The 264,241-nt window shown below is 47.1% G+C and overlaps 2 protein-coding genes and 1 non-coding gene across 6 annotated transcripts; all 3 read left to right on the forward strand.

The window, feature by feature from the left end:
* The first annotated feature begins 361 nt into the window (after positions 1 to 361).
* NOS1 (nitric oxide synthase 1) lies at positions 362 to 186,316 on the forward strand. Of its 3 annotated transcripts, XM_041729393.1 has the most exons (30): positions 362 to 644; positions 91,423 to 92,552; positions 105,453 to 105,579; positions 121,826 to 121,954; positions 123,454 to 123,599; positions 130,852 to 131,014; positions 131,732 to 131,823; positions 134,484 to 134,625; positions 136,786 to 136,925; positions 138,637 to 138,811; positions 142,022 to 142,123; positions 143,576 to 143,770; positions 144,197 to 144,282; positions 146,846 to 146,990; positions 148,268 to 148,372; positions 148,926 to 148,984; positions 150,127 to 150,228; positions 152,339 to 152,455; positions 157,033 to 157,207; positions 161,003 to 161,141; positions 161,586 to 161,664; positions 168,370 to 168,563; positions 170,030 to 170,199; positions 173,277 to 173,487; positions 174,212 to 174,299; positions 175,849 to 175,970; positions 177,075 to 177,223; positions 178,514 to 178,708; positions 179,287 to 179,405; positions 180,796 to 186,316. In XM_041729393.1, exons 2-30 carry the CDS (start codon positions 91,837 to 91,839, stop codon positions 180,809 to 180,811), a joined length of 4,398 nt encoding a protein of 1,465 aa, XP_041585327.1. In that variant the 5' UTR covers positions 362 to 644; positions 91,423 to 91,836; the 3' UTR covers positions 180,812 to 186,316. The 3 variants fall into 3 exon arrangements, with proteins under 3 accessions (XP_041585327.1, XP_041585325.1, XP_041585326.1); XM_041729391.1 differs by lacking the exons at positions 362 to 644; positions 91,423 to 92,552; positions 105,453 to 105,579; positions 121,826 to 121,954; positions 123,454 to 123,599 and adding exons at positions 127,451 to 127,576; positions 129,076 to 129,221; XM_041729392.1 differs by lacking the exons at positions 362 to 644; positions 91,423 to 92,552; positions 105,453 to 105,579; ... (1 more) ...; positions 123,454 to 123,599; positions 150,127 to 150,228 and adding exons at positions 127,451 to 127,576; positions 129,076 to 129,221.
* A 13,197-nt stretch (positions 186,317 to 199,513) lies between these two features.
* On the forward strand, positions 199,514 to 245,809 carry FBXO21 (F-box protein 21). Of its 2 annotated transcripts, none has more exons than XM_041728699.1 (12): positions 199,514 to 199,791; positions 200,570 to 200,705; positions 203,054 to 203,148; positions 209,548 to 209,669; positions 212,358 to 212,504; positions 212,788 to 212,924; positions 213,853 to 213,989; positions 222,484 to 222,663; positions 224,002 to 224,134; positions 230,497 to 230,708; positions 232,209 to 232,366; positions 241,769 to 245,809. In XM_041728699.1, the coding sequence occupies exons 1-12, from the start codon at positions 199,553 to 199,555 to the stop codon at positions 241,954 to 241,956; spliced, it is 1,884 nt and encodes a 627-aa protein (XP_041584633.1). In that variant the 5' UTR covers positions 199,514 to 199,552; the 3' UTR covers positions 241,957 to 245,809. The 2 variants fall into 2 exon arrangements, with proteins under 2 accessions (XP_041584633.1, XP_041584634.1); XM_041728700.1 differs by having other exon boundaries at positions 230,518 to 230,708.
* Positions 230,098 to 230,204, forward strand: LOC121475872. Its single transcript, XR_005983823.1, has one exon. It is a non-coding gene; the product is annotated as a U6 spliceosomal RNA (small nuclear RNA).
* Positions 245,810 to 264,241: the final 18,432 nt, after the last annotated feature.

Consider the following 264,241-nt stretch of genomic DNA (forward strand, 5'->3'; position numbering starts at 1 on the left):
CTCTGAGTCTCGGTCTCTTCACCGACAAAGTGGCGTTCATAACCACCCACCTCTCCGAGCACCGCGCAGGCACCATGCGGGGCCCAGCATGTAGTAAGTGTTCAATAAAAGAGGGTTTGGGGAATCCTCTGTGGCCACAATGGGTGGCCCTCCTGAGCATCCCGCTGGCCAGGCCTGGCCACTGCAGACCTAGTGCACGCACTCCCCGCTGCCCCCGGCCAGCCAGGCAGAAACCTGAGCCACCCTCCTCCTGGGCAGACGCTGTCACTGTCCCTGCTGTCTCTGAAATGAAAGAAAGGTCAGAGCCTAGGGAAGCGGGGCTGGGGCGTGCTATGGAGGCAGCAGGCAGGAGAGGACGGGAGGAGTGGCCCGCAGCTGCCTGACCGCCCTCGTCTCCCCAGGGGAGGCCCGAACCGGCCGGGCCTGGGTGCAGCCCCCCTGCCCTGCCCGGGGCCTGGCCTCCCTGCTGGGCAGAGCCGCCTCCCAGCCTGCCCCTGGGGAGGGGCCACCTGGTGTCAATTAAACCCCAGCCACTCGGCCGCACCACGCCAGGCGGCTGATTAGTGCCGCTGGCCTCTCCAGATGGGGAGCACCGCATGACAGGGGGCGGCTGCCACCACCCGGGTGAGGCCTCTGCGGAGCCGGTGAGTACCGGGCGGGGGGCCCTGCTCCCCCAGGGGGCCAGTGGGCAGGCGGGGCCAACCCTGCTTGGGCATCTCGGGAAGGGCCCCCCGGGTGCTCCGTTCTCCTGGGGCCTTCTGGGGCCTCCCAGCATCCCCGACCTCCTTCTCCTCCACCCAACCCGAAGGGAACCCAAGGGGACCTGATGCCAGCCCAGCGTCCGCCCCAGGGCCATGCGGCTGCAGGGGCAACCCCAGACCATGGCTAGGGGGAACCTGATGGCTGAATGAAGGGCCTGAGTGTGCCCAGCTGCCTCCTCATCATTGCCGGAGGAGCTGGTTCTTTGTGCTGCTTGTCTGGGCATCGAAGGCCGTGTCCCTCCACCCCGCCTGCTCATGCCATGTAGTAGCCCCACTTGCTTGGCTGGCCGGAGACCCCTGCAGGAAGCAGGCATGGGGAGGCTGCTATACTGCAAGCCTGAGGTCCGGAGGAGGCCTCTGGCTTCACAGCACCACACGTCCTGGAGCCCGGCGGGGGGCCAAGTAGGGCCCTGGCCCAGGATCCACATAGTTCTGGGGACACCAGTCCAGCCCACAGGCCAGGCAATCCTATAGGGGCTGAGCCACCTCTTGATTCCCGGGGTGGCCGGGGAGAATCAACGCCAGTAGTGGCAAAGGAGGGAGCAACTGCCTGCCCGTGGCACAGACCAGAGGGTTAGAGAGGGACAGCTCTGGTACCTCCAGGAAATGAGGTGACACATGACTTGTCTCTGGTTCTGCACTGTGAACTCTGAGCCTCAGCTCCTGGCTGATAGGGGTTCTGTGATCCATGAAAGGGGTCCCTCGTGACAGGTGGTGTTATCTCCTGGTGGGACCACAGGGTGGTCCGTGGCCACCGTCTGCCTGGGGGCAGAGGCAAGGTGTGTTTGGATGGGATGACAGGCCAGGTGGGGAGGAGGTTGGAGGAGGGGTGGGTGCAGGGGCAATGATGGGTGCATATCCACATGCTTGTGCCACCTGGGGTGCATCTGGAAGATGAACAGGATCACTCGTGTGGATCTCTGGAGCCTTTCTGGACAGTGGCTCCGACATGTAGACTGGGGAGGAAGGATGGGTCACAGGAGAGCACTCTGTGCCCAGTGGGGCATGGCCACATGTCCCCATCTGTGTGTGCATGTGTGGTAATATCGATGCCAATGCCAAGCAAGCAAGGGCTCTTTGGAAGCATCCCCGGGTCACTGTGCTCTGCTCTTTCCAGCACAGTCCATGGTGGTGGTGGTGGGTGGTGGTGAGTGTTTCCCAAGGGAATAACCTACAAGCATACCGGCAAGACAGTGTCCCAGTTATGCGCCTTGGGGGGCTTCACTTGCTCTGTTTTCCAGATCCGGCTGGAAAACATTCTACCCGCCTGAGGCCAAGCTGGGCTGGTGGCTAGACTCAGGGGCTCAATTCCTAGAACCCACATCTGTGACGCTGGGGCAAGTGGGAAGATAGAATAACAGCTGAAGTCCAGTTATGATCCAGGGAAACACTGGATCTGGTTCATTTCCTCCATAAATATTCATCACCCGCCTGTGTGCTGGGATGTGGGCTCAGAACTGAGAACAGGGCAGCGAAACTAGAATTCATTCATTCACTCCAAAACATTTATTGAGAGACACCTATCCTCAGTGCTGAGCTCACATGGCAGAGCTCAAATTCGCTCCTTCCTTTGTGCCTGCATTCACCCCGCGATGCTCACTGAGCAAACACTGTGCACGAGCTCGGCAAGCTGCTGCAGATGCACCAGCGAATCTGGGAAATGAGAATCCACCTTCTCTTCCAACTTTTCCTTGTGTCTAAACACAACGAGCCTGGGTCTGGGAGAAAGCCAGATGCTTAAGAAGCAGAAGAACATTAGGGTTCCTTCTCTGGTCCCTTTGCAGCAAGGGATGAGGGCTCTATTTAGCCGTGCAGCTGCCACCGGAATGTCCCCAGTGTCCACCTGGGATGGGTGGCTTTTGCTAGAGCCCGGTGATCATGGCCGTGATACACCGTGTTGGGGCTCTGGAACAGGAAGAGATGAGCTTCACACACACCCATGGTTGAGCTCCCCTTGCCAAAGTAAAGTATGATACTTTGGACAGTTAATTTCTAAGCATGCCCAGAGCACTGCTTGGCTAATGAAAAAATACTAGAAGGTACCACTTATTATTTTTGAACAATGGCTCGTTCATTCAGTAATTGCTCATGTCCCCCAAATGCCAGGAGCCAGGCGCTGGCTTAGCACATCACGTGATCCATTTTGTTGAATTCTTGCCCAGGCTTCAGGTTGTAGCTCTGCTATTTTCCCATTTCATAGATATAGAAACCGAGGCTAGGAGGGAATAAATAATTGGCCCAGGGCCTTTCTGATTCCAAAACCTGTGCTTTCAACCTAGAGTCCTCGATTAGATGGGGACATAAGAGGACGTCAATACACAGCGTTTGGACAGGGCAGCATGAGGGAGGGTATGCCCCAGGTCAAGAGGCATGGGAGTTGGAAGCAGATAGAAAATGCAAGACAGGGATTCCTGGGTGGCGCAGCGGTTTGGCGCCTGCCTTTGGCCCAGGGCGCGATCCTGGAGACCCGGGATCGAATCCCACATCGGGCTCCCGGTGCATGGAGCCTGCTTCTCCCTCTGCCTGTGTCTCTGCCTCTCTCTCTCTCTCTCTCTCTGTGACTATCATAAATAAATAAAATTTAAAAAAAAATAAAAAAAAAAAAAAAGAAAATGCAAGACAGCAGAGGGGCTTCTTAGTCTGTGAAGCCACCGAGCACTTTCATCCAAACAAAACCTAATGGATATAGGCCAAACAGCTGTTCTGTGTGAGGACCCTAGGTGAACCTCTGAGGTATGCAGGCAGCTAGCAAAGTGCTTTGGTATGAAGTCAAAGCCAGCCAGGGTGAACATGGCAGGTGAGGATACCTGAAAGGTGATGGTAGAGGTGGCCTTGAAGGGCTGAAGAGAATATTAACAGGAATTCAGAAAAGCAGATGGTCATTCATGTCAATATTCATTCATTCAGCAAATGCTCACTAAGCTCCTACTCTGTGCCAGGCATTGGTCTAGGCCCCAGTGTTGCAGTGGGGACCACAGAAAACCAAGCTCCTCCCTTTGGCCAAGAGCTGATTCTCTGCATGGCCTGACCAAGGAGGCCCATGTGATTGGAGCAGAGACTTTGCACAGAAGGTAGGAGAAATGGCTTGTTCATTCAATAAATGCTTGTGACTCCCAAATGCCTTGACACTGGGGTCTCAATGATTATCAGGCTGTCCTGGCCTCTCCCGGCTCTGAAGCAGGGCCTGAAATGTGATATCCTGTGCACATATTTTCTGGAAGGAGAGCTTTCTAGAAAGAGTGAGTGAGGAAAGGAGGAGAGGGCAGAAGGGGCTGAGCAAGGCTGGGGTCTCAGCTAGAGATGCCGCAGCTGGATCCCGCGAGGAGCTCTGGAGCATGATCCCACCTTGAGACAAGGGGAGCAGGCCTTTGGTGTATATCCCCATGCCCTCCAGTCACTGGTTCAGGCTGTTGCCAGTTGGGGTGAGGGGTGTCATCATCTCCCCAGCAAGAGAGCTTTCCTATATAAGGCAATACTCCAGAATAAAAGTCAGCAGCTGGGGAATGGGTGCATTGGCCTGGTAAAGGGGACGGGGACAAGGCACCAGAGTCGTCCACCTCACTGCCCCCGGGTCGCTCCTGGCCCAGCGTGGGAGATGGGCAGTGAGCAGAGGAGGACGTGGAAGGTGCGTTGCCCCAGTGGAGAAGCGCAGAAGCTGAGGGAACCCAGGAGGGGGCGCAGACCCGGTGTGGGCACTCAGGGAGATGCAGCATTGAAGAATTTGAGGCCAGAGTTCAAATCCTAGGACTGCCACCTGCCAGCTCATGCCGTTGGGCCAATTGCTTCCGTGCTGGAGGCTGGGTTTGCTCAGTTCTGGGATGTAGAGACTACCTGGCAGGATTCGTGTGAGAATGGAGCAGCCCCGTTCTGGCAGTGGTAACCTACTGGGACCGTGCAGGTGGCAGTGCCGGTGAGCCTGTGAGCATGTGTACGGAAGTCAGGTGAGACAGCAGAGAACCTGTGTTCCCTCAGAGCCTGGGCCCTTCCTGCAAACTCCGGGGGCACCTGGGTGGCCCTGGGACATGAGCCAGGAATGGCTACCAGGGGCAGGTCCCAAATATTACTGGCACTTTGGGTCCCTCGGGGGGAGGAGGCAAAGGTGGGATGTGCACAGATGGAGCAGAGTTGGCTCAGAGCTTCACTGAGCGCCAGAGAGAGCAGAGCACTGGGACTGACCAAAGGGCAGGCCCCTGTCCCCTCCCCAGGCCTACTCCAAAGCCCAGAGCCCTGGTCTGAGAACACCACGTCCTTCCCTAGGTCTCTTTCATTCATTCAACCATACTTCTTACACCCACTATGTCCCTGGTTCTGAGGATGCACTCGTGTATGAGGCAGAAAAGATCCCTATACTATGAAGCTCAAAGTTCACAGTGGAACGAAGGGGGTGTCACCAAATGCCAAGGATAGAGGACAAAAGGAGGGATGTTGCCAAGGATATGAAAGCATTGAGCAGTTTCTGGGGATTGTGGGGCAGAACCTGGTGGCGAGACGGTGAGGACATGGGCTCAGCACAGGGGACAGGCTTTGCTTTCAACCCAAGTTCAGCTGGGAAGGGGCAGAGGAGACATGGAACTCTGGCAGGGACTGTCTAATTTGAAGAACACGTGTGTGTGTGTGTGTGTGTGTGTGTGTGTGTGTGTGTGTGTGTAGGACTGTGAATGGAGGATTCAGGTGGGGGTACAATGGATACGTGGGTGTGAGGGTGCACATAAGGCGGTATTGGGGAGACATGTGTGATGGTGTAGGGGTGTTATCTATGAGAGGGTCTGTATGTGAGGGATTGTGGGGAGCTATGCACAAAAATGTGTGTGTGCATGTAAGTGTGTAAGCATATAAGTGTGTGCGCAGGGAGTGGGGGTATATGTGTGAGGCGGTGTGTATTTAATGGTGTATATATGGGTGTGTGAGGGTATATATGAATTAGCTTGCATGTGTGTGAGAATGAGTGTGCGAGGGGGTGTGTGTATAAATCTATGTGTGAGTATGCATCTGTATCTGAACATGTGTGTGTACCTGTGTGTACCGTGTCAGTGCATTTTCATCAAAATCTGGATTCTTAGAGCTAGAAAGAGTCTTGAAGCTTGCTCAATACGACCTTCCCCTGGACCCCACTGCTCAAAGAACAACTCACCTCACATGTGCACTGCACCCTATAGCTTGCATGTTCCCATTCATTCTTCTTTGGGACCCTCACCACAGCCCTCTGAAGACAGCTTCATTCCATTCCACAGATAGGGAAACTGAGACCCGGGGACCCACAAGGGGATGGCAATACCTCTAAGTCATGGGAACTGGTCTTTGGCCAGATGTCAGCTCTGACTACTCATTTCCGTATCTCCTCTAACTCAAGTGCTTATGCACGTAACAAGATGCCTATGCAGAGCCCACATGCATTCATTATATTATTTCTTTTCTCCGTTGATTCTATTACCTTCTTTTTTTATCTGATTTCTCCCCTGGGTTCCACTTTGCTTCCACTCCACCAAGAATAAATGAGACTGTAACTTTAACGTCCCTCACCCCCCGCTCTGCCAAATGCATTTTAGAAATCACTTTTCAATTAAGAGGAAAATTCTGGTAAAAATGTTTAACCCAAAGTGGAGTTCATTATTCAAGAAAATACGGTTAGGGAAAAAAAATTGGTTTGCAATGCTCCCCATGATTCCCTGAGAACAATGCATTATAAAGGAGACATTTAATGCTTACGAAGAAAAACAAATGATCTCAAATGAAGACCAAATATTTTCACAGAGTCAAGCCCCAAAGCAGAGAAAACAAATTCAGTCTTAAGCAAGCTGGCAGTGCTGTTGGTCAGCGACTCCCACGGAGGAGGGGAATCTCTTTCTCTCTCTCCCTCTCTCTGTCTTCTCATTCCTCATTGGCTCCTGAGCATCTCTCCCACTCTGCCTTGCACTGCCCCTCTAATGGCAGCCCTTGGTCCTCCCACCAGCTCCTGGAAGTAGGCAAGGCTGGAATGGTTCCTTGTCCTCATTAACATATTGAGAGCCAGAGGCTCAGAGAGGTCATTTAACTTGTCCAAGGTCACACAGAGCTGGGCCTTACCCTCAAGACTGTGTGTTTTCCAGTCCAGAATGCTCCTTCTGATGACATCACAGAGTCCCCGGGTTTCCTTCCCAGGTGTTTCTCCACTCTGGCTGACACCTTTATCTCCATTTTCCTTCTACTTTCTTGACCAGGATGTAAGAGATGGACACAGGAACACCAAAAGAGGGTATTTTTATACTATTAGACATCTCTTCCCTAAGTCCCAGGAGATAGAGTAATACTTGAGTAGTCATCAGGCACTGATCAGAGTTTAGGTGCTCGCATGAGCCACTGGCACACCCCAGCCTTACCTACCATGGCTAGGAACTAGCACCAACTAGTTGAAGGATATTAAATTGACCTGTTGGCTGGTGTGGAGCCAACACCAACATTACACCCATGTTGACCAGCAGGATACAGGGACCGGGGCTAAGCATTTGGAATATTAATTCAAAATGGGCAACAATTTTTGAGCAAGGGGTATGGCCTGCAAAACAGCATGGTGGCTCAGTATCTTTCAAACACAGAATATTCTCTCAGATACTTCCCTCCCAACATTACCATGAAATATTTGTATTACGATGTGGCTTCAGTGCTTACGGCAAAGCCGCAGGTACGAGTTCATCACCCTAATATTGCAGTAAAACCAAAACGAATCCACAAATTAAATGCAATCACAATGCAAAACAAATCCAATTTGAATTCAAAGCCTGTGTGCCATGGGCAGAGTGATGTTTTGCTCAGCATGTGAGTGTAGGACATGCTGCCCAGAGGTCTGTTTAGATTTCTCGGGCCTGGAGGTGGGCCCCACGATGACTCAATCTCCTGCCATTTCTTTGCTCCGTGCATTGCTCTGGATCCTCTGTCCATACAATGTGGCGTTCTGGCCTCCGGCCTTCACCAGGCATAGAGAGAATCGTTCTTGTATCACATCTGCAGCCTTTTCTTATTATTGTGCTGTGATTAAAGCAGCAGTTACCGTCATAACAGAGCAGTCACTGGGCACGGAATTGCCCAGGTGGTAATTCTTAGTGATAAGATGGTTATCAGTGAGTCCAGGAAAGGCTGGTGGTAATGTCCTACGGACCACAGCACAGTTATAACTCTTCTAACACAATCACAGTGGTATACAACCCCCCAAGGGACCCCGATTTCAGGAACTCAAGTGCAGGTGCATGGAGCAGTCATGGGCAGTGTGCACCAAAGTTGGGGAACCTAATTAGGAGGCTATGGTGGCATGAAGATGTCATGCCGGGAGGGCTCCAAAGGCTAGAATGGGAAGGAAGATTTGAATCGTGTGCCAACAGAAGGTAGGCAGGATGTGAGTCTTCCTGGTCCAGATGCCCAGGGAACTGGCATGGGTCCCTAAGCTTCCCAGAGCCCTAGTGAACCATGAGGCATGAAGAAGGAATAAACAAGCAGCTGGGCAAGGAAAAAACAGCTGGGTTGTTCCCAAGAACACTAGGATCCTGGGCTTGCTGCACTTGACTTGTCTCATCTTCAATTTCTTTATCAGTTACACGAGAGCAAGACTTTCCTTTATACTGGAAAGTGTAGGTGACTACTTAAGGGCACAGGCTGGGGAGTCCAGCCAGCCAAAGTCTGAATTCTACTCTACGCCTTACCAGCTATGGGGCCTTAGGCTAGTCCTTAAACACGTCTGGGGATGTGTATCCTAGGCTGTAAAAGGGAAATTGCGTTTTTGTCTTCCTATAATTATTGTCACGGTTGAACCCAATATTGTTTGCAAAGGGCTTAGGGCAGTGTCCAGAACCTGTGAGTTCAGTAAATTAGAGTTATTGATGTCTTTACATGCTTGTACCGTTGTGCCATCAGCTGTAATCCTTCATGCACCTGCTATCTGCCTCTCCATCAGCCTGGATCCTAGCTTCCCTCAATATATGGGTCCTGCTCTCTGCTTCCAAGACTTTATTAAATGCCTTACCTGGCATTTCTCCTCTTGGGAAAAGAGGTTCTCAACCTATTTCATGCCATACACTCCTTGGCAGTTTGGTGAAGCCCATGGACTCCTTCTCTGAAGAATGTTTTTCAGTGCAAAAACAAAATAAAAACAAAAAATGCTCAGGATTGCGAAGAACAAATTATATTTAACTATAGTTATGAAAAATGTACTTTAAAGAAACAAATGTCATACGATGAAAGTGTGCTTCTCCATCGATGCATTAAAGGGAAGCTGTGAGTGCAACAAATACTCTCATTTTGAAGTAGTGATGAGCATAAATATCTCGAGATATCTGCAACAATTATAAGGCTATATGAAAATACCTATGATTTTCATTGGTGAGAGAGTCACAGGTTTGGTAGTACCACTGTGCCTTTTTGTCCGTGTTCGTAATGAAAGCAAGTATTGAGTTTCATTGAGGGGTTAGGAAAATAGAGATGTAATTATTTTTCCTATCCAAGTTCATGGCCTCTCTGAATTGTGCCCATAGACCCTTTGCTCCAAATCCAGTGGTGTTAACTGCCTGTGCCATGCATTTGGCTTTTGGCCACTGACTCTATTAAGCGACAATTTATGTCTCTTTGAATGTTCAAAATCTTTTCTCTAAGCACACACACACGGTTAAAAAAAATACTCAAGTAAAAGAGTAAGCCTTACCTTGGGGAGCAGTTGCCCACCCCACCTCTTTCCACTCTGCCTGCTTCCCAGGAGCTACTGTTCTTATGTTTCCTAGCTATCCCTTCTGTGCTTATCTGCAAATCTCTGATATTTATTGATTGACAGACCTTAGACCTTATCTATCAACATTTCCCACCCTGTCCTCTTAATAGAGGTCTATCACTATTTTTAGGTCCACACCGGTTACCTTGGCAACTTTCAGAAATGCCTTCACTCTATTCCTTCTTATTCCGTCAACTACAGGCGGTGGATTTTGACTCCACACTATTTCAGATGAGAGTTTGGTAGTCTACCTTCCTTTCCTCTCCCCCTTTTCCCAACATTGATAACCCACTCTTTTTAACATTAGGACCTGTCTACCTAATGTCATTTCAAGCTTCTGCAAAGCAAGGATCTGGCTTGCTTTCTCCTGTATCCCAGCACAGTGCTTGGGATGCATAAGTCTGTGCACTGCCCCTTGGCAGTTGTATGCACCCCAAAACCTGGCCACCTGTGTGGACGACGAGCCCCCAGCCACCACCATGACCAGGGGACAGAGCAGGACTGATGCAATGCAAGCTTCTCCCTCCCAACTGGCCAAAAAACATCATTGCCCATAATTATGCACTACAGGAATCCTCTCCTGGTCTTGGGTCTGAAGTTCCCACTAGAGCTTCAAGGAAGCTTCTTCAGGGAGACTATTAATGACTGTCTGAATCATTAGCTTCCCTCCTGCCAGTGTCACTAGATTTTTCAGCCAGGCATAAAATGGCTCTGGGAGAGGAGACAGCAAGACCAAATTTCAGAAGGAAGGAGTCTTTTCAGATCTTTTGTAAATTTGATGACTTGCCTCCCACGTAGTGTTCCTGTTCAAAAAGGGAATCTATTTCCTGTGATAGAGACCTTTCTTGACCCTGCTCTCTTCACTCAGGCTTCTCTAACATCCACCCAAAGGCTTCCCGGTGTCTCAGGACCAAGTCCAAACTCAAACTCAACCCGAGGGCCTGGACTCTAGACAACTCTCTCATTTCTTCCATGTTTACTTCCCATGATTTGACCCTACAGAGCACCTCACAGTTCCCCAACCTGGCACACTTTCTCTTGCTTCTGTCTGTGCACAAGCTTTTCCTTCTGCCTGGAAGGCCCTTCTCCCCATATAGTGTCCTCTCCTGGACCTCCCTGCCTCAGCTCAGACATTACCTCTGCCAGAAAGTCTTGCAGATTTGTGGAAGACACAGCCTCCATATGCATCCCTATCATAACCCATAGCCATCGAATCAAGATAACCTATTTGTGTCTCCTCCTCTAGAATGTCAATTCCTTGAAAGTGGAATCCGTATGTCATTTAGTGTTAGATCACAACAGTGCCTAGTATAGTGCCTGGAAGGTAGAAAGTGTTTGGTACATATGTTCACCATGGGCTATGGGTGGATAGATGATCTAATAGATAGATGGATAGATAGTTGGAGGAATGGAGGAATAGATGGACAAGGGGATGACTGGGTGGATATTCAGACAGATGGATGGATGGATGGATGGATGGAGGATGGATGGATATGCAGGTGAGTGAAAAGGTTAGGAGTTGGAAGGACAGATAGTAGATGACCTTTTGGTCCCTGCTAAGGATTCATATAATAAGAAATGCCACAGGGAACAAACTTCATATTTCTGTCATCCTAAAACTCTGTCATTGATGGAGACATCAAAACATATGCCCTATTGTGTGACCCTATTTCATGTAGCTCTGAGTTTAAGTTCATGTTTCAACTTCTCCCAGCCCTGCAGTAATGCATGAGGGATCTTTCATTCAAAAATGTCTCTCAACCTTCCTGGAACCTATATTTTTATGGGGTGCCTTTGGAGCTCTAAATTTTAGATGTCTATTATCAATGGTGTACACAGGACTTTCTTTGAATTTATTATTCAGCAACAAACATCTCCTAGGGATATATTATGCTCCAGCAACTATTGTAAGTGCCAGGATATGGAGGGGACCATCACTGCCTCCCTGGAGCTTCCAGTGTGGGAGACGTGGCAGACGTAAATACGCACTCAGCTAATGATGACACTGACATTGGCAGTCAATGTTCCTGCCACTGGCTGAGGTCTTACTAGAAGGAGAAGAGAACACAGATGGAGAAAGAAAGAAGTGAGAGTGTCCCTGGTGGGAGAAAGCACAAGAAAAATATAATATCCTCTCATGTGAGGGAGGTGCTATGAACTTCACTGTGTAAATGTAGAAAGTGAGGTGCAGAGGGGTTAGTGGAATAATTCAAGGGCAGGGAACTGCTAAGTGGCAGAGCCAGAACTCTCCCTGCTTCCAGGACCCAGGCTTCAAACAACTGCACAGCCCCTGCCACAGCATGCAGCAGAGCACGGGGGTGGGGGGGCAAGAGCGATCTAAGCCAGGTACTGAACTCCTCCTAGACGAGTGGCAGAGACTTCACTCAGGGTGGTGGGTTCTCTGTGGACTTGAGGGGCATCATTCACAGAGTTGAAGAGGGGTTGTCCCATGATCCCTGATACCCCAGTGCCTGGTGAGCTCCATGGTGTGAAGCTTGAGCTAAGCCTCTGACCAAGGGCAGGGCATGCACACCCAGGTTAGGATACCTCACTCCATTTCCCCAGACACAGCATGGTGTCAAGGATGTGGGGCCCAGCTTGGGGTCAGATTGGCCTGAGCTGGAATCCCCGGCCTGTGCCAGCCATGGGACAGGTGAGTGACTGAGCCCAGTGTCTGTCTTCCAGTCTGATCTCTCAGAGCCTCTGTTTCCTCATCTGGAAAATGGAAATGATGGTGTCTACTTTGCCCAACTGTCTGTATGGGGATGATGTATGTCAGCCTGGCACATAGTAGGGCTCAGTAAACGGTGGGTCCCTTCTCCTGACTCTTGGGCACAAGCAACCTCCTCAGATCATTCTCAGAGATGTTCCCTTTGTAGACATAGAACCCCTTTGAGTATCTGATAACAGCCAGAAATTTTTTCTAAAATAAAAAAAAATGTATATACACCTTGAATTGGGTAGGTATGCCATCTTAGGAGGTTGGCACACCACTGCGGGTGCAAAGTCAGACCTCCTGGTCTTAGCACTAAGGTGTAAGTCATATAGTTACTCACGTTAGCATTTTGGGGATTTTGGATTTTGGAAACCCAACGGACCACGGATGACCCAGTTTGAAAGTCTCCCTAGAGATAAGCAAGGAAATGCTCTGAAGCATCTGTGAATTGATAAAAATCACCACCACCACCATCAATGCTTGAACATTTTCCCACAGTCTAAGTGTGACACAAAGACTCTTAGACTCATTAGCATTTTCTGAACAGAGTCATCTCAGTTCATCCCCATTTTATGGATGAAGACATGGAAGCTCAGAGAGGTGAAGTTACTCGCCCAGGATCATTCAAGAAGTGGCAGAGCCAGGATTCGAACGTGGATGCCTTTAATTCTAATGGTCGTGTTTCTAGTGTAACGATTAGTGTGACTTAGGGCCAGTGGTTGCTCACACCCCAAAGATCAACATGGTAAGTCGGTGTCCCTGTTGGACCAGAGCTCACAGGGCGAGAGCAGAAGCAGAGGTGGATGCAGCGAGAACCCCCATCCCTCTGGTAAGACCTCAGAGGTGGCCATAGTGACCTTCACCCAAGTGTGCTCTACCCCCTGCCCTGGGACCCGCTGTGTGGGCTGCCCACTGACCCGAAGCTCCCTAAGCCCATTTCTTCCAAAGCCCTCCGAGGTTCCCAGGCTGGTGATACATGGGCTGCTCTTCTGACAGCGGCAGAGAACAGCGGAGGACAGTTTAATGACAGCACATGGGCATCCTTTCATCAAATGGCCAGTCTCATTCCTCGAATTCTGGAACTGTCTAATAATAGGAGAAAGCACTGGGCCGTGCAGTCATCGGAAATCAGTTGCCCAGTTGTCTCCTGGAAGGGATGCAGTAATGGGTTTTTCTCCACCATGACACTGAGAGGCAGAGAAGCACCAGGCTGACAGCCAGAGGGGGGTGTCCTCCCACACACAAGGCAGAGAGACCCAGTGAAGGGACGGCTTCAGTCCCTGGGTGGGCTTGGCCGCCGTCCACAGGGGGTGCGCCTGAACCACCAGCTTATGCCAATTAGAGCCCTTGCATGGGGGCTTTGTCTCCCTCTGTCACCTGCACCCCAGAAATGTGGGCGATGCATCACCACAGAAAAGAGGACAGAGGCAGCCCGGAAATAAACCAAGCCCATCCCTCGCTCAGGCCCGGAAGTGTTGGGGGAGGCCAAGCACATTATTGACATCTCTGGGTACCACAGCCCCACTTGCGAAATGTGAGGGGCAGTGCCTACTTTGCGGTTGGCCTGTGGGACATTAACCATCTTGAATAAGAGATGTGTAAGTTTGCTAGGGCTGCCATAACAAGCTCCTATGGATGGCTAGGCGTAAGTGATAGAAATTTCTGGAGGCTGGAAGTCCAAGGGAAAGATGCCAGCAGGAATGGGTCCTTCCAAGGGCTGTGGGAAAGAATCTGCTGCCTGCCTCCCTCCTGGCTCTGCTGGCCGCAGGTGTTCCTTGACTTAACAGTGGCGTCGTCCCTAACTTGACTGCATATCATCTTCCTCTCTGTGTGTCTGGCTCCTCATGTGTGCTCTCTCTGTAAGGACACCAGTCCTATCTAATTGTCCCCCCACACCTAGGGGTTAAGATAGGACCTCATCTTAACTAGTCACACCTGCAGTGATTTTTATTTCCAAATAAAGTCACCTTCTGAGTTACTAGAGTAAGGACTCTATGTGAATTCTATATGTGAATTAATTAGAAGTTGGGGGGGGGGGGTTGGTCACAATTCAGCCACAAGACAGGATGCCACGGCAACTTAGGAAGAACACTTGAGGACTGGTCATCCCTTCTGTAAGCAGTCAACCGACAGATAAATGGATGAGGAGAAAGAGGATGGTGGGGAGAGAGGGGAGAGAGGGGAGAGAGAATGTGGTCACGAATGAATGTGCAGAGCCTGAGTGTAAAGGACACAGGCTTGTCTCCAGAACTGGGTTATAGTTTTCTGCCTCCCTCCTTCCCCCCTCCTCCCTCGCCCCTCCCTCCTACTCTCATAAAGTGAGTGAGGTGCTTGTGCATTTTGAGGATGATTCCTTTATATGAAAGAAGACACCACTACAGACAAGGGAATTGAGTGGCCAAAGACGGTGGACAAAGGGAAGCTCTGGGGGTTTAAAAACAGAAATGGCATTCAATTCTTTTGCCTTTTTATTTTTTTAAAGATTTATTTATTTATTCATGAGAGACACAGACTGAGAGAGAGAGGCAGGGGGAGAAGCAGGCTCCGCAGGGAGCCCGATATGGGACTTGATCCTGGATCCGGGATCACGACCTGAGCCAAAGACAGGTGCCCAACCACTGAACCACCCAGGCATCTTGCTTTTGCCTTTTTAAACGAGAGGATTCTGAAACTGTCCCCCTACTTTCAGGTGTGTACGTGCATGCACACACACACACACAGACACACACACACACACACACACTTACTTCAGGACCCTAGAGCTACAGGTCTTAAACTTCAGCATAAATCTGATCCACCTGCAGACCTGGTAAAACAAGGAGAAGGAGACTTCCAGGCCCCATTTCTGGAGATTCTGACCAGGACAGACTATATGATTCGTGGGGCCCCTCGTTCAAAAGTTAATAGAATTTCAAGACAGCAACAGCAAAGCACAGCAGAAGCGCGGGGCCCTTCTAAGTGTGAAGCGCTATGTAGCTACACAGGTTACTTGCCCATGACTCTGACTCAGAAAGTCTGGGTGGGGCCCTGGAATCTGCCTTTTACTGAGTCCTTGTGATTATGGTGCAAGTAGCTACAGACCATCCTTGGAGACACCTGGCCCAGAGAGGGGCAGCTGCAGGAGCTTTCTGGACATGCAGGTTTGGGCTGCATGACCATCCTACTCCTCACCAATCTCTTTAAGATGGTTCTATACATGTTACCTGGCAGGAAAGGTGTAAGAGTAACCTTCAGAGTGTTGAAAGGCTGCCTTGTGGAAGATCCCTCCTTCCACGCTCCCTCGAGGCAGGTGGAGAAGGGGTAACCCCTGGGACTTGGCCCCTGTCTCTCCCACTGCTGGAGAGGACTTTGGTAGAGTCTAAAGGACAATCTTTGGGTCCTCGGCTCTCAGCTACTCACGACTCACAAGCCCCAACACAATCTGTGGGTGAATTTGACCAAGGCTCACCCCAAAGAGATGTCAGGAAGGTGGAACTTGACTGAACAATGTACCTTTCCGGTGCTAAAAAGAAGTCAACAGCCAGGATCCCCCGCAAAGTCAGGGCAAGCAGTGTTCCAGGCGGCATCCTCAGCACCATGTTCAAGGGACCCCACACCAGAGAGCTCCAAGGAGAGAACACCCTGAGATTTCAAGAGAAGCCATGCCCAAGAGAGGGTCTGACCTTTCCAGTCCTCTCGCTGAGCCTGTGATTGGGGTCAGATCTATCCCAATGCCTGGCGTGTTGAGGGGATGGATGATTAGTTAATATGGAACATAAAAGAATAAAGAAAAAGTAAAGACTGACAAGGAATGTTTACGTAGGATCTTCCAGGGCTAAAAGTAGCCAGCATGTCCCCACCCAGTGCCAAAAGATGAGGGGCTTTTCTTAAGTCTGTGAGGACCTTTGAGCAATGGTCAACCAGCTAATCTCTCCACATCCCAACTGCCAACCCTCCAGGTGGGCACACCTTTGACACTCCCCAAGTAGGAAGAGATGTTGGGCACCCCCTGCCCCAGCCCAAGCCCTGATCCCAGCACCACTGGGATGGGTTTCTCATCACATGACTAGACCCACAGGGATTGATTTGGCTCTGCCTGACCTGGTTATGGACCCAGAGAAGTTCTAGGTGAAAAATCACGTCATTCCAGAGGCCAAGGATCCACAACTTGGGAGCTGGGAGTCCAGTCAGCGATTTTAGATTCTGTAGAAAAAGATTATATTCTGTAGAATTAGACAATGTAATCAGTCCTGAGGGTTCAGGAGGAGAAAAGGAAGGTTGCTGTGACCTGGACCCATCCTGGGGAGCCTCCTGCAGAAGGCAGCGGTCGATTTAGGCACCTCCAGCCACAGCTCACTGCAGCGGCCCATCAATAGGATTAGTATCCAGTTGGATGCTTTTAATTCTCCTTCTTATCTTTATCTCTTGCTAAGGGTTGAACAGTGTCCTCACCCCCAAAAAAAAGATATATCCAAGTCCTAGCCCCCCATACCTGTGAAAGGGATCTTTTTTTTTAAGATTTTATTTATGAGAGAGACACAGACTCCATTCAGGGAGCCCTGACGTGGGACTCGATCCTGGGAATCCAGGATCAGGCCCTGGGCTGAAGGCGGCGCTAAACCACCGAGCCACCAGGCTGCCCTTGTGAAAGGGATCTTATTTGGAAATAGGACCTTTGCAGATGTGATTAAGTTAAGGGTTTCATGATGAGATCATCCTAGATTTAGGGTGGGCCCCAAATGTAATGACTGAGGTCCTTATAGAAGAAAGGAACGCAGGGAGCACCAAGGATAGCCAGCAAACACAGGAAGGGTGAGCATACCCAGGATCTCCCCTTCCCTGTACAATTGCCGCAACTTCCCATGAATTTGTAATTATTTCCAAATAAGAAGGTTTTTGTTTTTTTTTTTTAAGGAAAAGGAATGAATATATTTCTAAAGGAAGAAGAAGAAACTAAAAGACAGGGAATGAATTCTCCTCTAGAACCTTCAGAGGATATGTGGCCCTGCAGGCACCTCGATGGAGGACTCCCAGCCTCCAGAGCTGTGGGACAATAAGTGGCTGTCATCTTAAGCCTCCAAGTTTGTGGCTAATTGTTGTGGCAGCCTCAGGAAACCAGTACAGACATAATGGGCCCAAGCCTCGCCTGGCTGGATTTGGCACATAGTAAGTGCTCAATAAATAACAGGTTGATTTTAGGGAGTTGCTTTTTTACTTCGCAGACTTTTAAATAAGTTTAAACTTTTAAACTTTCTATACCAGGGATCTTAAGATTGACATAACAGGCATTCCTCAGGAACATAAGGGCACAAGCCCACATTTGGGAAAAGAAGTTTTGTTGTTACATTTAAAAAGTGCCTAGGGATCCCTGGGTGGCGCAGCGGTTTGGCGCCTGCCTTTGGCTCGGGTCGCGATCCTGGAGACACGGGATCGAATCCCACATCGGGCTCCTGGTGCATGGAGCCTGCTTCTCTCTCTGCTTATGTCTCTGCCTCTCTCTCTCTCTCTCTCTGTGACTATCATAAATAAATTTAAAAAATTTTTTTAAAAAGTGCCTTATCGAATACATCGTGTGGTCCACCTGAGAGCCGGTTAGATGTGCAGCACCTTGTGATGAGAGTCCACAGGACTGTATTATAACCTTCGAAGTTGCTAAAAGACAAGATCACGCTCGCTCCCACCACAAACAAGAAACGATAAGCATGCAATATGGTAGAGGTGTTACCTGATTGCACTGCAATATAGAAGCTATCCTCAAACTTACTGGCATGTCAGTCACAGCTGGAGAGTAATAAATAAATAAGAAAGAAATGCAGAATCTCAGGCCTTGTCTTGGGACTTGCCGAATCAGGATCGGCTCCAGGTGAACTTTGTGTACCTCAGAGTTCAAGAAGCCTCAAGCAAGGGCACCTTGGCCCCACTCCAGCTTTTTGGTTGTTGGTGTTTTGTTTTTATCAGAAGTTACTTTTTAATTTTCAAGAAGCAGGGCAGATTCATTAAAAATTTATTTAAAATTATTAAAAATTGGTGGAAGGGAAATCTCATGATGAAGCTGAAAGATGGAAAATATTTAAAACCCCCCAGTTTATAATGTTTTACCCTTTTGTTTAAAAAGTTAGATATAACTGAAACCATTTCCAGAAATAAGATTCTTCACCCTTAGAATCTAGAGTCCAGATAAAAAGACACAAACTTTACCTGAAGTGGGCCGGGTGCAGGGCCTGGAGGCTCTGAGAGGGGGAGCCTGTCTACAGGGGCAGTCCTGCTGTGGACTCCTCACCCGGGGCCCGTGGGCTCCCCGCGGCTGCTGGAGCCTGGAGCCGGAGTTCCAGACGGGCAGCTGTGCCAGGTGGCGGGGCAGCCGCTGGCCCCCACTGCCCCTGGACACCCACAGAGCGAGGCAAAGCGGTGGGGGAGTGGTTCGCCACCGGATTCCTCATGTCCCCTCTGTAGGCTGGAGGCCGAGCATGCGTCTGGGTGAGAGGCCCAGCCTGCGTGTTTGTGGGCTCGGGCAGGTCCCTGGGGTGGAGAGGCCCGAGGGCATCCGCTGAGGCTGCCCGCATGGGGCCAAGGGTGTGGTCGCTCTGCAAGCACCTGCAGCTGGAGCCCCGTCTCACCTTTGGTCCCTGCTGGTCGGTACCACTGCCATCACACGAGGCCACACGGCGTATCACCCACATGGAGGATTCACCACCTGTATGATCATCCTTCCATGGCAGGACCCGCCGCTCTGACACCTGCCTCTGCAGGTAGTGGGGTGGTCAGAGCTGGCCCAGGTGTGAGATGAGGCCCCACTTCCAGCTCCAGGCCCATATCAGGCAGAGTGGCTCCCAGGGTATCTAGAGTGACAATTTCCCACTGTCTGCGAAGAACAGACCCTTCTCCAGGGGGCCCGAGAAGCATGGCGTTGGGGGCCCCAGCAGCCACCTGTCCAGCCTCAGTCTCCTCACACAGTCACTGAATCCAGAACTGCCGATGGCCACTGGAAGCCTAGGGCTGACACCACTGGCAGGGAGGCCCCCCAGAGAGTCTGGGGCTGGGGGTCCTGCCTCCTGGAGCTGCTGGCCAGGCCCCTCCTTGCCCTGGCCCCAGACCCCATCTGTCACCAGCTGGATCTGAGTCTTTTCCCATCACACAGACACCGTGTGCCAGCAACAAGCCCATGAACACTGGCTGTCCTGGAGGCAGAGCTAGGCCCCAGGGCCTTCTGTCTGAGTGATGAGGTGTCCGTGGCTCAGGAGGAGAACCAAGGAGGGGCTGCTGGCCATGAGGGTGCACCAATCCCTTCTTTTTCTATTTCCTGAGTCTCTGATGCTTCATCTATAAAATGGGACCAGACTACTTATCTTATAGGCTGTTCTAAGGATCCAATGAGCAAGTACTAGACTGGACACTTTCCTGCCTGGTCCTCTCTCTGTCCCTCTGGTGGGTGTCTTCCTCCCAGCATCTGGCAAATAAAGCATTGATTTTTTTTTCTCCCTTGCAGAGCTCTTCCAGAGCAGCTCCTGGGGGATCCCCACACAGGCACAGAAGAAATCCGTGTCTGTGGGGTGGCATCCAGCCTCACAGCCAGGGCCACCTTGGCTTTTCTCTCCCTCCTGTGCCGCTGCTGCTATATGTCCCCCTGACTAAGACAAGCCCCTAGGGTGGAGAGTCAGTTGATACCAAACCCCAGATCAGGGCTGCAGCTTGATAACAGGGGCCAGACCTTCCTTCCAGTGAGAAACTCAGCAGCTTTCATGGGACAGATCTGAAAATTGAGTCAGCAGAGGAAGGGAGAGGGGGAATGTGCTCCAGGTGGATGGAGCAGCATGTGCAAAGTCCCTGGGGTGAGGAAGAGGGAGGTGCAACCAATCACAGAACTGAAGGCACCCAGGTGTGGCTGGTACATAGAGCCGGGGGTGGGGGTGGCAGGTGGTAAAGAGAGCGAGCCTGGGACAAAGGCAGGTCTGGGTCAAGGAGGCGCCATCAGACATCTTAGGGAGTCTGGTGTCAGTGGGGAGTCAAGGGGAGGATTAGAGCTACAGAAGGAGAGAGATAAAGTCAGATTGGCACTTTAGAACCACCTCCCTGGCTAAATGGGAGTGAAGAGTGGGCAAGACACCGGTTAGCAGGTGTTCACAGCAATCCTGGTGAGAGATGGTGGGAGCCTAAGGCTTTCTAATACGGCTAAGGAATTGAGGATAAAATGATGCCTGTCTTACCTCTGGGCTTCGAAACCTAACCTAGTCAGATGGCAGGGGGTAGAGAGTATCCCCAGTGGAGGTCAGGTACATCCCTGTTCAGATCCTGGTCACAGAGGAAGTTGCTATGTGGCCTTAGGCAGCCCACTTAAGCTCTCTGAGCCTTGGTTTTCTCAACCATAAAATAAGGATAATTACCCACCTCCCAGGAAACATAACAGCATCTATTCTTATGGCTGTGTGAGGATTAAATGAGAAAATATACATAAAGAATGATGCCCAATAGACCAAGGACCCCACACAGAGTCACTGTACTCATTTCACTCATCAATTGTTAATTCTCCAGTGATTCAGCACCTATTTTGTGCCGCATCTGGGGACCCAGTGAACAAGACACTGTCCCTACTCTCAAGGATGTCACAGGCTAGTGGGGGAGGGAGACATGTATATAAAGGGAAGAGAAGAGTGAATCACACCTAGTGTACCTCATAGGCATGGGCAATGGCCAGGGGAGTATTTGGGGGAAGAGAAAGAAGCTACGGGTGTAGACAAGCAATGAGAACAGCCCCTGGGATCCCCAGCACCAGCTGCCAGCCCAGGACGCAGACAGAGCAGAGTAACATGATCGGGCCTGGAAATCTCTCATTGGCACAGAGAGACCAACGGATGGTGTGTGTGTGTGTGTGTGTGTGTGTGTGTGCATGTGCGTCCGAGCATGCTGGGATAGATGAGGTTGCCTAAATAGCCCAGATCACGAGGCTCATGGTGCAGGGTTTGTGACAGCCACAGGATCACGGGATCTGAGCAGGAGGGACCATCTTAGATGAGAAAGGCATTCTGAGCCTTGCCTGGCCCTGGGCCGTCCGGAGAAAAGGGCAAGGGTGCAAATAGCCCTGGACCGTCAGAAGCCACAGGCTGGAACAGCCTCCAGGAAGGCACCTGATGGGACCTGTTAACCTGAGAACTCCTCCTGCCTCTGACCTTGCCAGGTCTAGAGCAGCAGCAGCCAAGGGGCATGTTGTTCATAATAGTAAAAAAAAGAAAGAACATCTAGAAACAGTCTAAATGTCCATCAGGAGAGAAGTGAATAAGTAAAATATGGTTTTTTTCCTGGATATAGCAATTTAAAAAGAAAGAAATCAATCTGTAAGCATTCACATGATGAGATCTCAGACACATCCTCTGCCTCTCATAAATAAATAAATAAATAATCTTTAAAAATATTTAGAAAATTCACAGCATAGAGAGATTCTGGGAAGTAGTTAATCTTAGAAGGTATCTGCTATACAGATCAATTTTTAACGCTCCTCTCCTCTCTATGACAAGATTATTTGCTGTAGTAATTCTATACTAATAATTATTCTTTCCATGGTTTGGTCTTTGATTTTAAACCAGTAATTTTAAAAGAATAAAAAATCTCAATGTCAAAAATATATTCAAATTCACTAAAATAGATCGTGAGTGAACTAAACATTTGTGCTTCACAAAAAACCAAAAAAAATATTACGCCTAGCGTTTTATACTCCACTTTACTCTTAAATTTTAAATACGTACATTTTAAATGCCACTCCAGGTAGTGACAAAGAATGACTGAAGTAACTCAAGTGCTATTTCTTTGTGTCTATACCACTGTTTATTTTGAATCTGCTGTTTAAATATAGGAATATATGTTATCCAAGAGGCAGGAGATACAAATCGAGCCCAAAGTGACTTTGAACAACTTCAAGCTGTTAGGAACTTCCTAAATGATCACGTGTAGCTGAGTTCGCCTATGTCAGAAGCCAGTGTATACCAGGGGGTTCTCTGAAATCGCTCTCAGATAGAATATCACATTCATTAAAGGATAAGTAATAAAATTGGGTTAATTTTAAGCCTATTCATAAAGCTTAACAGTAATGCAGCAGTGGCTAATAGCTTAGACAAACAAAATACTTTCTCAGGGGGGAGTATTCATTTGATCACTACCTTTGGTTAGAATAGATGATGCTCAGGGATAATAAAAAGCAGATCGACTTCAGTCTGTTTTATTATTACTGTAAACTTTTCTACAGGCAGCTCATTATTGCCTGCTTTCACAGTAAGCTACCCCCTCAGCCCTGCCCTTGGTACCCCATGGCTAGGAAGGCTGGGACGGACCAGGATTTAGGCTAGGGGTCAAAGGAGACTTTGGCTTTATCCATAATTTTCTAATTTTTCCCAGGACAGTGGCTAAGAGCATAGGCTCCAAAGTCAGACTTCTGAGGTTCTCATCTTGGGCCCATGGGTGTGTGACCCTGGGCTGGTAACTTAATTCCTTCTGGTCCTGCTTTCCTTTTCCTGTAACATGGAGCTAATAATGCCTATATCAAAGAGTGGCTGTGAGGATGACATGGGATAATGTGGGGTATTTTCTGTCTGTCTGTTTGTTTGTTTTAGATTTTATTTATCTATTCATGAGAGATACACTGAGGCAGAGACACAGGCAGAGGGAGAAGACCCTTCCTGTGGGGAGCCCGATGTGGGGCTCAATCCCAGGATTGAGGACCCCAGGATCATACCCTGAGCTGAAGGCAGACGCTCAACCACTGTGCCACCCAGGTGCCCTGAGATAATTTGTGTAAAATGCACCGAAACACCTCCTGGCAAACACTAGGCACTCAATGTTGTGAGGATAATGTGAGATAACTCGTATAAAATGCATAGAAACCCCTCCTGGTATACGCGAGGTGCTCAATAACATCAGCCACGTTTTTAGAAGGACAATGTATATACATATTAAGAATGTCATTTTTTTTTTAAATACACACCTAAGGCTACTCCTATCATGAGATCTAGCAATCACATTCTTTGGTATCTACTCAAAGGAGTCGAAAACTTTTGTCCCTACTAAAACCCCACAAAAGCAGTCAAATTTTTATAGCAGCCTTACTCATAATTACCAAGATTTGGAAACAACCGAAATACCCTTGGGTGGGTGCATGGATAAATAAACTGTGGTCTGTCCACAGGATGGAATAGTACTTTGCACTGAGGAAAAATGAGCCATGAAAGATATGGATATGCCATAAGTGAAAGAAGCCCATCTAAAAAGGCCACAGAACATGTGATTCCAACTATAGGACATTCTAGAAAAGACAAAACTAGAGGGAAGGTAAAAAGATCAGTGGTTGCCAGGGGTTAGTGGGGAGGGAGGGATGAATAGACAGGAGTTTTTTAGGGCAAGGAAAGTGTCCATTATGATACCCTGAGGGTGGATACATGTTATTATACATTTACCCAAACCCATGGAATGCACACCACCAAGAGTGAGCCTGAATGTAAACTATGAACTTGGTGATGAGGATGTGTCAGTGTTGGTTCATCAGTTATAACAAGTGTCCCACTCTGGTGTGGGATGTTGACTTGGGGGAAGGTCGGTGGGGGAGCAAGAGGTTGTAGGGACTCTGTACTTTCCATTCAACTTGGCTATGAACCTAAAACCACCCTAAAAAATAAAATTTATTTTTTAAAAGAGGATAGGTCTAGAAAAAAATGCTAGAATGCCTTTTTTCTGTTAATCAAGGTTCATGCAGCATAGCAGGAATATGTGGGGTGGATATTTTATTATCTGTGCTTTCTTAAATGTACCACACACACACACACCCATCTTGATGTTGGAAGGTAGTGAGGTAGTGTCCTGGGGGCCTTAGCTGCAGAATCAGACCCCTGCCCTCAGCACACCCTTCAGCTTTGGGTCTGATGCTTCGAGATCTGTTCAAGATAGCTATGGCCTGGCCTGTGGAACTCTCTGCCATGATTCAGGAGGCATCTTCTCTCTCTGAGTAGATATTCTTTGTCTGGAGTGGACACACGGAGAAGCTGAGCTGCCAAGGAAGTGGGAGGATCTTGGGCCAGGTTGATAAAGAAAGTGGGAGCTACCTCAAGGTTTGGGGGCCTTCTTACGATGGAGAGATAAGGCAGAGGCCTGGACAGGAGCCCACCTGGAGCACCAGTCCTGGTGCTTATCTGTCCACCTGTCCATTTACCTTTCCATCCCTCTGCCCATCTGCCCATCCATCCATCCATCCATCCATCCATCCATCCATCCATCTACCTGCCTTTCTGTCTGCCTATCAGTCCTTCTTCTCATGCATCCATTTCATTAATTCATTCATTTATTCCACAAATAGTAATTGAGCACATACTATGTGCCAGGAACTGGGATAGGCCTGGGACGTTGCTGTGAACAGGGTGGACACAGTTCCTGCCCTCCTAGGGCTAACATTCTAGTGCAAGACACAGCAATAATAAGTAAACAAACACACAATTATATAATCACAAGTTGGGCAAAGATTCAGGCTGCTGCCTATCTGTCCATCTAGCTGCATCCATCCATTAGTGCTCCTACCTCTCCTGAGATTTCTGTCTGTCCTGATAACAGCTGGGAGCAGCCCCCAGAAGCCTGCTCCCCCAGAGGCTCCTTCCCATAAGTTGTCTTCACTCTTGCCCCAACTCACCCAACTGTGAGATCTTCCGGTGCACCTGTTAAAAATACAGATTTCTAGAACCCTCCTGGAGATACCCATGAAGGTACCCTGAGTGTAACAAGTTTCCCATTCTGACCCCAGGGGTGTTTAGGTGTGTGCTGCCCAGGGGTGGGTGAGCCTCCAACTCCACCTTCTTCCTCTACCCTCAGCTGAAGCCCTGAATCCTCAGGTACAGCTCCAGGATCATGGGGACAGCTGGGCCCCGGGTGACAGGGCCCCAGGGGACACACCTGGGCTGGTTCTCACAGCCTGGAGCCCTGGGAGGGAGGGCTTACTGGGGTCAGGGTTCAGTCCTGTTCAGTGCCAGGCTTCCAGGAGGCAAGGAGAGAAGTGCCCACAGGATCCGCCCGCCCAGCTCCTAACCAGAAGGAGGAGGAAGAGGAGGAGCCTTGAAGGGTCTCAGCAGGTAGGAGGCCTGGGCAGGGAAGAGCACAGCCCTCCTGCCTGGTAGGGAGGGGACCTCTGCCAAGACTCCGTACCCACCACCCACCCAAGGGGCCTGGGTAGGGTCTGAATTTGGTTAAGGAAATTGCCCATCATGGGTATGGGAGGGGTCAGGGCAGGTTTGGTGGCAAAAGGGAATCAGTAAGGTGTTCCTAGAGGGAGCAACAGTGGGAGCCAAGAACAGGACAGCTCAGCACTCATTAGAGAGATCAGACTTCCTGAGACTTCCAGTAGACTGGAAAATGAGGAAATTTCTAAACAGGGTGTTGAAAACTTGCCATGGTACTTTAAACACTTGCAGGGAACTAATGGGAGGACATTTAACACCCACCCACAACAGGGCAATGCAAGTATGCTGGTCACAGGAAAACAGGAGGACTTGTTTTACATATCGGTTCATAGCCCAGAGCTGGGTAGAAGTTAAAAGCTAATGAATGTCTCTGCTTGGGACCCTATCACTGCATCTCGGTGACTATGAGTGACCACAGTCACTTCGGTTCAGAGATAAGGTCAGGTATGTGGGTTTGAGGTCACTGTCTTCCTGCAGAGCAAGGCCTCCAGGCAGGTGATTAGGGAGACGTGGAATTTCTGTGATTGGACGTAGGAGAGGTGGTTGTGTTGCGGGGCTGTGGAGCACGGGAAAGAATTCTCGAGACCTTGTATGGGGCAACTTAGTAAGTTTATTTGAGTAGCACGGGGACAGGACTTGTGGGCAGAAAGGGCTGCACTTTTGCTGTATGAAGCTGGTGGTTCTATGCTTAGAGCTCAAGGGGCAAGGGACATGCAGAAGGACATGTAGATCATAAATGTATTCTTCCAATATCTCCTTGTAAACTGCTTTTGCAAGATTGGTGCTTATCATTCAGTTGGACAAACTATCTGTGAGATGTACAGGCAGTCATGAGCCCCTTGAAGAATGTAGCAACCAACACGTATCTGATCTTTATCAGAACTCTGCAGGCTGTAGGCCAGCCTTCTGGTCTGAAGGTAAATTTTCTGTTTTGTATCCCTCATCCATGGAATGAGGCAGTGTACCATGGGAGCATGACGGAAACATCTCACCCAAGCTGGGAAAACCAGGGGGCCATGTGGTGGGTCTAATTTGGGACCTGGAAGATGAACAAGCATGAGCCGTGTAAAGAAGGGTACAAAGAGGACTCCCAGAGGAAGGAAGAGCAGGAACTGGCCAGAGAGGCCTGGAGCCCTTGGTAGTACTGCTGAGGATGGAGAGGTGCATCGGCAGACACAGAGAGGGAGTCCTCTTGGGTATATTCAGGAATTTGGTCTTTAATTCCCAAAGTCAATTCAGCCAGACTTGCTTTACTTACAGATATTGCCAATGTGGGGCTTTTTTTTTTTTTTGCATGTTTTTGTGTCCTTTGTTAGCAAAATGGAAAATACAGTAAAGCAAAATGATTGGGTTGCTTGTCATGAGAAGTGTGAAAGGACACAGGGGTCGAGCATTGCATGGGCAAGCCTGTGGCTTCTCTTTCCCGCCCAAAATAATAATGTGAAAAATAATGACTCCCCTTCCTGGGGAGCCCAGCAGGTGGGTACCAGGCATCAGAACTATATAAATAAGAGATAGATCAATAAATAATGTATATATTAACTATTAAAAACATTAGCAATTAACATACATAATTATCTGTGTGTGTGTGTGTGTATATATATATATATATATATATAGTTATCTCCTGCTGCATAAAAAAATCACCACAAACCTAATGGCTTAAAACAACAAACAACACACAGAAATGGTCTCAGTTTCCACAGATCAGGGACCTGAGTATGGCTCAGCTGGTTCCTCTGCTTCATGATCCCTTATAAGGGATCCCTTATGATCCCTTACGGCCAATCTGCTGCACTCAGAGTATCAGCCAGCAAACAGATCTCATCTGAAGGCTCGACTGAGGACAGCTCTGTTTCTAAGCTCCAGTGCCAACGGCTAAAGGATAACTCAAGGTTAGGAGGACCCACCACTAAAAAAAAAAAAAAAAAAAAAAAAAAAAAAAAAAAAAAAAAAAAAAAAAAAAAAAAAAGGAGGACCCACCACTGTCTTCTGAGCATCTCTGGGCTCTGGCACCTCTGACTGCTTCCTTATCCCAGCTCCTCCCTGTCTGATGCAGAACTTTTTGCTGAATGTTTGGGGGCTTTAGTACCCAAGGGAGAGATCTGGCTGCCTGACTAATTTTGAGTGCCAGTCTTCATCATAAGTCCAGGCTTTCCCAGGATTTTGGTTGTCCCCACATGGGTCCCTGACCACATAACATAGACATGAACCCTTACCTTGGCCCTTGTTAGCATGTGATTCGCCACTAGGCCAATCAGCTGGACCCAAGGGAGAATGTGTTCACTCATTCAGTCTTTCATTCATTCATTTACTCCACACATATTTGGTACATACCTACTGTACTTCTAGGCACTGTGTTACTCAAGAAATATTTCATTCCTATCTCCTAGAGTTAAACATGGGGAAAAGAGAAGGGTATAAAAGTCAAGTAAGTAGCAGATTACAATAATGGGAGTTATATTCTGTTTTAGAGGTGTTGGGAGCTTGCCTGACTCTGTCTTGTGTAGGTCTAGAGGAATTAGCAATGAGTTGCTTCTCTTGGAATGAGTAGAGGCTAAACCAGAGGGGAAAGGTGAGGGAGGGCACTCCACACACAGGGAACAACAAAGACACAGATTTGCAAAATGGCGATGATATATTTGATTTGAGGCAGGCTGGAAAGTTGGTCCTGTGTACAGTTTTGGTGGAAGAAGGTAATAGGAATGGAGAGTAGGGATGCCTGGGTGGCCCAGTGGTTTAGCGCCTGTCTTTGGCCCAGGGCCTGATCCTGGAGTCCCAGGATCAAGTCCCACATCGGGCTCCCTGCATGGAGCCTGCTTCTCCCTCTGCCTGTGTCTCTGCCTCTCTCTCTTTCTCTCTCTCTCTCTCTCTCTCTCTCTGTCTCTCATGAATAAACAAATAAAATATTTATTTAAAAAAAGGAATGGAGAGTAAATAGAAGAAAACTAGAAGAGGAAAAGACTTTTTAAAAAAAGGATAGGATACTGTAAAGGATAGCATTATAGTCTCACCATTTCCATGGCCCTTCTGTCCTCAATCAAATAGGCCAGTTGTCACACACGAACGGCTCTCAGGTGGGCACATTTTGTTTAGTCTGCAGTGTTATATCTTGTTAGATTTGCTTTTGGGATGAGTCACCAGATTTAAAATTCAGGAGATTTTATAATAAAAGTACAAAACTCAAGCCTTCTAGCTTCTTGTGAAAGATCAGATAATCTGGCCACTCTAAAGACCCCACATTCCTACCCCATATGATTGACCAGAGCTGAGGGGCAGCCATGGGTATGCTAGTAGACAGCAGAATAGGCTCTCCAGTTCAATCTGCCCCTCACTCTCAGCCCACTTCCTCATTTATATGTACACAGCCTGGACCCAGGAGGCCTTGAGGGCTGGAGTCCCTACCTTGGGACCCTCCATGTCAAGGTTCCAACATACCCCATAAGTCACCCTATTTTCTGCTACCACACATATTTGATCAGCACCCCTTTGGTGCAATGAGGTATCAATGGTGATTGTGTGGGGGATCCTAAGCTCTCAACCACCCCTTCTAGCCCCACCTGGAGGGGCTGTTCTCCAGAGGCCAGGTTGGCTGAGTCAGGTTCAAAGGACTGTAATCTGGCCAGACAAAGGGAAGCAAGGGAATGAGGGGAGGGACTGGAAAGAGAAGGCTGGAACTCCAACCCCAGCACTTCCTTCTGTCTCACCCAAAGCAATTCTCTCAGTTCCACTTATTCACCTCTGCCCCTACTTGCCTTTCCCATAATCACAGCTCAGAATTTGGTGCCAGGAAATGCTGAGTTCACTTCTTCCCCTTAAGCAGGAGCAATAATGATGCCACCTCATGGGGATGGGACAGGGCCGTATCATAAAGGAATGGGCACAGTACCTGGCACTTTATTCCAAAAAAGATAAATGCATCTGTGCATTATTATTTCTTCAGTCTAGTTCTTTCTCTAAGTGTCTATAGCAGATGCAATCCCACAAAGATTTCTTTACCATGTTTGTGCATGCTAGCTCTCCACGTGCATTTGCTCCCAACAGCCAGAACCTGCTATGCCTGGGAGAGAACCCAAGTGTCTGGGAATTTACATCCTCTGGGGGTGATCCCTACCGAGTGATTGAGGAGTGCTGTCCCCTCAAGCCCTAATGGGGACAACTCTGGGGTCTTGTCTACACTGTCTACAGCTCTTCCCTATGAGACCAGGCTCTGGGGACTTTACTGATACCACATCCTCTTGGTCACCTTCCCTCCCTGCTCCTACTTCCCTCTCTTCCCTACCATTTTTCATGGAGACATGTCCCAATCAATCACTGCCAGGCATATCTTCATCTCAGGGTCTGCTTCTGGGGAACACAACAAAGGCAGTATCTCTTTCCATCTCAGCCTTGCAAATGCCCCTCCCTCTCAACCTGGTTCCATTGCTTCCTTGCTCTCCCCACCTCCTCCCTGCTCTGCCTTCCCCTCCCGGCTGGCTCACTCAGGCACCTCCACCACCAACTTGGAAGCAGATGGCATCATCTGGGAGAGAGAGCTCCCTTTGCGGTGATTTATGATCCTTGATTGGGCAGCGCTATTTTTAGCTGCCTCTCTCCACCTTCTGCTGTCCTCCGCAATGGAGGAACTTCTGCCCTGGTTTGTGGGCATCAGACAGTGGCTATGTCTGTGGTTTTCAACTAGAGACAATTTTATCCCCCCTCTCTCCCACTGAAGATATTTGGCAATGCCTGGAGACATTTTTGGCAGTCACAGCTGAGGTAGAGGGTGCTACTTGCATCCAGTGGGTAGACTAGAGATGCTGGAAAACATCCTACAAGGCACAGGACAGCCCTCCCCCACTCACAAAGAATTATCTGGTCCCAAATGTCAACAGCTCTGAGGTTAAGAGCCCCTGGGCTATGTGTCTCACCACTTCTTTTATTTTGTCACCGTGTGAGGATGTCGCATTCTCTTCCTGGAAACATAGGAAAGAGAAGTCAAGATGCTGCTGTGGGCTGCTGTTGGGAGCCCACAATGAGAGAGAGGCCCAGAAGTGCTAACACCTAATGCATGTTGGCGTTTACTCTGTGCTAGGCCTGTAGTGAGCAGTTTATGTAATTAGGTTATTGCTTTCTCACAGATACCCTATAAGGTGGGGAATCTTAATACTCTCCATTTTGCAGGTAAAAAAAACTGAGGCTTGGAGAGGTAGTGTTACTGATCATCACATTTGAGACTGAACTGTCCACACTCTTGAACACTACACTAGAGACGCCTGGGTGGCTCAGTGGTTGAGCATCTGCCTTTGGCTCAGGTCATGATCCTGCGATCCTGGGATCAAGTCCCACATCAGGTTCCCCACGGGGAGCCTGCTTCTCCCTCTGCCTATGTCTCTGCCTCTCTCTATGTTTCTCATAAATAATAAATAAAATCATTTTTTAAAACCCCATACTATACTAGATTAGTCAACCAATGAACAGCTTTTAGAATGCTTACTCCAAACAAGATACAACTATACCTGTTCATTGCCTAAGAGGCATCTGTGGTCCCAACTTGAAATCAGGCTGGGTGGAGACCCAAGAGAACTGTCTATCAGACAGCAATTACCAAGGCCTTGGCCTCGGATGGGGTAAGGTCCTATTGCTATGGATGCTCCAAGTTCAGACAGATGTAGGGTCAGTGATGGCCCTTTGAAGTAGTCTCTCCTCAAGATGTATCCGTCCATTTTTGCCGTGTAACAATCCACCCCAAAATGTAAAGGCTTATTATTTTAAGTCGCTATTGAAGTTTGTAATTCTACAAATTGGCAGTGTAGGCTGGGTCAGGTGAGTGGTACTTCTGGTTTCAGGTGGGCTCATTGATGCCCTGTGGTCAGCTAACCATTGTAAGAGTGTTTAAGAATGTGGACAGTTCAGTCTCAAATGTGATGATCAAGGATGGCTTGTCTCTGCCCCACCTGCTCTCTCATCCTCCAGCAGGTGAGTCTGCACTTGTAAACATGCAGGGCAGGATGTGAAGAGCAGGTTAGCAGCTACAAAGGACTTGAGACCTACACTGGGCACTGAGAAATGTCACTTCTGCTGCCTTCTATTGGTCAAAGTGAGTTACATGACCAGCCCAGATTCAAGAGGTGGGGAAATAAATGCAACTTCTTAGCAGGAAGAGTCACACAATGTTGCCACCATTTTTGTGATCTGCCACAGTGACATTTTCCTTCCAGGCCCAGGTCAGGTATTTAGTTGGAATCTTCATGGTTGGTGGCACCAGCACTTAACCTGGCTCTAAGAAGTTGTCAATTACTTAGCTATGTAGCCTCAGGAAGTCCAGAGAAACTAAACCTCAGTGGTTGGGGGTTTTTTTCCCCCATTTATATTAAAGGTAAAATATACCCATCCTGCCAGTCTCATAGAGTGTCATAAAGCTCAAATAAGATAGTGGAGAACGAAAGGCCTATTATTTCATTATCTGTCCTTGAAACAGAAGGAGGGCCGGCTGTTCACGCTGGGCACGTGCATCTCTCCCCCTGAGCTGAGTCTCCTGTAATTCATCAGTAGCCAAAGCTTGACAAGCCTCCAGTGGTTCTCCATCAATCCTCCTGTCTGTTTTCCCAGGGAAAACCCAAGTGGTTTTGTCAGAAAAATCTCAAGACCTTTTTTCTCAAGTTTGAATGTTAAGCATTGGCCAAGAGCCCCTCTTATGGTTTTGTTATTTGGTCTGAAAACAAACTTTTAAGATTCCTTGGCCTGAACTTGTCTCAATGAACCCTTCTCACTGGCAAAGGCTCTCATTTAATAAACATAGCCTGGGTGCTCTGGGACATCGTGTAGGCTACAAGTCCTGAGAGGGTACGAAAGAGCTGGGTCCTCCTGGATGGGAGTATCAGGCTAGCTCAATGCATGGTGACCCTCATGCAAGGGACCCCAGGGATCATCCAGCAAGCTTCCCACAAGCCTGGGGACACTGAAGCCAGAGGTGCTAAAAGAAGAGCATGATTATCCCCGCCGGAGTAATGGGTCTTTGGATTATTTGGAGCAGAGGAGAGAGAATGAACACTGTCATGTAGTTATTAAATGCTCATTCTGTGACAGTGTTCCCTGGTCAAGGCTGGGGACTATTCCTGACCCATTTGCTGTTGTACCACTATGCTTGGCATGGGGTCTAGTCTAGGAGGCTCAGGGAGGTGTGGAATGGTCTCAGTTAATAGTGCAACAATCTATCCAAGTGAGTGTCATTATTACCATCCCATTTTGCAGATAACAAAGCTGAGGCCCAGGGCAGGGAGAGGATTTGTCTAAGTCACACAGCTGTCACACAGCTGGAGGTGACAGCATCAAGATTCAGACCAAGCATGTCTGGCTCTAAAGTTCATACTCTCCTGGCTACACCATGTCCCTTCAACTCTGCTGTTGATAGTCCAGGACATTGGACAGGGTGTGGGAGGGGTACAAACAAAAACATGCACACCAGATAGATGAGCCAGAGGGTTCTTCCTGGGGAGGGGGAGACAAAACCACTGTTCCCTCCGGCCTCCTCCTGATCAAATGCACCCTACCCGCTTTTCTGGTGTCAGCGTGGCATGTAGCAACAGGGACCAATCTGGACTTTTTGTACTGATTTCACACTTATTATATACTTCCTTGTACCAGGCACTGCTCAGAGCTTAGCAGAAACCAGAGCCACAGGAGCAAAGCACAACATGTCCATTGGGCCTTGCAAACAGTCACTGCATAGCTGGAGCCCTCTGGAAGAGGCATGATTAGAAAAACAAGGCACCAAATAGACATTTAAAGTGCCTCCTCTTTTCCCATTCCTTACTACAAAAAGAATCCTGCTTCCTCCTGTGTACAAGGGAAGTAAGGTTTAAAAAATTATTAAGTGTGCCTGTGTGTCATGTGTGTTCCCTATGACCCTGGTTGTCGATTATATTCTTATAGTGCCCCTACATTTATTCTCCCACGTAGAGGGATTCTATTAAAATAGGAGTCAAATGACATCACTGCTTGCTCAATGCCTTCCAGTGACGTCCAAGAAAACTCAGAGTGAGGTTCAAGGTCCTTGCCATGGTCCATTAGGTCCCCATTATCTCTAGGGTCTTTTCCTATCACACCTCCTTTCTCGTTGACTTGTCTCAAATCACACTGCTGTTTCTCCAGTTCGCTGAACATGCTTATGCCTCAGGGCCTTTGCACTGGTTCTTCCCTCTAGCTAGGACCCTATTCCCCCAAGTGTCCACTTGTCTCATTCCCTCACCTACATACATGATCATGAAGAAGTGATTCCTCATCAAGAGGCCTCTCCTAACCACCCAGCATCCCCTGTCCCTACCAGGTCCCTGCCCTGCCCTAGTTCTCTCCAGAGCACCATCACCTCCCGACACACTAAAGTGTCAGATGTCAGCTTCACAAGTGCAAGTACCTGGTGTGTCCACTTTGTGTCCCTGGGAACTAGCACAGTCCCTGGCACTTAGTAAATGCTCAAAAAATATTTGTTGAATGAATGAACAATTGATTGATGATGAATGACACTGTTAGATTGGAATGAATGATCGTATTGTACAGACAAGAAATCTAAGACTCAAAGGTAAAGGGACTCACATGAGGCTTCCCACCCTGTAAGAGGATAAGAGGACATAGTTTTATGAACATAATATTCCACCATCCAGTCCTCTATTGTCAAACACATTGTTTCCTCTCTCTGGTCAATAACTTGATCCTCCTTATACATTCACCCTTTGTCCTGTGTCTGTTTATTTTCTTGAGATTTTATTTCTTCCCTTGATTCCCCTGTTTCTAGGGAGCTTAGATTCAAATTATAATTAAATAGTTTCATAGACTGGATCTTGCTTCAGATAATTATTGTGTCTTTGCATTGTCAATAACCACTGACAAAAAAAATAGATTTATCTTTTCATTTTCCTGTTTATCACTCAGTATCAGTGCTTAAAACCACAGTCCCACCCATTCTTGGGTTATTTATTTTGATTCATTATTGGGTCAACTGGGGCTTATATTTGAGTACTTTTTTTTTTAAGGACACATAGATGGCAAACTTTTCAAATCTGTGCATGTGCGAGAATGTATTTCTGATGCCTTAACACATAAAGGCATTTTGAAGAGTTCAGAATTCTTGGACTAGAATTCATTGCCCAGAACTATGTGTGCATGTGTGCATGCACACATGCATGGATGTGTGTGAAAGTACTGTATTCAGTTATCATAAACACACAGTAAAACAGAAATATTTAGTGCACAATTCAATAAAATGTTGGCAAATATTTTAACCATGTAACCATCAACTAGATCAAATATAAAATATTTCCACCACCACTGCATAATGTTCCCCTTGTGGTCTTTGTATTTGTACTTCAACCCACCACATGATGTGGTCTGATAGTACCATAGTCTCATGTTGTCTGTTCTTGAACTTCATATAAATGAAATCATACAGTATGGTCCTGTTACGTCTGGCTTTGTTCACTCAACACAATGTCTCTGAGATTCATCCACATTGTTATGTGTATCACTGGTTTATTCCTTTTATTTTTTCCTTCTGAGTAGTGTTCCATTGAATTAATAGACCAGTTTGCTTTTCCATTCTCCTATAGATGGACACTTGAGTGGTTTCCAGTTTGGGACTACTATGCTCATGTAGGTCTTTTTGTGGACATGGAGTACGCATGTGGGAACAGGATTGCTGGATCATAGGCACACTAATGTTTATCTTTGTAAGAACCTGTCAAACACTTTTCCAATGTGGTTAGACCATTTTACATTTGTTCCATATCCTGAACAATTCTTATAATTGCTGGGGGGCAGGAGTTAAAAATTGCTGCTTTGTGGTTTTTGCTTTGTTCCAACCATTCTGCTGGGTGTGGTTTTAACCTGTATTTCTTTGCTGACCAGTATTGAACACCTTTTCATGTGCTTATGGCTTGTCCTTTATTCTCTGATTTAGTTCCTGGCAATACTTCATCTTCTGTTCCCTGTTTCCAGTGTAGCTTTTAATTTAGCAATCATGTTTGCCTCTCCCCAGTCTTCCTTAATCTCAGAAATGCCTCTTTCAAGAATGCTTCCTATGGGTTCTCAGACATAACATCCCTTAGAGTTGTCTCAAGAACACAAATTAGAAATTTGACAGTTTTCCCTGATTCCTTTTGATCCTTCCATTACATAAGAATATGCTGTCCCATTCTTTTGGGTCCACCATCTTTTCCTGCTTACTCATTCTTCCTACAGGAGCTTTCTGGGGATACAGTGTAGTAGGGAGTTGAATGTGGTTTTTCTAAGATTATGCAACCTGTTGATACTTTGGGGCCTAGCAGAAACGAGAAGGGGAAAATTGAAGTTGTTACAGTGGAACATTTCTGCTTTGGGATTCCAGCCACCTGGGAGCACAAGGTAGAGTTGTACCATGGGCAACCTCATTGGGAAGCTCAGCTTTGGGTTAAATAGTGTCTTTTCTCTAGTAATAGTGGAATCAAGGAAAGAGTTGAGGCAATGCCCTTAGTCTCTTGTCAAGCCTGGCTTTCCTCAGTGGCAGCCATGCAGTGCCCACTTGGGATTCTCCATAACATGGTGACCTATATTGTACCCTTCCCATAGGTACCAGCTGGACTTACTTGAGCTACTTGTTACTCCCCATTCCTGACAGTGGTATGCTCTGGGGTCTCTTTTGCTCACTCGACACTGACTTATTCTTTCACATATAACCTTCCATGGATGTTTAGACCTCCCTCCAATTTAATCCCATCTATACTCTATGTTGCATAATTTATCTGAAGTTTAAGTGATGTGGATGCCAAGCTTCCCTAGCTCACAACCTGATAAAGTCTTCCCCTTCATTTTTATATTTCATTACTAATTTCAACAGATAACCTGAAGAGGAACACAGACCCTGCTGCAAAAGCTATCATCCAGCCCAGAAGTCCTTTGCCGTCCCCCGAAGCCACAGGAAGCTGGCATCTAATTAAATAGAGATCAGACCTCACCTGATAACCCACTCATTGTATTTTATTAAACAATCCAGGAACCCTCTTATTAAATCTAAATTGCTCACATAACTAAGTGTACTGTAGATGTTTCATCATGGCCCACGGCCTGTTTTTCTGCTGGAATTGAGGTACTTTCCAGGTTTGGAGACAAGGGAAGAGGAGTTACACTAAAGCCTCTGAAGCTTTGGAAGGGCTTTCATTTTTAAATGAGGGGTAGGGGCACCCAGGGGGGCTCAGTCAGTTAAGCAGTTGACTCTTGGTTTCAGCTCAGGTCATGATCTCAGGGTCCTGGGATCGAGCTCTACATCAGGCTCTGTGTTCAATAGAGAATCTGCTTGAGATTCTCTCCCTCTCCTTCTGCCCCTCCCCCGAGTCGTGCACTCTCTCACTCTCTGTCAAATAAATAAATAAATAAATAAATAAAAAATAAACAAACAAACATACAAATAAATCTTTTTTTTTTTTAATGAGGGGCAGTCTGGGGCTGGCCCCTACCTTGTAAAATAGCTGCCTCCTTCCCTGAATACCTTGAAGTTAATGCCAAGTCTACCCCAACTAAGCCAACAGCCCCGGCTTCGGCAAAATCATAGATCACAAAGTCCAGCCAACACTTATCTCCCTCCAGGCACTAAGAAGTGCTCCCAACAGCTCCACTGAGTGCATGCATTTAATATGAAGAAACTCGGGCTCAGAATGGTCCAGCGGGGGGTCACACAGGCACTGTGCGGCACAATGAGGATTGGAATCCATATTTTAGCTCCATTACTTCTCAGAGCAGACTGATGAGGTAGGCATCACTATTTCTACTCTAAGGTGAAGCAATTGACACCCAGGGAATAAAATTAAGTGCCAGGCTCCCCTGGTTTGGGTGCAGTGAAGCTGAGGCTCAGCCCGGGCAGGGGTCTAGGGACATGTTGGTAGCTCAGGACAGAGGTGTGGCCCGATGGGACAGTCTGGGGACATGACAGTGGGTATATGATGGCTAAAGTTCGGGGGGGGGGAGCAGAAGGGAGAAAATCAGGGTGATGGAGAGGAAACCGTGAACAAAGAAACATGTATGGAATGACACAGGAAGAGGTGTCCACAGGACAAGGAGAGGCCAGGACAGGGCAGCTGTGAAAATCAGAGGAGAAAGGTCTCTCATGTGACTGGAGGTCATCAGAGCCTAAGCTTCCCCTGGGAGGGGCTTCTTGGTGTAAGGTGGGCTAATCTGAAATCAGATCCAGCAAGTTGGGCCAGCCCAGTAATGTGCATTTCTAACACGTTCCTACTTGACATTCATCCAATGCACCTGCTCCTGCTCCATAACCACCTTCAGAGCCTAGTTGTGTCATGGAGGGGTGGCTCTGGTAAGAGGAGGAAGCATCAGTATGGCTGGAGTCAAAGGTGCTCAGCCAGGTCCCTGAGCTTTTCCTCCTTTCTCCTCTACCCTGGCCCTATCTGCAGTCTCCTCCAGACTCTCTATTTATTTCCTGCTCTCTCTTTTGAATGGAGGTATAGCGCAGGCCCAGTAAGGCATACCAATCTTAGAGGCACAGGACTGGGGGGCTTTTACATGGATACACATCTGTTTTCCCACCACCTAGATCAGGATGCAGAACATTTCCAGCACTCTACAGTCTACCTCACGAGCCCCCATAATCAATAACCCATCCCTTGAGGTAACTACTATTCTGGAAGGAATGGGGTCCTTCCTCTTGAACTTGACAAGGCGGAAACACACAGGATGTTGTCTTTGTGCCATAGGTTCCTTCTTGATAGTTGGACTGTGTATTTTTTATTTCTCATTCATTCCAAAAAAACTCCCTCCAGAGAACACAGGTGACTATACCCATTGACAGCTCCCTGTGCCTCTTCCTCTCTATAAGATGCATAAGTAAGATCCTCTTACTGCTCTTTGTCCTGGGCCAGACACAGGTTTCTGTATCATCTATTTCAATTCTCAAAACAGCCCTGTAAGGAAGGTGCTTATATTTCTGCCATTTTACAGATGAGGCTCAGAGAGGTTAAGACATTGGCTCCAAAACATACAGCCTATAGGAAGCAGCCTCTGGCAGTTTGAATCCAAAGCCTGTCCTTAACCACTAGACTATCCTGCCTTCCCTCCCAATGGAGCCTTGCGACCCACTAAATGTGCCATCAATGTTTGCTAACTGGATAGGTGAAGTTAACCCCCTTAAAGTAGCTGTCTTCCTGGTCTTTGGAGTTGCCACAAGTGAAAGCACCTAGGATTACTTCCCAGGTGGTAGGTGACTCAAAGTCAGGCCAGCTTTGTTCCTGGGGTGAGCACTGGACTCATGTCCCAGAAATCCAGCCTCAGCTTGACTTGCTCCTCAGCTGGCCAGTTTGGGAAGCTGAATCCAGAGGCCTGGAGGTCAGGCTCACTGATAGATGCCCCCAAGAGCCATCAAAGGGCAGAGTCAAGTGCACTGCTTTCCCAGACATTCTGGAGGCTTCCTGGATCCCCAGATGTGATCTTATGTAGTATTTAAACCAGCCAACACACAAGGCTGCCTAGGTAGGCCACAGAAGGGACCAGTGAGACAACCGAACAGCCAACAGCATTTATGCTAGCAAAAGAGATGTTTTAAAAAAGGATGTCAAAAAGAATAATTTTTTTCTCCCCTGGTTTTTTGAAGCAGAAAAAAAAGAGAGAGAGATAGGAAGAGCGGGGAAATGGGCCTAATTATAAATGAAGAGTGGCGTGAAGTTCATGATGACTCATTTTTTAAATTGGTGTTTGACAAGAACAAGAAAGAACTGAAATCAGGACAATTAGGAAGTAATGAAGAGCTTAAAAAACAGAGAGAAAAGCAGGTAAGAGAATGAGTCTGGGAGGCCAGGCCTGGAAATGACTAAGTGTGTCTCGGGAGCAGACTAGGAATGGGTATCCCATAGGGGATCTGTCTAGAGACAGACTGACTGCTATTCCCTTGTTCCAGATCTTTCTGGAGCTTCTCAGTGCACACCAGAGAAAATCTCAATGCTTCACCTTGACCTCTAAGTTCTAGTCTAAGTGATGATCTAAGTGATGAGCTCGGTCTACCTGTCCAGCCTCATCCCGAGCCATGCAGGCCCTCACCCTCTGTCCACATCAGGATTTTGGCATCCTCAAACATACCAAGTTTGTCCCAACCTCAGGGCCTTTGCACATGCCCTGTCCTCTACCTGGAATATTCCATCCTCACTTGAGGGGCAGGGGAACTCATTCTTGTCCTTCAAGTTTACATTTCAAGTCGGAGTAAATGTTCCAGAATACCTGGCTGAAGTAAGTCTCCCTGGTCATCCTTGTTCACTGCACCCTGTGGTATTTCTTCATAGCCCTTATTGTGGCTTGTAATTATACCTTTTGTTCATTTGCTTGCATGTACGCTGTCTAGTTCCTACTCCGAACTATGGCAACAGGGACCATGGGTGTTTTATTTACCAACATGTTACCCAGCACAATGAATTATACACATAATAGAGTGAGAAAAACGGCCACCTATGCTGTAGTACCAAGCTGGGGCTTCAGGCACAGTTGGATCCAGGTGGTTTTGTCATCAGGGATCTTTCTCTGTTCACTTAGATCTGCTTTCCTCTGTGCCTTCTTCATTCCCATGGAGGCATTCTCTTCTGTTTCAAGGTAGGCTCTTGTGATACCAGTATAGCAACTCCAGTGGAAAAAAAAAGGCTCTCTTTCCTCATCACTTGAGCCACAGTTGAGTCACCATTTACTCCTGGACAAATCTTTATTGAGCACTTACTATGTTCTGGGCACTGTTCTAAGAATTGAGGAGCCATCAGTAAACAAAATGGACAGAGCTCTTGCCCTCTTGGAGCTTACATTCTAGTGGAAGAGACAGACAATAAATAACTTAGGATAATAAACTCTCTAAAATAATTGCAATGGGAGGGTGTTGGAGAGTCCTGAGCAGGAAGCAGTTGATGTGTGCTTGATCCTCTGACTGCCCTGGCTGGAGCTACTTGCTTCTCAACCAATCTCATGGCAATGAGAGGAAGGGGGGAATATTGTTCCCCAAAGGAAAGCGGGGTGCTATTCCCAGAAAAGGGCAGGATGGAGACAGTTGGGCAGATCCAGGAGATGCTCTCCTCCAGTGGTGCAGGAGAGAGGCTCAGGATTTGGGATTGCACTCCTCAGCAAGTACACATGGTGTATACTTGTCTGTACCAGCTACGGGGGAAGAAACTCAGGGCCCTGGATGAGAGAGGTCATTTCTGGCCTCATGGCTGAGGGTGATGGTTCTCCCCTCCAAGGTGGAGTGGTGGTGTGTCAGGACCCACCAAGAGACCCTAGAGCACCTGAGTGTATAAAGACCTGATTCAAGACAAGTCAGAGCAGATTCTAGGAGGTCCCCACAAAAATGTCCCTTTCAGTAACTGGGAAACTTTCATGAGCAGGCGAGAAGGACCTAGAGTCTCCATAGGTACATGAGGGTCTACACCCACCAATCTGCCCTCTTTCGGTCACACTGTGCCTGACACTGTGAAGGGACTGCTGGGAGGTGGCAGTCCTGGTGATCACCAGCTATCACACTGCTTTATTTCTCTGCAAAATATTTTCACAGCCTTAAAATCAGGCACGCCCATGAAGGTAGATTGCCTTATCTCTTTTGTACGTCTTAGAAGAGGGAGAGCCAAGAATTGCAATTTAGGGATATTAAGCAAATATTGCTCCAGAAAAGTCAATTCCCAGAAATAGTTGTGTTTGGGGAGGCAGCCAAGCTTTGGGTGGAGTTTGTTTTCAGCAGTTTTAGAAGGGTTTGGGGGTTCCCTCATGTCATTGGGAAATCATCTGAGGTCATGAAATTAGTGACCAAGGGCTTAGAAATGTCTTCTCCTCAAGATGGCCCTCGAGGGCAGGAATAACACCTGATTTTCATCTCAAATGTCATCCCACAGGGTTTGGAAAGGACTGCCTGGACCATCATGTTGAGCACAGATATAGGCTTAGTAAGAAAGTGTGCTGTGATCTACTAGTAATGTCTTCTGGGGACAAGGAAAGAGTGAGTTGTGTGCACATGCCAAATATTTACCAGATATTTACCTGGTCAAATGGATAACATCATGCATCCTGGTGAAAAATGCCTAGCTAGAAATAGATGCATGGCAATAACAGAGGGATGTCCCGAGGCCCCATGTCATAATGAAGAGCAGACTCAGATCAGACCACTCCTGGCCCCCTCCACCACTTGTGTCCTGGGTGACCTTAGGCAAGTCACCTACCTTCCATAGCTTTGGTTTCCCCATCTCATTAGTACAGCTATAACATCATTCCTATCAGGTAGGGTTTTCATAAAGATTAAATGAGATCATATATGCAAAATGATTCAATAACCCCTACTTCTCTTCTTCTTTCCACCCTCTCCCCTACCTATAGCCATCCACTCTGAGGAGGTGAGAAGTCAGGGAGAGGAGGGTGAAGAGCCTGGAATAACTGGATAAGGAATGTACAGAGCGGCTGATCTAGATAGGAACTGAAATAGCAACAGCTGGAAAAGAACAGGAAGTATAGAAAAACCAACCCCAGAGCTTCCATTAGCAATACGAGCTCATCCAGCTGGCACATCGCCTCCTGGAGAGCCCGTTGGGAGTCGTGGTTGACAGCCTGCATTCTGGAGCCAGACTGCGTAGGGTGGAAGCCCAGCTCCATCTCATACTGGCTGTGTGCCATACCTCTCCGGGTCTCAGTTTTCTCATCTGTAGAATGGGAGCTGTAAGGGTACCTTCCTCACGAGGGTGTTGGGATAATTAAATGAGACCTATGGAAAGCACCGGCACAGTCCTTGGCACATAGTAAATACTGTGATCATCGTGGTCATAATTATCATTCTCATCATGATCTAGCAAACATTCATTTGTCCATGGCCTAGACGTCCACCATCAAGCTCCTTTCTTTCTGCCACAACATCACCACATGAACATGGGGACGTAGAAAAAATGGCCATAGAGAAGAATTCCTCCCACAGCGTCCAGGAGATGTGCCGCTCCTGTGATCTGGGGCTGGAGGGTGTCCGAGGCCCCTGGGTGACCACACCACGCGGAGGCTTCTGAGTCCCATCCGGGCAGATGGCGTGCCCCGGGTTCTTCATTAATTATCACACAACAGAACCTTGCTGCTTCCAACTCTGATGCCCTGTAATCAGCCAAGAAACCTCACAATTTGATATTTGGAAACAATTAGCTCAGTTCACGGCCTCTGCAGCATCAATTAATGTGGACTCAAACACAAATTATGGGGAAGCGGGGACAGACACAGGGGGATGAGGTCACAGCAGCCATGAACCTCTGGCTCAGATGAGATTCCCCCAGAACAGGGCTGACAGTGAGGTTGTTCTCCCCTCAATCCCGTAGGCAGGGCCTCTCTCCAGCAGGGGCCTCCTCCAGGGGCCCAGAGCCAGAAGCCTGTGGCCAGGGCCTCAGAGCTCAGGTCCAGGAGGATGTGGGAGGGGCCCAGGTCGCCCTGTGCTCAGACAGGCCACCTCACCCATCTCCCTGCCTCCACACAGACTGCTCTTCCACGTAGAGAAAGATGCCACAAACCCACATATCCTTTGGATATCCCTCTGGGCAAGACAACACTGACGCCCTTCTCTTGCCCTGGCACAGGCTAAGGGTGCTTCCTGGAACAAGCTATGGGCTCCTCAGCACCCATTTCCCGGAAGGTCCAACCCAATCTGTTGGGAAGCAAAGGCTCCGAGGCCAGGCCTCTCTGGCTTGAGCTGTGTGACCATGCACAGGTGTCTTAACCTCCCCAAGCCTCAGTTTTCACATCTGGAAAATGGGGATTTCAAAAAGGGAGTAGACAGATGGGCTTCCCACGGTGCCTGGCATACAGAGAGTACTAGGTCAGTGGGGGCTGCTGTTGGCAGTTGCCAGAGTAACAGTTAACAGATAAATAGCAAATATCTTAGAAGGCTTCAGGGCTTACAGAACCCTTGACCACCACAGTCCCCCTGGATCCCCCTAAAGACCAGGAAAGGGAGGCAGACCGGAGGTGATCTAAAGGTGTGACTGGGGAGGGATCCACCTCCAGGCTCGTTCACATGGCTCTTGGCAGGTCTCAGGGCCTCACCAGCCATCCCACAGAGACCTCAGCTCCTCCCCACCTGGGCGTCTCCATGGGGCCACTCGCAAGTTCCCCCAGGGCAAGAGCTCCAGTGGACTGGCAGGGACTGGGCTGTCCACTTTGCAGCCATCGTCCTAGTTCACTAAGGCAAGGGCAGGAGAAGGCAAGTAGACAGAGCCTCCGTCTTTTTGGAAGCTAATCTCAGAAGCGACGTCCATCATTTTAGCTGTATTATTAGAAACAAGTCACACTCAAAGGGGGAGCCTTCACGGGGATGCGGATGTGACTACCAGGAGGCAGGGATCCCTGGGGGGCTCTGCAGGGGCCACCTGGCCCCAAGGGCCAGGTAGCCAGGCACCAGGCTGAATGCTTTGCTGGCATCATCCTATACAATCCCTATTTACGGGCAGGGGAAAAGTCTGCCAACTACTGTTACTATCCTTGTTTTATAGGTGAGAAAGCTGAAGCTCAGAGGAGTTAGGTAACTGACCCAGAAATCGGGAAGAGGTGTTGGAATTTGAACTGTGTTTTCATCGTTGGCATTTCGCTCCACAAAGGTCAGGCCACTGTCCTTTGGGACCCAGCCACAGACCGTCTGGACTGCCCTGAACTTAGGAAGTTGAATATCTGACTAATAGGGTCAGGAAGCCAGCTTCCCGGCTGATCAGGGGAACCTTGCAACAAACCATAATTTAGTAGTGCAATTTTTTTTTGGCCAGGGAAGACTGGGTACTGTGGGCCGGCAGGAGCAAATCTTGTGCCCTGTCTGGCTTGGTCTCATTGGAGACTTGAAAGTTCCTGAAGAATTGTAGGCAGCCAGCACTGTCTGCTCAGGTGAAAGTCACGAGACCAGAACTGGTCTCACTGGGAGGAAATTGCTTTGAACCCCCAAAGGTAGCAAAGCACAGTGGTATAGCCAAGAAGGGATGGGGACTCACACCCCAACCAGTCTGGTACACCATCCCATCTCTGCCACCATCTGATGGTAGACCTGTAAGCAATCCATGGGCTCCTTAGAGCCCCAGTTTCCAGACCTGCAAAATGGAGGAGATGGTCATCTAACCTCGCAGGATCACCATGAGGGCCTGCACAGCACCCCACAGATAGTGGGTGCCCAGCAAACAGTGGCTCTTCTCGGCATGGGGGACATGCCAGGCAGAGCTATGCCACCACTATGCTTGTCTCCCACGTGCCTGCTACAGACTTGGCGCTTAGTCACATCGGGTTAGTCGATTAGGGAATTAAGGAAAAATGTCATCTCTGGATGAAGGTCAGTAGATGCACATTCAGGAGTTGAGACCTTTCTCAGCTGCAGAGTTGACATGAAATGGGTCACAGCTCTATTGCATAGAGAGCTGTAGCCAAATGAGTCAGTGATGTCAACTCCCCCTGCTTGGCAATCAGGTGTCTTTCAACCACCTCAAAAGAGCAGATTTCCCACAACACCTGAGCAGTAACCAAGTGCAAGGCTGGTTAGGAACAGCTCTCATCCATTCTTGAGAGGGCTCCCTAAGACTCCAAGGGGACAGGGATTAATCTGGGGTGCCTGCCATATGTCCACTCTACCCTGGACCTTTCGGTATGATCTGTGGCAATTCTTAACTTGCTAGAAAACCCTGAAATAATGCACTTGCTCTGTGACCTTTGGAGGAAGATTTGACCTCTCTGAGCTTCAGAAAATGGGATTCATCTGGGCACCTCCAGAGCTGTAATAAGGACTTGAAGGTGACACATGAATCGCAGTGCCTGGTGCCTGATATAAATCCTCAATTACTGGTGGCTCCCCGTTGCTATGTGCTTCTTTAGAATGATTCTACAACCCTAAAGACCCCGTTGGGTCCCAAGGAATAAAGCTAGATGTATTTCCTTGGAAGTGGATCAAGGAGGAGCAGAGCACTGGCAGGCATGCTCGCATGAGGGAAAGGGGACCGGGGTCTTTCTGAAGGCTTACGGTGAGAGATCTGAAGGCCACCTTCCACCTCCAAATGTCTGCCCTGGATGCATCGTGCCTCTGCTCACAGAAATTTTGGTGTCAGCACAGGGGACAAAGGGACTGTCCATCATAGCTCAGTATCCTAAGGAGAAGCACTGACAGAGGAGCAAGCATATGGCAGAGAGATGGACACTTTCAATGTCCATCAGAGCTCTTGGCACCTGGGGGATGGAGGCCATGCGGGTGTGCATATGCGTGTGTGAGGGAGTGTCTATGGTGGTGGACACGCTTCAGCAGTCGGGTCTTCACCAGCAGTGAATTGAACGCACTGGGTTGCAGGGAGAGTCTTCTCATCTGCCAGGAGGGCTGCCTGCCGAGTTTGGGGGCTGCTGGCTGCAGATGGTCAGATATTAAATTCTACTCTGCCTCCCATCTGGTGGCTGCTCTGGCTGGCCGAGAGAATTCCCCACGGGCCAGCTCTGGGTTCTGGACAAGCCACTCTGCCCTGACCCGACCCTCGAGTGACCCTTCAGACAGGGCTGTGCTCAGCTAATCAGGAGGGTTCTCCCCTTCCTGCCAAGCACCCCCCTCTTCCCTTGCTAAGGCAGTCACCTCTGCTCTCCCCTCTGAATCTGCTCCCCCACAGCAGAGGCTAAAAGAGCACAGGTTTGGCCTCAGATCCACCAGGTTTTGATCATGTGCTGGCTCTATTGGGCATTCACCTGGACCTCTCTGGGCCTCTGCTTCCTCTTCCATGATCCCTACATCACAGGGCCATTGGAGAGACGAAATAGGGTCTCTCAACCTTGATGCTGCTGATCTATTGGTCTGGATGGTTCTTTGCGATGAGGGGCTACCCTGTGCTTTGTAGGGTGTCTACCACCATCCTTGGCCCATCCTTGACCTCAACCCACTAGATGCCTGTGGCACCCCACCCCCATTTGCAACAACCAAAAATGTCGCCAGACACTGTCAAATGTCCCCTGAGGGTCAATATTGTCCCCACCAAAAAAATCATAGCAGTGGAGTGTTTTGTACTCTGCCTGTTACCTGGTGAACACTCGCTACACAGAGGCTACACCAGCAGCCACGGCGCTCAGAACGTAGCAGGGCATGCGGTAAATGCTCGACAGATGTTCGCTGTGACTGTTGTCTTGCCAAAGGACCTTTTGAGCCCTTTGAAAGAGGTTTTAAAGTTTGGGGTTTGATGTTCATACATCAAACATGTATGGAGAGCTATAGGCCAGCCTGAGATGGATACACATGGGTGCTCCGATTCAGTATTTAAGAGAAAAGGGAACAGGGGATGGTGGGGCATGGGGCACACAGCAGAAACACAACCTGATTATCTCACCATCACTAAGTATTTTTCTGTCGCCTCTATTGTCCTTATTATGATCCCTAGCATTTGTTCGCCACTTACTCTGTTCCAGGCAGTGTTCTAAGAACTTGAAACGTTATCTCCTGTAATCACCCAGATGACTCTAGCAGGAGACACCTCCGATTATTTCTTGTACAGACAAAGAGATGAAGGGATTTCAGTAATCTGCCCAAGGGCCCTGGCTCTGATGGAGGCCTTTCCGCAGGGTTCCTGGGGTGCGGTGCCGAGAAGGGTCACCCAGCTGGAGGGTCAGGATAGCAGGCTGACACCTGAGCTGGGTCCTGAGTCCTTAGTAGGATTGCTTTTAAGAAAAGGCGAGGAGGGATCCCTGGGTGGCGCAGCGGTTTGGCGCCTGCCTTTGGCCCAGGGCGCGATCCTAGAGACCCGGGATCGAATCCCACATCAGGCTTCCGGTACATGGAGCCTGCTTCTCCCTCTGCCTGTGTCTCTGCCTCTCTCTCTCTCTCTGTGACTATCATAAATAAATAAATAAATAAAAAGAAAGAAAGAAAGAAAAGGCGAGGAGAGGGGTGGTCCAGGCAGCAGGGAGAGCCCGGATAAGGCTCTGAGGCCAGAAAAGTCAGCTTTATTTCACAGGGGGGCTAACTTTTAGGGAGAGGATTACAGAAAGAGAAATGGTGGTAGCCCCCCCTCTGCCTCTCCCTGGGTCTCTGCCCAACACCAGCGGTGCCAGGTGGGTGGGGCACCCCTCCTGGGCCTCCAGGATCCTAATATTTCCATGCATAAGGAGACTTATATGTTCCCTTCTCAGCCTCCTTATGCATGGAAATATTAGGATCCTGGTCAGGGGACCTCTCCTGTGCTAGGGTGCCTGATGGTCCTGGGTTGCCCAGTACTGAAGGATTCCCAGTATATGGAACTTTCTGTGCTAAACCCAGAACAATTCTGGGCAAACCAGCAAGATCTGACTGTGGGCCCTTTACACACACCACCCTGGGCTTTTATGGGCAAATCACCCCCATCTTCCTCCCAGCCAGCCTTCTAAAGCCCCCAAAAAAGGTAGGCATGGGCCAGGCGGTCCAACAGCTGTTTCCCAGCTGCTTGGCAAAATCCACCTTCCCCAGGGTGAGAGAATCTGAGACCCACCAAGGAGGGGGAGGCCCAGAGAAGGGAAAGGACTCACTCAGAGCCACCCAAGGGTCAGCAACAGAGCTGGGACCGGAGGCCAGGTCTTCTGGAGAAGCAGAATCGTTTCCATTTAAATTTAAAGGAGAATAAGGGTGAAAACTTGAGGTTTCTCAAGCTCATCCTACAGCCCGGCCCCACACTGAACACTGAATACCTGTCCTGACCCCAGAAGTAAGCACTTTTATCATCAAAATCATTTTACAAAAGGAGAAACTGAGGCACATATAAGATAAATGATTTGGGCAAGATTCCATCCCAGGAAGCCAGACAGTACAGCTGGGGAAGATAACCATTGTACCACCCAGCCTCGTAGAAACAGCATCTTACCTGGCCCCTGGTGGCTTTGCTGTGTGCAGGTCTGAGTCTGAGACCCTTGCAAAGTATAGCAGTGTGGAACACACACACACACACACACACACACACACACACACACACATATATGCCTCTGTCCCACGGGACACTTCCCTGACACCAGAACTATCACATACTTAATGTGGGGGCTCGACTTAAGGATCCCTTAGAAGGAAGTAACACTGACCTTCAATAAGGACTTGCTAATGGTGGTGTTGCCAGCACTGTGGTAGGTTAGAACAATGGTGGACAGGGACAGGGACATGGTTCTCTCAACCTAGTGGAGAACCAGTCACTCGCTTGATAATTACGGGGCCATGGCAAATCGTGGCAGGGCACAGGAGGTAGAGGTGAAAGGAGAGACGGTATTCATTCAAAACTCTTTATTGCAACTCCCTTAGGCATTGGAGAGCCAGCGAATCATAAACATGACACAAAGAGAGAGAAGCAGCCGGGAAGCCAAGGGGAGTGTGGTCTATGCCAGGTGGGAGGTGAGCCCAGAGGACTCAGGAAACACAGAGGAGGCACTTGCCCCAGTCTCTGGAGGTAGGAGAAGTCTTCTAAAGGAAGTGACATCTCAGCTGAGATCTGAAGGAGAAGTAAGGTTTAGCCAGATAAAGAAGGTCAGGCAGGTATTGCAAGCATTAAAGAAGAGCTTGTGCAAAGGCCCAGGAGTGGAAGACAATGGCCCATGCTAGCAGTTGTCAGGCACTTAATTCTCTATTTGGCCAGAGCCCGGGTCATGGAGTGGAGGAGGGGAGAGGAGAGGCTAGAGAAGTGGCCAGGGACCAGATCGGATAGGGATCTGTAGTTCATCCTATCTTGAGGACAATGGAAGACCATTGATGGGCTTGAAGTGAAGGAGTGACAGGTTTGATTGTATCTGTGCTTTAGAATGCCACTGTCATTGGGAGTGTGAATGAATGGAGAAAGAATTGGAGAGATGGGGTGAAGCTAGTATGAACGTGGGGCTACATCCTCTTGATTCTCTGATCACCTTCAATACTTATTAAGTGGATGGATGGAAGGGAGGGAGGCAGGGATGGAGGAAGGGAGAGAAGAAGGGAGAGAGGAATGGAACCCATAAAACAAATGAAGACAAATTCAAGAAAATTGAACTTGTATTCATTTCTACTTGAAATATTTCAACTTGGAATAGGAGAGAATTCTATAACAATCAGAAGGGCCCAAAGATGGAAAGACCTGCCTTGAGGGGCAGTAAGTTGTGGGATATTGCGTGGGGGGATATTGTAGCACAGACTGGGATAGGATTCAGTACCACAGGGTAAACAAGAGCCTTGGTAACTCACTTCTGTATAGGACTTCACTTCTCTAAAACAGTTGCATAAACTTTGTCCCTTTTAATTGTCATAATATCCATGCATCTTGACTATTATCCTAAGTATCATCTCCTTTTCACAGATGAGAAAATTCAAATTCACAGAAGTTACGTGCCTTTTCCAGCTAGTAAGAAACAGAACTTGCCCTGGAAGCCTTCTGACTCCAAGTCCCCTGCTCTTTCCAGAGAGCCCCAGTTGACTTCCAAAGTTGCTTCTAACCCTGAAATGATGGATTTCTTAGTAGAAGAGGTTTCTGCCCTGTAAGGGCTTATACTAACAATTAAACTGTGGAAGCTCCAACTCAGAGAGCTGTTTCCTCAGGATAGGCAGAGTAGCATGGTGGAAAGAGGGCAGGTTGGGAGTTATGCAAAACTGCCTGCTACTAGCTCTGTGGCTTTGGACAAGCCACCTTACTTCTCTGAGCCTCGGCTTCTTCATCTATAAAGTAAGGGTTATTAATACCATCTCACAGGGTTATTGAGAGAGACAAAGTATATGAGGGGCTGTATTGGTCAGGATTATTTTGGTTGTAAGTGATGGGAACCCAGCTCCAAACAGACAAAAAAGGAATGTATCACATCCCTAGTTCTCTCTGTTCTCTGCTTGTCTCTTCTTCTCTTGCAATGGAACCCTCCGTCTCTTCCCCTTACAGATGAGCCTCTTCCAAATGGCATGAACAGGACCACCCACAGCCTCAGTAGAGAGAGAGCTTCCTTCACCTATAACAGTATATCCATCCTAGGGAAGACCCTTGATTGGTCCTATTTGAGTCACATGCTCACTCCTCATACCAATTACTTTGGGAGAAGGGTAGGAGGTATTAGGGTTGGCCACACCTCAGTCTTGTACTCACTACCATGGCCAAGGGAGTAGGATACATTATGAAAGGAAAGATGATTTTAAAAGATTAACTAAAACCCATTACAAGCACCTAGGACAGCGTCTGGCATGTAGTAGCTGCTCATTAAATGGGAACATTGTTGGTGCCATTGTCTGGGGGAGTCAGTGACAGTTTTGTTTGCAGAGAAGTCTAGAGCTGTGTCTTCTCGGGAAAGTTCTAGAGGGGAGAGAAGGTGAGTGACATAGATCTTGTTAATACTAAGTTCATGTTCATCTCCATGGAGACCACCATATGTTGCACCTGCATCCTGTAGGTGTCCTCTATAGAGAATAACTTACATGTAGCAGAACTAAAATGGGGGGAGGGGTTTGGGGTATAGGTGAGCCACTCACTAAGGGTTCCCATGCTCTGAAATAGGCAAACTTGCTTCTGGGGTTGTTCCTCTTTTATTTGCCAATCCCTTTCATTCATTACTTTATTCAGCACTATTTCTGTGCACTTTTCTCAGGCCTGAGGATTCAGCAGTGAATAAGACACACAGCCTTCATGCTCAAGGTCTAGCTGGCTCCCAGTCATAGTTTATCTCTACTTCTTTCCCTCACGTGTTGATAAGCTTTAAATGTTTACCTCATCAAAGAGGGGAGAAAAAGAACCATGAATTATGGTTCACAATTTACGTGGCTGAGTCAAAGAACTCGTGTTGGTTCAGTAACAATTCCAAAATGATTCCATCTCTTCCCCCTCGGGCAATTTCCATAACTCCCTGAGGCTTCCAAGCTGGTTCCAAGCCAGGCATCATATGCACCATGCACATGTTCTTTGGCCCACAGAACACTTTAGGTGCAGTTTGTTGCCAGCATTTAAAACCCAGTACGTAAAAAAAACAAAAAAAAAACAAAAAAATAAAAATAAAAAAAATAAAAAAAATTAAAAAACCCAGTACGTTTCTAAAATCTGAACTGGAGGCTTCTCTTAGGAAGCCTATAAAGACCTAGTGAAAATGGACCAGTGTTCCACACTGGCAATGATCGGCTGGAGCCACATTGTGTCCACCCCTTTAGACAGGACCTGTGCTCCCTGATTCTTCAAGGTTCCCACATGATGTATTTTTCTAAGTCATTAACTGACTGGCCCATGCAGGCATTTACGTTTGCTACCCTGGAAGTAGAGGACATTTGGTGAAAATGTTATCTTTGCCAAGCGTCTCTGCCTAGTCAAACTGCCTCCAAGCCTGCCCAGAAGCCCTTTCCTCTGCAGCAGCTCCTCCAAAACCCCCATGGTGTAAAAAACGTGTAGCCCAGGGAGAAAAACAAGTGGCCTCATCCAGAGGCAGGTGAAGCCCAGACTTGCCTTTTTTTACACTCTGTTTTCAAAACCCAGCCTATTAGGTGAAGCCACTTGAGGGAATAAAAGGCAGAGATTCAAGTGGTTTTCATTGCATCAAAGATGAGTGAGTGTTTTACCCAACGTGTCAGGAAGGCAGTTTCAATCATCAGAATTACCTTCATTCAGCCTTTGAATGGCTGGATTCTCTGGCTTCTCTGAGCTCAGAGAGGCTCTTGTTCAATGGGCATATGAGAGCAGGGCAAGGAATGGATGGTTCTTTGGCTTGCTCTCAGGTTAGGGAAGGGAACTAATCACTTTTGGCTGATTTGTGCTCATGGACTGTCAAACACCGAGTAGAAATAAGAAGAAATGATTCACATTCTGATTCAGAGAGTGTTTATTAAGTACATACTATGCACTTCAAATGCTGTCGACAAGACAAATCCCTAAACTACGTCACCAGCTCAGACCTCTTTTGAATCCTTTTCTCTTTCTACTTGACACTGCCATTTGAATGTCTCCTAGATTGCAAACATCTATGTTCTAAATCCAACTCTTTACCGCAGCCCCCCCTCACAAAAGACTCTCTTACATCTTCCCCAGCTCAAGAAATATCAACTTTATCTCCACAGTTGCTTAAACTAAAACTTAGAAGTTCTTTTTTTTTTTAAGACAGAGAGAGTGCAGAGGGAGAGAAAGAATCTTAAGCAGGCTCCACTCCCAATGTGGAGCCCCATGTGGGGCTGGATCTCACAACCCTGAGATCATGACCTGAGCCAAAATCAAGAGTTGGATGCTCAACCACCTGATCCACCCAGGTATCCCTAGAAATTGTTCTTGATCCCCTTCTCACTTATCCACAATAGCTACTCATCACTAAGTCCTGCTGGTTCTTTCTCTTAACTCATTTGTTCAATGGTTAGTTAAGGTAGTAATAGCTGCTGTAACAGATAGACCCCCTCCGTGGTTCAATAAAATAGAAATGTATACTTAGGTCAAGTAAAGTCTAATTAAGGATCCCAATGATGATTTGGGGACCCAGGGATCTCCCACCTTGTGACTCTACCATTCCTTAAGGCCTGTGCTTCTAACCAATAGACTAGAAAAGAGAAGGCAGGGAAGACACACCTACTCTTAGCCACTTGAGCCCAGAAGTGACACCATCACTTCTCCTATTGCATTGGTAAGAACCAGCCACATGACCTCATCTAGATGCAAAGGGCACTGGGAAATGTAGTCTCTGGCTGGGCAGCTGCTTCCCAGCCACATCTATACACTATGGAAATGGTGCATATGATAGGTGACCATGTCTGCCTCAGTTCATTTCCTCCACCTTCACTGCCACTTGCCCAGTCTAAGCCACCATCCTGCATCACTTGGGTGACAGTCCTCTTCTGGTCTCCCTGACTCCATCCTGTCTCTTCTCTAGTCTGTTCTTCACACATCAGCCACAGGATTGCTTTAAACCATGTATCAGACCATATATGTCGCTCCTCACACTCAGAATAAAACAAGCACCCTCACTGAGGCACATGAAGCTTGATTAGCCTGGTCCCACTTCATCTTCTCCTTCCCCCATCACTCATGGTTCCTCCAGCAACCACCTTCATCATTGACCTGTTCTGTTATCTACACTTGGATCACCTTTCCAACCAGCTGATCTTCCTCATCCTCCAAGACTCAGCACAGACATTAGTCATTTTCTCAGAGAGGACTTTTTCATCCAAGTAGTACCCCTCATAGGGGAGCTCTTCACAGTGAGTAGTTGGGTATTTCTTTGTGTGGCTCCTTGTTTATGTCCTTTTCCCCACATAGGCTGTAAGTCCCCCGAGGATAACAGCAGTTATCTGTTCTCTTTACCACATCACCAGTTCTCTTTGTCCCCAGCACCAAGCACTTTACCAGGTACAGAGTATGAGTCCAGTCCATTTGTTGAATGAATGAATGAATGAATGAATAACATAATGTCACTGACTTCCTGGCACAACTTAATGTGGTGGGTTCTATTACCATTCCCATTTCACAGATGAGAAGATGAGGCTCAGAGACAGGAAGTGGTTTTTCCTAAGGGCGCACAGCAAGGAAGTGGTAAACCTATAGCTCAGAGCTCTTTCTAGCTAAGTCTCTTCTTAGCAATCCTATTTGGAAATACTTTGAGAAAATTCTATTTGCCTTCTCCCAGATTTCCCATCCTCTTCCCAGCTCCTAAGACCCTGAGAAACTCATCACTTCTTCCCACCTCCTCTGAAACCTAAGCAGGCACAGATCATGGCAGACACTACCCCTTATATCAAACAGGGCCCTGACAAGAAAGGGATGTACACTCAAACTGTGTAATCAAGGAGAGATTAATGAAGAGTGTGTTTGCAAAGATGTGGCCATGGTCAAGAGATACCAACAAGGGGTACAGGACCCAGGACCATCAGGATCCTCATAGAACAAGACGAGGGAGCAGCTAGCAGCACCTGGAGAGTGAGCTGTGTGGGAAGGACTGCCTTTAACAGAGGAACATAGCCACTGCTCCTTAGCCTACAGGGAGGGGGGCCCAGAAGGGAATAAACCCAACCTTGCTGTCTTCCCAATTCCCACTGTTCTGCCCAAGCTTTCCATTGGCTGAATCCAACCAGAAGCTAGAGGCAAGGGACTTTGCTAATTGGATCAGCCTCCACAGAACCAATAGAGGACAGAAGGGGGGTGAGTAGACCTGAAGAGGCAAACAGCTAGCCCATGGGACTTTCAGATTGAAAGATGAGAGGTGGCTCCCATCCATTAGGGTTTCTTCGGTTCCAAGCACCAAACTGATTCGGGCAAAACTCCAGCAAAACAAGGGATATATTGGAGGGATTCAGTTAACTCTAAGATTTCAAGGAAAAGCTGAACAACTCAGACTCAGGAGTAGAAAACAACACTCTAGGACTGCATGTGAAGGGAAAGGGGAGCTCCCCAAAGAAAATTAAGGTGCAATTGTCAAAAGAAAGGATGCAAATGCTGAGCCCACAGAAAATGAGAGATGTCCTCACAAGATTCACTGCTACAAAAAAGAAAATAAAATCAAGTCAGTTGAGAAGTTAATACCTTTTCAAACCTCAGAAGGATCACTCATTGGTGCTCAATCAGCGTTTGTAGGTTGGAAGAATAAATGGACCAAGGAATGCTAGAGAATTTGGGCTTTATTCAGAGGGCATTGGGGACTTTGTAGTGTTTCAAGCTCAGGAGGTGACATAGTCAGATTTGCATTTTGGAAAGGTGTCCCTGACTTGGGTAGGGAGACTGGACTGGAGCAGGGAAGCCTGTTGGGGCTGATGGGATGCTCTAGGTGAGGATTGTGGTGGCTCAGAGTGGTCATAGAGAAGGAAAGATAGAGTTACATCAAGCAGTTCAGTGCCTGGGGGGTACAGTCAGAGTCTTTGAGACTATATACATGAGATGTTGATCAAGCTGCTAAATGCAGCTCAGAGCTCCATTGGTGGGCCTGAATTTGGGCATCTGCAGCCTGGGTGAGGGAATGAGGTATTCTTGATGCCAATAGCTGCAGCAGTATGTGCCAGCAACTCGTCAGATGCTATGGTCACCCCTAACCCACCATAGCTGTTGACTCCCCAGGCCAATCCCATGAACCAATATGAATATCCCTCTATCTGCCAAGATGATGGAGACCCAGTCACTGGCCCTGAGTATCCTCCATTCTGTTGGCACAAAGAGATGGACACAAAGATAACATTTCCATCCAAAGACGAGGGGATCACCCAGAATCACTTGGCGGGTGCCCACACCCTGCTTACAGCATTTCCAGGGAGTATGGTGCAGCCAGAACTAAACTATGGCTCCAGGGTTTAGCTGGTTTACATCCAGCTAAACCCTGAGCCACACTAAATTAGGCAAGAGGTTAGCTCTGCCTTTGACACAATACAGCATCCCAGGGGTTCCTGAATATGCCATCACTTCCTGGTCTTCACGGGTCTTTGTGTATTTCGAGTTCCTCCCCCCTCCTCCCTTCCTCCCTCTCTTGGGCCAATCTTCACCAGACATCAGCTTAAAGTTTTATCCACTGGGTAGGAGTTTCTTTGCCCCAGGCTGGGTAGGCTTCCAGTGTGCTCCCATTATCTCCTCCCTCTATGGTCCTTGATACACTGCATTGTCATTGTATGTCTTTGAGCAATGACTTAGTCTTCTCTGAGACTCCCTTTCCTCCCCTAGGAAACAGGGTCATAATAGTAACTCCTAACTCGGTCGTTGTTAAATGGTATGGCCCTTAGAATGCACGCAGGATGGTGCCTAGAGCAGAGTAAGCAGACAGTGAGTATTAGCTGTTGCTTGCCTAGCCACTTGTTGGCCATGAGACTTACTGCAGAATCTGCTACAGACCTTGGTTTTCCAGAGCCATGCGATTTCCCAAGACCTCAAGCAGCCCCTCATTGATCCTCAATGATTCTGGCAACACTCCTACTAGTATTGATCAAATACCAAGACCAAGGCTGCCTTCCTCTCCAAGGTGTTAATTGGCCCAAGAACTGCGTGCATGGGGAACCTAGCAGATTTCTGAATGAAATCACTGATACCATTCCCATCACATCAACTCAGAGAAAGGGGGGTTAGTGATCTTTGGCGTGCTTGGAAAAGCCTTCTTTTGTGAGGTGCTCTCCTCATCTGTGTTATTATTCATTGGCTGGACAACTAAATATCTTACTCGCTGTATGCATCAACCCTTTATTAAACACCCACTATATACATATCCTCCAAGAGGTCTTCTCTGCCACAATACCTAAAATTACCCCCAGCCCAGTCCCCCTCTGCCCCCTTACCCTGCTGCTTTTGCCATAGTACATGTCATACTTTGACATTTATAGTACTTGTTTACTTGTGGGTGAGTATGCTATTTGTGTCTTTACTTGTTTTATGGTCAGTCTCCCTGACCAGAATGTCAGCTTCCTGAGGGCCAAGGCTGGGTCTGCTTTGCTCACTGCTGTGTCACCCCAGCCTAGGACATACAGTCAGAGCCCCTTGAATATTTATCAGATGAATGCATGCAAAGCACCAGACCAGGGACTTTGCCAGGGGAAAAAAATTGAAAATAAAATGTGGATTCTGGCTTCAAAATGTTTATTTGTTGGGTAGTCAAGCAAAAATAATTACAATTCTAGACAGAATTGGTAGGTTCTAAGAGAGGGACCTTACCATTCTCTAAGGGTAAGGGAAGAGAGAAGGGGAAGAAGTCTTGTATGCTGGCTGTAGTTCACTTTTTACTGTCTGTTTCCTCTCCTGGCCTGACCACAGATTATAGGCTGACAGCAGGGATCATGTCTATCCAGTTAATCATTAATCTAGGTGCAGGATGGAGTGTGGCAACTAGTAGTCCCATCAATGTCTTATTTTAGTTTTAGCTGGGAGATTGAGATGAGGGTTGGAATGCAAGGAATTTCTTTGGGAGGTGACCCCAGAAAGATACGTTTTATCATGCAAGTTACCATGGTGGGAAACCAGAGCTAAATCTTGCACAGGAGCCTTGGGAGCCAGTGTAGACCGCGTATCTCAGATTATCCCACTCCAAGGGAAGATAGACTAATCCCCCGATGTTTCTTCTGCAAAAGAGTGCAGTTGCTACCAGTTGGAAGTTGGATCAGCACGTATGAGAATTGTAGATGCCAAGGGGATACGGGTAGGGCACTCTCAGAAGGTGCTACAGCAAATATTTATTGAATGAATCAATAAGTGGAATGAATGGACATTGGTCAGATGCCTACTACATACCAGATGCCTTGTGGCTGTTTGTTAATGTGATTTTCAAAGCTTTTGAAAGACAGGTAGATACTGGGGCTCAAAGAGGTTTGGTAATTTACTCAAGGTCACACAACAAGCAAGAGACAGAGCTTAGATTCAGCCCAGGCCCAGTCTTTTATTTTTATTTTATTTTATTTTATTTTATTTTATTTTATTTTATTTGTATTGTATTGTATTGTATTTTTTGACAGATAGATAGAGCTAGAGAGCAGGGGACGTGGCAGGCAGAGGGAGAGGGAGAAGCAGGCTCCCCACTGAGCAGGGAGTCTGATGTGGGGCTCAATCCCAGGACTCTGGGACCATGATCTGAGCCCAAGGCAGACGCTTAACCAACTGAGCCACCCAGGTGCCCCCAGGCCCAGGCTTGTCTGGTTCCATGCCTCTCCTCTTTCATAATGTCAGTTGGTGGGATACAACTGCGATGTGGATACCCTGGACTGAAAATTTCAGGAAGGGTCCCCACTTGTCTCATTCATCTTGCCTATCTGTCTTCTATTTGGCTCCAGGTGTGAGTCAGCCCAGCCTTGTCCCAGAGTCCAGTCAATGGATCCCCTTGCCCTGAGGTCACTACAACCTTCTAGGACTTCACTTCAGCCAGAATTCCCCCTTAGGATTTGTGGGCTTTGGATTCCAATAGTTCAAGTTCCAGAGCTGCCACCACTTAGATGTGAGTTCTGGAGCAAATCATTCTACCTCTCTGTGCCTCTGTCTCCCCACAAAGAAGGCCAATAATACCTAACTTACAAGGTGAAAATTAAAAAGATTAGCACAGCCCATAGTGAGTGTGCAAGAAATGGTAACCATGGTGATCTCAAAGCAGTGATGCTTAGCTTATTTGTCACTTGTTACCCCATCTTTCTGTACCCCAAACCACTTCTTCTACTCACTTCCTCCTCAATATCAGCAATCGGTATGTAGTATTAAATTGCATAGACCCTGGAGCCAGTCATCTTGGGTTCAAATCCTGGTTCTGCCTCTTACCAAGTGAGTGAGAGCTAATGAATAGAAAGTGCCCGCCATGTTATGGGTGCTCACATGTTACCAAGTATTTCCTATCATCATATTTCTTGTTATTGTAATCATTAATATTACCTAAAAGTCCTCTTGTAAATCAGCAAAACTTTATTAAACACCTACTGTGTGCCTAACACTAGGTGGAGCACTGGGGCCGGTAAAGAAAACAGGGTCCCTGCCCCAAGGACCACTGGGTCAGATGGAGAAATAGAGCCAGAGGACAATGAATACAGAGTTCACTAGGTGACTAGTGAACTGATCACTAGTGATTAGTGATCACTGATCACAGTTCACTAGGTGACTAGTGAACTGATCACTGTCCTAGTGACTGATCATCACTAGGACAGTGGGAAGGCCAGAAGAGCATTGACATCACATCCAGTGAAGAAGCCAAAGCATCCAGACCCTTCCCTGTTAACCCCCATATATAGCTTTATCTGAACACCCTGCTATCCCCTCTGTCCATACTTCTCTTTCTGCCCCAAAGCTCCCACTTCCTGCCCTACGGCATAACTAGAGTGGTTGGTGGGTCTCTACGCTTCCCTTTGACAACCAACTGTAAACTCTTCGAGGCTGGGGCAGTATCTTAAGTTCTTTTCCATGCCACAGAGTAGCCAACACACAATGCTGCCACAGTTTTATGGATGCTGGCAGGAGACACAAGACTCCTGGGTCAGAGATGCAGGTTATTGCAGCAATAGTAGTAACCAGAATATCAATGTTTGTGCCGGTAGCCCAACACCCAATTTCCACAGAAACTTCCACAGAGCAACACAAATAGGACTGGGTGTTGTGGTTTGGATTACAAGAGAGGAATCCCAAATGTAGAGAAGCTGAATCTTTTATCATGGGAGTAAGCAAACCTGCCCTTTGCTCTGGAGAAAGTCAGTATCTTTATTATACAGGACAGTAGGCATGCCTTCCTTTTGCTCTTGAAGGGAGGTACTATTTCTATCTTCCAAAGCTGTTACACAAACATCTTGAAAAGATAGTCTGGAAAAAAGGCAATCAGTGCCTCTGCTGGCAAGACATGCAGAAACGAAAAAGATACGTGGTCTCCCAACAAATATAGATGGATGGATTGGTGGATGGATGGATGGATGGATGGATGGATGGATGGATGGGTGGATGTATGGGTGGGTGGGTAGGTGGTGGATAGATGGACAGGAGGACCAAGAATTGAAAGGCAATGATTTTTAACCTGTGTTTCTAGAAATCATAAGAACTTGAGGGGTTCCCTGGAGGAGGATAGGGCAGCCAGCAGTCTTGCCCCCTCCCCAATGATTTCTCATACCTCCTCCTTCACTTATTTTATATATTGGCTCATACATACAATTCCACTTGGAAATTTTAAAAAATATATACATTGCCACGGCTACAAGTTTGGAAATCATTGATGTAGGAACGTGATTCTCCAACTTAAAAAAGTGTCAGAATCACTGGAGGTTTGTTGAAACCCAGATTGCCAGTCTGAGGTGGGTTTTTAAAAATCTGCATTTCTAACGAATTCCCAGGTGGTGCTGCTGCTGCTGCTCTGGAGACCACATTTTGAGAACCACAGTTGTAGAGAAACTGTCCTGATTCTTCCATACAATAGAATTCAATTACTGAGTGCCTAGGATGTACTCGCAAACTGCTAGGCATATTGAAGTTCATAAAAATGGATTCAGGCGTGGCCCATACTTCTCAAAGGTCTTCTCATATCAAAACAGAGACAAGAGCCCTGGAGACCCGGGATCGAATCCCACGTCGGGCTCCCGGTGCATGGAGCCTGCTTCTCCCTCTGCCTGTGTCTCTGCCTCTCTCTCTCTCCGTGTGACTATCATAAATAAATAAAAATTAAAAAAAAATTAAAAAAAAAAAAAAACAGAGACAAGAGCCCCATGTACATTAATAAATAATAAAAGGAGGAGGAGCTATCGTTGACTGACCATGTACTATGTGCCAAAGACCATACTAAGGGCCTCATATGCATGATCTCTGTGAATCAGCATAATCCTGGGAGTTAGGGATGATCATCAACCCCATCTTGACAGATGAAAAAGGTGAAGTTCAGAATGGGTAATTAACTTGCCTAAGGTCACACAGCTAGGACGTGGCAAAATCCAAGACAGACTCCAAAGCTTTTGAATCACACCATATCCTTGCACACTCCTCTCTTCCACACAATTAGAGAAGAGTATAAGACTGTTTGCTTGAGTGTCAGATTAAATAAATCAAATGCCAAAATATATGAAGTTAATGGTGCTCTAGGCTGTCAGGCTGAGAAGAAGAAAGTGGGTTCTCTCGTTAAGGCTTTAAACATCAGGGTGCGGCCAGCTGAATCGTTTCTGGGGTCCAGGGAAGTGTAGATTGCAAAGTGTCGCATGCTAGCAGCCTGGGCTATGAGCTTGTCTGACTTGCTCTTTGCATTTAGTCCTTTAAGAGTGAGAAATCCTGCCTCGGGGTAGTTGCCCCAGTCGCTGGCACAGTGCCTGGTACATAGCCTATCAAAAAAGAGGGGATGGCCACGGATGGTTAAATGCACGGTACAAGATGCCATGGAGAGTGTCCAGACTAGTCGCACTCAAGTTTGTTTTTCAAATGAAAACTGAATGAGGAAGCCAGATACATAGACAAAGAAGAGATCAACCCAGAATGGAGGGGGAATTTAGGGGGCCCAGGGCACACTTCCCCAGCCTACTCCCTCTACCTGCAGCCCCCGAGACATTGCCGCAGGACCCAAGGGGGTCCTAGAACAGAGAAGGAAGCTAGGCTCCAGTCCAACCCCCTTAATTTTATAGATGGGAAAATAGAGACCCAGAGAGGGGAGGGGGGTGGCCCAGGTTGCACAGTGAGTGGAGGACTGAGTCAGATGAAAACCCAAACACTATGGCCTGGGGTTGGTAGCTTTCCAGAATACTGAGCTGGGATTTCATCTGCTCCTCTGTCTACTGCCTCCCCATGACCCTCTCCCAAGGATTGGTGTCAGAATCTTTTTCCTAACTCTTAGAAATAAGTTCTAGTGTGTCGTCTTTTCTGTGCATGTCTCTGGTATGGTGGGGCCTGGGGCAGTGCAGAATGACCAGAGATTGCTGCTTCAGTGAGGGGAGGGAGCTGCCATTGTTGCTGAGGAGTTGTGTCATTGAACTCCAAGTATCTGCAAGCTGAGAGTGAGGACCTGACCCAGCTCACCAGGGTGGTCTTACTGGCACTGAGTAGCCAACCTGAGACCTGCCTCAGTTTCCCCTGAGGAGCTTACCAAAAATATAGCCTCTTGGGTCCTCTCCCCCCACCAAGACCTACAGATTTAAATTCTATCTAGGCATAGTCCAGGCACTATATGGACAATTAAGGCAATTCTTAAGCACCTAGAATTTTAAGGACCACTACTTTATGTGCTGATTAAGACCTCCCTTGCACTCACAATCACTTCCACTCCCGGGTGCTGAAATCCATTTCCTTGGTCAGGGTTCTTACACTGGTGGCTGAAACCTGCTTCATTCTAAGTGAATGCGTTTAGGTGGACCATGCCCTCCAGTTAGCCACAAGCCCCTCTACTCCCTGATGTCTCAGAGCCAGCCCACTTCATCTGTCCCCTGGAAGCACTGGCTTCTCCCTGCCATTGCCTTCAGAATGAAATACTTTGATTCCCCTTCACAGCCCAGTGTGACAGGCCATCAAACACTCTAGGTTTAGAGAATTTTGAGATATAACACCTGGAGCTGAGATGGGGGAGTTGCGGAGCGGGGGGGGGGGGGGTCATCCTGTATTGGGGTTGCAGGAGAGAACGAAAGGACTGATTTGGGAGTATGAACAGAAAACTTGGGCCTCCTGCTGAGTTTTTGGTTGATTCTCTGGGGTGCTCAAGGCCCCACACCTTATTGCCCCCACCCTCATTTGATGCCTCCTCTATGGACGGACACTGCAAGACTGGGTGGCGACCGGAAGATACAGACAGTCCCCAGAGCAGCCCAACACTCTCATCCCGTTCAAGTCAGGTCAGCCTAGAGGGGACTCAGGCCCAGAGGTCCCCAAAGCTGAGTAAACAGGAGCAGGATATACCAGACAAGTGATAGGAAACAGGAAGGCTACAGTGAAGGTTTAGCGCGCCATCTGTCGGTCATTCGGGGAACTGTCTCTGCCAAACGGGCTGCGTAGCGCAGGGGGCACCAGCAAACTTGCCCTGTAACTCGGGGGGCGTCTTCGGGTTGGGATCACTCTCTGAGACCCTTGCCGAAGGGTTTGTCCAGGCTCACACAGCCCATTCGTGGCAGAACCAAGTCTAGAAGCCAGATGTTCCAGCTTCAAATCTAGTGCTTCCTGTACCCAGGCTGCCCCTTTAAGCCTTAAAGGGCTCCTCTCTCTTTCTTCCCTGCAGGAATCCTATGAATGTCTGCCAGGGGTGTTGGACAAGTCAGTAACCATCCCAGGGACTGTGGCTCCCCCACCCCTCCCAGGGGGTCTAGGCTCTCAGACAACACTTTTCCTTGCTTCTTGGCCCTGCTGGCCTATTCCCCAAGGTGCCCCCAAGGGCCACTATATAGACTCACACTCCTTAGGGTCCCCAGAACCAGCATCTTGAGCTTCTTACAAGCCAGGTGAGGGATCTGATAGGTCACTGGCAGGCTGTGAATCACCTTGGATCAACCACCAAACCTCCCTGGACCTTGGCCTCCCCATGTGTAAAAAGCCATAGTTGGGGACAGCCATCTCCAGGGCCCCTCCCATGGTGCTGCCCCTCTCACTCTGGGCAAGACTGACCCACAGGCATGATCCTTCATAAGCATAACTAAGTGACTTCCCCAACCACGTATCCAGGGACAGGGTTAAATTCTATTCTAGAATTAGAGGCGCTGAGTGGGTGGGGTGGGATGGAACACTACTTACGTGAGAGGGGATTTATGTGCAATGGGAGCAGGGAGGGGGGCAGCGGGACACAGAGGAGGGCGCCCCTGGGTCTTTCAATACATAGCATGGACCTTCCACTCAGGGCAGAGAGGCAGAGCAAGGGGCAGTGCTGGCTGACGGAGGAGAGAGGGGTATGACGAGTGGCTGGGAGAGGCACAGGGTTTGGTATACAGTCGATGGCTAATTAAGGAGCTATTGTCACTACACAGTGGGATCCCAGCAAGCTCTTCATTCATTTATTCAACAAGCATTAATTTGGTTTTTGATTGAAGCAGACGCTCTCCAACTTGAGTGTGGACCAGGATCTCCTGGAGAACTTGTATAAAACAGATTCCTGGGCCCCCATGGCAGCGTCTGGTTCAGCAAGTCTGGGGTAGCCCCAGAACTGATATTGCTAGTAAGACTGGAGGGGCTGCCGAAGCCTCTGGTCCAGGGAACATGCTTTGAGAAGCAGTGATTTTGAGTTGACAGATGAGACAGACCCCACCCCCCACCCCCCACTGCCTGGTGGTGCTCCTAAGGGTGCAGCATTAAACGATTAAATATCCTAAAGTGTGTTGCCTTAAGAAAGGGGAAGGGCAGGGCATTAGGGGAGCTCAGAGCAGGGCTCTCCCCAAAGAGGGGGTGTCTACACTGAGACCCGAAGGCTGAGTAGAAGTGGCCCAGCAAAGCCACAGAAGGGGGAAATTTTCCTGAGACACTTAGAATCCACCTGAACCCCTCTCACAGTCCTCATCTATTTTTCCTGGTCAATGGGAGGGAGGCAGCATTGATCCCATTTTACAGATGAGGAAGCTAAGGCTCAGAGAGGCAGAGGACTAGCTCAAGATCACGTATGGAGAAAGTAGCCCCAGTGTCTGGCATAGGACACTTCTCAGCTGCTGCCTCTGTGCCGCTTCTCCCCAGCACCCCCGTTCCCCTCCCTGGGGGAGCCACCACCTAGACACAGCTGCAGGGTGGCCAGCCACACTCTGCTGCCTTCCCCCGCTCCCCGCCCTAAGCCCTTCAAGTGTTTTCGCTGCCGGGTGAATTCAACAGATGCCTTTCGATCGCAGCCTATTAAATTAGCCCCTCTCTGCAGCCAAAAGAAGATAATTATGTTTTCATTAGCCCTGGATAATGTATTACCCCCCTCAGTGGCAGCCACATCGGCAAACCTCCTCCTTCTCCCTCCTCTGCTCGGTTCCACCGGAGCACTGTTGCTCCCCTCGGCCCACCTCTAAGCCACTGGGTGGGGACTGGTTAGGGTCCCCCCCCAGGGTGGTGGTGGCGGTGCAGGAGGCAGCCTCCCTTTGGCTGGGAGAGGGCTTTTACACAGCCGCCATCCACCCAGGAGTGGAGGGTGTGGGCCCAAAGAAGATTTAAGAATAATTGTTCTCATAGTGACCATTGCTGGGGAGCTGACTCCTGGATGTGTCTCAGCAGCCTGAATCCTAGAGCAGGTGGGGAGCAGGGTGGTTTTACAACATCCCCCGCCCCAGAACACCATGGGGGTCCTGCTGGGATCAGCTTAGAGCGAATGACTGTCCGACTGTCCCACTGTCCGAGCAGCCTCTGGAGAGAGGGCCCGACACCTGAGGAGCTTTGGGGGACCATCACTCTGCACCGGAAAGACAGCACTGACATAGTCCCTCTGTTTCTCCACAAAGGGGCAGGCAGGCAGGCAGGCAGGCAGGAAAGGCCTCACTTTGGGGTCGGTAGGACCTGAGTTCTAATAGATGCTTTTATCACCAATTCACTGGGTGACCTGGAGCAAGTCACTTTGCCCCTCAGAGCCTCTACGTTCCCCCCTGTACAATGGGAATAAGAAAAAGAATCATCTCTTATGATTTGAGGATTCAATGAGTTATCTATAAAACGCTCCTTTGGGACTGACAAAATAATTAAATGCCCAATACAACATAGCCATTATTCTTTCTACTGTGATTAGTACTGTCCTAGTCACCTAACCTGATGGAAACAAGCAGAGTTAGAGAAGGGAAGTCTCTGTCTCTATCTCTTTCTCCCTTTACTCTCTCTTTTGCTCTCGTACCCACACGCAGGACCCTTTATGGTGACAGGCTCCCTCCTTTAGGCTCAGAGGCCCCGTCTCCCCCAGATCTCTGTCTGGACAGCTACATTATCAAGCTTTGCCCTCAACTGCACCAGGACACGTGGTGAATGGGGTTTCTGTGTCCCTCTTCCCAAACCCAGGCCAACTCTGCCTTTTGCAGGCACAGTTCAGCCTTGGCCCTGACCCCACCATCTTGTGGCTGCCTCTTCCCTACCAACCACCCTTCTCCCAAGATCAGAACAGCAGGTGCTCCAGGAGAGGAGGGGCCCCGCCTTAGGCCTATTCTGGTCCCAGCACGCACACAGGCAGGCGAGGTAGCTGTTTTGAGCAGGTGAACGGCCAGCCCAGTAGAAAAGTGGCTTCCCTTCCCCGGGCTTCCAGCTTTTCCCCGGTTGCCATGGTAATTGAGGGGAGCAGCATTCTGAGTCTGACACCACTGAAACCCAGTGCTCAACTTTGAAATGGTTCAGACGAGGGAAGCTACAAGGACTCAGCCCCTGGATGCCCCATCCAACCTTTATGTCACTATTATTCTCCACATTGGTATTTTTTCTGGCTACTGTTTACTGAGCACTTACTATATGTTGGGCACTATGCCAAGAGCTTCACCAGCATCATCCCATCGTAGGCATCTTCCCAATGAACCCAGACCCATTTCACCACTGGAGAAACTGAGGCTCTGGAACTTGCCCCATGCAGCACAGTTAGAAAGTGGCAGAAGAGCCCTGGCGCCCAGAGGGAATTTCTGGTGTCTTCCCTCCAGTGTGCTGAAAAAAAAAAAAAAAAAAAACCACACACACAGAGCTCCATGCCCCTGCCAGCTTACTCTTTACTCCCTCCTCCCATCCTCATCCCCCCACACCTCTCTTCCTGCCCCCAAAGTCACACCCCCTTCTCCCATGCCTGATGTGCAAGATGATCTGAAAAGCATTTATTAGTGACAAAGGGGCTGTGGGGGGGCGGGGGGTTCCTCTTTGCCTCTTCTCTGTACAACTCAGAAGCTGAACGGGCTTGTTTCCCTCCGCAAGGCTGAGGTGGAAATCAGATCAAGCCAACCTGCAACCAGGTGCTCAGTGTGTGTGTGTGTGTGTGTGTGTGTGTGTGTATGAAGTCTCCTCTCTTTCCTTGATTTTCCCATTTGCCCAAGTGTGTGTGAGCAGCAGTAACAGTGAAATGCAAAATCCTTTGCAATCTGCCCAGGAAAAGACAGCTTTTGAGATGGGTTTATATGGTTACCCATATGTTAGAGCCCCTAAGAAAGGAAGGAAAGCTTGGATCTCTGTCTTCTCCTGCCACCCCCCCCCCCAGCCCAGCCCCAGGCCTCTCCCCACCTGCAGGACCGGGCCACAGGTGAGCCAGGCCCCTCAGCGGCTGCCAGGCCTAAGTGCTGCTCCAGGGAAGACCAGAATAAGGCAACATTTCCAGAACTGGCTGCCCGTCTCCCAGTCTGCCCACCCAAGAGCCAGGGCCAGCACACCTGGCTGCAACCTCCTGAGGGCCCCCCAGGGGGTTCTATCCCTGCCCAGCGTGGGGGGCTGTGGGGCCCACTGTCCCGTTAAGGAATCGCATCCCAACACCGATGTAGAGACAGAAAGAACCATCCCTGCCTCCCATGGGGCCTCGTCTGCCCAGAGAGCTGCCCTGTGGCCACTACAGTCAGCCCCCTCCAGGCTCCCAGAAATTGTCGTGGGGTGTGTGTCTGTGTGTGTATTTCCTGATAGGAAAAAAAAATGGAAATTAGGTTATATAAAAGATGTATGCTTCGGAGCCCGGAGTGGCTCTTTTAATGAGGGTTGCGACGTCTCCCTCCCCACACCCATACACCAGCCGGGTTGGACGTCACCGCTAATTCGTTTCAGCGACGATGGGATAAAGGAGGGACATTAAGAAATAAATTCCCCCTCGCGACCCTCGCGGAGCTCGCGGCTCGGTCCCCACGTGTCTCTGCCGCGTTTGCAGCCGCCGGGCGCTGGGCTGCAGCTCGGAGGGCGCCCAGGGCGAGGCGGCCGGCGCCGCGGTGAGCCGGGCGCGCGCGGGGAAGCCCCAGCCCCGGTCCCGAACTTGGGTTCTGCGGGGCGGAGGGAGGGGAGGGACTCGGGACTCGGAGGGGCGGGGGCGCGGCGAGAGGGGGCGGGGAGGGCTCCGGGAGGCACAAAGCGGCGCGGAAGGGGGAGGGACTCGCGCGGCTCCTCTCGGAGGTGAGCGGGCGCGACCGGCGCCCTGCAGCCGCGCGGGGCGGCGGGCCCGGGCCCTGGGAGCCCTGGGAGCCCTGGGAGCCCTGGGAGCCCTGGGAGCCCTGGGAGCCCTGGGAGCCGGAGCGCGGCGGCCGCGGGCACCCGGGAGGAGGCGGAGGCGAGGCGAGGCGAGGCGGAGGCGAGGCGAGGCGAGGCGAGGCGAGGCGGAGGCGCGCGGGCCAGCGGACCGGCGGGCGGGTGCGCAGCGCAGGCGGCAGGCTCGGCGCCGCGGGACTGGGCGGCAGGTGAGTTCTCGGCCCCGCCGTCCGCGCCCCCGCGCCCCGCGCCCCGGGCTCCCCGCGCCCCGCGCCCCGCGCCCCGGGCTCCCCGCGCCCCGGGCTCCCCGCGCCCCGCGCCCCGCTCCCGCGCCGGCTCCGGGTGCGCACTCGCCGCGCGCCCCAACTTGCTGCGAGCGACCCGGTTCTGCGCGCCGCGGGCGGCCCCGGGCTGGGGGCTCCGGGCCGGGGTCGCCGCGCCCGCCGCGCTCCAACTTTGCAGGGACCCGCGTCGCTGTCGGGCTGCGCGCTCGGCTCCGGCTGCGCGCGGTCATGGCGGGCCTCGGCCCCGCTGGCAGCCCGCGGCGGGGTCCGCCCGCCCCCGAGCGCAGCCGCACCTGCCCGGCCTCAACTCCAGGCTCTCCTGCGCGCCCGCGGCCACGGCGGGCCCTGGGCCTCGCGAGCCGCCCCCGCGGGCGCCCGAGGCCGGGGGGGGGGGGCTCTGCCCCGGGGAGCGCGGCTCCTCCTGGCTCCCAACTTCGCGAGCATCCTCGTGGCGCTCCCGCGGTCACGGCGCGGCCGCCCGCACCTCCCGCCCCGCAGGCCGGCGGCTGGGCCGTGAGAGCGCGGCTGCCAGCCCCGGGAAAGTTGTGCCTCCCGCCCCGAGAGGCTCCGGGGCTCCGGGCGCGTCCGCCCGACCCGAGCAGGGCGCGCTGCGCGGGGATTTGGCGGCAGGCGGTGCGCTGCGCGCCGGGGCTTTGCTGCCGGTGACCAGGGGGCAGGGCAGGGTCCCCGTGAGATCCAGCTCCCCGGGCCGCCCGAAGCACCCCGGGGCCCGAGGGCCCGGATAGGGCTGCCCGGACTGCGCCCCAGAAACCGGGAGCCCCTCGCCCCCACCCCAGGGGCACCGCGGCCCGAGTGCCTCCCGCTCCGGCTCCCCGCGGGCTGGACACCGGCTGCCTGGGGCGGGCGCCCGCAGACACGAGGCCCGCGCTGATGGCTGTAGAGCGAGGGCAGGGAGCCTCGAGTGACGCCCTTGGGTTCTGATCCTAGATTCGCGCTTAACGCGGTGTGTGGCCTCAGTTCTCTTGCCTGTAAAATGGGAAAAACGATTTCTTTCCCGTGGGACTGTTGTGAGCACATTAAAATCATCGAAGTGCAGGGCAGGTGCTCAGTGTACAGGGAGTGTGGCTGACATTTTATTATTATCACACCCCCCCCCCATGGGATCCGGGAGGCTCTAGGGTCAGATGTTTCCTGCCACTGGAACTGGGGAATCCCTCAAGGTCCCCAGGCTGTAGTCCGTTGCACTTCCTCTAGTGCAACCCAGTAGCCCAGGAAAAGATGCATAGGGTTCGTCCTGGCAGATGAGACCCTCTCTAATCCCATAGTTTAGTTCAAACCCTTTGTGGAGACCCCTGAAAAATGCACACGTGGCAGGAGAGGGAGCACCCCCAAGAGGGTCCCTTAGCAGAGATGTGGTGCTGGTGAGACAGCCCAGGGCACACAGTCTGGCCTCCAAGGGACTGGGATCTTGGCAGAGAGCAAGAAGGAAATAGCCCCTCAGTCCAGTCCCCCAGAGAAGTGAGGGGGATTTTCTCCTTCTACCCCTTTCTCTAATTGATGTTGGGGCAAATGTTGCCCATTCACAGACCCAAGGGAGCACTGATTTTCCCCATCGTTATTTTGAACTTAAAAGAGGGAAGGGGCCTTTTGTGCCCCCTAGCAGAGTGGTGTCCATTCTTCTCTGCTCCTGGGCATTTCAGCAGATGGACTGGAGAAGCCTTGGCAAGAATCCTAGGAGAGGCATTCTGCCCCCAACACTGCCACCACCCCAATCCTTACGACCAATCCAGGTTCCAGAAGCCCCTGTAAGAGTACACAGCTTTGTGCCATCTTCAAGGCCCGGTCACATACAAGATGCCCCTGGAATACGCCAAGAATACTCCCCAAAACTTCCCCCAGGTCACCAGTGCAGCGATCCAAATCCCATTTTGCAGATATGGAAACTGAGGCAGGTTAAGCCAAGAAACCTGCCCATAGTCACCTAGTCGGTAAGTGGGACAACTGGTGACCAAAGTCCCGGCTTTTGGATTTTTTAACTTGAAGGGGTTTTGCCCACATCTGGACACCAAAGCAGTCTAACAAGTACATGCTCCTGCCTTAGCACCCACAACCTCATTTCCTGATACATCTGCTCAGCCAGAGGCCACCCCAGCGGTCAGGGGCAGGACTGTGTCTCCAGAAATTGTCATTTTCCCAAAGTCTTTGACCACGTAGGGAAAGAGCAAGCAACACAGTAGAGAGATCTGGTAAGGATCTTTGCTTGAGGCCATGCCACTTAACCTCTCAGCTTTAGTTTCATTATCTGCAGAATGAGAACATAACTCCCCCAGGGTTGTTTTGAAGATTTTCTTCATAATGTATGTGAAAGATAGTCTGGAAACCATAGGTCTGTGCCAAGATTGGTGGCTGTAGAAGAAGGAAGGAACCCCAGAAGGAAGTCTCCTGTGCACCATTTGGGGCTAGTAGCGTCGATGTGGTTTCCAGACCGGTCTTCCCTGTGATTTTCCTGCCTCTTCTTTATTTTCCCCACATGGTCAAAGCAAGCTGTCTGGGAGGCTGTCATCCACAGAAAAGGAGCTTGCCGGAAAAGATGAGAGGCTTGGAATGGTGTGGTGGGAGAGTGTGCTCCCTGAGGGTCTCTGCTTTTGAGTCTCAAGACGCTGTCCAAGGTACCAACTGGACAGTTGTCCCAAAACTTTCCTACTGATGGGAATGCCAGTTTCCTGGGACATAGGGGACCTGGGGGTCAGTTCACCTGGGTATTGTGAGCACACACAGGTCTGGCTATGCTGCCTTCTCCGGTGTATGTTTTAGAGCGTCTTAGGACAAGACTCCGTATACTGCCCATCATTCAGCTTCTGTGCCTCTGAGCTTTGGAATGTGGTTGAGAACCACTGGCAACAATCTGTGCACATTACAACTGAGGGCCTTCTCCTATTAGAAACTGGAATGTGCAGAAGTTTAATTTGGCATTTTAGGACCAATTTTCACCTGGCCTGTTTGAACAAAGGGGCATGCTTCCCACCACAGGTCAGTGTGGGTTTGTGTGTTTAACCACACGGTGGCTGCAATGACTGGATACATGACCATTTTTCTCATTCTCATACATGATAGCATTTAGACATTATCTAATCCAGCAGATGCCAAACAGCCGCCCAGTGCCCTATCACCATCAGAATCTATCGAGATGCTGCTTAAAAGCAGAGATGCCAGATATCATCCCAGATCTAACAAGTCAGTGTTTTCAAGGGAGACCTGAAGTTTCTGTATTTTTAACAAGACTTCTCCAGCAGATTCTAACGCCCTCAGCTCTTGTCCACCACCCTCATTTGACAGATAGAGAAACCGAATTCAGAAAAGTTACGTGATTTGCTGAAAGTCACACAGCACTGCATTGACAAAGCTGGGATAGAACCTCAGTGTCTTGACTCTTTGTCCAGTGCTCCACTATGATAACATCATGTTTAGTCCAAGATAGAGAAGCCTCGTAGATTCCGAACTTAAAGGAATTTAATTACCTCTCTCTTTCTCTTCCTCTCTCTCTCTCTCTCTTTCTCTCTCTTTCTCTCCCTCCCTCCCCGCCCCTCCCAGTTGTTGTCAGATTGTTCAGGAGAGACTGAGCAGAATTTCTTCCACTTTGACCTTGCTAAGCATCAGCCCTGTGTCCCCATCTAATGTTGGGTGTTAGCCCCCTTGGCTGACCTATCTATCCTTTGAGAGAGAATTTCATTTAAAAGTGCTCTATTGGATGAAACTCTAGGAACCAAGTGATCACAGATGCTAATAAACCCTGTATAACTACCATTAACTTCACCAGAACCATTGATTTGAGCTCTTCGACAGCTGAGTCAGCCCTCCCAACCCAACCTTTGCAAGTCCGACATGTTTATGTCACTCACATGCTTGTACCTCTGAGCAGCACCAGTAATGCAGGAAAATTGAGTCTACTGGAATCTGTTAAATAAAAATGATCTATCAACAGAGAATGCCCCTAAGTCCCCAGTGCAGGGTGCAGCAGGCATGGATCACGGCAGAGGCATATTCAGTGACGATAAGCCGATGATGAGCAGCAGTTATGGGTGGCTCTGCGGCAGACGTCAGCACATTTGTCAAATGTGTGATGATGAGTGGCAAATGGCAGGCTCAGGGCCGGACCCCAAGGGCAGACACCCAGATTAGGGTGGTGTAAGACCTGCTCCGATGAAGCCTGCAGTCCGGCCAGGCAGTGGGTACCAAACAAACCGTGTACCAAGTGTGATGGTTGGGTGGGACAGGTAGCGGTAAAATGCGGCAGCAGTACCCAGGATGGATGATTGGGGGCATCAGTGCAGGGCTTCTCGGAGGAGGCGGCGTCGGTGCCGGGAGCCTGCTGATTTGTAGCACCTCCTCAGTGACGGGGTCTCCAGTGCCAAACTGGGTCAACTGCAGCCAGGTTGAAAGGCAGAACACCACACTGAGAAATCACAAGAGGATGTCATCTGGGGAAGCATCTGACACCAGGCCCTAGCACTTGTGGATTCCGTGACTCGGGGTGAGTGAGTTAACCTCTCCAAACCTCAGGTTTCATTATCCATAAAATGGGGATTACAGCTACTGCATGGGGCTGGTAGGAGGATGCAGCGTGAGATAGTATGTGTGGAACTCTGGAATGGGGAGAGCATCAGTCTCATGCTCAGGATCAGTACAAAGCAAAGAAATGCAAAAAAAAAAAAAAAAAAGACACCCCCCCTCCAGTTAGCCAGCTGATGTGGACCATGCCTGTTCCCATCCCCCGGCCCCAATTTTTTCATCTGTGAAATGATCGTTAGGATTCAAAGGCAGCTCCATTTGGAAACCTGCAGATATGTTCTGTCTGGCTGCGGCTGGTACAGGGTTTGCATCTTGGTCTGGTTTTCTTTTTTCTTTTTTATTCTTTTTTTTTTTTTTTTAACCGTTAAGTCCCAAACCCCACCATTAAATACTGTTTATGTCGCTTGCCTGGCCCTTGAATATATTTTCCATTTACAACCCCTGAAAGACCTTTTCTACTTTAACATTCTGTGGCTTGCCGGAGACAAGCATTTGCCCAATTCTTGTCCATCAGTGGCATTCGTGATTTCTGCTGACATTCCCCAGAGAAAGCCTGCTCTGTTAGCCCTGGAAACAGGGGCCATCTGCAGGGGTGAAGTTCTTGTTTCCAGCCGGGCTGATTTTCCATATTCTGTCCCCTACCCTCAAAAGATCACCTCTTCTCAGTTGGGGTTCCCAGGAAATACAGGTCTTCTTTTTGGCCATTTGAGATGCTTTAGGAGTCTTGCTCTACAGGCACCTTAAAAGAAATCCCACAGATTATCACAAGGGTGTCCTGAAAAGTGTCTTTGCTTCTGCTGGGAAACTTGGCTCACTGGCATTAAATAATACTCAGGAATCCCTTCCTTATTCAAACATGGCAGCTAAATTGGTTACTGTGGGGACCTGAATGGTGGGCCTATCTGGAACCTGTTTACAGGTTGAAATGAAGAAGGGAGCATGGCAACTTTCAGATGCTGCAGACGGGCAGCTAGTGCTTCTCAGCTAGAGGATTTCTTGTCACAGATGAGAGTCTGGGCAGCTGCTTCTTCATCTATCTAACGAGCCCCCAGCCCTGTTCCAGAACCCATGGGAGAAGCTGGGGCATAAAGAAACAGATGACACTATCCCTACCTTTGAGTAGCTTGGGTGTCCAAGAAAAAGACCAACTTGTCAACAACTAGAATGCAATGGGGTACATAATATGGGCAGTCCATCCTACTTGGTCATTAAAATAGGCATATGGATCTCACTGTGCTATATTTCATTACAAGAATTTTAGGCATAAAAAATGGAACCCAGAGGGATAAATCTAAATACTACTCAATAGCAAGTGACATATTTTGGGCATGTTTTTTTCCTTTGGATTTTAAGGCACTCTCGTGGCTCTGAATATTCAATATCCAATAAGGAAAATGAAAAATAATTATGTTCATGTAACCAGAATGCAGGTAATGAAAAGAGTCAATAACATCTATGTGCTAGTTTATTAAGATAAGTCTTAGCTGGAAAAAGCTTCATTTGTCATTTCTTTCCTGGTATCACCGTAGTCACTGAAATAAAATCCTTTTATTTCTCACCAGGCAGGGTATAAAATAATGAGACAGGATGGATGTTTGGGTTGATATGTTGTTTATTGGGTTTGATTATTTTTTAACAAGGATGCAAAACTCCTACGTGTAGTAAATGTTTCCTTAACTGCTGTCTTCAATGCAGGATTTCTTGGAGGGTACCTCCTTCAAGACTTGCCTTCCAAAATTATATATTTCTTTCTGACTTTCCTGAGTGATAGCTCATTGGGCTTTTAAGGGATCATTTGCATTTCAGAAATAACACAAAGTCACTGGAAGCCACATTTTGTGGTTAAAATGGGTGATTACATGGGTTGAACTCATGTGGAGATTTTGTTTTGAGGAGGGGCTCTTTTCCAAAACAATGTAGTATAAACAGACAAGCTTTTTTGTCTGGTTGCAAATTGATGTCTAAGGCAAGCATTGTGCCCTGCGCACTTCATCTTGAGACTCTGATGACGAGAACCAGCCCCATGAAGCCAAAAATCTTCCCGCTCAAGAACCTCTTGACAGCCTCTTTCCATGTGGCAGATTGGCTTCTCTCTCCTGAGCAGTAGGGATTAGATTTACTACCTCGTTTGCCATTGTTTAACACACAACCTTAACTGAATATTTTGGGACATTTTATAAAGATAGTTAATTTTCTTCAGTGTAATAATGATACTGTGGATTTTGTGGGAGACTGTCTTTTTTTTAAAGATTTTATTTATTTATTCATGAGAGACACACAGAGAGAGAGGCAGAGACACAGGCAGAGGGAGAAGCAGGCTCCATGCAGGGAGCCTGATGTGGGACTCGATCCTGGGACTCCAGGATCATGCCCTGGGCCGAAGGCAGATGCTTAACTGCTGAGCCACACAGGGATCCCTGGGAGACTGTCTTTATTCTAAGATACGCATGTTTAAGAATTTAGGGCTGGAGCATCATGACATTGGCAACTTATTTTCAAATGGTTCAGCAAAAGAGAGCTGCAGACAGATGATAGATAGTAGCATAGATAGATAGGTGAAGTCAGAGAGAGATGGATGGATAGATGGATATACAGACAGACAGGGCAAATAGGACCAATGGTAAGTTGGAAGTTTATAGTTGGTATTGTACTATTCTTTTCAATTCTCTGTGCTTAAATATCTCATAATAAGAAGTTGGGTGGCAAGAATAGCTTTAGGCTTTCCTCCGTGTTAAATTTTCCCAAGTTTCTTACGAGAATAACATTCAGCCTCCTCATCTCCGTCCCCCTCCCCACACACACAGAGAGACACACACTCATGAGCGCTGCTTTTCCTGGAAGAAATAATCCTGCAGTTTAGCAGAATGTCACTGTTTTCCATGGCAGCCTTTCTTTACATTTTTCTCTCAGCATTTTAATTAGGGCTGTGAGTCACTGTGCTTTATGAAGGCTGGTGACAATGTCATTTACGGCTGTTTAGCATCCCAATCGAGCTCTCTTCTGCGGCGCTCATTACATCAGGGGCATTGAGCAGTGAGCAGGCGACACTTCTCTCTGTCAGCAGCAGAACAGGCTCCGGGCCTCTTGAGGAATTCAGAAATGAGCTTGAGGTTTGTCCCTGGAATATCTTCCTGAGTCCCCTTTTCCTTTGCTGGGCTTTATAGTTCTGGTGTGGTTTTGAATGCATTTCAGCTCCAGAAGGTGATCCAAAACTGAGCACTTGACATCCTTCTTGGAGACAGCAGGCTTTTCTCCCAGGCACTGGGGTCTGACTTGCCCTGACATCAGCTCTTGGATGCACGAGACGCCTCTGGATATGAAGTGACAGCAGGAGGCAGGATTCTGGAGCCCTTCCAAGCCAGATTCGAATCCAGCCACTGCTACTTATTCATCCTGTGACCTGGGGCAGGCTATTTTATCTCTTTTTAAACCTCTGTTTCCTCTTCTGTAAACGTGAGGGTAACTCCACTTCATTGGGTTATCAGGACTATTAAATACCTGGTGCCTGTTGGGTGCTCCATATGTTTGTTCAGGACGATGAGGATCGCCTTAGGATCATCTGATGTAGACATGCTACTCCCTTGACCATTGGGGTCACTGCTGATAGTCCTTATCCCTAGATCCAAGATGCAGTGGAGGTGAAGGTTTGTCAGCCAGGGTCCAAGCAGAACACAGAAGACACCTGTAACTGTGCTACTTTGACTCCAAGATAATGTAATGAAAGTGTTATTTGTTATTTACGGATACAGTTTAAGATACTGACAAGGGAGAGTGAAGCATCCAGGAACCAGCAAGGAGGGGGAGGAGGTGATGGCCACCACAGGACTGATGGAGCAGGGGGAAGGAGCATGTTACTGAAGCCCTTTGGGCCATAGAATGAGGTGTGGGAAGCTCTCAGCAGAAGCTGTGCCCAGAGAGGAATGCAGACCTCTCCAGACCACAGCGCTGGGATGGCATAGATCCCCCTCTCTTTCCTCCTTTGCATCTCCTTTGTGCCAAACCTGATTCGAAGCCAGAGGACATGGAGCCTATTGATATCCATAGAGGTCAGCCCCCTCCTGGGACCCAGATAAGTTAGGAGAAGGGCAGAGGATGGATCAGGGGACAGAGGATGGAGAACAAGTATCCTCACACAGGGAAAAGAAGAAGGCCTCTCTGATAATCAGGAAGAAGAGCAAGCCCAACTTATCAGCTCTGAGCAGAAACATGCTTCCTTCATCTGGGATGTGCTAGAGTGTCTCCAGTTTTCAGTAGGATCCCCCATGAAATTCTCAAAACAAATCAGGTGTTTGCTTTCATTTCAAACACCAAAATGCATCCCAAGGTGCTTTGAAGAAATAGGAGTGAGCATTATAAAATCAAATAAACAATTTCAAGGCATTACAACCTAACCAGCAAATTTTAGGGTAGCATCTCAGGTAAATAAAGCCTCTGGTCTACTGAGGAGGTAAGGCTTATTGGAGAAGCTGCTGATATACGTTTGGTGTTCAGTCAACAAATAACCAGTGTGGTATCTGTTAAATGTCCACTCTGTGTGGCTCTGAGCACATAGCTGGAGATGATGGCCAGGTGTGACGTACCTGCCAGGTGTGCACCTTGTGAAGCAAGAGATCTTGGATGCCAAAGCAAGGCATTCTAGTGGTGGTATGACCCTAAAATTTCATAGTGACCCTGAAATTTCATTGCTGATCTTCAAAGAAAGTAGTAGATCAAACTTGAGGGAATTTTCTTGGTGAAAGCCACAGGATGGTGTAGAAAGAACCACAGAATGGTAGCCAAGAGGCTGGTAGGGGTCTAGCACCAATGATAGCACAGACCAGCATTCTTCATACACCTGCTGAGGGCTGGGTACTGTACTAAGTTCTGGGCTCACCAAAGCACAGCTTTTCCAAAATGGTAAATTATGGTAAAATTCACATAACATGAAATTTCTCATTTTAAAGTATACAATTTAGTGGCATTGAAGACATCCACCAGGTTTTACAGCCATCACTTCTATCCAGCTCCAAAGCATTACAAAGCTTCTCCAATAAGTAGCTCCAAAGCATTTCCACCCCAGTGGAAAGCGTTATCCCCACTAAAAATTGAAAACAAGTGTTCAGGCAAAAACTTGTACATGAATGTTCACAGCAGCATAACTCGTCATAGTCAACAGGTGGAAACAACCCAAATGTCCATCAACAGATAAACACAGTGTGGCCCAAATATCCATACAATGGAATGATAGTCAGCTATAAAAAGGAATGACTTACTGATGCGTACTACAATGTAGATGATCCTTGAACACAGTATGCTAAGTGAGAGAAACCAGGCACAATAGGCCACATATTCTAGGATTCCATTTATATGAAATGCTTGGAATAGGCAAATCCATAGAATCAAAAAGGGGTTGCCAGGCGCTGGAGGGAGATGGGGAGAGACTGCTTATCTTCTACTCGTGTTTTAAAATTTTTAATTTTGAAGTAATTTTAGACTTACAGAAATATTGCCAAATAGTGCAACAAGTCTCATTATACCCCTTTATCCAGCTCCCCCTAATGTTAACGTCATACATAGTTTTAGTACAATTATTAACTAAACTACAGACCTTATTTGAATTTCACTTTTCCCATGAATGGCCATTTTCTGTTCCCGAAGTTTATCCAGAATCCCATATACTTTTAGTGGTCATTTTCCTTTAGTTTCTTCTGACCTGTGACAGGTTATCACACAGGCTGTCTCTCCTGACTTTGACACTTGTGAAGATTACTGGTGGGTTTCTTTGGAGAATATCCCTCACTTTGAGTTTGTTCAATGCTTTTCTCATGTTTGGAACAAGATAGTATCCACTTTTTTTATTTGCATGTTAAATCTTTGTTTGGATCAATAATAGAAAAACGTAACTGCCCCTTTGTACAATTATTTCATGGATGTTGTTCCTTTGGATGAGGCTTTAGTAAGTATTTAAGGTAGAAAGTGAGTCCGCTCTAAGGAAAAATTGTAAGCAGATGATAGCATAGGATGAGATACAGGTAATGGCACAAAAATATGAAGGTGGCAAGACCAGCTGGGGAAACATGACGTCATTTTATGTAATCTTCATAAGAGCCTTCCAGAGTAACTACTATTATTTGCCATTTTACAGCTGAGGAACCAGAGACACAGAGTTGCTAAATGTCTTACCCAAGGCTAGCCAGGCAGTAAATGGCAGAGTCAGCATTTGAACCCAGGACCTACCATCTTAACCATGACAATCCCCCCATAAGCCTTCCTTCCCACCTCTGTGATGTCAGCTTAGATGCTACTCATGGTGGCATCATTCTCTTTTCTCTATGATTTTACTGCAGGGGGAAGTTTGCAGAGCTCTATTCAGTGAGGCCAAATCAGGTGAGAATGTATCACTCAGGGCTGAGGGAGGGGTGTCTTCTAGGGGCTTACCATACTGGCACAATAGGAGTTGAAGAGCCGGCAGGTTCATGTCACCCCAAAGTAGAGTCCCTAAGGAAAATGAATGGGGTCTTGGATGGCGTGTTCCCTGTAAATGAAGAAGGGAAGCTGGTTACCATTCAGCTCTTGTTGGAATAAGTAGGCAGACTGGCAGACTGGTTTGACATCCAAAGTAAAAGCTCCATTTACAGAGAAGGGCGTCACTCCGGGAAGGGGTTTTTATAAACCAAGTTGAGAGAAGAAGCAGCTATGGAATTAAGGATGACTATTATGTGAATTGCTCTACCACTCTCAGTAGCTTTAACCCAAGGAAAATGAGGCCAGAGTGAGCATCAGCCATAGGGCAAAGGCTGGAACAGATGCTCTCAGGAAGGTGGGCATCAGTTGAACACCCAGATCAGCCAAGGGCATCTATGGCAGGACCCAAGTCACTAAGCACATCTGTCCTTCCACTGAGCAGCTTCTTCTAAAGATGACCTTCCTTGTTTTCCTTTAAAATTCACTACATAACAAGGGTCCTCATAGTCAAATAAACACCTACGGGGTCCTGGCAAGAAACAAATGAGTGAAGGAAGCTACATGGGGGCCAAGGGGAACTGGAGAGCCCATTCCCTATCTAAAGGGGCCACACCATCTACTACTCCAGCTGTTTGCTGACTTTCTGGAATACAGAGCCAGTCTTAATGTGCCTTCCAGTGTTCCAAGAAAACCAAAATTTGCATTTCACATGAAATTTCCAGTTTTTACGTGGTGGTAAACAACATGAAAAAAAATTTTTTTAGCTGTATTAACCAAACAAAACTCATGTGTCGTGCCTACGGGCTGCTGTTCATAGCATCTGACTGGAGACTTTTTGAAACAGTGATATCCTGAATCTAAAGCACTTTTGTGCAGAACAGTTTATAGTTTAGGTGGAAATGAAATTTCATTTGCGACTGCCATTTTTGCAGGTCACAAAATCATTGGATATCTGCAATTTTACTTGGTTCAACCTAATATTATTGCTCCCTTGACTCAAGTGTTCTGCTTGAAGCTTCATGGGACTGCAAAAAAGTAACATAGGCATTCAGAGGCAAACTTGACCAATGTTTCTCAAGCCATAATGTGCACACTAATCCCCTGGGGTTTTTCTGAAAATGCAGAGTCAGATTCATAGGGCTGGGGCTCTGTATTCCTAATCAGCTCCCAGGTGATAACTGCTGGTCCATGGACCACACCTTGTATAACAGGCACTAGACCATGTCCGTCACGGGTGATTTTACAAACTACATCGAGACACGCCCCCCTCTTTTACCTCTCCTTTTTCTGAATCCAGGTGTTCTTACCTGAGTGTGTGAAGTTTCATTTATTTGTTCTTTAATTTGTAATGGGCCATGTTATCACAGCTGCTTGACAGGAAGTGAGCCAATACTCGCCTTGCCAATAGTGCTCTGGATGTGGCACGATGATCCAGTTCTCTACTGGTCCCCACTGCTCCCTCTCACCTCCCATCTGGGCTACTTCATTCAATAGCTGTGGACTCAAGAGATTGAGACTCTGATTTACTGAGCACCTATTATGTGCCAACCAACCTGCTGTGCACCAAGGGTGCAACAGTAAACCAGAAAACCATGATCCCTATCTTCAAAGAGCATACAATTTCATAGTTCATTTAGGATGATATGTTTTTGGAACAAAGTCGTTACTCGGTAAAAGCTGAGAAAATGAAGGAGTTGTGGCCAGGATCTGTTATACTATGATCCTTACTTTTATTTTATTTTTAAAAGTATGTTGTTTTTATAGCTCTGTTAATCAGTACTAAAAAACACATAATCAGGTTTGTATCCTAATTATAAATTTGATCTTTTAAACATTTACTTTGACAAGCAACTAATATGGGGTCTGTGGGCCCCTACAGGGCTCTAGGAAACCTGAAAATCTGGAATTGTATGCACAGCTTTTGTGATGATTTTCCCCCTCCCTTCACCTGTCGTGATATCTTCACACCCCATGTTATCAATCCTGGATAGGCAGATGATAATTGGTGGTAGTTCACCAGGAAGGGATGAATGAGGACATACTTGATGGCTTGGGCTTATTTTGAACAATCAAAAACAGTATAATAGACGTAAAGGGCATCTACAAAGAAGGCTGCATCTTACATCCTAAGATTAGCATTACTGTCAAATATAGGACCCTGAGTAAATTTCCTAAGTTCATGGAAGAAACAAAGAAAATGAGCCTGTAACTTGAATTTGAGAAGAAATCACGCAAGAGAACAGGATCCTGGCTCTGACTCAATCTGTAAGAACCTTTGGCAAACCCTTCCCTATCTGTAAGCCTTGAACTTCTCATCTGTAAAATGTAGAGTTAATCTAGTGACTTCTACTCTTACTGGTTACTGAGTCATGGAGTGCTTAGAAAATCATATTATGGGCTATCTCCTCATATAAAACATGCATATGCACAGACACAAAAGTTGTGCACACAATTCCAGAATTGTCAGGAATCCCCAATCCCTGCTGCAGGTCCATAGACACCGTATTATGAGCAATTGAAATAGAAAGCCCTACAGTCCATTTCAGCCACCAATTACTAACATTATAAGTGATGATTCCAGCCAAATGAAATAAAAATACATATTAGTATTTGGAAAATGGCAACAGCAAAGACTTTGAACTATCATTATTTATAGATGATATAATTATCTGCTTAGAAAAGATGAGGCTAAAATTTACTGGAGATAGTAAAATAGTTTAGTAAGTAAAAAATAAAAAGCGGAGACTTTGAGCTCAAACTTGGTTTGAATCCCTGTCACTGACACTAGCTGGATAAACTTCTATGATGTAATTAACCTCTTTGAGCCTCAATTTCAACATCAATAAAATGGGAATAGCAAAATCATGACCTTCATATAGATGTTGCAAGGATGAAATTAGATAATTCAATGAAGTGTTTACATATATAAATATTCAAAATATGGGGTTGAACTATAAGACAATGGTGAATTTGGTCATTTGCAAAACTGCTAGTTTAGTATAGTTCAACCTGATTAATAAAAATTAAATGAAAGAAATTGCTGTGGATAACTGATCATTTATTCAGTAAATATTTATTTTGTCCTGATCAGGTGCTAACATATTTTAAGAAGAGAGTGAATTATATCTTTCAAATCAAAGCAGACCTATGCTGCCTATGCAAATGTACATCAAACCCATACCTGCCTTTGCAAGCTGTTTTTCCTCCTGTCCTTCGCCCTTGTCCCCACATCCATGCTGATATAAAGCAACTGAAAATGCATTTAGTCAACCTGAGAGTCTCGATCTTTTATTCAAGTTTAACCCATTTACATTTATTGTTTTTGCTGATCCATCTTGTGGTGTTATTCTCAGCATTGTAGTTTGTGTTTTCTATTTAATGTATTTTCTCTTTGCTGAAATTCATCTGTAACTGATTGGGATCTACATGGATACTGTGATCTATCTGCAGGGAATTTCCAAGTTAAAGGAGCAGATATTATCACTCATCCCTTAAAAATAACCATTCTTACTTCTTTTTCCTTCTACGGGTACCTTTTGCCTAACCCAATTTCCCTGCACCAGGGACACCCAAGTATGCCAGGCATGAGAGGAGAAACTTGGTTGAGTCTCAAGTTAACACTGAGCAGCAATCTGAAGGTATCATTCTTGATGTCCCCCTTGAAATAAAGACTTATCATTGCTACAGCAGTTGACAGTCATGGTTTATAAAGTGCTCTTCACAGCACCTGTCTTATTGAATCTTCACAAAACCCTTATAAGTGGTTGTTATTACGTTTTCAATTTTGCAAAAGAAATTGACATTCAAAGTGCTTAATGACTTGCCCCAAATCAAATAGCTGGGGAATGAGCCAAATCAAGTGTATATTTTCTGTAACCCCTCCCTTCATTCTCAGAATTATGGAAATAATGCTATCAGGAAATGTTGACTCTTGCAGTATACTAGACCGCAGTTAAATTATTTATTATTACTCAGGAAGGACAGTTTTATCAAATTAGTCTCATTCATTCTTATCCTTTCTTTTGCCCTATTTTTACCCTGCCCTCCTGTGCTCTCTTAGCCAGGAAATGGCATCATGATCCATCTACTTGTGGAAGCCAGAAGCTGGGAAGTCACCATGGACACCTCTCTCTCCTTTGCCCACTCCATGCACTCAGTTACCACATCCTGTTGACCCAACCTCCTGAATATCTCTTAAACCTACCCACTTCCCCCCTTCCTCCCTTCACTATGCTAACCATGGTCATTTCTCATCTCTGGCCTGCAACAGCCTCCTAACTGGGCTCCCCATAGCCAGCCTTGCCTCCTCCCCTCCCATTCTCCATGCTGCAGCCGGAGTGATCTTTCTAAATCTAAATCTGACCACAGAACTTCTCTCCTCAAAACTCTCCAGTGCTTGTCATCACTGTAAGAATAAGGTCCAAAATCTTTAGCTTGGCTCTCAAAAGAGCTGCATGATCCAGCTTCTGAAGATCTCTCCAGCTTTATAAGACATTGGCTTGCTTCTCCTGCCACAGTGGAGAGGGCATAGGGGAGTCCCTCAGATGCCTGTTCTCTCCCTTCTGACTGCCTTCTCTCCTCCACTCCTCCCTTCAACCACTCTCCCCTTTAATCTGGCTAACTCTGCATGCTGACTCTTCCTCCAGGAAGCCTTCCCTGCCCACCTACCACTGAGACTGTTAGATGTCCTATCCATGCCCCTGTTAACACCCTATATTTCCACTTTGTTCTACTCACTGCATTTGTCACTAATATCTCTCTCCACCACCTTCTTTCTCCCTTCCCCCGGCAGTATGCTCTGAGGGCAGGAAAGCTGTCTGTCTTATCTATCCCTCCATTTCCAGTGTCCAGCTTCTTGTTTGCCCAGGTGGGAGCTGTATAAGCATTTATAAGGAGCAAATGGACAGTATGAATGGGGGGGGGGGGAGGAAGGAAGAGAGGAAGGGAAGGAGAGGAAGGGAGGGGAGAAAGAAAGAGGAAAAGAGGGGAAGGTTAATTGGCATATGAAATATGCACTGACTTTTTGCAATGATTCCTAATAAGTGTTTCAGAGACCAATGGCAGTGTTTCATTGTTACAGTAATGAGGCCATCCTCTTGGCTGTGATGATGTTCACATATCTGGCCCAGGATCATTCATTTTCCTTGATACAATCTAAAGAGACTCTAAAAAGAGAAGTTTAGCAGTGCCACACATTTTGCATAGATTAACCCATCAAATGTACTCCCATTGAATTATCCCATGTAATATATTGGTTTCTACCTTAAAGGTTGTTCCTGTTTTCCCATTGTTCCCATTTTATAGATGACTAATCTGAGGCTAAGAGGTGGTAGACGTGGGTTGCAAACCCTTGTCTTGTGGCTCTAATGTTCATGCCTTTGACCACTACGTGACACCTCCAGCAGTGGAGGATGTCTGGTGCACAGGGGAGGATGTCTGGTGCACAGGGGGAGAGGAGACGTACATCTCTGTGAATTTTTGTGCCACTGAGGGGTGATGGGAGGAATTTAATTACCTTAGCCCCAAACTCTGGAGTATTCTGTCTCAATGATGGATATAGTGCTCTACAGATGGCTGAACTCACTCATAAAAATGAAAAAAATGAAAAAAAATCACCTTGCAAAATGAAGATAAAATAAAAACTCTATAATACCCCAGACCTGTTCCAACATGGGGATAACAGCCCTGTGGCTCTCTACTGATGATGGACTGGACCCATGACATCCCTGTCCTGCCCCAGTGGTGTTGACTCACCACCGGGGTCCAGGGCCTGAGTTTCTGGCTGCTTCTCTTGAGTTCCATGCCCCAACATGCTGAATCCTGCTCCTTTGGTGTTCCAAGGACACGGTGACAGGCACCTACTCCGCTGAAAAAGTAAGACCAATCTATGTGTCTGCAGCTTTCTCTTGGTTCTTCAGCAGAGTGCTTTAAGCAACATATGTCCACTTGACAGCATAGAAGACCAATAGGATAATGGCTGCTTGTGTGAGAGTTATTCATAATTGTAGTGGGAAGAGGGTTCATCTGTTGGGCACTTACCATAGTGTATGGCATATTGTAAGAACTCAGTTAATATCAACTATTGTTCCATCTTCAAAGATACCCTGAAGAGATGCTATTATCATTCCCATTTTATAGATTCAGGAACTATGACTCAGAGCGGGTAAGCACCTTGCCCACTCACCACCACAAAGCCAAGTGGAGAAGCTAGAGTACACATTTAAGACAGTCTGACTTCAAAGACTGTGATCTTTTTTAATATATGATACATAAACATAGTAAAAGATGAATAAATAAGAAGTACAAAGGAACATACCAAAAAAAAAAAGAATATACAATAAAAAGTAAGCTTTCCTCCCATCCCACCCCGGGCCTTCAGGTCCCCTCTCCCAGAAGCAAGCACTGTTACCAGTATCTTGGATGTTTTTGCAGAGATTCTCAGTGCATCTCTGAACTTATATGGAAGTGGGAATGAACACGTAGGATGGATGTGTAAATATATTTATATGCCAATGCTCTCCACTTTGTAAGGTATAACAGTGTATCTTGAAGACCATTCCCCATTGGTCCTTTTAGATCTAATCCCCTCTTATGTCCTGCCTGCACAGGCTCCCATTGTAGATATGTGCCATTGTTTATTTACTCTGTTGATATTCTGAACAGCCCTGCAAGGAAGAGGCATGTGTATATCTGTGTGTGTGCAAGTAAGGATGTTCCTTCTAGTTTATCTGCAGGAGAAAGTCCTAAAAATTGAATTGCTGGGACAAGTATCTGTGTATTTTAAATATTAGGGTAGATACTGTCAAACTGTCGCTCAAAGAGGTAGTACAAAGCAGCAGTGTGAGAGAGGGAGGCTTTCCCAAAGCCTCACGACAAGGTATACTGTCAAACTGGAAATACCCATGAATACTCATTCTACTAACTCCGAATTATGCTCATGGGGTGTGGGCATTAGATCTGGAAAGATCAAGGTATCATCAGCAAACCATACCCATGAAAGTGGGGGAGTTACATGTCTGGGGTACCCGGTGGGGCCAGGGTGCCCCTGTATCTGGGATCCCCAAAACACAGAACACCAACTGACCCCCCTGATTTGCAGAGGTTGGCAAGTTTGTAGCTATGATTTGCCAGCGTGGGAGAAAGCTCGTCAGCTTGATTCCCGGGTGGTGTTCTCTCTGGGGAAAGACTGCAAATTAGCAGTTTGGGAGATGTAAGGAAGTTGGTTGCTTTGTCGTGTTTTGTTTTGTTTTTTTTTAAAGAACACAGTTGGGTTACGGTGTGGGTCTTTTGTTTGTGTTGAGGGTGGCGGTATTTTGTTTTGTTTTTGAGACACCAAGACTTGGAATTTGTTTCTAAATGAGATAGGAGGGAGATGGGAAATGGAGCTGTAACTCCATCAGAGATTTTGTGAGTGTGCAAACAGAAAACACCCAGGAGTTCACAGGCTGAGTGTTGTTTTCTTCAATATTATTCATTTAAAAGGTAATACACATGTAATTAAAAACATCATTTAAGTGATATTCAAATAGAAAAATAAGGTAGACAGTGCAAAGTATGTTTTTCTCCTACTTGTGATTTCTCATATTCCTTGTAAATTGCAACCAATGATACCCATTCCTTCCAGAGTATTCTCTGCATTTACATGTGCAGAATTTACATGTATTTTTGTATCTTGGAACTCATATCGTACCTATAAATAGAGATCTGCCTCATTCTTTTTAACTAAACATTCATTATATACATAGGTTAGACTTCAAATGACCTTCGGACAACAGGATATTGCACACTCTACTATTAGCCCAAGGGACATCCTATTACCTCTCCTTCACGTAGTTCTAGGTGGATTCTCTCCCTTACCCCATCCCCATCACACGTATTCTCAGAGGTCAACCTCAAAAAGTGGCAAGATCTTTGCTAACCCTGTGTCATTTTTCTGGTTTCTTTAGAAAGAGTATTATCTTCTCTGGTGAAGTTACCAGTATATTCTCAAGGGGGCCCAAGGGACAGTGGGAGACAGAGAGGCGGTCAGACTCCAGACCTGCACCGCCCAATGGCAATACAATGTGGTCCAGAAGCGTGACTTTTTTAACTGTACAGTAGTCACTTTTAAAAAGAGTTTAAAAAGCCACAGGTGACATTAATTTTCATAATAATTTTATTTAACCCAGTAGATCCCAACAACATGTAACCGATATTGAAAAATTATTGAGCTATTCTATGTTTTTTCAAACTAGCCTTTGAAACCCAATGTGTGTTTGCTCTTACAGCAGATCTTAATGGAACCAGACACAGTTAAGGAGTTCAGTGCCCACATGTAGCCACATGTAGCTAGTGGCTGCCCTACTAGAGAGCATAGCCCTAGATTCCCCGCCCCGCCCCGCCCCACCTATCGCTGATCATGTTGAATGAACCCCTTGGCTCTCCAGGCCTCTGCTTCCTCATTTTTTTAAAAGATTTTTTGTTTATTCATTTAAGAAAGAGAGAGCACAAGCCATGGGAGAGGCAGAGGGAGAGGGAGAAGCAGACTCCCCGCTGAGCAGGGAACCTGACGTGGGGTTCGATCCCAGGACCTGGAGATCATGAGCCAAAGGGCAGACACCCAACCATCTGAGCCACCCAGGCACCCCTGTTTCCTCATTTTTGAATGGAAGTTGAGTTGGATGATCTCAGCAGCTCCCCTCCCCTAATGTCCTCTGACTTTCAGTACTAAAAATGGATAGTCATGGACAAAAAAAGCAGCTTAATCTCACCATCTATACAATGGGGACCATCAAATGTGACCCTAATCAGAGTGAGGATGAAAAATATGGAGCCAATGAGGATGTGCTTTGGGGAGGAAAAGAAATGAGGCAGGATGTGGGTATTAGGATTGGAATCGACCCCGTTATGAGGACTCAGAATCCACTTGATAGACCCACCGGGTTCACTTCTCTGAACCCCACTCACCTCGCCCATGGGTAAGGTGGGGCTAGGAGTTTCTCCATACAGTCTTCTGCCACGATCAAATAAGACAGCCATGCAGAGGGCTTGGCGCCATGCTCGGCACACTGGAAACTCTCCATTACCAGAAACTGCTGCCATCCCCACCGCTCTGGTTGCACAAAGGCGGCCCAGAATAGGAAGTGGCTTGCCCAAGGTCGCACGGTGAGATGGTAGTAGCAGACGCTGGCCTATTTTGGCTCCCTCCTTGTCTCTGGCAATTGTCCCGAAAGTCAGCCACTAATTTCCTCGCAGCAAGGTAACTGAAATAAATACACCCGAAACCACTGAACTACTCGAATGAGGCCCAGGTCCAAGTATTGTTTCCATGGTATGTACGCCGGAGTGCATGCATGTGATTTGTTTAAAATCACAGCTCCACAGGGCGGGGGCTGGCTTGGCAGGACGCGCTGCCCTGCACCCGGCTCCCTGTGCTCAGAGCCCCATTCCACGACCCGTGCCAGACTCCACCAGATTTCCAGCAAAGGGCCCCCTCTAGATGGCACATGAACTACCTTTTGGTGAAACTGTGATGGTGTAGAAAATTAAAATTAAAAGCCAGGAAGCCTGAATTGTTATATATTATATAACAATAACAGGAAGCCATTTCTTCTGGGCATTTGCTGTGTGACATTGCTGGGTACCCTGCATTCACCATTGTAATTAATCCTTTTGGTTACCCAGGGTAGAGGTAACCACTTAACAACTCCATTTTACAGCTGAGGAGATAGAAATTCCAAGAAAATAAGGAACTCACCCAGAAACACACCGACAGAGCCAGAAGGGGCCTTAAAAATCTTCCCTGGGGCAGAGGCATTGCCAGCCACCCCACTGACCCAGGAGCCTACTGGACACTAGACATTCACCAGCTAGGACAAGTGGGTCTTCCTAGAGCACCTAAATTTATTTATCTGTAAAATGGGGATATTTGAACTTGACTTTGGTGAGAGTGAGGATAAAAACATGGCAGCAGATGAGGATGTGCTCTGGGAAGGAAAAGGAGGGAGATAAAGTGTTGTGAATGGTTATTAAGATTAAGGTAGAGCCTGGCAAGTGCTCAGAATCTGCTGGCTGAGACACAGGGCTTGTTGCACTCTTGCGCTCGCTCTCTCTCTCTCTCTCTCTCTCTGCTGGCAGACACTGAATATCCCTGTTTCCCCCAAGCCTAGCCTCTTTCCAGTTCCTTCCAAAGATCAAGTTCCTTTTCTAAGGCCAAAGTCTGAGAAACATCACCCCAATTTCCCAAGCACCAGCCAACAGCCCTCCTTGATTTGGAAACCAACTGAGAAAGAGAAAAAGCTGAGCAAGGCTGGGAAGGTTTATGGATCACTTCATTCTTTTTCTTTTTCCTTAAGCCAAGCCCAGGCTCTGTCCTCTTTAGGGTTTGGCCCAAGCCAGAAGTGTAAGAAAAGCACTTGGAAGCTTTGCCTTCCCAGAAGCTCACCTACAAGTCCCGTCCTTAATTAAAAAACAGAGTCCACTGCCAAACTTGGACACCTAAGAGCTCTGGAGGTCCCAGCTATCTCTGCCTCCAGCTCAACAATGAACATCGTGGATTCAGTACCCAGAAGAAATGAGGCTTGGGGAGAGTTAAGGAAGTAAGGGAGTGAGGGGAGGACCAATCTTGCCCCGTGAGGAAAGACACAGAGATTCTGGATGGTTTTCTCTGCAAATCAGGACCCCAGCAGCAAGATGCTGAAAGACATTCAGCCGGTCGACGCTCGAGAAACACACGCTCACACACACAGCAGAGAAATGACACAGCATGAGGGCAATGCATGAATACACAGAGAGAAACACACACATACAGCGACGCCAGATGGAGAACGCAGCCTGGGCTGGGCCTGGGTATTCATTATTCCCTCACCCACACAGGGGCTGGCAGAGTTACATAATACAAGCTGCAAAAGGGGAGGCTGACTTACTAACCGCCCCGCCTTGAGGGGATCCAGGAAGTGGCACCTCCTTCTTGGGGGGAGGGGATGTCTGTACCCATCTCCTGCTCACAGAGGCAGTGGGAGCTTGTCAGCTGCCTCAACCCCCCGGTGACCCCGAGAATTCACTAAAAGGGAAATGAGGGAGTGAGTGTCACTTTGTTAGTAGTGGCAGATGGGGGCTCCCTCCTTGCGCTAAGCATGGTGAGGATGCCAGCAGGGAAGGGAAGGGGTAGAGCTGGAACCAGGACTTGAACTGGGGGACAGAGAAAGATGGAAGGGTTCTTTGCTGCTCCCACCTGCCCCTGACTCCACCCATAATCCACGGATCACCTGCTCCAACCCAGACCTGTAGGACACACTTACATAGCTGCCTGCCGTGTGCTTGCTACAGATGCATGCACCTCCCCTGGGCTGCAGCATGCCCAGCGGGGCCTCCCTGTTGCCCTTTGGTACCCCAAGCATACCCTGTTTCTCCGAGCCTGGGGAAGCTGGTGGAAGTTGAGAAAATAACCAGAATATGAAGTTTCTTCAATTAGACTGTAAGTTTAAAAGCTCGGCTCAGGAGTGGGGCAGACCTGAGTTCAAAGCCTCTCTTTACCATCATTTCTGTGTTATTTTGGACAACTAACTAAGCCCCTTCCCAGGCTTCTCATCTATTGAAGGGTAACCATGAGGATCAAAGGAGGAAGAAAGATATATACGTTAGGAGCCTACATGTTCAATACGTGTCGGCTGTGTTTAATCATTTGGGATTTTTCTTCATTCAACAAATACTCATTGAGCACCTGCTGTACACTTGTGCTAATCCTAGGGGTACACAGTCTGCTCTCCTTAGTATTTCCCCGTTAGGGTTTCAGGTTGTAGAGTACAGATGTTCTCTAAAGTTTTGTGTGGAATCCATGTCTTTGGTGTTTATTACATCAGATTGGCTTTATGATGGTTTGTAATGTGGCCACATCTGTTCTCTTGAGCCTAGAACGGGTCGATATTTACAAAAATGGTCAGAAAGGCCAGTTGACCCCATTGTCAGGATTCCCCTTCCAGTGGGTTTGTTGTGAGGACTTTGGGAGTGGCCAGGACAGAGAGTTCAAAGATCTGTGCTGGCTGAGCTCCTGACCTGTTAGTGGAAAATGTTCGTAAAATGCCGAGAGCCAAAGGCCACATGACAAGCTGGAATGGTGGCCTCTCAGGACGGGAAAGAGATGAGATGAGATTGTGATTCTTGCCTTTTGATTTCTAGGCTGTCAGTGATTCCCTTGGTTTCAGAGGCCTTTGATCATGGGAGGTGAAACCAGGCAATTTGCAGCTAACAGGGAAGGTACCCCCTCCCCTCGAGGAGGAAGGATTTCATTTCGAGGTTGGCTTCCAAACTCCGGGGTCTCATGGCTAGACTTCTCAGTTGGCTGCATTTCCCATCTCGGTTTTGACGGTGGCGTTGGGCATCCACATCAATCTCTCTTTCTGTAACTTCACTCCCTCCCTTTTCCTTCTCTCCAGCACAGGTCTGACGAGCTGGTGATGCCCAGAGAATAGTGCATGGTAGCTTGCGTCACCTCGAGACACATCTAGACGCAGCCACCAGACGCTTCTCCTCTCCAGTCTGCCTGACCTGTTGCTTAGGGACACGTCCCACGGCTTCTCCTGACGCCTGCCTGATCAACCATCACTTCCTAGAGAACAAGGAGGAAGGCCAACACAGGAAATCATGCCACCGACGGCCGGACAGCAATGAGTGGGTGACGCCAAGTTGACGTCAAAGACAGAGAAGACAAAGCCCCAGAGCAGCTCAAAGTTGAGACTCCTTGTGGCACCAGCTCTTCCTCTCAGTGTGGCATTAAGCCTGGCTCCTCCTGGTGAAGTCATCTTGGCTTGATATAGTGTAAGTCTTCAGACCCTTGGACCCTAGACACCATGGAGAGTCAGGTGTTCAGTGTTCAGCAAATCCAACCCAACGTCATTTCTGTCCGCCTCTTCAAGCGCAAGGTAGGGGGTCTGGGCTTCCTGGTGAAGGAGCGAGTGAGCAAGCCGCCCGTGATCATCTCTGACCTGATTCGGGGGGGTGCTGCGGAGCAGAGCGGCCTCATCCAGGCCGGCGACATCATCCTCGCAGTCAACGGCCAGCCCTTGGTGGACCTGAACTATGACAGTGCCCTGGAGGTGCTCAGGGGCATTGCCTCTGAGACCCATGTAGTCCTCATTCTGAGGGGCCCTGAAGGCTTCACCACTCACCTGGAGACCACTTTCACCGGGGATGGGACCCCCAAGACCATCCGGGTAACACGGCCCTTGGGTCCCCCCACCACAGCTGTGGATCTGTCTCACCAGTCATTCGCCAGCAAAGAGCACACACCGGACGGGGCCACAGGTCCTGGCAATGGGCCACAGCATATCCAAGACAGTGGCCAACAAGCCAGCTCACTCTCGAATACCAACAGCCTGGCTCCCAGACCCCCGAGCCAGGACTCTACCAAGAAGAGTACCGGGGTTGCTCTCCAGGACAGCCAGAACAATGAATTGCTCAAAGAGATAGAGCCTGTGCTGAGTCTTCTCACCAGTGGAAACAAAGGGATCAATGGAGTGGGACCTTCCAAAGCAGAGACAAAAGATGCAGAAGTCCAGGTGGACAGGTAAGCTCTACAGGTGTGTGCGTGCATGTGTGCGGTTATGTGGTGTATGCAAGCATGTACTACAACTCAGATCAGAGCCCAGAAGCCAACCCGAGCTGTTCCAGACACCTGCACAGACATATCCACTCGGCCACTCTTGCCTCTTTCCCTTAAAACTGTAGTTTTAAGATTGGAATGGGCATGACTTCTAGCCTGTATCTTTTGCCGTGAGACCCAGTGCTGAGAGTCGTGGTAGCTGATGTCATGTCTTCCAGCAACCCCTCAAGGTGGGTATTTTTGCACTCTACAATTCATGGGACAGAAGACTGAGACTTAGAGGGAAGGGACTCTCCTAAGTCACCTAGTGAGCGAGAGGCATGTCCATGGCAGCCTCAGCATAGAGTGAATGCCAGGGTCCTGGGAAGAGAGAAAGGATGAGCAGAAGCCTGGGTAACCCTCAGCCTAAACCAGCTCTTGCCTTGTGACAGCCACTTGGGAGCAAGGGAGGTTCTAAAGGAACAGAATGGAATCAAAGTAGAGAACTGGCCCCAACTCCCCAAAACAGTGGTTGTGCTCATATTATGTAGGATCCAAGGCTAGAACATGAAGACCCGGGTCCCAGCCCCTCTGTATTTGCCAGATTGAAATTTTTTTTGCTTCTGGGGAGGAAAAAAACAGGTAACACAGTGGGTGATTCTAGCTCCTTCTTTGGAAGAAATTGGTAACTAAGCCCAGGTGTCAGAGAATAGCGGGTCCAGAGACATAAGAGAGACATTCCTTTCCACTCTCATCTTCGATTAGCACTAACCCTATAGCTGCTACTTCTTATCCATGCCCCACTACAGAGGAGGCACAGGTGTGGGGCCAGAAACCCAGGCCAACATTTCCCAACCCCCTCCCCAAGGACCCCTGAGGGTCCAGAGAGCATGTAGAGGTGCCCAGGATGCCCCTCAGGAGCCTGGATTGAAGCAACCCTCCAGGCCCCTGCACTGATTCATTTAACAGATGTTCATTGGAGACCTCCCGTGGCCAGACACTGCTCTGGGCGCCAGGGATGAAGCAATGAATGGAACAGACAAACCCTCTGACCTTGTGAATGAATGATATAGACAAGCCCCTTGACCTTGGGGAGCCAATTACAGTGTAGTGGGGACAATGAAGAATAAATTAGACAAAGATGTTAAAATACACCAGCCATCAGCGATATGTGCTAACGAGAGAGATGTTACAGGGAAGGAGTCAGGAAGTATTGCAGAGGGTGAATTTTAGAGGGAGAGGCTGGGTAGGCCTCAAGGAAGGTGATGTTGGAAGACCCAGAGGAAAGGGAAGAAGGGCACCTTGAAGCTTAATAGAGGAGAGACATTCTGGACAAAGGGAAAGGCAGGTGCCAAGGTCTGGAGGTAGGAGTGAGCCTGAAGTGCTGGAGGAACCACATGGGATCCAGTCTTCCTTCCTAATAGGTCAGCCCCCATTTTGTGGGGTCTGTGGCATCCCACCTCAGCCAAGTATTGCATCCTGAAGCTTTTCTAACTTCTCACACCTGGGCAAAAACCAAGCGAATTTCAGCAAGACCCCGAGAGAAAAGGTAGAGGCTCTGTCAGAAGCCCCCAAAGGGCCCCCCACTGCCCTTTTTTTTAAATATTTTATTTATTCATGAAAGAGAGAGGCAGAGACACAGGCAGAGGGAGAAGCTGGCTTCATGCAGGGAGCCCAATGTGGGTCTCAATCCCAGAACTCCGGGATCACACCCTGAGCCAAAGGCAGGTGCTCAACTGCTGAGCCACCCAGGCGTCCCCCCACCCCACTGCCCTTTGAGGGTGGGAACCCCTATTGTTTTGACGTTCCTTTCCAGAGCTGGGGGCCTGGATCAGTCCTCGAGTCTGTCCCAGCTTGCAGAGATCCGGGGTCTGGTTAGCCCATGACTAGCATGGAGACCCCCCACAGGCTCCAGCCCAGTCCTCAGGAGAGCTGCCACCTCCCGGGGGCCCTTACAGCGGCACACACATAGAGATGACATGGTCTTGACATAGCTTCCGGGAAGCCAGCAGCCCCCAAGTCCACTCAATGGACTTAAATCCTAAAGCAGCTGTAAAATCCAGAATCAATCATTGGCCTGGTTTTCTGGGAGACACCAGAAGTGCCTCCTCCTTTCCAAGGCTCAAGAGCAGCAGGACCGTGAATACGCGTGGCCTTCCCCCTTGGGGGCTATATTCCATACACTTGGTTCTGATTCTTAGCTGGGCACGGGACGGGCATGGAGTCATGAGCATCGGAATTCCCTGGGGCTATATTTCAGCCTGCCTCCCGGACCCAGGAGCCTGAATCTCCATGTGTGACATGGAGGCGTCCCCTGGAAGGTCCCTCCCCCCACTCTGAAAAGCCTGTATGACCCTCTCCCAGGACACGAAAGCCCGGTGCAGGACTCTAAGCTTGGGGGAGGTCATCAGATATGAAGGGCTTTAACAGGAGCCCTCTTACCAGCCAGCCCTGAAGGGCCTCTCCAAACACCAACACAGAAAAGCAGCCTTCATTTCCCCAAGGATGGGGGAAGGGCATACCTGTCTGGCACGGGGTTTCCTCCAGCAGATTTTTTTTTTCCCAAATTGGGAGGCTGCACCTGAGCTCTCAACCTGTCACCATCCATCACAGTCTTCCTTCTAGTGACCAAAAGGAGCAGAAAGCACTGCTTTGGAGAAGGTGCAATTTGGAAGACAGTGGCCCAGGGCAGGGACAGGCCTCCATGAACCCCATTAAGGTAAATGGTTCTATGGATGAGTATTAGCTAAATCTAGTGCATGTTCCCCTGACTCAGTGGCTTACACCTGTGCTGGACTCAGAAACCCACCCCTTCACCCCGCCACTTGAACACATATTTTTAAATGCCCCTTTTACTAACCAGGAGCTAGTTCATGTATCATATAACCTACTCACACTTTATATTTTTTTAATAAATATCATGCCCTAACTATAAAGTAAAGGAGACTATAAAAGTAATTCATAGTAGGGGCACCTGGGGAGCACAGTCGGTAGGGTGTCTGACTCTTGGTTTCAGCTCAGGGTCATGGGATCGAGCCCCACATCAAGCTCCATGGTTAGCAGAGAGTCTGCTTGAGTTTCTCTCTCCCTCTCCCTCTGCTGCAACCGCCTGTGCTCACTCTCTCTTTCTCTCTCAAATAAATAAGTCTTTAAAAGAAAAAAGTAATTTATAATAACAGGAGCTATAATTCAATATATGAGTGCTCAGATATTTGCCCCTAAACACAGAATTAGTCCACACACGACAGTGTCAAATGCAGATTGACACAAGTGTGTTATTTTGGCAACTCAGATGTCACCAGTGGTGTTGCCTTAGTGATGGGATGGTGTGATTGTCCAAAATGGTGACAGACTCCCAATAAAATGATGTCCTGTCTTCTTTTTGTTTTTGTTTTTGTTTTTTTGATGTCCTGTCTTTAATTTATAAGTGGCAGCATGCACAGAAAACTCAACATATTTTTTTCTTTTTTTTTTAACATATTTTAAAGCCATGTTTATGTGTAAGACCAAATTGGGATCTTGGCCCAGGAATTTCAGCTTGCTTTTTTATCTGTGTGGATGTCCAAAAGTTTTGTGGCAGCCAGGACCCTTCTTCCTGGTGTTGCTTTGTGCCTTGCACTGCAGGATATCTACCCTCCCTGATGCCACCTCCTTCCCGCTGTGATGCCAGGGACCCTCACCATTGTTGGAACAACCAAAACTTTGGTTATTGCAAAAGTGTCCTCAGAAATTACCAAACTGCCTCCTAGGGGCTGAGATAAGTGTTGTGCTAAGTGTCAGCATCCCAAGTCAGGAAATGGAAGCCCAGGAACAGAATGGCCTTCGGGGTCACTCTTGGGGCTGGCAGGCCAGGGAGTATTCAAGCTCCTTGGAGCATGTGGCTGCCTGGAAATTACTCGTTACTCATCCTTCCAGTGGCTTCCCCATCCAGGCTGGGGATCGGAACTGGCAACTTGGATTCTCTATGGCCAGGTGACAGTGAGGCCGGCTGCCCACCAGGCCTGGAGCCCCACATCCCAGTCAGTTCAGCAGTCTGTGGCTTCTGGGGGCCAAGCATAGGCTGAAGCTATTCCTGGTTCTAGCAGTGCCCTTGACTCTCCTGCTGTCTCAGCCTCCTTTCCTTTCTTCCCTGTTTCTTCTTGGATACAGGCCTATTCTCCTGCTTCATCTAGTTCTTCTCCCTCACGGGGCATCCCTGGTCCTGTAATTTGGGGATGCTGGCCCTTTGTTGGCGGGGAGAAGTGATGCTTTCTTAGTCTAGACGCAGTGTCACCCTTGATCCCAGGGGGAAGGTGGGCCTGGCAGGTGGTAGCTGCGTGTAGGGAGCGTAGGAAAGGGAAATCTGGGGGCTTCTGGGACCTTCTGCACTTGGGAGCTGTCACTTTAAAATGCTGCATATCGGAGGATATCCAGATTGTTCAGCTTGCTGCCCTGAAGGAGGGTTCTAAAGAGGCCAAGGTCCCTGGCCCAGCATCCATCTGGACCAGCCGGTCAGCCTCACCCTGCACTCTGATGACTTCCTCTCCACTTGCAGGGCAGCCGGTTACTGACAGAGTACCTTCCCAACAGCCATCTCTTCAGAGCTTGGGTGAATTCAGCTCCCTAAGTGGGTTGTGTGGTCTGGGCTCCCCATTGAGACCAGGAAACTGAAACTCCAAGAGGGGGAGCAGTTTGCCCAGGGTCACGTGGCACTGGCCACAGGGTGCTATCTTGGTTCTACCTAGAAATCTCACTATGGATGTCTACAGTTAAAGAGAAACTAGGCAAGACGATGTGGCTGGAGGCACAGAAGTCAATTTAGACCCCAGGGAATGAGCTTAATTAGGGAAAGGTGGTCTCCTATAGCAAGCCTGTGTTTTGTGACCATTATGCAGGTCAACATATACTGAGCACTCCAGGTGGGCCTGACTCCAAGCTAAGGTCTTTACATCAGTTAATTCATTTGTTCCTCATAGCACCTCATTTTCCTAATAAGAAAACCAAGGCTCAGAGATGTGCAGTCACTTGTGTCAGGTCACGTAGCTAGCAAGCAACAAAGCCAGGACTTAACCCGAAGCCCATGCTCTTGGCTTCTACTGGCATAGATGGCACTGTTGGCCACTAGCCACCAAGTGTACTCAACCACTAGCCATCAAGTTGCTGGGGACATTGGAGCATTTTCTCCATCTGGAAAGGAAACTGAGGCCCTAAGGTGCTATCTAAGAGAGATAGCACCCCTGGAGAACTGATCTCAGACCAACCAATGACAGCATTGACCTCAGGACCATCTGCATTAGAGGATTTCCTCCCTGGCTGGACTGGACATGCCTTGTGGCTTTGGATCACTCTGTTGGCATTGACTCCAATGACTGCCTTCACACTGAAAATCAGTGTAAATTTTCATTCTCACCGTGACTGTTTGAACACAAGGGGCTTCCCCAGTCCATCCTTTCCTGGGAAGGGAGAGAATCCTATTTATAGAGTTACTACTCTTGCTTTGCACTCTCTTCCATCTGTGTCCCCACCATCTTATTAGATAGGCACCTAGCCCCTCATTTTGGGGAAGAGCTATGGAATAAGCCCACCTAGCCACCACTCACCCCAGATTGCATGTAAGTAGGGGGTGTCTTACCATCTTTCATTCAACAGATATTTATTGAGCATCTGTTCTGCTCCAGATACTGTCCTTAGAACTGAGGATCCACTGATGAGCTTTGACCATTCATAGGCAAGAAATGAATAATAAACAGGTAGATCCAGGCAGTCGTTTTAGATAGTGACGCATGCATGAAAGAAATGAAATAGTGATTTGAAGAAACATGGCTTGGGGTTAGGTTAAAAAAAAAAAAAACTAGATCGTAGGGTAAGAGAAGGCCTCCCTATGGAGGCAAAATTTATACTGAGGCCAGAAGGTGTGAACCATGTGAAATCTAGGGAAGGGCATTCCTGGCAGAAGGTACAGCAGGAGAAAAGGCCCTGAGGCAGAAACAAGGTTGGGATGTTCAAGGAACATAAAGAAGGTCTGTGGGACGTGAGCATAATGAGTATAAAGAAAGAGTGAGGCAGTGACATTGCACACATGGGCAGGGCCACCAATCCCTCCCCTTCACCCCCCTCACACCCTCCCTTCCTCTGCCACCAAATATTCACTGTATCCATTTCCCCTGGCTCTTTGCTACAGTAATGAAGTCCACAAACTGGCCTAAAATCATTCACTCTCTTACAGCTCTGGAGGTCTTATGTCTGAAGGCTCTAAAGGTGAATCTGCTTCCTTACCTTCTGCAGCGTCCAGAGCTGCATTCCTTGCCTTTCGTGGCTGGTGGCCCCTTCCTGCCCCTTCAAAGCCAGCATGAGGCATCTTGTTTCCAGGGTCACATGGCCTTTTACTTTTATGGCCGATCTCGCTCTGCTTCCTTCTTATAAGGACATGTGTGATGGCATTTAGGGCACACCCAGTTAATCCAAGATAATCTCCCCATTTTCAAGATCCTCAACGTCATCACCCCTGCAAAGACCCTCTTTCCACATAAGGAACCATATATAGGCTCCAGGGGTGAGGACTTGATGTCTCTGGGGGCCATTTTCAGCCCACCACACCCATCCAACAAACTCCATTGAGCGATGCTGTGGCTAGGCCCTGGACGGGCCATTGCTATGAGGTCTCACTGGACTGGGATCAGGGACATTACTTCTAGTCCCCCTTTGCGGCTCACCAGCTCCATAGATGAGCCATAAGATTCTTCCCGGAACTACCATTCAGGTTCCTCCCGAGGTAGGAGGTCAGTGGTGGGCATACTCATCACAGGCCAAGCAACTGATCAGTCCACCTCCTTGTCAAGCCCACCTGGAAGGTTAACTGCTCCCTTCGACCTCTCTCCAGGGGGAGGAGCTCAAATATCCCTTTAGGTCAGAGGTCACACACTGGGAGTTAAGGCTCATACCCAAATCTCCCTCCAGTTTTATTGGGCCTACAGAATTTTCTGGCAAAGTGATTTTTGTTGCAAAATAGAGAAATCAAGAGGTTTCACACTAAAACTGATTTCCAGCCTCTCAAAACTAGAGAGACTAGCTGAAGAGCTATTAGCACCAAACCTGTATCTTAGGGAGACAGCCAGCCTCGGGGACTGGGTGGGGCTAGCGTGGGCCCTCCAGTTCCCCAGGATCTAAAATCAGCCAGTTGGCTCAGCCTGGACGCTATAAACACTGGAGTTTAAGGATCCTGCCCAGTTTTTGTAATGTTAACAATTATACTCATGATTACTGCTGAGCCCAGAGGCCACCTCTCCAGCTAGAGCATTGTGGGAAAATTCCAGCTTTCAAGAGCCTACTCTTCTCTTTTGCCATCTTCCCCTACCCCAGCATGATGAGATCTAGAACGAAACTTTGCAGAGACCCCAGACTCATTTCCCACAGCCCCCAAGTCTTCCTGCTTTAACTTACCTCCCAGCATCCACAACCAGGTGGATGGCGGACAGCAAGAAGGAGGAAGTGGTGAGGCATAGTGTGGTATCTGAGGAGAGACACAGCAGGCTTCTTGCCAGGACCAGCTGCTCCTCAGCGGCCTCCTCGCCTGGTTGGGGCGGAGCAGGTGGCTCCTATGTCCCAACCATGCCCAACACACAGGCCTGGCCCACCTGCTCCCCATCCTGGGTACTCTTGGTTGGTTTGTGGTCAGCACTGGGCTGACTAGCACTTGTGCAAACTTCCCGTGGAGTGGGCCCAGGACCCCCACACCCTCTGCCTTAGAGTCTAAGATCTGGCTCCCAGGAAGCTTAAGTTGGAAGGAGCTGGCAAAGGTCTTCAGAAGGTCTGAAGAATTCCAGACTGACTGTGAGCTTGGATATGATTGTCCAGTTGGCAAAATGGAAGCAAAGGAGCTTGGGTTTGGTCCTTGCCAGGAAGCTCAGAAAATGCTCGCCAAGTAGGAAGTAGAGCTCCAGGCCTGATCTTATTGTGGGGGAGGGGAAGCAGAAAGGGAGCTAGGGGGACATTGACGTTCCTAACCAGGAGGAAACCTTGCTGTTCATTGCTAGAGTCAGACCCGGAGGCCTCCCAGGAAGGGGGGGTCTGCAAGGATGTCCATGGACCATGCTTCTGACAATGCAGATTCCACTGTCCCCACTTAGACCCACTACTTCGGACTCTCCAGGGAGCAAGTTCAGGGGAATTTTAACAGGCCCCTCAGTTGATTCCAGTAGCCGCTGGAGCATGAGAACCGCCATCATGGGATCATGATACTGGGGATACTGGTCCACCTGGAATGCAAGCCCACTGGAGGGTGGCTTCCTAGGGGGCTGAAGACACCTGGGAGAAGGTGGAAGCCACATGGCAAGGGCAACTTTTTCAATCCTATCTGCGAACAAGGGTGAACTAGTAAATAAATCCTCGTGGACGTAGAGATGGGCATAGAGCAAGGATGGGAAGCATGAGATTGGGGTCCTTAGCCACACCTAAGCCAGTGCTTCTCAATAAGGAGGAGTACATTTTGTTTCCTCCCCAAAGGGACATGGGGTAATGTCTGGAGACACTTTGGATTGTCACAACTGGCAGAGACTGTGGAGGGGAGAGGAGTATTCCTGGCATCTGATGGGTAGAAACCAGGGAGACTGCGAAACACCCTGCAGTGTACAGGATACCCCCACAACAAAGAATTATCCAGCTCCCAAAATATCAGTCATTCCAGGTTCAGAAATTGTGATCTAAACTGAAACCACTCCAGGCAGCTGGGCAGGACCAACATTCATGAGGACTAGCAAAGGAGAGTCACCATCCAGGCTTCTAAGTAGTCAAGACAGGCCCCGTCCACCTCCATCTATGGGTTCCCAGTGTATTTATTTAAATGAAGAAATGATACATCAGAGCAACCAAAAACCTCATCCAATGGATAAATACATTCAACATCTCTACTGCATTTAGAGGGAAAGATCAATATCTAGATTTGAGGTTCTTCACCAGTGTGAGATTCAACTAGATAGATGACTCTCCCACCACCCCCTTAAGCCCTGTTCTCAGTGATTTGCAGCTAGAGGAACAGCAAAAAAGGGGACATCTGACTTTCAGGCTTTCTCCACTGCTCATTGGTGGTGTGACCTTTGACAAGTTACCTAATCTTTCTGAGCTTCAATGACCTTAGTTGTCAGTGAAGATACACATGTTCGATCAGTTCTATGTGTTAGGCATTCTACATGCATGGCTTCGTTTAACCCCCAGGAGTGGAGAGGTGTGAAGCGGGTGTTGAAGGTTGACTAGGAGTTGGTTCCCAGCAGAGGGAAGATGAAAGGGCATCTCAGGGAGGTCAAGTGTAAATGTAGGAGTGGACAACACTCCCTCGGGAGGAGGGGAGAGTGGAGATCAGGACTGAGAATGATGGAAAGTGGGAGTCTGGAAGGGGAACAGGGGATTCTTGAAGTCCTGTGCTCCGTAAATAAGACATGACAGTTTAGAAAGTGTTCTGAGTATCCCTGCCCGTGCCCTCAAACCCCCAGGAAACATGCTTTTTCTCAGCTTAGAGCTATATATGCCTTCATTTCCCAGTCTTCAGAGACATTAAGGCTTTGAGGGGCACTTGTCCAATGCTACAACCATCAGCCACATTTAGCTACTTAATTAAAATTAGATAAAATTTCAGATTCAGTTTCTCATTGCCCATAGGAACATTGCAAGTACTCAATTGCCACATGTAACCAGTGGCCATAAAACTGGACAACACAGATGTAGGATGTTCCCATCATCGCAGAAAGTTCTACTAGACCCTGCTGGCATAGAGGAAACTTGGCTGTTTTATACAGAACCAGCATTTTCCTTTTTCTGTTTCTGTCTAATCAGCCCATAACTACATTAGTAGGTGCTACACAGCTAATGGCTATAAGCTTTACCTCGTTTAACCACTGCTGCAATGCCACGAACTAGGTATTATTAACCCTGCTTTAGAGATGAATAAATGGAGGTTAAGAAAGCATAAGTATCCAAAATATCCAAAGTTGCACAGCTTATAACCAGCAGAGCCAAGAGCTGAACCCAGGGCCACCCAACCCATAGCCCATGCTCTTAACCAGCAAGCTACTCTGCCCGTACAAACCCATCAAGCAGCTAGATCCTGGGGGGGAACAGATTCGTGGCAATGAACCAGAGGTTTCCCTCAGACCTGGTAATCACTGTCAGGCTCGGAGCTGGGAATCTACTGAAATCTACTTCTGATTTTGCTCCTGGTTGAATGGAAGCAGAATAGCTCAACCCAGATGGTCCCTGGTTCCATATTAAAAATATTCTTGCCCTGCTCATCACACAGGACTCTTAAATAAGTTTGTGTTGACAAAATACTTCAAATGCATTATTTAAACAAAGGTGTTAAAGGCTTTTTTTAAAAAGGAGGGAGTGCAGGAGGGAATAAAAGCAGCTCTCCCTGAAGATTCACAACAGACAAGCCATGTGAGCCACTTCAGAGTTGCCTAGGTAATTGTCCCCTAGAATTTTTGCAGACTGGCCTCATTCAGCAAAGAAATGTTGGATTACTTACTCTTTAGCCTCTGGCTCAGAGTAACTACGTTTTCCTGTCTGCTTTAAAAAGGAAGGATCTGGGCCGAGCATCAATGAGACCTAGTTTCAAATCCCAGCCCTTCTGTGTGCTCACTGTGGGACCTTTGGAAACTTACATAACCTCTCCAGGCTCAGTTTTTGCATCTGTAAAATAGGGCTTTTAATGTGTGTTGCGAGTAAATGAAGTAACTTCCGTCCTAGCACCTGGCATGTTGCAGACACTCGAACACTATTAACCTCTTGTCTCTGCTGAATCCCCATTTATAGTCACGTGATATCATAGGATCAGGAGTTTCAGAGTTGAGAGGGAGCTGAGTGACATTGAGAGCTGCCATCTCAACAGACAATTCCTCTGTTTATCATCATGTAGGTAAACCATTGGCTTGTGAAATGTCTGTAATCAAGGACCACTCCCCGTGTGTTTTAGTGACATTTTAAAGAGGGTAAAACAGAATGTTCCCTCCAACGATTGCAGTCTTCTCTAAGCAGAAGAGGTGGCTCTGACGCAGGCCACCAGGACTTTGTAAAACATAGTGAGGAGGGAGGTCTGGCTGGCCCTGAGTGAGCAGCCAGAGGGACCACTCAGGGCCGTGCACTAGAGCTTGAGCCCTGACTTCCAATTGATCCCAAATGACTGTCAGTGCTAGACTAGGGGTTAAGGGAAACTATAAAACCAGGATTTTAAATCCCTAAAGCTGGAAATGTAGAACAGAGGACTAGGTAAGGGTTCTCCTTGACACCTGGGACCAAAACCAGGAGAGGCCCCAGCAAGCCACAGTGCCCAAAATTGGGGAACAGACAGATGCTATAGTCAAACTAAAAGTGGATGGGAGGGTTAAAAAGAGGCCAGTTGTCAGGAAGCAAGAGGGCAGAGCTGAGAGGGAGCAAGGACAGAAGGGAGATGGGGCTGGTCAGGAGGTCTGGATTTTGATGCAACATCAGTCCCATTGCAGCCATGATTTCTCTCCATGTTAGAGGATGACCAAGCTGTGGAACCTACCTGAGATTGTCTCCTCCTGAATCTGAGTTCAAGAGCAGAGAGCCAGGAAAGCTTTGCAGTTAAGAAGTCAGGATTTAGTCATAAACAAGTCTGGTTTTGAATCCCGACTCCACCATCTGTAGCTGTGTGACTTTGGCTAGTGATTTAACCTCTCTGAGCCTCATTCTTCTCATCTGATAAGGATTATGAGGATTATGATTATAGCAACGGAGATGCTAATGATGGTGATGATGAAGGAGGATGGTGATGCTGGTAGTGATGGTGATGACGATGAATAGTATGATGTAATGAAAGTGATGATGGTAATGATGAGAGTGATTATGGCAATGGTGATGGTGATAATGGTGGTTATGCTGATGAGAAACTGGATGGTGATGATCATGGAATGATGGTGGTGGTGGTGGTGATGGTGGTAACAGTGGAAGTTTGGGTAGTGATGCTGATGGTGGTGATGGCGATGATGGCAATGATGGTGGTGATAGTGGCAGTGGTGATGGTGATGTGATGGTGATGCTGGCAGTAGTATTGATAGTAATCTTGGTGATGGTGATGATAGTGATGCTGGTGATTGTGATGATGGTGGTGGTGGTGATGGTGGCAGTGATGGTGATGATGCTAATGATACTGATGAATGATGATAATGAGAGCCTCCACTTCAGAATGGCTGTGAAGAGTGGGCTGGAAAACTGTGGCCTTGAACATCTTAGTTTCTGTCTTGCTTACACCATCTATAAAATGTGGTTAATTTTCATTCATTGTCACAAGGATCAAATTAGAACACTTGAAAAGTGCTTGACACATTATAAGTGCTTAATAAACACTAGCTATTGTTTTTAATAGTATTATTATTTTTGTTGCTCTGTTCCTCTCATTTTCAGAATCTTTTCTGTTTCTCTTGGGCTAGTATCATCAGTCTCCTTATCAGCGCTTATTCAGAATTAGGATGACTTATCACCCTAGCCCCTGAGACTTGTTTTCTTCCCTGTTCATCCTGCTTCCTACATCTTAAGTTGTCCAGGGGATCTGCCAGAGATGAGCCTTCTGTGTTCCTAGATCTTTGAGATGGGGAAGTGAGAAGGGAGGATCAAAGCCACATCATGGCTATCCTGAAGTGATGTCCACACTAGTTAGTGCTTGCCAACCATCAGTGCTGACGTCAATGAGCTCACCTTTGTGCTTGACCACAGGGCTGCCTTCCTCCGTGTTGCTGGCACTTCTGTCGAGCAGCAGGCTGGGCACCCACAGTTTGCTGGCTCCACATGTGGGTGAACCGTGGAGGTTCTATACAGACTCAGGACTTGTAGACCAGGGCCATTAGCCTGCCACTCCTGATGTCATGCCTTTCTCACATCCCCTGCCTTGCCTTTCAGAGGTATGGACAGCAAGTCACACAAACCACTGCCCCTTGGCGTGGAGAATGACCGAGTCTTCAGTGACCTGTGGGGGAAGGGCCATGTGCCTGTCGTCCTCAACAACCCGTATTCAGAGAAGGAGCAGGTAAGTGGGTGGTGCCAGCTTGGCTCCCACATTCCACAGCTTGCTGAACCTTCTCCAGTGTGACAATGAGGGGAGGGAGGCCAAACAAATGTCAAACCATGTTGGGATGGAAATGAGCTACCACGGGTGGAGGGGTCAGGGATGCGGAGGCCAGGAGCATGTATCCTGGGATACAAGTTTGGCTCTGTTTTGCTTTGTTTGTAATCTTGCCATTTTTCAAATTTCAATTTTGTTTCCACCAGGAAAGGCACTCCCATGCCATTCACATTCCAAATTTAGAAGGTAAAGATACATGGTAAAAAGTGTTCCTCCCTCCCCTAATCCCAGCCACACGGTTGCCTTCCCTAGAGGCAAGCAACAGTTATCATTTCTATGGTCCTTTCAGCAAAACTTTATGTGTAGACTGACAAATACGCACACATTATTTTCACACAAATGAGAGCACATTATGCATTTGCCTCTTGCTTTTTTACTTATCAACATATGTTGGTGATTAGTCCCAATCGGTAGGTGAAGAGAGTCCTAGTTCTTTTTTCATGGATGTATAATATTCCATTCCATACCTCTGCTATACTTCTTGAGTCAGTCCTCCATGTGGACACCTAGGACATCGCCAGTATTTTGCTAGGATGTTGCTATAATGAGTGACATTGCATAAATGCCTCACATGGCTCACGGGCAGGCTTTTCAATAGCATAAATTCCTAGAAGTACAATTGCTGGATCAAAGATCATAGATATTTGTGATTGGGGCAGAAATTGAGAAATTGCTCACTGTAAAGTTTGCTCCAGTCCTGCCAGCTAAACAGGAGAGTAGTGGTATCCCCACAGCCTCGTCATCCTAATGGATTATCAAACTTTTTGGTCTCTGCCAATTTGCTGAGATGTGTTTTGACAGCTGTGTCAATATTGTTCCTGAGCATGGAGAGATTTGGCTAGAGACTTACAGTGCCTTTTTCTCACCTGCTTGGGCAGCTAATGGACCAGGCCACTGCAACCCTATTAAAATGTGTGAATTTCCCGCCCATCCTCTGTACTGCAGTGAAGTGGGAGGTCAGAACAGGGAGATGGCCTAAGTCACTCAGCAGGTCACCTTCTTCTCTCCACCTGCCCCAAGCCCTGTATGGCACAGGGCAGGTTGTCAGATTCTGTCTTCTGATGCATCCCTGTGGACAGCACCTTTTGCTACCAGCTCACTTGAGCAAGGACATAGCCTCATGGGGGGATGGGACATTCCAGAGCCTCAGGGGGGATTGCTTTCCTTAGCAGCTGATAGCTGGCCAAGAAGATAAGGATGTCCAGGATTCTGCACTAGGTCATCCCCATGCTCCCACTGCTAGTTTCTCTCCCTCTTCCAGTGACATCTAGGAATGCGAGAGAAGCACCAATATAGACTTCTGTTATGCCATCCTCAAAAATCAGGGTCACTCTGTTAGCATGAGGGGACCAGTTTCCATTCATGATTAAATGAACAAATAAAGTTAACACATTTTTCTTTATATTTTCTTTCCTAACCAGAAATAAAGGGATATTACCATAAAAAAAGAACAGAAAGAGACAGCCTCAGGCTAGATCCAGGATCTGGACATGATTTGTTAGATCAGCACATTCTTGCCCTAAGGGTCAATTTATATTTGTACTTTGAGTTTACTGCCAGTGTTTTGAAATTTTATATAAATATCATATTCACAATTTTTCTCTAAAAATGCAGACACTCTGACCACCTCGAGCCCATATATTTTTTTAAGATTTTATTTATTTATTCATGAGAGACACGTGAAAGAGAGGTAGAGACAAAGGTAGAGGGAGAAGCAGGCTCCCTGTAGGGAGCCCGATGTGGAACTCAATCCCATGACCCTGGGATCAAGACCTGAGCTGAAGGCAGATGCTCAACCACTGAGCCACCCAGGTACCCCTCGAGCATATATTCTTATGGGACAATAATCTCTACGGACTGAGTAGCAGCTGCCCATCTAGATAGACAGAACATGGGCTTTCCAATTTGCCACAAGCCTCACCACTCCCTATCATCTGTCCCCTTAAGGCCCTGTCTATTTTCACTTTTTATAACATTAGTACTGTTGATTTTCTTAGGATGCAAGGGGAATATTTTTATATCCATGACTTTGTTATCAGTGGCAGATAGAGACAGACCAAGAGGTTTGTATGTTTCAGGAAACATGAGAGAGATTTCATGTTTTATAAAAATGAAGAATATTCTTGCGTGTTTAATATGCAACCGAGTGTTCTGTCTTGAAATCAGCCAGCCTGCTTTGCTAATTTACCTTACCTACCTACCAGTCCTCTCCAGGTATCAGAGTTTGTAACTGCTGGTATACAGTAACCCCTGAGTCTCTGACTCACAAAGATAAAGCTGAGGATGCCTTGACCCCATTAGAAAGACCCTTAAAGTCACAGCTGAATTCTAAGCAGTGGCAGGATAATGGCCATTTCCTTTAATGCTGTCACTTCGGTTAGACAGTGACAGCTTGGAAACCATAACCTTGGACTTCAAGCCCTCAATGTTGGGAACAGGGCAGGAGTGATTAATAGGACCACTGACCCTCTTCTCAGAGCTCCGTGATGAAATGATCAGTGTCTGAGGTCAGGCAGGCTGCTATAATTCCAGAATTCTAGAAACTGAGTGGCTTACAAACAACAGACATTTATGTCTCACAATTCTGGAGGCTGGGAAGTCCAAAATCAGGGCACTAGCAATTCAGTATCTGATGAGAAACTTCCTGGTTCATGGCAGGTATCTTCTCGCCATGGCCTCACATGGCAAAAGGGACATTTCTCTGGGGTCTATTTTACAAAGTGATCTAGTCCCTCCCCCAAGGCCCCACCTCCTAATACCTTCACCTGGGGGATCAGGCTTCAACATATGAATTTGGGGGGTGACTCAGATATTTAGTCTGCAGCCATCAGGGAGTGGTGCTGAGAATCTCCCCCTCAAAAATGGCAGTTCCCTTTGCTTAGAGAAGGAGAGAGGGTGCTGGGCAAAGGAGGAAAGACCACATCTTCCTGGGGTTAAGACAGCCAGATAGTTTTAAAATTGGGAGCTCCTGGACACACACCATACAGACAGCCCATGCTTGGGATGTATATTCACTCCTTTATCCTCAGCAAATCCTCACTGTCGTCTATGACCCCAGAACCCCTGGCCAGCAAGATCACCCTGGCTCAGTTGTCTGAGATAGTTTTCCAAATGCATCTCAAAAATACAGCTGCAAGAGGGTAGAGTTCCCAGTGCCCGGTTATATTTGAGTCCCAGCCCCTGAGCTACAGAAACAGCCCTGTTACCTCCTGCTAGACATCTCCAAAGCCACAGTGCCGAGAAATGTTTCCCAGGCTGAGCAAATTAATAGAAAACATAATGTTCTTCTTTCCATCCTGAAAGACCAGCATATATGCTTAGCCTCTTCTCTACCTGCTCAAAGCCACTTTACCTGGAGCTCCGGGGATCGGCTTCCTTCCTCTCAGTTGTAACCCACATTTGCTGCTTTTTTTGGCATCTGTGGGGGGTTGGCATTGTTAATAACACAAAGAGAGACCCAGCCACTACCTGCTTTCCTGAGTCGGGAAGAGACAGGAGGAGGTGGAAGCACAGCTGATCTGCCTTTTTTGCCCAGGACCAGGCAAAAGGCAACAGAGTCTAAGTGAAGCAGGGTGGAGACAAGCTAGACAAGAGAAAGAACTTCCTGATTCAGAAGCCTATCAGCTCCCTGACAGAATCATGAGATCTGCCCCATGCTTCTTGATTCCCTCCTCTAACCAAATTCAAGGAATATCAGCCATAGAAGCACCTTCTCTTAAATCAGCCACAGGAGGCTGAGATGTTAATCTCTATCTAGTGGTGATTTCTCTTGCTAAAGGTCTGGTTCAACAGTAGGTACAGCCTGTGAGACTCAAGTCCCTGGTCACTAGAACACAGTGTGTGGATGACTATAGTGCTCATCTTTAGCATCCCCTTGCAAACAGTATCTGGCCTGGGCTGGTATATAGAATAAATCATTTCACCCATCACCTGCCATGTGCATAGCTCTGGGGTGGAAGCAAAGGGGAGTAAACCTCGCCCTCCCTGCCCTTAAGACCTTCACAGATGCCCGTGGGGGGACAGACACAGGTACAGTGCAATTCATCCTAAAATACAGAGGGACACAAAACACTGTGAGACCACGAATACCTCAGCAGGTATCAGAAAAGGTTTAGCTGAAGAGGTAACATTTGAGCTGAGTTTTGAAGATCATGTAGGAATTTGCCTAATAGAAACTAGGAAAAGGTATTATAGTAAAAGGAATACCTGTGGCTGATACATGATATGCTCCATTTTTCTTTCTTGCTAAAGATCATTCTTGGACTTCTAGTGCTGATACCACCTGGGATGCATACTGAATTTTGGCAGCATTCTAAAGGCCCTTTACCTGATAATCCTCTTAAGTTAAAATGCTCTCCCACGTAAATGACTTGAAAAACTACTGTTGGTCTGTTCTCCCTATGAAACCTCAGGATTTGAGTCAAGCTCTTCTCTGTTCCCCCCCCCCTTTTTTTTGTTAAGATTTATTTATTTAGGGGCACCTGGGTGGCTCAGGCAGTTAAGCATCTGCCTTCAGCTCAGGTCATTATGGGGTCCTGGGATGGAGCCCAGCAGGGAGCCTGCTTCTCCTTCTCCTTCTGCCCTCCTCCTGCTCGTGTGCACGCTCTCTCTCTCAAATAAATAAATAAATAACATCTTTTTAAAAATTTATTTATTTGAGGAGGGGAGATGCCAATGGAGAGGGAAGGAGAATCTCTTTTTTTTTTATTTTTTTTATTGGAGTTCAGTTGGCCAACATTTAGCATAATACCCAGTGCTCATCCCGCCATGTGCCCCCCTCAGTGCCCATCACCCAGTCACCCCAATCCCCCACCCACCTCCCTTTCCACTACCCCTTGTTTGTTTCCCAGAGTTAGGTGTCTCTCATGTTTTGTCACCGTCACTGGTATTTTCACTCATTTTCTCTCCTTTCCCTTTATTCTCTTCCACTAATTCTTATATTCCCCAAATGAATGAGACCATATAATGTTTGTCCTTCTCTGATTGACTTACTTCACTCAGCATAATACCCTCCAGGTCCACCCATGTCAAAGCAAATGGTGGGTATTTGTCGTTTCTAATGGCTGAGGAATATTCCATTGTAGCCATAGACCGCAGCTTCTTTAGGGAAGGAGAATCTTAAGCAGACTGCACACCCAGCGCAGGGCCCGATGTGGGGCTCAATCTCACAACCCTAAGATCATGACCTGAGTTGAAATCGAGTCGGCTGCCTAACCAACTGAGCCACCCAGGTGCCCTTCTGCTTCCCTTCTCATTAAGCAACTATTTCCTTACCTGCCCGATTTGCTTTCCTAAGGAGGAAGGGGTGAATTGTCTCTTGCTTCGGGGCAGCATGTCTATTGTCAGATATTAATTAAGCATCAATCCAAAAAAAAAAAAAAAAGCATCAATCCAGTCCTTAGTGGATGTGAGGGAGGGTCTTGGGCCAGGGGGAGGTGGGTTTTCCAGTTGAGGCTCCCCACCCCATCTTATTCAGCTGGCTGCCCCTCTCCAGCCTCTTGCTGACACTGGCAATCAGGTAATCGGATAGATCACTGTGACATCAAAATCCCCGTCCCCACCGTCACCACCTCCTCCAGAGCCTGGCATTTCCTCACCCCTGGGGACATGGGGCTTGCTGGCTGCTTTCAAAATGTCAAAATCTGTTGAGAAGCTTTTCTGTACTACAAAATAAGTGGCAGCATCATCCCAGTCTCTGGAGAGCCCCAGATTATGAGGTGGGGGGGGCATATTTGTGGGTCCCTAGCATCCAGAGGATCAGAGGGGGTCAGGACCCCTCTCCACACAGGCACACGCCCCTGCTGGCCATCACTGCCTTTGTGGAAAGCCGAGAGCGGGCAACCAGCCCCAGCAGGGCTGCGTCTGAATGAAGGCAAGCCAGTGACACTCTGCCTCTCAGCGACACCCCAGCCTGCTGCTGGGAAACCTGCACGTTAATGATGTCAGGATAAAAATAACAGTAATGCAGATCCCAGTACCACCTTGAGGGTATGGCCGCTCTAACTGTGGGATCCCCTGCCCCCAGCTCTGGGGTCTGCTGGCGTTGGGCCTCATCCTGCTGATGACCTTGGTCAGACAGCAAGTTAGCACCTGCGCTGAGGCTCCATTTCCTAATGGGCTCGTCCAGCTGGGGGAGGTGAGGTGGGAAATGACAGCATCTCTAAATATCAGCTGATATGTATGTCGAGCAGTGTCTGCCACTACGCCGAGCACTTCAGGTCCGTGGTCTCAGTGAAACCCCACCCCAACTCAATGAAGTACTATCGCCCTCATTTTACAGATGGCTAAACTGAGGCACAGAGGGTTAGCTTGAGGAGGCCTAGGAGGAATGGTAGAGATGGGACTGGAACCCAGGCCGCGAAGCCCCAGAGCCTGCCCTTAATTCTTAAAGGCCCAGCACAGAATAAGTTCTCTGAAAATGTGCATCTTTATTATTATTTTTGGTATGGTTGCTATTGCTTAATTTGGCTGATTATTATATTGCTCATTTAGATACAGTTATCCTGCTAACTGTTAAATTGCTAATGTGAGGCAGACAGGGCAGGAAGCACCATCCCGGTTCTACAGATGATTGGGGTCTGGAAAGGGAATGTGAGCAAGCAGCCACTGAGTCTCGGTGACAGAGCCACACCTCTCTCCCTCGGTGACTCTGTCATCATCCTCATTGATCGTTCCGATTGAGGCAGCATGTGTCCTTCTGCTGTGGGGGGCCAGGCTCTCGGAGTCCACTGGGGCGAGTAGCCAGGTCTGCAGTGGAAAGGCTCAGCCTGTGAAAGCCTGAACCCCATGCCCAGCTCTGTTGCCTGTTAGCTGTTGCCTGTTAGCTGTGAATTTGAAGATAGTCATTTCACTTCTTACAGCCTCTGTTTTCTCCTCTGAAAAATGGGTTGCCAGGAGGCTTCTGTGAGCCAGTAGATGTACAATGGCCTAGCTTTGCTCAGCCTCTGAATAGGCATTTACTAAACGTTGCTTACTACATTAGGGAATCAGATGCAATCACTGCACTTAAGAAATTCACTGTCTGAGCATCGTCTCTTCATCAAAGCATTGTCTGACTTCCAGAAACTTCTACTTCTAGGATGAGCTACAGGCCATATCGCACACACACACACACACAGCAGTTATCACAGTGTGATATTTGGGGTTTCATAGCATCACATCCAGACATTCTCCGGAGACCTGCCCTGCTGGCTTTGGTAGATTCAGTGGCTCCGTTTAGGGTGTCTGTTGATTACTCCCTTCTCTAAGCCTCTCTGAGCGCTTAAGGAAACTCCTGTCTTTTGAGATTAATCTCTTTCTGTGGGAGGGTCCCCCAAATCACTAGCCATAAACTCCTACTAAACTCATTACTGCCCCCCAGCTCAGTGGGACCAGCTTTCCCTCGGCTTGATCCAGCCCATGACCGGAATAAGACATACAGGTTGGAGTTTCTCCCAAAAGCACCTTCCATAGCTCGCTCTTTACAGGTCACCCAGTGTTCCAGGGATACCCTCAAACAGGGGATAAAAAAAACCTCAACAAAGATACTTTCTGGGAATTTATGTTGAATGGAGTCTCCCTCAGCCCCCAGTGGCAGCAGAATCCAAACCTCGCTGATGTTTCACTTCCACCCATGCCATCACCTGCTGGTTACCTCTAGGGTCTTTGTAGGCCACTTTGCCATGAAACCAGCCATCCCTGTCCTGCTTCTTCAGGTGGTCAGAGCCAGGGCGGAGCCAGGAAGCAGGGCCTGAATTAATGGGGGTTTGGGTTCAGCCCTGCAGGAATTTCCACATATTTTCCTAACTGTTTGTTAGCTGTTTGTTTTAATAGTGAGTATATTCAGAGCAAGCCGTCCCAACTGTTTCCATTGAGACAATGATGTCTGGCTCAGGAAGCAGTGATACCGCTCTGCATGCTTAGTCATTGCAAACCATATTCAAGTTCAAACTATATTCAAGGTTTTTTCCCAGAGAAGCCAAGTCAAAGTGCTTTTTCCTCCCCTCTGTGCAGATTGATACCCCTCCAAACAGAGATTCTGAGAGGTCAATAGGGCTTTCAGTTTCTGAGGGTCACAATACCTTAAAGGTAAAAACTCCAAATCACAATTGTAAGGCTTGTGCATTTTAAATAGTTACCTTTAGCAAGTCAATGCTTTGAATAAACACACACACACACACACACAGAGTCCAAATGTAATAGAAAGGGGTTAGGGCACAAGATAATTATTACAGCATTTCTTTTAAAATTAATTCATGAGGCACATATTCATTGTGGTCTGGTAATGGGATGAAGTTTAAAGTTGTCTAATAACATCTGGCTACCTTGCAACATCAGTGCCACTAAACGTCTACTCAGCAATGTACCTTCAGGACCCCTTATCTTCACAGGCCCTTGTCTGTGGCTGCAAACTGTGATGGTCTGACTCTGGAGCATCTCCTTCTTTAATTATCCTCCACAGAAAATGGCCTGTTGAATCAGGATGGGGAAGGGGGGGGAGAATCAATGATTTCAACCTTCCATGGAGTTATTATAAAGAATGAATCACTTTATAAATAATGCTTTGCATACACGACAAGGAAATTATACTCAAAGGTACTAAACACAGTTGGTTAAGTTTTATAAGGAGCAATTTTTTCATCACACAGCATACCTGCTGATTTGTGGGTCTGTGGTCCTGGACCCTGATCTGCCACAGCTCATAACCCAGTTACACCTGCTGCCCTGAGGAGGTGGTAGCCACAGGTTAGAGCAATGCTGCTTGGGGCTGCAGCAGAGGGCACGGTGTGTGGACCTGGCCTCTAGGGTGGCTGGCGTGGTGCCCAGCTTAGCCCCAGGATGCTGTCCTCATTTTAGGACAAGCCAAGCAGGGCAGGTTGCTGCAGGCCTAGGAGGGAAAAGCTGTCTCTGGGGCTGATAGTTAAAGAGTAAGAAACTACTTGCTTCCTACAGGTTCCGGCTTCAGCTCCTGGATTATTTCTTAGGGTTCTTGTAACAAAGCATCACAAACTGGGTGGTTTAAACAACAGAAACAGGGCACCTGGGAGGCTCAGTGGTTAAGCATCTGCCTTTGGCACAGGCTGTGATCCCAGGGTCCTGGGATCAAGTCCCACATTGGGCTCCCTGCATGGAGCCTGCTTCTCCCTCTGCCTGTGTCTCTGCCTCTCTCTCTGTGTGTGTCTCTCACGAATAAATAAGTAAAATCTTTAAAAAATAAAAACAAAACAACAGAAACATTCTGGAGCCTGGAGAGCTCCTAAAATCAAGATGTTGGCAGGTTGGTTCCTTCTTAGGGCCGTGAGGGAGAATCCTCCACAGGGCTCTCTCTGTGGCTTGTGGACGGCAGTGTGTATGGGTCTTGAAATTTCCCTTTTATAAGGGCACCAGTCATATTGGATTAGGGCCCACCCAAATGACCTCACTTTAACTTCATTACCTCATTAAAGACCCCAGGTAAGACCATATTCTGAGGTGCTGGGAGCTAGGACACCAGCATATGAATTTGAGAGGGACACAGCTCAGCCCTTAACAGTTCCTAGAATGTGGTGTCTCCCAGGGAGCTCCCTCGCTGCCGTCAAGCTCCTGGCCCCATTCCATGACGAGGCTCTTGGCTGGGAGGGCCCACAGTTGGGGAACAGCAAGGTACTTGGCTGCTGTGTCCAGATCTTCCAGATTCTGATGTCTTGTGTCTATGTTCCTGCCTTAAAAAGCCCCCCTCCACCACCTTCCTGTCACTGCTGCTCCTTACTCCCCGACATCCTCCCACTCATGAGGAGGCCTCCAAGTCACTGTTGATTTTGTCCCTTGCCCCCTCCCACCCTCTCACACCCCCAGGCTGTCTGTTCTGCTTCTGGCACCCCACTCTGGCTCCTCCCACCCCCACCACAGCTGCTGCAGCTGTGCTTTGCCCTCCCAGCTTCCCCCTGCACCGAGGCAGCCCCGTGGTTCTCTCCGCACTCAGCGGAGAGAACTCCCTCCCACAGCCCTTGCAGCCACGTGGCCTAAACCTTGGCTTTGAGAAGTGCCCCCCCAATCAGGCAGCTTCATGGGGGGGGGGCCATTCTCTACTTAATCAAGACAAAAGCCTTTGGCTTAGCATTCAAGGGATTTTGAAATGCATTTAGACCTTGTGTTCCTTGGCTTGGGCTGCCATCACAAAACACCACTGACTGGGGTGGCTTAGAAGTAGAAAGTTATTTCTCGTAGCTCTGGAGGCTGCAGTCCACGGTCAGGGTGCCAGTGTGGTCACACTGGGCAAGGGCTCCCTTCCTGGCTTGCAGACGGCCACCTTCACCATGTCCTTATTTTGGTTTTCTGTGTGTGCGTGGAGGGAAAGAGAGAACGGTCTCTTCTTCTCATAAGGTCACCAATCCTGTCAGATTAGGTCCTACTCATGACAATTTTTTAAAAAATATTTTATTCATTTATTCATGAAAGACACACAGAGAGAGAGGGAGGGAGGGAGGCAGAGACACGGGCAGAGGGAGAAGCAGGCTCCATGCAGGGAGCCCGACGTGGGACTCGATCCCAAGTCTCCAGGATCACACCCCAGGCTGAAGGCGGCACTAAACCGCTGAGCCACCCGGGCTGCCCCATTTTTTTTTAATTTAATTTATTTATTTGAGGGGGAATGAGCAAGAAAGAGAGAGTGTGCAGGAGTGAGGGAGAGGTGAGCAGAGAGAGAGTGAGAAGCAGACTCCCTGCTGAGCAGCACGACATGATATGGGGCTGGAACCCAGGACCCTGAGATCAGGACCTAGGCCAAGGGCAGATGCTTCACCCACTAAGCCACCCAGGTGCCCCTTTTATGGCCTCTTTTCATCTTAATTACTTCCTGTCTCCAACAGGTTAGGGCTTTATTTTTTTTTTAATTTTTTATTTATTTATGATAGTCACACAGAGAGAGAGAGAGAGAGGCAGAGACACAGGCAGAAGGAGAAGCAGGCTCCATGCACCGGGAGCCCGACGTGGGATTCGATCCCGGGTCTCCAGGATTGTGCCCTGGGCCAAAGGCGGGCGCCAAACCGCTGCGCCACCCAGGGATCCCCAGGTTAGGGCTTTAACATAGGAATTCAGAAGGGACAGTTCATCTATGGCAGACCTCAGTTTGTTGAGCATGTACAATGTGCTGGACACTGGTCTAGGGGCTAGACACAGAGCAAAGTAGACAGTGGGTAAGCAGAAAACCATATCTGTATCTAAATATCTGTAGACATCGTATATATGTATATATATGTATGTATTATGTCTAACCGGATCCATAAGACATAGAGACTTAGACATATATACATTCACATGCAAATACATATACACTCGCAAATTGCAGGCAGTGATAAATGCCTTGAAGAAAACTAAAGCATGATAAGGGAGCACAGAATACTGGGTGGGGCGCTGTTTTAAAGGACAATCAGGAAAGATCTCTAATGCAGTGCCATTTAAGCAAGTGGGACACAATCTCCACTTAAAAATAACTTAAGCGTTCCACCACTGGAAGTCGATTCTCTGGATCAAGAGTCTAGATTTTTCTGTAAGGGGAAAGGTAGGAAATAGTTTTAGCCTCTGTGGCCCTTATGACCTTGGTCTCCGTGACAACGACTCTGCTCTGCTGCCCTATCCCTAAAGCCTCCACAGATAATCTAAGAACAAATGAGGGTGGCCGTGTGCCAATAAAACTTTATTTATGGACACTGAAATTTGAACTTCATGTAACTTGTATGTATCATGAAACACGACTCTTCTTTTGATATTTTTATTCAACGGGCTAAAGATGGGGGGGGGAAAAACCCTTCCTAGCTTGTGGGCTGCATAAAAAGCAGGCAGCGGACCAGGTTTGTCCCCCTGGCCACAGTCTGAGACCGTGGCACGCAGCCGGATGAGGCTTCTCCTGGTTGCGGGATGAGAGTGGGGACCACCGTAGGGCCAAGAACACGAGTCCCAGGCACACAGTAGGTGCTCAGTGTGTATTTGTTGAAGGAGAGGGAGATGGAAAAGAAGGAGAGGGCAGAAGGAACCAGGGTGTCAGGGTGCCTACAAGGCTGAATTCCTGGCTCCAGGCCCGGGGCTGGTATGACGTCCCCTCACTATCTCCTCTTGGGCTGCAAGGCCACTACCTTCCATTTCACAGCCCCTGCAGGCTCCAGAAGCAAAGAGGTGTGGACAGAGCCTTTGAAATGCCCACTTAGGAGCGATGTCCCAGGCAGCCCTCCCACAGAGCCCACCAAGATCTAACCAGGATCTCCCACCACCTAGAAAGCGTCCGCTGACCACACCAGGCACAACTCTAGTAAAGGACACGTGGAGCTGCTGCCCAGAGCCCACCTGTGCCCTGTCCCCAGCTTAATAACTCACAAGTGCCACTAATCTGCATTTTTAACGAGAACATTTCAGTCCCCACTCAGAAAAGTCATTTGCATGCCCCATGCAGGGCCCCTGACTGCTATATTAATCTCCCCATTTGTCCCCTCCTGAGTCATCTAATATTACTGCTGGCTAATTAAAACATCAAAGCCCCAAGTACAACAGCCCTGCCAGAGGCTTCCTAATGCCTGGTTTCAAGTGTGTGCAGTTCAGCACAGCCCGGGGCGGAGAGAGGCGCAGCTCGCGCCTGAGCCCCCCATTCCTTGGCTCGAAATGACCACCCCTCACACATCTGGATCCTCAACAGATGGCCTCTTTCGTTATGCCTGTTACTCCCTCCACACACTGCCGATGAAGGCTGCCAGCTGCCCACCCACCAGCCGTACCCCACCCCTCTTCCCCCTGCCTCACTCTGCTCCCCATCCACCTGCCCTCCCACCCCCTCCACGGGTCCTAGGCCTGACCCCAGCGTTAGCACTGTGTCTGTCCCATTATCCTCTCTCTGGGATTCCAACTGCTCCCCAGCCTCCAGGACGTCCATGTGGGTGGTTAAGAGAGTTTGCAAACTGGCTGAATGATGCGCAATATTTAGGGAGGATGGCTTGGGTGCCTCCCGCATGGGCAAGGTCAGATTTTTTTTGGTTCTCATGTTGGCATGGTCGGAGGAATGTGTTGCTACAAAGTCTTGCCCAAAGATGTGACTTCCATCCCTTGCATGTCTGCTGGAAGAGACTGTAGTGAAGACAGATCTTAAAGAAGTGTTGGTGCTGTCTGGCCAGGCCTTCAAAGGAAATGGAACTGTCTGCATGTGGCTTCACAAGGCGACGTAGTAAAATAACTCAGAGCTCAGCAGGCAGAAAGTGCAAATGGGAGTGAAGGGAAGACTCCTACATCCTTCTCCTGCTCCTGGTGTGTCAGGACTATAGTAACACTTATGGCCATGGCATTACTGATAGGACTAGCAGGGGTACTGACCTTAGCAGATTATGACACTAAGAGCAGGAAGTGGTGGCTGACATTTAGGAAGTGATCACATTCATCCAAGTGAAAGATGATTTTGTCTGGCGAGGATACTGGCTGGTTAGATGGGGAGAAAAAGGAAGGGGTGTATTCTAGAGCTATTTTGAAGCTAAAATGGGGGGACTTGGAGGAGGATCAGGTGTGGGGGATAAAGAGTACTATGTCCAGGATAGCTCCCACCTGTGTCTTGCACAGGTGGATGGATGGTGATGCCCAGCACTGAGATGGGAACCACTGGAGATGACCGGATCTGGCCACAGCAGGGAGGTGTGGAAGATCATGAGTCATGGCACCTTCCTTTTGTTCTCTGCTACCACTTGGATGGTTCTGGAGCTGTCTTTAACATGCTGTTCACCTATCCTCAGCTCCCCAGATACTAACATAGTCTTATTCCACTGGCCAGAAAGGAGGCTATGATATGCCTGTCACCTCAGGACCTTTGCATAAGTTGTTCTTTCTGCCTGCAAGACCTTGCTCTTCTTTCTTTGCCTGATTGACACCTACTTGTCCTTCAGATCAGATCTCAACTTAGAAGTCAAATGCTGTAGGTTAGGTGTCTCTCTTTTGTGTTTCCACAGTCCTTTATACACCACCAACGTCCCATATTATGACACCCACTATACTTGATTATAACGATCATACAACTGTCATCTCTCCCCCCACCCCAACATTGCACTAAGAACTCCATGAGGGCAGAGTTCTCATCTGTCTAGTTGTCACTATAGCCCTGGCCCTTGCTGCCTTGCTTGGAACATAGAACCTACTCAATAAACATATGTTGAATGAATGAATGAATGACTTATGCATAATGGCGAAGAGGCAGGAGAGTCCAACAGTTAAGAACATGGTTTGAGGGGCTCCTGGTGGCTCAGTCAGTTAAGCGTCTGCCTTTGGCTCAGGTCATGATCCCAGGGTCCTGAGATCAAGCCCGGCATCAGGCTCCCTGCTCAACTGAGAGCCTGTTTCTCCCTCTCCCTTTGCCTGCCACTCTACCTAGTTGTGCCTTTCTCTCTCTCTCTCTCTCTGTCAAATAAATAAATAAAATCTAAAAAAAAAAAGAAAGAAAAAGAACATGATTTGAAAGACAGACTTCCAGGATTTGACTCCTGGCTCCAGTGTACTAGCTCTGTGACCTTGGGCAACTTAACCTCTCTGTGCCTCCGTTTCCTCATCTGTAAAATGGGCATAAGCTCTTGCTTGGCATACGGTAAATGCTTCTTGAATGCCAGTTTTCAGTCTTAGCCCTTCAGCATGCTCTATGATTTCTTTCCTGGACTTAGCCCACTTAAGTGTAATTCATAGCTTCCTTACCCACCTGAGTTCCACCAACCCAGTTCCTCCTGCCTCCTCCCTGACTTCATCTCCTTGCCCTAATCACCCTCCTACACTCCAGCCACGGTGGCCTCCTTGCTGGTCCTTTGAACTTAACAAGCTTATCCTTACCTCAGGGCCTTTGCGCTTGCCTTTCTCCCCTCCACTTAGTCATCATCATATATCCTTACCACCAGCTGATACTACATTGTTCACATATAGGTTTACTTGTGACTTATCTCCACTTCTCTCACATCAGTGTCCCAGAAGGGCCAGAGCACTCTCTATCTTGCTCACCACAGTGCCCCCATTGCCTAACAGTGTCTAGCTCATAGTAGGTGCTCAATAAATACTAGTTGAGTGTGTGAATGCCCTCCCACAAGGTCTCTGTCCAGGGCTCCATTCTTTGGCATGAGTGTCACTCCACACTGGTTTGTCTTCTCCCTTCCCCCACCTAGCTGACACAGCAGGGCCTACCTGCTGCTTCTCCCTTACAGTTGCTGACTGACACTTGTCTGATGCATAGACAGGTAGACAATTACTCGGAAACACCCAAGACAGAACTTAATCCTTATTAATGAGATCTAAAATGGATGGGCCAACTTTGGTCAGCCCAAGACTTATCGCCTAACACCAACTGGGCATTTTGTTTATAGAAGGGAAGACAGATGGGAGACTGAAGGTGTTCAACACAGAGGGAGCAGTCAGTGCAAAGGCCCAAAGGCAGGAACACATTTGGCATTTTCAAGAGGCAGAAGCCTAAAATTCAGGGTAAATATTCTATGCTTTGAAATTTTTTAACTTAATTTTTTCCGTTTTCCCAGTGCTCACCAGATGTAGTGAGTTTGGACTATAGCAGGGAAGCCCAGGAATCCAAGGAATTTGACCTAGCTTCGGCTTTGATTCCTCAGGCCTAAAAGCCAGCACCATTCAGAGAGGCAGACTCTGTCCCTTGGTCATTTACTCATTCAGCAGACATTCAGTGAGTCCCTACTATCTGCAAGGACCTGTGCTAGACACCAGGGAGGCCACCTTTGAGTTCTTGACCCCTCCCCAAAGAATAGAACCCAAAAGGCTTTTCCACAGTGCCTCCTTTGGCATAGGTAGAGAGACCAGGTTCCCAACCACCTTGTAGGTGTCACGTGGGAGAATGAGTCCTTCTCTCTGTGCAGGTGCTTGGTAACTCTGGCAGATTCCAGGAAGAGCAACTCACCTGCCTCCTGCCTGATTTCATCTCCTTGCCCTAATCACACTCCTACATTCCAGCCACGGTGGCCTCCTTGCTGGTCCTTTGAACTTAACAAGCTTATCCTTACCTCAGGGCCTTTGCACTTGCCTTTCTCCCCTCTACTTAGTCATCATCATATATCCTTATCACCAACTGATACTACATTGTTCACATACGGGTTTACTTGTGATTTATCTCCACAAGTGGAGACAGTTTTCCAGTGTCTGATGTCCCATACTTCCTTGTCTCCTCCAGCCCCCTGCCTCGGGAAAACAGTCTCCCACAAAGAATGGAAGCCCCTCCAAGTGCCCCCGCTTCCTCAAGGTCAAGAACTGGGAGACGGATGTGGTTCTCACTGACACCCTCCACCTTAAGAGCACATTGGTGAGTATCCCAGCAGGACAGAGACCAACTTCACATTTGGTGTTGGCTAAGTCTTTGTTGTGGGGCCTGCCCTGTGCCTGTAGAGTGGTTAGCATCATTTCTGGCTTATACTCATGAGATGTCAGTAGCCCCCCTGAATTTGTGATAACCAAAAATGTCTCCAGATATTACTCAGCGTCTCCTGGTAGGGAAATCCACTCCCATTTGAGAACCACTGGTGGATACTTACTCACTCATGGAAATACTTTTCATTTGTATACCTTGAACCCACAAGAATCCAAGTGGAGTTGCTGGTTCTGAACACATCTTCTTTGTCTCTCACAGTCTGACCACTGATAAGGTATTGAAAAAGCCCTTCCTTGGTTTCACTGGGTTTCTGCTAAACTTTTATTTATTATATTTTTTAAAGATTTTATTTATTTATTCATGAGAGATACAGAGAGAGAGAGAGCAGAGACACAGGCAGAGGGAGAAGCAGGCTCCATGCAGGGAGCCTGACATGGGACTCAATCCCGGGTCTCCAGGACCACGCCCTGGGCTGAAGGTGGCGCTAAACTGCTGAGCCACCCGGGCGGCCCTCTGCTAAACTTTTAGATCATATTTTTAACAGTTAGCAATTCAACACATTGCTTTACATTTTTGTTGAAAATGAGCCTCTTGGAAGAATAGTGTGTTGGTTAGCTATTGCTGCATAACAAATATACCCAAAAGTCAGGGACTTAAAACAACAACCACTCATTATTTTCCAAAAGTCTACAGATTGGCTTGGTGGTCCTGCTGGTTTCAGTTGATTTCAAGCATCTGCAATCATCTGAGGGACACCAGGCAGGTCTAGGATGGCCTTGGTTAGGATAACTCTGATCCCCCAGCAAACTAACTTGGCCTGGTTCATATGGTGGTTGCAAGGTTTTCAGAGAGAGAATGAGCAGAAGCATACAAGATCTTTTGAGGCCTAGGCATGGGATGGGCACAACAGCACCTCTGCCATTTTCTATTGACCAAAACCAGCTCACATTCAAAGGGAGAGGGTATAGGCTCCGCCTCTCGGTGAGAATTGCTCTAGAGTCACATTGCAAAGGGTGTGAATACAGGCAAGAGAAGAATTGGGGCCACTTTTTTGCAGTCAACATCCCAGAGAGATGTTCAAGTGACCTATTGCAACCACTCTACAAGTTCCTTCTTGATCAACACAAGATCAAAAAATATTTGGGGATTCAGTACCAATGAGTCTGATTCTCAGGCAGTGCCAGTCAGAAAGCCTCTCTTCCCCTAGATGAGTAGAGCAAACACTTTCAGAACTTTAACACACTGCCTGTGGATTCTCACCTTTACTGGTGACCACATCCCACAATGATTTGAAGCCAGTACTTGAGAAATCCCATTTGGGTATTAAAGGCCAGGTAAACTCTACCATGAATGTCAGATCCATGTCCACAGCCCCACTTGTGCTACACTTGGGTAAGACCAAGTGATCGTCCAAATCTCTCTTGTCCTTCCAGGAAACGGGATGCACCGAGCACATCTGTATGGGCTCCATCATGCTCCCTTCTCAGCAAATACGAAGGCCTGAAGACGTCCGCACAAAAGAGCAGCTCTTTCCTCTCGCCAAAGAGTTCATTGATCAGTACTACTCGTCAATTAAAAGGCAAGTGTATGTTGACTCGGGGGACCCAGGGTGAATTACCAAGGACCAAGACAAAGACTTCAACTCCAGCTCTGTGATGGTTGAACCAAGACCTGAGCATAAGGGCTCTGCCCTCCATATGCACAGTTTGAAAACTGGTGGCCCAAGGGCCAAATCTGGTCCCCAGGAATGTCTTTGGCCTGCAAAGTTGCTTAAATCTGAAACATTTCAAGCAATTCTGTGTCTAGGCACACTACCTTAAAGAAACTCTCACACTTAACTTGTTCACCAGAAGACATACATAAAAATGTTCAATGAGACATTGTTATAATAGGAAAAAAATTAAAATCAAAGAGCTAACCCGAAACAACTTCGACTCCCTCAGCAGAGAATGTATAAGTAAGTGGTGGTATTTTCCAAATCATGGAATGTCATAACAGCTACAGAAAATGAGTGAGTTGGCATTCAGCATGTTCATGGGAATGAAGCTTGCAAATAACTATGCAAAAGGAAGAAAGGATAACTTTGTAAAAGAAAACATTCAAGGTAGCACCATTTATATAAACTTTTTAAACGTACAGAGTAATACTGTACATGGTTTAGGGAATAGTTACATAAGTATATATATATATATAACATAAATATTTATGTAAATATATATGTACTTATGTAAATATATACAATATATATACTTATGTAAGTATGTATACAATAAACATAAAAAAGAAAAGCATAAGAGGGGGCACCCTGGGTGCTTGGTTAGGCAACTGACTCCTATTTTGGCTCAGGTTGTGATCTCAGGGTCAGAGAATGGAGCCCCACGTCAGTACAGAGTATGCTTGGCATTCTCTCTCCCTCTGCCCCTCCCCCTATTTGCTGTCACTCTCTCTCTCTCTCTCTCTCTCTCTCTCTCTCTGTCAAATAAATAAATAAAATCTAAAAAAAAAAAGAAAGAAAAAGAACATGATTTGAAAGACAGACTTCCAGGATTTGACTCCTGGCTCCAGTGTACTAGCTCTGTGACCTTGGGCAACTTAACCTCTCTGTGCCTCCGTTTCCTCATCTGTAACATGGGCATAAGCTCTTGCTTGGCATACGGTAAATGCTTCTGAATGCCAGTTTTCAGTCTTAGCCCTTCAGCATGCTCTATGATTTCTTTCCTGGACTTAGCCCACTTAAGTGTAATTCATAGCTTCCTTACCCACCTGAGTTCCACCAACCCAGTTCCTCCTGCCTCCTCCCTGACTTCATCTCCTTGCCCTAATCACCCTCCTACACTCCAGCCACGGTGGCCTCCTTGCTGGTCCTTTGAACTTAACAAGCTTATCCTTACCTCAGGGCCTTTGCACTTGCCTTTCTCCCCTCCACTTAGTCATCATCATATATCCTTACCACCAGCTGATACTACATGTTCACATATAGGTTTACTTGTGACTTATCTCCACTTCTCTCACATCAGTGGTCCCAGAAGGGCCAGAGCACTCTCTATCTTGCTCACCACAGTGCCCCCATTGCCTAACAGTGTCTAGCTCATAGTAGGTGCTCAATAAATACTAGTTGAGTGTGTGAATGCCCTCCCACAAGGTCTCTGTCAGGGCTCCATTCTTTGGCATGAGTGTCACTCCACACTGGTTTGTCTTCTCCTTCCCCCACCTAGCTGACACAGCAGGGCCTACCTGCTGCTTCTCCCTTACAGTTGCTGACTGACACTTGTTGATGCTTGAAATGGTAGACAATTACTCGGAATAAACCCAAGACAGAACTTAATCCTTATTAATGAGATCTAAAATGGATGGCCAACTTTGGTCAGCCCAAGACTTATCGCCTAACACCAACTGGGCATTTTGTTTATAGAAGGGAAGACAGATGGGAGACTGAAGGTGTTCAACACAGAGGAGCAGTCAGTGGCAAAGGCCCAAAGGCAGGAACACATTTTGGCATTTTCAAGAGGCAGAAGCCTAAAATTCAGGGTAAATATTCTATGCTTTGAAATTTTTTAACTTAATTTTTTCCATTTTCCCTGTGCTCACCAGATGTAGTGAGTTTGGACTATAGCAGGGATAAGCCCAGGAATCCAAGGAATTTGACCTAGCTTCGGCTTTGATTCCTCAGGCCTAAATGCCAGCAACATTCAGAGAGGCAGACTCTGTCCCTTGGTCATTTATATTCAGCAGACATTCAGTGAGTCCCTACTATCTGCAAGGACCTGTGCTAGACACCAGGGAGGCCACCTTTGAGTTCTTGACCCCTCCCCAAAGAAGAACCCAAAAGGCTTTTCCACAGTGCCTCCTTTGGCATAGGTAGAGAGACCAGGTTCCCCAACCACCTTGTAGGTGTCACGTGGAGAATGAGTCCTTCTCTCTGTGCAGGTGCTTGGTAACTCTGGCGATTCCAGGAAGAGCAACTCACCTGCCTCCTGCCTGATTTCATCTCCTTGCCCTAATCACACTCCTACATTCCAGCCACGGTGGCCTCCTTGCTGGTCCTTTGAACTTAACAAGCTTATCCTTACCGTCAGGGCCTTGCGCTTGCCTTTCTCCCCTCCACTTAGTCATCATCATATATCCTTATCACCAACTGATACTACATTGTTCACATATAGGTTTACTTGTGACTTATCTCCACTTCTCTCACATCAGTGGTCCCAGAAGGGCCAGAGCACTCTCTATCTTGCTCACCACAGTGCCCCACCCCCATTGCCTAACAGTGTCTAGCTCATAGTAGGTGCTCAATAAATACTAGTTGAGTGTGTGAATGCCCTCCCACAAGGTCTCTGTCCAGGGCTCCATTCTTTGGCATGAGTGTCACTCCACACTGGTTTGTCTTCTCCCTTCCCCCACCTAGCTGACACAGCAGGGCCTACCTGCTGCTTCTCCCTTACAGTTGCTGACTGACACTTGTCTGATGCATAGACAGGTAGACAATTACTCGGAAACACCCAAGACAGAACTTAATCCTTATTAATGAGATCTAAAATGGATGGGCCAACTTTGGTCAGCCCAAGACTTATCGCCTAACACCAACTGGGCATTTTGTTTATAGAAGGGAAGACAGATGGGAGACTGAAGGTGTTCAACACAGAGGGAGCAGTCAGTGCAAAGGCCCAAAGGCAGGAACACATTTGGCATTTTCAAGAGGCAGAAGCCTAAAATTCAGGGTAAATATTCTATGCTTTGAAATTTTTTAACTTAATTTTTTCCATTTTCCCAGTGCTCACCAGATGTAGTGAGTTTGGACTATAGCAGGGAAGCCCAGGAATCCAAGGAATTTGACCTAGCTTCGGCTTTGATTCCTCAGGCCTAAAAGCCAGCACCATTCAGAGAGGCAGACTCTGTCCCTTGGTCATTTACTCATTCAGCAGACATTCAGTGAGTCCCTACTATCTGCAAGGACCTGTGCTAGACACCAGAGAGGCCACCTTTGAGTTCTTGACCCCTCCCCAAAGAATAGAACCCAAAAGGCTTTTCCACAGTGCCTCCTTTGGCATAGGTAGAGAGACCAGGTTCCCAACCACCTTGTAGATGTCACGTGGGAGAATGAGTCCTTCTCTCTGTGCAGGTGCTTGGTAACTCTGGCAGATTCCAGGAAGAGCAACTCACCTGCCTCCTGCCTGATTTCATCTCCTTGCCCTAATCACACTCCTACATTCCAGCCACGGTGGCCTCCTTGCTGGTCCTTTGAACTTAACAAGCTTATCCTTACCTCAGGGCCTTTGCACTTGCCTTTCTCCCCTCTACTTAGTCATCATCATATATCCTTATCACCAACTGATACTACATTGTTCACATACGGGTTTACTTGTGATTTATCTCCACAAGTGGAGACAGTTTTCCAGTGTCTGATGTCCCATACTTCCTTGTCTCCTCCAGCCCCCTGCCTCGGGAAAACAGTCTCCCACAAAGAATGGAAGCCCCTCCAAGTGCCCCCGCTTCCTCAAGGTCAAGAACTGGGAGACGGATGTGGTTCTCACTGACACCCTCCACCTTAAGAGCACATTGGTGAGTATCCCAGCAGGACAGAGACCAACTTCACATTTGGTGTTGGCTAAGTCTTTGTTGTGGGGCCTGCCCTGTGCCTGTAGAGTGGTTAGCATCATTTCTGGCTTATACTCATGAGATGTCAGTAGCCCCCCTGAATTTGTGATAACCAAAAATGTCTCCAGATATTACTCAGCGTCTCCTGGTAGGGAAATCCACTCCCATTTGAGAACCACTGGTGGATACTTACTCACTCATGGAAATACTTTTCATTTGTATACCTTGAACCCACAAGAATCCAAGTGGAGTTGCTGGTTCTGAACACATCTTCTTTGTCTCTCACAGTCTGACCACTGATAAGGTATTGAAAAAGCCCTTCCTTGGTTTCACTGGGTTTCTGCTAAACTTTTATTTATTATATTTTTTAAAGATTTTATTTATTTATTCATGAGAGATACAGAGAGAGAGAGAGCAGAGACACAGGCAGAGGGAGAAGCAGGCTCCATGCAGGGAGCCTGACATGGGACTCAATCCCGGGTCTCCAGGACCACGCCCTGGGCTGAAGGTGGCGCTAAACTGCTGAGCCACCCGGGCGGCCCTCTGCTAAACTTTTAGATCATATTTTTAACAGTTAGCAATTCAACACATTGCTTTACATTTTTGTTGAAAATGAGCCTCTTGGAAGAATAGTGTGTTGGTTAGCTATTGCTGCATAACAAATATACCCAAAAGTCAGGGACTTAAAACAACAACCACTCATTATTTTCCAAAAGTCTACAGATTGGCTTGGTGGTCCTGCTGGTTTCAGTTGATTTCAAGCATCTGCAATCATCTGAGGGACACCAGGCAGGTCTAGGATGGCCTTGGTTAGGATAACTCTGATCCCCCAGCAAACTAACTTGGCCTGGTTCATATGGTGGTTGCAAGGTTTTCAGAGAGAGAATGAGCAGAAGCATACAAGATCTTTTGAGGCCTAGGCATGGGATGGGCACAACAGCACCTCTGCCATTTTCTATTGACCAAAACCAGCTCACATTCAAAGGGAGAGGGTATAGGCTCCGCCTCTCGGTGAGAATTGCTCTAGAGTCACATTGCAAAGGGTGTGAATACAGGCAAGAGAAGAATTGGGGCCACTTTTTTGCAGTCAACATCCCAGAGAGATGTTCAAGTGACCTATTGCAACCACTCTACAAGTTCCTTCTTGATCAACACAAGATCAAAAAATATTTGGGGATTCAGTACCAATGAGTCTGATTCTCAGGCAGTGCCAGTCAGAAAGCCTCTCTTCCCCTAGATGAGTAGAGCAAACACTTTCAGAACTTTAACACACTGCCTGTGGATTCTCACCTTTACTGGTGACCACATCCCACAATGATTTGAAGCCAGTACTTGAGAAATCCCATTTGGGTATTAAAGGCCAGGTAAACTCTACCATGAATGTCAGATCCATGTCCACAGCCCCACTTGTGCTACACTTGGGTAAGACCAAGTGATCGTCCAAATCTCTCTTGTCCTTCCAGGAAACGGGATGCACCGAGCACATCTGTATGGGCTCCATCATGCTCCCTTCTCAGCAAATACGAAGGCCTGAAGACGTCCGCACAAAAGAGCAGCTCTTTCCTCTCGCCAAAGAGTTCATTGATCAGTACTACTCGTCAATTAAAAGGCAAGTGTATGTTGACTCGGGGGACCCAGGGTGAATTACCAAGGACCAAGACAAAGACTTCAACTCCAGCTCTGTGATGGTTGAACCAAGACCTGAGCATAAGGGCTCTGCCCTCCATATGCACAGTTTGAAAACTGGTGGCCCAAGGGCCAAATCTGGTCCCCAGGAATGTCTTTGGCCTGCAAAGTTGCTTAAATCTGAAACATTTCAAGCAATTCTGTGTCTAGGCACACTACCTTAAAGAAACTCTCACACTTAACTTGTTCACCAGAAGACATACATAAAAATGTTCAATGAGACATTGTTATAATAGGAAAAAAATTAAAATCAAAGAGCTAACCCGAAACAACTTCGACTCCCTCAGCAGAGAATGTATAAGTAAGTGGTGGTATTTTCCAAATCATGGAATGTCATAACAGCTACAGAAAATGAGTGAGTTGGCATTCAGCATGTTCATGGGAATGAAGCTTGCAAATAACTATGCAAAAGGAAGAAAGGATAACTTTGTAAAAGAAAACATTCAAGGTAGCACCATTTATATAAACTTTTTAAACGTACAGAGTAATACTGTACATGGTTTAGGGAATAGTTACATAAGTATATATATATATAACATAAATATTTATGTAAATATATATGTACTTATGTAAATATATACAATATATATACTTATGTAAGTATGTATACAATAAACATAAAAAAGAAAAGCATAAGAGGGGGCACCCTGGGTGGCTTGGTTAGGCAACTGACTCCTGATTTTGGCTCAGGTTGTGATCTCAGGGTCATGAGATGGAGCCCCACGTCAGTACAGAGTATGCTTGGCATTCTCTCTCCCTCTGCCCCTCCCCCTATTTGCTGTCACTCTCTCTCTCTCTCTCTCTCTCTCTCTCTCTCTGAAATAAATAAATCTTTAAAAAAAAAAAAAAAGAAATATCAGGCACTTCTGGGAAGAAAGTGGGTTACAATGGGAACATAGTCCCCAAGGAACTATAATATCATTTTTCATTGATTATTTCTTAGGCGTGGGTGTTCATTATATTGTTCTGGATACCTTTTTGTAAGCCCGAAATTTTTCATAATATTTTCAACTTTCTAAAATTGAATTCCCTGTCATCATTTAAAAAAAAAAAAAAAAAAAGGCTTCTCTTTAAAAAAAAAAAAATCAGATTTCCAGGAGTACCTGGCTGGCACAGCTGGTGGAGCACATGACTCTTGATCTCTAAGTTGTGAGTTTGAGCCCCACACTGGACGTAGAGATTACTTAAACATAAATAAATAGATGAATAAAATTAAAATAAAAATCAGATTTCCAGTTTCTCTTGAAAGGAGACCTGGCATCCCCAGCCCCCACTCCTCCCAGGTAACAACCAGCAGGAGCAGAGTGGTAGCTGCCCCCTTTGAATCAGGCATTGACTCACCCATTGGGCACAGTCCCCACCCAGCCAGTTCAGTCACTACTGGGCCTTTGTGGGCTTTTGAGTTTGCCGTCTTCTTATGCTTGAACTGTTGTGTCCGCATGTTGACTCAGACTCGCTGTGGCTTCTGCCCTCGTGGGACGGCTCGGCCCCTTCGCCAACCCCTAAATCAGGAGAGAAGGTGACCCTCCCCTGTCCCTCCCTTCCTCACTCAGATCTGGCTCCAAGGCCCACACAGAGAGGCTGGAAGAGGTGAACAAAGAGATCGAAACCACAGGCACCTACCAGCTCAAAGACACGGAGCTCATCTATGGGGCAAAGCACGCCTGGCGGAATGCCTCCCGCTGCGTCGGCAGAATCCAGTGGTCCAAGCTGCAGGTAGGCGGTGCGGCTCTGGTGGGTGAGGACGGATGAGCTCCAGGGGCCCCTGGAGGGCAAGGTGAGATAGTAGATGGATGGTCATAGGGCCCCAGATTCTCAGGTCATGACTGAATCTGCCGTATAGTCCTGTCTCATTGAGCCAACATGGTGCTTTTTTTAAAAAGGAACGTGCGTGTCTCTTGGTAAGGCTTACACTCTCCAGTTTACCACAGACCCCACCATTCCTTTTTGTCTCCTACCTACTCTCTCTGCTTATTTATACTATCAACCTATTCCCTGAAGACATTAGATTCTGTGTCCCCTGGTATGATTCCCCACCCCCACCACCCGGAGAATAGTTTGAAGTCTCAAATAGATTAGTTATTAAGTTCAGAGGGCTTTGTTTGATTTGTATTTATTTTGTTTTTAAATCCCTGATCCCTAGTGTTTCCTACCAGGAAATACATCTAGCCCACTAAGGTCTCTCCTTTACTCATCATCCTGTAACCACATGCACTTACACAGCATGCCTGCTTTCAGGGGATTTTTCCTGGTTTGATTGACCATAGTTATTAGGATAGAAAACAAAACTTGAAAGCCCAGCCGAGGTCTCGTTAGTGGAGTGCTTCCTACTTGAGTGGGGCAGCAGGTGACGTGGGCTCCAGGTTCTCCGCCCACTGGGGGAGCCGAGGAGGGAAGGCAGAGGCACCCATTCTCACCATGTACCCCTTGCAGGTGTTCGATGCCCGTGACTGCACCACAGCTCATGGGATGTTCAACTACATCTGCAACCACATCAAGTATGCCACCAACAAAGGGAACCTCCGGTGAGCCTGCCAGCTTGGGGGAGGGGAGTCTGATGCCCCCAAAGCACTGACCCTGGGGTCTGGAGTTGACTGGCTCACCTGCAGAGAAAATGCTCCCCTTCTCCCCTCAGGGAGATGTGCTGAGCTGGAAGAGGTGGCCTGGCTGCTTTGTTCCACCTCCCATGCCCTGTCTATTCTGGAAGAAATAGACTCTTGCAACCAAAATCAGACTTGACCCACAGTTCAATATCACCCATGGAGGGGGAAGGAGGGGGTGTTTCCCATTCCCAGGACACGGAAGTCCCAGTGCCAATAGTGACCTGCTTGTACCATATCCTACTGTGTTGCTCGGAGCTACCTTAGAATTTCCCTGGGTTTAAAAGACCATGTCTCTTCCTGCCGCTGTGGGTGCGGCTCCCTCAGATGCTACCCAGCCAAGCCATACCTTGGACCCCTCTTGCCCCGGACAAAGAACAAAGCCCCAGGGGGCAGACCAAGGCAGAGGATCCCAGTACCAATGTGGGATGGCGGCTTCTACGCTAGCAAGTTGCAGCTGGAAGGGAACAGCTGGGACCCCACAGTTCTACTTGTCAATCTTGTAAATCAGTTCTGCCCCGGCATCTGGTCCCAGCTGCTGAGGACCAGCCCCACGGAGGAGCCATGAGGGCCACTGTAGGGAAATTCCCACAAGCCCCAGGCTGCACTGAGCTTATCCCCATGGTGGCTTGTTTGCATTAAGCAAGAGTTGTCTTGGCCATGTCCCTTCCTTGAGAAGGAAATTGTTGCTCCAGCTGAGCCCACCAGTAGGGAAGGGGCCTATAATATAAGCCCAGAGCCTGAGCTTGGAGAATTGGTTTTTCAATCTCTTCCTAAAAGACCTCATCCCTCAGAGGACATCATCAAGAACCCTCCTGTGTATCCTGAGCATCAATGGAGGGCCCAGTCAAGGTCTCAGCCCTCAAGGAGCTTATGTGGTCTTCTCTAAATGGTGATATTACAAGGCAATATGGGGAAAGGGGGGAATCACCAAAAGCCAAGCAATGCACCTCCACTTTTTACAGTTATCAACTTGGGAGGGCAGTTCTCAAGATTTTCTACTAAACAAAATATTCTGCTAGACATGATAAGAAAGCCATCAGAGAACGTATACCATACGTAGAAATCACCTAAACATAACAGAGAAAGGCAAGCAAGGGAGAAGGGACAGGGAGAGCGAGATGTAAGGCATTCGATCTGCTGTTCAGTGAAATTATGTTTAGGAGACGTAAGTGTGTTGTGTTTCTTCTGTTGGTCTCGGTTCCCGCACACAGAGTAAGCATTCCACCCGCTGTGTGTGATTCTGGTGTTTCTAAACATACTTTTTAAATATATATGTTACACAAACACCCTTTATCTGGTGCTCAACCAAAGCAACGGCCATGTGTTTTACTGCTGGAGGGAAGGCTGACAGCTTGACTCATTCTGTGTTCATCTCCAATATGGCGCCTTTGCTAGGAGGTTGTTGAGAGCACTGTTGGCTCTGGGTGAGTCCTACCTTCAGCCCTCATTCTAGACTCGCCCCCCTTCCCCCCGCCCCCAGGTGCAGTGCACCATCCCTGCAGTATTCAATGGCGTCTGGTCCTGTGCACACAGTAAGACCCTCATGTGCTCAGAAAGAAGGCGTCCCTGGCAACATACAAGACAGGGCATGCTTTGTGGAGGAATGGAATCTGAGCCACTCCTTGAATGTGGGTACATGACAACAGAGGGAGTCCAGCCAAGATGGGCAGCAGGGCAAAGTTCCAGGGGCAGAATACGTAGAGAAGATCTGCAAGCAATGGACTGGACCTGCCATGTGATCCTCATGCTGACACAAGCCAGGGCGGTGGCTTCCGCAGCCTGGGATGGAATCCACTGGTGGGACGGGTGAGCCGGGGTGGCAGGAGCTCCTGGTATGAGATCACATTAAACCATGTCCTTCCGATGATGCCAAAGACAAAGCCCCAGTTTGGTGTTAAGACTTCCTTAACACCTCTCTAACGCTACTGATCACCCCTTTAGCAGCATGAGCGGGGCTCCAGCTAGGTGTCTTCAGCAAACAACATCTTCCTGCAATGTAATAACAGTATACAGTCTCATAGTTGCCTCTTTAGGTAGGCGAGGCCAGTGGCGATCTCCAGTTTTCTTCTAAAGTGAATAAATGTGAGCACAAGGGAAGTACTAAGGTTTCTTCTTAGTTGTAAGTGTGTAGACTTTGGTATGATACAGGGGGTGGGCACATGGGGCGGGAAGTTAAGGATGGTGGTAAGTGCAAGACTGGAGCTGGGAATCAGTGGTGGGCTCTTAGAGGGAAGGAGGATCCCACATTGTTTCCCTGGAGATTACCTGCTACAAAGGATCCCATGGGAAACTAGCCCAAGCCAAGAGTGTTTAATGGTCTCTAAGCAGAGCAGGATTCTTTGTTCTCCAGCGGGCTGCCATAAGGCCTCCCATCCTCTATTCTTCAGACCAGTGATCCAGTAGAGGGACGAGGCATGGTCCCTCCCTTTCAACAGTGACCCCATGGTCCTTTGGGGACCTTGGCACAGAGGTAGTCCACCCTGAGCCTCACACACTTGGTGGCCTGGGTGATGCCCTTTCCGGTATGTCCATAAGGCACCAACCCTGCCCTGACACCACAGGTCCCCCTCTCCCCACCACAGGTCTGCCATCACCATATTTCCCCAGAGGACTGACGGCAAGCATGATTTCCGAGTCTGGAACTCTCAGCTCATCCGCTATGCTGGCTACAAGCAGCCTGACGGTTCCATCCTAGGGGACCCAGCCAACGTGGAATTCACAGAGGTGTGTGCCTCCCACCCCATCCCCTGCCTGGGCTCTCAGTCCCCTAAACTGTCTTTATCCACAGCCTTTTCTTACTTTAATGCTTATCATCACAGGGAAAGCAGCCAGTGGGGTATTGTTTACTCCTCTCCCAACCTCCTGCTCCTTTTGTGTGCCCCCAGTCCAGCTGATTCCCTTACAGCTGGTCATGTGGTCATTTTCATCCATTACCTTGTCTAGCCGTCATGATAGGAACTATCGCCCCGCTTCACGGATGAGTAGACTGAGTCTCAACACAGCCGAATGAGTTCTCCAAGGCCACCAAATAAGCAGAGAGAGATCTCGAAGTACAGTCCAAAGTTCTCCTGCCTCCCACCAGCAGGAGAGGAGCTGACATACAGGGGCTATTGTCTAGTATGCACCTTTTCTGAATTGGGTAATATGTCAGACTCCTATCATTCCTTCACTTCCACAATTTTGCCTACCCAGTCCTTCTTTGGATGAGCGCGTCTCTGCATAGTACCAATATGACCACAGTTTCTGGCAGCCCAAATCAATTCATAAAAGCCAGGAGGAAAACAGGCACCACCATCTCCCCATCCACTGGTGATGCAGACGGGTAGCAAAGGGAACGCACGATAGCTTACAGCACCTATGCCCATAGAAGACACCATGGGCAGACCCATGCCTAGAATGATCTCAAGCACAAAGCCTGGCACCCTTCTTATTTATCACCTTAGTTAACACCATCCCCAGTTGAGATTCATCTCTATTCTTTCCACTGTCACCACCCCTCAGGACAGAGCTGGCAAAACCAAGCGCTGCTCCACTCTCTCATTGCTACTGACTTCATTTGCATGTGGCTTTTCTTATTAAAATGTTATTATCGAGAGAAGAAGGGGCTGTAACCAGGGCGACCAGGAGTTGCACCTGTGCCGATTTACACTCAGCCAGACTCTCGGCTCCACTTGGCTGAGCGCTAACTGCATAGTTGGCTGACCTTGTCTTCATGGCCACCAGAACATAAACGCCACAGCCTCTTCCTCCCCTTCTGTCTCCAGAAACCTTGCTGACAGCACATGTTCTTCTAAGCCCGTGATTTCGTGCTTTTCCTCTTCCTACCCACACAGCAGAAAGAATCACTCCAAACATAACCACATAACCGTAGCTTTTGAAACCCTCTGCTCTGCGCTGTCCAGGGTGGCAGCCTCTGGCCACATGTGGCTAGTGAGCGCTGGAAATGTGGGAAGTCCAAGTTGAGGTGCCTCGAGAGTATGAAACACACGCCGGATCTCAAAGACTGAGAACAAAACAGAATGGAAAATATCTCATTTAATAGTTTTCATCTTGATTACATATTGTAATGATATTGTAGATAATGTTAGGCTAATCTATTATATTTATTAAAAATTAATATACCTATTGAGTTAGTTAATATATTAAAATTTATGTTAAATATATTATGGTAATATTAATAATGTATTTAATAATTTACCATTATCACACTAATGATGATTAATACATTTAATTATGTAATATATTATACATTTGGTATATTTATTGGATAACTATATTACATATTTTAATGTTAAGTATATTATTAAAATATATTGCTATCAATACTGTAATATATTAAGTTAATTTTGATATGATAAATATGATTTAAAAAAAGATAAATATGATTATGATGATTAGTAACTAATAATCAAATATTATTGAAATTAAAATATATTATTTAAAATGAATGTATTATTTAAATTATTTCACCTGCTTTTTTGTTTGGGCTTTTTTTTTTTTTACCTTTTGAAATGTAGCTGCTAAAAAATTTTCAATTATTTATGTGGTTTGCTTTATATTTCGATTGGACAGCTGCTCTAACAGATGCATTTATGCACAAACTCTGATAATTCTGCCTTCATCAGATGTGGTAGGTTTTCTTTATATCTCAGGGTGCCCGAAGCAAACAGTTCCAGAGCGAGTACCTAGCACATGCCAGACCCTGTGCTCGAGGGTATTGTAGATACAACAGATTTGGCTCTTGCCCTCTGGGAGTTCCAGAGGAAGGTGCTGCTTGCTGGCTTGCATTGGGATCTCTGCCCCTCCCCCCACTGCCATAGTGTCTGGAGGGTCTGGGGCACAGCAGCAGTGGCGGTGGCATGACCTGACCACTTCTGGTTGCAGATCTGCACACAGCAGGGCTGGAAACCCCCAAGAGGCCGCTTCGATGTCCTGCCACTCCTGCTCCAGGCCAACGGCAACGACCCCGAGCTCTTCCAGATTCCTCCAGAGCTGGTGTTGGAAGTACCCATCAGGCACCCCAAGTAAGAGGAACTGGCATGGGGTGGGTGGCATGGAGGGTTTCATCCAGTGCCCCACTCTGCCAGTCCCTAACCCTCTGGCTCTCCCTGTTGCCCGGACAGAAGCTGAAAGGGGGTCTTGGTTCCTTGGTCACAGTGGGCCTGGGCAGAGTGGGTCCTCCCAACCCCCTTCCCCACACCCCCTGCCTCCCCACCAGCAACAAGCAGTAAGTCCTCCTTGACCAGCCAGAGGATGAACATTTCTTCTGAACCATAATCACCCTCCTTACCCCACTCCTACACAATCAACCACACCTGCCCTTTTTCTAGCCTTTTTTCCAGCTTTCCAGAAAAGCAGAAGCACCTCCTGTCTTGTGGTGGGCACTAATTTTAAATAGAACTGTTTAAAACTGTGTGACCTGATGTGAGTCAAGTCCAAAAAGAATTTGGAGCCAGGAGAGAACTGCAAGTCCTGGCCAGGAGCACGAGCAGAGGTCACACTTTGAGAGTGAAGGAGATTCACAGTGAGACATTGGCCTTGGAGCCTAAATGAGGCAGGGGACCATGTGTGGGGGGGGTGGCACCAAAAAGCTCAACAATCCAGACCAATATTATTTTAACACAATATTTTTATCAAAATTAATTTTTATCTCAAAAAAGTTTATCAAAATTTAATTTAAAATTGTATGAAAATTTTAAATAAAGACAGGATCCAGTTCAGGGCTGAGGTTGAGGTGAAGCAAGCCAGGTAAGTCATACACGTGCAAGGTGGGACCTGTCTTTATTTAAAGTTTTGATGTTTTGTTCATTGTGGAGTTTCTTTTGCATCACTTTTGATTTGTTTGGAAAACGTAGAGTTAATTTAGAACATAACATAAATAAAAAATAGTCCTGGGCTTGATTACTGGGTTTTTTGGGGCCCTCTTACATTTTGTACCCAAAGCTAGTGCCTGACTTACTTCACCCTCGTCCCAGGCCTGGAGAGGGAGCAAGTGTCCTGAGGCCCCTGACACTGCTCAGTATCTGGGAACTCACCCAGTCTCCCTAGTGAAACCTGGCCTACATTCATTAATGCATTCCTACAACATGGTTTATTATCCCTGCCCTGGGCCAGGCATTGTGCAAGCCTTTGTAGGTGACATGGTCTCTGCCCCTATGGTGGTTTTGGTCCCAAGAAGGAGGACTTACACATACTATTACTCAAATAAATAACCACTTAGTTCCCAAAAAGTGCCACAAAAGAAATGTTATGGTTCCCAGAGGGATAAAGCCACCTGACCCAAGCTAAACCAAGCATCAGGGAAGATTTCTCAGAGTAAGCAACATTTTAGCTAAGAATTAAAGTTGGCATAAGGGCTGGACAGACACAGAAGGAAGAGAGAAGGTCCCAGGAAGAAGAAAGTGTCATGCAAAGGCCCTGAGGTAGGAAGGAATTTGGCAAGACTCCCTTTCTGCTGGACTAACTTTCAGAGTGGGCTCAGGAGATAAATATCAGCCCAGCGCACTGGTTCCTGGGCTTGGATGTTCATCCCCATCACCTGGGAAACTTGTTTCAAATGCTTATCATCAGCCCCGGCTGTGATCCCACAGGTCTGAAGCGGAGCCCGGGAGAAAGATTCTGACGTCCCAGGAGGTTGCTGGCATTTCCACATCCCCAGACTCAGGCTGCTCCGCCCACATGTCTGCCTGAGAGGCTCCTGCCCCGTGGTGAGCTGGGCTGTGTCACTCTCCGCAGGTTTGAGTGGTTCAAGGATCTGGGCCTGAAGTGGTACGGCCTCCCCGCTGTGTCCAACATGCTGCTGGAGATCGGCGGCCTGGAGTTCAGCGCCTGTCCCTTCAGCGGCTGGTACATGGGCACAGAGATTGGCGTCCGTGACTACTGTGACAACTCTCGATACAACATCCTGGAGGTGAGGTCCCTCCCTGGCCATCACGATCGATCGGCCAGCAGGAGGCAGAGGGGGTGGGCCCAACGGTCCTTTCCCCACAGCCGAGCTTTGGGTCATGGAAACTGGAAGAGGTTAGAACAGAACCTGCACCCTAGGTGGGGCCCCTGGCAAATCCCAGGGCATCCACAGCAGGAACAGTGCATGTACTCTGGGCTAGGCACTGTTCCAAGCACTTTGTGTCTGTTATGTGCTCATTTCATCCCCAGCACAACCTCCAGGTATGCTAATCCCCATTTCACAGATGTGGAAGCTGAGGCCTTTCAAAGGTTAAAGCGACAAGCTCAAGGTCACCCAGCTAGTGAGTGGCAGAGATGGGATGTGAACTCAGTCTGGCTTAATGGTCCAAGGTCCTAACCACCCAGCTACACTTGGCCTCTTATTAGGCCAGTTTGAAAATGATCCATAAAGGAGCACCTGGGTGGCTCAGTCGGTTAAGTATCTGCCTTCCGCTAGGGTCATGATCCCAGGACCTAGGATCCCAGAGTCCTGCATCCAGCTCCCTGCTCAGTGGGGAATCTGCTTCTCCCTCTCCCTCTGGCACACCCTCTGCTCATGCTCTCTCTCTCTTTCTCAAATAAATAAATAAAACCTTAAAGAAAATGACCCATGAACTCAAGACATTTCTTGCCTTTTTTCTGAAAAACAAAGGAGGAGGGTTGGCAGCAGTTGGCCAGCATATACATTTCTCTGCAGCGGGTCTGATTCCCTCCTTGACTGAGTCATCCTCCTCTACTAAACGCTGCTAGGGTGGAGTCTGGAGCTCAGACCTGGCAGATATCAGGATAGCTGTGGTCTTGCCAGCGACTGTTATTCCTAACAACTGTCTGCTGTGGTGGGCTGTGTTTCAAAAGGAGGTGCTAAGAAACAGAGCAGTGGTGAGCTGGGCTGATGTCACACAGTAAATAAGGCAATATTAGAACTGAGAGTTGAGCATTAGGTTTATGTTGTTAAAATCCATGGGTGTTCACATGGATGGGCCTTGAGACATTACGCTAAGTGAGATAAGTCGGAGAGAGAAAAAACAAATGATATGATATCACATGTATATGGAATCTAAAAAAGCCAAACTCATAAAAAAAGAGAGGAGAATGCTGATTACCAGGGGCTGGTGGGTGGGGGAGTTAGGGAGATGTTTCAGGGTACAGACTTGCAGCAAAAAGATAAATAAGTTCTGGAAATCCAATGCATGGAAGAGTAATTATAGTCAACAATACTGAATTATAAACTTCAAAGTTGCTAAGAGACTAGATCTTAATTGTTCCACCACAGAAAAAGAAATAATAATTATGTGGCATGATACAGAGGTGTTAACTAACAGTGGTAATCATATTGCAATATATAAATGTGTCAAACAACATGTTAGATTTCTATACCTTAAATTCACACACTGTTATGCCAAGTAGGTCTCAAAGTTTTGGAAACAGAAGCCAGGGGTCCTCAGCCTTGCCACACGCTGGAATTACCTTGGGAACTTTATTATGCCCGAGTCCCACTCACCAGGATTTGGTTATAATTGCTCAGGGATAGAGCCTAGAAACCAGCATTTTTCAAAGCTCCCCAAAAGAGTCTACCAGGCAGCCACTGATCTGTACGAACTTCCAGCAGGAAAGGAAAAGATGTTTCAGGCAATTTCTATAGATGTGGCTCAAGTCACATTTGGGGATTTTTTTTTTATTTTTTTTTTTATTTTTTTTTGGATTTTTTTTTTTTTTAATCATACAGTCTTTTTTTTTTTTTTTTTTTTCCTGCAACTGCTTTCCATTCTTTTAACCAAAGTAGTGGTGTAGAAATAACAGTAGCAGCATAATGGCTAGACACACTTTCCTCTCTCATAAAATAACTCAAGTTTTGTATGTATTCATGTAAAGCAGCAAATTTCTTTCTGTGTGTCACCGCCAATGGACCACAGCAGAACCTCACACCTCAGCCTCAAAGAATGAATTAATATGAGATCTGCTTTCATGATCTCTGCTTACATTTCGATTGCAGGGAGTCATTCCCGAGTAACTTAAATGAGACTCGCTCCCACGCCTGCCCTCCCAGTCTGACTGCTGTTATGTACAAATGTTGACAGCTGGGCTGGGAAGCAGTTTACCCAAACCTGAGAAATTGTCGCCTCATAGCCCCATAATGAGACCTGGGCTCCCACAAGTGACTAGAATTGACAGAGGAAAGAAAAGCAAGGCTCTAATTAATGAATTTGCTATTGGGTCTTCCCGACTCCTGACATCAGCCCCTGGTTCAGCTTGAGCTGTAACATGTCAGGAGTTGGGTTTTTTCCAGTAGTTTTGCCAATGGAGTTGGCTGGCTAGGGAGCAGCTCTCAGATCTTGAACATTATGCATCTGCCTGGGCTCTAGCTCCGAGGCCAAATGGCTCTACAGACCTTGCTGAGCCTAGTTTCCTTATCTCTCAAATAGGAGTCAGGCAGGTGTCCCCCCTGAGCTCAAAGCATCCCTGATCTGATCCCAAGTATGGCTACTCCAGGCATGGAGCAGAATCAGTGGAGAGCTTTCCCTTCCAAAAAGCAGATCATGTCACTCCCAGACCCACACTTCTGCTTAAAACCCTCTAAAGACCCTCTCCATGATATTTGGAACGAAATTTCCACTCCTTAGGCTCATCCCAGGTCCTGCATGATCCAATCCTGCCTCTCTCCCACCAACTCCCCTGGCTCACTACCCACGCCCCTCAAATACACTGACCTTCTTTCTGTATCTCAGATGGTGCAAGCCTCACCCCACCTCAAGGCTTTTGTGCCTGCTGTTCTCTCTGCCTAGAACCTTCCCTCGGTAGACCTGCAGATATCTTGCTTCTTCCCATCATTTTGGTCTCTGCTGTGCCACTTCCACAGTCGGCCTTCCCTGACTATCCCGGCTCAACCCAACCCCCATATCCCTCTTCATCTCATTTCCTTGTCTTATTTTCTCCCTGGGAATTAGCACTCATTATAATATTAACTGTCTCTCTCCCCCACTAGAAGGTAAGCTCAAAAACAAAGGGGCCATCCAAGTCTCTCTAGTTTCCTGCTACCAGTAGATACTCAATAGAAAAATCTTTTGAGTGAATTCATCTATCTGGCTATGAATTGACTATTCATTGGTGACACTAGCTAGCCCTGTCTCTCCAAAGGTGGCCCAGCCTGTGAGTCTGTGTTTTGTTCTTTTTTCAGGAAGTGGCCAAGAAGATGAACTTGGACATGAGGAAGACATCCTCCCTGTGGAAGGACCAGGCACTGGTGGAAATTAACATTGCTGTCCTCTATAGCTTCCAGGTAGCATAGGGCACACATCCTGGCTGTCCAGTCTCCAGGGGAAACTAAAACCTTCCAGAGGCTTGAAGCAGAATGTCAAGAGACCTGGCTGCCAGGGGTGTATCTGTCCGTCAGCAAGGTCTACTTCCCAAAATACATGCCTTAGTCTCCATTTTGGATCTTGGGTAGAGACCATTTGAAGAAGAGATGAATAGATAGGGATGAGGGGCAGTGTGATTTATTGTTTAAGATTTATTAGAATTGAATGGCAGGCATCCTCTGTGTCTTGTCACCTCTTCAGGTTTCAGACTATCACATAACAGACACAAATACCCCTCTTCATTATCAGAAGCATATAGGCCCCTCAATGCATGAGGTCAGTGGGTGGTATTACGTAGAATGGCTGTAGAATTTATTATCTAAACCACAGTACTCCTGAGTGCAAAAGGATGATGCTGCTAATAATTATGCCAGGGTGACAGCCATAAGCTGGCATTATCCTGGGCAGAAGTCTATAGAAGACTATAGAATAGAGAACACTCTCTGTAATATAAACCAGCTCTATATCCTCTGGGCGCTGAGAGTCTGGGAAGCTAGGCCCTCCTAGACATACATGGAAGGCACAGACAGTAGAATGAAAGCATCAGGTCGTGGATGGACATGAACATGAACTGTGGGTGTAGGGAGAATGGACACACTGGGGAGTATCCCAGGGAAGATACAGGTCGAGATGGGGTGATAGGGAAGGAAGCCCCCTCTTCTCCCTCAACCGTGGAGGAGTGAGGTTTTTAGGAGTCTTTGAGAAGGATACAGTGTAGTTCAGTGGACTGGGGGGACCAGTGAGCCAGAGATGGGAGAGATGGGAGCGGGTGAGTGATTGAGGAAAGAAAATGCAGAAAGGGGTAAGGTTTTGTGGGCAAAGAGGGAAAGCACTGTCTAGACAAGGTGTGAATCCAGGGCAGCTGACCAGAATGGGCCCTAGGGGCTGGTTACCCAGATAAGCAGTCCCGCACCTTTACTGTGATTTCTCGGTTTTAATTTTAATCAACTCATCCTCAGTACTTTTTTTTATTTTAAGAGGCTTTGTATCAGCACCATAAATGGAGAGTCAGTATCAGTTGCCATAAATAGAAGGTGATTATGATATTAATTAATAAGCAAACAAACACAAGGAAAACAATGCAAAGTTGTTAAATTCTAGCTCAGCGCTGTCTGAGGTTCCTCTCTCATGAAAAAGCCAGTGGGGTGGCAGGGGGAGAGGAAACTTGGCAAGAGAGGCATTAGAGATGTGTTAGTACCAAAAGGAGACTCTCCCATGGGTATAATTGAGAGAGAAATGTGGAGAGCCACTTCACGTTGCCTAACATCACCTCCAGGACAATATTCTGGGAAACGCTGCTCTATGGGGAAGGGCATCCCAAAATACCCCAGCTTCCCTTTCTTCCTGACTCCTTGTCCCCTTTCCTTCTGCAGAGTGACAAAGTGACCATCGTTGACCACCACTCTGCCACGGAGTCCTTCATTAAGCACATGGAGAATGAATACCGCTGCCGAGGGGGCTGCCCTGCTGATTGGGTGTGGATTGTGCCCCCCATGTCTGGCAGCATCACTCCTGTCTTCCACCAGGAGATGCTCAACTACCGGCTTACCCCCTCCTTCGAATACCAGGTCCTGCCCCTCCCTGCCTCTTTTGTGCTAAGTCTTCAATATTTGGTATGCCTGTTTTGCTTCAAGCATGTCTGAATTCAGATCTGCTCTTTGGACATCTAGGTGCTCCACAGCCAACGTGGCTGATGGCTACCATATTGGACAGTGTAGCTCTAGCTAAAACACTAGTGGAGGCAAAGTGAATAGTCAGGGGTCCCCAGGGGAGTGTTTGAGTGGGACCAAGGGCTGAGTGGAAAGGTCTAGCAGGACAGTGCAGGGAGACTGGACCAGCTACTCTGTGCAAGGACCCCATGCTCATCACCAGCAGTCCCTTCAAGAGCTGAGGGTTGGACATAGCTGGGAGCCACGAGCACCCAGGAAGTCCTGAGCATCCCCCAGGGGGAGCTGGATTCCCTCACTGTGGTGACCGTGGTCCTCTCTTCCCAGCCAGAGCCTTGGAACACCCATGTCTGGAAAGGTACCAATGGGACCCCCACAAAGCGGCGAGCCATCGGTTTCAAGAAGTTGGCAGAGTAAGTCTCTTGAAGTGGGTGGGAGATGGGAATACCTCCAAAATCAGTGAGCCCCAGTAAAGGAGGCTGCGCTGATGCTTGGCCCTCTGACCCCTTTTGTGATGTGATTTCTCCATCTTCTCTGAACCCCTCATGCCTTCTTTGCCTCAGGATCTGAGATGCGGATGTTGCTTCAACTTTTTTCCTTACCAGTCTCACATTGCTCACCTCCCATGTCCTAAATTCTTGTCTTGGAGGCAATAGCATGTTGATAAACCAGCTCTCCTAAAAATAATAACTGCACTAGTAATTATAATAAGAATAATAGATTTATAACATTTGCCAATTTCCATGGTGTAAATACTCCCCCTCTGGCCAATTTCAAGCTACTGACATGAAGTCACTGCACCCAGAGGTGGGAAGGAGCTGGAACAAGCCAACTCGCGAGGACTCTCACCAAAGGCTGAGCTCTAACACCACTCATTCATTCTTTCCTTCCTTCATTCATTTGTCCAACAAATGAATACTGAGGGCCTACTCTGTGCCAGGCACTGTGCTAGGCTCCAGCCATGCCTGATGAGCCAGATAAATGTTGTTCCTGTCAAAGCTCACAGCCATTCGTTTCCCAAGAATCACACCAATACAGGAAACATTACAGGTGCCATTGAGGAATGATTCATGGTGCCATAAATAGAGTTAGCCGAGATTGGAAGGTCAGAGAGGGCTTCCTTCAGAAAATGACAATTGGGCTGAATTATGAGATGAATAGACTTAACCGAGCAAAGGAGGGCAGGAAGGAGATGATGGGCCAGGCCACAGAAGAGTAATGATCCTAAAGAATGTGTGGCCAACCACGGGACCCGCTGACAAGTTAGGTGGGGCTGACAGAGATGATCTAATGGGGATAGCAGCCTTCTAAAGAGACCCACTCAGCGGAGACCCCTGTTTGGAGTTAACCTTTTGGCAGAGGAGCTGGATACACAGTGAGCAACTCTTCCATCAGCACCCTCAGGTCCAGAATTCTCTGGGTACAATCCCACGATGTGCAACAGATGCCATCCATGCCATGAACCCCAGAAGAAAGGCACTGGTAGGTCCTGCAGGGACTGCAGACCTAGGTCCTGGCTCCAGTCACATGGCCCATGGCACCTCTGTCCCTCTATCTCCCACGCTTGTCTCTCTTTCCACCTAACCCCATCTTGCAGCCAAACAAGAACACATCAGTGGCCATCCTTTCCCTAACAAGAGAATCACAGATATTCTCAGGGAGGGCAGGCTTTGGCTTTAGTTCAGTAGAGCTGTTTTTGGGAGAAGAGAGAGTAAGAAATCTAAAACATTAATTGCACTATTAAGTGTGGGGTAGAAACAATGGTGGTTAATTATAGATGCTTTTTTAATGCTCCGATCATGCAAAGGGAATCCTCCAGACACCTTTTATTCTTTTCTGTTTCTCCCTCTTAGCTCGGAGTGCTCTTGCAGTGTGGGTGGTTTCCCTTATTCTTAAAAAAAAATGAATTTCCCACCAATAATCCCCAGGTGGGGCTAATTAGCAATTTGTCTACTCTAAGGTTCCTTGTTGGAGCAGGGGTGCCAGCTCAGAAGGTGAGCCCAGGCATTCCTGAGCCTCTGCCTATCTGCCACCCCCACGCCCTCATTGGCAGGAGGGAAGGAACACTGGTTCTGAATCCTCCATTTAGCTAGAAAGAGCCTAGACTTAATAGTTAGGCTCCCCAGGGATTCGGTGGTAGCAGTGTCTTTAAAATTCATTCCTTCCCTCTTTTGTTAGATACTTATTTAGTGCCTATTAGATATCAGGCTCTGTGCAAGATCCTGTATATGAAGCCTGACTAAACTGGAGCAAGTCCTCCTTTTTGGATAAATAAGCCTCTAAAATCCCTTCTAATTCAATACCTGGTGATTTATTAGTGTCTCTCTTTCTATCACATACACACATACACACATGCACATACAGACACACACTAGAATTAAGCTCCATGTCTATGTTCTTCAGCTCCTATAACTATGCCTGACACATGATGTAGCACTCAACAAATGTTTGATGAACGAACAAATGAATGAATGAGTGAATGAACTATCATCTTTGGGGGCCATGCTTGGCAAACCCAGGTTCTCAGACTGGGATTGGTCAGGCAAGCAACAAACTAACAAAACTAACAACCATGTTAGCTCATGACTAGTTGCGCTTTTTTTTTTTTAAGATTTTATTTATTTATTCACGAGAGAGAGGCAGAGACACAGGCATAGGGAGAAACAGGTTCCATGCAGCAAGCCTGACGTGGGACTCCATCCCGGGTCTCCAGGATCACACCCTGGGCCGAAGGCAGCACTAAACCACTAAGCGACCTGGGCTGCCCTAACTAGTTTCTCTTGAGAGATTTAATAAAAGGGTTGATATGGTGCTAAACTTAGGCTTCTAGTGTCCCTGAAACCATCAGAGATCAAGAGAAGAGTAAGTTCTCTCCTGTTACATTCCAAGGATCATGATCCTTGCCACAAAGCCCCAGCCTAGCATCTTCCCTCTTTTCTACATTTCCCACTTTCTTCTCCATCCTCTTCCCCCCAGAGCCGTCAAGTTCTCGGCCAAGCTCATGGGGCAGGCAATGGCCAAGAGGGTCAAGGCGACCATCCTTTATGCCACTGAGACGGGCAAGTCACAGGCCTATGCTAAAACCTTGTGTGAGATCTTCAAACATGCTTTTGATGCCAAGGTGGGTAGCGGGCAGTGTCAGTTCCCTGGTCCCATGTGGTAAATATATAGTTGAGAAGGGGAGTGAAGGAAGTTAACAGAGAAAAAGAACCTTTGAGAATGGATGCACAAGCACATCGCAAGGTGCCCATCAGCATGTACATGCATATTCGTATAAATTTCAGGGGACTTTGATGCCCCTCTTCCCGTGACCTTCCAGGAGTCCAGGAATCACAAAATTAAACCCCATCTCAAAGCAAAATCTTAGAGGGTTGATGAGAAAACATTCTGGGGTCAGTTTGGGAAGCTCTGCATTAAACCCATTTCAATGATATCACAGAGCCTTCAATTTGCAAGTCTGCACAGTTGACCCTTGTGCAACATGGGGGCCAGGGGTGCTGAACATCTGCATGTATCTCTTGACTCCCAAAAACTGAACTACAGATAGCCTATTGTTGACCAGCCTTACATGAACAGTTGATTGACACGTATTTTGTATGTTGTATGTATTATATGCTGTATTCTTATAGTAAAGTAAGCTACAGAAAGGAAAATGTTATTAACAAAACCAGAAGGAATAGAAACTGCATTGACAATACTGTATTGTCCTTATTGGAAAAGAACCACATATAAGTGGACCCACGCAGTTCAAACCCATGTTGTTCAAGGTCAATTGTATTCTAATTTCCAAATAAGAAGGGGATAGAATATAAACGTATTTGTTCATGGCTCACTTATTTTCAAGGAGCCTCTCAGGAGACTGGGCTTCCCTAGAACCTACTTGGAGAAATGTTGCTCAAGAGATGCTGAGATATAGGGCAATATCTTCCCTACGGCAGGGATCTCAGAATTATTTCACCCAGGTCCCATGCTGCTGGAGGGAGGGTTAGCAAGGAAGCTGAGCAGACTTGGGCAGATCCAGCTGGGCCATTCTCAGCCTATTGTGGTCAAGAAGATTCCACAACCAGTTGATTATAAGCCCAAGGATCTCCATCAAGATCTGTCTCTATTAGCAGCTAACCCCTTCCACCACTGCCCCAGGTTCTTTATGGTCCTTCAGGCCACTGTGACCACAGAAAGGTCCCACACTGCCAAAAATTTTAGGTCTACCGACTTGAGCCCATTAAAATAGTGACACTCAGAACTTTTAGTTCTCCTTCCAAAGGCAACAGCTCAAGATGACTTATCTTATCCCCTTGTCTCTCTTCTCCCCCCATCACTTTTTGTTCTCTCTTATCTCTTCTCTTGCCACCTTCTCCCTTCCTCTCCCCCACCATTCCTTCACCCTTGCCCTCCTAGGTGATGTCCATGGAAGAATATGACATTGTACACCTGGAGCATGAAACTCTGGTCCTGGTGGTTACCAGCACTTTTGGCAATGGAGACCCACCTGAGAATGGGGAGGTAAGATGAGCTTTCACCTATTCTAGCATGTTCTCCATTGGGGGGGAGCAGTTATACCTGCCAGTCAGTAGCAAATCCTCCCAGAGCCTCAAAAGCCTGTGACTTTGATTTGGATCCAAGTTCCACAGAGATTGGACACTTCCCAGACCTCAATCTCTCAGTGTCCACTGACTAGCCAATTCCAAGTGAAAATGCTGTTGCCTGAGTGAGCTGTTGCTTTGGATTGGATGCTCCAATCAGGACCTTGGCATCCCCTGCTCCAGCTGAGAGAAGTGGGGACAATCTTTTTACAAAGAGAAAGCCACAATGGGGGTTTGTGAGCTGGGGGTAAAAGGTTCACACCTCTAGCCCCTTCATCGGCTGGCCCTTCCAAATGCACCTGCAGCTGGAGTACAGCTGCCCAGCCTGAACCCCTGACCATCTCTAGTATCCTGGCCCCTGGAGCCATTAGGCTCCTCTTGTGCCAGCCAGGACCCCAGACTCTCAATGCCCAACCCTATTCCATGTTTCGAAATCCGTGCTTCACGTTTCAATCCTCTCTTTTGGCTTCCAGAAATTCGGCTGTGCTTTGATGGAAATGAGGCATCCCAACTCTGTGCATGAGGAAAGGAAGTAAGTGAATGACCCTCCAGGGTCACATTACACACTCTGGAAGCAGCTGAAGATTATCTTTTGGCATCTGGGTTTCACATTTGAGTCTGGCGGGTTTTTGTGACCTGAAGTCCATTTGTGAGCATTTTTAGCTGGTGGGTGTCTGGGATCCACTGGGGCTGATATTTTGACTTCTCGGGTGACTGCACTGCCCCAAGTCCCAGTTTCTTTTTCCATCAAATAGGGCTTGTTATACCTGCCTTGCCTTCTTAACTTGTAAGAATCAAAGGAGAAGGGATCCCTGGGTGGCGCAGCGGTTTGGCGCCTGCCTTTGGCCCAGGGCGCGATCCTGGAGACCCGGGATCGAATCCCACATCAGGCTCCCGGTGCATGGAGCCTGCTTCTCCCTCCGCCTCTGTCTCTGCCTCTCTCTCTCTCTCTGTGACTATCATAAATAAAAATAAAAAATAAAAAATAAAAAAAAAGAATCAAAGGAGAAAATAGATGTAAGCATCTTGTGAAAACTTAGGAGCCCCGTGTAAACACCAGTTCTTACTATTTTTCCTCTTTGGAAACCTAGCTTCAAAATTAATGAAAATGAGCTTCTTTCCCCACAACTGTTCCATCAGATGCTCTTGGTGGAGTTGCTGGCTAATGTAGAGGTTGAGTTCAGAAGATAAGATACCTCATAAGGCAAAAAAAAAAAAAAATGCCTGTAGCCAAAAGATGTTCATAGTGAAATTGCATTCCAATGTGGTGTTGGGTTTGAAAGATATTTTGTAAGGTGACAAACACCTGTAATCCTGAGTACCCTTGCAAAGCCCAAAGTCCTGCATAAAGTAGAGAACATATGGCGTGTGCAAGCTGAGCTATCTTTCAGTGAGACCAACACAGTGTCCCCTCCAGCATGGAGCAGAGCAAATGCCATAGCTGACTGCTACTTAGAGGCCATAGTCTGCAGAAAACCTCTCCTGGTTTTCTCATAGCCAAGCACCTGTTGGCGAGTTCACATACATTCCACATCCAAGGGATAGCTGTGTCCCTCCTGCTCAGCCACCTTTGTCCCCACTCTCCCTGTCCCTCTCCTTCCTAGGTGATCACCACAAGCTCCCCCTCACCCCTCCTTCAGGGAGAGAGAGGGCACCATCCTTTCTCCCCTCTAGGTACCCGGAACCCTTGCGTTTCTTTCCCCGTAAAGGGCCTCCCCTCCCCCAAGGTGACACAGAAGTCCATGGTCTGGCTGCAGTTCGTGACAGCCAGCAGAGGTAGAGTGTGTGTGCGTGTGTGCATGTGCGTGTGTGCGTGTGTGCATGTGCATGTGTGTGTGTGCCCATCTGTGTGTGCACACATTGGTACACATGTATGCACCATGTTCGTGTATGCGTGTGGGCATGTGTGTGCACATGTGCATGCATGCCCAGGGCCAAAGCATCCAAGGACACATGTGGGTCTCAAGGAGACCTGAGTTCTAACCCAGGCTGTGCCACTCACTCACTAAATAACCTTGAGCAAGGCATTCAACCTCTCTGGGTCTCAGTCTTTCTCATCTGCCAAATGGGGAGAAATCGTCTCCGCCCTAACTACCTCTAGGAGTTGTTGAGAGGCTCAAAGGATAAAAACAAAGAGGAAAGCGTTTGGAAAAACCTCAAACCTCATACAAATACATGTGCTATTATTTTTAACCCACAAGCATCAACCATCCCTCCCACACTAACAACACAGCCACCCCCTGATATGTTGCATGACTTATTTGCAGAAATGACTCAATGTGAGACTATTTTAGGGCAGAAAATACACTTACATATATTTAGAACTTTCCTGACGCTGGAACAAAAACTTTGAAGAACGTCCAGCTTACAAGCCCTGCTGCCAGAATGCGCAATGTCTTTTTTTGTCTTTTGCACTCAGATTTGTCTGTTGAGACGTTTTGTTTTGGTTTGGGTGTTGGTCTTTTGTTTTGGGAGGAGTCGTTTTGTTGTGTTTTTTGGTCTTTTATTGTGTTTTTATGTTTTGTTTTTGCCTCGTCTAAGAACAAAACTTCCCACTTTGGGAGGAGAACAGGGAAACTGGATTTTTTTTTTTTTTTGAAGTCTCAAGTCTCCTGAGCCTCTCGTGCTGAGGTTTGAGTCCCAGTGACATCTTCCTTCTGCTTCAAAATAGTTTAATAAGAAGTTGAATCTCTTTTCATGCCATGTCTCAGTGCTGAACATTTTCCACGTTTACTTGAAACGGGAAATGTGACAGATCCTTGAAGTGTCCAAGGACCATAACTTACTAGAAAGAGAATGTTGAATGGGAGTTGTCCAGCATAATCCAATAAAACTTTCTAGGATGGTGTAAATGTTCTATATCTGTGCCGTCCAATACGGCAGCCACGCCACTTGTGGCTCCTGAGCACTTGCTAGTGAGGAACAGATTTTTAACTGTATTTATTTCAAATCAATTTGATTTTGTTTTTTTAAGGTTTTATTTATTTATTCATGAGAGACACACAGAAAGAGGCAGAAACATAGGCAGACCGAGCGCAGGGAGTCCAATGCGGGACTCTATCAGGATCCCAGGATCGCACCCTGAGCCAAAGGCAGGTGCTTAACCACTGAACCACGGAGGCATCCCTAACTTTATGTTTAGATAGACACACATAGCTACCGGGGCACCTGGATGACTCAGACGGTTAAGTGTCTGCCTTTGGCTCAGGTCATGATCCCAGGGTCCTGGGGTCGAGCCCCTCATCAGGCTTCCTGTTCAGCAGTTTCTGCTTCTCCCTCTCCCTCTGTGATCTCTCTCGCTCTCTCACTGTCTTTCAAATAAATGGATAAAACCTTAAAAAAAAAAAAGGACGCACATAGCTACTACATAGTGGACAGGACAGGTCAGTTCCTGGCTACTCAAAGTGAGTTCTGGGGACCACCAGCATTGGCATCCCTTGAGTGCTCATTAGAAATGCAGAAACCCAGGTCCTGCCTGGATCTGCTGAATCAGAACCTGCACTTTAACAGCATCCTAGGATGATTCTTGTGCTTGTTAAAATTTGGGAAGCAAGGAAGCTTGGTCTCATAGTTAGGGGGGGATGGTCTATTCTATTTGTGGTTTTTTGCCAATTAAATCATCTTGACCGTTTCATTCTCAAGATTCCGGAGTCGAGTGTGGTCAGGAACCTTTTAAATACACGTAGTGTCATGTGCCGATGGCTAGCTATCGTCGTGATGGATGAGGGTAAGTTGATCCATTCTGGAAGCATCCATAGAAGCATTATGGTCTCAACATGTAAGAGAAGGTCCTAGAAACAGGGCTTGTCATGTGAAGGTCCATTGGGACATTGACCCCAGAGGGAGTTCCAAGCCAGAACTCACAGGCTGTCTTCTGTTTTGGCAGGAGCTACAAAGTCCGGTTCAATAGTGTTTCCTCATATTCTGATTCTCATAAGTCATCGGGTGATGGGCCAGACCTCAGAGACAACTTTGAGAGTGCTGGACCCCTGGCAAATGTGAGGTGAGCAGGGGCCGTGGGCATCAGGGAAGATATCTTGGGGAACTGGATTCAGTTGCAAAGTGGGCTCTTTGTTTGGGGGGAGGGTCTCCCTTCTACTCCCATCCATCTCTTGAATAACCAGCTGCACCCTGGTTGTCTGGGGACTGTACCCACCCTGGTAAAGCATGCTACCTGGGCTCTCCTGTGACCTCTTCCTGTACATATTCTCAGAGCTCCATTGCCCAATCTCACCCCATCATCAGCACATCATTTGTGCTGAAGGATGTTCTTCCCTAGAAATATCTCACTGAACTGCCCTTCCTAGTGATACATTTTGCACCAAACAAACTTTTGGGGACACCCTGCCATGCCTCAGTCACCTCAACCCTGGGATACACATCAAAATTGTTTGGAGATGTTTGTAGTATACCAATAACTAAGCCCTATTTCCAGAGATTCCTGTGTAACTGGTCTAGAATTGGACCCAAGCTTTGCCTTTTAGTTTCTTTATTTCCCCCAAGTGCCTCTAATGTGCAGTCAGAGTCAAAAAATATTGGCCCAACCCCCTACTTATCAGAGTACAGTGGTCACTTACCAAGAGATCATTTTAGGTAGATGGACAGATATTTTGTATTTCAACAGTTGTGAATTAAGTTCAATGAGCATTTAGGAAGAAAGAAAACTAGATGTCAGGTCCTTGGTTTTGCCAATGTCCATAAACACAGCTAATCTAAGCCAAGTATCGGGCCTGGCCACAAATCTTCCTGACCTTTGCCAACCGAACCTTCTCATACCTGCTCAGGGCAATGCTTGCTAGATGATACACATCACAGGGGTCCTGGGTATTGAGGTATTATGTCCAGCAGGGCACTCTTTTAATAGACTTTATTTTTTTAAAGCATTTTTAGGTTCCCTGCAAAACTGAGAGGAAGATATAGAGATTTCCCATATACTCCCTTCCCAGGCCCCAACAAAAACAGCCTCCTCCAGCACCACCATCTCCACCCAGGGTGGTACATTTGTACAGTTGATGGACCTACACTGACACATCATTATCACACAAACTGCATAATTTATATTAGGGTTCATTCTTGGTGTAATTCATTCTGTGACGTTTGACATCAGGGCATTGTTTTAGCTTGACATTGAACATCAGTTTTGTACATTGACAGTCAGACCCATTTTTTCCTTATGAAATCTATCATGGCTTAGAGCAGGCATTGGCAGGCTGCAGCCTGCAGGTGCAACACAGCCTGGCCACTGTGTACTCTTACACAGCCCGAGAGCTGGGAATGGTTTTTACAATAGAGCATTTGTAATTCACCTGATGAAAGAAAACATTACTGCTGAACTCCAATTAAGCAAAACTCTTCTCCCCCCCCCCAAAAAAAGGAGTTCTATCTTCATAAGAAGGCACAGTACTAAAACATTATCCTCAATAACTATAATAATAATAATAATTTTTTAAAACTTTTTTTGTTAATAAAAATGCACAGACATTTGTTTTCCATCTCTTATGTAAGTATCTACAGAATAGCTTCGATTTTGCTTCTTGGCCTAGAAACCTAAAAATATTTACTCTCTGGCCCCATGTTTAAGAAGTTTACGTTATTCTGTATGTTGACAAATTGAACACCAATAAAAAATAAATTTATTAAAATAAATATAAATAAAATAAATAAATAAATAAATAAATTTTAAAAAAAGAAAACAACATCTCAACGACTTTCAAGCATCATTTATTATTATTCGTGCAGCACAATTTCCTTTAATTGTTGATTACCAATGTATTTTCTGCATTAATAAAATGCAATTTTAACAAAAAAAAAAAGAGAAGAAGTTTGCCAGTTCCTGGTTTGGAGACTTAAAATGGGAAGTTTGCAATAATAAGGTAAAGATAGGGACACCTCGATGGCTTAGCAGTTGAGCATCTGCCTTTGGCACAGGGCATGATCACAGGCTGAGATCCCAGGACTCAGTCCCGCATCAGACTCCTTGCATGGGGCCTGCTTCTCCCTCTGCCTGTGTCTCTGCCTCTTTCTCTCTCTGTCTCTCATGAATAAATAAATAAAATCTTTAAAAAATAATAAAAAATAAGGCAAAGTTGTTGGTGGAAATGGGAGTCTAGGAAATAAATGGTCTTCAGGTGTACCAGGAAACATATTAATGAATGAATCACCTGAGCCATCTGGTAGTGAACACAACTGAGTTTGATAAGCTAATGAGTACAAATTTAAAGCAACTTAAACAGCAGTAATAAGGAAATAGTAGTATCGGTGGAAGTCATGAATGGCAGACGCCATGAACATAAGTATTGCATATTTGAGGAACAACATCCTAACTACAGTCATGACTGGTGCTAGGAATTTTCAGTCTCTGTTAGGCTGAGGCTAAGGGGCATGGCTTGGGGCAGAAATGCTCCTTCCGGGTCCCTTCCAAACAGTCCACTCCTGGTTACTAGCTGTCCTACCTGTCACACTACCATCCTTGGAGGAGAATGTGAGGAATCCAGCTCTAGGAAGATGACAGGTAAAGGAGTGATGGGAGGAAAACACTGCTAATCCCACGTACTTTCCTTGAAAAGCCTCTACAAGTTCAGGGAAAGAAGGGCAGGAAAAGAGAAGAGGCTCAGTGAGGGAGCATGCATGTAATTTTCCGAGGACTGGATATTAACCTATGCTAATTCTCACTGGATCTGGGAGACACCTGGACCCATCTCCAGCACATTCTCCAACGACAGAGAGAATGGGAATCCCTTCCTAGCTTCCCCTCCTCCTTCCCTACATCCTCCATCTCAATCTTTGGCCAACTTGACCCCTTCATCCTAAACAAAGAGATTCAGAGGCTGGAATAGCTGACACAGCTCCGCTCCTGGGCTTGTCTGAGATGACAGTCTACGGCAGAAAACTCCAACCCAGGAAAGAAGTGGGGTGGGGTGTTCTTGTCCCACTTGTCAACCTGTCGCTCTGGTCCCCATGAGGTCGAGACACGCAGCTAGGACCAAGCCCTGGAAGTGTGACATAAAGGGTCTGTAGGACAGTCAATTAGCAAGAGTGGCCGTCTGAGACACAGCCCTTCTCTTCTCGTACTCCAGTCAAGGCAGCCCACCTTAACAGAGAGGAAACTCTCATTAACTTGACCCCCTGCTGATTCAAACAGCCACATTTTCTTGGTGGCATCTAGGCAAAGAGTGTTTGTGAAGCAAATTAATTTCATAGACATCACAAGGGGTGGAGTCAGCATATTTATAAATCTTTCATCCCCTTTTAGAATAACCTGTTTGCACACCAATATTTGATGTGGGGTTTTTTTAAGGTTTTTGCCTTAATCCCAGTTAGTTAACATGCAGTGAACATTTGATGTGTTAATGACGAGTCCTTCTGATCCCCTCGTTAATACAGGTCCCTGAAGACCTCTGTATTGTGATTTTTTGTTATCTTTGTACTTAAAACTTATCTGGTTGTGTCCCTTATAGAATTCAAGCCTTCCCCAAAAAAGTAGACTAATTTCTCCAGCTTAAAAAGGGACACATGAAAAACAGCCAACGGTTCTGGGTCATTGCTATCCCTATCTAACTCATCCTCCTTGGGACCATTGGGAATTCTCACCCAAGGATGGTCACACCTAACAGAGACCAGAAGGAAAGGAGAACAGGCCCCAAGGGCTCCCAGATATTATTTTATTTTTTTAAAGATTTTATTTATTCATGAGACAGAGAGAGAGAGAGGCAGAGACACAGGCAGAGGGAGAAGCAGACTCCATGCAGCAAGTCCAATGCAGGACTCGATCCCGGATCCTGGAATCATGCCCTCAGTCGAAGGCAGATGCTCAACCGTTGAGCCACCCAGGTGTCCCAGGGCTCCCGGATTTTAAAACAGCCTTCCCTGGGTCGGCTTGGGGCTGTCTGACCACCATGGGCTAAACACCGTCCTCATAGAGATACCAGATGTCTTGGTCTGCTCTGGCCACCATAACAAAATACCAGAGTGGGTGACTTCAACAACAGGTATTTATTTCCTTGCAGTTCTAGAGGCTTTAAGTCCAGTGCCAGTAGGATTGGTTTCTGGTGAAGCCCCTCTTCCTGGCTTATAGATGGCCACCTTCTTGCTCACATGGCCTCTCCTCTCTGCAGGGTCAGAGTGAGAGAGTGCTACTGGTGTCTCTTCTTCTAAGGACACAAGTCCTGGGGCGCCTAGCTGCCTCAGGCAGTTAAGCATCTGCTTTTAGCCCAGGTCATGATCCCAGGGTCCTGGGATCAAGTCTCATGTCAGGCTCCCCACTCAGCAGGGAGTCTGCTTCTCCCTCTCCCTCTGCTACTCCCCCTGCTCATGCTCGCACTCTCTCTCTCTCTCTCTCTCATAAATAAATAAATAAATAAATTTTTTTAAAAGACACCAGTCCTATTAGACTAGGGCCCAAACTTAGGAATCATTTACCACCTTAAAGGCCCCATCTCCAAATATGGTCGCATTGGGAGTGAGGATTTCAACATATGAATTTGGCAGCATGGGAGGGGAAGGGCATAGAGTCCATAATACCAGACTCCCCCTCATGCTCCACAGTCCTCTAGCACAGACCTTTTGTTGTCTCCTTGACAGGTTCTCTGTGTTTGGCCTTGGCTCCCGGGCTTACCCTCACTTCTGCGCCTTTGGACATGCTGTGGACACCCTCCTGGAGGAGCTGGGAGGAGAGAGAATCCTGAAGATGAGGGAAGGGGATGAGCTCTGTGGACAAGAAGAGGCTTTCAGGACTTGGGCCAAGAAGGTCTTCAAGGTAACCACCTGCCCAGATCTCAGAGACCCAGGGGGAGAAGTCATGCTCCAAAGACAGAGTACCCATTCCACTAGAAATAGAAGAAACTTGAGAGAACCTCTGGTATTTCCCCCATGTGTCCAGCCAGGATATAGCTTTAAACAACTCAGATGAGTTTGGGTGGTCTTAAAACAAACATTCTCCATCCAGAATCTAACCTCCTGCATTATGCATAGGGACTTGGTCTATTAAAAAAAAATTATAGTCTTGGGACTTCAGAGCTGGGAGGAATTAATTGATCCCTCACTCACATCAAGTTGGTTAGCCAAACCAAGGGGCCATGCCTCACCCTAGAACTCAGATCTCTGATTTGTCTACTTTGACAAGCTTCTCCCTCCTGTGCTAGATCTCTGTTAACCAATACAGGGGCCACTAGTCCCATGTGCTATTTAAATGTAAATGTAAATGAATGCACATTTAATAGGATGAATGGATAAGTGAATATGTTATGTCTAGACAATGGAATATTACTCAGCCATGAAAAGGATGAAACAATGACACCAGCTACACCATGAATCAGCCTCACAAACATGAAGAACGAAAGAAGCCCGGCACAAAAGGTCTATGTTTCCATCTATAGGAAATGTCCAGAATAGGCAAATCCATACAGAGATTAGATTCGTGGTTGCCAGGGGTCTGGAGGAGTGGAAAATGGGAATGATGGCTGATGGATACAGGGTTACTTCTGGGGGAATGAGAATGTTCCAGAACTGGATAGCAGTGGTGGTTGCACAACTTCGTAAATACACTAAAAACCATGGAACTGTACATTTTCAAATGATGAATTATATATTACATGGAAAATTTCTAGGGTACCTGGCTATTTCAGTAGGTTAAGCTTCTGCCTTCCCCTCAGGTCATGATCCCAGAGTCCCAAGATTGAGCCCCACATTGGGCTCCCTGCTCAGCTTCTCCCTCTGCCCCTCACCCCACCCATGCTCTCTCTCTCTCTCTCTCAAATTAATAAAAATCTTTTAAAAAATAAAAGAAAATTTTCTGTGCACACATACATAGAAATAAGTAATACTAATTATTAAGATTAATTATTATGATTAGTAGTTAATATCAATAACTTATATTTTTTTAAAGATTTTATTTATTTATTCCTGAGAATACACAGAGAGGAGAGAGAGAGGCAGAGACACAGGCAGAGGGAGAAGCAGGCTCCATGCAGGGAGCCTGACGTGGGACTCGATCCTGGGTCTCCAGGATCACACCCTGGGCTGAAGGTGGTGCTAAACTGCTGAGCCACCCAGGCTGCCCAATATCAATAATTTATATTACATAAAATTACTAAATATGTATTTAATATACCACAAGTAATATAAAAATTTTTAATAATTATATTTTTAATTCTATTTAATACCCATATTAATTAGATCCTATTTAAAAATCCCATTCCTTGGCTGTGAGTTTCATGTACTCAGTAGCCACAAGTAGCTAGTGGTCACCACAGAAAACAGCACAGAATATTCCTATCATAGAACATGCTAATAATGACTTTCTATCTGTATGTGGGATATGATTCGATTAGCCATCCTAGGAGAAACAAAAAGCCATGAGTGCTGACCTTTCCCTGCTTCTTCCTCCATGCCAGAATGCATTCTCTTCAGCAGCCATAGGAGAAAGAGCACTTTACAACCTCCTATCACTCAGTTAGCACTTTCCATCCCTCATGCAAATGCAGATAAGGAAAAAAAAGGGGAAACTGAGGCCCTTGAGCTATACAGATATCTGTGGGGGAAGACTGTGTCCACAAACCTGTTTCTGCATTTTTTCCTAGACAAGGTAAAATTGAGATAACTTGGCTTTTGTTATTTTGAGATCACTGTGGTTCCTGACTTCCATCAGCCAATTTAATTGAGTACCCCAGAAACAGGGCCTGTTACAAGCCACCATGCCCTTCAGCTATCACCAGCCCCCATTCTCCCACCAAACTCCCAGTCTTGGCAACCACTAATCTACTTTCTGTCTCTGTAAATTCGTCTATTCCGGATATTTTGTATGAATGAAATCATAGTATGTGGTCTTTTGAAACTGGCTCATTTCACTTAGCATCTTGTTTTCAAGGTCATCCACGTTATAGTATATATCAGCACTTCATTGCTTTTTATGGCCAAATAATATTCCATTGTTTGTATATATCATATTTTGTTTAACCATCCATCAGTTGATGGACATTTAGATTGTCTGAAAATCAACATAAAGCCACAGAAATGGTTAAAGCTACCCTTAAAAGCCTCTTGAATTGGGGCACCTAGGTGGGTCAGTCAGTTAAGCATCCCACCCTTGGTTTTGGTTCAGGTCATGATCTTAGGTCATGTGGGATCGAGCCCCACATCAGGCTCCATGCTCAGCACAGAGTCTGCTTGAGATTCTCTCGCTCCTTCTCCCTCTGCCCCTCCCCCCTTGTTCGTGTGCTCACTCTCTCTTTTGCTCTCTCTCTCTCAAATAAATAAATAATTTTTAAAACTTTTGAATTATCCATGGCTTTTATCCCAAAACTTGCATTCCAAATAATAATTCTTAGGACTATTAAAGTCAGAGAACTTATGCACTTGCAAAAGAAAAACATAAGAAAATTTCATAGGTGTTCAAACATTTAGTATGTTCTGCTTTCAAGGTAATTGGGTTGTAGAAGGGGAGGTGGGTAGGAGGATAAGGTAACTAGGTGACTAAGGAGGGCACACAATGAGATGAGCACTGGGTGTTATACTATATGTTGGCAAATTGAATTTATTAAAAAAATTTTTTAAAAAAGTTTTTAAGTAATTGAATCTTTAGAGGGAGATAAGTTCTAAGGTGTTTCTTTTCTCTTTTGTAAGATTTTAATTTTTTTAAAGATTTTATTTATTAATGAGAGACAGAGAGAGAGAGAAGCAGAAACACAGGCAGAGGGCAAAGCAGGCTCCATGCAGGGAGCCCGACGCGGGACTCAATCTGGGGTCTCCAGGATCACGCCCTGGGCTGAAGGCGGCACTAAACCGCTGAGCCACCTGGGCTGCCCAGGATTTTAATTTTTAAAACTTTTTATTTATTTCTTTGAGGGAGAGGGAGAGAGAAAGAGAGCATGAGCAGGAGGGAAGGGTAGGGGGAGAGAAAGAAGCCAACTCCCCAGTGAGCAGGGAGCCCGATGTGGGACTTGATCCCAGGATCCTGAAATTACAGCCTGACCTGAAGACAGACGCTTAACCAACTGAGCCACCCAGGTTCCCCTAAGGTATTTATTTTCTTGTTTAATATTAGGCCTCTATAAATACTGGTTTTAGGAATAAATGACATAAAAGTTACATATTAAATAGAGGTTAAATCCTAAAGTCATTAATTAGTACATATGATATGTCCAGCACATCAAAGGCATTCAAAAAGCATAGGATGGATTAGTGGATAGACTGATGGATGAGAGGCAGGTAGGTAATGGGATGGATAGATGGGTGGATGAGTAGGCGAGTGGATATAAGTATGGAAGGAAGGAAAGAAGGAAGGATGGGTAGATGGGGAGAAGAAAGGTTGGATGAACAGATGGAAGGAGGGATGAAGGAAGAAGGGAAGAAAAGAAGGAAGAAGAAAGGAAGGAGAGTTGGAGGGAAGGAAGAAGGCTAGGAGGGCAGGTAGGTGGAGGGTTGGAGGGATGAATGGACAGATGGGTGGATGAATGGATGGATGGAGGAATACATGCCATGACTTGAAGCTGTTGGTGGAAAGTCCCTCTTGACTGAAAGAGGTCACCCACTGAAAGCCCTGCGTGTGCCACAGGCAGCCTGTGATGTGTTCTGCGTGGGAGATGATGTCAACATTGAAAAGGCCAACAACTCCCTCATCAGCAATGACCGCAGCTGGAAGAGAAACAAGTTCCGCCTCACCTATGTGGCCGAAGCTCCAGAACTTACACAGGGTACCTCTCACCACCTTCCTGGGGAGGCATGCAGGATAGTGAAGGGGGTGGAGCTGGGAGGGGAAGGAAAGACAGGAGTCCTCACCTCCCTGACAGGTACTGAGAGAAGGTGGGTTTCATTGCTTATGTCTGCCTTGACCACAGTCCTCTGAAAATAAATATGCTTCCAGGGCCCTATGCCCCGTCGACCTGTGCCCGGATGTTTCTCCCTCCAGCAGGGTGGCATGTTACCCTGAAACTCTTCTTCTCAACTCAGCTTTACCAGCTTTGCTGCTGCTTCTGCATTATCCACAGCACCCCCCACCCCAATGTCTTTTCTCTCCTCTCCTCACTTCACTCCAGAGGACAGTGGAAGTGTGAAGACAGGGTCAGTAGAAGCTGGAAGGTTTGCACTGACCACGGTTTAACCCCATCTCAGGGAGCCTGTTGTGTTTCTCCCCGCAGGTCTATCCAACGTCCACAAAAAGCGGGTCTCAGCCGCTCGACTCCTCAGCCGTCAAAACCTTCAGAGCCCTAAATCCAGGTAGGAACACCTTGGTTGGCTCAGGGTTACTCCTCTGTTCTCCAGATGCCACCCACAATCAGGGAAGAGCCCTGGTTGGCTCGCAGGACTGGCATCCCATTACCATTCCAAATGCCATTGAGCTCGCCTTGCTGCTTTGTAGCATGGAGGTTTTCCTGCTTCCTCTTTGCTGCTCTCTGACCTAGAGGGACCAAGAGAAGAGATGCTGATAATCATCATGGAAAGCAGAAAGGGAAGGGGTTTATGAGGAATTTTGAATATAGACCACCCCCTTGTCAAATTGCTAATGTTCATCATACCAGAGCATGCTAGTCAGAGAACATTTCCTCCCTATGGGTGATTCTATAGAATCTTGAAAACTAGCCACCCAGGCTCTGCTTAAATTCCTTTGGGATGATGGGAGGTTCATTACCTCACAGAACAACCCACTCTGTGTTTCAAAGTCCTAATTGTTAGAAATGATCTTATATTGCTACAACCAAAGGGCATCTTCCTAGCACCTCATATTGATCTCTGGTGACACTCAAAACAAATTCAGTTCTTCCAAATGAGAGACCTGCTGATAGCCAAGGATACTGACCAATGTCTCCTGGGTTTTGATCCCTTCAAATTGCTCTTCCTAAGACCTGGTTTCCCAAGCTCTTCACTTTAGTACAAGGACACACTCTGTCCTGCTGGAATTGTCATTCTCAGACCTGGTCACAGCACTGTGGAGGACCGGCCATAGCTGCCACATGCACTGAGGCTATTTTAGCCACCCCCCAACCTAAGCAAGACACACTGATGCCACCAACATGGCAGGCATTGTCCTGGCAGCCATGCCACACTCCCATTAAGCTTACACTCTTGCTGCTATTTTCAAGATGATTGAGCCAGGTCTGTCTATCCCTCAACTTGTGTAAATAGTATTTTTGGCTTTAATGAAGTCCTTTGCATTGGTCCCTATGGAATGGCATCTCTTTTTTTTTTTTTTTTTTTTTCACTTTTCAGCTACAGCCCACAACGATCTTTTGAAATTTCCATTCTTTAGTACACAGAGTGGGCTCATGAACTGGACAATGGGTTCTGACCCCAGCTCTGCTGCACACCAGCTGTGTGACCATGGGCAAGTCACTCAGGTCCTCTGAGCCCTTGTCTCCTTATGTAAAATGAGAATAGTGGCTACACGGATTGCTGATGTTTATCTAGTGCTTTCTGTAGGCCAAGTACTGTTTCAAATCCCCTCTGTGCAGGATCTCCCAGAACTCTTGACCAGCCCAGGAAGTAGATACCACTATCATCAACATTTTATTTATTTTTTTAAAGATTTATTTATGTATTTTAGCGGGCAGGGGCAGAGAGGGAGAGGGAAAGAATCTCCAGCAGACTCCCTACTGAGTGTGGAGCCCAGTGTGGGGCTTGATCCCACAACCCCTGAAATCATGACCTGAGCCAAAATCAAGAGTTGGATGCTTAACTGACTAAGCTATCCAGGTGCCCCATCATTGATGTTTTAAATATGAAAAATGACAGTTAGAGAATGCAAGTGATTTTTTCAAGGTCACATAGACTCGGTTCTCCGACTCCAAAGTCAGTATGCCGAATGGCTACACAGGTGGCGTCAAAAGCATTGCAAGGCTGCTGTATTAAAGACGAGGTGCACAAAACTTTCTCGTTACTCTTCCTTATCCGTCCCAGCTTCAAACACCTGCAAATTTAGTATGCATGCTTTCTACGTGGACTTCAAACCTCTGATAGAATTATCAACAGGACGAAGCCCCCAGGCTCTCATGTACTCTCTTAGATCCCCAAACATTAAAGAAATGGATTAGGAAATTAATCCCTTTGAATAATTAGTTAAATGCAACATTCGGTGCATAGGGATCTCTGATAAAGAGAGGGACTCTGTGTCTGAAATATGCACCCCTACTTCCCATTTCTGCCCTATAGAAAGGGATGACTTCAGTAGCATGGAAGAAAAGAGATTAAGAATCCATTGGAAATTTCCTTTAGCAACAAACTGTGAAAGACCAAATCACAGAAATTACTCCCTAAACCATAGTACATAAAAAGCAAGGTCCTCTGCAAATGTTCTGATGCTAAGTTGGACCAAATCCCAGAATAACCCCCACTCACCTCTGAAAATGGCAGCTGACTCTATATTGAGTGATTTACAAGAGAATATTTCAGCAAGGTTAGGAACTAGAACCTAGTATTAAAATCAGTCATGAATTAGCACAAAAAGGATCAAATTGTATGTAGATCTCTTTCTCTCTCTTTAGAAGCACACTCTGTTTAGCACAACCTATTTTCAGGCTTACTACTGTCTCCAGCTTTATAAGTTGTTGGTTTGTTTTAAGGGATAATCAAGTAAAAAAAAAAAAAAAAACATGATACTCTCTCATTTTCCCCTGCCCAAGTCAGCCAAAAGTCAGGCTGTTTGGGCCAAGAGGCCATAAGTGAGATATCACAAAATACTCCCCACCTCCCAGACCCTTAATTGCAAGCAAAGTGCTTAAGAGGAAGTAAACAGCCTTCTGAGGGTGATCCTTGCACATCTAAAGAGAAAAGTGACCACAGTTGCTGCCTGGCCAGGAAGTACATTTTCTAGGTACACCAATTCACAAACAATACAGACCAGAGTATAATGAAGTGGTAATGGGTAGTGGGTGTGGTGATCATAAGTCCTAGATGTCAGAAGGGGGAGGGGAAGCACAGGGCAAGCTTTGGAAAGGGAATGAGAACAGGGGAGGAACATGTAGACAGAGGCTGGCAGGAGCAAAGATGCAGAGGGGGACCCAAGTGCTGGGGCATCGTGGAGGTGGTGGGATATCACAATGGAAGGTTCTTGGTGGGGGGGGGGGGGCTCTTGATTCTCATTGCTCCTTGGATGAAGTTCCTTCTCTCCAGCCTTCCCCATTTCGACAGAGAACAGCAACATTTGGCTTAAGCCAAAAACTCAAGAGTCCTCTTTGCCTCCTCTCCCTCCCTTACACTGCACATCCAGCCCTCAGCTGGTCCTATGGGACTTGACGTTCAGCTTCATCACAGACCTATAGCTTCCATCTTGAGCAAAGCCATGTGCATCAACGGTATGAGTGGCTACAGTAGATGCTAACTTGTCTCCTTGTTTCTTGGCTTCTCTCTCAAAGATCCATTTCCAAACAGCAGCCAGACTAATCTTTGAAAAACAGAAATTGAATCCTATCACTGCACAGCATCACACCCTTCAGTGGCTTCCCACTGGATTAAGGAGACCTCCAAATTTCTTGCTGTTACAGGTCATGATGAAGCCCTCATGATCTGGCCTCTTCCCAGCTCTCTGATCTCCTTCTCCCACCCCCACATCTATGTTGACCACTCTCCAAACACTCCAGCCTTCTTTCCCTTCTCCAAAACATGCCACACATTTTCCTACCCCAGGGCCTTTGCACAAGCAAACACTCTTCCCAAACAGATCTTTGCATGTCCCCTTTCTCTCATTGTTCATGTCTCTGCTCAAGTATCACATCACCACAGAGGTCTCCTGGACCATCCTATCTGGTGGTCACTCAGCCCACTGGCCCTAGTCCATCACCACCCACCCATCCACATCACCAACTCCTCTGGGACCTTTTAAGTTGCTTCTCAATGAGAATAGGACATTCAGTGAGAATGAGACCCCAGACCCATCAGTGTCTCACCAGTGCCTAGAATAGTGCCCAACACTCAGTACAAATTTGCTGAATGAATGAAACTTACAATGTTTATTCTTTTCATTAAAGAATGAACATTAGCCTTTTTTTTATTATTTGATGCCAGACATTAGCAGACTGTTATTTCATCTGTGAACCTGTCATTGAACCACTGCCAAGCATACATGCCTGTGTGTGTGTATGTGTCTGTGTGTGTGTGTTATGCTTCTGGAGTCTGGAGGAGGGGATGGAGAGGCCCCCAGATGACTACCCTCATCTCTAGGTTAGTGCTACCAAGAGAAGGTAGAGGGGAATTTGGCTTCCCCCACAAAGCTTCAAAGACCAGCCCATTAGGGTGTCCTGAGGCCATGAAGCCATTCAGCGCTGGGGTTCTCAGCAAGCCATGTCTGATCAGAGGCTTGCAGAGTCCCCTTGGTTTAATTCCCAGCACGAGCAGAGCCTGGGCCACCTAGGCTAACCTGCCAGCTGCCTCGTATTCCTGCCCCTTGTCTTCCTGACCACCTTGTGTCACATTCAAGAGGACTTGGGGGAAGTGCCTGTGAGCGTGAGCCAACTCAGCAAGTTCAGGTCCTCCGCATTTCTATTTTGTACCGGCCAGAAGAACGTAGGCAAATATACTTCTGAAAGAAATCGTGATGATCTGGGAGAAAGTGGGAATTGATTCGGGGGCCTTTGAAAGGCTTCCTGTGGTTGGTGCAGGAGGCTCCGAAATTAGCGGCCCCACAGCTCCCCCTGCTGGCTAATTCCCATCCTGGAGCTGGCAAGAGGCGATGGTTGTCTTTGCTCTCCAGGAACCAGGAAACCAATGAGCTCAGAGCAGAATCAGTCATGCAAATCCGTATAACTGACAAGATTAGTGGCCCAAGAGACAGCAAAATCTGTCCAGGAAAGGAGAATGGGGCCCCAGATCCTGACAACACCCTTCACAATCTCTGCCACCAATTTCCCGCCACTCTGCTAAGGACAGGGGTGCCTTGCTTCAAGAAAATACTTGCAAAAAATTAAATGTGCCAGCACAACTATTTTTAATAACGGTGGCTATTTGTAGCACAAAAGGGTTCTTGGGTGTGCCAGAGACTCCTTTATATAGCGAGTCCCATTGATCTATTCAAGTGTTGATTTACATACCATGGAGAATGTAGAAACTTTGTGTTGAATATGAAGTGTCTCTACTGAGAACCAATTGGCAATAAAGAAAAGCAGATCTGAAATGCAGATGGGGGGGCACTTGGGTGGCTCAGTCAGCTAAGCATCTGCCTTTGGCTCAGGTCATGATATCAGGGTCCTGGGATCAAGCCCCACATCAGGCTCCCTGGTCAGCAAGGAGTCTGCTTCTCCTTCTCTCTGCCCCTCCTCCTGCTTGTATGAGCATGTGTGCATGTTCTCTCTCTCTCTCTCTCTCTCTCTCTCTCTCAAATAAATAAAATCTTTAAAAAAGAAAAGAAATGCACGATACACCTGGGTGCCTCAGCGGTTGAGCATCTGCCTTCAGCTTAGGGCATGATCCCTGGGTCCTAGGATCATGTCCCACATGGGGCTCCTTGCATGGAGCCTGCTTCTCCCTCTGCCTGTGTCTCTGCCTCTCTGTCTGTATCTCTTATGAATAAATAAGTCTTAAAAAAAAAAAAGAAATGAAGATGGAACCCAAAGAGGACAAAGAATCTGATTTACCAAAGTATAATCAGTCCCCAAGTTCTCAGGCATTGTGTAAAATGCAGCAGATCCATTCCATTTAAAGACTAGAATGATCAAAGTCCAAGAATTCATTCTTGAAGCCTTCACTTAGCAAAGGCCTCTTGCCCCTGAAAATACAATAACCAGTGGGAAAGAGGAGGACTTGGCAGGACATAAATAAGTTCCTGTGTGTTTTCTCCTTAGATCTTTCAAATTTATATTGGTATTTGTGCACAACCAATACCAAGTGTGTTTCTCTTTACACAGTAATATGAGGACCCTTCCCCCACCCTACACACACACACACACACACACACACACACATGCACACACACACACTAGAGTGGGGTGGAGCTTGGGATTCCCAGGAGAGATGGCATCACAGAGACTGGGGACTCCACTACCTTGGCTCCAATTGGATAGTGATTCCTGGGAGAACCCCAGTTGGTACTGAGAACAGAGTTTGTTCTGGCAAGCAGTTAACCCTAGGAGTCTGAGGTTCCTTCATCCAATAAATATTTCTTGAGTACCTGCTGTGTACCACGCACTGTCCTACTTGCCAGGAATAGAGCAGTGGACAAAAGAGACAGATCCCTTGCACTCTGGAGTATACATTGTCCTGGAAGCTTGTGTGGGGCTGGTAGGCGGGGAAGGGCAGACCATAAACCACATGATGATGTAAACTGTTCAAGAGGGCAGACGCCCATAAGTGCTATGGAGAAAGGCAGGTTCAGGAAAATAGAAAAGCAAGGAATCTGGGATGTCTGGGTGGCTCAGTGATTGAGTGTCTGCCTGTGGCCCAGGTCATGATCCCAGGGTCCTGGGATTGAGTCCCACATCGGGCTCCCAGCAGGGAGCCTGCTTCTCCCATTGCCTACATCTCTGCCTATGTCTCTGCCTCTCTCTCTGTGTGTCTCTCATGAATAAATAAATAAAATCTTAAAAAAAAAAAAAAAAGAAAAGAAAGAAAAAAGGAATCTGAGGACTGAACCCTGAGTACTCTAATGCCCAGAGTCTGGGGAGATGGGAAGGGACCACCAAGAGAAAAAAGATCAGGAGAGCCTGGGGTGCTAGAACCTGGGAGAAGAGAGTGGAGAAAGAGGAAGTAAGCAGCTGTGTCCAGTGCTGCTTCCTTGACCAGGATGAGCACTTGGAACTTGCCATTGGATTTGCACTGAAGAGTTCATGGGTGATCATGCTAAAGACCATGGTGTGGAACGATGGGGGCAGAGGTCTCATTGGCCAGGGTCCCACAGAGAATGAAAAGAGAGAAATGCAGCCACAAGGAGACACAAAGGAGCAAAGAGAGGAGGCAGTAGCTGGTGACTCTTAGCCGACTATCCCCCTTTCCCTCCAGCCGATCAACCATCTTCGTGCGTCTCCACACCAATGGGAATCAGGAGCTGCAGTACCAGCCTGGGGACCACCTGGGCGTCTTCCCTGGCAACCGCGAGGACCTTGTGAATGCCCTGATCGAACGGCTAGAGGATGCACCCCCTGTCAACCAGCTGGTGAAGGTGGAGCTACTGGAGGAGCGCAACACGGCTCTGGGTAACTAACTAACTATGGGCAGGCTGGCAGGCAGACCAGGCACCCCACCTGGCCCCTCCCAAGAGCCCTCCCCTTCTCCAGGGAGTTCTGGAGGCAGTGGGTGTCTGCAGAAGAGGAGACCCATCCTTCTTCCCCATATCCAGTCCAGGCAAGAGAGTGGGTCTCTGTCACCTCCAACTTAGGAGACTGAAGACTCCTCCTTTCTCATGGCTTGACAACCTTGGCCCAACTGGCTGAGCCAGTGACCATGATGCTAGGACACCAATAGCTCATCCTTGAGGGGAAGGGGACTCTGCCTTCCTTCATTGCCCCCACCTCTCTGCCCACCGAATAAATAGTTGAAGCATATCCCTCCCTCCTCTTAAAATCAAGGGACACTATATGCAGCTCCATGGCCCACTCAAGGTTGAACCCTGTTTCTGACCTCATTAGATCAGGCCCCAGTCTGTTTCAGTGACCATCCTTGACCTTTCTGTTCAAAAACTTTCAAACGCAAGTGGGTCTCAGCGCTTCGTTTCAGTCAGCACAGGTGAGCTCAGGGCTCAGGTACAAGAAACCACAGTGACCTTACCTGACCAGCCCGTGATATGGTAACATGTCCCCTTTACAAAGGAGCTAGAGTACGGTCAGAGCAGAAGGTGAAAATAGCACGTGGTCCAAGCCCTATTGAAAAGTCCTTTGGGACATACCACTTTGAATTAATAAATCTGACCCAGCCAGTTCTTCCTTCGTGTTGGAGCAGCACTTTTTCTCTTGAGTTGAGCCCCTGATAAAGTAGACACTGTATATCCGATGAAAATTACACCGAAGCAGTACAGTGTAGTAGTTAGAACGAGGTCTGGGGCAGGAATGCCTGACTTCACACTGTGAGCTGTGTGACCTTGGGCAATTTCCTTGACCTCTCTGTGCTTCCATTTCTCTCAGTTGCAAAATGGGGATAGTAATAGCACCACCACCTGAGATTGTTTGTGAGGACTAAGTGAGTTAATAATATAAAGTGCTGAGAATAGCACTTGGCATATAGAAAGTGCTAGCGAAGTGTTAGGCATGTTTGTAATTTTAAATGCCGGAATCCCACTTAGAGGTTGGAGAGGCCAACACCATTAGAGGGCAGACAGCCAAAATAGACTCATAGCTTATGCTCAGTGGGGGGGCTCACTGCATCGAATGCCAGAGGACTGACTGTCTCATGCTATTTTAATATTGCCTTATATTTTAATTTTTGAACTAATTTGTTCAGTTGATTTTGGATATGCTCCTTGCACTCATGAGGTGATCACACGGTCCCCAGAACTCTGGGTCTGGAGGTGAAACATGGAAGGTGACAAGCCAAGGGATTGCTTGGCTCACCTGGCCCCATCCTCTGCCCTAGGCCACCCAATCTGGCCTTCCTGACTTGGACCCAAGCCCTGGGAGCTCATACTCTCTTCCCTGATCCACCCCTCACCTCCATTGTACCTCCATAGGAGTTATCAGTAACTGGACAGATGAGCACCGCCTCCCACCCTGCACCATCTTCCAGGCCTTCAAGTACTACCTGGACATCACCACGCCGCCAACGCCACTGCAGCTGCAACAGTTTGCCTCCCTGGCCACCAGCGAGAAAGAGAAGCAGCGTCTACTGGTCCTCAGCAAGGTGGGTGTCTGGCCTCCTACAGCCCCAGGGGCACCTTTCACCTCCCCGTCAGTGGAGAGCTCTACAGCTATTACAACAGTTGTCCAGCAGATGGCAGCGTTGAGCAAGAGTGGCCCATTTTTAGTTTACAGCTGGTCATCACCCTACTGGCTAGTCCATTTTGGTTCGTCCTCACCATCTCCCCTCATTCTAACTAAGGTTTGGCACAACAAGGATAGCCCTGTTGAATCTCAGAGTTCTCTGGCCCAGTAGAAATTACTGTTCTAACTCTTGTTCCTCCTTCTTTTGGAACTCTTGAGCTTCCGTTAGCTCCAACTGAACCCATGCTTGGAGGGCAAAGAAAATAAAGAATCCCACAGTGCCCTGTTTTAGAGGGAGGTCTTTCCCAATGCAGAAGAGCTGTTGGTGGGACTTGCAAGATATAGGAGGCCCTCTGATGGCAAAATAAATCACACATTTCTACCATCCATGCTTTGAAACCCAGGACTTGCTTGCCCCAAGCCACTACAAAATCTTGCTCAGTAAGAATCCTACCCAGGAGGACCACCCAGAGTTTTCCAATTGGGGGCTCCTCTCCATTAAGCCACGCGCACAGGATGGCTTAGCTTTTCTTCTGCTGTCCAGGAGAGGGACGAATGATGGGCAGAGAGGAAGAGGCTAATTCAAAGAATGCCTATTACAGCTGGCCCCTGAACAACACAGGTGTTAGGGGTGCTGACCCCCCTGTGCAGCAGTAAATCCATATAACTTTTAACTCCCCCAGAACTTAACCACTGATTCAGCCTACTGTTGACCGGGAGCCTTACAGATAATATAAACAATTGATTAACACATATTTTGTATGTTTTATTCTTACAATAAAGTAAGTTAGAGAAAAGAAAACGTTAAGAAACTCATAAGGAAGAGAAATTTCATTTAGAGTCCTCTATTATATTTGTTGAAAGAAAATCTGCAAACGAGTAGACCTGCGCAGTTCAAATCCATGTTGTTCAAGGGTCAGCTGTACGTAGAAATGAGAAAACAAACATCAAAAGGAACATTTAAAGAGTTTTAAGTGGTTCATTCTGGGGAGTTGAAAAACAGATTGGAGAAGTGGAGCGTTAATTTTCATTGTAAGCTTTGCAGAATTGCTTAACTTCGTATACAATGTACATGTATAAATGTAATTTAAAAATTTAATTAATGGAAAAAATTTTAATTAATGGGGGCCTACTATGAAGAGGGATCCGAGACTGCAGTTTGCATGAGATGATTTCGAGTAGAATTTGATAAACTGTATGTGTTAGCCCGTTTCTTCTAAAGTGCGTGAACTCCAAGGTGGGATTAAATGAGTGAAGATTTCTATTAAGGGAACCAGCCTGTGTGAGGGAAAAATGGGCAAGAGTCAGATAAGGCTGGGAGGACCATCAGGCCTCCAACAAGTCTGACCCCAAGTGAAGGAGAGGGAAGGAAGTATGAATGGAAGCATCTGGAACTGCAGCCACAGCTATAGGAAGCACCAACATGGGTGAGCCATGCCTGTTTTCCTGTGAATGCTCCTGAGGCTTTTGGCTAATTGCACACCTACAGCTAGAGGTCAGTGAGGCTGAGACCTGGGAGGCATGTTCTCAAGGATACCATGCCCTCAACAAAGCAAGGATGATCTTTAGGGACATGGGGGAAAGCTGTGTTATACAGTGCACATTTTTTTTCTTTAAATTCAATTTGCCAAAAAAAAAAAATTCAATTTGCCAACATATAGTATAACACCCAGTGCTTATCACATCCCATGCCTTCCTTAGTGCCCATCACCCAGTCACCCCATCCCCTCACCCTCCTCCCCTTCTACGACCCTTTGTTTGTTTCCCAGAGTCAGAAGTCTCTCATGGTTTGTCTTCCTCTCTAATTTTTCCCCACTCAGTTTCCCTTCTTCCCTTAGGGTCCCTCTCACTATTTCTTATATTCCACATATGAGTGAAACCATATGATAATTTTCTTTCTCTTATTGACCTATTTCATTCAGTACCCTCCAGTTCCATCCACGTTGATGTAAATGGTAGATATTCATCCTTTCTGATGGCTGGGTAATATTCCATTGTATATAGAGACCACATCTTCTTTATCCATTCATCTGTTGAAGAACACTTTTAATATGCTTTTCTCCTCAAAATCTGAGTCTCCTATAAGCAATCAGGGGCTGCCCAGAACAGCTTCTGAGATGTAGAAAAAATAACTCCAGAGCCCCAGAGAGTTCCTCCGTTCCCTGGTAACAGCTGGGCTTTGCTGTCCACAAGCCCCTGAACTTGGTCCTCCACACCCTAACCTGTTCCTTTGGAGCTGTCATTCACCATCCTGAACTTGACCTATGCTCTCTGCAGATGCATCTCCAGCCCTGCAAACTCACAGATCACAGGGCTGCATGCTATACCACCAAATCATGACTCCCACCATAGTGCTTCTCTCTTGACCTTTACATATGGCAGGACCTATGATGGTTAGGAGCACACATCCTAGGGCCACACTGCCTGGAGCAGGGGTCAGCAACCGTTTTCCATAAAGAGCCTGGTAGTAAATATTTTAGGCTCGTAGTCCATGAGGTCTGCATCACAACCATTAACTTCTACCATTATAAGCTGACAGCATAGACAATACCCGAGTAGTTGTGGCTGGGTTCCAATCAAATCTTACTTGTGGGCACAGAAATTCACATTTCATATCTCATTCTTTGCCCTCCCTCAACAATTTAAACTGTGTAAAAACAACTCTTAGCTAATGGGCCCTACAAAACAGGTAGTAAGCTACATTTACCTTTTGGGCTAAAAAGTTTGCCAGCCCTCAATCTAGATTCAAAACCCAGAATCACTGCCTCAAAGTCAAAGAGCCTCTGTATTTGTCAGTTTCCTCAGCTATAAAATAGGGATAACAGTCATATTTATTTCATAAGGTCATTGTAAGAATTAAAACCTAACATGGAGTCATTACTGTGTAAGTGCTGGGTATCATCGTTACTACTTACCTTCATCCCTGGATGTTCTGATGCCCTCACTGGGAATGTACCAGGGGTGGGGTGCAAGTTCTGTGTCCCTCTTCTTGGACAGGGTTTACAGGAGTACGAGGAATGGAAATGGGGTAAGAACCCCACCATCGTGGAGGTGCTGGAGGAGTTCCCGTCCATCCAGATGCCTTCCACCCTGCTCCTAACCCAGCTGTCGCTGCTGCAGCCCCGCTACTATTCCATCAGCTCCTCCCCAGACATGTATCCAGATGAAGTGCACCTCACCGTGGCCATTGTCTCCTATCGCACCGGAGGTAGGCAGAGGCGCTGGCAGAGCCTTGGGCATCTGCATTTGCCCCCAGGGACCTCTGCAGGACTGCCCAATCCCAAATTCCCAGGAGGTGACCCACCCCGAAGACAGGAACTAGGAGAAGAAGCGGGACAGGCAAACTGTCCCCTTTGGCAGAGCCAACCCTGTGCAGAATTAGGAAGGAGGGAGGATATGCCCTTGAAAGCCTCCTCTACTCCCAAAGCCTGAGAGCCCTTTTACTACCTTCATCCCCTCCTCAGCCCTCCACCCCTGCCAAAGCAGCAACTGGAACAAGCCATGCCTACCCATCCCTCAGAGGGCAGAGCTCTCTGCTGCCTGAAGTCCCGCTGGTTGTAGGATAGTCAGATACCCTACCCTTTCTCTCCCATATTTTCCCTCCCTGATAAAGCAATTAAAATGCACAGTGCCTGAGAGAGCTCTGAGACCAGGATCCTGGGAAGCCACCCAGAGCACACTCACCTGGACCTTTTCAGTGAGCAGGGTCTGAATCCTACCCACCGGTACCCACAGGAACCCTGGGCAGTTTCACAGCTGTGAGCTCACCCCAACTATACCATTCCCTCTTCCCCTTCAGGGGAAGGGATCCAGACAAGGACTTCCAAGGCAGAAACTTGTGGCATGGGGCTGTGAGCCTTCTGCCCTGGAGGGGGGGGTGGGGGGCAGTGACAGGGAGTCGGCACACCAGACCACCTCAGTTATTCTGCTAGATGGAGAAGGACCAATTCACCACGGCGTGTGCTCCTCCTGGCTCAACCGGATACAGGCTGACGAAGTAGTCCCATGTTTCGTGAGAGGGTGAGTGGCAAATGAAGAGAAATAAGCAGTTGTCCCAAATCTGCATACTGATGTCCTGAGTTGGACTGGGTGGACCAGCCTCCAGGGTTCTGGAGATATGGCTGAGTCAGAAGCAAGATCAACACTCTGTATCCCTCCAAGCTGTTAAGTAAATGGGATCGTGGGGCGGGCAACACAGCAGAAGCGAAGCAAGCCCGTTAGTCAAAGTCAGGTCAGTGCAATGAATATTTATCAAGTGCAAGCACTGTGCTAGATGCTGGGGCAACAGTAGCATCTACAATGGGCAAAAATGCCACATCAGCTTTCCTGAAATCTGCAGACTGGTGGAAATACTATCCACTGTCTACCAGCCACTCTGTTTCCACTTTCTTGGAGATGAGAAAGATCCAAACCCTCGTCCCCCATCCATCAGAGCAGTTCCTCCCAAATTCAGTTGGTTGGATTTTTTTTAAGATTTTATTTATTTATTTATTTATTTATTTATTTAAGACAGAACATGCATGCCCAAGCAGGAGGGGGGGGGAGCGGCAGAGGAAGAGGGAGAAGCAGGCTCCCCGCTGAGCAGGGAGCCCAACACGGGGTTCAATCCCAGGACCCTGAGATCATGACCTGAGCCAAAGGCAGACGCTTAACCGGCTGAGCCACCCAGGGGCCCCCCAAATTCAGTTTTAAAGGACATTCCTATCTGTGATTACCAGCACTGTATCATGCACTTAAAAATGTTGTTAAGAGGGTAGGTTTCATTTAAGTGTTCTTACTGCCATCAAATAAAAATTACAACTCAAAAATCATTCACAATGAAGGGTATACCTGAGCTCATAGGCTCTGGAGATTCCTGCTTTGTCAACCATTGACTTCTGTACCAAACAGTGACCTTGACCAGTGATTTTTCTCAGCTATTGAGAGTGGAATCTTCATAGGATGGTCCATGTATCATGAGCATCAGAATCCCCGGTGGTGCTTCAAAAATATGGTATAGTGAGCCCAGACTTGCTTCATGCCCAAGAATCTGCACTCTTAACACCACCCGGTGTACACTGAAGTCTGTTCCCTGATTTAGGAGATCTCATTGGTGGCCGAATCTGGTTTCTCAGCAGGAGCTGGTTTTCCCCCTCAGAGCACTTGTAGCAAAGCCTGCAGAGATTATTGTTTGTCACGGCTGGAGGGTGCTCCTGGCATCTAGTAGTTAGAGACCAGGGGTGCTGCTCAATATCCTACAATGCACAGGACACCCCCCACAGCAGAGAAGTATGTCAGTAGTGCTGACTTCGGGAAACCCTGAGTTAAATCAATCCCACTGCCCTGTGTGGCTTAGCTCAGCAATGAGGAAAATTGGGAATTGGAGTGGTAGCCGGGCTCTGAGGAGCTCCTGTTTAGAGAAGTCCCCAAACCTGTGAGACCGCCCACTCTGATAAGGGGCACCTGATCCCCAGCTGAAGAACACCATCCCACCTTATCACCAAGAAAGCCATCTGGTCTACCCAAAGCCTAACCACCTTTGATCAGATTTGAGCTCAGCAAGCCTTCTGATTCTCTCTTTCCTGTCCAGAGCACCCAGCTTCCACCTGCCCCGAAATCCCCAAGTGCCCTGTATCCTCATTGGCCCAGGCACTGGCATCGCCCCTTTCCGAAGCTTCTGGCAGCAGCGGCAATTTGATATCCAACACAAAGGTGGGTCACAGTTCAGCAGCTAGGTGATTTCCACCCTGCCTGAACCTGGAGAGACTGCCTGTGTCTCAACCTCCTGGAGGAATGATAGAGTTCCCTCTCCACTGCGTCACTGCCTGGGGGAGGTCAGGGAGATCATAATATGACCCGACCCAGAGGTGAGGTTCATGGTTATACTTCAAAGGACCTATCCAAACAAATCTCCCACACAGCTTGTTCTAAGGGCTTGAAATTCCATCCCCAGAAGACACTTCTTTCTTAAGATAGGACCCATCTGAAAATTCAGACAGCTCTAGAAGAGTAAACATTAAGCCTTATCAAATGTATGTACATTTAAGGGATTGTCACAAAGGTTGTTATATTCAAGAGCAGGCTTTGCTGTGAGAGACACAACAGATCAGTTTTGGGAGGGGAGAGAAAGAAACCCACAGTTGTGGCATCCATTAAGCAGGGATTTATTGAGTATCTAGTAAACACCAAATACTATTGTGGGTGCCAAGGGATAGTATTGAACAAGACAGAGAAACAACTTAAAAAAAAAAAAACTGCCCCCATGGCCCAATCATTCTGATGGAAGAGCTAATATTGATAAAGGATTCACTGTATATATTCGCTGGGCTGTAATGTTTTACTTCTTGAAGTAACCCTAGGAGGTGGATGCTATTATTACTTCTATTTTGTACCTAGGGAAATACACACATAGAAAGTCAAGTTGCTCATCATCACACAAAGCTGGAATTTGAACCCGGGTAGTATGGCCCCACAGACTGGGCTTTTAGCATTACCCAGTGGTAGGGGCTGCTAACTAGCCAGGACAGGGGAATGGGGAGCAAAGGAAAGACTGAGATCCAGAGAAAGGGGGTCTGCTAAAACCTGAACACCTACTTCTTTCAGTGTGTGCAGGTGCGTGCATGTGTGCGTGTGTGCGTGTGTGTGTGTGTCTACACGGGTGTGTGTACAAGTACATACACCCACCTGTCCCAGTGTTCAGATGCCTCTATGTGGCACACACTGAGGTTCCCAGCACCCCTCCCCTGGCACCACCAGCCACCTCCCCCAAATCGGACATCAGAGCTGTCAGTGACATGAGATCTCCCTGGTCCCCAGGAATGAGTCCGTGCCCCATGGTCCTGGTGTTCGGGTGCCGGCAGTCCAAGATAGACCACATCTACAGGGAGGAGACTCTACAGGCCAAGAACAAGGGGGTCTTCAGAGAACTGTACACGGCCTACTCCCGGGAGCCAGACAAACCAAAGGTAACCCTTGGCCCATTCACAGCTCCTGCACCCCAGCCCAACACACACACACACACACACACACACACACACACACACTTGTACACACATGCGCCTCCCACCTCCAGACACCCCCACACGTATTCTGAATTCTCCTCCGGGACATTGCTCAAGCATAAAAATATTGATTTAAAATATCTAACAGCCCATGTTATATGATGCCACTTAGGTGAAATATCCAGAACAGCCAAATCTATAGGGACAGGAAGCAGATCTGTGGTTACCAGGGGCTTTGGGGACAGGAGAACAGGAAGTGACTGCTCGTGGGTACAGAGTTTCCTTTTGGGGTAATGAATGAGTTCCAGAAATAGATAGGGTGATGGTTCCACAAGATAGTGGTGCACAAAGTGTTCACCTGAAAATGGTTACATGTTAAATGATATGCTATGCGTATTTTACCAAAATAAAAACATTTTAAAAATAGGAATTAAAAAAAAAACACTCAGCAGTCCACAAGAGGTACTCCGAGTCAGAATAGACACAGGCCATGGGACTGGAGCGTGTTCCTACTGGATGTTGGGGGGAGACCCAAGGGGTCCCAGGAAAGGGGCCTGGACAACTGGGGTGGGGCAGGAACTCAGCGGGTCTGGGCAAGGGCTGTTTGATGACTGGTGTGCAAGTACACCAGTGTTTTAAGAAGCAAGACACCCATGCTGGGACATCCCAGCTGCATGTCAACCTCACTCTGGGGCAGTTTCCTGGACAACTGAAAGGCATCCTCAACCAATAAGGCAAACCGCCCTGGAGGCTGTATTGGACTTCCCTGTGCCCGCCCCACGCTCTCTTAGCTCCCGTTTCACTTGCTGTGGCAGCTGGCTTTGTGCGGGTGTCAACAGGCAGCCCGTCCCCTCCCCCGTCTCTTGCTGCTTGCCCTGAGGATGCTCTGGCACCCCAGCATAGGATGCCTGCAGTAACGAACCCCACACCTGGCGGAGTACAGGTGTTCACACCCCGTGGGTGACCGTGGGTGACCGCTGCCCACTGGCCAGGGGAGCAGGTCGATCGTGTCCCACTCTCTGCTTCTCCAGGTTCTGGCTCTGGGATGTGTTCCGCATGGCCCCCTGGAGGGTCCTCAGCACAGCTGAGCTCCAGCTCGGGGAGCAGCTCCTTCATACACCCTGGGATCGCCTTTCCCTCTCTTGCTCACTGTCCTCCCAGTCCCCCAGGGTCGCCTGTGTCGGGCTCTGCTCTCCTGGGGGAGTGTCTCCCCAGGACCCACCTCCTTCTCATGCATCTTCCTGCTCCCTGCAGAAGTATGTGCAGGACATCCTGCAGGAGCAGCTAGCAGAACCTGTGTACCGAGCCCTGAAGGAGCAAGGGGGCCACATCTATGTCTGCGGGGACGTCACCATGGCCGCTGATGTCCTCAAAGCCATCCAGCGCATCATGACCCAGCAGGGGAAACTCTCCGTAGAGGATGCAGGCGTGTTCATCAGCAGGCTGAGGGTGAGTGACAGGCTCAGCAGCCCATTCCTGTCGCCTCTTCCTCACCCCACCTGTCTGTGGTTAGAGGAACCATGATGACATCCCTGCCTGCTCCCAATTTCCCATTTATGGCTCAGGGTAGAGGATGCCTGTGGTCCCAAACCATAGTTAAGGGAGGAGGATGATTGGGTGCTGGGTGGGCAGGCGCACGTATTAAATATGGGTGGGGCCTGTGGTGTGTGAAAATAACAAGCAGGTGGAAACCATCCTACCAACTTTTCCTGCCCCCAGAACCAAGCTGCAGCACTGTCCTGTGCAGTTGTACAGGCTGCACACTGCACAAAAGTTTGTCCAAGGTTTGCCAGCTCAGATGTAAACTGAAATGTTCTTTGCCACTGGGGTGGTGAGACCCCATGCCCTAGAGAACACAGGGTTTTGTGAAGCACAGTCTAGGACGCCAGAGGTCCTCCAGGAGCCACTGGGTTACATCTTGTTTGCTTAGAACTCATCTTCTTTAAGGACATTCCACTCCAGGGTGTCAGTATATCTGCCCCTCTCCTGCCTTTGGCTGGCATTTGAGGGCTGTTTCTGTCCTCCAGGATGACAACCGGTACCATGAGGATATTTTCGGGGTCACCCTCCGAACGTATGAAGTGACCAACCGCCTTAGATCTGAATCCATTGCCTTCATTGAAGAGAGCAAAAAAGACACGGATGAGTAAGCTGGCTCCATCCCCAAGGGGAGGGGTGGGTAGAGCCCTCTCTTCCCAGTCCTGATGGGGGTGTTGTGGTGGGGGGGGGGATGTCTGGTTTCATCTTCCCTGGCTTTCCCACAGTGGGGAGCAAACTACAAATGCAAATTCCCAGGCTACCCCAGACCTGCTGACTCTGAAACTCAAGTGAGAACCAAGGCTTGTTTTTTTTTTTTTAAGATTTTATTTATTTATTCATGAGAGACACAGAGAGAGGCAGAGACACAGGCAGAGGGAGAAGCAGGCTCCCTGCCAGGAGCCTGATGGAGGACTCAATCCCAGGACCCCAGGATCATGACCTGAACCAAAGGCAGACACTCAACAACTGAGCCACCCAGGTGCCCTAGGTTTATGTTTTAAGGAGCCCTCCAGGGAATTCTGAGGCCCCTCCAAGTATGGGAACCCTGGCTTTGGATGCCTGCATCTGCCTGGGGCACCCTCTAGTGGAATAACAGCTCCAGCCTCCAGAAAGGTATATTCCTGGCCAGGGCTCCCAGCATTTACACCACCTCCCACACACCCCCAAATTGCCCCAAGCATTCTCATCCACGCAAATCCCAATTGGTATTACTTTTATCGTCTCACTGGTCTTCTAGAAATTGCTGGAAACAGTCTGAGGTACCACAGGACTGGATTGAGTCTCGCTTATTAAACCTCACCTTATTGCCCTGACCTCTGAACCACGATTGTAATGCCCCTCACTCCATGCCCGCCCCAGAGTGCCCCCAAACCACCACTGTGTGCCCCTTATGTTAAATTAGGTAGGAATTGGACTGTCTTATTTTCAGTAGCATAGGGAAGACACCTCATTTCTTTTTTTTAAGATTTTATTTATTCGTGAGAAACACACAGAGAGGCAGAGACATAGGCAGAGGGAGAAGCAGGCTCCCCATGGAAAGCCCAATGCGAGACTTGATCTCAGGACTCCAGGATCACACTCTGAGCCAAAGACAGATGTTCAACCACCGAGCCACCCAGGTGCCCCCGACACCCCATCTCTTAAGCAGTTGTATTTTTACACCATATGATGACACAGAGTCTTGAAAACATATTTTGGATCCAGTAGGCTGACTTTACTGCCTTTAAGATTCCAACTCCTTTGGCTGTCATTGCCTCTCTTCCGGGTCACTTGTGCTGGTGAGCAAGCACTCATTCATTCATTCATTAGCTTGCCCATTCGTTCAAGACGAGCACCAGCTAGGGGTCAGGTGCTGTCCCAGGTGCAAGGCCTGCAGAGGAAGTGGCAGTGAAGCCCCTGTGCCCAGGGCTTTAGTGGCTTCTCTGGGGCTCTGTAAGGACACAAAGCAGCTTTGCTTCCATGGCACTAACTCCCTCCCCCTCCCTGTCTTCCTGCAGGGTTTTCAGCTCCTAATTGGATCCTCTTGCCCAGACGACTGGCAGGGGGGCCGTCCCATGCGCCCCGGCGGGACGGCTGCAGGTTTTATAAGTGTGGACACTGCTGAACCTTCCCTATGGGACCCCATGTGGCCCCCAGCTGTCCTTCTCGTCCTGTCGCTGTGGTTTTTCCTCTTCTGGGTCCTCGCCCCTCAGTGATTTCCTTGGCCCCCTTGGGTTTTCTCCTTGAGTTTTCCTGCTGCAATGCAATGCCTTTATAATCCACAGTGGCTCTTACAAAACTAATTCCCCCTCACCCTCTTCCCAACAAGGGCAAATCACCGGTGCATGAAATCACTGGAACATGGCCGTTGCTCATGTTAGGGCTTGTTTTCTGGGAGGAGGCTGCAGGGACTGGTCAGGAGAGTCTTCTGAGCCAGTCTATCTGCTGCTGAAGCCTCCCTTTATCCTTTTTTATGATGACGTCCTGATCGCGTGCACGCATGTGTGTGTGTGGGTGTGTGTGCACAGGTGTGCGTGCGTGTGACAGGCCTGGGCCTCCATCTGCCTGTGTAAGTGTGTTCCCTGCAGACTCTCAGTGCCAGGAACCGTGCCCTAGCTCTTCACGCGTCCATAATTATTATCTATGCTCATCGTGTCCCTGAAACACTTGTCCTGGTTACAAAGGGCAGGGCAAGGCCAGCGTGATGATTAAGGAGGGAGCCTCCATCAAAAGGGGGCTCACAGAATTGCTTGCATTTAGATTCTGGCACCGGTTAGCAGAGCCCTCGCTGGGAAACCAACCCGTCTGGTGGATTAAGCACACCTCCTCTGCAACCCTAACCCTGCCCCAGATGGGATCACCTGATTTGGCCCTCCCCAGACAATCCCACCCAGAAAACCGGAGAAGTAATCTCCAAGAGAATATGTGGGAAATAAGAATTGTCCCATCTTTGCCACCAGGTGACTTCGGACAGGTTACTTTTCCTCAGTTTCCCCTCGTGATGTGATGAAGCTAAAACAGTAGGAAGAGATCAGATTTTTAAAGTGGTAGAGACTGGAAACAATATCAAGGAAGAGTATCATTGCTATTTTGTTATTGCCCCAAATGCCCCAAAGACTCACCCCTCTACCCTAGGAAGGAAATAATAGAAGCCCACTAACGCGGATAGGTTGGAGAAGGAAGCCACCATGAGGCACCAACAGGGCTTCTTTTACAGGACCACAACCCACAGTGGCCTGGTCCTCATGCCCTTGGCCTTCTAAAAGTGATCCCCCAAGTCTCTAGCCTGATCAAATAATTTTGACAAATAAATTGAGCCTTGACTCCCATCCAAAATGGGCATCACAGTCTTCAGCGAGAATCAGTCAGTTGCAGTTTGTCCTCAGCAGGTTGCCTGTCCCAATGAATGAGCTGGGAGGGTCCCTCTCTACCTGGAAGTGCTCAGAATCAATGACAGGCCTGGAGGGAGCCACGAAATTCCTGGAGGGGCCTGCCCTGCCCCCCCTCCACCCCCCAGGGTAAAGGGGAAGCCTTCCTGGAGGGGAAGCCTGCCACCCTGTATGTTCTTCTGTTCTGTTGTATTATGTTTTGTCCTACAGAGAGACACATTGCCTTTCTATATGGCACAATGGGTATTTCCTGATGCTCCGTTTAGGGGGCTGCCAAAGAGAAAGGGCACTGGCCCTCTCTGGAAGGGCCTTGGGACACAGGGTGCCAAAGAGGTGTCCCCAGGAGGAGACAACCTCCAAGATTCCTAAAGGCAAAGGACAAGCTAGACCTGGCCTTTCTTCTCCACCCTCTGGGGCAGCCCCCCTCCCTCTTGGGATCTTGGGATCCCCACCCCCCAACGCTGAGCTGTTTTCCCTGTTACCACGTCTGCACTTCCTGTGTGCCAAGCACCTTCTTCATGCATCCCTGCCCCTAGTAGCAGGCTGGCACTTGGAAACTCATCTTGTCTATCAGGGAGTCCAACACAGCGATTATAGAACCTGGATGCATCCTTCTTCCCGAGAAGGATTTTTTGTTTTAAAGGTAAACACCTTTCAACCCCCATCACAAGCCACTTCAGGACTCCCCGCTGGAAGATTCTGGTCTGATGTATTTCTCTCATTTGCCAGAATCCCTGTTATGAACAGCCTCCCTGTAAGGAGCCTATCAAAGGGGCAGAGTGTGAAATCTTGATTTAGGGGTTAGCTCTGATCCACAGTGGGTCAATGCTGCCCTCTGGTGGTGGTTTTTTACGTCAGTTCCCAGTAGCCAAATCTGTCACAAAAATTGGTTTCACAACAAGTGGGCAGAAAAATAGGATTGATTGGGCATTTGGGGGTTACCTAGATTACAGACCTTTTTGTCCATCTTCCCCCAGGACTGGCCTGCAGTGGCTCCAACTCCATTTAACAAAAGTGAGTTAGGCCAGAAGGAAGGAGACATCCCCTAAAATGGGGAAAAGCTGAAATGGCCATGCCCCCCACCCCATCATCACTACGAATCCAATTGCCCCACCTTGTGTTACAAAAGGAGCAGAGGTCATTAAACTCCCTGAGAGGAGGAGGATTTTCCCCGCTTGGTTTCTAAGGAGGGAGATGGCCAGATACCCTTTCCATTCAGGGAAATGCTTCAGATCCACCAAAGTGGAGCCTTTGGAAGCAGCCCTGCATCCAAATGCTAACTCTTGCGCTCCCCACTTCCCATTTCTTCAGACAGCCCTGGGCTGGTGACTTAACCTTCCCATGTCTCTATATCCACTTATAGAACAAAGTGGGTTAAATGAGATAATGCCCAAAAAATAGCCAGGTCCTGGCCCACTGAAGCTTTCAAATTTTATTTTTCCATATCATCAATACCTGTATGCAGAAGTCACAGTGGAGCGTACGGTTTGTAAAGATGATTTGGAATCTCGTATGTAGACACACAATTCTTAGAATTGCCATAAATGTCTGGGATTTAAGAAATGGGTGGATTCCACCTACAGGTTTAGGGAGATAAGATATCCAGGAAGTAGGAAGAGTGGGAGGAAAGGCGCAGATGGGAGTGTGTTGCAGTAAATCGAGGCTGGCTTCAGGCACAGCTTTGGAAGGCTGAGGATGATGAGCCAGATGCTGGGAAGGTGAGCAAGGACCAGGTGGTAGGGACAGGTGAGCACATGTCAAGGAATTTGGACTATTTGGTAGGCAGCAGGGTATCCCTAGGAATGTTTTTCAAACAGGAAAAGTAAGGTAATTGGAGTTGTACTTGGAAAAGAATATTCTGGCTGCAGCACAGAGCCTGGACAGCTGGTCTGCTGATCTGTAGACTATTGTAGTAACCAAGGCTGGAAGGAAGGAAAAGGCAGATATAGTGATACAGTGACTCCAGGGGCTGATCAGCAAGACCTGGAGACCTGTCTGTTGTGGAGAAGGAAAACAAATGAAAAAGTCAAGAGTCTTACCTCTAGGCAGAGAAAGGAGTCTCATGAGAAAAAGCAGCCTCAGGGAAAGATGAGTTTGCAGTTGTTGACATGATAGCCAGCTTACCCACCAGCCAACAGGGTGCATCCTTCCAAGGTCCAGCCATGCCTAGATGCACAGAAAGAAAACCGACCCCAGGCCAATTAGACATTGGCCTTAGAATATAGGATTCTCTTGCCAAACACATTCTCAGGCAGCCACCTGCTTTGGACTTCGAAAAGGAGGTCAGGTTTTGCCCTAAGTCCAAAACAAGTGAGATTTTCTGACCCAGATCACAGGCAAACTGTCTCTCTGCCAGGATGGGCAAGCCAGATGTCTGGGCTACCGCTAGAGCGCTGACCATTCATGCCTTCAGGAGAACTGTGGGGTTAAGATTTTGTGTTAAGCCCACCATTAACTTGTATATTTACATCTCCACTGCCCTGACCTCCAGCACGTCACCACCTTACCAGCAAAGCCTTCTGTTTGAATTGGCAGGTTAATCTGAGACTGCCTGCAGGTGACAAGGAGAAAGAAATATTCATCCAGGCATCCTGTATGACTTGTGTGTACTCCTTGATGTCTCCCAGCCCTTGTCAAGTTTCCTGCATCCAAATGTCCTGTTTGGCTTAAGAATTATAGACCAGGGGCTGGGATGATGGAAGATAGATCTGAGAGTCCCTGCCCCCCAGAACTCAACACAGATGGTCCCCACGAACCTGAATCTGACCTTTTGAGGCTGACACCAGCCTGGTCTCTCCTATTTCTGTCATATGTACCTGTCCTCGATCCACCCCAGGTCTCCACCTAGTGGCCAAAGCTGCCTCTCCCCAAACCCTGAGGAGTCTCAAACCTACTTGAGGACCTAAGTAAACTCTCACCCCCAGAACATGGATGGGTCTTGAATCGATTCTCTATTAATATCTGTCAAAACCACATGCAAGGGAGGAGGTCAGGGGTAAATATACCTTTGTTTGTTTATGAGTTTGTCTTGTCCTGGAAGATCTGAACGGTTCTGAAGAAGCAAAGCATGTCTGTCTGGTCCAGGACAGAGACTGTTCTGAAGGAGGTGGCCCTGGCATGCAGGAGCAAATCTGCCTTAAAATGCTGCTTTCCATAGTCTTCTAGAAAATGAGTCCAGGACATCCAAGTGCCCAGACTTGATTCTGGTCCAGGGTCAGCCAATCTTTGTACTATTGGCATTTGGGGCTGGAGAATTCTTTGTGGTGGAGGCTGCCCTGTGCATTGTATGCAGGATGTTGAATGGCATCCCCGGCGACCACTCACCAGAAGCCAGTAGCAGTCCCCCTACCCCCACCAAATGTGACACCCCCACCAAATGTGACAACCAAATAGGTCTTCAGGCAGTGTCAGATGTCCCCAGGGGGCAAAAGAATCTCTCCTGGCTGCCCCAGACCTTTGCATCAGGGAACTTCTGGAGTCAGCAAAGCAGCCCTCAGCCCGATGGCTTTGTTTCCATTATCTGAGACTCCAAGGATTGGTGGGGGAGGTGGGGGAGGGGGGCAGGGTGAAAAAGTGGTTTCACAAATTCCCTCCCAAGACCGAAGGATGGTTTCATTTTGGCAAGATGCTGTGCCCTTGGCATCGCTTTAATTATGACCCAGAGAGGCCCGATGCCATGTACCCTGCCTCCACCCTGTTTTCCTTATGTCGTGCTGTCTTGTGATCATAGGACCACTCAGGGCTCAGCAGTGGTTTCCTGGAAGGCAGAGAGAGAGAGAGAGAGAGAGAGAGAGAACATGCAGGTGGCCGCCCCTCCATGCTGTACCAGTGGGTTTCCATTCGGGGTTGAGGAGCCAGGGAGGTGGGCAGACCGGGTGTCGCATGTCACCACACACACGCTGTCAGAAACTCGGACGTCCCCCTACCTCTGAGCTCTCGATGCTGCTAATGTCTGCCTAGTGTCCCGTGCGCTCTGGCACCTTCCTCCGAGGACCGATGCCCGCCCCAACGCTCCTCGCGAGGTTGTCCAAGCTGTGTTCACCGCATGCTCTCCTTCTGCATTGTCCTCATCTTCTAACTTGATGGAATTCAACAAAAGTCTACTTATGCCTGTTTGCATTATGGTTACAATATTAAAAAGTGGAGTTGACTTCACTGGCTGTTGTCTATTGCTTGATTTGCTTAGAATTTCTCCCACCTTTGCTGGCCATTGCCAGCCAGGTGCCCCCAGGAAGCCTACCTTGAGACCTGAGACAAGTGGCAGAGGTTGATCTGGGATTGGTCTTGGGGAGGGGAGGGGAGGGAGAGCAGTCCAGAGAAAGCCTGAACCACAATATCGTTGCATCAGAGATTTCAGCCAATCCTTGCAGGGAGTTCTGAAGGTGACCTTCCAGAGCTGTGATTTGGGGCCAGAAGGCTGGGTTCCATACCCTTCCATCAGTCAGGCCTGGACCAGCCTGCTCTCCGTAGCAGAAGCTACTCCCAAAGGGCCAATTGCTGAGAGCACTCCCAGCAGCCGGGGAAGGTTCTTGAGTCCTGACATAGATCCAGGTAGAGCATCTCAGCATCCTCTCCATCCTGCCTGCACCACCTTTGCTCCCATGATGGCTGCATCCATTGAGTGGGCCCCAAAGAAATGGTACCACCTTCATCCCCAGCCCTACATCCCTGTATACACAACTCTGAGAACCCTAAGACCTAATTCCTAGCTGGCTTCAGACCTAATTCCAAAAGGAAGGGACCTCAAAAGCACTAAAAGGACAGATAAAGAAGAGCTGACCCCAAATACTCTGACAGGGTGGTTGGTATAAAAGGATAAACTAGGGGGTGGGAGCCCCCAAGGCTTTGTCTGTCGTACCCTTCTGGACAGGGCCATTTGGATGCTGTGACCATTTTGACATTCACGCCTATTTCCTGGCCAAAAAAGCACAAACCGCCAGATAGCCTTTTAAATTACAAAACAATTTACCCAACATCAGACATTCCCCACATACCATTCCTGCCTCCTCCACACCATCCCTGAGCCTCACGCCCAAGTTCAAATGTGAGAGGTGGGTCAGAGTTGGGGTAGGACCAGGGAACCCCTTCAGAGTCCGGCTCTACCCTACCCCACAAAACTTAATTAAAATAATGGCTAAGAGGTATTAAATGCTAGTCTTCACGGAAATACTTAGACACGTATCATTACTCTCTCCAATTTAAAACTTGGGGAGACCGAGGCACAAGGAGATCAGCCAATCTGTGCAAGGTCAACAGAACCAGTACAGGTTAGCAGTAGAAGTCGAACCCGGACTGTCCAGCTCTAGAATCTGCATTCTTCACCACCTCCCAGCACTGCTAAGAGACCCAGCCCGTTGAAGTCCAAATCCTGGCTCCTCCCCTTTCTAGCTGTGCAACTTTGGGTGAGTTACTCAACCTCTCTGTGTTGTCCTTTCTTCACTGTCAAGTAGGCTGTGATTTTTTTCAACTTCATTGCGTTGCCATAGAATTAGATGAGTCAACATTCAACACGCATAGAACAGGATAGGATAGAATAGACTAGTCCTATGTACGAGTAAATAAACAACATCTCAGCTTCCAATTTTCTCAGCTTTTTTCTCTTACTGAAGCTCAAACAGCTCCCTCTTGATGTAATTTGCCATTTGCTATTCAGCCCTGGGATCCTTAGGTCCTCTCAGACCACCTGCCATCACAGAAGACACTAATTTTAAAAGCCAATTCCTGGGCTTCTCCCTCTACCAGCCCATTAATGTTCACTGGGGATGAGGTCTGACTTCCGAATTTTTAACCAGCATCCCCTCCCATCCCCCACGGGCCCTGGAGTTTTGACAGGCCCCGCCTCCAAAGTGGCTGGGAACAATTTAACATTTCTATGCATCCTGACTGGGGTGGCTGCTGTTGCCTGGCAACCAGGTGGAAAAAAAAAAAAATCCCAGTTTACACCAAAACAGAACCTTCCCAACCACAAATCCAAAGGAGAAGGGGGTGGGAAAAGAATGGATTTTTGAGCGACTGCTAGTCTTTATAGAATATGGGCCTCACAGTCAGTTAAATATTAAAAAATGTACTTTTGTTTTGTTTCTGCTTTCATTGTACCCTTGGCAAAATCGCCAAGAGAACAAAACCAGGGAAAATATTTACAATCGGGGGATCGATACAGAGCTTGGAACCCACATCACTAAAAGGAAATCACTTTAGCAATGCCCTCCGGAGGAAAATAAGATTAAATTAATCAAATAACAAACAATTAGGCCTGAGTAATTAGTAAAGTGATTTTTTTTTTATTGTTTTGGACTGCTAGACTTGAGGGTGGGAGACAGGGGTGGCTGGTCTCCTGGTCTTTCTGCATCTCAAGTTCTTTCCTCTGCAGGAACTCAGAGTTGATATTGGAAGCCTCCCTTAGCTGAAATCTTCAAGAGTTATGGGCCCTTCTCTCCTCTGCTCCCATTTCGGGTCTCACAAGGAAGCAGTGGGGAAGAGAAACTGAATGCAGGAAAGCCTCTGAGATTCATCATAAATCCAAGGTGTAGTATCTGTGGCCTCAATTGTATTGTATGTGGCCTCAATTGTATGCAGCAATTGAATCAGTTTTGGTTTGAAAGCTTTGAAGAGAGCCGCTAACGGAAATGCAGTTCTTAGCAGAAAAGCTACAGGCAAATCTGTGGGGAGAGAGACACCTGTTCCCTTGTTCCTCCAAACTGGTGGCTTCACCTTCCTTGAAAAAGACACACTGCCCTCATATAGCCCTCCTGAAACATTTATATTTTCTTTTTAAAAAAATATTTTATTTATTCGAGAGAGACACAGAGAGGCAGAGACATAGGCAGAGGGAGAAGCAGGCTCCTCTAAGGGAGCCCGATGTGGGACTCGATCCCAGAACCCTGGGATCACAACCCTCTGAGCTAAAGGCAGACACTCAACCACTCAGCCACCCAGGCATCCCCTGAAATATCTCTTTTAGCCATCGGGCCTTTTCTATAAGGTATTCGGTGCCACCAGGGACCAGAGGAAGAGGGCCAACAAATGCATGCTCTGGCCACAGGCAGGCAGGCTTCTCTCTTTTCTTTTTTTTTTTTTTATTTATTCATGAGATACACAGAGAGAGAGAGAGAGGCAGAGACACAGGCAGAGGGAGAAGCAGGCTCCATGCAGGGAGCCCGATGCGGGACTCGATCCTGGGTCTCCAGGATCACACCCTGGGCTGAAGGCGGCGCTAAACCACTAGCCACCCGGGCTGCCCAGGCAGCCTACTCAATCAGAGTACTCCACGGCTCCACGCAAAGCTTCCCCTCCGTGGGTTCACCCCAGTGGTTCTAAAGGCAGCTTTTACTCTCCTTTGCCTAGCCTTTATTTCTGCTACTCCCCTTACCTGGAAAGCCCACCCCCCTCTTCCACCAATGCCAGTCTCACTTCTGTTGCTGAAGGTTAGATTCAAAATTGCGCTTTCAGCTGTCTGTACCAATCGCTTGGCATACGCAGTACTGCTTTGCAACAACCGTGTGCGTTTGCACACTCGTGTTTTATCTGCCTCTATATATTTGTTACCTCTTGCCACTGAACTCTGAGTAACAAGTGACCACATAATCTCCCTGGCACACACTGCGTTACTGCAGCAGAGGTTCAGGTCATGCAGCTGTGAGCAGCAGTTCTGCTGACCCCTTTATTTTAGCTTCTTAAAACCCATCAGAGACTTCTGATACCCAGAGCGGTGAGATCATAAATTTGCATTGTTTTAAGCCAGTAAGTTGTGGTAATTTGTTATAGCAGCAAAGGAAAACTAATACAAAATGTGCATTAAATATGCGCCACTGGGGCAGCCCAGGTGGCTCATTGGTTTAGCGCCGCCTTCAGCCCAGGGCATGATCCTGGAGACCCAGGATCCAGTCCCACGTCAGGCTCCCTGCACGAAGCCTGCTACTCCCTCTGCCTGTGTCTCTGCCTCTCTCTCTCTGTCTCTCGTGAATAAATCAATAAAATTTAAAAAGTAAATTAAATATAAATAAATAAGCGCCACTCTGCTAGAGAAGAATCCGTTTCCTTGCCTCTTCCAGCTTCTAGAGGCTGCCCGCATTCTTTGGCTTACGATAGCATCATTCCCACATCTGCCTTCTAAAGATTTTATTTATTTATTTATTCATGACAGACACAGAGAGAGAGAGAGAGAGAGAGAGAGAGAGGCAGAGACACACAGGCAGAGGGAGAAGAAGGCTCCATTCAGGGAGCCTGACGTGGGACTCAATCCCGGATTTCCAGGATCACACCCTGGGCTGAAGGCGACGCTAAACCGCCGGGCCACCGGGGCTGCCCCCACATCTGTCTTCATTGTCAACCTATTCTCTCTTCCTCTGACCCTCCTGTGCCCCTTTTAGAAGAAGGGGGATTTGTGATTATGTTGGGCTCACCCAGGTTGTCCAGGAAAATCTCCCCATCTCAAGATTCCTAACCTAATTACCTAATACTGCAAAGTCCCTTTGGCATATAGGGTAACAGTGATACTGTGATGTATAATAAGAAACACATATTTGGTCTTCACTCCTGTTTCTGGCACAGAGTTCCTAAAATCCTTGGAATTTCCTAAGCGATAGGAGCAATAAAGTCTCATTATTCCTAACAAATCCCTTTCACCACACTGGAGTTTATGTGAATGAGTTGACTTATGGAAAGCATCTGAGGATGCAGACTGGTTGCCAGGGGTACCAACCACATGATCAAAGGTTTGGAATTTCCCATCACACCCATACTGACCTCCAAGGAGGGGAGAAGTGCTGGAGGTGGAATCAATCGCCAATGGCCAGTGAGTGAATCAATCATGCCTTTGTAATGAAGCCTCTATAAAAGCCCAAAAGGATGGGATTTGGAAGCTTCCATGTTGGTGAATGAATAAGCGGAGATTTGAGGAGCATGGCATGCTCAAAAAGCATAGAAGCAAAAAATTAAAAAAATTTAAAAAAAATAAAAAGCATGGAAGCTCGGAGCTCAGAGGCTTCTTCCCTAAACCTTGCCCTATGCATCTCTTCCATCTGGCTGTTCCTGAGTTACATCCTTTTGTGATATGCTGGAGATTTAGGAAGTAAAATGTTTCTGAGTTCTATGAGTCATTCTAACAAATAAATCAAACTGGTGAACAGGTCATGGAAACCTCTGATACCGCCATCAGAAATACAGGTAACAAGCTCTGCTTGTTAAGGATCAGCTAGAGTGGGGGAGGGGGACAGTCTTATCTGTTTGAGCTCTGAACCTATAGGGTCTGGTGCTATCTCCAGGTAGACAGTGTCAGAATTGGGTTGAATTGTAGGACACCCAACTAGTGTCAGAGGATTGCTTGGTGGGGTTGGGAGAAAACACACACATCATAGTATAAGAGGTGCCAGGGATGTGAGAATGCGAATGTGTTTGGGGGCCATTTCTCAACCTGCCATCGTCTGCCCTCTGGCCCTAATGATTCATGTCCACCCCACCCCCACCCTCACCATGCAATTTACAACCAGTTCAATTGACTTGCACTTACAGGACTAATTACTTATTCACTAGAAATATAATGAGGACCTACTACGTGTTAGACCTAACACATAGACCTGGCGATCTTTTTTGTAGATATTGGAGATCTTAACCAAGAGGGCTCACAATCTGCTGGAAGGAGAGAGACAGGGCCTCCAAACAGTATAAGCATCTGGCCCCACGGAACCTGGATCTGCCAGTGCTGGTGGGTGAACCCAGTAATCATGTCAGTGTACACACGATGACAACTTGGGAATGTGTAATGAATGGAAGGAAGGAGACTCCGTGAGGGCACATTCCCCCAGTCTGTGGTCAGCAGATCTGTGTTTCTGCCGACACAGTGCTTGAGTTTGACATCTGGACTGTGAGCTAGGGACTAGAAAGCTGGCACTCCAGGAAAAAGAGAACTGAATTAGCAGAGGTCCTCCCCTGGGACAGAGTCTGGGGAGGTAGATCAGAAGAAAAAGATTTTGTATATTTATTTTGAGAACAAGGAAAGCCATTAAAGATGTTGAGGGCTGGGATCCCTGGGTGGCACAGCGGTTTAGCGCCTGCCTTTGGCCCAGGGCGCGATCCTGGAGACCCGGGATCGAATCCCACGTCGGGCTCCCGGTGCATGGAGCCTGCTTCTCCCTCTGCCTATGTCTCTGCCTCTCTCTCTGTGTGATTATCATAAATAAATTTTAAAAATTTAAAAAAAAAAAAAAGATGTTGAGGGCCGTGGAAGTGATCTCTCTAGTTAGGCTGTAGAGATCTCTTGGGAGAGGAATATTGAAACCCTCCAGCCAGAGATAATCAGACATACACCATATGCTGATAGTCCACAAAGATGGGTTTATTTGCTTGCTGAAACAGGGAGAGGGCACCCTGGGGGCGGGAGGGGGGTGTTCTGGGGGGCCAGGTAGGAGGGGCAGGAGATTAGTCTAAGATTTGGACTTGTGTTAGGGAATTTTCAGCAGGAGCTAGGGTCATGGGGATCAGCTCTCCATTCAGTACAGTTAGCAGTTCAGCAAGAAGGTACTGTAGGATAAATTGTAAAATTTAGAGGTTTCTCTGTTGCCCAAACAGAAAGAGACTCGTTCCCTTCTTCCCTTCTTAGAGCATTTTCTTGAGGAGCTGTGTGTATACAAATCTTTCCTCTGTCTCTTTGACACGCATGTAAATCTTTTGTGTTAGTGCTATTTTTTAATTATGGTAAACTATACATTAACAGAAAGTTTACCATTTAGCTATTTTTAAATATATGGTCCAACGGTATAAAGGGCCATGTTGGGACCACGTGGGTGGCTCAGTCAGTTGAGTGTCCGACTCTTGGTTTTGGTTCAGGTTAAGAGCTCGATCTCAGGATCATGAAATTGAGCCCCATGTCAGGCTCTACTCTCAGTGCGGAGTGTGCTTGAAATTCTCTACTTCTGCCCCTCCTCCTTCTCTCTCCCTCTTTCTCTCTCAAAGAAATAATCTTTTAAAAAAATAAAGGAGAAAGGTGTGTAACTGTCACCAGTATCTATTTCCGGAATATTTTCTCTCACCCTAAACAAAAACTCTAGAACCAATAAGCAATAACTCCCTATTGCCTCTATCCACCCGGCCCTCCCATTAATCTACTTTTCATCTCTATGAATTTGTCTACTCTAGATGTTTCACATAAGTGGGATCATACAACATGTGTCCTTTTGTGACCAACTTCTTTCATTTAACATAATGTTTTCAGGGTTCATCCATGTTGTAGCTGATGTAGTGCTTCATTCCTTTTTACAGCTGCATAATAGTCCACTGCACATTTATACTCCACTTTGCAACTCTTTTTTATTTTTTTATTTTTATTTATTTTTTTAAAGATTTTATTCATTTATTCATGAGACACACAGAGAGAGAGAGAGAGGCAGAGACACAGGCAGAGGGAGAAGCAGGCTGCACGCAGGGAGCCTGACTCGGGACCGGATCCCGGTTCTCCAGGATCACACCCTGGGCCGAAGGTGGTGCCAAACCACTGAGCCACCCGGGCTGCCTAAAACTTTTTTAAAGGCTAAACAGGCCTTTTGCCAATAGTACAACCCAGGAATGTTTTTCCTAGGGGCCTCAGAAACATCTCTTTGAAAATGTAAATATCAAGGAAGACAGTGTCCCTAACTCCCTGTGACCATGTGGGTTTAGCCTAAGCACCTTGTTCCAAGCTGTAACAACCTGCCTATCATAAAGATGAGAAGTTTTATTACTTCCTTGAGCAAAAGCAATTAGCTAGCACAATGCATACCCCAATTACCAAGGGAGTTTAGGATGAACTAGGAAAGATGCAGTCAGGTCTTTCTACCTGAGAACCAGTCAGCATTCATCCTGAGAGCATGTGTGGGATGCAGTACTCAGCTATCTATAATAAGGGGTGGGATTTCCCTCCATCTTTGTAATCTCATTAGCAGATTACCTGTGCTGTGCCTCAAGTCTAGTTTAATGAGTATTCACTATTAAAACTATTATTTTCTAGCATTGTAGGGAGGTTTTTCTGGATTGGCAGGAGATCTTAATTCTTTTTTTTTTTTTTTTAAGATTTTATTTATGAGAGACACACAGAGAGAGGTAGAAGGAGAAGCAGGCTCCACGCAGGGAGCCCGATGTGGGACTCGATCCTGGGACTCCAGAATCATGCCCTGGACTGAAGGTGGTGCTAAACCACCGAGCCACTCAGGAATCCCCCGAGATCTTAATTCTTTCCCCTGATAGTATCTTGATCATCTTTGATTAGAAATGGAAAAAAGGAGGGGTGCCTTGTATGGCTCAGTCAGTTAAGCATCCAACTCTTGATCTCAGCTCAGGTCTTGATCTCAGGGTTGTGGATCAAGCCCCACATTGGACTCGGTGCTAGCCATGGAGCATACTTTAAAAAATTGGAAGAAGAAGGGCCTGGATGGCATTGATAAGAAAATAATAGCTTTTTATAAGAACAACTAATCAATCACCTGTGCAGGTGTGGGGTCTGCCTTCCACCTAATGGACTGAAAACTTTGGTTACAAAATCTGAGTGTCATTGGGCTGATTTTCACACTCTTGGGGGCAGGGTGAAAGCCAGGGGAACATTTAGAAGCCACGCTGGGGATGTGGACAGGGACTGTAGCTAAGGAAACAGAGAAAAAGAGATTCACAACTATTAGGTGAGATCTTTTATTTATTTATTTATTTATTTATTTAAGGTCTTATCCATTCATTCATGAGAGACACACAGAGAGAGGCAGAGACATAGGCAGAAGGAGAAGCAGGCTCCTCATGGGGAGCCTGATGCAGGACTCGATCCCAGGACCCTGGGATCATGACCTGAGCCAAAGGCAGATGCTCAACCACTGAGTGACCCAGGGGCCCCAGGAGAGATCTTTTAGAGAAGAAAACTGTTTCCTTATTTAAAAAAAAAAAAAAGAAGAAAGAAAGAAAGAAAGAAAGAAAGAAAGAAAGAAAGAAAGAAAGAAAGAAAGAAAGAAAGAAAAGGGCAGCCCCAGTGGCTCAGCGGTTTAGCACCGCCTTCAGCTCAGGGCCTGATCCTGGAGACCCAGGATCGAGTCCCACGTCAGGCTCCCTGCATGGAGCCTGCTTATCCTTCTGCCTGTGTCTCTGCCTCTCTCTCTCTCGCTATGTCTCTTATGCATAAATAAAAGTCTTAAAAAAAAAAAAAGATGAAAGAAAGAGTTTTCTCAAAGAAAAGGGGGGGAGAGAGAAACTGAGGGAGAGAGACCATAAACTCTGGGTGTTTGAGTATGGAGAGTGCTTCCAGCACATTTAAGAATAAAGTCTCAACCCTCTTTCTAGGCTGTGTGGGATCTGACAGAGGTAAGTACGTGCAGTGTTTGAGAGCATGGAATCCAAAGCCACCACCTCATTCCAGTTCAGAGCTGGCCAACTAAGCCCTTCTTTCCCTTCTGGTCCACAAAGTCAAGAGCAAAAGAACAAAAACAAAAACAAGGTTGTTTTACATTGCTAAGTGTTGGGTTTATTTGTTAAGCAGCAACAGTAACTGAGATATATGCATTGTTACATTTAATAGGAAGGTCTGTTGTCATCCCCATTTTAGGGAGCAGGAAACCAAGGCACGGAGAAGTTAACCTCTATGGGGCACTTGGATGTAGATGGTGAGGGAGAAAGAGGCCACAAGTTCTAGTTTTGGGGGAATGGATGGATGGGCAGCCTTCTCTACGGTAGGAACCATTTGGAGAGAACAAGGTGCAATTGCTGGAAGCGGTGTGTTTTCTCCTGGACATGCTGAGTTTTAGGAACCCAAGGGGAATGTTGGGTAAGCAGTTAGCTAAGTGAATCTAGATCTCAGAGGACCCAACTGGGCTGCAGAGAGAGTTGTAGACATTTAAAGTGAGTTTGGATGGTCACTCAAGCTGGAGACTGGTTGGGAGAGTGAAAGAAGGTGGTTATGGCTGAGCTCCCAAGGTACCCCCCCATCCTTTCCCCAGCTGGGGGTAGCCCAGAGGGAGAACCAGGAGAGGTGGGGCCCCAGAGGCCAATGGGAGTCAGCATTTCCAGAAGAGATGTGATAAACAGTGTCCCACACTGCCACTGGATTTAGAGGAGGGAAGGCCCACACTCTGTTCCAGATTTGCCATACTCCAGGGGCTGCACTAAACCTTTCTGTTTTCATGATACTGGTAGCAGCAGCAACTGCATGTCCCCCACCTCCCAGGTTCCTATGCTGAAGCCCTAACCACCAAAACCTCAGAGTACGGCTGTATCTTTGAGGTACCTGGCTGGCTTGGTGGGTACAGCACGTGACTCCTGATCTCAGGGTTGTGAGTTCAAGCCCACGTTGCATGTAGAGATTACCTTGAAATAATAATAAAGTCACTTAAAAAAATTAATAAAGACAGAGTCTTCAAAGAGGTAATTAAATTAAAACAAAGTCAGTACAGTGGCCCCTAATCTAACAGGATGGGTGTCCTTCTAAGAGCATATTAGGACACAGACACACACAGAGGGAAGGCCATGTGGGGACACAGGGAGATGATCATCCATGAGCCATAGAGACAGGCCTCAGAAAAAACTAAACCTGCCTACACCTTGATCTCTGACTTCTAGCATCTAGATCTGTGGAAAAATTAATTTCTGTTAAGTCACCCAGTCTGTGGTGCAGTGTGCTAGCAAACTAATACAAACAGTAACACACTTTTGAACAAATTTGAGGTGAAATTCACAAGACATAAAATTAAATATTTTATTTTTTAAAAGTAAGCTCTCTGCCCAACATGGGGTTCAAACTCACTGCTCCTAGATCAAGAGTTGCACCCTCCTCTAATGGAGCCTGCTGGGTGCCCCTAAAATTAAACAATTGATTGATTGATTGATTGATTTTTAAGATTTTACTTATTTATTCATGAGAGACACACACACACAGAGGCAGAGGGAAAAGCAGGCTCCATGCAGGGAGCCCGACATGGGACTCAATCCTGTGTCTCCAGGATCCAGCTATGGGCTGAAGGCAGTGCTAAACCACTGAGCCACCCAGGCTGCCCTAAAATTAAACATTTTAAAACAAACCATTTGGTGCCATTTAGTACATTCACAATGTTGTGCAATCAGCACCTCTCTCTAGGCCATCCTTTACAACTTCAATATTTTGGGGGCATTTCCAAATTGGGGTGGGAGCCTTACTGAGCTTCCATAACTGACAACAAATTGTGCTACACCCATGGGTCCCCCCAACTGGACTTTGAGCTCCTGCGAAGCAAAGACACTGTCTTACTCACATCTGTATCCTCAGGGCACATTGCACAGGGTCCAGGTTAATAATAATTATTATTAAATAAGGGATGCCTGAGTGGCTTGGTGGTTGAGTGTCTGCCTTTGGCTCAGAGTGTGATCCTGGAGTTCTGGGATTGAGTCCCCATCTGGCTCCTGCATGGAGTCTGCTTCTCCTCCCTCTGCCTATGTCTGTGTCTCTCATGAAGAAATAAATAAAATCTTTTAAAAATTTATTAAATAATAAAAATAATATTATAATAAAACATATTAAATAATAAAAATATCATTAAATAAACTATTAAATAATTATTATTATTATAGGTGCAGGTACTGAATTACCTGGATTGAGGTAATTGATTTGAGGATTCAAAGCCAGGCTCTACCACCTTTTGTGTCTAACTTTGAGCCAGTGATTCCCACCTTTATGAGCCTTCTTTTCCATATTCGTAGAATGGGTATATTACAGTATTTATCATAGAGGCTCGAATGAGGAGAAAGGTCATGCAGAATGCTTGGCACAGCACCCACTCAATAATATTAAATTAGCTGTTACTACGACACACTTGTTTAGAGCACACTCAAGCAGACGCGAAGAGCTCTGAATTAACATCTAGATCACGGGATTCTGAGCAAGTTTATCTGTCTGAAACTCAGTTTCCCCCACCTGTAATTTGGGGAGATAAGAGCTGAGAGGGATATTGGGAAGGATCGCTCAGCTCATGCATAGGAAGTGCTGAGGATGCACAAGAAAGATGGATTCTGTTAAGATCGCGGGTTCGGGGGTGGGGGGGGGGAATCCTTGGGTGGCTCAGCATCCCTGGGTGGCTCAGCGGTTTGGCGCCTGCCTTTGGCCCAGGGCGCATCCTGGGGTCCCGGATCGAATCCTGCGTCGAGCTCCTGGCATGGAGCCTGCTTCTGCCTCTGCCTGTGTCTCTGCCTCTCTCTCTCTCTCTCTCTCTATGTCTATCATGAATAAATAAATAACATCTTTAAAGAAAAAAAAAGAGGGATCCCTGGGTGGCGCAGCGGGTTTAGCGCCTGCCTTTGGCCCAGGGCGCGATCCTGGAGACCCGGGATCGAATCCCACGTCGGGCTCCCTGCATGGAGCCTGCTTCTCCCTCTGCCTATGTCTCTGCCTCTCTCTCTCTCCCTCTCTCTGTGACTATCATAAATAAATAAAAATAAAAAAAACTTAAAAAAAAAAAAAGAAAAGAAAGAAAAGAAAACGATCTCAGGTTCGTAGCTCCCAGAGCCACACCACAGTTTGCAATGGCACTGCTGGGGATTTACCCCAAAGATACGGGACACCTGCACCCGATGTTTATTTATTTATTTTTTTGAAGATTTTATTTATTCATTCATGAGAGAACAGAGAGAGAGAGGCAGAGACACAGGCAGAGGGAGAAACAGGCTCCATGCAGGGAGTCCGACGTGGGACTCGAGCCCGGGCCCTGGGATCAGGCCCTGGGCTGAAGGCAGGTGCTTTACCTGCTGAGCCACCCAGGTGTCCCTGCACCCCCGATGTTTCTAGCAGCAATGTCCACAATAGCCAAACTGTGGGAGGAGCCTCGGCGTCCATCGAGAGATGATGGATAGAGAAGCTGTGGTCTATGTACACGATGGAATATTCCTCAGCCATGAGAAAGGACAAATACCCACATTTGCTTCGACGTGGATGGAACTGGAGGGCACTATGCTGAGTGAAGTAAGTCAGTCGGAGAAGGACAAACATTATATGTTCTCATTCATTTGGGGAATATAAAAAATAGTGAAATGGAATAAAGGGGAAAGGAGAAAAAATGAGTGGGAAATATCAGAGAGGGAGACAGAACAGGAGACTCCCAACTCTGGGAAACGAACTAGGGGTGGTGGAAGGGGAGGAGGGCGGGGGTGGGGGTGACGGTGACGGGCACTGAGGGGGGCACTTGGCGGGATGAGCACCGGGTGTTATGCTATATGTTGGCAAATTGAACTCCAATTAAAAAAAAAAAAAAAAGAACGTGTTTCCCTCCGCCAGCCGCCAGCCGCGGCCCGGGCCGAGGGGGTGTGGCCAGGGGCGGGTGGGCGGGGCGACCTCGGGCCCCGCCCCTCGAGGCGGGTGGGCGGGGCGAGGCGGGGCGCCCTGGCGCGCGCGCGCGGCGGGCCCAGGTACGCGGACAAGATGGCGGCGGCAGCGGTCGACAGCGCGATGGAGGTGGTGCCGGCGCTGGCGGAGGAGGCCGCGCCCGAGGCGGCGGGCCTCAGCTGTCTGGTCAACCTGCCCGGCGAGGTGCTAGAGTACATCCTGTGCAGCGGCTCGCTGACGGCCGCCGACATCGGCCGCGTGTCCAGCACCTGCCGGCGGCTGCGCGAGCTGTGCCAGAGTAGCGGGAAGGTGTGGAAGGAGCAGTTCCGGGTGAGGTGAGCCCGCCGCCCGCGCCCGCGCCCGCGCCCCCGCCCCCCGGGCCCGGCCCCCGCCCGCCGCGCCCCCGCCTCGCCGCCCGCGCGGACCCCCTCGGCGGAGGCCCCCCGGACCCCCTCGGCGGGCCGGCAGACAAAGGCCTCCAGGCCGCCGGCCCCGGGCCCCGGGGCTCCCCGCCGCCGCCCGCCGCCCCCCGCCGCCGCCGCCCGGATTGCGCGGCCCGGGCCCGCCGTGCACCGCGACGCCGCGGGGACCGCCGCCGGGCCGCCCTGCGCGCTCCTTTGTGCCGGGCCCCGGGCTAGCGCGCCGACACGGATCCCGCGCCCGCAGCCGGGGAGGCGGACGCAGCATCCCCGGCCGCGGGCCCGCAGCACGGACCTCGGGGTGGGACCCCGGGTAAATCTGGCTCCCGCACACTTGCCGGATGACCTTGGGGGGGGGGTGGCCACTTCCCTTTCTTTTGAGCCTGGTCCATCGACTTTACGCGGGGATCGCCAGACCCGTGTTTCACTGCGGTCATTACATGGATGATGCGTAAGGAGCGTTGACACAGGGCCCGGCTCTTGGGAGGCGCGATCGGTCGTCACTGTTATTGTTGCTGCAGCTGCCCCCATTTCCTAGATGGGCAGTGGAGACCCCGCATTCCTCCGCCTGCTTCCCCCAAGGTCATGCGGCGAGCTGCGTGCTGGGTCCCCCGCCGGGGCCCCTGCTGCCCCTGTTTCTCAAGGCCGCCTTCAGTGTCTCCGTGAAGCTGAGAGGGTGTTTCTCTCCTTGTAGGTGGCCTTCCCTTATGAAACACTACAGCCCCACCGACTACGTCAATTGGCTGGAGGAGTATAAAGTTCGGCAAAAAGCTGGGTTAGAAGCCCGGAAGATTGTAGCCTCATTCTCAAAGAGGTTCTTTTCAGAGCACGTAAGGATCTGTTGATGTAGCCCCCGCCCCGCCCGCCCCCCTCTTTTGCCTGGTAGCCGGGTGTGTGTGTGTGTGTGTGTGTCCGGGCCCGTAGGCATTAGCTCATCCAGCTCCTTCTGATAGCCCTTTTTCAGTTCTCCCCCAATCCCTGACTCACTTAGATGGCCGCAAGAGTCATTGTGTCCTCCTCTCCAGCAACACGAAGCCATTTGTCCCTGCCAGCTTTACTTTTTCTAAAGCCAGAGAGAGAGAATGGGGGTGGAGAGGGAGGGAGGGACCCACAGCACAATGTAGAGGGGATCCGGATCAGCATTATGTCTCTTCTGAGGAGGTTAAACATCTTTTTTACAGCCTCCGCTTGAGCTAAGGGATCACCAGGGATGGAACACTACAGATTTCACCCAGTTGTTTTCCCAGAAGGATTGACGAAACTCAGTTTTTTTTTTTTTTTTTTTCTTCTCTCTGGCTTTGCAGGTTCTAAATCAGTAGTGAATAGCATTATTTCTTAAGATAACAGAACTGGAAACTATCTGTTGTAAATAAGAATTCTTACTCTCTCTGTTAAATTATCTAGTGTTCTTTAACCCTGAAAAGTTTTTGTGGTTCTTAAAAATATTGCTGAAACGCCTGGGTTTTTGTTGTTGCTTTTGTTTTCCCACAGAGTATCTCAGGAGTTTCTGTATTAGGTCATGAGTCTTAACTTTTTGTAATTCTGGGAAGTAGTTCACACTAATATTTTAAATTTATTTCTGATTGAGGGTCTAGAAGTAGAGCCAGTCTGATTTATTTATTTATTGGGTTTGAGGTTTGTTTTGTTTTGAGTAAACTGTATGCCCAGTGTGGGGCTTGGACTCAGGACCCTGAGATCAAGAGTCACATGCTCTACTGAGTGAGCCAGCCAGGCGCCCCTGATTTATTTTACTATCCTGGTTTACTGAAGATTACTTCCTCTTTTCTTTCTTTCTGTTTTTTAGGATTTTATTTTTTAAGTAATCTCTGCGCTCAGTATGGGGCTTGAACTTAACAACCCTGAGATCAAGAATTGCATGTTGTCCTGACTGAGCTAGCAGGGCACCCAGATTAATTTCGTGTTTTCTAATTTTAATTAATGTTATTTCATGGATTCACACATGAGAAACATTTTCAAGGCTTTTCAAGTTTTGAAAAGGAAAATCTGAACTTTGGACAAATTTGAACTTATTCCCCTGTAGAGAATAAAGCTAGATATCCTCCAGTGTAATTCATTTCTTTTTTTGATTTTATTTCTTTATTAGAGAGCAGGAGCTAGAGTCAGAGCAAGTAGAGGGTGTCGGGAGGGGATGGCAAGCCAGCTGGGCACTGAGCGCAGAGCCAGAAGCAGAACTTGATCTCAAGACCTGTGCCGAAATCAAGAGTTGGACACTTAACTGACTGGGCCCCCCAGGAGCCCCCAGTGTAATTTCTATAAATGTTGGTTGATATTAGGATGGACAGAATTTATGTTCTATTCTAGGTAAGCCATGCCCTGGCCAAAAGCATTCATATCAAATTTTAAACCTGTACAGATGTGTTTGTACACACATGTATTTGGATGCTAGATGTATTTGATGCCCTTGTTCATGGGCTACTAGTTTGCAACCTCTACTTCTAGTCCAGCTGGTTTTGTGTGCATTTTTAACAGCCTGTGTGTTTGTCTAATAATGATGAATTGTTGTTTTTTTCCTTAGCTCCCTCTTTCCCTGTACTACTGCCTAATTAGAAATATGTCAAGGACTTTGAACATAGCAGGAATATACTTAAGATTGATCTGTGGGTGGATGATTACTTTGGCTCAGGATCCTTATATTCCTGTGTTCTCTGCATGCACACAGGTTGACATGAAATTTCCTGCATACTTTCAAAACAAAGTGGGAGAAGTAATAGAATTTTAAAGCTCATTGGTACCACCGCCTCCATTTATAGAGGAGAAAATAGGCCCAGTGGGTTAAGTGAGTTACCCAAAGTACTAGACTTTTCTTTCTGGCCCTCTACTCCTACTTGAGTACAACATAAATTGCTTGAAATCGTTGTTGTAAATTATGATATTTTGTATTTCTAATCCTGTTTCAGAGCTATTTTCCTTTACATTAGAACGCTGGAGTATTCACTTTCAGGAATTCCAGACTGTGAAAATATCACTAATTTACAACTGACAGTAAGATCGGAACAAATTATTGTTATTCTACATGTTACTTTCCACCCATAGTGGGTGGTGCAGGATAGTGTGGGACAGCTGTTACCACTTTCACGCACATGAGCATCTCTGTTTGCAACTCAGATTTGTGTGTGAGAGTGTTATTGAGGCCTGTTTCTATATGTCTTCTTCATAGGTCCCTTGTAACGGTTTTAGTGACATTGAGAATCTTGAGGGACCAGAGATATTTTTTGAGGATGAATTGGTGTGTATCCTAAATATGGAAGGAAGGTAAGTCATAGTTTTAGCAGGGATTGGTTTTTTTGTTCATTCTTATAATAATGCCCAGAATTAACTGCCGTAATTTCTATGTGGCCGAACCCTGGGATATGTTTTCCAAATATTTCATGTCTTGCCATAGTTATAGTTTTGAAAAATTCTGTGTAAATAATGTAAATACACTGAGACAATTGACACTTAAACCTTGCAGAAATCCTTTTGGAAAGAAAAGAGAATTAGTATTTATTCCTACTACTGGTCAGATACTATGCTTGGCACTTGTATCTATTATATCATTTAGTAATATAAACCACTTTCTACCTGTCATCACCGAATTTGTCTGTTATGGATTGAATTCTTTTCTTTTTTAATTTCTTAGGCATGTCTTAATTTACTAAATGATTTGGTTTTTTTTTCTTTTAAACAATTTCTCAATTTTGTTAAGAAATAATCTTAACTTTGGCCATGAAGGTTATAGGTATCTTGTTGAACCTTTCTTTTATCTCTCCTGATCAAGAAGAATCCATTATCTCTTGTTTGTTGCTTAAAATTTTTTATGCTCATATTTCCTGTGTGAAGGCTAGTTTTCGGTTTACCTAAAACTAAAAGATGGCTTGGCTTCCAGTTTAGCATACCTATGAAGATTTTCTGCTCTAAAAGTTTTGGAAACTATTAATGATGGAAGATAAGAATGCTAGCTTAGCAACTTTCTTAAGAGAGCTCATTGTGGAATATCTCAAAAACAAGGTGTAGGATTTTTCTTGTTTTTAAAGGGGTTTAAGAGAGAGAAATATCTATCAGTGGAACAACTGTAGGGGAAAGGTAAGATGTGCCACTATTCTAGGCCTTGGATGAGTTCAGATGCGGAGGTCATTTTTCCGTTTCTATTTTGGTTTATCTATAAATGAATTGAAGTATGATCTAATGGTCAGTATTGTGCAGCCTTAAAAATAAAAGCTGACCTGTCTTTTTTACGTATATGTGTGTATACTTTCAAATACATAAACATAGTGTCATGTGTACTAAGTTTATTGGTTGTTTTAGTTTTGATTTGATGTTGAGTGCAGACTTTGTTTCCTCTTCTTTATGCTGTTTCTCCCTTCCTCCATACTCCCTCCGTTTGCATTGGCTTTCCCTGCTTTACCCCTGTAATTAATGGTGACAGTTTAGCCTGTGTTCTTCCATGCTGATATATATCCATACATGTGGTCATGGAGGGAGATCATTTATTTCACAGAATTGTGATCATAAAATAGGTGCTTTTCTGTGTCTTTTGTTTTTTTTTCCGTTCACCATTACCTTTGGAAATTGAATTAATGATAAAAAGTCAAGTTCATTTTGTTAATGGCTATATACTGTCTTACAGTATATATTATAGTTAACTATAATTTGTTGATGAGCAACCACTTTCTTCTCCATCTTGTGTTATTGTAGAGGATGATGTTTTTTTGTAGTTTCATTTCTAAGTAATAGGTTCCTAGGAATGAATGTCCGAGGTCAGACTATTGAATGTTATTGAAAAACATAAAAGATAGTGCGTCCTTGAGTGGGGAGACTTACCATCACAAAAATGTCAGTTCTTCTAAAATTAACACATAACCCTAGTACCATTCCAATTAGAATCCAAAAAAATTTTGGGACAGGAGGGTTTTTTGTGTCTTTTAATTGGATGATACTGTCATAAAATATGTCAAGAAGAATTAATTCACTAGAACTAGAAAAAAACAATTTTTAAGTAATCACACTGTAAAACTTGAATCATTAGATAATAGGACATAGATGAAGCTAACAATATTTGAAACAATGTAATGTTTAAATGAAAGTTGAGAGCTACATCAGTGGCAAAGAATAATTCAGAAACAAGATACTGTATTTAAATTCAGAAGGAAAAGATGGCATATTTAATGATTGTTATTGGAAATAACTGAATATTCATCTGGAAGAAAGTAAAACTTGAATCATATACAAAAATTAAGTTCCAAAAGATTAAATAACCCAGATTTTAAAATTATCACAATGAAAATCCCTCAATAAAATAGCAGACTGTGTCCAATCTAGGGAGACCTACTTAACTAATAATAGAAAAGCAATGCAAGAATACAGACAGAGGGTTTTGCGACGAAAAATAAACTTCCTTATGACCAAAGAAACTGTAAAGAATGTCAACAGAATTTTTTAAATTTCTTTTTTTTTTTTTTTAATTTTTTTAAATTTCTAAGAAGAAATTGAAAAAGATACAGAGGAGGACATTCACAGAAGAGCAAAGTGAAGGGGCTTAGAATCCTGTATATATCTTTAAATTCATTCTGCAAAGAAATGTTAAATAACAACAAAATACTGATTTTTTTTTAATGTAGCAAATTGGCAAACATGACTAAATATGCGCAGCCAGTTAAAAAGTACACTATTACAGTCTTTTTAGAAGTGAAGGTCATAGATATGTCACTTCTGGGCCTGACATGTATTTTGAGCCTAAAACAATGTTATTTTTAAATGACAGGGAATACTCTCACATTTGAAAATATTTTGGGATGCCAGTGTTCTTGAAGGACCCTGTTCATATTCATTCCTAGCAAATGCTTATTGGGCAAATATGGAAATCATAGGAAGGAAGGATAATTTTCTGTAAATGCTAAAGCACCAATCTCTGGATATGTGAAAACATCTTGTATTTATGGTGTTCTGTGTGATCTTTAAAGAGAGTACATTTGCAATAAAGATTTGAAACAATAAATAAACAGTTAATAAAGTTCAATATTGTATTCAAAGTACAATAAAGTTCATGTTGAAAATGACATATGGTCTACTTGAGAAAATTACCCAAGGTGACCCTCACTGAGACATGTTTCAGTAAACCTACTGGATTTTAAAGACAGAAAAGTCTTTTGGGCATCCAAACAAAAAAGATGAAGTCATTTATAAGGTTAAGAAAATCAGAATACCATCAGACTTTTCAGCAGTTGCTCTGTGTCAGAGGAAAAAAGAGTAACATATTTAAGATGCTCAAGGATCAGAAATGTCAGCCAAGGATTTTTATATCCAGCCAAACTGACTTCCAAGTGTAAAGGCTGCAGACAAACTTACCAACTTGCAAGGACTTGGGGACTTTTGAGCCCTTCATGAGAAATGTGCTAGAAAATGAGCTTCAAACAACCAGAGACAATGACACAAGGACTAGCGGTGAGCATTAAATATGTATTGTAGAATTAAGTCCAAGTGACAGTTAATAGGGTAGAAAGTATTGAAAAGGCCATAAGCCTTTTCAGTATAGATCTAGTACGGTTGCTTAAATGAGTAGAGAATAAGGGAGAATATAACCAAAATATTTAGTGGTTCTCAGTACTCATCAAGCTGATGAAAATACTGGTCTTGTTATTCTGTGGCTGGGCTTTGTGTGTGTTTATGAGAGAAAGAGAGAGATGTGGAATAAAGCAAACAAGTACCTAGGTGATACTCTAATTCATCTCTGGTATCCTGGAGAAGGGAGGTATTCCTGGAAGAAGAAAAGATTGGAGATATAAAATAGAAGATGGTAAAAACTATACAGTTGTGAATTTGATTTAGAAGTGTCAGTATGAATTCCTGAAATACATTTAAAAATATGTAGGTGTGTGTGTGTGTACATAGATACACTAGACTTACTATTTTTGTCCATTTAAAAGGTCTAGAAACAATAACCAACCTAGTAGAAAATGATGATCCCTAGTACCCAGATGGTAGTCTTGATATACCATTTCCCATCAAAAGAAGCCATGTTTTGGGGAAAGGGCTGATTCTAGGTCTGATATAGGAATTGTAAAAATATGAGGGTGGAGCATCTTGGAAGTCTGGAACTAGATCTCAAGAGAAGTACCAATACTTCATGTTGTAAGCAATACTTCATGTTCTAAGTGTTCAGGGACCAATGTGGAGAAGCTTTCTTCCATTGGCCAGAGATGTGATTTGAACAAAAGTGTGGTTAATAAACTGAGATGGGTTGTAACACCCCAACTGTGTTTAGCTCTGGTAGTTCATAATAATACTCAGGGACAACTAATTGTTCACTTCTGGAGGATAATAAGAATCCAAATTATTATTATTTTGAAAAACAATAAAAGGAAAGATAGGAGCATTTATCCTGCTGTTCCTGGATATTGTGCCATTGGGGAAATCCAATAGTAGATGAGGGGAAATTATTCATTATAGAAATGCTCTAGCTAATAACTGAAGAAAGGATGTGGAATTAGAGGATCACCACTTTGCGACCTCTAATGAATTAATGGACCTGGGCTTTGAGGAGAAGTGGCTGCTAACATCACCAAAAGGGACAACTAAGGCATGATTGCCTCCTGATGGAAGGACTTCACTACCACCTGTGAAGTAGTCTTGCCAAATAAATGGAATCTAAATCTGACCAAGCGTCTACATCCAATTTACAGGAAATTCAGAAGACAGAAGAGCATGTGAACCCATACCTTGTGGATGCAGTCAACAAATTCCAGACTGTGGGAAACTGCAGGTCACACAACCAGGTTTCTTCAACAAAGTGCAAGGGAAAGAAAAGATGGAGGGGGATCCTGTGGATAAAGAGACATGAATGACCTCAAAACGGGCTAGTGTAGAGTGCTCAGGGATGTACATTTGGTGAGGCAGAGATGAGCATGGAGGTATGGATTGTGATGGCTGTAGATGGGAAGAGAGGGCCCCAGAGGGCTCCTGGGGCATCTGCGAAGTCATTTCTTGGCCTGAGTGGTGGATACAAGGATGTTTGCCTTATAATCCTGCATCAAGCTTAATTCATTAGGTTGCTGATTTGTTTCATAAAATTTTCTAGACTGACATACTTTACAACTTAAAGATTGAAAGGCTGATAGAACCTAGCCCTGCTGATTTTCATTTACTGAGAATGACAGTCCTTTATTTCCCCGAAGTCACAGAAAAACTAATCACAGTCTCCCTCCTGTTTCCCATGATCCATGTGTACATTTGGAATATCTGGTGAAGCATTTCATTCACTCAGCAAGCATTTATTTGAGCATCTACTATGTGCCAGGTGCTATCCTGGGCACTGAGGATACACCAGTGAACAACACAGAGAGCCTTGTCTTCATAGGGCTTCCATTCTAGTGGGGGAGATAGTCACTAACCAAGTAAAGATGGTTTATTACATAAGAAGATGGGAATTCCCATAAACAAATAACTGATCAGGGAAGAGTATTTGGGGTGAGGGGAGAAGGCCTTACTAAAAGTGACGATTGAATGAAAATCTGAAAGGAGACGAGGGCACAGATTGCACATCTCTAGGGATGGAATGTTCCAGTCAAGGAGCAGAGAGTGCTGAGGCCCAAGGTGAGCACCATCAGGTGTGATGAAGGAACAGCAGAGAAGCCAGGGTGGCCAGAGCCTAGTGGGGGCAGGGAGTAGCAGGAATTGTGGTCAGAGGGCTGAGGGGCCCAGAGTTTAAAGAACCTATTAGGTCATCCTTAGGACTTCAGCTTTTACTTTGAGCAAGGTGGAAAACCCCTGGAAAATTTGGGGCAGAGGATTTTTGTGCTGTGACTCAACCACGTTAACTGAAGCACCCTGGCTACCGTGTGGAAGAGAGACTATAGAAGGGCAGCATTGGAAGCCGGAAGCTCATTTAGTATGCTGTTATAATACAGACAAAAGATGGTGGCGGCTTAAATGAGTTAGTGAGAAGTGTTCACATGTCCAGTGGACTCTGAAGATAGAACGAGTAGCACTGGTGGACGGAGTGAGTGTGGCCTCTGAGAGCAAGCCAGCAAGGAGGCAAGAACGCCAAGGCTTTCGGCCTGATGGCAGTGGCAGAGTTGCCTTTCCCTGAGGGGGATGACTGTGGGAGGGGAAGCCCTCCTAAGGAATTCACCAGATAGCCAAGTCGGAGTGTGGAGTAGCAGTTGGATATACAGGTTTGGAGTTTAGAGGAGCAATGAGTACTGGAAAATAAATTGAGGGCTGTCAGTGGAGAGAATATTTGAAATCATGAGACGGGATGAGATCACCATGGCAGTGAGCGTAGAAGGAGAAAAGCAGGAGGCCAAGGCCTGAGTTTCCTAAAGCAGGTGCCCAGGGGCCAGCAAAGGATTCCAGACACTTCACCTCTGGTTTCTGAGCCTCAGCCAGCTACCCCAGCTCTTCAGTTTTCTCTTGGATTTCCTTTTAGTAAATCTGAAGCCAAACAGGTCAGTGTTTCTTGGATTTCAGCACGAATGACTTACTGTTACTTCTAAATGCAAAGTCTTGAATTGTGCTGTCTGCTTCTGGGATAAAAAGTACTATGTGGACACGAACGACTTACATTTTTCTTGTTAAGTAGGCTCTTTGCATCCTAGGAGTAGCTCAAAGTAAAAAATAAGGTAGTCAAAGGCTTTAGTATCTTAATGCTCATTGACGTGTTTGTTTGTTTTCCAGAAAAGCTTTGACCTGGAAATACTATGCTAAAAAAATTCTTTACTACCTACGCCAACAGAAAATTTTAAATAACCTTAAGGCATTTCTTCAGCAGCCTGATGACTATGAATCGTATCTTGAAGGTGAGACTCTACAAGTGATCTTTCGACAGGCAGCTAAGTTGTTCCTCAGAGCAGGGAGATCATCCCTGAAGGTGGAACAGTGGAAAAGTGGGTTTCTGATCATTTAGGCAGGCAAAACTGTTAAACTTTAGAGCTAAGATTTTGCCAGAATGTTTGGCTGTCAGCTGAAGAGATAGTGTTTTGGAAAGATGCACCATCGGTTCAAAGCACGAGGTTAGTAAGTTAGCTAATGAGGTTGAATTCTCTTTTTCCAAGCTTTGAAGCGTCATTTCCAAGTCAAATAAATTTGTCCAGTTTTGTCTCCGTGTGACCTTCAGCAAATCCCTTTACCTCTCCTGGTCGGAGTTTAATGAGGCCGAGGTGTTCTTGTATGTTAGTGAGTTGGCTTGTTCATAATGAGAAGTGAGAAAGAAGTCGAGTGGACAGAAATGAGGAGGGGAATAACTTTGTTCCTGCTAAGTCAGACAAAAACAAATGTGACTTCATTTTTTTAAACGAATTTAAATTCCTAGCATATTACATAAGCACTGCCATAAATTGTGGTTGTGAAGTACGGCTATGACCATTCCTTCATTTTCATTCCCTGGCCCCTCTGACTTACCAGTTCATCAGTTTTCTTCCTTTCCAGTGTTTGCATGGTTATGTCCCCATTCTGTTTCTGTGGTCAGGCAGGTTGTCACCCCTACTTCCGGCAGCCACTTTCTTTCTTTTTTTTTTTTTTTTAAATAGGTATTTTTTTATTTTATGATACAGAGAGAGAGAGAGGCAGAGACATAGGCAGAGGGAGAAGCAGGCTCCATGCACCGGGAGCCCGATGTGGGATTCGATCCCGGGTCTCCAAGATCGCGCCCTGGGCCAAAGGCAGGCGCCAAACCGCTGCGCCACCCAGGGATCCCCCGGCAGCCACTTTCAAAGTGGCACTTCAATCTCGAGCCTCAGGGCTGCTGACACCTAGCACCAGTTCAGCCTGAAACTTGGCCTTTTCACCACTCTGTGTGGCCAACTAATGTCCTGGGTTTTTTTGTTTTTTTGGTTTTTTTTGTTTTGTTTTGTTTTAATTAACCTGCTGTTCAGTGCTTTGCATAATCTGGACTTTCCCTGAACCCCAGACCTTTCCCCAGTACTCTCTAAAACACCCTCTTTGCTCCAGCCAGGTCATTATCTTCCCTCCTGGCTTCATATCTTCAATAGTGGTATCCCCGTTTTCTTAGAATTCCCTCTTAAATCTTACTTGGTCATGAAAGTTTGGTTCAAATTTAACTTCCATTGGGTTTTTGCTGACTACTACAACACTTGCAGGTTTTAACTCACCTCAGAAGGCATACATGCAATAGCATTGACTAGTAAACCACTGTATAGTGTCCATTTCAGGTTTGTGCATTTTGTTCTCCAGCTGGTCATTAACATTTCTTGTGTCCCTTGTCCGTACATTATTAGGATCACTGTGTCCTCCACAGTGTCTGGTGTAGACTCTTCTTGAGTGTGTAAAAGTGTCCTTATCCAAAAAGAAGTGAAAAATCTGTTTCAGTTGATCAAAATCAAACAGCCTCACCACCCTGGGATATTCTATGGGTACTGGAGTGGAGAGTCAGCCTATCTTCTGTTCAATAATTTGACAGGCTTTGTTTTCTGTAGTTTATTTATGAAGACAGTCATTTCTTTTTCACATTCCAAATATTAAGTAATAATATGGTTTTCAATAACTCCTGCAAATCAGTGCTGTGGGCACTGGGTAGCCATTGGAAGTTTTTAAGTAGGTGAGCAAGTGGAAGTCAGCTCTGGGGTTTTGATTCTTGGTGACTGACAAGAATAATCTAATAGCATTAACAAAGTCTAGGAATCAGAGCATTAGGATGGAATGCACTTTGGGGAAGTCCTTCAGCCAACAAATGAGGAAACTCCATCCCAGGAAAGCGTAGGAGCCATTCCCTAGCTAGGGGTAAAACTGAGTCCAAATCCCTTGATGCCTGCTTCCAACTCCTTGCAGTGTGAGTAGGTAGTCAAGATCCTGACCTCTTGAATTTAAAATGACTCAAAAAAAAAAAAAAAAAAGTCATAACTACAGCTTCCCAAGTGAAAATGTCTTCTAACCAAATGACCAAGTTAGCCCTTTGGCATTTGGTTAGAAAATGGCCTAAGACAGTAAAGAGCTGAGCAGGAGACCCTGTCTCCAATGTACCTTGTACACATCTTTGCTGCTGGTTCCCTGAGTGTCACTGTTTCTCTAATTCAAAAGTGCAATTATCTCCAGAATTCACTTACTTATTAACCCTTGATGGGTATAATTTGTAGAAATCTCTCATTGAGGGCGTTCAGTCTTTTTTTTTTTTTTTTTTTTTTTTAAGTAAAGGAACTGTCTTAGCCATTATGTCTTCAGAGTTATTGGAAAGATGTCCTTTATGGCATTTATTTCTCTTTGTAATAGAATAGGGAACATGCTGTTTTTTTTGAGTCCATGACCTTTGAGATAGGGTTTGGTTTATTTAAATAAAAAAAGTGTGTAAACTTGTTTGTTGTTAGAGTGTTGCTCTTCTCTGTGTAATAGCAGCAATATCTGCCATCCACGAATGAAGTTTATCTGGTAGGATGGTACAAAGAACTTTAGCCCCAGATGCCTGGGCCAAGTGACAAACTGATAAGAAAAGAATAAAAATAGGAACTTTTTCAATAATTCCTATTCATTTCCAGGTGCTGTATACATTGACCAGTACTGCAATCCTCTTTCTGACATCAGCCTCAAAGATATCCAGGCCCAGATTGACAGCATCGTGGAGCTTGTTTGCAAAACCCTTCGAGGCATAAACAGTCGACACCCCAGCTTGGCCTTCAAGGCAGGTGTGGAATTGCTTTGGATCCAGCTGTACTTGCAAAAGAAAACCTAGTAGAGCTATTGGCTAATTTGAGAAATTCTGTAGGGTGTTTCTAGTATGTCACCAGAAAAGCAGTTAATGACACAACCACATGTTCACCTGGAAATGTGAAAGACTTTAAATTAATTACTTGTTTCTGCTGGGTCTTGTTGGGGCACTGCCAATGTCTGTGTGTTAAGGGTTGTTGGGATACATTGGTCACAACTTTGGGAGTGCTTGTGTCCTCAGAGTAGATCTCTGTGTTTCAGGTGAATCTTCCATGATAATGGAAATAGAGCTCCAGAGCCAGGTGCTGGATGCCATGAACTATGTCCTTTATGACCAACTGAAGTTTAAGGGGAACCGGATGGATTATTATAATGCCCTAAACTTATACATGCACCAGGTAAATGTGGGTATATTAAAACAATAATATGTATTTTTAAAGCTCATTTCTGAAAAATTGTATAGTTTTTGAGAGCAAATACATTGTCTTTTCATCTCTCAGTGCCCAGAGATACTCATTTCTGTCTCTACTATAAAGATACTGCTATGGAATTGTGAAAACCCTTGAGATAGTTTCCTGTATAAAAGTAGGTGTTTCTCTGACTTGGTTTTTGGTTTGGTCAGTTTGTATCTTATGAACACTAACTGTGAAACTAATCAGGTCTTTTTTCTGCACTGGCCTGTCTCTGTAGAAGGGTTGGAGGACACTTGGCTAGCCATATCATTGATACTTAGTTTTTTTTGTACCTCCTCCTTGGCACCGTTTTCAAATTTATTCTGTTGACCTGTTTGCTACCTTAATTTTTTGCTGTCATATTTTACACACTTTCCTTGAAATGGTCTTTAATTCTTTTTGGAAGAGCAGCCTAAATCGCAGGTCTGCAAACTTTCTGTAAAGGGCCACACGTTTTGGCTCTGCAGGCCATTTGCTGTGTATCCTCACTGCTCAGGTTACAAAAACAAACAAATGTGGCAGTGTTCCAATGAAACCTATATGGACGTGGAAATTTGAATTTCACGTGATTTTTATGTGTCACGAAATATTATTCTTTCGACTATTTTTTTTTTTTACTATTTTTTTAAACGCTAAAAAATGTAAAAACTCTTCTCACACAGGCTGTACAAAAGCAGGTAGTGGACTAGATATGTCCCACCGACTGCAGTCTGCAGACCCCTGATCAAATAAATCAGATGCTCATCCACTTAAACCACAAAAACCTAGCATCATTCCTCATGCACAGTGGGTGCCCTGTAAGAACTTACATTGAAGGAATGAGAAAATAATAGTTCCTATTCGTGAAGCTAAAGGATTTTTTTTTCTCCTTTAGGTTTTGATTCGCAGAACAGGAATCCCAATCAGCATGTCCCTGCTCTACCTGACAATTGCCCGGCAGCTGGGGGTCCCACTGGAACCTGTCAACTTCCCCAGTCACTTCTTGTTAAGATGGTGCCAAGGTGCAGAAGGGTGAGCCACCTATGCCACGTTGTGACTGGTCCTCACGATTCACTCCTACGGTGCTGAGAGGAAGAGGTTCACCAGAGCGCTGGTGGTGGGGCAACTGTCTTGTTCCTTGGCCATCTGTGTCAGCATTCTGGTTCTGGGAGAAGGGCACTCGGGATCTTTCTGTATTGTTTCTTAAAACTGCATGTGAATTTACAGTTATCTCAAAGTAAGTATATATAAAGAGGACTAGCAGTTCAGGGTTTTAGGTTAGATCTTAAAGCCCCTTATTTCAAAGCAGATCAGATCAAAGAGGTTTTTGTCTTGTTCTGTTTTACGGAAATTGCTTTTTTTTTTTTTTTAAGTTTTTATTTAAATTCCAGTTAGTTAACATACAGTGTAATACTAGTTTCAGGTGACTTAGCACTATAGTAGTACACCTAGTGCTCATCACAAGGGCACCCCTTAATCTTCATCAGCTATTTCAACCATCCCCCACCCACCTCCCCTCGGGTAACCATCAGCTCTGTAATTAAGAGTCTCTTTCTTGGTTTGCCTCTCCTTTTTTCCCCATTTTGCTCTTTTGTTTTGTTAAATGCCACATGAGTGAAGTCATGTGGTAGTTATCTTTCTCTGATTTATGTCGCTTAGCATTATATGCTCTAGATCCATCCATATTGTTGCAGATGGCAAGATTTCATTCTTTTTATGGCTGAGTAATATTCCATTGTATATAAGTATACCACTTCTTTCTCTTTTTATCTGTTGATGGACACTTGGGCTGTTTCCATAGTTTGGCTATGGTAGAAAATGCTGCTGTAAACATCAGGATGCATGTATCCCTTTGAATGAATTGGTATTTTTTTTTTTTTTTTTTTTTATTATTATTTATTTATGAGAGTCATACAGAGAGAGAGAGAGAGAGGCAGAGACATAGGTAGAGGGAGAAGCAGGCTCCATGCACTGGGAGCCTGACGTGGGACTCGATCCCGGGTCTCCAGGATCGCGCCCTGGGCCAAAGGCAGGCGCCAAACCGCTGCGCCACCCAGGGATCCCTGAATTGGTATTTTTGTCCTAATTTTGTACTAATACAATTGCTGGGTTAGGGTTACGGTTAGGGCTTTTTTTTTTTTTTTTTTTTTGGATTTTATTTATTTATTCATGAGACACATAGAGAGAGGGGTACAGACACAGACAGAGGGAGAAACAAGCTCCACGCAGGGAGCCTGATGTGGGACTGGATCCTGGGTCTCCAGGATCATACCCTGGGCTGCAGGCGGCGCCAAACCACTGAGCCACCTGGGCTGCCCTATATAGATTAGTTCTATTTTTAATTTTTTGAGGAACCTCCATACTGTTTCCCATAGTGGCTACACCAGTTTGCATCCCCACCAACAGTACAAGAGGGTTCCCCTTTCTCCACATCCTTACCAACACCTGTTGTTTCCTTTGTTACTGAGTTTAGCCATTGTGATGGGTGTGAGATGATAGCTCCTTGTAGGTTTTATTTGTGTTTCCTTGTAGGTTTCTTTTGCAATGGTGAGTGATAGTGAGCATTTTGTCACGTGTCTGTTGGCCATCTGGATGTCTGCTTTGGGAAAATGTCATTTCTTGTCTTCTGCCCATGTTTTAACTGAATCATTTGTTTTTTGGGTGTTGAGTTTTATACGTTCATTTTAAGATTTTATTTTTTAATTATGTATTTATTTGAGAGAGTGATTGAGAGAGAGAAAATGAGTGGTGAGAGGGAGAAGCAAACTCCCCACTGAGCCGGGAGCCTGACATGGGGCTTGATCCCAGGACCCCAGGATTATGACCTGAGCTGAAGGCAGATGCTTAACTGACTGAGCCACCCAGGCACCCTTATTTTTTTTTAAGTAACCTCTCTGTACCCAGTACTTGGCTCAGACTCATAACCCCAAGATTAAGAGTCACATACTTCACTGACTGAGCTAGTGAGGCACCAAAATAAATTTTTTATAAGTTTTGGATCTTAACCCTGTATCAGATCTGTCATTTGCAGATATCTTCCATTCTGTAGGTTGCCTATTTTATTTTATTTTATTTTATTTTATTTTATTCATGAGAGAGAGAGAGGCAGAGACATAGGCAGAGGGAGAAGCAGGCTCTATGCAGGGAGCTGGACGTGGGACTTGGATCCCAGGTCTCCAATATCAGGCCCCTGGCAGAAGGCAGCGCTAAACCGCTGAGCCAGCCGGGCTGCCCCTGTAGGTTGCCTTTTGGTTTTGGTTATTTTCCTTTGCTGTGCAGAAGCTTATTTTGATGAAATCCTAATAGTGTATTTTTGCTTTTGTCTCCCTTGCCTCAGGATACATATCTAAAAATAAGTTGCTGTGGCTGATGTCAAAGAGGTTACTGCCTGTATTCTCTAGGATTTTAATGGCTTCATGTCTCACCTTTAGGTTTTTAATCCATTTTGAATTTATTTATTTATTTATTTATTTTAAAGATTTTATTTATTTATTCATAGAGACACAGAGAGAGAGAGGCAGAGACACAGGAAGAGGGAGAAGCAGGCTCCATGCAGAGAGCCCGACATGGGACTCGATCCAGGGTCTCCAGGATCACGCCCTGGGCTGCTGGCGGCGCTAAATTGCTGCGCCACCGCGGCTGCCCTTGAATTTATTTTTGTATATGGTGTAAGAAAGTGGTCTAGTTTGATACTGTTGCATGTTGCTGTCCAGTTTTCCCAGCACCATTTGTTGAAGAGATTTTTTTCCCCACTGAATATTCTTTCCTGCTTTGTCAAAGTTTAATTGATCTTATAATTGTGGGTTTATTTCTGGGTTTTCTCTTCTGTTCCATTGTTCTGTGTGTCTATATTTGTGCCAGTGCCATACTGTTTTGATCACTACAGCTTTGTAATATACTTGAAGTCCAGAATTGTGATGTCTCCAGCTTTGCTTTTCTTTTTCAAGGTTGCTTTGGCTATTCGAGATCTTTTGTGGCTCCATACAAATTTTAATATTGTTGCAGCTCTGAGAAAAATGCTGTTGGTATTTTGGTAGGGATTGCATTAAATATGTAGATTGCTTTGGGTGGTATAGGCATTTTAACAATATTTGTTCTTCCAATCCATGAGCATGGAATGTCAATGTCTTCCATTTTTTGTTGTTCTCTTCGGTTTCTTTCTTCAGTGTTTCATAGTTTTCAGAGTACAGGTTTTTCACTTCTTTGGTTAGGTTTATTCCTAAGTATCTCACTGGTTTTGGTATAATTATAAATGGGATCGATTCCTTATTTTCTCTTTCTGCTGCTTCATTATTGGTGTATAGAAACACAACAGAATTCTGTAGGTAGATTTTCTATTCTGTGACTTCAGTGAATGTATGTATTAGCTGTCGCAGTTTTTTTTGGTGGAATCCTTTGGGTTTTCTACATAGTGTATCATGTCATCTGCAAACAGTAAAAGTTTGACTTTGCCAGTTTTTTGTTTTGTTTTGTTTAGGATTATTTATTTATTTATTCATGAGACACACAGAGAGAGGCAGAGACATAGGCAAGGGAGAAGCAGGCTCCATGCAGGAAGCTTGATGTGGGACTCAATCCTGGGACTCTGAGATCACACCTTGAGCCAAAGGCAGACGCTCAACCGCTGAGCCACCCAGGCATCCTGTCTTTGCCAGTTTGGATGCTTTTTATTTCTTTTTGTTGTCTGATTGCTGTAGCTAGGACTTCTAGTACTATGTTAAATAACGGGTGAGAGTGGACATCCTTGTCTCATTCCTGACCATAGAGGAAAAGCTCTCAGGTTTTCCCCAGTAAGTATGATATTAGTTGTGGGTTTTCCGTATATGGCCTTTATATTATGTTAAGGTATGTTTCCATTAAACCTGCTTTGTTGGTGTTTTTATCATGAGTGGATGTTGTACTTTGTCAAATGCTTTTCTGCCTCTATTGAGATGATCATATGGTTCTTTTATTAATGTGGTGTGTCAGAGTGATTGATTTGCAAATATTAAACCACCCTTGCAACTCAGGAATAAATCCCACTTGATTGTGGTGAATGATTCTTTTAATATTATTGTTGGATTCAGTTTGCTAGTATTTTATTTTTTATTTTTATTTTTTAAAGATTTTACTTATTTATTCATGAGAGACACAGAGAGAGAGGCAGAGACACAGGCAGAGGGAGAAGCAGGCTCCATGCAGGAAACCTGATTTGGGACTCGATCCTGGGATTCCAGGATCACGCCCTGGGCCAAAGGCAGGCGCTAAACCACTGAGCCTCCCAGGGATCCCCAGTTTGCTAGTATTTTATTGAGAATTTTTGCATCCATGTTCATCAGGGATATTGGCCGTAGTTCTGTTGTTTTTTTAAGATTTTATTGACTTATTTTTCCTGTTTCTTAAGGTAGGCCTGTATTGTTATATGCTTCTCTCTAGGACTACTTTTGCTGCAGCCCAGAAGTTTGAGACAGTTGTGTTTTCATTTTCATTTATTTCCATGTATTTTTTAATTTCTTTTTGATTTCCTGGCTGATCCATTCATTGTTTGGTAATATGTTATTTAGCCTCCATGTATTTGTGGTCTTTCCAAATTTTTTCTCATGGTTGACTTCAAGTTTCAAGAGTGTTGTGGTCAGAAAAGATGCATGGTATGATCTCCGTCTTTTTGTATTTGTTGAGGCCTGATTTATGACCCAGTGTGTGATGTGTTCTGGAGAATGTCCCATGTGCACTTGAAAAGAATGCATATTCTGTTGTTTTAGGATGAAATGTTCTGAGTATATCTATAAAGTTCATCTAGATACAAGAGTTCTTAAAGAAAATCTTACTTTGTAGTCTTCCATAAAATCTCTCCCTCTCCCCCTCCTCACCAGAGAGAAGAGGAGGAAGGGAGAGTGGGGAAAAGGGCAGAGTAGTCACATTCTTCACTCATGTGCAAAGCAAATTTCTTACAGCCGGAGCTTAGCTTTTCTGAAAGATATAGTTCATCAAATAGGCAGAACTATCTTCTTATTAAATGTGCCATTTAGAGGAAAAAGAAACAACATTGTTTAATTGTATCTGTTCTTTGAATGACTATGATACCCTCTAGTGAGTGGAATAATAGAAAGTACCTGAGCTTTTAAGTCCAGCAGGGTTCAGATGTCAGCTTCCTCTGAGTCTGTTTTTTACTCTGGAAAAATGGGGCACATGGTTTTCAAGTGGTTTGGAGGATTGAGATGACCCAGTGCTTTACACACCTAGTAGAATTTGTGAAGCATACTTAGAAGAAAGGTATAGCTTTCTTTCCTTCTTTCTTTCTTTCTTTCTTTCTTTCTTTCTTTCTTTGAGAGAGAATATATGTGCGAGTGGGGGCGGGGCAGAAGGAGAGGGAGAGGGAGAATCTCAAGCCAGCTCTGTGCTGCCAGTCACAGGGTTCTGTCTTAGGACCTGAGATTATCACCTGAGCTAAAATCAAGAGTCAGGTGCTCAACCAGCTGACCCATCTAGGTACCCCACTCATTTCTGTATTTCTACCCCTAGATGAATGGGGCACCTCAGTGGCTCAGTGGTTGAGCGTCTGCCTTCAGCTCAGGTCCTGATTCCAGGGTCCTGGGATCGAGTCCCACATCTGGCTCCCCATAGGGATCCTGTGCCTCCCTCTGCCTACATCTCCGCCTCTCTCTCTGTGTCTCATGAATAAATAAAATCTTTAAAAAGAAAGAAAGAAAACACATATAGTTGGAACCTCCTGGGTATTCTTCCTCATTCCCTTCTTCCTCTCTCTGTAGAAATACCCATCAGTTATCTGAAAGTTTTTGTTATTTGCATGCACATTATTATAATTCATCACGTATACTTCCTTAAATGGTATGTATGGGCTTCCCTTCTTTTTACATAGTTGTTTCTAAAAATATATTGCATAGCTTCCTTTTTGGATAGCAGACACCCATTTTCCATTATTGCAAATGGGAAATATGCTTTTTCAGCCCATTCTGTCTCCCTAAATAACCCAACCAATTTCTCCAAATATCTCAAAAATATTCTTAAATGCCCATGTAATAATCCCTCAAGGATCTCTGCGTGATATAAAACATTTAAAACTCCAGTTACCATATTATTTGCCATAGTAACCTATTGCTGGGTACTGTTGTGTGTGGTAACTGTCATTTTTCCTTTTTAGGCTACAGCAAGTGTACATTAACAGTGCAAATGAGCAGTGGAGTAATTTGTTAGCACCCCAGGCACCTGGCAGAAATAAACACAGCCCCGGGCTGGGTCCTTGGGAAAAGAGGGGAAGCTGCTGAGAATAGTGGAGGGTGATCTGCCTATGAAGCAAAAGCAGGCTGCAGGCTCTCCAAGTCCTCACTTCGATCCATGTTCCCCGTGCCTTTGGTCTCTGATCTGCCCCTGCACCAAGACCATATCGTCTTTCTTACTGTAACTTTACCATTAACTAGTACCTGCTAGTCAGACCCCCATTGAGTTCTTCAAAATTCCCTTGGCTGTTCTTAGCCTTTTGTTCTATAGATTTAGAATCCATTTACTAGGTTCCTTCAAAAGCCCATATGGACATCGATTGGCACCAGAGCTTACTTGGGATTGGCTTCATACATGAATGTGAGCAACATCATCATCAATGTTTCACTGAGTCTACCTGTGAATATGATGACTCCCTACACATTTGAGTTATCTTTAATGTCCCTATAAAGACTTTATTTATTTATTTACTTGTAGAGAGAGGGAAGAGGAGGGGAGAGGATCTTAAGCAGGCTCCACACTCAGCACAGAGCCCGATGCGGGGCTTGATCTCATGACACTGAGACCATGACCTGAGCCAATATCAGTTAGACACTCAAATGATTGAGTCACCCAGGTTCCCTTTTAAAAAGATTTTATTGTTTTCTTCATGAAGTTCATTGCTTTCCTGATAGATTTATTCATTAAGAACTTTACATTTTTGTTGCTATTGTAAATGGTAATTTTAAAATTACATTTACTAAGTATTGATGGTTTATAGGGATATGATTGATATTTAGGTATAGATTTGATAATGAGTCCCTTTACTGAATAAATTATTAGAGCTCATTGTCAACTCTTGGGTTTTCTCTGCAGAGCATCATTGCCTATGAATCATGACAGTTTTGTTCTTTTCTTTCTAGCCCTTGTCTGTTTGTGTTTCTTGTACTTACTCTGCTAACTAGGTCTTGCACAAAATTGAATAGAAACAGTGATAGCAGGTAGCCTTGTCTTGGGTAGGACTGTAGGTAGAATGCTTTAAAATTTGATCATCAAGCATGATGTTTGGGGTATTGCCTTCCGCTGGGATTATCAGTGCCTTCTAAATTTCTAGTTTGTTTAAGTTTTATTAAAAAGTAGGCATTAAAAAGAATAATTTAAAAAAAATAAAAATAAAAAGTAGGCATTAGACTTTTTTTTTCCCCAAAATCTCCCCTCTATGTCTGTTGATATACTCATATCATTTTCTCTTTTAGCTGGAATAGATTTTTTAACATTCAGTTCTTTTATTTTTGAGGTACATGTATCTTAATCATTAATCTTAATGTATTTTTAAAAATACATTGCTGTTATTTGATTTGCTCATGTTTTATTTAGGATTTTTGCTTATAAATTTGTATACGTGTGGTTCTTCTAGACTCATAAAAAGAGTTGAAGAGTATCCCTTGTTTCTGGAACATTCCATCTGTCTTGCCACAGGAAGGATATTAATATGACTCTAGGAAGAAATCTGACTGGGCTTTATAAAGCAGCCCAAGAGAAAATCTCTTACATGGTTTGCAGTAGGCATAAGATCAAAGTGGAACAGGTGCTCAAGAAAAAAAAAAAAAAAAAAAACAACTATCCCTGAAACAAAGACCCACCTAAATCCCTCAGGAGTCCTCAGAATATGTTCTTCAAACCGGTGAGGACTTGCTTTGTGTGCCTCCTCCCACTCAGCACGGAACATCACCATATACAAGAGCACGGTTCACGGGAGGGGTGGCGTGATCAGTGCAGGAATTCTTCTTCCTGGTGTGGCTCAGGTTCCCAGGCTGAGCCCTGAGTGACCACCTGAGCATGTCCGCAGAGTTGGGAGCAGAGCACTTATGGGGCAGGGCTCCGTAACTGTCTCAGCCTCAGGGGCCCTGGGCCTACAGACATTGTGCCAATCTGTGGAGTCCAGAGAGGGCTTCAAGGCCTGTCAGTATTGCTCTCAGCCAAACTTCTGATTGAGCATTTTGTAGACCAGTTCAATAAATTCTAGTTTGTTCTCTTTTCAACTTGGTTTAATCTGGCTTAATCTCCCCCCAAAGCTGTATTTGATGGCACACATCGGTGCTGTTCCCTAAACACCCGTCTTCTGCAGTCTTAACACAGCAGGGCATGTATAAAGGGTCACATTTTGAACTTTAGACAAGGCCTTAATATTGTAAGTAGAAATATTGCTAGTTTTAATATTCAAGTCTCTAATTTGAGCTACTTATTGGTGCGGGGGTATGGGCAGTTAGATATTGGCTTGTTCAGCGCTGATCCAGGAATCGGCTAACTACATGTGCCGTTTGCATAGGGCAAGCCTGGACATCTTTGACTACATCTACATAGATGCCTTCGGGAAGGGAAAGCAGCTGACTGTGAAGGAGTGTGAATACTTGATCGGTCAGCACGTGACAGCTGCACTGTATGGAGTGGTCAATGTCAAGAAGGTGTTGCAGCGAATGGTGGGAAACCTTTTAAGCCTAGGAAAGCGGTAAGGTTTTCTTGGTTTTCCAGCACTTGTGCAGAGTGCATGTCTTTGGAGGTGCAGATGGCCTTTCAGAGGATATGGTTCGATGAATCTCTCTGCTTGGGCTGCTGTGGCATGCAGTTGGGATATCTACAGCTGTCGACCCACCACTGAAAGAAACTCATGCTGTCCCGGTTTAAGCTGTTTTAAGTGACTTTTCTTTGGCACCTTTGCAGTGCAATGGCACAAGCTGTCCATAAATTGAAAGCATTCTTTAGTAACAAGAATGCTTTAGATGGGTAATGTTTATTTGGGGAATGGGGGGCAGGGTATTCTCCTGTCCCAAGTACTTTGTCATCTCTTGATTGATACATTTCTATCACTTAGATAAGAAAACAAAAGTATGAAACCATTTTGCTTCTGATTCAAAGGAAATTTGTCTTACAGGGAAAATAGAAGGTCATACGTTGTAGTCATAGTTTTCTGCCTTATGGTAGAATTCTTTATTTCTTTTTTTTTTTTTTTTTTTAAGATTTTATTTATTTATTCATGAGAGACACACACACAGAGAGAGAGAGAGAGGCAGAGACACAGGCAGAGGGAGAAGCAGGCTCCATGCAGGGAGCCTGATGTGGGACTCGATCCTGGGACTCCAGGGTCACGGCCCGGACTAAAGGCAGTGCTAAACCACTGAGCCACCGGGGCTGCCCTCTTTATTTCTTTTTAAATAGACTTTGTTTTTTAGAGCAATCTGAGAGTCATGACAAAATGGAGGAGAAAGTACAGAGAGTTCTCCTCTTCTCCCCCCCCCCCCCCCCGCCCTTCCCTCCCTCTACAGGCTCCCCCAGTATCACCGCCCCCTATCAGAGTGGGACGTTAGTTCTGGTCGATGAATCTCCACAAACTCATCCTTAACAAAATCCATGGTTTACATTCAGCTTCAGTCTTGCTGATGTGCATTCTCTAGGTTTGGGTAAACTTGTAACGATGTGTGTCCTACGATGTGTGTCCTGTAACCACTGCAGTGTCCTACAGAACAGTTTTCCTTTCCTAAAAGTCGTCAGTGCCCCACCTAGTCAGAATTTATTTTTAATTATAACCGTGTTATTGAGGGACTCTATAATGGAAGTGCCTATGATTTTAATTTAATGCCTACCACCAAAGCGAGTTGCAAAAGTTCTATTTCTTCTAGGATTTATTATTATTAAGATCATTATAACTGCTTGCTTAACAGAGAGGAAGTACCAGGATCAGAAAAGGTGTGGCATTTGTGTCCATTACTTTTAAAACCTGAGCCTTGGAAAAGAGGGTCTCCCACTCAGGGGCAAGCTGAGTAAGACAATGATTTATTTCCCCTGCTAGGGAAGGTATCGACCAGTCCTACCAGCTCCTGAGAGACTCGTTGGATCTGTATCTGGCAATGTATCCAGACCAGGTGCAACTCCTCCTCCTTCAAGCCAGGCTCTACTTCCACCTGGGAATCTGGCCAGAGAAGGTAATTATTTTACTTTGCTGCTTTGCTCTTACCTTAGAGAGGGAAATCCTAGCTTGAAAGGCGGCCCTTGGAAATTTATCCTTTTATCAGCTTGGAGAATAAATAAATTTATTCACTCTTGCATCTTGATCTTCAGCCATCAATTAAATGTTTTTTTGTTTCCTTTATTCCACAAAAATTGGTTATACTGTCAGGAGTTGCCTGTTCTCTTTGTGTGTGTACCTTAAATACCTAGAACTACAAAGCCTCAGCTCTGCTACTTACCTGCTGGTGCCAAATATATTTTTGCCCTATGTTGACTCAGCATAGGGAAGCAAAACTTTAAATGTTCACCCTCCAAGCTGTGCTGTTAGTGTGGAAACTGACCATATATAAACACCCCTGTTTGACAAGGAAGAAATGAATCTTAGATGGTATTCCAGTCTGCCTGCTGGACTTTAAGGACTGATTGTCTTTGAAAACTGTTGAACTCTGATACAGTCCTACTTGGGCTTCTCGGTTTTCTAATGGCCCCTGTGGCCAGTGGCAAGTACTTGGAGAGGACCAGAGCATCTACGATCAGAAACACTCCTTTTAGCAAGTTGTGGGGGCAGCAGGTGTGTGAGTCCAGTGGCGTGTTATAGCGCGGCAGCAGCTGCACATTTCCATCATGCCCTGGATTTTCCATGGGAATATGTTAATAATCCATTTTGTTTATTTAGAGCAGCCTGCCGAGAGAATTTTCATTCTGAGCACTCATAGGCACATCACCATAAAATCATCTGCTCATGTTATTAGAGTGGTAAATAGTCTGACTCCACATTGCATAGATTTAAATTGGCTCATTTATTCCCCACTTCAGAGGTCTAAAATAGTTCTAAGAAGGGATGCATTAGGGGGAAAATCCTGAGACTCCTATCTTAAGATGTAATATGTAGCCCAGGTAGCAGATGTCCTCCTGGAACATCCTGTGCTCTGGTAGAACTAGATTCTCTACTGAAGTGACCACCTACTTCCCAAAACCCTCTTGCCAGAACTCAATTGTTGCTTTTATTTTTTCACTTTATTTTTGATATTGAGGTGTACAAACTAATTCTGCTGCTTTTTTCTTTAAACAAGATCATTTGTAGAATGCAGAGACCCTCTCAAAGCATGGCTTTTTATAAGTCAATTCTGTACTTTAATTACACATCAAAAAAAAAAATAATTACACATCAGCCTCAGAAGGTGTAAGGTTAACCTCTCCTCTGGGGGAAAGTTTGCAGGAGCTCTCACTCCCTTATCTTTGATGACAGACTCCGTTTAGTGCTCACCTGCCTGCTGGGGAAGTACTTCAGTATCCCCTTTGGATGATCCAGGAGTGCTGGCCTGCTGAGCAGATGTCACTAAAGTTCTAAATTGCTTACACACAGAACATTTTTCTCAGGACAACCATTCGTTTGTTTCTGGGATCGAGCACTTGGTGACCCCCTCATTGGGGAATCAGGAATGCAACGTGGCTGGGTCCCAGTGCTTCAGGGGCTCCCCTCCGAAAGCATGTCCTTGAGCTGGGGGAGCAACACCCGAGGCAGAGCAGCAAAACTGGGACTCCTGAGGAGGAAGAGTCCAGGGGACACTGAAACAGTTGGAAAAGGCTCCTCTCCGGAACAGGGTGTGTGGTGGACCCTGAAGGGTGGGGACCATTTCAGAGGATAGAAAAGTAGGTTATTCCCACCTGCACATGGCCCAGAAGTGGGCCCATGGACCTGCCTGACGAGAGTTGATGATGTACATACACATCTGTGTGTAAAGGCGAGTGTGTGTGTGTGTGTGTGTGTGTGTGTGTGTGTGTTCAATATTTTTTAGATCAGTTTCTGGATGGCTTGGAAATAGTTTGGCCTTCTTAGGTAAAAGGGAAACATTCCCAATCTGGCAGGATGGGAAAGTCACCTTATTTTCAATTGCAGTAAGTCAGGAACAGCTGAGGTGGCGGGCACTCGGAGAGCCTGCCGAAGCCACCTGCACACATGTTGATGATGGCTCAAGAGTTGTGTCCAGGCAGAGTGGTGCCCAAGCCCCCTCATGCCTCACCCCTGTGGGCCAGCAGGCTACGGGAGGCTGTAAGCACCCAGGCACCCCCCTCCGCTTCCTGCAGCCAGACTTCCCTCCTTATTTTGACCCATGGCCCTACCTTTCCTTTTCCTCCTCTACATCTCACTGGAGAAAATGTCCTACAAATTTTCCAAGGCAGCCCCTTGTGCTCTGGATCCCATTCTGTTTTCCTTTGTCTACAACTCCCTGTTTCTGCTCTCTGACATCAGCATTCTGCTGACTTGAATATCTCTCATCTTTGGGGAAGAGAACAGAAGGCACTCTCATGACGGCCCCACTGGCATTCCCCTGCGGCCACCTCCTTATCTGTCTCCCCTGCAGGGCTCAAGCCCTAGGACTGGCTGTGCAAGCTTGGGTGCCTGCGTGCAACCTTGCTTGTGATGGCCTCCTGCCTTGCCTCCCACACATGCTCCAGAACATGGGGATCGTTCCTCCCCTCCACATACGCACTGCTCTTGCCAAGGGAGCCAGTGACCCCTTTTTACTGAAACCATTCTTGTTGCCAGATCCATAGATATTTGGCTTTCCTTATCTCTCTTGATCACTGAGGCTATTCCTGCTCAGAACGCTCTGTTCTTTTGACTCTGGTCTGTGGTTCTCAGGCTCTTGCTAGTTCCTTGTCCTGTGTATCTTCTCTAGAGGCTCCACACTGAGGGGTAGTTTCTCAGACTTCTGTTTCCTCTGCACCTTTCCCCAAGATGATGCCACCTGGCCTGTTTGCTTCAGTTACTCTCTGTACGCTACAGCTGCCTGGACCCTGAGCTCTAGACCACTGTACCCAAATGTCTACTGCACACCTGCACATGGCTCTGTCTCTGAGACTATTGCTGAGGCCACCCGCCTGCTCTTCCCTCCACCCTTAGATCCTTTGAACCCGTTTTACATACTGTAGCCAGAATAAGCTTCATAAAATGCTTAGAGCCTTCACCCCAGTGCCTTGCAGATCAGGCTCATTCTCTTCAGTATGGTTTACTAGTTTCTCAGGGGTCTGACCCTGCCAGCCTGAGCTTCCTCAGCTCTCATAGTTGCCTCTTTGGTGCTCCGCTGCCTGGCCACATCCTTCACTCAGCCCTGTTCTCTTGCTTTGGGCCTCGGTGCGTGCCGCAGTGCTGCCTAAAACCTTTCCTTAGCTCTCAGCCCCACTTGCCATCTACCTTTTGCCGAGCTTCAGTTTTGCCTCTGAAAGCCCTTCCTTGGCCCCTCTGGGGCTGTCTGCTTCCCCCGCCCCATCAGCTGAGTGCTGGTCCTTTCGCAGACCTTTCTCTAAGGATACTGTGACTGCTTATTTATTGTGTTTTCGCCATGGACTAGGCTCTCTAAGAACAAGGACCACATTTTGCTTTGTGCTTCCCCTTGCTCTTAACACCGTTCCTGAGACACAGAAGGTGCTCAAAACAAAAAAGTTTGAATGGTTAAGAAGTGACAGAACTTCATTAGATAACAAGAGAGAGGCTGTCCAGATTTTCCAATGAGGGAGACCGTTTGGCCACATTAAGAGTGGGTGTTTGGAGAGCAGACTTGTTTCAGGGGCAGGAGAAAGTGTTCAGTTTGGGGTATGTTGGACTTGATACGACCTGGGGCCATGGAAGGCAGCTGTCTGAGGGCATTCGGCACATTAGCATCAGATGACTGAAGCCCCCAAAGCAGCAAAGCTCACAGACAAGTGGATATCTGGAACGTGGAGCCAAACACATCGTAGAGAGCCACAGGGAAACCTGTAGTTAGGAGGACAGAGCAGGGCCAGCAAACTGCCACCTGGCTTTGTGAATGTTTTGTCAAAGGCACATCTCAAATAAGGCTTGTTTGTTTAACTCTTTGTCTCTGGCTGCTTTCTAGCCACAGCAGGCAGAAGAGTAGTTGGGTGGGACACTATATGGTCCACAAAGCCTAAAGTATTTACTCTCTGGCTCTTCACAGTAATGGTTGCCACTCATGAGTAGATAGACCCCCTACTCCGTTCCAAGATCTCCACTCTGAAAACCGTGGGCTCCTGGAATTGTTGGCCTGGATGTTTGGTTGGAGACATCATGGCACCCCACTGTCAATGCTGTCCTTCAGGAGCACACCAGGCCCCTATCACTGTGTCTGCTGTTCTGCCCTCTTCCTTCACCCTGTCATCCACACATCAGAGGAAGGAAGCCATAATTATCCCTGAACCTTGTCTCCTGATACTCCCAAGTGAGTGGGAAAAGCGAGTTGGAGACTTCTCTCTGCTTAGAAGACTCCCAAGTTACATCTGTTCACTTACCTGCTGGGGAGGGGCTTCTGGGAAGAGAGGGAGCTGTGGCTGCAGAGTGGAGGGGAAGTGCCATCCAAAATAACTACAGTCAATCCTCGCACAATCTGGGCCTTAGGGGTGCTGGCCCCCAGTGCAGTCAAAAATCCATATAGAACTTAATGAGTCCCCCAGAACTTAACTAGCAGCCTGCTATTGACCAGAGGCCTTACTGGTAGCAAGTAATTGATTAATATATTGTATGTGAAAACGTACTATATTCTTAGAACAAAATAAGCTAGAGGAAAGAAAACATTACTGAGAAAATCACAAAGAAGAAAAAACAGATTTATAGTCCTGTACTAGAAAAAATCCTCATGTAAGTGGACCCATGCTGTTCAGACCCGTGTTGTTCAAGGATCAGCTGTAGCTGGAACTGCATTTGGGAACACAAAGCCATATGCAAGCATAGAAAATAGAAGCTCATCGTTCAAATCCATGCTTTTAGCTACAAAGAATTAAATACTATTTGTGTCCCCCAAACGAAAGCATACTACTAGGGTTTCCATTACTAAGGTAGAAACTGGCTCTCGGTTGCTATTGGTTGAAGCTGGGTTTGAGGGTTATACCAGTCCATCCATACATCCATACCATTCCTAACAGTGAAGGAAAATGCTCCTGCTCTTGGTTTGGTAAGATGGTGCTTGAGACCTCAGATTTAGAATCATACCAGGGTCTACATCCTCCCTCCACTCACAGCCCCCAGGCCTTTAATCCCACAGTGCATGATTCCTCATCTGGAGGTCCGCACTGATGGTCCTGCCGACCTGCAGCTTGAGAGGATTAAATGAAGTAGGAGACATGATGGGCTGGGCATAGTGATCAGCAGAGAAGCAGTGTTCAGTAAATAGTGAGATCCTACAAGTCTCGATCTGGAGGACAAGATTAGGTTTCAGAGTAACATCCTACATTGCAAAAAAACAGTTTTCACAACACTTTCACTGGGTCAAAATATATCAGGAAATAGGGCAGTTATTAATCATTACTTGGTAAGTGAACAAACTAAAGGTAAAGCAGCCAGTGTTATGGATCTGGGACTAGAATCCAGGTTCTGTCTGTTCACATGCTCTGTCTTAGGACTCAGTAAAGAGGGAGAGATCCTATTCTCGCAGGAGAAACATCATAGACCCTCTGTTAAATGCTGTAGTAGAATGGGCGCTGAATGATTGTGTGTGTGTAAAACTTTATTGGAATTTGCATTTTTTCCTTAGAGGCACCATGTACGGTAGGGAAAACTTACCTTGGAGTCAGACAGTTCTGTTGCTAGCCTCTCAGTCATTTCAGTTCCACAGAGAGATGGTTTTCCTTGCCCACTTGAATACACAGTCCCACTGGGAGTTAACAATCATTGAAACGATCAGTGCGCTTCCAGAACCTGAGACACGTCTTCATCAGCATAGCTAATTTGCATCACTCAGGGGGCTTCTCTGTCACCTCTTCTGCTTTGTGCAGCAGAAGCAGCTCTGTCAGATGTCTCCTTGATCAGGACTGAAGCAGCTTAGCAGTTCTTTTACCTCCCAGTTGATGAGTGGCTAATGAAAATCATCTTTCTGGGTACGAAAAATGGATTCCCCACACTGAGCAAGAGTATTGGAACCCTTTAAAGTTCCCTAATCCAGTGGTCGCTTCAGCAGCACATATAATAAAATTGGAACGATACAGAGAAGATTAGCATGGCCCCTGCGCAAGGATGACACGCAAATTCGTGAAGTGTTAAAATAAATAAATAAATAAATAAAAATAAAGTCCCCTAATCCAGATGTACCCGTGGAGGGCAGGCCCTGGCCACTTCATCCCATGCTTAGTCCCACACACCGTTTCTAAGTAATTCCTATGCTCCTACCAGTTGACTTTTGGAGGCCTGGGGCCATTGCCCATCATTAGCAGTGAGACCACCAACTCAGTGGATCCCTGGGCCACTAGCATGGCCCCACCTTGCCGTCCTTTGCCAGGTTATGTAGGCCTAAATCTCATGCTGTGAACAAGAAAAGGCCTAAATGAAAATATTATCTCCTAGTCTTTCTGTCTTGTCTTGAAGGTGCTTGACATCCTCCAGCACATTCAAACCCTAGACCCCGGGCAGCATGGGGCGGTGGGCTATCTGGTGCAGCACACGTTAGAGCACATTGAGCGCAAGAAGGAGGAGGTGGGCGTGGAGGTGAAGCTGCGCTCCCATGAGAAGCACAGAGACGTCTGCTACTCCATTGGGCTCATTATGAAGCATAAGAGGTGAGTGTCTGTGGAGTCCATCCCCGCACCACTGCAGGGGATGCGTGGTGTGCCCGCAAGCACGCTTCTCAGGAGCCATGGCATCTGAGTGTCTGCTGCAGAAGCGACTGAAGGCTGAACCAGTCTGAACCAATTCTACGCTGTTTCCGAAGAAAGGGACTCACTTTCCTAACTGCGAATCTTCTAATGTAAGATCTGTAAGCAGCAGATTTTATCTCTCATTTTCTTGTTGCCCTGAGGCTTTTCATTTCCATCCCCTTGAATCTGGGTTGTGGATAGGGTTTGCTGGGTTATAGGCACGTGCGTGGTCAATTGCTAGGCAAAATTAAACCATAACCACAGTGACCCTGTGATTTCTGTCTCACTCCGCAGGCTAGGAGCCGAGTGTTACAGGGTTCCTGTTCTCACCCACCCGTGTTCTCGCCACACCTTTGAAAGTGCTCTTAAACAGCAAATGGCAAATAGTATTTCATTGTGATTTTTGTTTGCATTCTCCCGATTAGTCTGCAGATCGACTAGTAAACCTACAAAAAAGAAGTTCATTCAGGTTTTCTCTTCTGCAGTACCTCTTCAAATATTCTTACTTTCTACCCGAATTATTTGTCTGTCTTGTTGGTTTGTGGTCTCCTTGTCCTGCTACTAGTATCTCTATGCATATACCTTGCAAATAATCTTGTCCCAGTTTGGGGCTAGTGTTTTTCATTTTTTTATTGCATTCTTTTTTTTTTTTTTTCTCCAACCTCATTATGGACATTTCAAATACACGTCAGTGGAGATGAGTATAGTGAACCAGGCGATGCTCCCATACCCAGCTCCAGCAGTTGTGAAGGTCAGCCTTCACATTTTCACCCCCTATCCCTACCTAAGCCCCTTGCAGTATGTGTACCTGAAAGGTAAGGGCTTGCTATATTTTTTAAAAGTATGTTTACTATTTTCTTGTAGTATCTAAGGAAAAACAATTTCTTCACCTCATCATATCGATGTAGTCAGAATTCCTGTTGCCCTGTATTTTTTTTTTTTAACAATCTGCTTGAATCCGACTCCTTTGAGTACTCTTTGCCTTTATGGACTGTTTTTTCGTCCCTGGTTTGAGGAATCTTAAACCTGTCCTATTTCATGAAGTTATCTTAGGAATTCTATGTTTTTTTAAAAAAAAAAAAAAAAAGGAATTCTATGTTTTATATATAGGCCTTTGTCCTACTAAGGTACTGTGCATTGCTCTCAGGCCTGGGTACCAATACCCTTTTCCGTTTGGATAACTACTTGTCCCATGATGGTTGGTTGAAGTCTGTTCTTTTCCAACTGAAGTGGTATCTTAATAATAAGAGGGGCTTATAAAGGGAGCCAAGAGTGTCCTGAAAAATGCTTAATAGGGATAAAAGCAGGTAAAAAATTTGTAAGGACAATACCTTAAGAGAACCAAGCCATTACTTACATATCCCAGAGTCTCCGTGACAGGGTCCCAGGGAACTGATTTGCCGCTGCTCTTATATTGATTAGGTATGGCTATAACTGTGTGATCTATGGTTGGGACCCCACCTGCATGATGGGACACGAATGGATCCGAAACATGAACGTCCACAGCCTGCCTCATGGCCATCATCAGCCTTTCTATAACGTTCTGGTGGAGGACGGTTCTTGTAGATATGCAGCCCAAGGTAAGGAGCTAGTTCTGTGTGTATTCATAATGACACGCCGGCACACCTTAGCACACATTTTGAGTGTTCCGATATCGTGGGTACAGTCACTAGTTTTATTTAGAGATGGCAGTTGTGTGGCTAACCTTATCAGGGCTGATTCTCAGCTAAATGTGGGTAGGTGTGCCCCTGTGTGGCCATGCAGTGGGTTAAATAGTCCCCGCCTTCAGACTCTTCCCTCCATCACCCCCACACCCAGGACCCTGTTCCAGTGTTGTTGCCAGCCTCTGTTCTGATTGGTCATTGCCTTTGCCAGTCAAGTTCCCGAAAGTCATGCTTCCCAAGCCCTACCATTGGCTCCCTCCAGGCAGTGAGGGCCAGCCTGTGCCCTGCCCATATGGCCTGTCTGAACTGGAGGACACTGTTGTGGGGACTACCCTAGCTGCCTCCGGCATCCATAGCCAGCTGTGCAGCCCCAGAGATGTCCTAGAGTGGCCACAAGGGGAACCACAGTCCACAGCACTGGCTCTGAGAGCCTTGATGGTCAGCAGGTACTTGGTGGTGTTTGGGGCCACTGCCAGCCCTGATAGGTGCTAGTCCAGGGCACTCCTGAAGTAGGACGGTTGGAGCCTGCGGAGGCCGATTAGAGACAAATGCCTCCAGCGTGGGTCTCCCTTTTCTTTGTTCCTCCTTTTAATGGGATGAATTTATTGCATGGCTGCCTGTCAAGGCATTCACAGCTTTCATTTTGTTAGTCAAAATGAACATGAGTGAGGGACACCTGGCTGGTTCGTTTGGAAGAGCATGTGACTTTTTTTTTTTTTTTTTTTTTAAGATTTTGTTTATTTATTCATGACAGACACAGAGAGAGAGAGAGAGAGAGGCAGAGACACAGGCAGGGGACAGGCAGGCTCCATGCAGGGAACCCCACATGGGACTCGATCCTGGGTCTGCAGGATCATACCCTGGGCTGAAGGCGGCGCTAAACTGCTGAGCCACCTGGGCTGCCGGAGCATGTAACTCTTAATCTCGCATGGTGAGTTCGAGCCCCACGTTGGGCACAGAGATTACTAAAAAATAAACAAACTTAAAAAAAAAAAACCATGAATGTTAATCTAGTGCTGCTCTGTGACAGGCAGTGTCCTAATGTATTTTAACCGCATTCGAGAAATATACCTAACTATCCTCATCATCATGAGGATACTTATGTTCTATGTGAGGGAACTGAAGCACGTAGGCTCATTCACATTTTAACTTAACAGACTAACTTTGAAGCTGGGGCACCTTGGCAGAGAGACGTGTCCTTAACTCATTGCCGTGCCTTTCTGTGTCTGACCTAAAGCGGTAGGTTTGATCTAACTCAGTATTGTGGTAGTGAAGGCAATAACAGAAATACTAGATGTGTAAAAATCTCAGAAGTATCAAGAAGACTAGAAAGTTTCCTATTCATGTTAATTTATCAGAAGCTGAGAGGGGATTGTATACAAAATCAAAAGAAAGTCTGTTCATTGAGATTATAGGTTACTTAACCTCTGTCAGTATAATGGGACAGTTGTAGGAGAATGGTCTTTGTGTGCCTGTGTCAGAGGAAAGGGCTGACAAGGATTTTATCTAACTTTTGAAAAAATTGTATAGGGGTGCCTGAGTGGCTCAGTCGGTTTATCTTTTGACTCGGTTTTGGCTCAGGTCATGATCCTCAGGGTCATGGGATTGGGCACCATGTCAGGCTGTGCACTCTGTGGAGTCTGCTTGGGATTGTCTCTCATTCTCCTTCTGGCCCCCCCGCTCACTTGTGCTCTCTCAAATTAAAAAAAGCAAACAAACCCAAACCATCATACTAATAACAATGTCTAAAAACCGACAAATGATTTAAAAATTATTGAATGACTCAGTGGACTCTTTGCATCCCCATGGATCAGTTGGTAAGCATTTCCACTCCTGTGTCACACAGCATATCCCAGGAACAAAGGGGACTGTCCCTTTCTCAGCACTGCATGCCAGTGTCCACGGCTCCACCATGTGTGTGCATTCATTGCCCTTTGGGTGGGGTCAGTATTAAGATGTCCAGTTTGAATCTCCGGAAGCATTTAGATTAACTTGAAAATGGACTTTTGAAAGTAGATAAAACTGGGTATTTGGTTTCAGATGTTCTGATTTTGGTGTCCGTGTTGAAGATTCAGGAATTCATTCCCAGCAGATCTGACTAAGCATGCCATGTAAAGTTAAAAGTTACCATACGGTAATGACTTTGTTAAAAAAAATTACACTTAATACCTGGTTGCAGTTTTACATTCTAAACCTTAGATAAGCTAAGTGATTGTGGGTAATATTAGCAAGTTATACCTTTTTTAGTTTTAAATTCTAGGACTTTTAGAAAATCTGAGCAGCCAGGATTCCCGTATGAGAGCTGTCTGTCTTCTACTAGGGGTCCTGTCAGCCCATGGTCATGGTTTCCCAGGTGTCTCCTGCATGCTAGCTGGATGCCGCTTCAAGAGTCCAGGAAGTGCCCTGGCCCTGTGCATTTGAAGGTGCTCAGAGGTCTTCAGAGGGTTCAAGGGTTCTTGCAGCACCATCTCTGACTTCTCTGTGCTTCCCTGTCCTCCTCGGTCCAGTTAGCAGATTACACCAACCCCATTTCCTGAATATCTTGTCTCTCATGTTTCCATCCGCTGCTGGCCATTCCTGGTGCCCCTCCCTCCAGCGCACAGGCATTCCTTTCCTACAGGTACCTGCTTTCTCACCAGCGTCTTTCAGACTCCCCTATAGAGCCTGGAGGTGACCTGGACCCTCCCTCACAGCCTCATCTCTGTTCCCACCACCATCCTACTCCAGCCGATTGAACTTTGTTCCTGGAGACCATCCCTCTCCTAGGTCTTCACACAGGTGGTTGTCCGTTACAAACAGGCTCTTCTTCCTGCTGCCACTCCCCTACAGGGCTCAGATCAGGTCATCTGTCCTTGCTCAATGCTTCCTGACACACCGCCCCTTCTGAGCCCTCACACCTTTTGGCAGTGTTTCCCATTGAGCACTCTGGCTCTCAGTCCAGTAAGCTCTGTGAGTACAGAGCTACAGCCCAGTCTGCCTGTCCAGGGATGAGTCCCAGTAGATGCTCACATCTCTCAGAGAAGCTTACAAATAGAAGTGCAAAATAATGAGATGAATATAAATAGTGTGTCGTTAATAACATGCTAACTTTTTTTTTTTTTATAACTTTGGATTAAGAGCATTTTTCAGATATGCTTAAAATATGGTCAAAACATTGAATACCCCATACACCCTCCATTAATTCGCATTTACCATATATGTTTTATCTGTAGATAGAAATTTCCAGTTTTTGCTGGACCGTTTGAGACTATTGCAGACATCATGACTTAAATGCTGAATCACTCATCTTCTAAGAATAAGACATTCTCTGCATTTTCTCTGTAGTTACATCACCACACATAACAAATGACTGATCTCCTGTCTAATACACTTGGTCAGTGATCACATTTCCCACTTGTCACCCAGTAACTTTGGTAGCTTTTGGTTTGTTTTCACATCATGATCCATCCAGGATTCACACACTGAATTCACACACATGATTCCATATTTGGTTGCTGCCTCTCTAAAGGCATAGTTCTCTCTTAGTAAGACCGGTTAGTTTCTTATTCCTCACCTTGTTTTCTTCCTTTTTCATGTAACTTTCACTTTTCAGAGTGTCCAAGCCAAAGGTCTTGTAAGTTGCCTAACATTCTGGATCTGTTTCACTGGTTCCTTGTCTGTATTGTCTGTAGACTGGAAGCTGAGTTGGAGGCTTGATCCGATCAGGTTAATATCTTGGGCTAGAGTGCTTGTGACACACACACATCTCCTCCAGAGCCCCTAGTGTTCAATGTCCCACTGCTGGTAGGTGGAGTTTGGTCACTTGGCTAAGATCCTTGTGAGGGACAGTTTTCCCTTTGCAACTAACACTGTGACATCCTGGGAATATCCTGTTACCCAATAACCGTGATCCTTCATTTTATTTTAGCGTCTGTTGAATCTCCTTGTCTAAATTCTTGTACGACAGTTGCAGAACAGTGATTTTCTGCAGTTGCTCTTCTTCCTGCTTCTGTAAACAAGAGCTTTCCTGCCACCCTCCCCCTCTCTCCTTCCTCACTTAGCCCTCTCCTTCTGTCTCTCTCCCCCCCCCTTCTCCTCCCATAAATTCCTGGATTTTTATTTAGTCAATGTGTTAAAATCATTTGAGACAATTTATATTCTGGTTAACCCATGTTTGGCCAGTGGGAAACCTTGAGAGGCTAAATTTCAATTTAAAAAACACTGGGGCATCTGGCTGGTTTAGTTGGTAATGCATTTCTTGACCTCCAGATTGTAAGTTCGAGCCCCATGTTGGGTATAGAGATTACTTAAAAATAAAATGTTAAAAAACAGACATATTTAAGTATGTTTTTGAACATTTTTGGGTTAATTTATTTGCATCAGATTGCTTTGTTTTTAAACTTTTTCTTGATCTAAATTTTTAGCTTTTGGCTCATGTAATCCTATTAACTTGAGTAGATCCCTCTGATGAATGCTTCCCTAATTATAAGCTCTCCACAGAGAGTTGAAGAGTGAATTATAAGCCACAAGCATGCATGACATCCTCAAATAGTATTAGTCTGCATAATTAAGTGAATTTTTCTCTCAATAGGTTAGATTATACCTAAATCCAAACAAGGTGGTAGACAGCATCTTGCATGTGTATAACTCCTGTTCCCACTAGGGGGCATGCTTTGGCACGTTCTGTACACCAGGGAGGGGCAGCACCTCGTGTCTCAGCTTCCCAGTACTTAGATACTGCAGAAAGTGAACATCACAGATGGTCTGAATTGAAGTTAGCTGCCCATATTGGAAGGCCAGGAATTCACTGCAATGTGAAAATCCAGTTCTTAGGTGTCTCGTATAGAATGAGCAAGCGCCTCAAATGATGCTTGGTACATGGTATGTCTCACCAAGCATCAGCTCCCCTTTGCATCATTTGTCTTACACTTAGGAATGCGTTTCCACCCACGAGCAATCCATGGCAATTTGCACGTGCTGGCAAGTGTGTGCGGAGGCCCCATGTGGGAGTGGAGTATACATTTTCAGCCATTTCAGATGGCAGTATGACTGATTTTTTTCTTTAAGATTTATCTATCTATTTATTTATTCATTCATTCATTCATTCATGAGAGACTAAGGGGGTGGGGCAGAGATACAGGCAAAGGGAGAAGCAGGCTCCCCACAAGGAGCCCGATGTGGGACTCGATCCTGGACCCTAGGATCTTGCCCTGAACCAAAGGCAGATAGATGCTCAACTGCTAGCCACCCTGGCTGATTGTTTTAAACTGTGAATATCTCAAGTGCTCATTCTCCTGTGTCCCAGCAGTTCCATTCCTGGGTCCCTCCACTGGAGATGCACTCATGCAGGTGTCTGTGCTCTTGTTATAAGACAAAGATGTCATTCATGAAGACTTGCCTGGTAAACTGGGGTCTCCAAACTGGAATGCTAAGCTGCAATTAAACTAGTTGCAACAAATGATTACAGTATGTTTTGTATAGATAAACACACAGAAAAAATACCAAAATCTCTTTAGATATAGTTATTTTAGCTACTTCTATGTATGTTCACAGAAGAAGGACTAGAAGGATACACTCATAGTGAGTGATTTCCTCTTGGGAGGGGGGACTCTAGGTGGTCTTGCCATAGTTCTATAGAACTGTATTTATATATAGTTAAATATACGGGTAGGTGGATTTTAAAAAAAAAAAAAAGGCTCCATGCCCAATGTGTGGGGTTTGAATTTAAGACCCTGATACTGAGTCACATGCTCTACCAACTGAGCCAGCTAGGTGCTCTTGGGTAGCTGAATATTTAAAATAAAATAAGCAGACAGCACTTTTTTTTTTTAAGATTTTATTTATTCATTCACGAGAGATAGAGAGGCAGAGACACCAGGCAGAGGGAGAAGCAGGCTCCCTGCGAGAAGCCCGATGTGTAGGACTTGATCCCAGGACCCTAGGATCACGCCCTGAGCTGAAGGTAGATGCTCAACTGCTGAGCCACCCCGGTGTCCCCAGACACATTTCTATGTGTATAAAAATGTCAAGGCGGGATCCCTGAGTGGCTCAGCGGTTTAGCGCCTGCCTTCGGCCCAGGGTGTGATCCTGGAGTCCTGGGATCGAGTCTCCCATTGGACTCCCTACGTGGAGCCTGTTTCTCCTTCTGCCTGTGTCTCTGCCTCTCGCTCATTCTGTGTCTCTCATGAATAAATAAATAAGATCTTTTAAAAAAAAAAAGTCAAGGATATTGGGGAAGACTGAAGATTTCTCCAGGACTTCTAAGCAGGCCCTGTTTGATACTTTGCTCACTTAAGTTTTATATTGTTGAGATTTTACCTCTTCAGATAAATCCTTTTCTAACTTTTTAGTGGATTTCCCCCTCTTAATACACAGTCACCATCTTCATTATTTTTTCTCCTCAGAAACCTTTTTATCAGGATGCCTGGTTGATTCAGTTGGTTAAGCATCAGCTTTTGGTTTCCACTCAGGTCCTGATCTCGGGATCCTGGGATTGAGCCTCACATCAGGCTCTGCACTCAGCAGGGAGTCTGCTTGGGATTCTCTCTCTCCCTCTGCCCCTCCCCCCACTCATGCTTGCACACACTCTCCCTCTCAAAAATAAATCGCTTTGATCTTTCTTTCCTGTTCTGTTAGGAGCCTGGGCAGGTAGGGAAATATGGGACCACAGGCACTCCCTTGGACTGCGCTGTCCCCTCCTGTGACTTCACGGACGTTCTGTCTGTGTTTTCATGCCTCTCATTGGGCCCCCACACACAATTCTGTGCAGCCACTACCGGCTCACATTATCCTTCCAGATCTGTGATCAAAACCTGACCTTGACCCTTCTTTCCTCTCAGTATTCAGGAGCTGCTGCTTAATACACAGAAAAACAGAGGGGAAGGGAGAAATAATGCTAAAACAGACCTCTGAATTCTTTAGAGTGGTTACTGTCAGCATTTTGGTCTAGACAGTTCTGGTGGAGAACATCCTGTGCATTTCTTTAGCAGTGACCCTGACCGCCTCCCACCTGTCGACAGTGGCAGCCCCCTGCTGTGAAAACCAGATGTGTCTTCAGATATTTCTGAGTGTTCGCCAGGGGCACAGTAGCGCCCAGTTGAGAACCACTGCTCTTGACACACTAGCAACAGAACAGTTGTTCTGAGTTACCCATTTGAGTTCTTTTTAAATATTTCTATCCTGCCTACTAATAATAGGCAGTTGTGGTCCCTTCAGAGCAAAAGGGCTTTTTTTTGCCACTTGGTGGTATCTTCCAGAGTCTAGACCCTCCATCTCATACTTTTGCGTTCCCCTGCAAGGGAACCTGAGGCCATCAGCAGCTGCCCTGGGTAGGGCACCAGGCTGTGGCTACACCCCATATGCCTGCCAGTAGCAGCATTAGAAATGTGTACACTGGGAAGGAGATAAAGTTCTCCACAGAGATCCCGTACGTAAGAGGAGCTGTCAGAGGCCGCAGACTGCTCAGTCTTCCTTTTGGAGAACCTTGGGTTGCTGTGTCCCCAGAGTACCGTCAGCCAGGGGTCCTCCCCACTCAGGGCAGCCATGGGCCCTCAGGCCTGTCCCCTCGCCTCTATCCCTGAGTCCCTGCCCTCCCTCTGTGCTGTGTCTCCTACTTTGACACCTTCACTTCTGGAACGGGACTGTCTGGGTTTGGATCCTGGTTGCCTCTTGGGCCAGGGCTTTCAGTCCATGTCCCAGCTGTGTCAGCTGCAGATGGGAATGGTGACAGGGGCCCCCTGGAGAATGGTGTACGTGCGCTGGTAGCCAGAGCCTGGCCGCTGCCACAGTGGCTGCCACGGTGGCTAGCATGATGTAAGTGTCCAACAAGAAGACTCCATACTGTGGACGGAGTGGCCCCACTATGTGGCCTCCAGGCTCACCGTCCAGCAGCGTGGGCTTTGACCACCTCTTCCTCGCAGCATGTGGGAAACAGGCCACTCGTTTTCCTGACTGCCCGTCTTTGGAGGAATTCATGTGCTGTGGTGACCACAGTGAGTTGCATGGGTCATTTGGAGTGCTCTTATTTACTCGTTAAGTGAGGTTAAGATGGTCTCATGGTGTTCCTCTTTGCACATGGTTTGTATGTATCAAACACAGACCTGATACACCTGAGTGTGTTCACCTAACTGCAGTCTGTTAGCACAAATTTTCTTCAAATCCCTTCCCATCTTGTGGTTAAAAAAAAAAAAAAGTTACAGATTGAATCATGCAGCTCCTTCCCCCTCTCCCAACACAAGGCCAAGTCAGTGCTTCTGAAAGATGCTCTGTTGATACTGGGGATGCTGGGGATACACGGCCTCTGGGTGGAGAGGAGAGACATGGGCTGAACGGCCATGTCAGGATGTTTAACTAAGCTGTTGAGGGACCCTTGGTTGTACTGTGTGTGAGGCCATCGGCTAGGCTTGCATGGGGACTCTCGTGAGTGAAAGGCTGTGCAGAATGTGGCTCTGTGTCAGTCGGAACCAAGACTGCCACGGTCCCTAGTCAGAGCGGGAGGGTGCCAGGTTGTGGGGAACATGGCTTGGCTTCTGGATGGAGGGCTCAAGACACTCTCCTTTCATTGGGCCCTTGGGAGAGCTGCTTTTCAAAGTGTTTTGGAGAGACCTGATTTGAAAGGGTTTCAGCCTTGTAAATACCTTGCCTGGATTGTCATCTGTTTGTTTTAGTCATTCTGTTTTGAAGGAGTTTCCTGTTTCTCTGGTGGCAGAGTGGCTAGCACGGTGAGGAGGTAGCATGGTTTCCTAGGAGACAGTACAAGTAGTGATAATCCACATCTGCATAGGTCGGAGGTGCAAGCCGCTCATCAGCTCCTCCCCCGGCCTCTCACGGAGCCCCAAGTGGCTCGCCTTTAGAAGCACACATCCAGTATTGAAGGGAGCCCTGGCGGGGGGCAGGGAGAAGTGTGGTCTATATTGGGAGCACTCTGTTAGCAGATAAGGAGGATGGCGGGTCGAGACTTTGGAGCCCCATGGTGTGGAGCTGCAGCAGACAACAGGCAGGCTTGGATGCCTGGGTCCCATGCACGTGGCTGTTGGTGCGATCAAGTCAGAGGACTATGGTGGGTCTGCAGTTTGCCAGCGCCCCCGGAGGCAGCTGAAGATTTGCTGGGGCTGACCTCTTGGTCAGAGAATAGGAGAACATTCTGTTCAGTGTGGAGCTGGTGGGGCCCCCACTGATGCTGTCCTGTTACCTCTTCCAGATTCCGTAAACACATCTCTCCCTTTCCTCCATGTCAAATACACCACATGAAAGGGGTGAGAGGTAGGAAGCTCTCTGGATTAAAAATGCTGCAGAAATGTCCATTTTAACAGCAATGTCCGTGTGCCTCTTTGCCAACAGAAAACTTGGAATATAACGTGGAGCCTCAAGAAATCTCGCACCCTGATGTCGGACGCTATTTCTCAGAGTTTACCGGCACTCACTACATCCCGAATGCGGAGCTAGAAATCCGGTATCCAGAGGACCTGGAGTCTGTGTACGAAACGGTGCAGAATATTTACAGTGCGAAGAAGGAGGACGTAGAGTAACGTCTAGTAGAGGACACTGCGCCTTTGCTGCTGCTGTCCTCCAGGAGAACAGGATTCTGGAAGAAGACGTCTCCACGGATCCCTCTGGATTCACACCACCAGGAAAGCCACTTAACCAGTAGCGCTGGTTGCCTCCTACCAACTTTAAATAACGTGTGCTCTCCTCCAGCCGCAAAGACAATGTTGCTCTCCGCCTACACTAGTGAATTCATTTGACGGCACTGTGTTCAGTGGCATGGCTTGTGTGCTTGTCCTGTGGTGACAGTTCGTGACATTCTGTCTTCATGAGGTCTCACAGTCCACACTCTTAGAGTCATCCTTCCTGCTCACTTCCTGTACGTCTGTCTCCACCTGTCTCAGAACATTTCACTTGCCAGACAGAGGGGGCTTCCATGTTGGCAATAATTTCTTTCTACTTTCTCTGCAGGACGCGTGCGGTCCTGAGTAGGGCTGCTTTGTCATTTTACCCTGAATTCAGTTGCTTATTCAGAGGTGACTCTGTGAGTGATGTGGCTGCATCTGAGAGATGGAGACATTAACAGACTAATGGTAGTCAGAATCATCCGCGTTTATCTGTCCTAATACATGAAACAGATTTCAGGCGTTTTATTTGAGTTGGGAGAATGGCATAGCTTTTCCTTCCGTGTCCCTCTCAGATTTATGCTCATCTCTCTACGAATACTTAGTTTTCTCTTTCATTACATAAAGTCTTCTGAGCAAATGCATAATAATGGCCTTTATGGACAGATTTTTCCATGTTCATCTATTCCTCCCTTTAAAATAACTACTTTATTTCCTTTTAATTTTAAAAGTCATTGCAGTATCATGAATAGATCTTAAGTCAGTGATGGGTTCTCTTTACAGTAGGAAGTACAATCTGTTGTTAAAATGTTTGCTTTTAGAAACTGTATGCTGTGGTCTTCGCAAAGACCCAAGAAGGTTTCTCACCTTTGTAATCAGAAAAATATAATGAAACTTGTAAGTTTTTTAAAAAGGAAAGAGGAGGTTCCATGCCCCCATCATCCCTTAGAAACACTCTAAGACCATTTTGAGTGTGGCGGGTGGAAAAACAAATAAAACGTCTTTAACGTGAAGAGCGTTCGATCAGCAGGGAAGGCGGTAGGGGTGTCGTCCTGCCTTCCCGAAGCACCGCTGTCCTGAGGATGCCACCAGGTCCTTGCACGGCTCCAGATGCCTGCCACTCCACCTGCCCATTCTCGAGCAAGCTAGTTAATTCATAGTGAACCAGTAGAAGCTAACTTCTGGAGTTAGGACCTCCTTACTTTCGGAGTTGAAAAGAACCCAGTTGCTTTGGTGAGTGAGGCCTCAGGGGCTGTGATCCAGCCCAGCTTCACCACCCTTCTGTGCGTTTGCATGCTGTTTTTCCATGCCTAATTTGATGACCGCCTCTCGTTTACCCCTTGGAAGCCCTGGGATTACTGAGGTTTGGGGCAGCCACCCGAGACCACTTAGTAGTAACTGCTGGCTGGTAAGCAGTTATTAGAGGTGAGGGTCCGGCCGGCCGGCTCCTGCCAGCCTGAGTTAGCTCTCGTCAGGGTCCACATCCCTGGTCAGTCAGATCCAGAGCCTGAGGGTTTCGATCTGCCTGGGAAATGTGACCACTTCCAGCACCCAGCCTGCTGAGGCCAGGGGTCTTAACACTACTCTTCGTTTAAAGGTGAGAACTAGTTAATCTGGAGGTAATACTAACCAGATGCATTACTAAGAAACTGGAGCATGCTGAGTCATAATTGCTGGTTTTCTGGTTTGATTTCCTATTTTCCTTAGAGTAACATCAAAGCCAAGAAGGATGGTTTTACCTTTACTGACCCAATGTAAATATGTATCTAGACCGTTTTTAAATGTGTTTCTTCATGAATGCTTCATTTGGCTCCAGGAAGCCTGTGTCACCTGTGTAAGTTGGTATTTGGGCACTTTATATTTTTCTAAAAACGTGTTTTGGATCTCCTGTACTCTAATAAATCATAAGTTTCTTTTTAAAATTTTTTCCAAAAGTTTTCTCCATTTTAAAAAGCCCTGTTACAACAAAGTAGAACTTTCACAATGTTAAAATATTAAATATTTGGACATAGTAATTTCTCTTCAAATGAATGCCAAGATTTTTTTGTACAATGATTAATAAATGGAACTTAACCCAGAGAAACCACACAAGTGGCCTGCCCAATTTCGTTTCGGAACAGAAAGCCCGGCCTTGACAACAGCAGAGTGTCTCTGGCTTCTCTTCTGATCCAAACATGACAAAATTGGCTCTATTGAATTTTTCTTAACATTGGTAAGTGCACAGGGCACCTTTATTCTGTAGGTTCCTGCCAAAGGTCAGTTCTGTAAGCTGGCTAGGAATGGTTGAAACACAAACGTTGCAGCTTGTCACTGATGTTACACTATGTGTTGTAAATTGAGAAGGGCAGGCGCCTTGAGAAATGTTAGGTTCTCAACGTGTTGGTAACGATGTAATAGCTACGAGACGTGCCACACCCGTTCTTTGTGACGCTGCTGCGTGCCATGTGGAGAGGACCCGACATGGGCCAGTCACCCGCTTCCTGCCCCACACTGGGTCTCAGCCTTTGAATGTGCTGTTGTGCATTGTGACTTTATGAGAGGAGAATGTATGTGCCGTGTCTTCCCTACTTCTTAGACCCTAGAACTTTCCTCCCCAGCACACACACGCAGCATCCCCGAGGTCCAATGTTTTGCAGATGCACTTTGGGAAACATCAGTTATATCCAAACTAGTCTTCGTTGGCCTCAGACTGGTTTGGCCAAGCGTCTCGTTTGGAAACTTCCATCTAATTGGATTTTGAAAGGTTGGCTTCATGTGTTCTCCCCTAAACCTCATGATAGATCTCCATTGTAAGTGCATTTACACAGCAAAATTGTTTTATCGTGAAAACCAGCATTAATACTGTTGCTAAATAAGTTTTACATTTTCTAATGTCTACTTAAAATCTTGTTCTGATTTTAAAATGTCTCAGTCTTTCTTAACAGATTAAATTGAGTCCAACGTTCATGCTCTAGGCTTTCTTCTACCATCGGAAGGGGAAATACTTGTTTTCCTTGCTCCGTATTGCAAGTAAATAAAATTGGATGACCAGCAGCTTTTTAATTTAGAAGTATCCTGTGGCCATAATAATCAAGATGTAGCTCTTCATGTTTTTCTGTTTGTGTTCTGGGGGAAAGGAGAGAATAATTCACCTAGACAAAATGCAGAATTTGGCTCTGTGACAGTCTGTGTCTGGAGACGTCAGCAGTTGTATTGCATGTGTTCTTTTGTATTGCAAGCTTCCTTTGAGCCAGGACTGGCCTAAACTAGACTCTTCGCAGCAACCCTCTAAGGTAGGGCCAGGTAGTAAATATTTTTTGCGTGCCACATAAGGTCGGTCATATGTTCTCTGTCAAAAATATAGAAGACCTTCTCAGCTTGAGGGCTGTGAAGAAATAGGCCACGGGCTGAGTCTGGCCTGTGGGCCGCAGTTTGCTGACCCCTGCCAAGGTGCAGGCCGGCCAGCATCCCACTGTACAGCTGGGGAGTCAGGAGGGTACTGCTTGTAGGTGGGACGGCTGGTGGGACGCCCAGGTATCTGACCTCTGAGCTCCAGCTCTTGACAACCACACTACCGCCAACTTTAGCAACTACCTCGCACTGGTTTTATCCTTTGCCTTGCAGCCACTTTAACTTCTAAACATTGCAGTTCTGAAAACTTAGAATCTTGAGAGGAAAGGACATTCCTTTGGTGAATAAAATTCTGTGCAATTATAGAATAAATGTATTATGGCCATTTAGCGATGATTGTATTAGGGTAATGCTAGTTCTATAATAAATAGACCCAAAAATATACTGTGGCTCTCAAACACAAAATAACTTTCTTGCTCACCTAACACTGGGCAGGGGAATGGGTTGGCGGGGGGTGCTCTGCCATCTGTCTGCTGGAAGCTAGCTGTGCAGCTTTCGGGAGCATCCTGGGACCATATCCATCCACTCCGAAGGGGAGTGGGCGTGGAGGGATATATCTGGGAGGGTTCAGTGCACAGAGTCTGGGGGTTGGCCCCTGGCACTGCCACTCACATTCCGCCAAGGAGACTGGGAATGAAGACATGGAAACACGTGGCCAGTCCGCTCTGGGTGTTCTCTCCCCACAGCCAGATGTGCCCTCTTCGCAGGGAGACAGCCTCTGTGACATCAGACTCTGTGATGGCAAACGTTGCCGGTGTCAGTGGCTCAGTCCAGAAACATTTCTGCAGCCACAGCACGGCCGTAGGCCCTGGGAGCTACTCCTCACAGGTCACACTGCCGTCTACAGTCCACAGTGCCTGCAGCGGATGGCCAGGGGAGGGAAGGAGAGGAGGCCTCAGGGCAAGCCACATCTGTCACTTCTGCTTCAGTAACCAGACAAGTCATAGACCCAAACCTGACTCCAAAGGAGGCCAGGTAATAGCCTCCCATGTGCCCAGGAGGCTCCTCATCTGTGCACCTCACCCCCGAACCTCTCCTACGCACTTCCTGTGTCCTGCCTGGAGTCAGTGCAGCACGGCTCCTTGGGGACCAGCCCCATGACCTAGACTTTGACTGCCTCCCCCTGGCCCCCTGGCACCCAATCCGTAGGGACTCAGAGGCCAGACGGCTGCAATAGAAACTCCCACTGGGAAAAAGAAGCAGGCACACAGAAGCTGCTGTGCTCCCAGTGAGGGGATACTGCTGGGCAGGCACCACGAAGACACCCCCGCTCCACCCCCGTCCTGGCAGATGGGGAGAGTGGTTGCTGAGCCCTCCTGCCCTCTGAGCCCCGTTCTCCCTGGCCACCCCGCTAGTAGGGCTTGGGGTGCATCGTCCCTGGGAGCTGTGCAACTCACAGTGTACTTCCTGCCTGGTACAAGTTTAGGGGTCATCCCCAGACTTTTACTTATTTTTACAAGCTTGTGGTTCCTCACAACGATCCCCTCAAACACTTAGGCTTCTCAGCTATCTGTGCCTATGATCGCATCCAAAGTTCTTTCCCAGCACTTTACAGTCTGCTTTATTTCCTTGCTGCTCTGCCCCCTGCATGTCTCTTCCCCCGTCCAACCCCCTTCCGCCCCGACTTCCGCATCTGTCTGATGCTACCCCGAGCCGAATCCAGCTGTTGAATAGGCCTGCATTGCTGAGAGTGAGTCTCATCCTCATCTCTTGCTGGGGGTGCACAGAAGCAGTTTCGTTTTTTAACATAGGAAGCCCGAGATGCCTGACTTCGGTTCTCAAACCAGCACATTTCCCCGGGAGCATCCTTCTTGGCATACCTTGCTGTTAGCAAGAGCACCCAACCAACACACTATATTCTCTCTCCCAACTACTTCCCCTAGACCGGCTACAGCACCAGTGACCACCTTGCAAACTGTAAGCGAAGATTTACCAAGTACAGACCCAAACAGCCCTCCCCGCCTCACAACCTGCCGCATGTGTGCCCTGGCACCTGACGGCTAAGTGGACACTGCGTACAATTTAGTTTTTTTTTTTATGGCAGTCCCCCTCCCAGGGGGGCAGTTTAAGTTCAAAGTGGGCTAAGGTTTCCATAGGAAGTTCTCCTTCCTTGTTTGTGCAAAAAACTAAGACGTGGATGGCAAGTTTTGTGGGGACTGGAAAGAGCTAAGAGCAAGTTGTTTAGTGAACTTCAGGAGTTGACATAAAGAAATTTGGGAGAGAACCAGTGGGACAGCACGCAGTATAGAACCTTGCACTGGGGCACCCCGGTGGCTCAGTGGTTGAGCATCTGCCTTCAGCCCAGGTCTGGAAAAAAAAAAAAAGAATCCTTGTACAGTTGGACTTTCCAACTACTCCCCTTAGAGTGACAGAAATATTGGGGTGCCTGGCTGGCTCAGTCAGTAGAGAACGTGACTCTTGATCTAGGGGTTGTAAATTCAAGCCCCACATTGGGTGTAGAGATTATTTAAAAAATAAAATCTTTTTATTTTTTAAGACTTTATTTATTCATGAGAGACCCACACACAGAGGCAGAGACACAGGCAGAGGGAGAAGCAGGCTCCCTGTGGGGAGCCCCATGTGGGACTCCCATCACTGGGCTCCAGGATCCAGCCCTGGGCTGAAGGCGGCGCTAAGCCACTGAGCCACCCGGGCTGCCCCAAATGACAGAAATCTTAATGGAAACGTTCATATTCAAGGCACAGAAATCAGGGGAACCCAGAGGACACTTTGAATGAAAGTGAGTTGCGATTTTTCATGTCTCCAAAACATTGTCATCCCTAAGTTTTAGAATTTGCTAATAACCTGCCCCTTATTATTATATGGTCATGTCCTCAGTCATAGCTGCAAGGACAGGAAAACACTGATTTCCCTCTCTTCTAGGTCCTGTGGCTGATCTGATAATTAAATTGACACAAGACAGATTAACAGAAAAAAAATAATAAATTTGGTATCTTACAGGAGCCCACAGAAATAAGAGATTCAAAGAAGTGCCCAAAGCAGGCATCTTTTTTATACCTTCTAGACAAATGACACATTTGTGGAGAATTGACAAGAGCAAGGGGTTTGGACTTGCCAAACCAATTAGAAGAGAAGCCACAAGGGTTGTCCACACGGCCTCCTGGGCCCTGAATTTCCTCTCTGGTGATAAGGATGCCTCTCTTTCCCCTGGTTCAGGGAGGGTACCCTGCACCAAGAATTTATTTCCCACTCTTAGGGTCAGAGTGTCCTCTTTGCACTGGCCGCATCTTAAGTCACTTTCATTCAAAATAATCACTATGCTGCAGAGTCAGTTTTGGGGGCAACCTGCCCTGTGCAGGCTCCTATTCCTGTGCAGAGAGCTTTGCCTGCAGGCTCTCCATCCCTCCCTGCCCGCCGGCCCTGCTCAGCCCTTTGCCCAGTATTCAGACAAGATTTTCCTAATTACCTCCCTCCTGAAATTGTTTTGTACTTGTTTTCAATTGAATTGAAATTCACATAACAGAAAATGAACCATTTTATTATTTTTTAAAGGATTTTTTAAAAAAGATTTATTTATTCATGGGAGACCCAGAGAGAGGCAGAGACACACAGGCAGAGGAAGAAGCAGGCTCCCTGCGGGGAGCTCAATGTGGGACTCGATCCCAGGACCCTGGAACCGCGTCCAGAGCCAAAACCAGATGCTCAACCACTGAAACCCAGGGGTCCCCAGACACATTCCTATGTCTATAAAAATACCAAGGAAATTGGAGAAGACTTAAGATTTCTCCAGAACTTCTAAGCAGGCCCTGTTTGATATTTTGCTCATTGCTGAGATTTTTCATTCCTCTTCAGGTAAATCTTTTTTAAAACTTTATTTAGTGGATTCCCCCCCTAGGCATCCCTTTTCTAAAGATTTTATTTATTTATTTGACAGAGAGAAAGAGCACAGTAGGGGGAGCAGGAGAGGGAAAAGCAGGCTCCCTGCAGAGCAAGGAAACTGATATGGGGCTCGATCTGGGGACCCCGAGATCCTGACCTGGACGCTCAACTGAGCCGCCCAGGCACCTGAAAACGAAGCATTTTAAAATGTACAGCTCAGCAGCATTTAGTACATTGACGATGTTGTGCCACTTGCCACCTCATTGTAGATGAAAACACTTTCATCACCTCCAAATGAAGCCCAGTGCCCATTAAGCGAGCTCTCCCCATCGCTCCCTCCTCTTACCCCCAATTTACTTCCTGTCTCTAGGGATTTGCCTGTTCCGAACATGTCATATACATGGAATCACGCAGTATGTAGTCTTCGGCCGCTGGCTTCTTTCACTTAGCATAGCGTTTTCAAGGCCCATCACTTTGTAGCATGAATCAGTGCTTCATGCCTTTTATGGCTAAATAATATTCCATCGTATGGACATGCCACATTCTTCTTATCCATTTAGCTGTTGTTGGGTTTGTTTGTTTTGTTTTGTTTTGTTTTTTGATTTTATTTATTTATTCATGAGAGACACACAGAGAGAGGCAGAGAGGCAGAGGGAGAAGCAGGCTCCCTCCCAGGGAGCCTGATGTGGGACTCGATCCTAGGCCCCGGGGATCACGCCCTGAGCAGAAGGCAGATGCTCAACCACTGAGCCACCCAGTTGCCTCCATCCATTCACCTGTTGATGGACATTCAGGTTGTTTCCACCTTCTGGCTATTGTGAATAGAGCTGCTCTAACCCCACATGGGATTTTTAATACCACAGGTAACCCTGCTTCTGTACTGTATGCACAACTGTGCTTTCTACATCACGAGAGTAATGACTTTCCATTCTCCCCAGAAACCAGGTTTTCCTTTGGGGATCATATCACCCCACTGAGAATGTGAGCCCCACTTGGGAGGTGGCAGTGGGAGACCTGCTATCTCTCATCTCACTGGTTGACCACTGGCGTCTTGAACATCTTGTAATGTGGCCACCTTACTGCCAGGAGCTGTGCCAGGAGATGTACATTACTGTCCTCTGTTAAGGGCTAAACTATATATATTTTTTAAAAATTGTATTTATTTGTTCATGAGAGACACAGAGGGAGGCAGAGACATAGGCAGAGGGAGAAGAGGCTCCCTGTAGGGAGCCCGAGGCGGGACTTGATCCCAGGACCCCGAGATCACACCCTGAGCCAAAGGCAGATGCTCAACCACTGAGCCACCCAGGTGCCCTTAAACTGTATATTCTAAAGGCCTTTCTGGATACACATGACACACTCTTTGCCCTGATTTGCCTCTTATAAATATGGGATAAAACGCAATGCAGGTGTGAGACTTTCTGGGTAATGGCTACATTTACATGAAACTATTCCCACAGGATTAGAGCATTTGAAAGCTAAAGGCCTCTGAACAGTCCCCTAGTGCTAGACCATTGTTCCTGACATTTTACAAAGAGAAATAATGAGGCCCGTGGAGGTTAGGTGCCTGCATCTGCCAGGTGGCTCTGAGCAGGTACTCAAGCCTGGGTCTTTGGACTTGACTGCATTGGTGTTTCTCTTCGCCCCCAAATTGCTTCCTCTGAGGGTTTTTCCCACCCTACAGAGAGTCTTGCTAATGACATCAGCCCTTATTACTGGACATTCAAAACCTTGCTTTTTCTCCATGGCTAACTGCACCGCAGCAACCTCGAAGCCAGCTGCAGACGGTCCCTGATCTCACACTCACATTTGCTTTGACAGAGATTGTGCAGGTGTTCTTTATCCCTCAGCATCTTGGCAACTTGTCCTCTTGAAGTTTGGGAAGATCTTATTCAAAATCTACACTTTTTAAAGGAAGTTACGTTTCCCCCCTCCCTCTATGGAGTTGTAACTGATCTCTGGAACTCAACTCATCCTGTGTAACTGTATCTTAAAATATGATGGCTTCTCCAGCAGGGGTCGGCAAACTTCTGGAAAGGGGACCCCAGTGAGCATTTTTGGCTTTTTGGACTTTTCACAGACTACTCAGTCCTGCTATTGTAGCAGGAAAGCAGCCGTAGGTGATATGTGAACGAGTGAGTGTGGCTGTGTGCCAATAAAACTTTATTAAAAAAAAACAGGCATGGGTTCGGTTAAGCCCACAGGCTGTTGTTTGCTGACCCTACTGCACAATTCACTTGACTGTTTTTCTTTGAACAGAAGTCTAAGCAGAAGCAACATCAAGGGCAGCCCAGTGGTTCAGTGGTTTAAGCACCACCTTCAGCCCGGGGCGTGATCCTGGAGTCCTGGGATCGAGTCCCACGTCAGGCTCCCTGCATGGAGCTGCTTCTCCCTCTGTCTGTGTCTCTGCCTCTCTCTTTCTGTGTCTCTCATGAATGAATAAATAAAATCTTTAAAAAAAAAAAAAAAAGAAGAAGAAGCAACATCAAACAACTGAAAGAGGGTAGGGGTGCCTGGCTGGATCAGTCAGAAAAGCATGTGACTCTTGATCTCAGAGTGGAGAGGTCAAGCCCCACATTGGGTATAGAAATTGCTGAAAAATAAATAAATAAACTTTAAAAAGAAGGCAAAAGAGGGTAATGGAAACCCATATACCCTGCCCCAAGATTCAACGTTTACTATATTTCATTTCCTTCTCTCTATCCTTTTTTCCCCCCTAAACCATTTGAAAGTGTCTCAGACAACTGGAGACTTCTCCCTGAATTCAACGGTATGTCTCTCCTAAGAATGAGAACACTTTGCTCCATGACCACAGTGCCATGCATACCTAAAAAAATTAACAGTAGTGTTGCAAGAAATGCATCCTCAGGGGCACCTGGGTGGCTCAATGGCTTAAGCATCCAATTCATTACAGCTCAGGTCATGATCTCAGGGTCGTGAGATTGAGCTCTGTGTTGGGCTTGGTGCTGAGCATAGAGCCTGCTTAAGATTCTGTCCCCCTCAGCTTCTACACCTCCTCCCCACCCCCTCTCTAAAAAAAGGAAGAACAAGGAAGGAAGGAAAAGAAAGGCAGGAAGGAAGGAAGAGAAAGAAGAAAGAAAGAACGAAAGAACAGAAGAAAGGAAGAGAAAGACATCCTCAGTATTATGAGATTGGACGTTAAGGACCAACCAGTGACACCACTTTGGTTTTCTGCGGAGCACCCTGGCCTGCAGCTTGACACAGTAGGTAGAACTTCTTAAAGAGAAACAGTTAAAAATCACTCACCAAGGGGACGCCTGGGTGGCTCAGTGGTTGAGCATCTGCCTTCAGCTCAGGGCATGATCCCCAGGTGTGGGGATCGAGTTCCACATCAGGATCCCCTATGGGGTCCTTGCTTCTCCCTCTGCCTGTGTCTCTGACTCTCTCTCTGTGTCTCCCATGAATAAATAAATAAAACCTTTAAAAAAAAAAAAAAAGAACTGGAGATCCTACTGTGTGCTGGGGCTCAGCCGAGTCCCCTGGTCTTAGCAGATAGTAATCCGGAAACCTCCAGCTTTGCTCATGCACGCTTGGATCCAGCCTGGCCACTCTTCTCTGAATGCTTGGCATAGGTGTCTGGGCACAGGGCCGCCACTCTTCTTCTCGATGATTCCATTCATCTGCTTTTAGGGACTGGGTCTCATCACGTGGAAGACACAGCCGGGAGAGGATTAGTCCAAACGGGACTCTCCTCTCAAACCTGGAATAACGTGGTTCAGCGTGGGGGTGATATAGACTCACAGCAGCCCCAGGTGTGCTGTCCTGGCTGTTTAGACCACACCTGCCTCTGGGGAGCAGGGGCTCATTCCCCTACCCCAGCCTAGCTGGCATCTTTCATCCCACTGTACAGTGAAGCAGACTTTCCCTCTGCGTGGGTGGGGAGGGAAGACCTCAATGGGATGGATATAAGGCATGAGCTCCTGAGGTCAGCATTCACACTCACCCCATCTGTGTCCACAGTAGCCGACACAGCTGGCAGGCAAACGCTTCGAGAACATTAACCCAAGTCCCTTTACCTTCTCCATGACAGAGCACTCTTTGTGCCAAAGCACAAACATCCCATATGATCAGCTTTGATTCTACACCAGGCCTGGGTGTCCTTGGAATGACCCCAGTTTCACACACAAGGAAACTAAGGCTCAGAGAGATTGAGGTATTTGGTCAAAATGGCACAGGGCTCACATCCCAACCCAGCTCTGCTAACTCCAAAACCCAAGGTGCTCCTTACAGCCCCTGCAGAGTGAATGAGTCCCTCCCATCAAGTTCATATGGAGAGATGTGAACCCCAGTGTGATGGTGTATGGAGGTGAGGCCTTTGGGAGGTGACTAGGTTCCAAAGGGGGAACCCTCGAGAGGGGATTAGTGGCTGATAAAGGGGACCCCAGAGAGTTTCCTCATCCCTTCCACATGTGAAGACCCAGCGGGAAGACCTCATCTGTGAACCAAGAAGCAGCTCCCACAAGATACAGAATCTGCCGGCACCTTGACCTTGGGCTTCCAGCCTCCAGACCTGTTGAGAAATAAGTGTTTGCTGGTAAGGCCCCTGCCAGTCTGTGGAATTTTGGTATAGCAGCCTGAACAGGTTACGATAACTCCCCTGGTAGAGTTTAACTCCTTATCCTCCTGGAAACAAATAGAATAAGGCAATGTTCTTTTTTTAAAAAAAATATTTTATTTATTTATTCAGAAAGACACAGAGGGAGAGGCAGAGACACAGGCAGAGGGAGAAGCAGGCTCCACGCAGGGAGCCCATGCGGGACTCAGTCCCAGGACTCCAGGATCACGCCGTGGGCGGAAGGCAGGCGCTAAACCGCTGAGCCACCTGGGGATCCTGGCAACGTCCTTGTATAAAAACGTCTCTAGTTTTTCATGAAATTGTGACAACATTGCAGCGAGTACAGTCTAGCTGAGTTCAACTCCCAAGGGCAGACTCATTTTCCAAACTGCGACTTAGTTGCGTGCATGTCATCATTTTGCCTTTCCGGGATTAGAAGCTGCCATCCAAGGGTGTTCAGAAGACTACCTGTTGATTTCTTGGTTTCTCGAGATGGTGCTCGTGCTATATTTATTTTGGGCATGTTATTGATCAGCGGCTAAGATTTTCTCTATGTGTGTTAGGATCTCTACCTTCCTTTCCTCTTAGTTATCCACTGAGATTGTTGGGGCACCGTGTCGTTTGGTTTCACCCTCCTCATGGGGCAAGGGGTGGACATACTGCCCCGGAACAGAAGGGCTGGTTCTGGGTCTCCGATGCACAGGCTTGTGATGTGTGGAGCTGCAATCTCAAGGTTAGCCAAGGAGGGGAGGGGAGGGGGGGGGGTCCCAGCAGCGTTGTGCACATGGTAATAGAGACAAACAGTTGGTTCTTTTTTTTTAAAAAAAAGATTTTATTTATTTATTCATGAGAAACACACACACACACACACAGAGAGAGAGGCAGAGAGACAGGCAGAGGGAGAAGTAGGCTAAGTAGGCTCCACGCAGGGAGCCCGACGTGGGACTCAATCCCAGGTCTCCAGGATCATGCCCTGGGCCGAAGGTAGGGGCTAAACCGCTGAGCCACCTGGGCTGCCCCAAACAGATGGTTCTATGGTGGTGGGGTGCAGGGGATGTGGGGCAAAGGCTCTGTAGTTTCCTCTGGTCCTGCTGGAGTCTGCTAAGCATCACCGTCCAGGCAAGGTACGTTCAGCATGAGTCACCCCCGTCAGGCAGCAGCCCAAAACCACCAGCATCACTAACCTTAAAATCTCACTAGGCTTCTGGCACTCTGCGGCCTGCCAAGAGAAGACTCCACTGAACAGGGAGCACCCAGAAAGCCAGAAAGGAGCGAGCTGCCACACAAGATGGCCAAGGTGTCCTGCCAGCTGGTCGCACATCCCAGGCTGTGCCGTCCCCTCCAGGGAACCCGTGTTCCCATTTGGGAAGGAGGGAGAGGGAGACTGGGGATTTTCCACTGTCCTTCCCTGGGTGACTCAGAAGAAAGCCAGATCTGTTCCCAGCTTGTTTCACTACTTCTGTCCTTTCTCTGGTGGAGCCGCCCAGATCAAAGCCTGGGAGAGCTTTGTCTGCCCCCACTCTACCTTCTGACCACAAGCTCTCCCCACGATCTGCTTCGCTCTGCCGTCTTCAGGCTCCTCCAGGTGCCAGGGGCCCACCTGCTTGCCTGGATGTGCCGTCTCTCTGTCCTCGTTTTACTTTAGATGAAGATGCTACTACCCCTCGGTGGCCTGGTGACACGTGGGGTTCAGGAGGCTCTGCTGTGAGGTTGTGGTTGTGCGCCACTGCCTCTGTGGAATCCACCACAGATCCACAAGAGCACAGCAGGTTGGGAAAAGTCACATGAGAGGCGAGGCCTCTGGAAATGCCAGGCCTTTGGAAATGTCTTGCAGAATGGTTTGCAGACCAAAGTGGGACTCAGTCGGCTCCAGCAAGTGACCCAGGGACACAGGACATAGTTCCTCCCCTCCTGTTCCCTACAGACCAGGACTGGCTGTTTCTCACTGAGGCCTAGAACCATCCAAGTGTTAGAAACGACTTGCCGTGTCCCCATCGGGAGCTCTCACAGGTATGCAGAGGCCATTTGCTCACTGAGTAAATCCGAGGGGTCTCGGGGGAGGGGGGACATCCGTTGGCTATGTGGTCTCACACCCTGTGTGGGCAGAGAGCTATGCGGGGAATCGGACCCTCCTTCTCGGGAAGAATCTGCTGAGTTCTGAAATGAGTGGAGGACTCACACCTGTCTCTCACCCATGTGTCATCCAATGCCAGATCTTGCTGACAGGACCACGTGTCCTGGGTACATCCCCAGGGCCACCACCCTGGTCCAGGTCTCTACCGTCCCCTCCCTTGCAAGTCCAACTACCTCCAACCTGGTCTTTTTGAAATGTGTATCTCCTCCCTTGCTTGATGGCTTCTCCATTGCCCTCAGGATAAAGTCCAAACTCCTGAGCTCAGGCAGCTTGCCTCCCTCCAGGATACAGATCCTGATTGACCATAAATTACAGGTTCCCTACCAGACCCTGCCTCTGGGCCACTCAGAGGCTGTTCCCTCTGCCAGGCACACCCTACCCCCAAGATCACCACTCTCGCTGCAGCTTCAACCTCACGGTTTCATTTTCTCCTGCTGACTCCCCAGTACATTACCCCACACCCTCTGACCCCACTGAGCAGGGCATTTCTACATTCCCCTAGCATCCTAGGCTTAACCCTATGGGGCGCTTGCCACTCTGAATTTTCATTTCTTGTTTTCTGTAAAGGAAGGGCCAGATAGTAAATAATACAGGCTTTGTAGGCCTGACTGTCTCTGTCGCAACTACCCAGCTCTGCTGTTGTAGGATGAAAACAGCTAGACCACCTAAGCAAACGGGCCTGGCTGTGTTCCAGGAAAACTTCATTTACAAACACAGGCGTCGGCAATGCTTTGTGAACACCTGCAGTAATGACACACCTGGTCACCTGGGCCACTTCTAGTCCCTCCTGTTCCCAGGTTATCTCCATGTGCTTTGCACAATGCTGGTGGGTGGGGTGGGGTGGGGGGTACCAGACATGCAGGAGATACTTGGTGGTTGGTTAAAAGTACATCACCTGAAACCAAGGATCCAATAGGACCCCAAGGACAGCTAATATGTCCCCACCTGCTCAACAGCCTTTTTTCCTTCATTCTTACAAACAGAACCCAGACTTTGTTCTGGAGGCAATGTACCTAGCTTCCCTACTTAGATATGCACTAGCTACGAGCACTTAAAGCCAACTATGGTTAACCCAGTTTGCCAGCAGTTGGTCTGGGAGAGGGTGTGTGACTCAGTCGGACACACACCAAGTCTGCACAGAGAGTTTGGTAAGATGTGGCTCCCTGATGAGAGGAGTGAAGCTTTTCTTTCTGCCTCCTTCCTTCCTAATTTGAATACCAGTTTCAGAGGACGTGATGCCCCAGGCTACTGCAGCCACACTGCAGCTATGAGGGGAGGGCCCGAAGAATGAGAGAAACACCAACCCAGAGCCCCAACTTTTCTGGGCTTCTGTATACCACCCCTGGAAATACTCATCTCTGGCTCCTTGATAAGAAAGGTAATATCTGGGCAGCCCTGGTGGCGCAGCGGTTTAGCGCCGCCTGCAGCCCAGGGCGTGATCCTGGAGACCCAGGATCAAGTCCCACGTCGGGCTCCCTGCATGGAGCCTGCTTCTCCCTCTGCCTGTGTCTCTGCCTCTCTCTCTGTCTCTCTCTCTGTCTCTGAATAAATAAATAAAATCTTAAAAAAAAAAAAAAAAGGAAAGGTAATATCTGTCTGTGATGTTTATTCCAAGCAAGTGTTCTGCACTTGCAGCCTTCACAGGTCCTGGGTAACAGAACCAATGCCCTGTCCTTACAATATAAATAAGTGCTCATTAGCACAAAGACAAGGCAGCTTAATACATTTCCTCCTACTCTGGCTACACAATCTTGCATCTTTCCCTGTTTCACTTTCCAACCAAATATACAGAATCTCTGAGAAGTTTTGTGGCGAAAACCTAGATACCAGGGAACCAGGGCCTGAGGAGCCCCAGCTGGGGAGAGCCATCTGTCTCCTCCCATCAGTCTTAGAGAAGCCCGACTCACGTAATCCTTCTGTGTTTAGATCCAAGAACTAGCTGAACCAAGTATGGCACGAGCCATGGGGGAGGTGACAATATTCTTACACAAGAACAGTCAGGGAAGAAAACTCAAGGGCTCTCTTCTGAGTGAACTAGAGCAGGCCTGGGAACCTACAGTGTCCCCCTCCTCTTTGGGGTGACAGCCACACCCCCAGGAGTCCGTCATCTGACGGCGCACAGTGGAAAAGTCGCCAGGCCAACTTCAAAGAGACTCTTCCCACGAATGATGAGCTGGTTGTCACTATGCGCCTGCTGGTCCCCATGGCAGACATGGGGTTTGTGGCCTTGCATGCCCCATCCCCCTGGCTCCTCGCAGCCACTCGGTGCGGTGGGTCTGATGAGCCCCAGCGTGCAGACGGGCTGGTGCTCTCGACCAGACCACCCTCTCTGCTTTGCTGTTCGGTTCACTCCACCTGCCGCAGAGAGTCCATAATCCCACGTCTCTACGAGCCTCGAGGGGCACAGACAGGGCAGCCTCACTGTCTTTTGTCAGTAGGCACCTTCATTTCCCTCACCTTCAGGGGGAAAGTAGACTCTGAGACCAGGCATTTTTGGCGTGACCACTGGGGTTGTACCTAAGTATTGCCCCCGTAGCCAGCCCTCGATTGTTTCTAGTAAATGGGGCATCAGTATTTCTTGGGTACCTACTATGTGCACAACACTATGCTAGGTGCAGAGGACAGGAAAGGCGCCCAACATATGGGGTCACGTTGGAACATTGTAATGCAGTCGTCTCTACCACTGTCTGCAAGCCCACTGTGTGCCTGGCCCCGCACACACACCTCTCTGACCCTACCCTGTAACGTCAGCACTGTTAGGTTATTCTCATCCTGGAGCCAGGGGAATCCATGGTCACAAGCAAAGATGACACTGACACCTGGCCTCTCTGCATATTGTGTGCATCTAGTGCACTTGGGTCTCAAAGTCTGGTCCCCCGACTAGGTGTCATTGGCATCACCTAGAAACCTGTTAGAAATGCAAGCAAGGTCTTGGGCACCAGACCACTGAATCAGGACCTCTGGGGCTGGAGCCCAAGATCTGTATTTGAGCCAGTCCCCCCCAAGAGGTTTGGATACACACGCAAATGTGGGAACCTCTAAACACTGAGATATTTTATGCATAAATGGTAATTAATAATTGAGGGCTATAAAGCACTCTTTGTCAGCATGGTGTCTTGAAAGACTTTTGTGAAAGGTTATTCAGGGATCTCTTTGTTGTTTTTTTAACCAGTCAATATTCTATTTATTACAACTGCAAATTCAAAGCACAATTCTTCCTGAAGATTTTGTGTTGAATTTATGAATATCACCATTTTGCTTATAAAATTGACTATTTTACAATCACTTTTACGGGTTTTTAAATTTTAATTAATTTCCCTTAAACGCTTTAAGTACAGTAATGAATTTAGCATATTTCTTCTAAAGCACTTCATTTTTTTAAAAAAAGATTTTATTTATTTATTCATGAGAAACACAGAGAGGGGATCCCTGGGTGGCGCAGCGGTTTAGCGCCTGCCTTTGGCTCAGGGCGCGATCCTGGAGACCCGGGATCGAATCCCACGTCGGGCTCCCGGTGCATGGAGCCTGCTTCTCCCTCTGCCTGTGTCTCTGCCTCTCTCTCTCTCTCTCTCTCTCTGTGACTATCATAAATAAATTAAAAAAAATAAAAAAAAAAAGAACATTTAAAAAAAAAAAAAAGAAACACAGAGAGAAAGGCAGAGAGGCAGAGAGACACAGGCAGAGGGAGAAGCAGGCTCCCTGTGGGAAGCCCGATGCGGGACTTGATCCCGGGACCCTGGGATCATGCCCTGAGCTTAAGGCAGATGCTCAAACACTGAGCCACCCAGGTGCCCCCTGAAGCGCTTTTCAAAACCTTCCAATTGCTTCATGAATTCTTATTTATCCTCTAAGTTGAATTTTTAAACATGGCAAATCTTGGTTCTCTGAAACATACTGTTTGCAAACTTAGTGAAAGGTCTTATAACTTTCAAATTAAAGATCTGTCCAGTACAGCGAGACTATACCTCATACTACTGAACCGTGCACTTCAAAAATGGTTAAGTTGGTCAATTTTGTGTTAATGTGTATTTTACCACATTTTAGAAAAAAGATCTGGCCATAATGGATTACTCAATACATCTAAAATGGGAATCACAGAGCCTTTCTGTTTGAGGATGCCAAATTCTCTTAAATGTTTCAAGCTCTTAAAATACAAAATATACATAGAGGACATCTGGCTGGCTCAGTTGGTGGAACATGGGACTCTTAATCTCAGGGTCGTGAGTTCAAGCCACAGGTTGGGCATGGAGCCCACTTAAAATATATATAGATTACATTCCAATATAGGATGAAAACAAGCACAGACAAAAAAATATGGCTTTGCTTTGCTTCATCCTCTCTGTACCAAATAGTAATCCTTCTGGGGAGTAAAGACCCAACCAAGAAAAGCACTGTTTCATCCCCAGCAAGTGCAGGAGCCCACAAAATTGCTCTTTGGCCAGGAAGAAGGAATTCGTTTTTCCAGGGACCTCAGCTGAATCCTAATTGTAGTCACTATGTCAATGGAAGATTCCAGGTCCCCTTCCCTATCCACATGGTGGTCTCAAAGCCTGGATTCCCCGGGTCCAGGGGCAGATCCCCTAATTCACCCGCATGTGAATCTCCAGCCTGCCTCCCCCCACCCCCAGAGCTGCTGCATTGTGCTGTCTGTAGGGTTTCCCTGTCCTGAATTGTTCCCACCTGCCAGGGTCATGACTCCCTACTGAGGACTTTCCACACCCCCTGCTGATTCTGCACCCCCCCCCCCCCCCCCCCGGGGCTCCTCCTGACTCTCACTCCTGTAGATTTCCAGAGAAGGAAGAGGGTGGCATGAAGCAAGGACAGCAGAGAAGGATTTTCTAGAAAGGAGAATTGACAACTGGTCTCTGGAGAAGGGGCCACCAGGAGAAGGAAAGCTCGTGAGGTGAGGGGAATTCATTCTCGTCTGATAGGTAAAATATCAGTGGGGCACACTGTTTCCTCGCCCCCGCCCTGTGAGCCGGCTTTGTCCCTGAGTGCATCACATTTGAGCCCCCCTCTTTCATTCCATCATCCGGTGGAGGGGGAGCAGCTAGCAAGGCACTGATAAGGCTACAAAGGGGGTGAGCAGCCCCGTGCTCATTGACCGGCCAGAGCGGTCTGTGCCCTGCAGCCGGCAAGGGACGCTGGCCTTGCTGTGAACTCCACGTGCGGTTCCATCACAAACTGAAGAGTGTGGGCAGCGCCTGGAGGGTCACCAGATGGTGTTTCGCCAGGCGAAGGGAGCTAGTACGTAATGCCCCGGGGGGTGGGTGGTGAGGGGGGCCAGGAGGGGAAGCAGCCTCGCTCCGATTCTCCTGGGCCCCAGCTCCCGGGCGAGGACATCGGCAGGACCTCCACGGCCACGGCCACGGAGGGAGATATTTACGCACACAAACAACCAACGCAGGTCGCCCCCGGATCTGTGCTGAAGACCAAGCCCTGAAAGGTCTCTAGGAAGATGTGGAGGGGGACGTGAACATTCCAGCCTTAGTGCACCTTGGAGGTCAGTTGTCTTGCACGGGGGCTGCCCTATCCAGGAAGCTGAAGGGGGTGCCCTTCCCCCTGCAAAGTCCTCATGCTCCTGTGCAGAGTGGATGCTATTATAAACCCATTCTATAGATGGAGAAACTGAGGCCCAGGGAGGGAGTATAGCCATGCCCAAGGTCTCAAGGGGAAAAAAAACAGATGGGGAGTCCCTCCGCCCCCACCCCTGCTAGACTTGGTTGTGTCTGAATCCCCCCCCCCCCCCCCCCGCTCTAGGGGGCAGCTGCACTTCATACTGTGCTGTGTGCCTCAGCCCCAGGTTCAAATCCGACTTCTGTTACTAACAGAGCAGGTGTGGGCAAGACATTTAAGCTGAAGGCAGGGGCTGTGAACACGGTGCCTCCTCAGAGGGCACTTTCTGGTTCCTTCCAGGAGCAGCACAGACCCTCCGAGGGCTTCCCTTGTGCCGCTGTGAGCGCACCCTGTGCTGTGTGTGCTGGTTCTGGGGGCCTGCACGACAGCCCTGCCCCCTGGTTTCCCAGATGCAAATGTGGAGGCAAAGAGAAGCCAAGTGGCTCCCAGGGTCACATGGTGCGAGCCGCAGAGTCGGGGCTGGAACCCAGGTCGTGCAGCCAGCCCACCAGAACTGCCTCTGGCGCCCGCAGGACACAGGCCCAGCCCCTGGGGCAGCCCTTGGTACTGGCCGGGTCTGTCCGGGGCCTCATGGAGGGGAAGCAAGGGCTCCTGATACAAATACAATACTTAAAAACAAAACAAAACAAAACAAACAAACAAACAAAAAAAACAAATACGATACTTACAAGGGCCCCCAGGGCTGGGGCTGGGGGGAGCCGCTGCCCCCCACCCAGACTCTGAACTTCTTGCATAAAAGAAGTAAGCACTTACCCGGCGGCCCAGCACGCTACAAGTTTCTAAGTTATTTATAAAAAGGCAGCTGAAGTCTAGAGACTTTTTAACGGGCGGAGGTGTGTTCTGCAGACTAAGAATAGCTGACAGGAGCTTTCTGGTGACATCAGAGCACAGCAGCAGCTTGGGGGGCGGGGGGCTGTGGTTTTCTCCAGCTTAGCAACAATTGCCCATGCAGGCTCACCCGGTTCCTCCAGACAGGGCCCGCCAAAGGGGTAGGAAAGGGGCCTGGGGACCCCGGAGGCAGGGAGGGTTCCCTTGGGCTGGGGGATTCTTAACGTGTCACTTCTCCCCTTGGTCACCATCCTGCCGTCCGCAGGAAGCTGGCCCTCTGGCAAAGAGCAGAGCGCCACAGGGCAGGGCACAGGCAGGTCCCTGGCCGGTCCTTGGACTCGGACCATGGGCTCCTCCATCCCGCTCACCCCTGCCCCTCCGTTCTCCTGGGGTGGGGGGCTTCTGACACAAGCAGACCGCAGGCCCCCACTGCTGCCCACTGCACCAGGTGCTGCTTCTCAGTGCACACCTGAGCTTGGAACGGACTCCGAGCTCCAGCACCTCTGACTTCTTCTGAAGTCAGAATGAATTCTGGGGATAGAGCACGAAGATTAAGCCGACCCAAGGTTAAACTGCGGTTCCCCCCCGTCAGGGGCTGTGAGCTTTTGCTGCAGGGATTGGAGGGGTTGGGGAGCTAGGGGAGAGGAAAGAGCAGGGAACAGCTTATTTATTTTTATTTTTTAAAGGATTTTATTTATTCATGAGAGACAGAGTCAGAAACACAAGGCAGAGGGAGGAGCAGGCTCCCTGCAGGGAGCCCCGTGCAGGGCATGATCCCCAGATCACGCCCTGAACCAAAGGCAGACACTCAACCACTGAGCCACCCAGGCATCTTGGGAACAGTTTAATTAAGACTTAAAACCGTTGCCATTTACAACTTCTCCTGCAGGGCCCCCGCTGGTATTAGGGGACCTCTGGGTTATACATGGTACATACTTACTGCACAGGGTTGTGTGTGGGGGAAGCTGTCCATCCCATGCTTTATGGTTCCTGGGGGATTTTCACGGGGGATTGTGGCTGCCCATGATTCTGATTTTGCACCCTGGCCCCACACAACCTCGCGTAAGCCTCAGTTTCCCCTTCATCAGTGTGGTTCTGCTTTCTGACATCTAGTAGGAGCCTGACAAGTCATCTTTTTAGAATTTATTACACCTGACTTTCAGAGAGCTCAAAGTGTTCACCTATACACTTTGTCTTCAAGGAAGGACAAAGGGAGATTTTCCTTTTTCTTTCCTTTCTTCCTCTTCTCCTCCTCCTCCTCCTTTTTTTTTTCTTAAGATTGTATTTATTTATTCATGAGAGATACAGAGAAAGGGAGACACATAGGCAGATGGGAGAAGCAGGATCCCTACAGGGAGCCCGATGTGGGACTCAATCCCAGGACCCCAGGATCATGACCTGAGCCAAAGGCAGATGCTCAACCACTGAGCCACCCAGGCATCCCTCTTTCTTTCTTTCTTTCTTTCTTTCTTTCTTTCTTTCTTTCTTTCTTTCTTTCTTTCTTTCTTTCTTTCTTTCTTTCTTCTTTTTTTCTTTTTTAACAGAGGAAACACCAAATAAAGCCAGAGAAGAGGGATCCCTGGGTGGCGCAGCGGGTTGGCGCCTGCCTTTGGCCCAGGGCGCGATCCTGGAGACCTGGGATCGAATCCCACATTGGGCTCCCGGTGCATGGAGCCTGTTTCTCCCTCTGCCTGTGTCTCTGCCTCTCTCTCTCTCTCTCTCTCTGACTATCATAAATAAATAAAATAGCAAAAATTAAAAAAAAAAAACATATAAAAATAAAGCCAGAGAAGAGAAGC

Source organism: Vulpes lagopus, chromosome 14 (genome assembly GCF_018345385.1).
Source record: "Vulpes lagopus strain Blue_001 chromosome 14, ASM1834538v1, whole genome shotgun sequence".
Taxonomy (NCBI): Eukaryota; Metazoa; Chordata; class Mammalia; order Carnivora; family Canidae; genus Vulpes; species Vulpes lagopus.

Excerpts from the sequence above, each read along its gene's own strand:
- NOS1 (XM_041729393.1), top strand. The coding sequence starts at position 91,837 with ATGGAGAGTCAGGTGTTCAGTGTTCAGCAAATCCAACCCAACGTCATT. Across the intron at positions 131,824-134,483 it reads ACCAACAAAGGGAACCTCCG|GTCTGCCATCACCATATTTC; the intron begins GTGAGCCTGCCA and ends TCCCCACCACAG. Across the intron at positions 144,283-146,845 it reads GGTTTCAAGAAGTTGGCAGA|AGCCGTCAAGTTCTCGGCCA; the intron begins GTAAGTCTCTTG and ends TCTTCCCCCCAG.
- FBXO21 (XM_041728699.1), top strand. The coding sequence starts at position 199,553 with ATGGCGGCGGCAGCGGTCGACAGCGCGATGGAGGTGGTGCCGGCGCTG. Across the intron at positions 209,670-212,357 it reads CTATGAATCGTATCTTGAAG|GTGCTGTATACATTGACCAG; the intron begins GTGAGACTCTAC and ends ATTCATTTCCAG. Across the intron at positions 212,925-213,852 it reads TAAACTTATACATGCACCAG|GTTTTGATTCGCAGAACAGG; the intron begins GTAAATGTGGGT and ends TTTCTCCTTTAG.